Raw genomic sequence first — 288358 nt, 5'->3', positions numbered from 1 at the left:
CACAGCCGCGCCCCTAACCGCAGGGCCAACTCGCACGGTAATAATAATAATAATAGAAGTGATATGGGTTTACGTCTCTTGAAAGTAACTAATTGGACGGATGTTCGAGATCTTATAAAGCACAATAAATGTAAGATCGTAGAGGAGGTGATCAAATTATACAAAATATCAATTCTGACAGGGTCACTGCTCATTAGTTAAGCAATACCTGGTATCAAGTCATTAAGGATGAGAATAACTAATTCTCTTCCTTTTCCAAATTCTTACCCTCCTGGTTCACTTAAAGTTTCTGTTTATGCATTGGTACACGAAGAAGTGCTTGATGCCTTATTATATTATATTCAAACAGTTATATAAATTACTTATAATCTTGACCATATTGGGCAGTGATGGTGTATCCGCCCAGGAGATACTGTACGAAATCAATTGTGTAAAAGTTGTGATATATTATACACTTATTAATAGATATTACATGTTTCGAGAATATACGGATTCTCTTCTTCAGAAATACAGGTTAAAATCACATATTTATATAAATACCTTATGTGAAAAGGAGGGGAGCTTCCTTAAAAGTTGAAACTGTAAAAAATAATCAAATGTTGGATCATAATGTCGTGGATCACGTTTCCAGTCTGTCCTGTTCATATAAAATCTACATTGTAATTTAATAATTCTGCAGTTGTTGTGGTGCACTATCTTGATATTGCGTCAAATGTGTCTTTCTTGTATTGAAAGCACACTTGTCCAGATCTCGTATTTATGTCCTTAGATCTATTACGCTGTAAAATAAGATGCTATAAATACGTCCCGAACTGAAGCCTGATATGTCAAGGATTATTTTGCTGGGTTGAATAAAACCAATCGTGTTCTGTAAGAAGAATACAGAATAATATACCGGTGTGATTGCAACACACAAAGTGTAATATCTGTTCTTGAGTTTATAATGAATTAGATCTTTTACACAATTGATATGATACAGCATTGACTAGGCGGAACTCCAACCTAACTAGTTAATTATATAAATGTCAATATGCGTTATTTTAATTATTTCTTCTCTCTTATCTCCATAATGAACCACATACTTTTTTTTAATCTCTTTTATCTTCCCATTTTACACAATTGTTCCCTCTCCATCGCATTTCAATTCTCTACTGTCCTTTTAACAGAGCTCATTTAGAAAACAATGGAGGCAATAAAATGACGCTCGAGGAAATGGAGTGGATGGTCAATAAGGAGTTTGGCGTATACCGACTACTTGACCTTAATGGCAAACTGTCCTGAAAGCCTGCAATCTAGTATCTTAGAGTTTGAAAAAAATGCTGTGTGGATGATATGAAAATGAGTCTTTTAAAGACTAAAGTGGTGTCACTTAGGAGGAGACCTTACAGTACTGAATGCCAGGTAGGGAGTATGAACGCAGCATAGGTGGATCATTTTCAATACTTACGGTAAGCTCACCCGACAAAATTTAGTCACCCCTGGAGAAATCATTATAAGCATAATTTAAAATACTGTTTAACTCCGCCTCTGGACTTGATAGCCGCCTGGATTCGGTAAGGAAGTGAGTCCACAAGGTTGGGAAGGTACGTCGTATCCAGGTTAAGCCACTCGCTGAGGATTTGCGCGCAATTCGACCAAATTTCGAGGGGTACTGATGTTGGCGTTTTCCTCGCTGTTTCAACATATCCCTCAGATTTTCATTGGAGTTCAAATCAGGTTACTTTGCAAGCCAATCGAGATGTAAGAGAGTGGGGGATTTTTTCAGAAAACCAGTCGCATATGCGTCCAGCCAGGTGAGATTTGCTGTTGTCATCTTGAAAAATGCGTTATCAATAGCTTACTCATCATGTGGATGTTGACTGAATGGCCTCACCTTATGTTTTTTAAACATTCTGGTTCATGTTAGTGGTCACCTCAGTGAGCGGGCCCAATCCATAATACGAACACCTCGCCCCCCTCAAACATCACTAACTCACCTCCGGCTTGAACCAGACCTTGCACACATCCAGGAAGAAATGCTCCTCTTGTCCTCCGGTGAACTTGACGACGTGCGTCATTGCAAAAAGGTAAAATCTTGTTTCGTCAGACCACATTACGTTCCTCCAGTCAGCTACTGTCCACGTTCGATGATATCTAGCTCACTGAAGACAGGCCGCTTTATGTTCTTGTGTGAGCAATGACTTCTTGCGAGGTGACCTACTCCAAGTGTTCATTACATGCAGTTCCTATCGCAAGTATCTTTCGCTAACTCCAAGTGTCCATTACCACCAGTTCCCATCTCAATGTTCTTTAGCTAACAGCTTGGGATGGAAGTTCATTCACTGACTGCAGCAATTCCTGTCGGATTTGGAAGCGACTTTGACCGGGCGAGTTGGCCGTGCGGTTAAGGGCGCGCACCTGTGAACTTGTATACGGGAGATAGTGGGTTTGAACCCCACTATCGGTAGCCCTGAATATGGTTTTTCGTGGTTTTCCCCATGTTTTTATTATTTTTTTTTATTAGTATACACTTACACATAAAGTTACAATATACACATAAGCACTTAACAAGGGACATGATGTATTGATACAGAATCGTGATGTCGTTTATATCATCATTTGCACTTTTCTTGCACCTCAGTGTCCTGTGCTTACTTCTTACGCCTATGCACTTACATCAAAATGTATTACTTCATGCTACATGAAATTCACTAAAGAACACAGTCTATACAATGTAACTTGTCGGAAACCACGATCTTCACTGTAACCATGCGCGTCGCTAACACGCGCACCGCTTTCCAGCACCTTTGTGACAGGGATTAAAGAAAGACATTATAACACACACGAGGTATCGGTGGAAGGTTTAGATACGGCTGAGACAACAAACCGGAATATATCACAGTATACTTTGGAGGTCTTTGATGAGTAGACTAGTGGCGGGACTACCACATCTTGCTAGTTTCCATTTACATTCTTGTAAGTAGCTTCTTAAGGAAGTCAGAGATACCTTGTCGTTGGTTTGAAGGTAAAAGAGATACCCCATACTAAGCCAAGTAAGAGCATGTCGATGATCCCGTCTGCTAATGTCCAAAGTCAATACTGCACGATACACATCGTTCGGGTTTCTAGATCCCGTCAACCTGTGGAACGCTACTCTGAGCCACTGCCAAATGTCCTTGACGGCTCCACAACTAGTCAGTCTATGAAACTGAGTGTCAATTACCGCGCATTCCTTGCATAGCGGCGATTGTGTCATCCGGTGGCGGAATTTCTTTTCTTCTGTCGGAAGTAACCTTATAGCTAGCTACTTTCCATGCTACGGGGATGCAAGACATTTGGAAAGTGGTCCAAATATTAGTCCAATTGTAATTGGGGTATTTGACCATGATGTGTGGAAGATGATCATGCTTCTGTAGCAATTTATTATAAAGTAGTTTAACAGTGGGGATATTATGGTCAGAAAGTTGCAAGCTGTACAAAGCCCGAAGAAACGATTTAAAACAAGACGAGCGAAGGTAAGGATTATTTTCCACAAGGGGGGAAAACTGGACTGCTCTAGCGTGGTCGGAAGACGAATACTGCACCATTTCTCTGATCAGGAGAGCTTTGCATTTTTCGGAGACTGCTATGAGGCCTAATCCCCCTTGGTCAATTGGTTTCCTCAGTTGTGGTCTGGCTATACGAAAAGGATATCCTCTCCATAAGTAATATCCGACACAAAGTTCTATCCGTTGGGCAATTCTTTCTGGCATCGGTAAAATTTGTGCTGTGTACCATAGTTTTGACAGGGCAAACAAGTTGATATGCCATACTTTTTGTATTATATTGAGGTTCCTGCTGAGGTGCATCGATAGGGTGGAGCGCACCTTTTGAGTAATAAGAGTCCAGTTTAAATCGACTATTTCTTCAATGTTTGGGGTAAAGATGATCCCTAGTATTTTAACACGCTCTTTGGTTGGTACTTCGGCTAACGATACTGCCTGCGGCCATCTACCAAGAGGAAGAAGTTCCGATTTTTGATAACTTACAAGGGCGTTGGAGGCCATTTCGTAGGTAGATATTATTCCTGTTAGCTGTTGAGCGATTTCTGGGGTCCGAAGATGAATGATGACGTCATCTGCCTAGGCTCGTATAGTAAACAGATTATTTGGATTAGGTATGGAGTTAAGGACGTGATGAACAGCACGTGCGAATGGTTCTATGCTCAAAGAATATAAGATCATAGACAAGGGGCATCCTTGTCGTACTGACGTCCGAATAGGAATCGGACGAGAAAAGAAACCATTAAGTAGAATTCGAGAGTGGGCGAATTGATAAACATTATGTATAATGTTACAGAGAGCGTCGGGGAAACCCATATGTCTCAGAACTCCCAGCAAGTATCCGTGATGAACTCGATCAAAAGCTTTCTGAAAGTCCAGACTTAAAATGGCACCAGCCAGATCTGTATTCCTTGCATAAAATAGCACCGTGTTCCTAATGTCTTGAAGATTGTGTGTTATTTTTCTAGTTGGAATACCACACGTTTGACCTTGTTTGATGACTCTTCCCATAAAAGGCATTATACGACTGGCAAGAATTTTCATGAATATCTTATAATCAGTGTTGAGCAATGTTATTGGACGGAAGTCTGATATTGTTTTGGGCATTTTAACCTTGGGTATGAGTATTATTATACCATCACAAAACCCGGTACAATCAGGCAGTTCTTCGAGAAGTACATTCATTAGCTCCACAAAAGTAGTTTTGATGATAGGCCAGTAAGTCTTGTAAAAAAGGTAGCTAAGGCCATCGGGGCCTGGTGCGGACTTGGGACTAGCTGCGCGTATTGCCTCAAATACTTCCTCTTCAGTGATGGGACGGGTCAGATCCTGTTTTTCTTCTTCACCCAAGTGCTGGTCTACAAATGATAGAAGTTTTTGTTGCTCGGCTACGGAGTTCCCGTTATCTTGAAATGTTTCTTTGAAGTATTTCTCTGCATCCTCTAGGCATTCTTGAGTACCCTTCAACTGTCGACCATCTTCCGAGTGTAGGGTTTGAACAAATTTCCTCTGAGCCTTCCTTTTCTCCATGGCTATATGGTAGAGTTGAGCTTTCTCGTCCGCCAGGAGGGATGAGGGGCAGGACCGCACAAGAGAACCTTGAAGAATGTGGTCCTGGATAGATGTTATTCGACGTTTGAGAGCTGCTATACGGTTGGAGGCATCAAAGCCTGCTTGTTGGCGAATCAATAAATCATTGAGGATTACATAGTAGGAATGTAGGGTTTGTCTCCTGTTATTTGCCATTTCCACCCCATGTCGTTTAAAAAAGGATTGAATTGCAGGCTTCAGTCTGTACAACCATGTTGATATGTTGAGGGGCCTCTGCCTTTGTAGTCGGTTAATTAAGTCTGTCCATATCTGAGTAAATTCTTCTTGTATTCCCTCCGTATTTAATAGGGAGTCGTTTAATTTCCAGTATCCTCTCCCTATCCTGGGTAAAAAATAGTCAGATCGCATTTTCAGGACAACTGCATGATGGTTACTGAACGGTACGATATTAACTGTTATGTCATGAACACTAGGAATAGTGTCTTTATTAACATAGAATCTATCAAGACGGGATGCCGCTGATCCTTGGAAATATGTAAACTGAACAAGCGGGCCATGTTTGGATTCCCAGACATCACGAAGTTGGAGAGCCGTATATAGGCGTTCAAGCGCTGGCGACGAATTGAAGTGACCTTTTTGATCTTTGGAATGCAACACGCAATTAAAATCACCTCCAATGACCAGTCTGTGACAGTTGTGTCGCAAATAGTATGGTAGTTGTGTGGTAACAAATTCCTCCCTTTCATGTCTTCGGTGTGTCCCTGAGTGCAAGTAAATATTCACGTAAAATGTGTTGTCGTCTGTAAGTATAGATGTAATCCTTCCACTGGGATGACATTCGGTAAACTTGATGGGTATATTTGCTCGAAACAGTAGAGCGGTACCTCTGGACTCCTCTCCGGGGTTGGCAATGTAATCATATAATGGGCCAAGAAAAGATAGATTACTGATGTTAACCTCTTGCAAAAAAATGATGTCAAGGTCGTGATCGCGAATAAATTCTCGGAGAACTTGTTTACTTCTACTTCGCAGGCAGTTCACATTAAGGGTGGCGTAAGTGCGAAGGAGTATTATAAACAAAAGGAGAAATACTTTAGCCACCCACATTTTACTGACCATTTTTGATCTGGCCTCGAATTTTGTCTTGCGGGATGTTTTTAAGAAGTTTCGGTCCTCGCCCTTTACTAATATCGTCAACCGGGCGTTTTAATCTGGGGTCCCTCGAATTGGTGCCCGAAGGGTTGATTAGTCGGACATCAAGTTTCGTATTCTCATGTGGGCTGGTTGGGAATGAAAGTGTTTGGAGTTGACCTGGACCATTATCCAAGATCTGTTTCGGCACTAGAACATCTGGAGTAGAAAGGAGTTCCGCTTGGTCAGCTATCATGGGTTCTTCGTCTTCCCCTATGTGTTGTTGGTCGCTTATAGATTGAAGTTCATGGGGTTGTTGTTGTTGTTGTTGTTGTTGTTGTTGTTGTTGTTGTTGTTGTTCTGGGACATCTAACGCCGGGGGGGAAGAATCTTGTTCCGTAGGCTCATCAACTGATGTTGAGGAGAGGTTCGGTACAACAGTCCTCTTGTCTGCACTTGTCATATCTAACTTACATGTCTCAATGGTTGTATCAACATCCATGAGGGGTGGTAGTGGAACTTGTTCGGAGTTCTGTGGGTCCTCTGTCTCTGGTGGTGTGCACTCATGTACTGTGTCAACTGTGTGTGTGTTGTTGATATTGTCCTCGAGTGTGAGTTGGGCAGCTGATAACGGAACTCGTTTGGTTGGGAGTTTGCCACTCGCTAGTGTTGCCCAGGTCGGGGCATCGACCGCGGCCGGCGTTTGAACTGGATGTTTTCGTTTGGGGCATTGACCTCGCAGATGACCTGTTTCACTGCATATCAAGCAAGTTATGGGCTGGCTTTCGTAGCTTATTAAAGCTCTGAAACCACCGATATCAAGATAGGAAGGGATATGCTGTTTTAACATGATTTTAACTGCACGGACACCATTATTTACTTGATAGCGAAAACTTGAACCCCAGGTCTCATCAGTAATGGAAAGCACTGTACCAAATTTACCTATCCGATCGGAAATTAGTCTGTGTGGCACTTCTATCGGTAAGTTGAAAATCCTAACCAATTTGGTGCCTAGGCCGGCAGAGTCTATTGTCACTTTACTTCGGAAACCATTACTATGGAGAAAGGTGTGCTCACCTGAATAATCTTGGAGTAATCGGTCCGATATTTCAGAAGTCTTGCATTTAACGAAGATTTGTCTTGATACGCCGTTGAGCTGGAGCATTTCGATGTCATTTTCCTCAAGGTTCAGGGTGTCGAATATCCAGTCGTGAACTTCATACGGTGCCGGTCGGGGAATATCACGATCAATGAAACTAATCACAATTGTGTTTTTTCTTTCGATTGCTGTCATGTTGATTTGTCTAATTATCGTTGCCAATATGTAGAAACACCTTGTCTGGAATTGGTAACAGGGTCACTGTTTGCAAAGTCCGAACACGACCAATACAACAGTACTCGTAACTTCCTCACCACACTACTACTAAACACGTCCGACGCGCTCGCAAGCAGAGCGAGAACTGTCATTTTCACACCAGGCAAATTCTGGGGCTGTAACTTAATTAAGGCCACGGCCGGTTCCTTCCCGCTCCTAGGCCTTTCCTATCCCATCGTCGCCATAAGACCTATCTGTGTCGGTGCGACGTAAAGCCAGTTGTACAAAAAAGTGACTATGATTCACAAGCCGTGAAAAGCGTCTCCGGTCTATCTCTGTCAGGATCTTTTTTCCGACCACAATTCTAACGTTGTGTTTCGTGGGCACATGTAGTACGCCTCTACGTGTAGACACTCTGAACAGTCCGCTGCGAAACACCAACAAATCCAGCAACTTCACTCACTGTATGGCCATGGGCACCTCTGAACACGTTTGCCCACTATTTGCCACTCTGTCACATCCTTACATGTTGACGTACACTGTCCGCTTGAATCATCAATGTCTCACTGATCGCTACTGCCTTATGCTCACGTAGAGACAGCGCGCGTGCGGTTGAGCACGGGACTCGCTCGCCGCACCATCCATACAGCCTTAATGATCCATGTGTGCCTGTGCACTAGGGCGACTAATTTTTTCCGGTGGACTTTTGTACAGTACACTAGAAAACGAAATTACATGGAATTGCAGCAAGGCCAATGGAGTTGCAATTAATGGTATTCTCTAAGGAGGAAATCAGTTCTCGGACGAAACTACCTGTTTTTAGGCCGATGTTCCTGTACGGGAGTGAAAACTAGATGCGCTCAGAACATCTTATTCATAAACTGGGTTAACAGACATTAAAGTAGTGAGAATGACTGCTGGTAAAAGCAGATGGGAACAATGACAGGAGGGGTTCGAAAAGAGGGGACGAAGGCAAAGAAGTGAACTCGAAGCTGTTCGTATGACCTGCCTTCGTAGGTGAAATAATCCGAATCGAATTGCGGAGGTGTTTAGTTACTTCACAGACGATTTCAGACTGAACTCTGAAGGCGAAAGAGTATGGTGACCACATGCAAATAGATATTTGTTTTTGCTAGTGGCTTTATGCCACACCGACACAGATGAGTCTTATGGCGACGATGGGATAGGAAAGTGCTAGGAGTTGAAAGGAAGCGGACGTGCCCTTAATTAAGGCACAGCCCCAGCATTAGCCTGGTGTGAGAATGGGAAACCACGGAAAACGATCTTTAGGGCTGCCGACAGTGGGATTCGAACTCACTATCTCCCGGTTGCAGGTCACAGCTGCGGGTCCCCAACGGCACGGTCAACTCGCCCGGTTGCAAATATCTACAAAAGAGGACAAAACTTAAAAGGAGGACAATGCTGGAAAAAAGGACAAAAACTTCCTCCATTGAGGGTCTGAATTTAGACATTTATTCTACTTCTCACATACATAAATAAAGTTTATCCGTTTCCATTCTTACAGAATATAAACAATGAAACTAATTTACAGGCCTTCCCTGTGCTTTTCTGAAGATTCAATTGCCTTCTGGAGTTTTGGTGTATTTAAATATACTTATAAAAAGACACACAGGTAAATTCCTTAAGATTATACTGAACCGTTAAGAGGATTTTCACAGATTCTACATTGAAACGGTTCTTATTGTCAGTCCATTGTCCTGGGATCAATGAAAATAGTCTTTCTGCAATTGTACTGTGGCCTGATATCGAAAAAAGAATATATTCTACAAGTTTTAATAACTCTGAACTACAATCAGCTGATTTCTGTGAATTGAAATACTTTGCCCATTTCTGACTATAAGTTAACTTGTTAAATTCAGAGTCATTGTTACACTCATTCAGGAATTGCTTTAAATTGTAAAACTGATCAAAATATTTGACGTCATCAATTTGAAAGGATTTATACTTAGTTTGCAAATACAGAATACATATTTCAACATCACAATAATGAATATCACGTTTCAGCACCATCCATTTAAAAGAGGCTTCCTTCAAATCCCGGTTATCTCTCGTTGCTTGTGACGTTGTCAGCTCTCATACATTAACATAGTAGTGTTCTAATGGGGTGTTGCTGAGAAACAAACATACAGTATACTGAGCGGAGAATAGCGTCTCTTATCACAAAAGAAGGTATTCATATAATAATCGCATGTACTGTATATCAATAATCACATTTCTATGTATCGATACGATATCGATGATGCCATCGCGTAATGAGAAATTCATAAAAACGAAGCAAAAATCATATTACCACAAAATAAGCAGATTCAAAAATAGGAGGACTTTTCCGGTTTGTTAAATATTATATCCGGACCCCAGATAATTATCTAAAAAGGATGATAAAAGTGGACATATGATCACCCTGCCTAAGAGTCTATAATGAAGATGTGTGTACGTATATATGTATGTATGGATGTATGGATGTATTGGAACCTTTCCCACCGTCCCCCATGACTCATGGGACCATGTGACAACAAACCGACCCTTTCGGGTCACGAACACATGGGACCATGCTCCACGGAAGTCGATAGTCAAGGGATCTTTTTGGTCTGTGCCGATTTCTCCTCATTGGGATTGTATACTTAATCCACTCACATGAGAAGTTATCGACCATTCGACTCAGCTAGATCAAAGCTACTCTCCCGTTCCTGAGGTCTGAACACGGACTCCTCAGGGCCGAAGAACGTTCGCGGCATATAGAGGTTATCAAACATAAACTATCTTAAAGGCCTACAATGAACGGAAGAGGATTTTGGATGCATGTTTTTCGGTATAGATAGGCATGAAATCGTTTAGAACAATTTACTATTCACTCGGTGAAATATACAAAATTTACATACACTCTTGATTCTTCTTACACAATTGATATAAGCAATCACTTATTTCAGCAGCGGAAAAATCCGTACTGCCATTGACATCCACTGTTACCTCCACATTCCACAGACAAAATCTATGTGAACGGCAACGTTAGCTGTTACTTTCTCTAATCCAATAAATTTTCCTTTTTGACACAGACGTAAATATCCATATCCCTCTCTACCAAAACAGAGAATTACCGAGAGGTTATTAATATGATCTCACCTTTTCACATAGTATCACTTTGAATTGCCTGTGTCCTATATTGCTTACATAACTATTACATTAGTTTGGATGTCTGCTACACAAATTGTTTTGTGTATTATCGCGATTGTTTTGTGCGTTCCATCCCCCGGTTACCATAAACCATTGAGTACGACATACACAATAAAATGACCCTAACATATTCACAAAAACAAAACAAGCCATGTTCCCCCCAATGCGAGTATTCCATGGGACTGAATCCCGTATTACACATTACTCTATTTACACAAAAGCAAACTGTCCGCTTTTTTGAATGGTCGGCTAACTTAAGAAATCATTAAAGTAAATATTAAAACATAATTAATCCGAACATTCTGACCATATCAGAAATCCGTCACTAAAACACGGAGAAGGAAAATAAAAAAACAATGGACTCAAGTCTTCCGAACAACGAATTATCATTTGCAATCACTACCAGTGGACTTTCACGAAGTCTAGATTCAAATCGACATCGATTATAAGTAAACAAAACACTTCCTGGAAAAGAAATATATCAAACACATGTATCAATAAAGACAATAGCTGTAATTAACCCGTTGTAACCCGCTGTCTTAGCGAGCTGTTGATCCCTGCTGTGCTTACACGAGGTTCGAACCTGAGACTCTGGTCGTCTCCATCCAGGGCGCTGGAATGCAAAACCCTAACTACTCTAATCATGTCTCGTACAGCAGTTACTCTCTACATTGTTTTCCGGATCAAGGCTAATGGACTGTGTGTAGTATTTACATAATATTTGTGTCTTATTTCACACAGTATAACGCAACATTCTACCAGACACGTTTTCTTAACAAGGCGAGTTCCTTCTTTTTCTTCATCCCTGGCTATAAATCAGACCCAGTCCGTCCCCCTCTCGCACCACGGCGAGACTAATTCGCCACGCTCACTGGCGGCCATCATTGAGACAATAGCATCATTCAATTTAGCTAATGCAGGGTCACCTGCTCAAATTAGCTCATTACGATCATTATGTCCAATAATTATTTATTTATTTTTATCACTCAGCCAGGTTATATCAAAACTCCCTCATTATACTAGCAGTTGGGATTTAACCCTTACATTTCCAATCATATCCTCATTCACACTTCCAATCGCCTTTCCTCGAAAGACAACGTCTCCTAATTCCACCCGTGTGGGTATAGATTGTGTACCTGGCATAACATTAACTTGCCTTTTAAAATAGATCGGCATGAAATCATCGATCAAAATACTTTTGGTAAAATAATAATAATAATAATAATAATAATAATAATAATAATAATAATAATAATAATAATAATAATAATAATAATAATAATAATCCTCTAACCTTTTGCTTGAAATGTATCGGTATCAAAAACTGATCAAGTTACATTAAGATAATAATAATAATAATAATAATAATAATAATAAAAATTAATTAAAATTATAAATCCTGCCAAAAAACACTAACAGACCTCATTAGTGTAGTGGGGGACAGGGGTTCAAACCTCGGCACTCCAATCCTTGAACATCTTCCAGTACAGCCACAACTTATATTATCATGCAACAAACTATATCTTTACGAACATAGTGCTGATTCTAGCCCAAGCCTTTCCTTTTTATACGGGCACTTGTTGATGACTCTGTCACCTCGCTAATCCCTGCGTAACTTAGGCAATTGCTCAGATGAGATCTACATTATTAATCTACATAGCATTCTACTCCTTTTCCCCCCTCAATTCCTTCTCAGCACTAAATAAACAAAATATGATAACATGCAAATGTAGCCACTAAAAGGGGTCCCATATTCTATACACTAACACAGGATCACTCCCTTCCCATATCTAATTAATTAATTAAAACAAAAATGAATAAAAGGATTCCCGACCATTCTTGGGCGGATTAAGCCTATTTATAATGTTATTTTAACCCTATACTTCATGACTATTATTTACAAAGGGAAATACTAGCATTGGAGAAGAAACAAAACTTTGTACTCAACGGTTGCTGTCTTCGGCCTGGTCCGGAGGTTCCGGAGGCCTACCCATGTTGGATTACTCCATGGCGTTGGATCCTGGAGTCCTGTAGTTCAGAAGTTCCATATCTTGTCTCGCGTAATCCATTTTTGTAGCACACGGATCACTGAAATTAGATTGTAATTTACACAATTTATCAATTTCTTGCACACGTGTTACCGTTCACTCCTATTACTTCTTTTTCTACCCACTGCCAGTTACATGGAGATGAATATATCGGCTACTTTCAGCTGGTCTATTACACTGTTAAGCCGGGCGCTCCCAGCATTCGCATGACGCAGAATTTTCTATCCCTATCTTCTGTATTGTTTAATAGCTCAGGAACACTCCTCACTACCTGTTAATCAGTTAATAATCTGACCTGCTCTTTTTTCAGAAACAGCGTGGATTTATACAGTTCTATGTTCTCCCACAGAAATTCTGCGTACTATCCAGTAATTGTTGCTATACAAAACCCTACTTCATATTTCACGAAGTCTTAGTCTACTTCGCAACCGAGATCTAAAGTACATCTCATTACCGTAATCTTCTGTTGCCTATCACAAATTATAAGTGAAAAAAGTGAAAGATTTCACCCCTCGCTTTGTTCACATAGTATACAAAGGAGCGGTAATTCGATAGCGGACCGACCGTCGTTTCCCGTCGAAAGCTCCTCAACGAATGCTGAAGCTCCCTGGAAGTGCGAAAAACTTATACTAGCCCCGGTGGTAGGGGCGGTTTAGTGAGCTCATCCCCACTCTTATTTCGACTGCTCCTGGATAAATCAGCCTGTCGAAATTAGCAATACGCTAGACTGTGTGACTTGGTTATGCACAAGTGCGCTGTGCCATGCGGAATTGGATATGTTCGGCGGATCTGTAGTAATTAATTTATCAGTTCGGAGGGGAAGTAGGGAATCCCCGAAGGCATCTGGTTTTTCACTAGGCGTCCGTACGCGAACGGAGTTACGTAAGTTGTTTACCAACGCCTTTCGCTTGGAGAGTATTTTCTATCAGAACTCCTGACTTTATAATTCCACCAAAATTCAGCACACTGCTCTGACGGGTGCAGTTTTGTTAATCAAGCCTTATTTACGCCGAAAATGCATTAAATTTAGCCCGATCGCTTTGGCATCGCTGTACGCTGGCATTTGTTTTCCAATATGGAGTCGCTAAATAGTGTTCTTCTCCTGCTTCTTCTATGACGTGTGCCTAGTTCGGGGATTCTTTAAGCCACCCAGTGGGCGGGTGAAGGCGCCTCTCTGGCGGGCGTCTTATTGCACAACCTGATGATACTCCCCACATCCACACAAAGAGAGCTTGCTGCCAGCTTCTTTACCAAGCATATCACCTGAAACAAATATTAATTGTGCCGATACGGTCACAGTATGCATGTATGTATGTATGTATGTATGTATGTATGTATGTATGTATGTATGTATGTATGTATGTATGTATGTATTGTACCCATGGGACCAAAGGGTTCAGTATGTATGTTTTTGTTGTTTCAGTCATCAGTCCATAATTGCCTTGATGCAGGTCTCCATGTCACTCAATCCTGCGCTAATCTTTTCATTTCTACGTAACTACTACATCCGTTATCTGTTCTGACTTTTTCGTCTACCCCTACCGTTCTTATCGTCTACACTCAAAAACCAACTAAACAAGACCTGGGTATCTTAAGATGTGTGCTATCATTTTATCAAATTTAGTAAAATCGATCTCCTCTCGCCAATTGGACTCACTATCTCTCCATTCGTGATTCGATGTACCCGTCTTACTTTCAGCATTCTTCCGTAACCCTACATTTCAAAAGCTTCAATTCTCTTTCATTCTGAGCAAGATGTCGTCCATGTTTTACTTCCGTACAGTGCCACGCTCCAGACGAACGTTTTCCAAACCATATTTCTAATTCTATATCAGTGTTCGAAGTGAACAAATTTATCTTTTTAAGGAGGTCCTCCCTTGCTTGTGCTAGTTTGCATTTTATGTCCTCATTACTGCTGCCATCGTTAGTTATTTTACTACCCAAGTAAGAAATATTCATCTACTTCCTTTAAGACTTAATTTCCTAATCTAAAATTTCCTGCATCACCTGACTTCATTCGACTGCATTCTATTCTATTTGTTTTGGACCTACATATGTTCATATTGTACTCTTGCCCTAAGACTCTGTCCATACCATTCACCAATTCCTCTAGGTCCTCTGAAGACGCGGATAAAAAAAAAACATCTGAAAATCTCAAGAGATTTGATTTCCTCGGCTTAGACAGTGTTTCGTAAGTATTTAGTTTTCATTGATCTTGATACCATTTTACGGGTCCATTTCCTTTTCCAGTAGTAATATTACCTTATTATCTCCTCTTTCATTGCTCAAATACGGGGAATAATAATAATAATAATAATAATAATAATAATAATAATAATAATAGTGTATTATTTCAGATTTTTCTACATACCAGCAGTGTTCATTTAACTCATATTTTCATATATTTCATTCCTCCATAGTTCTCGATGTTGTGCATCTTCCTAATTTAAAAACTTCTATCCACGTTCCTCCATACACCACTCACCCACTTTTCCCAAGGTTTTCCCGTTGCCTGTTGCCCTAAGCTTCCCAATTTAGTACCATTTTTGGGGATTCCGTTAACTGTCACCATTTTCACATTTCGAAACAATTTTCATACTCTTTCTTCAGTCGCATGCAATACACACTTCCCCGTCTCCATGACTTCCCTCATTTACTATACGCGAACCTTTTCTTGAGCCCGATTTTTACGGGGTGAGGAGCAAGGAGGGAGCATTGCCGGTTCCGGCTATACTGCCAACTGGATGAAAATGAAATATGAATTGAATCGATAATATGATCGATCCATATGAATTTTCTAAACATTTATTATCTTACGTCAACAACTGTGTCACACATACATTATATAACATTTCTCGATGCGAATCTTATTACTAGCATGAATTATATAGTTTGGCTTTGATGTGTAAACAACAACAGTACTAGTTCATAAAGTGTACGCCACATGTCGTACAGCAATGAATAAGCGATTCATAGTTTGTCTTTCAAAGGTTGCCAATATAGTTGTCGAAGATAACCGAGGTCTACCGATTCAGCACTAGTGAGCTCAGGGCTCAAGAAAAGGTTCGCGAATAGTATATTTCTTATTTATCCAATTTTGACTATCTAGCTGCTCTCTTCCATAATTTTTGCAGCTAATAATTTATTTATATATCCTATGTTCATTGTCTGTGTTTCTTCTCCACGAAGTAAAATATTTTTCTGCACAACATAATTGAGGATCAAGAATGAAAATCCTTTCAAAGTGCCGAAATATGAAATACTAGCAGAAGTACCCGTTCTTCGTACGGGTTATCAGAAACTGGCTTTAGTTACTGCCTTCATTAGATATTTATATCACTGGTGTATTTACTTAAGTACGTAGAAATTATTTGTCATGTTTGGAATTATAGTGTACCTTCTTCTTCTTTTCTTCATGGCGGCCTCTAAATATTAGTTCCTAATTATTGTCGACCTCTAAGATCTTTTGCTACCATGTTTTTCCTTCATTCCCACCTATATATACCTGCTCCCTTCACAAAGCTGCAGCTTTAGTGTAAGTATACTTCCACTATATAGTACCACAAACATAAATATTATTGAATGTATTTGTTTGATCTGACATTTTGTAACTATTACAAATGATCAAGGAAATATGCGATGCATAAAAGAAACTACTATAATAATCTAGAATTATAATTCCCAGGGCTTGTCACTCATGTCGCACATCATATAATGATTCTGAGTATAAATGTTGAGAAACTTTTTCCAGTCATGGGCCCACCATCTTGACAATTGTGTACAGTATATATGTTGTTTTAATGATTACAGTGATCGTACACTTGGACCAAAATATCGGCACTAATAACATCAGCGATCCTACTACTCCATGATTTGATAGAAAATACTTTAAACTATGGGTAACAGACTCCGCAAAATGCTGAAACCTAAGCCAGTACGTAAAAACGGAGGCCCGTTGGCAACCGCTGGTCGCTGTACTACGGAGATCTCCGGGACAATTATTTTTATACTTCACTCCCTTTCCATCCCCGCCGAAAGGAGGGCTATGAGCGTCTTACACAACAGTTTATTTTTTTCAGATAGTAAGTCATATGTGTATCAATTTTGTTTGGCAGCTATGCCCAAACGTACATCCATAATCTAGCTGCTGTAGAATCTTGGAGCTGACGTTGCCATGGTTACGGCAGTTCATTACTTTATCCGATTCCTAGAGCAGGGGTAGTGTGGTGCCAATATCTCCGTAACGGTTGGTTTTAGGGCCTTAAAACGTGGTTTTCGGGCCCGTAGGGCTTACCGAGTTTTGATCTTTGCGTCAAGAGGATTAAATTAAGCTTTGTCTCGTCCTTATACGACAAATTCGATATTTATTAGCCTATTATTTTTATATCTCCCCACCGTGCCCCCACCTTGAATTGTTTCGAAAATAAAATACAGCCCATGTTACTCACTGGCAATGTAGCTTTCTATAGGTGAAGTAATTTTTAAAATCGTTTCAGTAGTTTTTGAGCCTATTCATTACAAACAAACAAATTTTTCCTCTTTATGATATTAGTATAGATATGGTGTTTTGTTGTAATAAGAGGGTGTATTAGCCATATCGAATATGGTGGTAACTTGTGCATGTGCCTGTGGTTGGTAGTTGGTAGGAAGTTCAAGATGTAGAGCCACAGTCCAATGTGCCTAGCTGAGTTTCATGGGGAAGGGTGAATGTGTCATCGTGTCAGTGTGCTATCACTCATGTATTTTCTAATTTCTGAGCCACTTAATTAAACAAATTAAATTTATAGAAGCTATATATAGTTACGGAATTGTATCAAATGTATTGGATGTTGTATAGTTATACTTCAAAGGCCACCGAGCTCGATAGCTGCAGTCGTTTAAGTGCGGCCAGTATCCAGTAATCGGGAGATAGTGGGTTCGAACTCCACTGTCGGCAGCCCTGAAGATGGTTTTCCGTGGTTTCCCATTTTCACACCAGGCAAATGCTGGGGCTGTACCTTAATTAAGGCCACGGCCGCTTCCTTCCCATTCCTAGACCTTTCCTATCGCATCGTCGCCACAAGACCTATCTGTGTCGGTGCGACGTAAAGCAAGTAGCAAAAAAAAAAAAAAAAAAAAAAAAAACCTTCAAAGGCCGTAGGTGACAATTTCTGGTCTCCCTTGGTAGAGAAGAATGATAGTGCCATTGTGCTCGGGAACTCTATTATGGGCGTTTACTCGAAAACATGTGTCTGGCTCTTTGCCCCTTTCCATCTTTGGTCCGCAATTGTAGATTTGTTTATTTGATTTGCGTGAAACCTGTCAACTCCATTATACTGAATTTAGTGCCCCCAATATTTTCCTGCCATCACATATTCCTCTCTCAGTTTGAGATGAATTTATACTATCGGCTATATTAGAATTTTAGTTCGACTCATTGAGTGAATGGTCAGCGTTGAGGCCTTCGGTTCAGAGGGGCTGGGTTCGATTTCCGGCTGAGTGCCCAACACTACCAACCACCACAGAAATACGCAATAGTGATTACATCCCTCCATGTGGGGTTGGCGTCAGGAAGGGCATCCGTCATTAAAATAGGGGAAAATCCACATGTGTGACACAGTTCACACTCGCGACACCACAGGTGTGGGAAAAGTGGTGAGGGAAGTGATATTATAATTTTTCAAATAATGATAACAATAATAATAATAATACTAAAAGTAATAATAATTGTACCGGGGATACACATTCACCGTCCTGTTAATCTGCGCGCCTTCTATAAGGCCATCTGTGTTATGGAACTTGAACTAATGTAATGCAAGATGCTTGGATTTTCAACCACTAGATGTCTTTCACCGAGCTCGATAGCTGCAGTCGCTTAAGTGCGGCCAGTATCCAGTATTCGGAAAATAGTGAGTTCGAACCCCACTGTCGGTAGCCCTGAAGATTCAATAGTTTCCGTGGTTTTCCATTTTCACACCAAGCAAATGCTGGGGCTATACCTTAATTAAGGCCACGGCCGCTTCCTTCCCACTCCCAGCCCCTTCCTGCCCCATCGTCGCCATAAGACCTATCTGTGTCGGTGCGACGTAAAGCAACTTGTAAAAAAAAAAATAATAATAATATAGATGTCTACACCATCGGCTTAAAAGTCCCGCCTGGCGGGATTAAAAATAATTAATTCTTAAGGAAAAGTTGATTTTTGCGGGTGGCAAACTTTTAAGTTTGTCCTTGTGTCAAGGTTGTCAACCACTTCTGACCCCTTCTCTCTTCTGACCTAGCAACCAATCTGAAATGTTGTGTATATTTTCTCTATCCAATTAAAACTGGGGCTGTATACAGGCATTCAGCCTATCTCTAAATAGTTCTGGAAACTTCCCCTCGGAGTTCCTATCAAAGCTGGGCGCTTCAAGGCCGTATTGTCATCTTCATCGCCCCAGTGGATCGTGTACGTCGTATATGAAGGTGACAGGGACCGTAGGTCGGCGTTTGGGAAGGTCCAGCAAGCAAGGCAATAGCAGAATTTTCTTAATATGTCATAGCTCCGGTAGACAGCTTGAGGGGAAGGTTTAAATTTCGTTCATTTTATATAAAAGTTCTATTCAATAGTTTAAATGTAGATTTTCGGCAAGTCTGAGAACTTGGCTCAACTCCGCGCTGGGAAACTTGTAAACTAAGGGAGGAAAGTGGGATTACCCTCTGTTGATTCCCACTCAACTTGGTATGGAGTGACTAAGATTTTCGAAACCTCTAAATTCTTAACACATTTTTGGAATTTCATATTTCTCGTTTAGTCACCCTCTATAGAACAGGTTTAGCCTCTGCAGCTTCAGGTCATATGCCCACTTAGGGTTTTAAGAATTTTTGTAAATGGCGTGCAAGTGTTTCGACACTTAGCCTTTGGTTCATGGCCGATTATGTTAAACCCTTTCTTTCTCTTTTCTTTCTTTCATTAAGGCTATTTAGAATGAGCACTCATTGCCTCTGTTTAAATTTTAATTGTTTACAGACCAGTGTGTAACGAACTGTTGAGCTGAAGTGACTGTACAGAAACTCATGCCTCTGAGAGACTGGACTATATTACCTTTTGGAGCTGAGACTCCTAGGCCATGTAAATTAGTGGAGCAAACATGCTCTTATAAATCGTGTACCTGTTCGCGGCTACAATGCCCATCCCTTTGTATATTATCACGTTGATAATTCTCTCTCATTTTGTACCTGATTTGTTGACATTAAGTCCTCATTGTTGTGGGAGCTGACAAGATCATTGTTGTTCATTCAGGCTATCTATCTATCTATCTATCTATCAAATTTTAAATTAAAAAAAGAGGAAAGAAATAACATTTCAACATTTAATACTTATGCTCTGGTCATTTCCTTGTCCACCCATTCAACCCGGCACCTTCTTACACCTCTGTAATCCACGAAATTTCCGTAACAGTAATAATAATAATAATAATAATAATAATAATAATAATAATAATAATAATAATAATAATAATAATAATAATAATAATAATAAAGTATATCTAAAGCCCCCATAAACCGACTAGAAAAACAGATCATTTGATTGGGGAATATCAAGCAGGTTTTAGAAAAGGACGTTCGTGTGCTGATCAGATACGGATTCTGAAGATGATTCTGAAGATACGAAGATGCAACAACATGATAGTCACCTTCGTAGACCTGAAGAAAGTGTGTGACTCTGTGGACATACACAACTTGTTAAACACGCTAGAACAACGTCGAGTGTACAGGAAGACCAAGGAACTGATTTGCCAGACCCACACAAACACAGAACCTAAGGTGACATTTTTTGAGGAAATTTCTGACCCTTTTAAAGTACCACACACGTGTTCGTCAAGGAGATGTACTCTCCCCTCTTCCATTTAATTTGGTTTTAAATAAAGTCATCAGAAAGTGGGAAAAGTATATCTCAGGCATAACTATCGGGACTGGTAGAAACCAAATCAAAGTAAATGCTTCGATTTCGCAAAGGACCTAGATATCATCACTAAGAAAGGTAGGAAACTAGGTATACTATCGAGACATTACACAGAATAGCATCACAGGCAGGTCTTCAAATATCATTCGTGGAAACCAAGTATATGCAGAATTTTCAATAAACGGAAAAATTTAACAGGTGTCTTTTTAAATGCCTTGGAGAATTAATTCTTCCTTCGGGATTAGACAATTTGGCTAATAGAGAAAGGGCCCCAAATCTCATTGGGAATTTAGTCTCGCATAGGATCATTACGATAAACGAGTAATGTCAAGTAATTACAAAGTTACAAAACAATTATTATACCGGAAACTCTATATGCATCAGAAACATTAACTTTAGGAGGTCATTCTAAAATTTCAGGTATTGAAAAAACAAGAACGTAACATTTTTAGAAAAAATGTCGGCCCCATACAACAAAATGGTGTTTGGATCAAAAGGTGAACTACAGACTTTTATAGTTACACAGGTCATCAATACTTTCAATATTTTGAAATTTCGTGGGCACATTTTTAGGATGGATAATACTAGACTCAAAGTAAAAAGGTTATTCAACGTAATAAATTCCCAAAACTGGAAAATAAATTGGCTGGATGAAACAAGAGACACCATGAAATATCTCAAAGTCTTCAGGACCTCAGCAAATAAACACATACTTTTGGTCAAAATTAGCAGCAGGTCTGGTACAAAGTAGTTAGAAGAACGGAAGAGGCAACACAGTGAGTTCATGAAGAGATTTTAGAAGAATACGAAGGCGAAAGTCATCAAGCCAATGAACAAGTTTCAATGATCTCAATGAATGGGCATAACGAAACAGTAATAATAATGATATAGAAAACACAGTGGTTTGTGAAACCTTCCTTCGATTCGACTCTCAATTCTGGAAGTAACGAGAAACTCTGCTTGGCGTCGACGTCTGCTGACGCTTATGTATATTGGCGCGTACAGTAAAGGAAATTGAGTGCTTTATTCTCTAATATGCTTTCAGACGCTGTTAGTGTGTAAAGAGGAAGGAAAGCGGATTCGTGTGAGCCTGCCAAGTGTTCGAGTTTCTTGCTACAAATTTCTCCGTTGTAAGAATCGTTCTTGCATGAACCTGTTTCTTTACTCTATTAACTTTGAACTTTGCGGAAAGTAAGTCGAATATTACTACAACAGGTTAAGCAGACCTACTAATCACTTCATGCTACTCTCTTGGCTAATTATTAGAAAGTATTCTGTGGTTAAAACACGACGGTCATTTTTGTTCTAGAACCTGCTGGGGGTGTGCTTTATTCATTAAGGCTCAAGATATTATAGGAAAGTTGAAGGACAAGACAATTTACGATTTGCTTTACGTCGCACCGACACAGATAGGTTTTATGATAATAGTAATGTTATTTTTCTTTACGTCTCACTAACTACTATTTAAGGTGCTGGAATTTAGTCCCGCAGTTCTTCAACGTGCCACTAAATCTACCGACACGAGACTGACGTATTTGAGCACCTTCAAATGCCACCGGAATGAGCCAGGATCGAACCTGCCAAGTTCGCGCCAGAAAGCCAGTGCCAACAAAGATAGGTTTTACGGCGACGATGGAATAGGAAAGGGTTAGGAATTGGAAGGAAGTGGCCATGGAATTAATTAACGTACAGTCCAGCATTTGCCTGGTGTGAAAACGGAAAAGTACAAGACAATTAGAGTGAAGAAAAAATCGTGATAGTTAAACGAAGGTATTGAAGGCAGAGTTATATAAATATTTTTAGTTAAATCCTGTAATAAAGAGTACAGTGCATGAAATTATAAAATAACAAAAGCAAGCTTACCAACCCTCTTATTCTTCTGCTCATAAACTGCGGGCAACAATGTTCTTCTGCGACACTGCGACATATCTTGCAATTTTGTAAATACTACATGATCAAATCCAGCTTCCTATCCTTCAAAGAAATTCAGTCTAATGACTGATTTGCCCCTGCGATGAGTCTTCTCCAACAGCGTCGTTCCTGTGAAGTACATTTTACGTCTGCATAGCTCCTGCATACTGATTTCACAAGAAATGCAATCATGAATGTCTTCCTTGGTCTTCCACGAGGGAATTTCCCCGGTATTTTAACTTCCAAAATTCCTATCAGCACATCCAAGGAAGTTGTCTCTTTCTAATCTGACTCAACAGTTCTTGAACAATGTTCAATACCTCAGAGCTGGTCTTCTTCTCCACCCAACTTATCCAACACCACATCTCAGAGGCTTCTGGTCTCTTATTACCACTCTTGATTAATTTCCAAGTCTCAGCACAGTACAGCACAACAGACTAGACATCAGATTTAACTATTCGTTTACGTAATATGAAGGACATTGTTTTATGACATAGAAGGGACTATTCATCTCTGATGGCTTGATTTGCTATTGCTAGGCTATTTGTGTGTTTTATTTCAGTATGACACTGATGGTTTTTGAACTGTGCTACCTGTTGTACAGGCTTACCACTAATCATCATGTACAATGGACGTGGGTTCCTACTAAACGTCATAACTTTCGTTTTATTTCTGTACATTTTCATGCCAAATTCCTTAGCTTTACCATTCAGCTTTAGCAACATTTTGGATAAAGTTGCTGTACTACCCGAAACTGGATGGTCGGCAAATTTAATAATCTGAATTAGTTTCCCCTCTTATTTTCATCCCAAGCTTGGTTTGTATTATAGATTTGTTGACGATTTTTTCAGCAAAGGTATTAAACATGAATGATGAGAGCAGACATCCTTGACTCAGTCCTTTCGGTATCTGTACAAGGACTGTTAGTTCGTTGCCAAATATCATCCATTTCATTAAAAAGAACCTTAGAATTAGAGAATATCTTAGTATGAATCGAGAAAATACAGAAGTCACTTGATAACAAAGGCAATACTTCGAAGTAGTAGTCGACTGAAACAAATTATGCGAAGTACTGAAGAAATGAATAAAATACTAAAGTATAAGTGAAGAGTATTTCTAATATTTTTATGGTCAAAAGCGAACAATCAACTGGAGATCAAGTTCAGGGTGCGCTGGGTCCAGGGACGCTAACCACACATGATTAATTTCACTGGTTCGGAGATTAGGTGTTTGTGCTATTGATCCTTTATTGACAGTAATACATGTATAAACCATGTTTTAAGTAGAGTACCTATGAAAGGTAATCTTGACCAGGTTTCCAGCATCTGTTCTCTGTACCCTTGTCGCATAACCCAGCTACAAATTGGACTGTTTGTATCATGCCAGTGGACAGCCCTAGGGAAAGATGCGGAGTTGAGGGGCAACAGAGAGTGATGTGCAGTACAAGAGTATGTGGCGGGTTACATACAGTATTCTAAGCACGGGGTTTCTGCAGACGGGAGCAGCAACGTAACAAGCCTCCCGATGTAGTGAGTCAAGTACTTCCGAGACCATGGCTGCACAGCAAGCTACGGAGAGTCAGTTTCGTAAACTGTGGGGACTTACAGCGGAAACCTAGCTTTCTCCCAGCACCCATAACATTACATAAAACATACACTTTTAAGACTAGGTAGGCGTTGTACTGCAACAGAGAAATATGTTACTCCATGCAAAATATTAATTTAAACAACATATAATAGCTGAACAGTTATTTTCATATTATTATTATTATTATTATTATTATTATTATTATTATTATTATTATTATTATTATTATTTAATCCCTTTACCGTCCACGGTTGGTTTCTTGCCTCATATTCGGCGGGAAATCCCACCTCAAGGACAGTGTCCTGGAGCATGAAACATTTGGTCGGGGATAAAACTGGGGAAGAGGACCAGTGCCACGATCAGGTGGCCTCGCCTGCTATGCTGAAGAGCGGCCTTGTGAATGATGGGTAGATTGGAAGGGATAGACGAGGAAGGGGGAAGGAAGCATCCATGGCCTGAATTTAGGTACCATCCCGGCATTTGCCTGGAGAAGAAATAGGAAACAACAGAAAAACCACATCGATGATGGATGAGGCGGGAACTGAACCCCCCTCAACTCAGTCGACCTACCGAGGCTGAGTGGATCCTGTTCCAGTCCTCGTACCACTTTTCAAATTTCGTGGCAGAGGTGAGAATCGAACCCGAGCCTCCAGGGGTGGCAGCTAATCACACTAAACACTACACCACAGGGATGGAATTTGTCCTATAATTAATTTATTTACTTAGTTAATTTTAGTTAATTTAATTAATTATTCTTCTTATTCTTTTTGCCTTCACCCAAATTCTTGGGTTCGACACTTACGATGGATTTGACCCAATTTTACGGTCGAATGTCCTTCATAATGTCAATCCCATGTGGGAGAGATGTAATCTCTATTGCGTGTTCTTGAAGTGCTTGGTGTGCTGAGTGTAGATGCAGAGATGGGTATTATGACGAGCATAAAAACCTAACCAGAGGAATTAACCATCTGCAGTGAGAATCCCTGGCTTGGACAGAAATCGAACTACGGGCTTTCTGAACCAAAGATTATGATACTGGCCATTCTACTAAGGAGACAGATATTACAATTAATTAATGAACAATACATGTTTAACCAGAGATGCGTGATTTTAATCAGCTACTCTATTATGCCATGTATAGGAAATATACAATCTGTAATTTGTGTGTATATATTTATAATTAAAATTATAATTTTCTCTGTAAACTTCATATTGTTCCTTCATATTTCATATTTATCGCAGATTAGGTATTCAAAAGACGAAAGTACTACAGGTCCTACCAAAAGATTAAGGACAACTACATATTCCATCAACATGATGCATGTCGCTAAATTCTGGTCTTAGGCACACGACGTTTTACAGGTAACTGGTATATATTTAGAGGAAAATTTGCTGAAATTATCATTAACATATCAGGTTTTGATATGAAGTTACTATTTTTATGTATAAGAGTTGAAAATAAAATAGCTATTTTTAATATGAGGGTTACATTCAGAATGTCTGTTATGGAGAAACACAGTTACCTGTAAAATAATTATAATTTTAACAGAGCAGCAGATTAAGTTTTCATTTAAAAGTAACCCCTGTTTTATAGTTTGAGGGATCTCCTGTCCAGCTAAGGTCAGGGAATACTTTTTTACCTCTTTCTATGGTTCTATTCTTCTTCTTTTCCTACTGCTTTTCCGCCACATCTGTGGGGTCGCACATATGAATTTGGCCCTGACGCCAACCATTTATGGAGAGATGTGGGTGTTTTTGTGCTGATTGGTAGTGCGGCATGTTATCTGAAAATGATGAGAAGAGTGTTGGGACGGAGATATACACACAGTCCCCGAGCCACAAGAATTAATCAGAAGCAATTAAAATCCCCGACCCGGCCGTGAATCGAACCCGAGACCCTCTGAACTGAAGGCCAGTACGCTGACAATTCAGCCAAAGAGTCCGACTCTTTCTATGGTTCTATTGCGAGCTATAAAACGGGAAATATTTTCAGATAGAAACATATTCTGTTGCCCAATTACTATTATAAATATTCTACAGGTGTCTGTCTTTTTCCATAACAATTCGCATATTGGGCTCTCCAGATTTCTTCAGGTATTGAAAAGTAACTATTGACTTTTCAAGTAATATAAAAAAATTAGTAACTTCAAAACAAAAAATTATATTTTAATGATATTGTCAGCAAAATGTTCCTCTGAATATGTATAAGTTCCGTGTCCAAAAACGTATGCCTGAGACCAAAAGGTTAAAAGAAGGGAATCATATTCTTGAAACACGCAGGTGTCCTTAAACGGAGGTATTTGCGATTATTTTCCTCCCAAACTTCCAATTATCCCTCATAAAATTGTATGTGACGAAAATTATAAGGAGGAATGAAATTAAAACCTAACACCCCCATAACACATATTCCGCGCCGAATGTAGCAACACTGTTATTACGTATCGGTACTGCCACCAGTATGATAGGAGAACTGCACAGTGACAACTCAAACGTGCACGCAGTTGCTGGGTTATGTCTTTGTTGGTGCGCGAACTGGTGTGGTGTGCTCGTCCAGCTGTAGAAATGGAGGCAAGCAAAGAAGAGCAGAGAAGTGTGGTTCGTTCTCTAGTAAATGAAGACACTTAGCAGAAACCGCGACCCGCCATAAAGTCTTAACGCCCTGGAATGCTGTCGGACCGAGTCATCCTGTTGCATGATAATATTCGCCCCCATACTTCCCATCTGGCGAAGTCTAGGCTTCAGCTATTTGGTTCGGAAACACTTCAACATCCTCCGTACAGCCCGGACCTTTCACCTGATTCTCACGTTTTAGACAATCTGGAGAAAGACATTTGTGAACGTCGATTTCATTCGGATGAGGAAGTGCAATAGTGGGTGTGGTTGAATGTTCGCCACCGACCTACATTTTTCTACAAAACTGGAATTAATCGTCTCCGTCTCCCAATGGAACAAATTTATTAACAATTTTGGAAATTACTCTTGAAAAGATCATTCCGTCGTCATGTTGTAGTGGGTGTTTAGTTTTCATTTGACTACTCCTTATATGTATAATCCATTTTCCAATCGTCTATATCCTACATATTCTTACCTGAGAGTAATAATAATGGGGATATTTAAAATTGAGATTGTAGGTGAGGCCGCCTGGGTGATGTACTGGTCGTGCTCTCCTTTTCTATCCCCCGACCCAAAGTCTCACGATCCAGGACACAGCTCTTGGGGCGGTAGAGGTGGGATCCTTCGCTGAGTCCGAGGGAACAACCAACACTGGAGGGTAAACAGATTAAGGGAGAAAGAAAAAAGAGAAAGTATTAAAGAAAGAATTTAATCCGTGAATTTTAGACATGACGGCATACACAATTTAAATATGGCAATGTATCAACTCGAAGAAAGATCAATTTCAACACGTTCAGCGCTTTTAAATCGATGAAGTTCGTAAAGAAGCACTATAAGTACGTTTAAGCGCAAGAGTACAGCTCTTGAAAAGTTTGCAACGTATCGGAAGTAGTTCAAAACTAAATTATTCACATCGTTGCACAAATGCAGAGAGGGGAGAAAAATATTAACTATGTATATTGGCTGAAATGAATGTGAAGGTAGTAGAAGCATCCACCATGGATCAATACAATATTTGAATGACGAGGACGGAGGTGGTTCGTTCTAAATTTTTAAATACAATGATGACTATGACGAGAACAATATTCACTACGACAGCAAAGACGACGGTGATAATGATTGTGCCATATCCTGGCCACCTCTATCTTTATCTAGTTCGCTTTACTGCTTTCCCTCTGTTACTTGTGTATTCATTGACTTCAGTATCATGGCCGACTCATTGAGATTTATTGTACACGCAAACTTAGCCCAAGGAGATCATAGATGTCGCCTTTGTTGTCGTGTGACTTTAAGACGTTCGTTCCTGATCTTGTCTATCTAGTTTTCTCCATGGCTCTCTTCTAAGCTTTTTATCTTGTTTGGAGGTTTATGGCGAGAGACACAATGTTTACCCATGCTTGTTTTACAAGCGTTATCTTAAACGTTTTAAGACATAATGCATTTTGTCTCAGAGGTTTACAATGTGGTTTTGCACCGATATGTATGGCTTGATTAAGGTAATGTATCTACACTTTATTTTAATTCTTCATTCTGTTTTTTGAAGTTGGCCTCGTGGCGTTGTCTTTGGCCACTATTTCTTGCTCTCTTTGGGTATGTATTTATTTATTTATTTATTTATTTATTTATTTATTTATTTGGTGGCCCGTTTTGTTCAATTTTTTGCCCATGTTACATTGTGTATATCGGCTATGTTTCCCTTTGTGTCACAATTCGGTACATTGCCTTGCGTCTTACTGTAATTGAGTGTCTGTATTGCGTGAATGAGCTCTGTTGCACCTTGGATGTGTGTTACGTCGATTTTATTCTGCGGTTCATGTGTGGAAGTCTCTTTGTTATTATTCATGTATTATATCGCTCTCCGATGTCGCCACTATGCTGTCGTGTATCGGAAGGGCCGGTACATGGTTGATTTGCACTTTTTTGTCATTTGAATTGTATATGAGGGACGTATTGATGATGTGATTTGGGCCTACGATCTTGTGTGGGTTTGGCCTTGAATATCTGTGTGAGATGCTATTTATGAACCGTGCTTCTGTATTTGGGTCCTTTTCACCATTGTTATCTTTTATGCGTTCCCTGTTCCTTGGACACCTTTTAACCTACTGTGTGAGTGTTCGAATGTGAGATATGTAGGACGCATATCATGTTGCCTAGTTTTGTCGGTTTTTTTTCTTTTTGGCGACTCTGACATTCTTTTTTGAGTGTGTATGTGTCTCCTTAGCAGCGCCTTGTTGTCCTTCATCCCGGGCACCATGCCTGCCCGCGCCTTCTTTTCCCTTGACCTTTGGTTCGGCCTTATTTTATCTTTCGTCTCTTTTGGAGTTCGTAGGGTGGAGTTCAGTTCATGACTTCCTCTCTGCCATTTTCTACCCGGTCCACGTGAACATCATAGGTAAGTATTTATGCATCGCCCCGTTACCTTCGGTTGATTTGAGCTTTCACTGATTTTTTATTTTTGTTTTCCCTTTTAGTTATATTTCTGATGTGTTGTGTGTTCCGGCTATTTATTCCTCGGTGCTCATCGTGCCCAGACCTGCCGTGGGCATACGAGAAGAATAACATGGGGCTGGTATAACACAACAAAATATCGTATTCGTCATAGGAAACTACAGTTCGTTTAGTGGGAGTGCATGGTGATGCAGTAAAATTTGCTCAAAGGGGAATCGCAAGGGACCAAAAATTGTTTTCCGAATTATACAAGTTTCCGCATTACACAAAACATCGTCTTTTCGCCTTAAAACATCAATCACCACCGCCGTTACACAAAACATGATACAGTATACAGTTTTTTAAAATATTGCTTAGAGCTTACCTATATCCGGAAAACGCTTGGCTATCCAGATTGATATAGGGCCTACGTAGTACTGTAGTACACTGTTCTGTTAATTATTATTACTGCCCCCATGGCACTACAGCCCTTGAAGGGCCTTGGCCTACCAATCGACCACTACTCACCACGAAGGCCTGTATATTACGAGGTGTCGTGTGGTCAGCACGACTAATCCTCTCGGCCGTTATTCTTGGCTTTCTAGACCGGAGCCGCTATCTCACCGTCAGATAGCTCCTCAATTCGGATCACGTAGGTTGAATGGACCTCGTATCAGCCCTCAGATCCAGGTAAGAATCCCTGACCTGGCCAGGAATCGAACCCCGGGGCTTCCGGTAAGAGGCAGGCACGCTACCCCTACACCACGGGGCCGGCTTATGATTACTGCTCCTTATTATTACATATAGTCTGGTACACAGCAGATCATTTTGGCACTATCATAACACTATGCTTTCTTCCACAGATAAAAGAAACTGGTTTCCTCCTCTCTATAATGGCGTCTTTCTGAATGCAGTCCTGATTTGAGTACATTAGTTCAAGAAGAGTGGAGAGTTAGATATAATGGCAAATTGTTTTACTTCACAATAGCACTGTGGGCCTGTTTGTGCGTTAGAATGTAGTTGTTTTGATCTTCGTCTTCTTACTTGTCTCTTTTTTCGTCTCCTCTTTCTCGGCCTTTCGCACTGCTAGAAGGGCTGTAGCTGATTCGAAAATTTGATGTGTCGTAAAGTTGTTCATCACTTCAAATGAGGTTCTCTGCTTCGCAGAGAACATTTCTTGCTCGACACAACTCCGATGTTGCCGAAGAGTTTTCAAGCACTTCATTCGCTCTACCATCCGGATTATCACTCTCTCCAAACACGTTCGTCGGCTTGTCCAAATATCGGCAGTGATTATGCCAGCACCACAAATGCACAAATATTGAACGTAGGACTATATTAGTTCCTAGTATTTTCCGCATTATGCAAGTAGATTTTAAAGGATCCTTTCATCTTTCGTTGTCACTTCCTCGTTGAGGAGATTCCGCATTATTCAAAAGTATTCCGTATTTGACAAGTTTACGCTTTATTCAAGTTCCGCTCTGAACAGGTTTTACTGTACCATATCGTCGCTTCGCCGGTAAAACGTTGTATGCCACAAAGCTCTTCCTATCGATTATTCTCCTTACGACTGGTCACGCCTCCCAGCCACATATGGATATGCAGTCCATCGGAGCGAATTTTGTTGTGTTCATTTTCCTATGCCCATGTGTAAAGGAAAGTTAACCTTAGTGCACCGTACTATAGGAATGTATGTTTGCATTACGTATTTACGCACTCCTAGTGTGTAATGCATGCAAGGTTCATTTTCGGTTACTCGTCGACATAGGGAAACGAACACAACGGACATTGTTCTGATGGGCTGCATATCCATACGTCGCTGGGAGGCGTGATCAGTCTTAAGGAGAATAATGGATAGGAAGAGCTTTGTGAAATACAACGTTTTACCGGTGAAGCGACGATAAAAAAACATCAAATCCTTTAGGATTATTTCAAATACATACTATAAGACGTGTATTGCCCCAGGTTGGTCGTAAGTGAAATCGACGCAAGATGCAGCAATGCTAATGATATCTCACAGTTGCGATCAACAGTATTCTGTAAGAGTGAAGTAAGATCTCGGACAAAATATTCTTCACATCAGTCTGAGAGTGAAGAATTGGTTGACGATATTTTCTTGGGTTCCAATCTTCCAGAGGATTTTTTTTTTTGCTAGGGGCTTTACATCGCACCGACACACATAGGTCTTATGGCGACGATGGGATAGGAAAGGCCTAGGAGTTGGAAGGAAGCGGCCGTGGCCTTAATTAAGGTACAGCCCCAGCATTTGCCTGGTGTGAAAATGGGAAACCACGGAAAACCATCTTCAGGGCTGCCGATAGTGGGATTGGAACCTACTATCTCCCGGATGCAAGCTCACAGCCGCGCGCCTCTACGCGCACGGCCAACTCGCCTGGTACAGAGGAAAAAGCGTAATAATTACGGTGCTGAATTCCTCAATACAGGCGATTCTTCATTACTCTTTATTAAAAATATGCAGTATCACAAATCAAATTTTACGTTATAATGATAATCCAGATTTTCAATTTAATTCGTGATAGACTTTGATATCTTCTCTGTGTAGGTAATGTCCGCGCCTGAACACACGATCAATACATGTTTAACGGTGTTAGACCATGATCGGTAATGGGAATTAAAAGGGAGAAACTAAAATGAAGCAAAAGTCTGTTACACGAGATATTTTTATTTCCAGTCTAAAATAAAAAGTACAATTATTTTAAGTACAAAAATAAGTATATCTAAAATTCTCACAAAAATGATAAGCTTAGCACGAACTGGTAGCACTGCGTACTCTACATGACGGATAATGACATACTTCATCAGTTTCTGTGAAATTAAATTATTTATTGAATGACACACATAGAAAGTTCTTATTTACCATATTTTTATACAATACAGCAGTCGTAAGATTTCCACATGTTACAAAAGGAAATTATGTATTTAGATTCACTGTGTGTACAATATACTTCCCACCTGTGAGATGTTCTAATTTACTAATTCGTTGTCCGACAGTGAATCTGTTAACAATATAGCTTTTTAATTCTGACTGTTATGTTTGAAGCCTTGTTTCAGTATACAAGGTGCGTCAGAACTACACCGGAAAAAGTCAGGGATGCTCTTTGTGTTATCCTAAGGACGATGGTGCAATCGGATTGGCGGAGAAAAGTCTCTTTTCGAGAAAATGAAGTTACTCCGTGTGAGCGATTCAAATTTGCTATGCCAGAGAGAAAGCCGCTGCCTGCTGCTGTGCGTCGACGGAGGAAGGGAAGTGAGGGGATGTTGGAAGTGGGAGACAGATGTAATGCTATGTGCAAATGCACAAGTATCTTGTTCGTTTCTCATTGTCACTTCCCAGTGTACAGTTTGTTCTGCACAAATCGACTACAATGTGAATCCCGTAGAAAGAGAAAAGTGCAGGGAGCTTTCCAGGTCGTTCGCGACAACGCACACATACTGAACAGAGTCCAAGTCACTACTACACTATTGTGAACTGTGCATCGAAGTAGGAGGGCGGCATATTGAACATCCACTGAAATCAAATCATTTGGCGTATTGTTTTCTTCGTTCAATAATTAATTCAACTTACAATCTTGTGAGTGAAGGAATACAGAATCGTGGGGCGACAGCGTTGCATCTTCGAGCATGTTAAATAATGAAGAAAGTTACTACGACCGACGGAGGAGAGGTGACGCAATCCGGTCCATTCCTTGACTGACAAGTGTGTCTTAATTACAGTGTGTTCTTGTACTGAACCCTTGAACTTACCATTCCATCGTTGGACGGCCACGGCTGCTACAGTAGAACAATATAGAACTCTTAAATCATGGGTCGTTGCGGGAATAAATTCGGTCACGATCTTAACCAAACGATGGGGTTCAGAAGAGAGCCTAACTACTTGAAATGAGGAGCAAATATGTGCTTACTAACTTTTATTAAATCGAGATAGCACGACAACATTATTATTTTTATATAAATCCTTGAAAAGTAAAAATAATTATAAATCTTTTATTATTGAATATTTCAAACGCAGTCACATTGCAGAGCGTTGATTTATTTCTCTCAATATCGAAGAGTTGCTTCGGAGAAATTAATACATTAGTGGACAGCGAAACTGAAAAACTGAAAAAGGAAAGATCTGAAAACCGGGCACCTATTACTCCAAACGAGAACTGAGAATTAATCCACACGATCCGTGGAAAATCTGACTTTCAACAAGTAGAACGCCTGATTTCCTCTCAATTAAGGTTATCCACCAGTCGAATACCCTTTACGGATACGGAACACCCGCCGAATGGACCCTTAATCGAACCAAATTGACTATCAGTTGCTTTGGATAGGTTGCGAAATATTATGGGAAAGCATGGTGTTCACTACGAGTTAACAGCATCATTCACAATTGAAATAAAATTCCACCATGTATTTGTCATTCATGACACCCTTAAGTGATAAGGCAGTCCCGATGCTAAATGTGCATCACCCAAACAGCTGTTCGGAAGGAACCAACAACAACATGATCCGCGAGGATCTTACGTTACGTCGTTCTAAAGGAACAAAACTGCGAAATGCAGGAAACACTTATTTATCACGCATTTAGAAAGAAATGCCAAACACTGAAGTTAATTAAAAAGTGGTAAATCACTTGAAAAATATTATTATCAAACCGATTTTCAGGTTAGAAATGGTTATGTTACGCTTAATAAAATTACCAGTCCACATTGAAAAATATTACAACTTTAAGGAATTCTTTCCTTTGAAAAACAATGACTACCATTACAGATCCATCTACTTATTGTCTGTCCCAACACACTACCTATAAAGTGATTACTTAATCGAATTCAACTACGAATAAAATGAAAGTACGACAAAGATTGTAAAGAAAATAATATTACTGGCTGACGAATCGAAACCGCATTCGCAACTCAAGTCTCACACTAATACACTGAGTGTCAATATGCACACTATTAAAACGAAACGGTCGTCAGAACGACAAAACAATTAAGTCCGTAAAATAACATATCGAAGTCATTAAAACTCAACACGCCTGGAGAATTACAGTACAATATTTAATCTCCGTCAGGTCGATATCCAATATTTGGGCAACCCTCATTCACCGATAGCGGCCCCGTTATCTTAAGGAACACCCTTCAGCTGTTGGAGCTACGCACTAGTTGGCCTCATTATTATCGATCTAACCCTTTTCATATTTCATATTTTACTGTAGAGGCTACCTTCGCCCAGGTCACTTCGCAAAAACAAAAGAAACATCTAATCTGAGACTTGAGTATGTACAGCTGACATCCCAGACCTATCGCCGGGCTCACTTAAAATCTGTACATCCTAACACTAATCTCTGTGTACACGATGCCTTCCAAATTCTATTGTCGGGCGTGAACTAGGACGTCTCATCATCAGTAACTCCAAGGATAACATGTGACGTCCTAAATCTATGTTCGGGCGTAAGAAAATGGGTCGTAATACGCATCCCCTAGCATATCAGGCGAACTAACAATTTCAAACCAACTCTGACATTTCAATACACATGGAACCATGTCTCTTACTACTAAACGAATGCAAGTCGGAAAATGCAGTAAGTCTCCATCTCGTTACAATACGTGAACTCGAAAATAAATATACGTGACGAACAATTCTCCAACTCAAACACAATCTCAGCCTGTGCAATGAAGTTTCTAGGGAAGCAATGATAATTCTCAACACACGTCTACCATTTAGCGGATGTATTCAAAATAATAATCATCACTGCCGCATTAGAAACTCTCAAATCGCCTACCGTCAATTCCAAATATTTATATCAATGACATATCCAGTGAAACGAAATTCAATACAACACTAACCATGTATTCAAAATGCTCTTTTATCCTTGAGGCACATTATCTTAATATTCATACGGGCTTTACGTAACTAGTCACTTGACTTTTACTACCAAGATTTTTTTAACATTTTAGGGTCGTTTTCACTTGGGATCTTACTAGAAATCTACGGTGCCTCACACAGTAGTCGTCTCAAATTTCGGATTGGTAGCGGAAAACACTACAGCCTGCCGCAATACAGCCTGTTTCACAAATACTTCCTCGGCAAACATAGCCTGTCTCAAACTCATTCTCCTCGCCTTATCCCAGCGGTATCACTTAAAATCCAGGCTCCCTTTCTCCATCAATATTCCTATCCTTCTCATCTCCACATATATGAATTCTTCGCTCTCAATCCATTTTTCTTATATTTCCAAGATCCTTTTCATTTTTCAATCCTCTGGTGAAAACAACAACCATTATAAAATACACCTCTTTACTGTTACTACACTTTCGGACCTCAAGAATCCAATTTTCCGTATCATTGATATACACGATGTCCCAAAAATTTTACTTCCCATGAATAAATATAACTCTATCGAATTTCACTGAAATTTTCTAAATGCCTGCGATCCTTGTAAAATATCCTGGTTAAATGCACTTCTAACATAGAAAAATTTCTTTATCCCGCGGTAGATATTATTATTATTATTATTATTATTATTATTATTATTATTATTATTATTGACCAACATTTCTGAATTCAACTGACATTTGAAATTAAAACATTCACCACGACTATTTTACCATTATAGCTTTCCTAATTTTTCTCACTTTCGACAATATCTCATAGAACATTAACACCTGATTTAAACGTCGCATTTTACAGTTTCTTGACGTGAAATTTACAAACTAAAATTTTCACACGCTGACCAAAATTATAACACTTTTCGTCTGATAATTGCAAATATCAACCCGACAATCATCTTGAAAAAATTGTTGGGACAGACAATAACATCCAACTACAACATAATACAAATATAGACAGACCTGCAAAATGGAGTCATCCTCAGTATTCTGGCTACATTGTCGCCAGATGACCTCGTGCCTTTAGCTGTACGTTGGTAAAAATAACATCATCTTCTTCAACATATCAATCTTACAAACACTGCCTTTTTCACACGATATTAAATTACAACGCAAATCACGCACTTTCCTCGTTATAATTTGTACCACGAATCTCCCTTGTTCTGCAGTCAACTGCGACTGTCTGCTTTCTTCCCAGAGTTGTCTCTCTCTGTCTCCCACAACACACCAGGTGTTCAACAGATAACGAAATCAGAACTACTCTGACTAGCTTCCCAATTCTCTTACCACTTTCAGACGCACATGAGGTGATACAGTAACATTTGCTGTGTACTTTAACAGACGCCTATACTTTCACAGTTTGTCGGCAATAGTTCAGAAATTATTTGTCACCTTCCCTTTCTAACCGACTGGGTGGACCTCAGCCACGAACATGTATTAAGTTGTTTGTAGATCAATCTGGTACAATTTTCTGCTGACGACGGGAGTAAGCTACCGCCGCTTGAAAAACCAGATCGACACTGAAAAATATGCAGTGGGGGGTTCCTTTTATGGTCTTACGAGGGACGCTACACACGCTACTAAGCTTGATTGCGTAATTTGATAATTTCGCTTCCAATAGACCGATTTTTATGAGACTTGTTCCAGAATTCCGGACAGACTTGTAATTATTTTAGATGTTAATCTCATAATTTTACCACACTCGCAACAGGTGAAATAAATTATTTCTGCCCGGGCGTTTCGCGGGTTTTCTTCATCCATTGACCTTGGCACGTGGAGCTAGTCCACTGATCTGACGCTGACTAGTACTTAGGCTTAACTGCATTTATGTTTTACCCTGGGGCTCTGTCTTCACGTAGGGTTTAAGAATAATTTAGATTATTTATTTCTTTATTTACTTTATTGCCAAAATCTCTCGTCACGCAGAATTCCGTGAATTTAAAGAATTATCGGGCACTCGAATTCCGCCGAGGTGTCACGGTATTTCACGAGCATGCCGCGGGTGAGATTCTTCCCACGCGACATCGAGGCTCTTGGAGCGCAACATGGCTGCCCTCAAAAATAAAAGTAGCTTGTTGATTTGAAATAAATATTGAGAAAAATAAAAAATATTTTTCTCATCGTAGAATTATGGGTTCAGTACTGCTGTTTAATAAGTGAACTGTGGATACTGCCTGTAAGAGATGATGACAAGCGAGTCGATCGAGCAAACTTGTGCATACACGCATAGCATTATTTTTGTCTCCATTACACACCCCACGTTCCGTCCCCCCCCCCCTTCTCTTTCCTGAACAATGGTAGCGGCTTGTGCTCTGGAATAGGAAATATGCAAGTTCGTCAATTTGTATCGCACGCTCCGAAGTAATAAAGTAACCTCATTTTCTCAAAAAGAAAACGTTTCTCCGTCAATCTGATTGCACCATCGTTCTTAACACGAAGGGTATCCCTGATTTTTTTCTGTATACTTCTGATGCAGCCTGTATAATTTCTGAATTCAGTTAAAAACCTCTAACTGTGTTACCGAGTTCATACATGAAAAATATTCTCAGTTGCTTTAGGATGGTATGTATGTTAATAGGGCTGTGAATGGAGGTTAAAGTTTTTGTGTTATGAAGCGAAAAATATTGCGGTAGTTTTCTTTAACTTGTGGTTCATGAATATAAAGGCAGGATACCTCTTTGAAATAGACTTCACCATCAAGGCTGGGGATAATCTCTGTCTGGCTTAACTTCATAAACTTCTTTTTTTTTACAAGCTGCCTTATGTCGCACCGACAGAGCCAGATTTTAATGGCGACGATTGGATAGGAAAGGGCTGGGAGTATGAAGGAAGTGGCCGTGGCCTTAATTAAGGTACAGCCCCAGCATTTTCCTGGTTTGAAACTGGGAAAATAGAGGAAACTATCTTCAGAGGTGCCGACAGTGAAATTTGAATCCAGTATCACCCGAATGCGAGCTCATGGCTGCCCACCCGTAAGCGTACGGCAAACTCGCTCGGTAAAAATTGGTTTTTAGTGACATGCTATATATATGATGAGTTTGTGTTCAAAAGGTGCTATTTGCACTTTAAGGAAGTTATAGGAAAAGCGCAAGAAACTAAAATTAAAAGGCGCAAGAAACGTACCTGTGATGGGTTTTGGTACAACCTTTAAGGAACTACATCCTCCTAGTGTGGTTTGCTGTTGGCTCTCGATAATATTCAACTACGGTAATGCATGTAGACGAAATACTGATTTACTTTTTGGAAGTGGAAATAGCACCTTATGAACAGACCCTCCTCATGTTTTAAATTTTGTAATTATGTCCTCAAAATTTCCTGAAGATTGATGTAGCTATTAAGGTTACATTTCTAATAAACTATCTTCATTTTACGTCTTATAACTAGCTGGATAAGTTTGACTATAATAGATACGGCTTACATTATTATAAAATAGGATGACCGCAAAGTCCATTAACATTTGACTAGGCAATACTTCACGGAATATTGGAAGCAGAGAGGTAACAGTTGACATTCATGATTGGTATGGTATGGGGTTTCATTGACACCAAAATAAAGTACACGAAATGACCAACAGATGGCGTCGCTTACCATAAACAAGCAATAATTAACATAATAATCGAGGTTCAGCAAAAACGATGTTCTTCATAACACATGGTCATTCTGTCGGCCAACATTCATCAACAATATCTGTAGTAGAGGGACAATGTTGTGAACAGCAGTGTACCCCATATCCGTAGGCATGGCGAAAAATTGATGTCGGATCGCGGTAGACTTGCGACTTCAGGTAACCCCACATGATGTGCCACGATTGTAGGCTCGTCTGACGCCCTATCTCTCACGACAGCTGCTTTTATACCGTACGCGGGTCTCATGTGGCATTACCGACATGTTCCTGTCCACTTCCGCCTGTTGGCCTGTTTGTGCACCCATTTTTGGTGCCAATAAAACCCCTTGTCTTGTCCAGAATGTGTGACAATTTATACCTGGTTTTGCTCTCGAGCGTCATCTGTTGGTCATTTTGTGCACGTTATTTTGGTATCCATAAAACCCCATCTCATGCCAATCATATGTGTCAGTTATTACCTCTCTACCTCCAATATTCCGTGAAGTATTGTCTCGTCAAATGTTAACGGGCTGAGTGGTTCAGAGGGTTAATCCGCTGGCCTTCTGACCCCAACTTGGCAGGTTCGATCCTGGTTCAGTCCGGTGGTATTTGAAGGTGTTCAATTACGTCAGCCTCGTTTCGGTGGATTTATTGGCAAGTAAAAGAACTCCTACGTGACAAAATTCCGGCACCTTGGCGTCTCCAAAAACCGTGAAAGTAGTCGGTGCGACATAAAAAGCAATAAGATTATTATTATTATTATTATTATTATTATTATTATTATTATTATTATTATTATTCACTGAAACCATGTAAGTGGCTGCCCGGTTTGGGTCACGTACCTATCACCTTGCATTCGGGAGATAGAGGGTTTGAACCCCACTGTCAGCAGCCCTGACAATGGTTTTCCGTGATTTCCATTTTTAACACCAGGGAAATGCTGGGGCTGTACATTAATTAACACGGTCGCTTTCTTCCAACTCCTAGCCCTTTCCTTTCCCATCCTCGTCGCAAGACCTATCTGTTTCAGTGCGGCGTAAACGAATATTGTAAAACAATGTATGTATTGGGTCCCAGAACATTCTAATTTACAGTCGTTTTGTATAATGTTCCATGATTTTCACAGCATCTTTAATATCATTTCGCTAGAGTATGTTGTTATTTGCTGCAATTCTAAGGAATAGAAATCCTAAACTCAGATATTTCTCCAAATGGCAGATTTCAAAATCCATAAGTACTTCAGCTTTGAACTTCAGACGAGATGAACTTCCTTAATTACGCTTGAAATTACTACTTCCGCTCACATTACCTACTCTCACTCTACAGTTTCTGAGTTCATTCAAGCATGATGCTATCAAAATGTTCCATGTGCAGCGTGAAATAAGCTGCGGATCTTCCCAAATTTGCTCCAGATTTGCTCAACAGAAACATATAAAAGATAGGCTTGAAATACTGAGAAGTACTGCAAAAGCTGTATCGCACATTTAAACAAGAATTAGTGTAGTCGTTTTGACACACGGTAGTTCTATGCACTTAGGTAGTTTCATGTCTTGCGGCTTAGATCACATTCATAATTCAGTTTGGATTTTTATTATTAGCCATAATCTGTTGATAGCAAAATTAAGAATGTGTTAATATGGATCTTCTTCGGAATGAATAACACTGCCAGAAATAAATTGAAGCGCCCAGAGGAGAGGAGAAAACGAAACGAAACTTCACGTGTTGAGAGGATATGTGATGTTATTTCAGTGATTACAAAATCGAGTCAAATTTACAAAGGACCTGCTATTACGAGCCCATTGTGCTGCACCACCTCTGCCCTGGATGCGTGCACTGGAAAGGATGTCATAATGCTGCTGTATCCTCTCCCGAGGTAAGTTGTCACACAACTGTTGTGATTTGTCGTTGATATCCTGGATACTGGCTGGCACTGGGACGGAGTTGAGGTCCGAGATGGTCCCACACATGTTCCATAGGGGACCGATCCGGAGTAGTGCAGAACCGCAATTAATCGCCGAACACAATGCGACGCCATTCATCAGCAGTCCATGGTGGTCACGGCACCACTCCAAACGCAGCCCTTTAATGGCAGCTTACGCATGGGAGGGTAATTCCCTAGCCTCTGACCAATGGCACGGGTTGACACAGAATGTTGCATGGAGACCATTTCCTAATCTTGGATGGCAGGCGCAGATATGAAGGGGTTACGATGTGCTTAGTGCACAATACGGCGATCCTCCCTTGTGGTGGTCAAACGTGGTCGACCGGGCGAGTTGGCCGTGAGCGTAGAGGCGCGCGGCTGTGAGCTTGCATCCGGGAGATAGTAGGTTCGAATCCCACTATCGGCAGCCCTGAAGATGGTTTTCCGTGGTTTCCCATTTTCACACCAGGCAAATGCTGGGGCTGTACCTTAATTAAGGCCACGGCCGCTTCCTTCCAATTCCTAGGCCTTTCCTATCCCATCGTCGCCATAAGACCTAACTGTGTCGGTGCGACGTAAAGCCCCTACAAAAAAAAAAAAAAAAAAAAAAAAAAAAACGTGGTCGACCGAAAACTTGACGAAGAGTACACCTGCCCTCACGTTCCCATACAGTATAATATCGGGCCACTGTCACATCTGAATGCCCCACAATTCTGGATATTGCACGATTCAAGCAGTCGGCCAAATGGAGTCCAACAGTAAGGACCCTTTCAAATTCTGGCAGGTGCTGATAACACTGTCTCACAACTGCACACGGCATCTCTGTGTCCTTCACGGTGATCACTCAATATCTCTCACTGTTCACACCGCTTATGTACCCTTCCAGGCCTAATAACAACACTAATGCACTGTGGTGGCCGTTCTACCTATCACACAGAAATTCAACTCTAATAATTTACATACCTGCCGATGGTGTGTACGGGTACGAAGTTACCTTGACGCCCGACCATTACTTCTGGGTGCTTCAATTTGTTTGTCAGGCAGTGTAAATGAAAAGAGTTGTCCCGTCATTTTCTTTTACGCAATCCTCAATTGTTGCAGAAAGAATATACAGAGTGTAACAATACACTACGTTCAAACTTTTAGGATACATTCCTCACATGTACAGCAAGGACATATGTTATATGGATATGGGTACGTAAACTGTTTATTTCCATGTTAGAACATAGTACGTTAATCACGGAGAACATACAGGAGAAATCGTACCAGCGTACCACAAATCCTGCATGATATATTCAACAGTCCTTCCGTTGGCATAAATTCATGCTCCTAAAGTACTATCCCTTAACTGAAATGCTTAAGGGGAGTATGAAAGGCCCATCTTGTTAATGTTAAACTTGCTAAATTCATGACCTATTACCTCAAGAAGTACTTCATGCAACTTAACGAAAGTTTTGCAGGTTACGTGTACATGCTTCATATACTTACTGCTCTAGTTTGATTGCAGTAGCCTACGTATTCTACGAGATAGGACAGCATGTTTTATGTTCTTTTTTCTCAATTTATCCTAACATTCTTGTTCATTTTACTGCAAATATACAAGCTAACTCTACCTTTCTAGAGGTGTAGTATCATAACTGTGAAAAAAATATAGAGTCGATATTATATACACTAGATCCCGATAAAACGGGTTATTTGTCCGAAAAAATAAGTTTTCAGAAATTGCAATTAAAAATGTATTTAAATTGAAACTCACTTCTTAATAGAAATAACAACTAAAACGCGCGGGAACTGTAGTTTTTATATTTCTGAAAATCGTCTGAGTTCATCTCTTCATTCTGAAATTGGTAGCAAAATAGCAAGAAGGAAAACCAGAAACTGGTGAGAAAGGAACAAAAGTACAAAGTGTAAGTGAATATATTTTTTATTCTTGGTGTGGTTGTGCTAGTGTACTGTTGACCTTGTGTGTTAATTATTACATTTGATCACGACAAGAGCGAAAGGAGTGTTCGAAAAACTAAAAAGCACAGCATACCGGTATTAAAGAACTTATACTGTTGTATGTTACGAGTGAGGTTAGGAACGAAAGCTCACCCTGGACTTTAGTTCCACACCCAGAATATCGCATGCACAACTTAACCAACAATAACAACGGTTATGTAAGTCCTACCAACTTATGCAACAAGGTTTCCAATAGAAATTGCAATTAAAAATTAATTTAAATTGAAACTCACTTCTTAATAGAAATAACAACTAAAACGCACGGGAACTGTAGTTTTTATATTTTAAATCAAACCAGACCCTTATAGGCCCTATGTTTCTTGATATATTAATTCTTAACTCGGCAATGGTTTATGAAGTCCTAAAAATGTCCTATGCAACTAAATAAATTTAATTACATTAAATATACCTCCAGTCAACCAAATTTAATAAATCATTTGCCGAATTAGTAACGAAATTCCAAATAATTTTTCATAAAAATATTTTTTTAACAAAATGGCCATTTATACTCCCCTTAAACATGACATCAAGAGCTAGCATTATAATGCTAACGGAGGGACTTTTGATCACTTTATGTAAAAAAGCATTCTATGTGGTATGCTGGTACATTCTTCTACTGTGAGCTCTCAATGATTAATGTACTATGTAAAGGTGTAGAACATGAATTCTAACATGGAAATAACGCGTTTTCAGAACCAAGTACAGTACATATAATATCATTCCTCCTTCTACGTGTGAATTTAATGTCTGGCTGTACATCATTGTTGCACCGTGTATAAAAGCATTAAAGCCTTGGATATCAAGGTACGTTCCTCATGATTACATACAAGTTAATGCTCTTTTCGGCGCTTATTCGGTCCATCCCCTTCTCTAAAGTTCAGAAATCCCTTTTTTTTATTAAATCTAAGTAATGTTAATACGTAGTCTTTCACAACCACTAAATGCCATAATAATACTTAATTTGGGGATATTAGGTGGCGTAATTTTTATAATCTGCTTACGCGTTTCGATCCTGCGACCAGAAGAACCTGTTAGAAATATAGTTCATTCCAAGGCCTCCAGAGTCAAGGAGAAAGATGTTGATGAATTAACTATGGACGGTAGCAATGATCTACTCAGTATATAGCCGTCACCTTTATTAAAATTATTCGGGTTTTTAGCAATTTCTATCGCCTCATTAATGATTATAGGTATTAAATATTTCTCTTTACAAATGATACAATCATCATCATCATACACTGAGACCAATCCTTGTCGCTGCAACCATTCTCCTCTTAGCTCTGCTGTTCTCCTTACGTCCTTGTAGTTTTTACATTCCATCAAGTTTCTCAAATCCTCGAAGTATGTATCCTTGGTCTTCCTCTTCCTTTCTTTCCTAGTATTTTTCCTGCAAATACGTTTAATAGAAAGCCATTATATCTCAGGATATGACCCACAAGCTTTACTTTCCTTCTTTCCATATCATTTATCAGTCTCCGTTTATCATTGATTGCCTTTAGAACATCTCGATTCGTCTATTTTTTCAGTCCATCATGTCCTCGTCACTTTCCTCCCAATCCACATTTCAGTTGCTTCCAATGAACCTCTTTCCTTTTTATAATAGTACAGCTCTCACATCCGTAAAGTAGTACACTCCGGACAAAGGATTTTACAAAACCGTTTCCTGTTTCGAAACTTATAAGGCTATTTGTTAAAAGACTTCTTTTATTTTGAAAGGCCTGTAACCTTCATAAATTCCTTTATGTAATAAACCGAAGTAATTTTAATACCTAGACTTTCACGACCATTACTTAGACACTTCTATCATTTGTTCTATTCTGAAATGAATTTATGGTCACAATTTATGGCATGTACTGCCACAGCAGACTTCTCTGGCTGGCAAAGAGGTAAGTGCCTGCGATGTTCCTTAACCTTCGTTGCTACCTACCTACATATTTGGCCAACATAGACCGATCCAGAGGAGCAAGCAATCATATATATTTCAGCCCAGTTTAAACGTTAACAAATCACAAGCAATTGCCTATGATGGTTATGGGGTTTAAATGTTATTGATATTGTGCCTTCTGAGAATGTTTCCCCAATCCTATCCGCGACAGACTGTACGTATGTCAAGAAGGCCAGACTCAAAGGACGAGAATCACGTGACAACCTGTAGGATGTAGAACTTCGCCAATCTGTTTCCTTGAGTAGCCGTTGCTCAGGAATGTTCTGGTTAGGAATTCAAGTTCATCGTTTAGGCCTAATTTATCTCCCTCACAAACGTCCTTTACTCGGATGACACATAATGATCATCAAATCATTTTAATGCAACTTCTTCCATTTATAAAGAGAAACATTCTATACCTAGAATCATTCGTGGGGCTATAGAAATTGCTTAACACCCGAATAATTTTAGCAAATGTGACGGCTATATGCTGAGTAGATCAAGTCTACCCTCCATAGTTAACTCGTCAAAATGTTTCTTCTTGACTCTGGACGTCCTGGAATGAACTATATTTATGTTGAAAAAATTTCGTAGGAGACAAATGCAAAATTAAACTATTTCCCCAATTGTGCCGAAAGTTGTAGGGCTAAAGGGCCCGGAAATGCTTAGAATTGTGAGTCTTGGATAGCTCTATAAAACTAAAAAAACAAATTTATAAAATCACTTCCGGTCTAAGTGCAGCTCCAGAAAAACTGCCTAAACATCACTTGTTTCTTTACTCATTTTCTTTTTAATGAAAATACTAGCCAAATTCAATTATTTATATAATTACTTGTGTAATGTGTTCCTTGCTTCAATACCCTCGGGCGTTTTTGATTTGTTTGAAAAATGTCTTCTCCGAATGTCGTTATAAGGGCTAGACTGAAACTCCGCATTTACTCACAGTAGCGTTCGCACTGGTGCTTAAGTGAAACAATGCATTGATTCATATTGGCGATCGTAGTGGTAGAAAAAAAGCAAACTGGTAGTCAAATCAATCGGATAAGCATTGTAATTGTTAGGAATAAATACAGAATACATTCTCATACTTTATTTTATTGTATTTGCTTAAAATTCGTAGCTAATACCCCTATGATGTTTTCAACATTGACTTCTTGCCTGAAGGGGTATAACTGTGGATTTTTCTAACAGAGTCTCTCTATCCTGAGTCTGGTTACTATGGAGTGAAAATGAAAAAATGAAATGAAAATTCACAGCCTGTTTCCAGTCATTTGACCGGATCAGGAATGGGATGAATAAAGCCCCTATCTAGCGGCTATATAGGAATTGTGCCGGCTGACTATGGAGTGACAATTGCCAATACAGTCTTTGTTATTGCTCTGAAGACGATTATGTTCTCAGGATTGAAACGCGTCAGCAGATTATAACTATTATACGACCTATTATCCCCAAAACTAAGTATGTTTAAGTGATTTTCAATAATTTTCAAAATTTCCAGATGTTCGAATTGATTTTTGGTTACTTCATTCGGTAATCTCCAATACGTAGAGGTCTAATTCCAAAACCTAAATTTTTTTTTTTTCATATTGATTGAAAAACTATACCAGAAAGATATTGTTACACAATATTTTCATATTCGCTTGGGGTAAATTCATACTTTACGCACAAGAAAACTGTCTTTGATGTCTTCTAACAATATCGTAGTGATTGCGAGAATTCTGCAGTTCGGATCTGACGCCACAGGGGTGATAGCCGAGGAAGTCTGATCCCAGTGCTCATTCACAGAGGGCGTGCCAGTGTTGTACCTGCTCCATGGGGCTGCCGAACGCTGTGTTCCAGTGAGTCAGAGCTTTACCTCGGGCGAACATGTATGAGCCCAATACGAACTTCCCAATCAGCTTATCTGCAACAGGGTAAGGAATGTTATAATTACATAAAACAAAATATGTATTAGCAGTCAAGTGCATTTTAATTTAACCTCATATACATGTGTTACATAAAAGCTTTCCGGTCAGTGAAACACATTCAAAATATAATCGCTCGCATTGATTTCGTAATATGATAGAAGTAATCGTCCATCAGTACTGCACTAAGACATTATACGAAAATTCCTAAAGTATAACAAGTACCGAAAAATTGAGTTTCAGAGCTAACTCTGGAACATGGAACATAGAAATATAAATGTGAGAAAAATCGAAAAATACGTGTTTTTCATTTTTTTAAAGAGATTCCAAATACCACTCTTCACGTCTGTAGCACTTCATTTTTGAAATATAAGTATCCTCATCAACAAAATTCAACTCCTCTTTTCACTGAAATGAATGAAATCCCAGGAAGGGTCCAGCTCGGCCGGTGCAAGTCTTTTGATTTGACTTCCGTACGCGACCTACGCGCCGTGATGAGAATGAAATGATGATGAAGACAACGCATACACCCAGCCCCCGTGTCAGGGAAATTAACCGATGATAGTTAAATTTCCCGACCCTGCCGGGAATCGAACCTGGGACTCCTGTGACCAAAGGCCAACACGATAACCATTTAGCCATGGGGCTGGACTCCTTTTTCCACTTATTTGACCCCACTCCCCTCTCTTAAGTCGATGTTCCGAAAAGGAAAAATACGTGTTCCTTTATTTCTAAAGGTTATACCAAGTATCAATTTTCATGTCTCTAACATATTCAGTTTTGAGATATAAGTATCCTCATAAAAATTATTCACCCGCTTTTTTGGGTCTTTTTCAATCCCTTAAACGGATTTTCCCAAAATCAAAATTACGCGTTTCTTTATTTTTGAAAGAGATTCAAAATACCAATCTTCACGTCAATAACAACCTCAGTTTTTGAGACATCATTATCTAAATTAAAGGATTAAACCCATTTTTCAGTCATTGCCACCCTCTTAAGTGGATTTTCCGAAAAACATACTTGTTCCTTTATTTTCAAATAAGAATGCAAATACCAATTTTCACGTCTGCTACATATTACGTTATTTAGATATACCTATACTCATTTTTGAATTTTACCCTTTTTTTCAATTCTTTTCACCCCTTTTAATTGTATTTTCCGAAAATAAAAAGTACATATTTCTTTGTTTTTAAAGGAGATTCCAAATACCAATTTTCGCGTCTGTAACATACTCAGTTTTTGAGATATAAGTGTCCCAATTAAAGGATTTAACGACTTTTCCAGTCCTTTTCACACCCCTTAAGTGGATTTCAGAAAACAACAGATACGTGTTTCTTTATTTTTAAAGGAATGACCAAGTATCAATTTTCACGTCTGTAGCATGTTAAATGTTAGAGAAATACTCATTTTAAAAATTTCCCCACCTTTTTACCTCTTTCTAATCACTTAGGCCTATGTGTTTTTCCCGAAAACAAAAAATACGTATTTCTTTATTTGTAGAGGAGATTCAAATACCAAATTTACATCTTTAAACTGTTAAGTTTTTAATATATACCCATTTTAAAATTTACTCCCTTTTCACCCCCTTATCCTTATCCTTAGTGAGCACATACGTTGTAATTTAAATATATCCCAAGAATTTTATTTCTTTATTTTGGACAAATTATTTTCCACCCCTTCTCACTGCCATGCCAATGGGGCTGATATTTAACTTAAATTATATCTGGAGTGTGACCATTCACCACATCGACCCCCAATACTATGCATTCTACACTAACGTAGGTCGTTTCCTGTTATTTTTACACTTCACTCTCTTTCCATCCCCGGCCATAGGAGTCCTATGAGTGTCTTACTCAACAGTATATTTTTTCCAGATATTAAGTCACATGTATACCAGTTTTGGTTGCTAGCTATATCCAAACGTACATGCATAACCTCGCTGCTACAGAATCCTGGAAGTAACGTTGCAGTGGTTACAGCAGTTCATTTCTTTATCCGATTCCTAGGGATGGGTAGTGAGGTGCCAATACCTCCATAACGGTTGGGTTTAGGGCCTTAGGACATGGTTTTGGGGCCCGTATGGCTTACCGAGTATTGTTCTTTGAGTCAAGGGGCTTAAAACGAGCTTTGTCTCGTCCTTGTACGACAAATTTGATATTTCGCCTATAATAGCCTATCATTTTTATAACTCCCCCCATTGCTCCCTCATCCCTCGAATTGTTTTAAAAATAAAATGCAGCTCATGTCCCTCAGAGATAATGTACATTTACATTAGTAAAAAAATAGAATCGATCCAGTCGTTCCTGAGATTAGCCATTACATACAAACAAAGTTTACCTCTTTATACGGATATTAGTGTAGACAACACTATAACATATCTGTAAGTAAAAATTTAAGAGGAGAGGACTTATACATACATAATTTGTGTAATTTGTTTTCATAACATCACCAATTCATAATCATTGACTAGTTGATATAAACAATGTTGTACATACTGTATATGCAGTAGGGTTATGACTTTTTTGTGACTCCATGTTCCTGTGTCATAGATGGATGAACGTTTGCTCAAAAGTAATGAAAAATACATTATTTGAAATTAATTTTTTGAAAGGCCACTCCAAACAAAAGATTGGTTTTTCCCTGTACAGATACAGGTATAAGGTAACAAAATTAATTGTTTCTAGCACTGATATATTTACATTATAATGATATAATTATACAGTATAACATTTATTCTTGAAGCGATTGACAAAGAAAGAATTAGAAAGAATCGCGAAACCACAAACTTACATATCGATTCTACAAGTACCAATAGTTGTATTGAGCTTTAGTAGCTGAAAATTAGTATTTAAGCATAATAATAGCATAACGTAAATTGTCTTTTTTTGTTAGACAAAATGAATGTAAACTGTAGCCTCCTTTCTTACAGATATTATAAAGACCTTGGACACCTGACTGATCGTTCTGCACACTGATTCGATTTAGGAATTTCCAGTATTGAAGGTTGTTGATTTCAATCCCTTTTCGTATGATGTAATGCTTTTTGATCACCCTGAAAGGTGCTGCCCAGCTTCTGATAATCATCTGCCTTGTACATTTGGTCAGTAAAAGAATGTTATGCCCAATTGTAAGAGATCAATCTACATATTTTGCGTGGAAAGGTTCTTGTTGTTGTAAAAGTGTTAACGATATAAGAGTCAGTATTGCTCGGGAATTCCATGTGGCATTACGCATTATAGGTAATAAAACGACTTCACTTATTCAAGTGATTTACATAATTATTCAGAAAAAACACAGAATTATTTAGTTATATACTTTTGGGTGATTGTTCTAAAAATTTCTGAACACTTCTATTAAATTATAGAAAGTTAAATACTGTCCTAGATGGCTTTAGACTGTTTCACAAACATTCATGATACCTACTATATAAAGTACCGAAAAGGCTTTAGATGTTTGAAGAAAGTTTGACAAAACTCAAGAAAGCAACAGGGATGTATCTTGTGTAGATGACTGAAATATGATTTTCGAAATTGCACGTTAGAGGTGACTTTTTTAAGAAGTTAAAGATAATTAGGGCCTTTTACATTACTTTTGAGGAAATGTTCATCAATTCTTGGCAAAGGAAATCAATTTCCCTACAAAAATTTATAACCCAAGGCCTAATATGCTCAAGGTTTAAAGTGATTTGATATAATCTGAGGATGTCCTTGTGGAATAAAACATGTCATTATTTGTGGAATAGAGTATTTTTTATAGATTCTGTATGTTACAGTGTTGTACTGTACATCATATCTTGAACTTGTGTGTTCGACAGACTCAAAATCTTTTAAGCTACATTTAACTGAATCGACACTGGAAAGTATGCTTTCTTTTTAACAAATCATATACAAATTTTAAACTCTTGGATTTTGTATCAAGGTCGACGTCGAATAGAGCATATTTTATCAGACTTAAAGATAGTACATTGTCTTATTTACCTTGGAATCCCTGAACATTTTTCCAACGAAAAATCGAAAGCCTAATGTACACCTATTACTCACTTAGGATACCATAAAAAGGGAGGAATTGCATATTGGAGTGTGGAAACGAAAATATATTAAAAATAAGACTGGGTTACACAAACATACAAGAAAGTAAGATAAAAATGCAAATAATAACTCTCTCTAATTTAGTCCAGTCTATCCTAAGCATATTGCACAAACTTCTTGGTAAAAATTCTCTACTGGAAAGTGGGAGAAGTGTTTTTCCTCAGAGTAACTGTTACTAGATTCTTGCCGATGTGGTCAATAATGTCGATCAATACATGAAGAATGTTTGGAAGTTTTTTTCTTGTTTTACAAGTTGCTTTACGTGCACCGACACACATGGACCTTATAGCGATGATGGGGCTGGAATGTGCTAGGAGTCTGAAGGGGCCGTGGCCTGAACGAAGGTACAGCTCCATCACTTGCCTGGTGTGAAAAATGGGCTTCCTTGAGTGGAGTTCGAACCCACTATCTCCCTAATACTGGATACTGGCCGCACTTAACCGATTGCAGATATCGAAATTTTCATTTTAAAGGTGAATTCAGATTCCTACCTTTCCTTTTTCAGACGTAATGGTAGCTCATTTGTCTTATGATCAGAGGATAACAACTTTTTTTTTTTTTTGCTAGTTGTTTTACGTCGCACCGACACGGATAGGTCTTATGGCGACGATGGGACAGGGAAGAGCTAGGAGTTGGAAGGAAGCGGCCGTGGCCTTAATTAAGGTACAGCCCCAGCATTTGCCTGGTGTGAAAGTGGGAAACCACGGAAAACCATCTTCAGGGCTGCCGACAGTGGGGTTCGAACCTACTATCTCCCGAATACTGGATACTGGCCGCACTTAAGCGACTGCAGCTATCGATCTCGGTGGATAACAACTTCATGTGCAACCCCTTGTAAGGCAATTTCTCAGTCGAGGGGGGCGGCGTTTGCCGAGTACAGGCAATTTCATATTAGTTTTGTAGAGGAGAGTGTTACGTGGTAGGTTTTAGGAATTTTGGAGGCACCATAACCGGATAATTCTCAAGCTAAGGTATTTGACAATTCACTATTGAAGTCCCGCAATCCTGGCGAGAGCCGGAGGCCAAGATGCTAACCAATTAGCCACGAAGCCGATCATCACATGATTAAACGACATGGATATCAGTAGGCTTGATTGCCTTCTACAAAAAAAGTTTCAATTAGAGCGCGTTGCTGCAGCGGATGTCCAACGTAGCACGAATCCTATGCGGGCATGATATAAGCACGGACCCGTAGACAAAGGGATTAGTGTAGCAGTCGTGTCGTGCCGAAATGTGTGCGTTAAATGTGGCCACGTGAACTATAGTGGACAGGGCCAACAGGACAACAAACAGGGCCAACGTTCTGTTATTCTGTTCTTGGCTGCCGAAGTAAAAACTAGGGATGGGCTGCGAACGGAGTCGCCAAGAGTCGAGACTGCTACCTCTGGAACCAACACTCTCGACTCCAGTGTCGACTCCACTGATGCAGTAACGCCATCTATCAACTATTGTCGGAACTGCTTGGAATTATAGTTCGACGTTCCTCCCTTGGTAACTCGTGATACGATGAATACAAGATGATTATTAGCCAGCAAACATTAAATATTGTTTCGGGATTTTATCATCGTTAGTGTTAATGTTGTAGGTCAATTTTGGTGACGCTGATGATGATGATGACAATAATTGTAGTGGTAATAATAATCTGAAAGTATACGTTTACATAATCGCCAATATTGACTTCAACGAGTTCAGCTCCGCGGTGTATGGGGTAACACGTGCGCCTGTCACCCCGGCCGGGTTAGGTTTTCTAAATTGTAAATGATTAGTACCCCTGGCCTGGTGCATAAAGCAGAAAAAAGAAGCGAGTGCTTAGAGTATGATTTTACAAGAAATATTTTACCAAACATTGTGCATCATAATAGCCACCTTCGCAATCTAGGGAGGCCCCGGGATCGATTCCGGCCAGGGATTTTTACCTGTATCTCAGGTTTCGTGATTACGTTGAGGTAGAGACCGGGTCTAGAAAGCCAATAATAACGATGGAGAGAATTCGTCGCGCTGAATACACGTCACCTCGAAATCTACTGGCCTTCGAGCTGGGCAGAGGTCACTTGGTAGGCCAAGGCCTACCAGGGCTGTCGCGAAAAGGGGATTTTGTGTATACTACTACTACTACTACTACTACTACTACTACTACTACTACTACTAATAATAATAATAATAATAATAATAATAATAATAATAATAATAATAATAATAATAATAATGCAACAAGACTTAACGTGGTCCTTGAATTATAATGATAACCTACAACTTGTTTTCCAGTCAGTGACCGGGTCAGAAATGGAATGAATGAAGCCCCCATCCTGCGGCGAGGATAGGAATTGTACCTGTTGCCGAGGCCTGTAGCACTCCCCTGGGGCAATGATGAATGACTGACAGATAAAATTAAATTATGTTGGAGAGTGTTGCTAGAATTGAAGATGATGAGGAAAACCGGAGTACCCAGAGAAAAAAAAATCTCACGTGGAGTGACCGGGGTTTGAACCTGGAAATCCAGCGGTGAGACGCCAACGCGCTGGCGCCTGAGCCACGGAGGCTTTCAGTGGTGCAATCTATGTTCGAATTATGTTAGAGGATTTACCCAGATTAGATTTGTTTTCATCGTTCATGTGCAATTCATAATGATTTACCATCGATATCTGTTTATCAATTTCCTGTTCACGACAAATAAAGACGTGAAATTAAATGCCCGTGGTCTGCTATGCCGATACTTTCTGACATGACACGTTTAATTTTATTTCAGCTACACCATTACGCTCGTCGTCTTCGTTAACGATATCGTACTTCACTCTAAAATACTCTTAAAAAACCTAATGGGCAAATGAGCAGCAACATGTATAGTATTTCATGTTATTTTCTGCGCCTCGACACGCAAGCGGTCCCGCAATGAGAGTCAAGTTTGCTTGGAGTCGCGAGGCTTCATGCGAAGCGACCGTGCGGCCCCGCAATGCGCATCAAGTTAACTTGGAGTCGAGAGGCTTCATGCGAACCGAGACCGGTGTTCGGAGTCGATGGAGTCGACGATCTCGATTCCAGGCTTCAATCGCGCCCATCCCTAGTAAAAACATGGGTGGGCATCCATCGGATAATGAATACTGTGTATGGGTCAGCATGTCTGTCGAAAATCACCGTCGTGGAATGGTGCACCAAGTTCCGTGCGGGTCGCATTTCGACACAAGACGCCGGTCGATGTGGGAGGCTATCCTCATTCATTACGGAAAACAACAAGCACCTGCGCTATATTCTTGATCTCTCCCCATGCGATTATAACACCTTCGGTTCCTTCAAGAAGGCCTTAAAGAGTCTATGTTTCCTGTCAGACGAGGATGTGCAGCAGGTGGTCACGCACTTCTTCACGCAGCAGGACACGGTATTTTTACCACAAGGCGGTTTTCACCCTGGTGCGTCGGTGGGATGAGTGCCTTAATGCTCACAGCGATTTTGCCTGATTCACGACTGTAGGGCCGTCGATCGTAAACTTTGTTATCGTCCCTTATATCTCGATAAAATACGGAAGAGTATACGCTGTACTTTAAGTCGGACTCATTGCCTGAATGGTCAGCGTTGAGGCCTTGGGATTTTAATCGCCTCTGATTAATTCTTCTGGCGCGGGGACTGGGTATTTGTGTTTGTCCCAACACTTTCCTCTTCATATTCATACAACACACTATACTACCAACCACCACATAAACAATAGCGATTACATCCCTCCATATGAGGTTGGCGTCAGGAAGGGCACCCAGCCGTAAAACAAGGCTAAATCAACATGTGCGACACAGTTCGTACCCGCGACCTCACAGATGTGGGAAAAGCGATAGGAAAAGAAGAAATAAAGAAGATATGCTGTACTTCAAACTATTTTTATTAATTCCTTTCCGCTTCAGTTTCTATAATTTACCATCTCAGTTAATTATTCTCCTTCAGTGGTTCCGTTCAGTTGATTGAATGGATTGTATTTATCATATGATCGTATCCGAGTTATTAGTGAACGATGGCTTTCTGTCACACTAAATTACATTTTTTACACATTTTAAATACAAAGGATAAGTTAAGAATGAACTCGGTGGATGAAGCTAAACGCATAAATCAGTTTCGATGGTGGGGTCATGTGAGGCGAATAGAGAATAATAAGTTACCTAGAAGAATATGACCGGGCGAGTTGGCCGTGCGCGTGGAGGCGCACAGCTGTGAGCTTGCATCCGGGAGATAGTAGGTTCGAATCCCACTATCGGCAGCCCTGAAGATGGTTTTCCGTGGTTTCCCATTTTCACACCAGGCAAATGCTGGGGCTTTACTTTAATTAAGGCCACGGCCGCTTCCTTCCAAATCCTAGGCCTTTCCTATCCCATCGTCGCCATAAGACCTATCTGTGTCGGTGCGACGTAAAACCCTTAGCAAAAAAAAAAAGAAGAATAATGAACTCGTGAGATACTCCAGTATGGTGTTTGTTGTGGGTATCCGCAGGGAAGCTCGCTAGACCTGGACAGGCTGCAGCTTCTAATTTACTCTCTTGCATTTCGCTGTTAATTGTTACAAATATGCCATATTTCAATCAAAGTGAAGCAGCCGGTAGTGTATACACTGAACATAGTTAATCATCATCATCATCATCATCATCTGTTTATCCTCCAGGTTCGGTTTTTCCCTCGGACTTAGCGAGGGATCCCACCTCTACCGCCTCAAGGGCAGTGTCCTGGAGCTTCAGACTCTTGGTCGGGGGATACAACTGGGGAGTATGACCAGTACCTCGCCCAGGCGGCCTCACCTGCTATGCTGAACAGGGGCCTTGTGGAGGGATGGGAAGATTGGAAGGGATAGGCAAGGAAGAGGGAAGGAAGCGGCCGTGGCCTTAAGTTAGGTACCATCCCGGCATTCGCCTGGAGGAGAAGTGGGAAACCACGGAAAACCACTTCCAGGATGGCTGAGGTGGGAATCGAACCCACCTCTACTCAGTTGACCTCCCGAGGCTGAGTGAACCCCGTTCCAGCCCTCGTACCACTTTTCAAATTTCGTGGCAGAGCCGGGAATCGAACCCGGACCTCCGGGGGTGGCAGCTAATCACGCTAACCACTACACCACAGAGGCGGACAACATAGTTAATAAGTTGAGGTTATAGCAAGTAGTTGCAATAAGAATAAAATTTTTAATAACACATTATACGTAGTAGAGTCATTACGTTCGTGGACTGGCCGTCTAGTGTCGCTGCGGTGCACTGTAGCAGAGAGTTCGCACCTAACTTAAGGCCACGGCCACTTTCTTCCCTCTTCGTTGTCTATCCAACAAGTAGGCAAGTTGCGTACTTACACTATTGGCTGAACTACGGTCTCTTTAGTGAAGGGTAGATGAATGTCTGCGGCGGAACTTAAGAACGGGCAAATTTCAAGTTCTGCCAAATATTAGGCAAATCCGCTAGCGAAACGTTCGAGATGATCAAGTCGAAATCGCCTGTACTACCACGATGGGAAAAAGACGCGAAAAGGCAGGTGAAAAGATTATCTGATCCTTGAACTGTTAGCGCCAGTCCACGTACACAGGTGTACAATGCGTTAGCTACACTGTAAGCGCCAATCCAAGAAGTTATTAACTGTAGTGCATGAGTGTACGCCGTATTGCCTACAATGTAGGCACCCGTCCACGAACTTCTTGGCTGTTGTAGTATTACAGTAGATCATTGGTAAAATTTCCGGCTCCATGGCTAAATGATTAGCGTGCTGGAGTTTGGTCACAGGGGTCCCGGGTTCGATTCCAGGCAGGGTCGGGAATTTTAACCTTAATTGGTTAATTTCGCTGACACGGGGGCTGGGTGTATGTGTCGTCTTCATCATCATTTCATCCTCATCACAACACGCGGGTCGCCGACGGGCGTCAAATCAAAAGACCTGCATCTGGCGAGCCGAACTTGTCCTCCGACACTCCTGGCACTAAAATTACAAAATTCCTACTTGCAGTATGACGGAGAATAGAATAATAACCCATTTTTCCTTGGGATGCGATTTCTTACGTACAATTCTCGCGTAACAATTTGATTTACTGTTTGATGTATGACCAAGACTGGAATCATGTAACTGAATGTCTGATAGGGGTGACCAAAGTGAGGATGATTATACTCGTCTTTTGATGATAAGAGATGTGGAACACGATGAAGTCACCTATGTAGTTTCAAATAGAGAATGTTAGGATGCTGGAGGCGCATAGTTAATAAGTTAATTCTCAGATGCTTGCAGACCAGGGGTGCTGACGCTGGGAATTCCGTCCCGCGGGTGCCCAGCACTGTTAAGAAGGCGGGCGGGCAGGCAGGCAAGCAGGCGATGAGCGTATGCTCTTCTACCACAGTGACGTGCTATGTCACAGGCTGTGAATGTTGGGCGAAGTTTTCTCCTAGTCACTGTCGATCACTAGCGCGATAACCGAGTTTGAAATGGAGGTAGAAAATGATGAAAGAATGAGAGCAGAAATTCACGCCACTTTCAATTTACGTTCTGAGAAATAAGTTACTCGTATTTATGTTCATTGCAGTTTATGTAGTTTCACCGGATACAAGAAAGAGGTCTACACCCTTAAATATTTTTAAATGTACGTAATTAATTACAATATTCACTGTTACATTTTAAGAGGTCCGCCTCTGTGGTGTAGTGGTTAGTGTGATTAGCTGCCACCCCCGGAGGCCCGGGTTCAATTCCCGGCTCTGCCATGAAATTTAAAAAGTGGTACGAGGGCTCAATTCCCACCTCAGCCATCCTGGAAGTGGTTTTCCGTGGTTTCCGCACTTCTCCTCCAGGCAAATGCCGCGATAGTACCTAACTTAAGGCCACGGCCACTTCCTTCCCTCTTCCTTGTCTATCCCTTCCAAACTCACCATCCTCCCACAAGGCCCCTGTTCAGCATAGCAGGTGAGGCCGCCTGGGCGAGGTTGACCTGCGTCATGATTGTCTGTAGATAGGAAGTAGGGTGCCCTGCATATTCATAGTAACAACTGTTCGAAATTTTGACTACCTTACAGTGTTCATTTAAAGTTTTACCATTACAGAGCACGTGACATACAAATAAATTCGACGTACCTTTTCCATAAATTAGCAACAATTCAACATACTCTTTTTAGGAATACATCGTGAGGAATAATAGCTGTGATGCGACATGGTTATGATTTACGTGCGTTGGACTCGGGAGGTTGTAGATTCGAATACCATGCTGTCCGTCCTGATAATAGCTTTCTCGGTTCCCCATTTCCAACACCATGCAAATCCCGGGACAGTACCTTAATAAAGGTCCAGGGCCGATTTCCTTCCCAATCCTCTCCCATCCATCCTTAGGAAAAAGACGCCAAATCAGAGCGCAAGTAAAAGTAAAAGTATATTGATTATTATTGTGTCCACCTCTGTGGTGTAGTGGTTGGTGTGATTAACTACCACCCCCGGAGGCCCGAGTTCGATTCCCGGCTCTACCATGAAATTTAAAAAGTGGTATGAGTGCTGGAACGGGGTCCACTTAGCCTCGGGAGGTCAACTGAGTAGACGTGGGTTCGATTCACACATCAGCCATTCTGGAAGTGATTTTACGTGTTTACCACTTCTTCTCCAGGCAAATGCCGGGATGGTACCTTACTTAAGGCCACGGACGCTTCCTTCCCTCTCCCTAGTCTGTCCCTTCCAATCTTCCCGTCCCCCAGCAAGGCCCTTGTTCAGCATAGCAGGTGAGTCTGCCTGGGCGAGGTACTGGTCATTCTCCCCAGTTGTATCAACCGACCCAATGTCTCACGCTTCAGGACAATGCCCTTGAGGCGGTAGAGGTGGGATCCCTCGCTGAGTCCGAGGGATAAATCAACCCTGGAGTGTAAACAGATAAAAAGAAGAAGATTATTATTGTATCCCCGCTAAAATTGAGAACATCTGTCGTTCAAAAAATTTGACTGATGATGAATTCGAACCCTACGCTGCCGATACTCACACACCTTGCGCTCGAGACCTTAACCAATTCAGCCACGAAGTCAACATACACGATACTTGCTAGAGGTTCCACCTCGAAAGTTAATATCCGTGGCAAAGCCTTCAGTGATGGTTTACAGTGATCATTTAATTTCTTTACATTACACAGCAGGTGGCATAACATGTTAATTCGATCGTATTACGGGTAGTTGCGTTATTTCAAACTGCAATAAATCACATGTTTGCAGTATGATCCTCAGTATGTGGCGTGGAATTGGGCATAATAGTTTTTTTCTTTGGTTGGTCCATGGATGAATTTAGTCATGGCTCACAGAGAGGGGAGATCATTATTGATAAAAAGGGAAAATTTCAAGTTATCTGTTGCTCACAAAAATAAATTATAAGTATCATTAGGATATACGCATTATTTGGGTTGCTTATCTCCGAAAAATTAAGGGACTGGTGAACCACTCGGTATATATATTGAGCTCATCCTACTGAAGGGTTCAATATATTTTTATTAATGAATTCATGAATTTATTTATTTATTTATTTATTTATTTATTTATTTCTTCTTAAGTCTCTAGACAAGAATCGACATTAAAAGATCAGATGGCTACGGGAAGGACACCTTAAATGGGTAAAATATAATTTCTACTACATATTCACCTCTCCCTATTCCCGGCATTGGTTGTAACACCTGAAATCCGACGCTAGTGACGTCAATATGTGCAGCCGGGACGCGGAAGTTGAAGCACTCGGAGTAGTTGGGAGCGTCCGTTGCTCGTACTGTTGAGGTACGCTTCATCTTCACTTGACGATACTGCTGGTTGAGAGTCACTCGTACATAGGAGTCCCGTCGTCCTTCCTCACGGAACTGAAACAGAAAGATAATTCACAGTAATGGGCATTACAGGCATTAGCGACATCATTGGTAAATTCGGTAGTGACGCAGGCCAAGAAGGAAGCAGGCCTGAATTTGAACGTGTCTGTTGTTACGATGTTCGTCGCCACAGGACCTCCAATTTTATGAGAAAATTAAACCCCAAACACGTGACTTTTCAGTTCAATAAATCCCACATGAGCTCTTTTACTGACAGTAATTCATGCTCGCATGATTTTCTCCTGTAATGGTACTAATGAACGCATATTACTTGAGGAAACACGTTTATATTTGTGTCTAAAGATAAATAATAATAATAATAATAATAATAATAATAATAATAATAATAATAATAATAATAATAATATGTTTGTCTAACGTCCGCGTTCTACTGGAACCCACAACTTATTTTAATAGATACCTCCATGCCGAACGGTTGTCCCACAATAGTTCTTCGAAGCCAATGGCAACCAGTTGTCACATTTAAACTCCACCAGAAACCATCGATTTCAGTCGGGATTCAACCCTTTATCTAGGGAACAGAAAGACTAGCCGAATTCGAGGACGAATAGCTGAGATGGTAGATCTCTCACCATTTGAGATTAATTGGATGGTATTTGAACTTGCACATATATGGTAGTCTCGTGTCTGTAAATTTAACGGAATCTGAAAGAACTTCTGCGAAACAAGTTTTGGAACCTCGGCGTCTCTCTTAGGCAGAAATTCAGTAACTGTACCACAAGTTTTATAACATCATAAAGGATTAGAAATGGTACAAATCTTATGTGGAATAACTTGTAGAGGAGAGATGTGTTCACTGCGACAGCTAGGGAACCACCCACATGTCCTCAGAAGTACGTTTACTATCCGTGTGATCTCCTGGCTATCAAACATGAAAATGAAAAGAATCATGATTCAAAAGGTTCTTTTCAAAACCCTAACAAGAAAGTGTATAGAACCTACACTCAGAATGTATGAATTAAATGTAGAAGGCATAAGTAAATCCAAGTGCCAATATTTTTGAAAATTCTTATTATGTGAAAAAATGGATGTGGTTGTCATTAAGGAAGCTCATATTACAGATGAAGACCAACAGCGATTAAGAGGGCGAATACCAGGATATAATATAATCGGCGCAACTTACCATCATGCATATAGTGTAGCGACCTATGTGCGGAATACCACTGATAATGTTTCATCGTTGTAAACTAACACCGATGACAACATTCATACAGTTGTCATAAAGATCGGTGGGAACGTCGTTACTAACGTTTACAAACCCCCAGTCTCTACATGGCCACCTCAAGTTCTCCAAGTTCAAGACCAACCTGCTGTCTATATGGGTGATTTGAATAACCATCATGAGGAATGGAAGAATGCTACCACAGATGTCCATGGAGAAAATCTCTTGAGTTTGGCTGAGGAACATAATGTACATCTTGTGTTCGATGCTAAAGATAGGGGCACATTTAGATCAGCTGCATGGAAACAAGTGTACGACCCGGACCTGGTTTTTGTATCCAGTGACAAAAACTATAGACCTTTGTGTGCTACGCGGAAAGTTCTTCCAACTTTTCTGCACAGTCAACACAGCCCAGTTTATCTTGAAGTTCGAATACAGATTCCTCTAGTGAATTCATATCCTCGCCCACTCTTGAACTTCAAAAAAGAAGACTGGAAAGCTTTCTGAGAAAAACTACATAAATGCGTCCGCTGGATACCCCCAGCAAGTGACAATTATGGGAGATATGTAGGAGCTGTAATTGCCACAGCCAAAAACACATTCCAAGAGGTTTCCGGAAGGAATATATCCCTTGATAACGCTCGGAAGGAAAAGTGGCTTGAAACTGTGGAATCTATTACTTTCAGTAAATTTAACAGAAAAGATAATCACTCCTCAGAAAACTCTAAGGAGGTACTCTAATCGCTCGTGGAAGTCAAACTGTCACCACAAAAATTGTTGCTACCCATATAGTTTCTATGTCTCGAACTGCTAGAGACAGAAAAGATACAAGGTATATCAACAAAGGGCTGGCAAACCTAAAAGCCACAAGTAATTCTGGTTCAGAATATACTCGACCCTTCACCACTAAGGAGGGGAGCGCTGAAGAAACCTCCACGTGTGCGGCCACAGAATAAATTGTGCAGTTAAGTTTGATTAAACAGACTGTGACTTACGGTGCTCCCTGGAAACGGTAGAGAGTGCACAGACACTTAAGAAAATGGAAATTGCAATACCATGAAGGCATTGGTCGTTTGTGTTCATTTTCAAGACATGGAACTATGTCATGTAGGTATGTAAACGATCAAAGTTTCAGACCCATTGGATTTTTGCTACAGGTCTCCCCACGTGATTGGTCGCGGAGGAATCAACTCCAGTATACGGACTCTGGTGTAGCGTAGTTGACTTGCAGTCTGTGCAGTGGAGTGTTCCCCGTCAAACATGCCTCGACGACAGAGAAGAGCACGCTAGCAACAACTATCGCCGTTTGAAAGGGCTCGGATAATTGGACTGTGTGAGGCTCAATTATCGCTAAGGACTGTCGCTGCACGTGTTGGCCGACAGGCATCTACGGTACAACGTGTATGGCAGCAGTGGTCAAATGAAGGTACCCACACTCGTAGGCCTGGCACAGGCCCAGCGCGACAGACAACTGTGAGAGAGGATCGCCACATCATTCGGATGGCCTGGATGGAACCCTATGCAACAGCAGCGAAAATTTGAGCAGCTGTGGCACTCCACGTTACACAACAAACAGTTGGTAATCGCCTGCGTGCAGCTGGCTTACGATCACGTGTCCTGCAGAAGGTGTTCCATTGACCCCACAACAGCGACGTGTAAGGCTGGCCTGGTGTCGAGAAAGATCGACGTGGGTCGACGAATGGCATAGGGTAGTCTTTAGTGATGAATCGCGCTTCTGTCTTGCCCGCAGTGATCGCCGGAATCGTGTGCACCGACGTACCGTGAAGAAAGCCGCCCAGATCATATTGTCGAGAGGCACACAGGGCCAACACCGAGCATTATGGTCTGGGGAGCTATTGGCTTTAATGTGAAATCACAATTAGTGCTTGTTAAAGGCACTATGACTGCTCGACAGTACCTTGATAGGGTACTCAATCCAGTGGTTGTCCCTATGATGGCGAACATTGCTAATGGGATATTTCAGCAGGACAATGCCCGGGTTCACACTGCGCGCATCTCCAGAGAAGCTCTCCACTACTTCACAACCTTAGAATGGTCCGACAGATCCCTGGATCTCAGTCCTATTGAGCATGTGTTGGACATGATGGGTCGACAACTGGCCAACCGTCCTCAGCCACCCACAACTCCAGAACAACTGACCCGTGCAGTGCAGCAAGCATGGTCCGCAATTCCTCAGGAAGCGATACAGGGCCTTATTGACTCCATGCCTCGACGAATACATCAATGTATTGCAGCTCGTGGTGGGCACATCCTATATTGATTGTTGTCCAAACTTGCCTCAGAGGGACCTGAAAGTGTAATAATCGAATCAAAACCGAACACTCGTCCTGCATGTTCAATTGCAGCAAGATAGCACTACTCCTTCTGGGTGTTGCAATTTCCATTTTCTTCAGTGTATCTACCGGCTAATTCTTCTATTCCAGAAGTGTTGAAAGATGATTATTTAAAGGTCCTTTTTAGGACCACAGTTGTCAATTATGTCTATAAACATCGAAGAAATGTCCCTTATAAAAGAAGAACTGTTGCAGTATTTATGTAAGGAACATGGCTGTGATGTCCTTTGTGTACAAGAAACCCATCGAGAAAATAATCAGAGCAGGCTAAGAATTTCTGGCATGCCTTTAGTGGTAGAGAGTCCAAGTCAACAGCATGGAAGAGCAATATTTGTCAACCAGCTATCCACTGATATATCTGACTGTGCTGACGTAGAACTCCTTACAGTTGAGTTAAATCATTGCACTGTTTCCTCTTTATACAAACCACCAAATTCTGCATTCCACTTCCAGAAACCAAGGAATTTCGACAATCAAGCCGTCCACATTGGTGACTTTAACAGCCAAAACAACGTCTGGGGATATGAACATGAGAATGAAGATGGAGAGGCTGTGCTGGAATGGGCTGAGACCCACTAGATGCTACTGTTACACGATGTTAAACTTCCTCCTTCTTTCAACAGCGGACGTTGGCAACGAGGTTATAACCCTGATGTAATCTTTGTTAGCGAATGAATTGCTCAGCAGTGTATAAAGAACATCGACATTCCTATACCACACCAACAGCACAGACCCATCATGTGTCAGGTATTTGCTGCGGTACGTCCCATGAGCGTACATTTCCGCAGGCGATATCATTTTAAGAAAGCAGACTGGAACAAGTGCACTGCATATCTGGAAGGTGCTGTATCTGATATAGGTATTTCTATGACTTATTACGACCTGTTTGTAGATGCAGTGAACAAGAGCTCCAGACAGTCAATTCCCGAGGTTGTCGAATGAATTGTGTTCCTGATCTCAATCAACATTCCTCAGCTCTGCTGACTGAATACATTGATCTATTCGAGACGAATCCGTTTGGCGAACAGACTGTGAAGAATTGTCTAGAGTTGACAACAATGTTAGCGGAAGATAAACGAAATCGTAGTATATCTACCCTTGAAGAGCTGGGCATGTCTAAAATTAGTCAACAAGCCTGGCGACTCTTAAAGAGGCTTAATAATAACTTCACAAAAGCCCCTGTATACGTCAATTTGTCCCCAGATGCCATTGCCCATCAACTTTTGCTGAATGGAAAAATGGGGGGTTATATGAATAGAGTTAAAATAGAACGCCAAATAGATAAGGAGTCTAGCGACCTCACTAATAATATCACCCTAGATTAACTAGAGAAAGCCATAAACAAATCCAAAAATGGCAAGGCTACAGGTCTGGATGATATGAGAGTGGAACAAATAAAGCATTTTGGTTCCAGAGCAAGTAAGTGGGTTGTTGATTTTCTAAACAATTGCCTGCAGAGTAAACAAATACCTAAGGTGTGGGGGAAGTCTGGAGTGATGGCTATTTTGAAACCAGGTAAGGATCCATTTGATCCTAAAAGCTACAGTCAAATATCATTACTTTGTCACCTATATAACACATTTGAGGGGATCCTACCTGAGTGCCTAACATCTAAAGTAGATCAGTATATTACTCCACAACAGGCGGGCTTTGGATCCGGAAGGAACTGCACTTCACAAGTGCTCAATTTAACTCATCACATAAAGGATGATTTTTGAAAGACGTAAAATCACAGGAGTGGTATTCGTGGACCTTACAACAGCGTACGACACAGTGCATCATATAACTTTGATCACCTAGCTCTATAACTTCACCAGAGACTACGGTTTCACGAAGATTGTTGAAACTCTCCTGCAGAATCGCCGGTTCTTTGTTGAGTTTCAAGGAAAGTGCAGTAGGTGAAGGGATCAACGGAATGGACTTCCTCAGGGCAGTGTCCTCTCGCCAATCCTCTTTAACATCTACACGAATGACCAGCCAAGACCTTCCTATACAAGAACCTTCATTTATGCAGATAACCTGGCTTTAGCTGTCCAGTGCGACGACTTTCGAACCACTGCAATGCAGCTCACAAATGCACTTAAGGAACTTTCAGTATAGGCTACTATCAGAAGAACCGGCTACTGCAAAACCCGATTAAGACCCATGTGTGTGCATTTCATGTTCGAAATCGAGAAGCTACTATACAGCTGTGCGTGACGTGGGAGGGTAAGCAACTGGAGCATTGTTTTACATCAAGGTACCTGGGTGTCACTTTTGACCGGACCTTGACATACAAGAAACACTGTGTTAAATCTGGACAGAAAGTCTCAGCTCGAAATAACATCCTTCGTATACTTGACTCAAGCAAATGGAGGAGCCCATCCAACTTTGTTAAGAACCTCAGCTCTTGCTCTGAGTTTCTCAGCAGCTGAGTATGCATGTCCTGTATGGTTCAGGTCAGCCCATACGAAGCGGGTGTATGCAGCCCTTAATGAAACATGTAGAATAGTAACTGGGTGTCTGAAACCTACTCCCACTGACAAACTCTACTGCTTGGCTGGTATTTCTCCTCCAGACATTCGGCGAGAAGTGTTTGCAAGGCACGAGAGGTCGAAGGTGGATCTCACAAGCAACCACCCGTTATTTGGACATCGACCTCCACCCAGAAGACTGAAGTCCAGGGAAAGTTTCCTCAATATCTCCAAGGCTCTGGATAAACCAACAAGAACAGCACGTTGGTGCCTTCTGAATCTCTACCCCCTGGTCATTATTTGGAATGGACAACCTGGAAGGCACAAAGTCGTTTGAGATGTGGAGTAGGTAGATCCAAGCATAAAAATGGTGTTATCTGATAGATCAGTCAGACTTCTGCGATTGTGGGGAGCAGCAAACTACCCAACACCTGTATGACTGTCAGTCCTACGCTGTTCGTTGTACACTTCAAGACTTGATTCAAGCCACTGAAGAGGGAATTTATGTTGCCCATTTCTGGGCAGACATTGTGTGAAACAGGTTTTGTGACATAAAATGTACGAGTACTTTCTTTAATTTGTATATAATACCTTATTTATATCTTTTTCTCAACACTCTGGCATGAAATAAATAACCACTAAGGACAGTGACACAGCTCTAACAGATGTCAAAAACGGTAAGGCACCAGGGTTTGACAGAATACATCCCAAATTATTGATAAATTCTGGCAAAAACGCTCGAATTTGGCTATCCAAGCTAGCCAATAACATTGTTCAGAATGGCAAGCTACTTCGTTTGTTTAAATTGACGAAGATCGTTGCCGTATTGAAGCCTGGGAAAACCAGTGACAGACCAGACAGCTATAGACCTAATTCACTGTTTAGTGTACGCTACAAGTTAATTGAGAGACTAATGCAGAACAGAATCGCCTCAAAATTGCTTGAGGTAATTCCCATAGATAAAGCAGGATTCAGACTTGAACGGACCAAGTACTCTCATTAACCACCTACATTGGGGCAGTGTTTCAAAAACGCCAAAAAACATCTGTGGCATTCATAGACCTTAAGGCAGCTTATGACATGGTTTGGAGAGTGGGTGTTATTTAGAAACTACTTCAGGTTATCACTTGTAAGACATTGGCTCGTCTTGTAAGCAACATGTTGAATGATAGAAGTTTCCAGGTCATCATTGGCAGTGAAATAAGCAGGCCAAGTAAATTAAAAAATGGACTTCCTCAAGGATCAGTGCTTGCCCCACTCTTGTTCATCCTGTATATATCAGATTTACCCTACACAAAATCCAGGAAGTTTGGATACGCTAATGATTGGGAAATTGCTGCTAGAGATCCATATTTTGAGTGAACAGGAGAGATGCTGCCAAATGATATCTCTGTTCTGGGAAACTACTTCCGAAAATTGAGACTTCAACCAAGTACAACTAAGACCGATTTTGCTTGTTTCCATCTAAACAATAAAATGGCAACAATGGAACTTGCAGTTTACTTTAATAACACCCTCCTTCTCCACAACAGACATCCTAAATATTTGGGTGTAACACTGGACAGAACACTGTCATTAAAAGAACATTTACAAATGACTGCTGCCAAAATGAAGATAAGAAACAACATCCTAGGGAAATTATGCGGCATGACTTGTGTGCCAGTGCAACTACTCTCCGTTGCTCAGCTTTAGGTTTAGTTTATTCTGTCGCTGAGTATTAATAAGATTAATATACATATACAACTGATTAACACCATGCGCATGATTACAGGAACAATTATGTCAACTCCCACACAATGGTTCCCTGTTCTCAGCCACATCCCTCCACCTCAGTTGAGGCGATACAACATTCTGATAAGAGAATATCGGAAGATCCAGACCAACAAACAACTACCTATTCATGGTGACGTTGGCGATCTACATGTGAAGACATTCACCTACCTGCACAGCGGAGAAACTCGTAGCTAACAAATTCAATCTAGCTGAGAGATGGTCTCATGATTGGAAATTGTTTGCCTCTCCAGAGAGTTCAGAAATGCCCTGCATAACTGAGAAGGTACCAGGGTTCATTTAAAACTAGAAAGATCTGGTTGGAAAATAAATAGAATTCGGACCAATAACGGTGTATGTGGGGATATCCTGTACAAGTGAACGAAAAGACCTTCACAATGTTGCGAGTGTGGCGCTGTAAGACAGACTGTTAGGCAATTAGTTCACGAATGCCCACAAACATCTTACAGTGGTGGTTTAAGAGACTTGTTCCTAGCGACACCACAGGCACATCAATACATTTATAATCTCGATGTTCATGTATGCCACACGATAACTTAATAAACTTTCATAACCTAATGTAAATTAGCACGTACCATTCTTCATTGCTGAAGCACTCATTAGCATTTCCAATAGCTGAGACACAATCGGATATGACGTCATTCCCAGCAATCTAGTCAAAATTGCATTCCATTACGATCCCGCGCACAATACAAACACAGCTAGTTTTGTCACTAGCCGGACCTAACTAATCTACACCAATGCCTTCGTCAGTAGCCCGAATTGTTTGTCCAACCCTTTTCAGGGTCTCCACGCGGTCGGGTGTGAGGTGAGATGAATCTGTCGTGGCAGGCTTTTATGACCAGATGCCATTCCTGACGTCAACCTCATCAGAGTAGTTGATGAGATGAAATGAATGACGTGATATATGATAGTAGGAAGGGAGAGGGTAAAAACCGATGCTGGCACGTAGCCTACTCCTGTCAAATAGCACCAACGGGACTGCTCGAGGCTTAACGTCATCATCTGATGGACGAATCACCATCAGCAGCTTTATACGCCCACACTCCATATGGGCAATGCGAAGAGGTTCCTAATTTAATCCATGCTTTTGGCACGCAATCTAGTGATTATAAATTGTATACCACCACCTCCCCTACCCTGCCGGCCAACATTCCGATGGTGAAAATATTTTCGACCAACGGGACTCGAACCGGCTAATCACGGTGTCAGACCATTTAGACTTCAACGCCTTAACGATCATGTCCACCAGGTTGGCTTTTGTCACTAGCACGAATGATAAATAAAATTTCAAGAGTTGGCAGTCTTGGGCACGAAACAATCGCGTCGACCGCGTCGGAGGCCCAGGTCCGATTCCCGACTCTGCCAAGAAATTTGAAAAGTCGTACGAGGGCTGGCACAAGGTCCACTCAGCCTCGGGAAGTCAGCTGAGTAGAGGGAGTACGGTTCCCACCTCAGAATCAAACCCTGGCTGAATCACAAAAGGTGAGAGCAACTTCGTCCTGCATTGCGTATGCTTCATTTTCGCGGGATGGAGTAGTGTTATTTAGTGTACCTAAAAGTCTTACTATTCGCGGCTTCTTTTTCTCGTCACAAGAGAACTCATCTACCGTTGTTTAGGACAGTAAAGTGCAGGATAGTAAAATTAATTTAAAAACCGTGCGAAGCCGTGAGAAAGAAACAAACGGTAATTAGAAAAGTGGCATTGTAACTGAACTTAGCCTATGTTGTCTCTGAAAACCGTAAAGAGTATAGTGGGACGTAAAAAATATATACCCTAATTATTATTAATAACCAATTACAACAACCGAGCGAGTAGCTGGGTCACGCAGCCGTCAGCTTGCGTTCTGGAGACAGTGGGTTCGGATGCTTTCAACGGCCCTGAAGATGGTTTTCTGTGGTTTCCCACTTTCACATCGGGCAAATGTGGGGGCCACGGCCACTTCCTTCCACTCCAAGCCCTTTCTTATCCCATCGTCGTCATATGAACTGTGTCGGTGCTATAAAAAGAAATTTGTAAGGTATATACGGTGTATCTATGATGATTTTACAAACTTTCAGGGATGATGGACTACGGCAAAGGATCAATTTGAGAAAAGAAACCATATTACGGAAACATTCGAGTCAATAGTTAGTCAATGATTACGTAGTAGGCCCGTCTCTTCTTCCTCCCCGCCTAAATTCAGCAGTGTACACAGAGGTGCTCAGAGATGTGCTACCCACTTTCCTGGAACACATTCCACTCGCCCTTCGTCAACGGATGTGGTTCACACATGATTGAGCCCCACCTCACTTTGAACTGAGCGTTCGTGAACACATGGATCAGACATACCGTGCAAAGTAGATAGTCGTGGCCCACTCGTTCACCTGATCTCATCCCACTTGATTTCTTCTTGTGGGGCCATGTGAAAATCCTTGTGTATGATACACCTGTCGATACTGAAGAGGATCTCTTGGCAAGAATTCTCGCTCTCTGCGACCCAGTTCAAACGACACCAGGGATATTCCGATGGGTTCGGCAGAACTTAGTGCGACGATGCCACACCTTCATTGACGCGGGGGGACGCCATTTCGAACATTTGTTTTAAATGGAGCATCTTGTGAAACTTATGCAGGTAAACGGACGTAATTGAGTAGAATTTTGCTTAACTTTTGACTCGATCGTTTCAGGAATGTAGTTCCTTATCTCAAATTGATCCACTTGCCATCCTCCATATTCCCCGAAAGTTTGTAACATCATCACGAATACACCCTGTATATACAGCATTCGAAAAAAGAGGCCTTCTACGAAATAAACGAATGCATTCTTCTTATTATTGTTATTATTTACATTCTGTTTCTAATGGAATTATCTGTATTTTAACACATATTTCCTTATATCAAGCAAATGATAGTCTTATAACGTATACGTTGGCCACTAAAGACCGTTGTTGAGGTCAAGATGGCCGCAACTTCGTGCATACACCGTAATTAATGCAGTAAAGGGACAAATTTCTACGAACAGAGATCGCACTTTGCCTGTGAGGTGCAATTAAGCTCTGAGTACATACAAAGACAAACCACAGAAGGAGAGTGGTTAGAGAGTAGCACTCCAGCTAGAGCGATTTTCTCACTTCAACTTCAACTGCGCCGTGCGTTGTGGTGCAGCTCTTGGATTGACTTGAAGAAGACATTCACTGACAAATCCCACTAAAATGCTCTGAAAAGACTATGGCTTAAAATTTGCATTTTCATTTCTCTCTGTTATTTACACCCATTGGAAAAAGTGCTTTTAAAATGTTTATCCTCCAGTATTTAGACAGACGGGACAAAGATTACAAGATTTTGAGTCACTGCCAAAAGACATCAACAGTGTTGTGAGATGGCGTACGGAGTTAAAAGTCAGGTTGTCAGTATGGTTCCAGTGTACTGGACCCTCACCAGGACTGCTTGATTCGAGAACTCGACAATATGCAAAGCAATGCAACTCGATTTGTTCTGAGTGATTTTCGACTAAAGAGTAGCGTTACAAAAATTCGCGAAGTTTGTGCTGGAAAGACTTTGCAGAAAGGAGACGAGCTGCTCGACTAGGTGGTATGTTCCGAGCTGTCAGTAGAGAGGTGGCGTGGAAAGACATTAGTAGACGGATAAGCTTGAGTGGTGTTTTTAAATGTAGTTAAATGTTGGAATTCAAGAGGAGAAATTGGGGCAAATATTCGTATATAGTGAGAGGAGTTAGGGATTGGAATAATTTACACAGGGAAATGTTCAATACATTATTTGCAATTTGCGCCTGTCCTAACTGAAAATCAGTGGCGATTGTGATTGAGAGTAGAAAACTAGATGCGTTTATAGGAAAGCTTACAGCAATATTCCAGATTTAATTCACCTCCACAGCAGGCAGAAGTGGTTAAAGGAGAGAAGAAATACAATCGCGTATTTCCCTACTATATTCGTACATGTGACCTCAAGAATTAAAGGGAATTAAAATTGGTATGGTTATGTCGTTCTTTGTCGACTTCTGCAGCAGACTCTGAATAAGCAGGCATGTCATCCATGCCACTGCCCTGTTAAATTAATTTTGTCGAATTAGCACCCAGTGAGTTACCAAAAATTAGTTTACACGATGACGTCCAGCAGCCTGCAGTTCCGAACAGCACTTTTCCTGTCAACCAGGTATACCCGGAGATCCCAAGGTGACCGCACTACAACTAACCCACAGAGTGAGTTTGGAAGAGAAAAATAATTGATTAAGAGAGCTCGCAAAGAAAAATAAAAAGAATCTGATTGAAATGGAAGCAACGCCTGCGTCAGCTAGAGACTCTGTGTTTGCAATTCAATTCTGCACATTCAGAGAGTCTAGCAGTCGCACCGAGAGAGGTGGGCGCGCAGCTGTGAGCTTGCATTCGGGAAATAGTAGGTTCGAGTCCCACTGTCGGCAGTCCTGAACATGGTTTACCGTACCTTTCCATTTTCACAGGAGGCAAATGCCAAGGCTGTAACTTAATTAACGCCACGGTCCCTTTCTTCCCACTCCTAGCCCTGTCGCCATAAGACATATCTGTGTCGATGTGATTATAAAACGCGTATGAACAAGACATTTCCTTGTACGTATCAGGTTTAGAAAAATATATAAATATCAGAATATGAAAAGTGGCTTAGAAATTTATGGAAAGATAAATAATTATAATAATGTTTTTACGTCCCATTAACTACTGTTATGTTTTTCGGAGACGCCGATGTGCTGGAAATTTGTCTTGCTGGATTTATTTTACTTGCCTGTAAATCTACCGATATGGGGCTGACCTGAAATACCACCAGACTGAACCAGGATCGAACCTGGCAACTTAGGCACAGAAAGCCAGCACCTTAACCGCTTGAGCTACACTGTCTGGCAAGGAAGATAAAAATTACACAGTTTTGAAGAAACATGTTTCCATTCCTGGTAATTGTGTCTCGTTATGACAAACTTACCTTAAGCCTCCGTGCCTCCACGACAGTGACCACGAGTCTGTGAAGATTTTCGTTGTACAAGAGGGACACTTGTAGCTCTCCAAGGTCTGTGATGGAGTCTTGAGCTTCCTGAAAAAGTGAATTCAGTGTTAAATATGACGAACAAACAGAAATGAAGAATATGATGTAGTAAATAACAGACAAATATCTGGAAAAAATAATTACACAGTGCAATGGTGATAATAGAAATGTTCTAGGCTTGTAAGCCATGTTCACATGGGTCTGAAGCTGGCCTTTTTAAGGCTCTGCTCTCTCCGTTGGTCAGGCCTGCGAGCGTGAATACTCCTGTTAGCAGTGTTGTAGCGATTGCGGACAGCCCATTAATAGTCCCGATATGCAGATACAGATAAGCCTTTGTGAAATAAAGCATCTGCATTGTACTTCTATTACTAGTGCAAAGCACCAAACCGGGACTGCGTGCCCCTTTTTACTTAGAGCATCTCGCTTATTTTCGAGGTAGGCCTGCCGTGTGGCTCCGCACATGAATTTAACGGGAGGGGGTCGGAAGACCAGCGGACGCCATGAACCGCACGGTTAATGGTACTCGGCCTTGAAAATAATGACGACCTAGTCCTGTAATGATCCTTTTTTTTTTTGCATCTCAGAATAACTGTTTGCACCTTTTAATATTTTTTTTCAAATTAACTACTAATTATTTATGTATTCATTTAGGCTTATAAATTATTTCTCATCTATAAGATTCGTTATAATTTTAAATTCATTCTGATAATAATACACTGTTCTTTACAGCATACGTTTTTTGAACGAAGACGGTGGAAGAGAGGTGGAAAGGAAAACTTTGAAATGAGCTGGTACTCTTCCCAAATATGTTGTGTCCGCAAACAACACACAACCTTATTAGCATTGACAGACGTACATAAAGTCTCACCTGTTACAGAGTATATTATTGGTCCCGTAGCTACAAGCTTGATTTCTCTGATAGTGGTTTAACGTCGCACTAACACCTCCGTGGTTTTCGGCGACGGAAGCTTGGATTAGAGAGATCTTGGGTTCCAATGCCCTGAGGATCGTCTACTGTACTTTTCCATTTACGCAGCAAGTAGGCTACTTTAAATTATGAATCTGTACATGAATAGAGGAGCGGCCTATTACTTTCTAACATTAGACAGTGAACCTGGTCTAAAATACGCGTAACAGAGGATGATCCTTTAATGAGGATTGAAGCCCAGTTTTCTTTCTTTTTTTTTCTTTGCTAGTTGCTTTACGTCGCACCGACACAGATAGGTCTTATGGCGACGATGGGACAGAAAATACCTAGGAATGGGAAGGAAGCGGCCGTGGCCTTCATTAAGGTACATTTGCCTGGTGTGAAAATTGGAAACCACGGAAAACCATCTTCATGGCTGCCGACAGTAAGATTTGAACCCACTGTCTCCCGGATGTAAGCCGAACGCTCCTAAGCGCACTGTCAACTTGCCCGGTACCCAGTTTTCTGATAAACCTGGGAAGTGGAAACAAGTATGATGAACGGTGAAAGAGGAGAAGGGAAGGATACAGAAGAACTGAGACTGATGAACAGTAAGCGCTTTTATTTCTTTTTTTGAAGACGGTAGTGTATGGAGATACAAGCGTTATCGTATTTGTACTTGTCACTTCGTTCTGCTGTTCCCTCCTCCAACACTGGTCTCTCATTGTGTTTACCCCGTTACGTGTTGTATTTCTGGTTCCTAACTTTCAATACAGGGTGAATCCGAACTACACCGACGAACTTTTGGAGCTTGTTCTGAGTACAGGCTGTGCAAAAGAAAAGTGGCCCGAAAATTATTTACAATAGGACTGACGCGGGATTAACCCTTGTTAATGAACATCACAGAAGATACTGGAAATAGCATCAACTGAAGAAAGTAAAAAGTGAAGATCCAAAAGTACTGAATCCACTTCACTCAGAGACCACCGGCACAACTCAACACGCGAAGGTTCGTCTGGACACATGGACAACAATAAATTTGTAAGGAAACGGATTCAGCTCCTTTCTGGTGATGTTGCGGCACGACAATCCCTTAATTCCCACTTTCACACATCAGTGGCGTTGAAACTTCGTCGAACTTTGTTCCAGGCTTTCCTTCACTCGAACAATGTTTTCTGGTGTTTGGACGCTTTTCGAATACTGTCTCAGCGCACAATAAGAAAACATCCTCGCACAAGAGTAGTTTTAACAGAGGGAAAGCTAGATGACATTGGTGCGAATCTTGAACGATCACCGAATAAATCACTCACAAAATAACCACAAAAAGTAGGGGTTTCGATTTCTTCTGCACACAGAGCTACAAAGCTGTTACACATCAAACTGTACATGTTTACATAGGCCCATTATTAAAAACCTACTGATCCAGCCACAAGAGTGAGATTGTGAGTGGCATCTTGCATCATTTAACGATCGTTTATTCAACCCACAGCCTGTGTTATTTTCGGATGAGACCTGGTTTCATCTTAATGGTCGAGTGAACACTCATAACTTTCTATATTGGTTGTGCAGAAAATCCTAATGGTGTTTATGAAGTCCCTCATTATGATAGAAGTATCGATGTTTGGTTTGCCGTTAATTCCAGACGAATAGCTGGGCCTATATCTTTTTGCAGAGAGGTACCAAGATGACATTTTTGAAGCCGATCTTTGATCGGTTAACGGAAGAGGAAAAATCGCAAGGTAGTTTTCAAGATTCATCTCCTAAACATACAGCAGAATATCTCGGAAGTGTTGGCAAACAAAGTGATCAGTGCTGGTATATCTCATCCTCGTTCTGCAGATCTAACAGTGTGTGAGTTTTAGTTGTGTGGTAAACTGAAATTAAAAGTGTATCTCACACATTGGAGGAAGTGAAAGACAATTTTACGAGGAAATCAGAATCATTACAATGGGAGAATTCACTCGCATCAGCCAGAATATGGTTACCATGTACAATGCTATTATAACCCAGTGTGGCGAATTGGGTCAGTATGAGGGCCGCTGAACGCTTGAGGCGAGCAATATTGTTTCACTGGTGGAAACTTGTTAAACCACTGAAAGGCATATGCCCGACACCTCAATAAACTGGGACGACACCAAGAGAAATTAGTATATCGTGGTAGGTACCGAGTTCAAAAAAAGGAATAAGCAAGGAGTGAGAGGACAGAGGATACATACATCGAACCAAATACAAGAGTGAAGAAGCAATTTAAAACAAGCTATATTTTAAGCATAAATGACTAGAACAGGTAATATATAAATCAGTTGAAGGATAGGAAATACAAACATATGATAAGGGCACAGCCCACTTGACGACCAGGATACAATCGAGACAAATAATGATTAAGAATTCTTGGGGATAGCAGTTATAATATTCAGCTAAAGCTGAAGACCCGTATTCAAAAGAGAAAACACAATTAGTACCTAATAGATTACACGACTTCCAATAAAAGGGGGGGATTAGTACGCTTCACCATACCAATTAAAGGCCACTCTTACAATCTTTATTTGAAATCTCAAAGAGGGAAAGGGAGTTAAAACACATCGGGAGGAAAGAGAATTACATTACTCAATATCGGAATAAAGGAAAGAAAAAGGGGACAGATTTAGTACGAAAGGAAAGAAAGTGCTTAAACACTACTACTTCGGTGATGTAAGCGACCACTCGGGCCTGTAGAAAATGTCCAAAAGGTGGCAACACTTCTATCATTCGTCCAAGCACAATTAGTCTTTTAAAGTTATGAAATTGATTAAGATTTTCGGTCAGAAGGATTCTTTTACAATGGAGACCGAGAAGCCACAAAATGATCAATCATTCAAAGTTCAATTCTTGATTAAAAGAACGAAGGACCACAACAACTTATAAAATTTTGCTCACCCAGTCTGTTGAAGCACGATGCAGCTATTCACAAATTAAAAGGAAATAAAACATCGCTACGGGCCAGCCGCCAGCGAACAGTTCGCTCTCTCCACTTGAGTTAATATGCACTAAATGTCTGACCGTCGAAACGAATGAATGGCTTGCTTATATACGAAGTGAAGAGATTCGAGAAGTTACTCGACGAAGATCACGTAGGTGTGACGTCACAGCCAGGCAGCAAAAGCAGTGCTGGAGAACAAGCCAGTCAGTAAACAGCTGGGCGAGCGAGCAGTAGAATGCAACAGATGGCAGAAGGTAAGATGTCGTAGAACGGTCGTAACATATTCCCTCCACGCGGCGAATCCGAAGGATGGGGGAGATGGCGACGACGGTCCAGAAGATAAGAAGAAAGTCCCATGTTGACCCAAGGAGGTAGCACCGCAGGAACTCGTAGAACGATGAAGCAGAAACGGAAAGCAAAAACCAAACAGGCATAAGCAGCAAGAAAAAAGAAAAGGGAGAAAGAAAAACAGGTATAGGATAGGGTGGGATAGAAGGAAAAAAGAAAAAAGGGATATTAGGAAAAAGGAGCAGAAAAGGGATGCGGATAGAAAAGAGAAAGTTACAAATATATATATATATATATATATATATATATATATATATATATATATATATTAATGAAAAAAGGGAGTGGCCTTAACGTAGAAATAAACAAATGCAATAAACATCGATGTTTCAATAGGATATATGTGATTTTAAAGTAAAATCTCCCGCATTGAAAAACAAAATGGGATATAAAACCCCGAAAATTGTATGTGGGAGAGTCAGACATGGGTCAAGGGTAAGTGGAGAGAGCAAATCTGGGTGAGCAAAAGGAAATGAGAGAAAAAGAATACAAATATAGAAGACTCAAAAAGGGACGAATGAAAGAAGATAAATAACCTAACCAAAGGACACAACAAAGATAGCCTGGAAGAAATCCCTATCCCTGACCCTCAGGAACAGAAAGAGGAAAAAATTTCTTCTGCTGAGAAAGATGAGCCTTCTTAACATCAGTAGGAATGTCAAGGGATTGGAGAAGGACAGTAGTCGGGGAGGGAAAGGAGAGGATACGAAAAGGGCCAATCCACCGGGGGGAAAGCTTATCAGATAGATTGTGAGAAGTAGAACTAATGGGGTGATTCTTTAGTAATACAAAATCAGAAACTTGAAAAGATGGAGAACGGACTCGGGAATTACAGGCCTTACGGTGAAGATCTCTGGCGTGAAGAAGTTGTTGAAGGGCGTGATTCAGTTGTGTATTAGTGAGAAGATGAGGGGGTATCCAATAATGAGGGTAAGTTCAAAGATAAAGAAAGGGGTGTGTGTAACTCTCTGCCAAGAAACAACTTGTCAGGGGTAAAGGAGGTAGAAGAGTTAATAGTAGCATTTAGTGCCAAAACAAAATGGGGAAGTTCAGAATCCCAGGATTTATGGTCGGTGGAATGAAAAATAGAAAGAAAGGTTTTGAGATTTCGATGGTAACGTTCTACAATGTTACCCTGAGGGTGATATGGGGAGGTAAAAACTTTCTTGATACCCTGAGAGAAGCAAAAATTATAAAAGGTCTTAGAGGTAAAGATAGAAGCATTATCGGAAATTAATACTTTAGGAAGACCAATGATAGGAAAAATCTGAGTGGATAATAAATTAATGATGATTTGGGAAGAAATATTTCGTAGCGGACGAACAATAAGAAACTTTGAAAAACCGTCGAGCAAGGTGAATATAAAAGCATTTGCTTTTGAAGATTTAACTGATGGGCCAACAATATCAATATATAATTTCTCAGCGGAATGAGTGGCAGGAGAAGCGGCATATGTCCCATAGGGTTGGTGGTTGAGTGGCTAATGTTTTTGACAAGAATCACATAAACGAACCCAAGAATATATGTCGTTTCTCATCTGTGGCCAAAAAAATAAAGAGGCAAGACGAGCATAAGTTTTGGCCATTCCAAAGTGGCCCCCAACAGGAGAACCATGAAAATACTGAAAAATCATAGGACGTAAATTTGAAGGGAGAGCGAGGCGAGAAATAGCACGTGGAGTAGGTTTAAAGACGAGAAGATCATTTTGCAAACGGAAAAGACCAGAGTAATTTGGAAGAGAAAGGTCATGAATCAACTGTTGGCAATACGGATCTTGTTTCTGATGGTCTACACACGACTGAAAAGAAAGAGGAAAATTGGTAAGGGAAGAAAGAGAAAAAATAGCATTAACCGGCAAAGAATCAATTTCAGGTTCATGGGATTGATTATCTTCAAAAAGTCGGGATAAAGCATCAGCAACTGAATTATGAAAACCCGATACGAACTTAAGCGAAAATTTAAAACGAGATAACCGAAGGAGCCAACGACCAGTACGACCTATCTTAGGAGCACTATGAAGCAACCAGGATAAAGCTTGATTATCGGTATTTACTACAAATTCCCGATGGTCCAAGTATTCGGCAAAATGTTCAATGGCTAGAAGAAGCCCGAGAGCTTCTCTTTCGTAGACAGAATACTTTCGTTCGCCAGGAGATAAAAGACGGCTAAAATAGGCAATGGGTAAGGTTTGGCCATTAGACGTTTGTTGTAACACAGCACCAAGAGCGACGTCAGAGGCATCAGTTGAGAGTTCAAAGGGGAGGGAAAAATCGGGAATTTGCAGAAGAGGGGCATGAGAGAGTTTTGATTTTAAGGTATTAAAAGCAATTTGTTGAGAATTAGTCCAATGAAATTTCACACCTTTTCTTTTAAGGAGATTTAAAGGTTCCGAAATTTCAGAGAAATTAGGAATGTATTTGGCATAAAATCCAACCATCCCTAAGAAAGAGCGCAACTGTTTCAAATTCTGAGGAGGGGGAATTTCGTGAATGGCGGAAACACGGTCAGGATGAACAGCGACACCCTGTGAACTGAGGATATGACCAAGAAATTTGATAGATGTTTGAGCGACAAGAACCTTGGTAGGATTAACAGTCAAACCAACTAAACGAAGACGTGCAAGAACTTCACGGACATGCAGGAGGTGAGATTCAAAATCGGGAGAATAAACAAGGATATCGTCAATAAAAGGAAATAAATATTTGTATTTAAGATCGGAAAATAACGAATCAACAAAACGCTGCATGATCTCGGATCCAAGATTTAAACCAAAAGGAACTTTTTGAACTGATATAAACCATTAGGCGCAATAAACGCAGTGTAGCGAGAACTAATATCATCAAGAGGAATCTGATTGTAAGCGGAATTAAAATCAAAAATAGTAAAATAATGGGAATTGGAAAAATGTTGAAAAGCAGATTGTAATATGGGCATCGGATAGGCATCATACAATATACTTGAGTTCAATTTTCTATAATCGACAATAAATCGAAATGATCCATCAGGTTTATTAACGATGAAGGCAAGAGAAGCGCAATTGGAGGATGAGGGAATGATAGTGCCATCACGAAGCATCTTATCAACTAATTCATTAAGAACTTTCATCCTTCGAGGGCTGAGAAAATATTGAGAAGAACGAACCGGACTAGTGTCAGTCAGATCGATATGAGCAGTGAAGTTCTTAACAGTACCTAAATTAGGGGTGATCACATCAGAAAATTCGTGGAGCAGAGACTGTACCTGATCAGAATAAAGGGAATTAATTGTGAAGGAGGAAGACTGATGGGAAAAGGGATAATCAAACAGGTTTATCAATGGAACAGACTTAGATGAAAAGTGAAAGGAAACCTGGGAGTTAACTGAATCAAGAATGAGACCAGTGTGAGAAAAAATCAAAACCTAAGATAAGAGGAGACGATAAATGTTCAACCACAAGAAAGGTAAAAGGCCAGGAAAAGTATTGCATTTTAGTGCTTAAAGATACAGTGCCAAGGACATGAAGGGGTTGGTTTGATGCGGTAATACATTGTCGAGAAGATGGAATATACTGCAAATGAGGAAAATTAGCTTTTAATGATTCAAAAAATGGTAAACTAATAAGGGATACAGCCGCACCTGAATCTAAAAGAGCAATCGATGGCAAATTTTTCACAGTTATCAACACATGATAAGTACATGGAAGAAAGGAAGCACTATTTATAGTGGAAGAACATTGAGGAACATTTTGAGCAGGAGAAGAGGTAGATGAAGGCAGGTTTTCCCCAATAATACTACAACTGCCTAACGAAGTGGGTGGAAGGCGTTTCCCGAAAGTGAGGCAGTACAATACTTAGAAATATGTCCCTGACCTTTACAACGGAAGCATGTTATATTTGAACGATTGGTGGATGGAGAAGGGGAGACGGAAGGCGAAGGTAACGAAGTAGGTGAAGAAGGGGGCGATACTAGGTGGGGGAGTAGATGAATAATATGAAAGGTCTCCTAAAGAATTAATGACATGAGACTGAGCCAAATTATATAGCTGAAGCATGGTAGTGGGGGGGGGGGTTAAGTGCATCAATGAGCTGACGAAAGGAAGGAGAAGCATAAAAATTGACAATTGAGATTAACTCAGAAGTATTATAAGCGATGTTTAATACATCACTATAGGTGGTAAGACAATCAAGACAGTCATGTGTAGATTCAGTGGGTAATTGGTGGCGATGGACAAACTCAGTACTTAATTTATAACGAATCTGTAGTTGAGGTACAAGAAGCAATGACTGCTTAACTATCTGAATATTAAGTGCACTGTCAACAGAATTGGGGTGAGGGGAGGAAGAAAAATGGGATGGTGGCAACGGAAACATTGCATGTTGAGAAAAGATTGGAGGAGGTTTTATGTTATCAGGGGAAAGCATTGATGAATTAGAAGAAGGAGAGAAAGGAATCAAGTTCCCAACAGGAGGGTTGGGCAAGGACAAATTATGATATGAAAGAAGTGGTGAAGAATTCGAACTGTTACCCAGAGGAAAGTTATCGGAGAAACATGCCATAGCTAGAAGTAAAAAAGGGCATATAGTTAATAGAAAGAATTGTCTGCTACCATTTGTGGCGAATTGTGTCAGTATGAGGGCCGCTGAACGCTTGAGGAGAGCAATATTGTTTCACTGGTGGAAACTTGTTAAACCACTGAAAGGCATATGCCCGACATCTCAATAAACTGGGACGACACCAAGAGAAATTAGTATATCGGGCTTAGCTTTATCCAATCGACAGAGGCAGCGGAAGCTTAGCGGGCTATCCGAGAGGGCTGTCCGTGGTAGGTACCGAGTTCAAAAAAAGGAATAAGCAAGGAGTGAGAGGACAGAGGATACATACATCGAACCAAATACAAGGGTGAAGAATCAATTTAAAACAAGCTATATTTTAAGCATAAATGACTAGAACAGGTAATATATAAATCAGTTGAAGGATAGGAAATACAAACATATGATAAGGGCACAACCCACTTGACGACCAGGATACAATCGAGACAAATAATAAGAATTCTTGGAGATAGCAGTTATAATATTCAGCTAAAGCTGAAGACCCGTATTCAAAAGAGAAAACACAATTAGTACCTAATAGATTGCACGACTTCCAATAAAAAGTGGGGATTAGTACGCTTCACCATACCAATTAAAGGCCACTCTCACAATCTTTATTTGAAACCTCAAAGAGGGAAAGAAAGCTAAAACACATCGGGAGGAAAGAGAATTACATTACTCAATATCGGAATAAAGGAAAGAAATAGGGGACAGATTTAGTACGAAAGGAAAGAAAGGAAGACGGGTGAATCCTTCCAGACTGCTTAAACACTACTACTTCGGTGATGTAAGCGACCACTCGGGCCTGTAGAAAATGTCCAAAAGGTGGCAACACTTCTATCATTCGTCCAAGCACAATTAGTCTTTTAAAGTTATGAAATTGATTAAGATTTTCGGTCAGAAAGACTCTTTTACAATGGAGACCGAGAAGCCACAAAATGATCAATCATTCAAAGTTCAATTCTTAATTAAAAGAGCGAAAGACCACAACAACTACGGGCCAGCCCCCAGCGAACAGTTCGCTCTCTACACTTGAGTTAATATGCACTAAATGTCTGACCGTCGAAACGAAGGAATGGCTTGCTTATATACGAAGTGAAGAGATTCGAGAAGTTACTCGACGAAGGTCACGTAGGTGTGACGTCACAGCCAGGCAGCAAAAGCAGTGCCGGAGAAGAAGCCAGTCAGGAGCGAGCAGTAGAATGCAACAGATGACAGAACGTAAGATGTCGTAGAACGGTCGTAACACCAGGAAGGATGACACTTCCAACATCTTTTATAAGGTGAGATTTCATATAATACTGTATACACGCTTAAATCTGGGCAGCCGCGAGCGATGTAAGTTTGGCTGAGGCAACTGCCATAGCTAAGTGTACGAAAGCCGTGCATTTGGCCTTCTTTTATACGGGAGACGCTGTATAAGTCACCCCAATATCTGCAAACTGAGTAGCAATCGATATTACAGACCTAAGGCTTTTCAAATAAGTGAAGAGATAAGAAATAACGACGTGTTTATTCACCCTGTTCGTTGATGTTTCGAATGGATTAGTATCCGTTGGAATGTTCTCGCGAGAATAATGCCTAATTTAGATCTTCCGTACATATCATGTACACTTGATTAGGCCCTCATTATTCCGCTGTTCTAGAACATCTGCGGTGACCCCATTATGTTAAAGATCTGCAGAAATCGGTCACAGTACTTGCTGTTCAGGATTATGCTAACGAATTCCTGGTACTGACTCTTTTGAGGATTTATTCTGAAAGGCACTTCGGTAGGCTGATGGAATCCCTCAACTGTGCACTTTCAATTTGTCACGGGTCCGTTGAATGGAATACTCTGAAGAACGGCGTGTGCATGGCTTCGATAAGGAACTAGGGTACCTGTTTAACGAAGATAAGAAAGCCAGGGTAGTCATTCTGGATTAAGTTGTGAATTCGTTCTAAAATAGTCTTCTGTTGTAGATTGATGATGTCTAATGTTTTACATCTGATTATTTTCCTCTTTACCAACATTCCTCTACATTTATGAGCCCAGATAATTTAATGTGCAGTAAATTAGTAGCTCCTAACACCTTTTAAAGTTTAAGCCATTTGATTTGTTCCAGCCTCAGAGTTCATATTTTACTAAATTGTCGCCCTTGCTCCATTTGTAGATTAATGTTACAGTGCTGGACATCGGTTCCAAGGTCCGACTCGTTGGCTGAACGGTCAGCGTACTGGCCTTCGGTTAAGAGGATCCCGGGTTCGATTCCCGGCCGGGTCGGGGATTTTAACCTTAATTGGTTAATTCTAATGGCACGGGGGCTGGGTGTATGTGTTGTCTTCATCATTTGATCCTCATTACGACGCGCAGGTCGCCTAGGAGCGTCAAATAGAAAGACCTGCACCTGGCGAGCCGAACCCGTCCTGGGATATCCCAGCACTAAAAGCCATACGACATTTCATTTTTTCATCGGTTCCAAGACTGCTGGTTCAAATCTGGCAGAGGAAATGAGATTTTTAAACAGCGGGATAAAGTCCATTCGGTACTCAATGCAGCCGAAGTCGTCATGTAAAAGATCTCTGGTGACACATTTGGTGTTTACCAGTCAAAATTAAACAATTCAGCCGTAGATCGCCCATCAGAGGCTCAGATGTCCGGTAAATAAAAACAGGTCGTCGAAATTGACACTTTAGCAGCCTGAATGGTGTAGAATAAAAATACCTGAACATGGTAACAGGGACCACAAGATTATTATTATTATTACTACTATTATTATATTTTTTCTTTTTGCATTCGTTTTGGCCTTCTATGGACCACGCATAGCTTATGCTTCTGCTTCTCGGCTTTCTGTCTCTTATGCTTCTATGACTTCTAGCCTCCCTCTCTCGGTCTGTCAAAGTTTGTTGTTGCTTCTCTGGTTTCTGAAATTCCCAGTGTCTGTCAACTATTTTCCGGAATGTGATTCTGTCCAAAATGCTTTCGGTGTTTCAGTATGATCTTTGATAACTTCTTTTGTCCAGGTTACGGTGTACTTGCTTTCCTAGTGTATTCCCATATCCTCTTCGCCAAACTGTCGTTAACTATTATTATTATTCCATAGCTTTTCCACGTATTGTGTCGCGGGTGAGAATTGAGCCACACACACACACACACACACACACACACACACACACACGTGGATTTGGCCCCGTTTAACGGCCGGGTACCCTTCATGACACTAATCCCATGTGGAGGGATGTAATCACTATTGCGTGTTTCTGTGGTGGTTGGTAGTGTGGCGTGTCTGAATATGAAGAGGCGACTGTAGGAACGAACATAAACGTCCAGCCTGCGACCCAGAAGAGTTAATCAGACGTGATTAAAACTCCAGACTAGACCGGGAATCGAACCCTGGACCCCCTGAACTGAAGGCCTCAACGCTGACCATTCAGCAACGAAAACGGACGTTTATTCGCCCTATTCTTTATAATTTATTCTGGAAAACTATTGTAATTAGAATACTATCACATTTGTAGAGTTGGAGTTCACTGTCACTTTTATACAATGTGAATCAGAAATACTGGACAGCATTTCAGGAATGGATTCATCATAGGATACAGGAAGGAAAAAACATCTAGATGCGCGCCGACTACAAGATATACCATCGAAGATACAGTGAACATGTAGCCCAATATTGTTCGCCCTTCGATGAGGAAACCGGTAGGAAATAGAGAGGTGGCGGTGGAGAGAAGGAATATGAAGAACCCAAAGGGGCGGAGCGGGCCACCTAGAGAGTGACGCCCTCTCTCCAGCCAGGGTTGCCCAATGTTTGGAAGTAAGGTGATGAAGAATCATCTCAGGGAGTAGGTACAAAGAATTCCAGTGCAACAGATAGGTTTATGTTGTCCACCACAGTTCGAATGCAGATGTATACACTGACTTAACAAATGTCATGGGATAGTCACCTAATAGCGTATGGGGCCTCCTCTAGCCCTGCGAACTGCAGTGAGACGCCGTGGAAGTGAGTCGTTAAGTCCCTGGTAGTTCTCTGGACGCAGCTGACACCAAATCGTTTGCAGAGCGGCCGCCAATGCTGGTCTGTTCGTGGGTGCAGGATCCATGGCACGGAGCCTGCGCTCCAGGACATCCCAGTTATGCTCGATAGGGTTCATATCGGGGCTCCTGGGTGGCCTTGGCACTCGTTGGACCTCCGCTGCATGTTCCTGGAACCATTCCCGGGCGACGTGGGAGCGATGTGGCGGCGCGTTATCATCTTGAAACACCGCAGAACCGTCTGGAAGTTGGAAGGCCAAACATGGGTGGAGATGGTCTCCGAGCAGCTCAACATACCGCGTACCATTCAAAGTCTCTTCCAGAACACTTAAGCGCCCCATTCCATACCCAGTAAAATGCACCCCAGGCCATAACAGGGACACCAGCGCCCTAACCACACATTCGAGGCAGGCGGGGTCCATCGCTTTATGTGGTCTGCGCCATACACGGTGCCTCCCATCGGCACGGTGCAGTTGAAATCGTGATTCGTCCGACCATATCACGTTACGCCATCGTTTCAGTGTCCATCGCTGGTGACTGGCGACAAATGCGCGTCTTTGTGCCCGATGACGTTGGGTTAACAGTGGCACCCGTGTGCGACGCCGGCTCCCATACCCCATAGAACCCATGTTCCTACGGATTGTTCACTGGGAGACGTGTCTAGCACGGTCTGTGTTGAATTGATTCTTGATTTGTTGCACGGTTGCTCGTCTGTCACTATTGACAATCCGTCTCAGATGTCGCAGGTCACGGTCATCGAGGGTGGCTGGACGGCCGGCCGTTCATCTGTTGTGGACGGTGGCACTCGCATTCAACCATTGACGATACACCCTGGAGACGGTCTGATCTCTCTGTTCAGTGCTAGAATAAGAAAAGTCCTAATACGTGCATCACATGGATTTCGAACCCTGGTCTCTCTGATTAATGAAAGAATAAAGATCTACCTCACTCCTTATTTAGTGTGCTGTCTACACATAATTCAATATAACATTAACTATATGACACATTACCACTATAAAAAATCTCTACTACTGTGATGGATTCGAACACTGATCTCTCTGTTGAAGGTCAGATTAAAAGAATGAAAATCTCTAACACATGTAACAGAAGAAATCTATATTGCAGATATAGGCTAGATTCGATGTCTGATCTCTCTGATTTAGTCACCATAATTTTTTTTTAAATAATGGATTCAAACCCTGTTCTCTCTGTTCATCGTCAGAATAAAAACTCTCTAATACATGCAACACATGAAATCGAATCCTGATCTCTCTGATTAATGGTAGAATAAAAATACAAAACACATAACCACTATGAATTAATCTCTCTCTATTACTGTGATGGATCGATCAGTGATATATCTGTTGAATGTCAGATTTTGAAAAGAAAATATCTATCACACGCAACAGAAAAATTATGTATTACAGTTATAGGTTCGTACTCTGATCGCTCTGATTTAGACACCGTGGCAGAATAAAAAAGTAATGGATTCAAACCCTGTTCTCTCTGTTCAGCATCGGAATAAAATCAAAATACATGCAACACATGGAATCGAACCCTGATCTCTCTGATTAAAGCTAGAATAAAAATACCTCACTCCTTATTTCGTATTCTGTCTACACATGATTCATGACACAGTTACCGTAAAAAATTACATGCATGTAATCGAACACTGAAACTCTCTGATGTGTACGCCTTTTTTTCTGTTAGTTGCTTTACGTCGCACCGACACAGATAGGTCTTATGGCGACGATGGGATGGGAAAGGCCTAGGAGTTGGAAGGAAGCACCGTGGCCTTCATTAGTGTACAGCCCCAGCATTTGCCTGGTGTGAAAATGGGAAAACACGGAAAACCATCCTCAAGGCTGCCGACAGTGGGATTCGAACCCACTATCTTCCGGATGCAAGCTCACAGCCGCGCGCCTCTAACCGCACAGCCAACTCGCCCGGTGATGTGTAAGATAACAAGAGACTATACATGATAACAAATACACTACTTCTTATTTTCTAGAGTACACGAGTTTTAATTCTCTGCACAATTCATTCACAGATATAGCCATTTTAGTTTTTTTATTTTAATTTTGATTACCTGAGATACTTATATGTGAAAACGGGGGAAAGATTAATTTTAAAGATCTTTTGTATCTGTCTGTGCGCTCTGCATGTAGCCATAGAAAGAAATGAACGAGACACACTGCGAGATTCTACCTGCATGTCGCGCTGGCATGACCGGATATATGACTCAGCATACGCAGCACTTTTACCATACAGTTCCATGCAGTACTGTGAATTAAAGTAATTATCACATATAATTTAAAAATGATGTGTCTAGGTCTAGGGGTTGATACAATGAAAAAAAATCTGAAAGCGAACGATTTAGCCATAGAGCTACACCCTTGAAACCTCACTATGTTAGCAGCCGTAAAAATAGTTTAAAGTAATTTCGCATTTTCTCACCAAACAAATATGTTGCGGCTGTATCTTAATTTAAGTCTCCAGCCGCTTCCTTTTTACTCCTCGGTGTGCGTAAAGCAATTTATGTAGCCTCCGGAAAGAGTTGGTGCAAGTCTTTTCTGATTTGACGCTCGCGCTCGTAGGCAACCTGCGCTTTGTGATGAGTATGACCCGGGACCTCTGTGCCTAAAGCCCACGTCTTACCCCTCATTCGCAGCAGCTAATGAAATAAATCGGCGAGCGTGATGACCGTGCAATTATGCACGTGTAGCTGTAAGCTTCCATTGGAGAAGCCACACCGCTGACCATTCAGCTACGAGTCTGGCTGTGTGGTTAGGGGCGCGCAGCTGTGAGCTTGCATCCGGGAGATAGTGGGTTTAAACCCCACTGTTCTCAGTCATAAAGGCTCATGTACTCACATTTTATTAACATTCATCGGATGTTGAAGCGAATCCAATGGATAAGTTACGTTCCAACATTTACACACGCTCTTAATGAAGACTGTCCTGACCGCAGAGTACGACTTGGCTCCCATGGACTTCTTCAAATATAAGGTTTATGTCACAAAACCAGAAACAGGCCGTGCGTTGCAACAGGAAATTGAAAGAGAGTATCTCCAAATTTCAAATAAACTACTTCAAACAGTTTTTGATGCTACTCGTGCACCTTATCAGCTTTGTCTGGATAATGATGGTGGTCAGTTTGAACATTTGCGAAGAAGAACGTTGCAATAAATTTCTTTCTTCAATTGAAATCATTCCATAAATCCTGAAGTACATTGTACTTGTTGTCAATAAAATGCGAGTACATGAGTTACTGACAGTCAAGGAGTGAGAACAATTTTTTTGGAAAACTTGCGTCTAAAAGTGTACAATCTACCTTATATGTACAACCTGCCAGGAATCGCACAGCGATAGGCCCTTTTTACTTACATGTTCACCAAGGACTGGTGTTAGAAAACGTTTCTGCCTGAATTTCGGGCTAGTGCATCACTATAGTGATGGAGATTGACTGGCAGACATACACCCAATCCATCCAGCATTAACCTTCACAGCCTATGACGTAACCACAACGTTACTGTGACTAAAGCAGGTATACACTCATCTCCCGCCCATTAATGTGCTGTGTGTCCGCGGACGAAAAGCCCAACATGAGAAAAGTGTAGATAGTAAAATCATATTTGAGATTTGTTTGTGGTAATAGCTTTTGAACTTTCATTCAAGAACAACCATTCATTCTCCCTTTATGATATTATAACGGGACACACTGCATAATATTTCATATTTTCCGTCTTCTTATATTAACTTAAAATAGGGGATATTTTATTTACTACTTATCGGTCTATGTTACTACTCGTAAATTATTCAAATTCCAAATTCACAGCCTATTTCCAGTCATTCGATTGGGTCAGGAATGGAGTGAAGCACCCACCTAGCGGCGAGGATAGGAATTGTGCCCGCTGCCGAAGAATGTCGCACTCCTCTGGGGCAATGATTAATGACTGACAGATGAAATGAAATGATCTTTGGAGTGAGTTTCTCGAATTAAAGATGACAGAGAAAACCGGCTTACCCGAAGAAAAACCTGTCCAAACTCCGCGTTCTTCAGTACAAGCCTTACACGGAGTGACCGGGATTTGAACTAGAGAACCCAGCCGTGAGAGGCCGGCACGTTACCGCGTGAGCCATAGAGGCTCTGATAATTTATAAAGAACTAGTACATGAGCCTGCCTTCGACAGCCGAAATCACTATCTATAAAGTAATTAGGAATTCTAGATGGTCTATTACTATACCTTATGAATAAGAGTTGCATATTCCAAGTTTTATACGGCATTGGAATGGAATAAAAACAGGTAGGTCTATTGTATAATTACCTCGCAAATAATAGTGAGAGCATTTGTAGCTCGCAGTGGTAATATAATAATGTTATTGGGTTTACGTCCCACCATCTACATTTTTTACCGTTTTACGGGACGCTGACCTGCTGGAATTTAGCCCCACAGGAGTTATATTACGAGTCAGTAAATCTACCAACAGCCCGGAGTTGTACTTTTATGTGTATGGTTCTGCGTGCTCTTGAGAAACTTACATATAACTTTCCAAAAAACTGGAGTGGGGAGATTTATTCAAAGTTTATCCTGGTGAATTATTCATTATGACAGAGAAGGGTAAATTTCGAGGAAATTTTCTCTTTTAAGAACGAATGGTATACCAGATTCACATGTGCTAAATCTATTCTTGGAATAAATCACTTTCTTCTTGAAGCTGATTCCGTATGCATTTCTGCATGAACGGCGTTTTCGTCTAGCTTCCATAGATTCAATCTCGTCCCATTGCACAAACAAACTTTAACATCCTCGCACATATAGAGGCAATGCTAATGTGCATTATTTGGTCACCTATGAAACTATTTAGAACCCATAGCTTGATGATGTTAACTTGTTCGTTTCTTTGTAAAAAAAATTGCTAGTTTGGAAAACACGGTTCTCTGACATGGATGAAAAAATCAAGTGAATTCCGCACATTATTTTTGGAAACACTGTTTTGTTGCATGTATGAAGACTCTTATACAAGTAAATTACAGATCTGTTAGTTCTATAATTATGTCTCTGAATGTTTATTTAGTTTATTGTTTATTGTCAGTGTCCGCCTCTGTGGTGTAGTGGTTACTGTGATTAGCTGCTATCCCGGGAGGCCTGGGCTCGTTTCCCTGCTCTACAACGAAATTTGGAAAGTGGTACGAGCTGAAACGGGGTCCACTCAGCCTCGGGAGGTCAACTCAGCAGAGGGGAGGGATTCGATTCCCTCCTCAGCCATCCTGGAAGTGTTTTTACGTCGTTTCCCACTTCTCCTCCAGGAAAATGCCGGGATGGTACCTAACTTAAGGCCACGACCACTTCCTTCCCTCTGCCTTGTAATCAATCAATCACTACTGATCTGCATTTAGGGCAGTCACCAATGTGGCAGATTCCCTGTCTGTTTTCTTAGAATTTTCTAAAATGATTACAAAGAAATTGGAAATTTATTGAACATTTGCCTGGGTAAGTTATTCCAATCCCTAACACCCTTTCCTATAAACGAATATTTGACCCAACTTGTCCTGTTGAATTCCAGATTTATCTCCATATTGTGATCTTTCCCACGTTTAAAGGTATCACTCAAACTCAAACGTTTCTATCCCTTATAACCTGTCCACCCCCCCCCCTCCACAAGGACCCTGTTCAGCATCGCAGGTGAGGATGCCCTCCCCAATTGTATCCCACCGACCCAATATCTCAAGCTCCAGGACACTGCCCTTGAGGAGGTAGAGTTGGGATCTCTCGCTGAGTCCGAGGAGAGAGAAACCAACCCTGGAGGGTAAACAGACGAAGAAGAGGAAGAAGAAGTTCATTGACAATTTATTTTTATTTTATTATTGTAAAAATACCAAGGGGATGTTCTAACCCCCAGTTACCTCTCCTCTTCTTGTCTACGACCATGGCAAGTGTACATTAAATAACCCAGAACGTTTACTTACACACTTTAGCATGATATCAGGAATGAAGTTAGCTGCTTACCTTTACCAGGTCTTTCTTGAATAGCTGTTGCTCGCTTATTTCATCTGTGACCAATTCCCGCAAAGGCAAGGATACATGGCCAATGACGGAGCGTCGTTTAGTTCGACCAGCGTCTGAAACTGTTAATTTCAGAATGTGGTCCCTCAACTCCTTGGACGGCACCTGAAACAAGGGAACATAGTATAAGAGTAATTCAAAAAGAAACGAGCCGGAACTATAAAATGAGAACCTGTACCGTTATTACAAAGGTCCCGGTATTCCTGTGGCACTTGTCTCACTGCGACACAAGGCGGTGAATGGCCGTCTCGTAAAATTCCTGGGGCTGCGTTGTGAACCATTTCCGAACGTACTGTTTGACGTCATCGTCGAAGGTATATCGTTTACCTTTCAGAGCCTTCTTTACCTCACCTTGGAGTTTTTGGGCCGCGGTGACACTGCTTCTTCCATTGTAGACTTCGTCGTTTTGACTGGGGTTCGAAGTGATGACACAACGTCTCGTTTCCAGCGACCACTCCTGACAGGAACTCATACCCTTTCTTGACATAGGGCAGATGTTCGAAAGAAAGGTCCATTTGACATGCTTCATATGCTGGTTGAATACTGTGAGGCACCCATTGGGCGCAATTTTAGAGAAATTTCAATCTGTCGTCAATGATTGCGTCAACCGTTCCGACGCTCACTCCGACCTCTGCGGCAATAGCTGCTACCATAACTCGCCGGTATTGCAAAATGAGGTCATCCACCTGCTGGACAATGACATCGCCAATGCGGTGTGGCGTTACAGACCGTGCATCCTCGGCCAACGACCTTCCCTGAATCCTTTGTGCCACGTCTTGACACTTGGAATGGACATTTGTGCCACTCTTCGATGAATTTCCGTTCCCCTCACTCCTTCTGCTGCCAGGAAATGCTCTACTGTACATCCCTTTTGAAGCCTCCGTTTCAGCACGACTGGGTGCAGTGGACGATGAACGCGTGCGCGTGCTCACTCTGTCGTCAAGTGGTGTTCACCCACGTCCCTCCAGCGGCGATTTTAGGACCACATCGCTCTTAGCACCTTCTTCTTTACGATCCTTTCAGCGGTTTTCATTTTATAGCTACCAACTCATTTCTTTTTGAATGGTACTCATATTATTTTGCCGTTCTACAGGTTAACAACCCGTACCTCAAAGGGCTGCCTAGAAGCGAGTTGGATAGTAAAGGAGGAAGCGGGGCTGACAGTTTTCTTCCTGTAGTTCAACTAATAATAACACATATGTTCTCAAGTAAACTAACACAATATGAAACAAGTCGGCGATATTCACATAGACATAATACTCACAGGGCCTGTTAAACATTGGAGTAATTCTACACACGAACACGCGCGGGCGCGTGAATCTCCACATATACTTCAGCTGGACTGGCTCATTCATATCCACATGCAGTCTCACTCACTCAGGTTCACATAAACTTTCATCCGTCCTCCGACACATAGTGAACATTATTTTATGTACAGAAGAGTTCGATATATAAATATATGCATATACATTCTATTTACCTCTTTAAAAAAATCAGTAGGTAGTTCTTTTGTCTGTGTTGATAGTTAATTCCATAGCCGAGCAGAACGAATAATGAAGCCAATTTGATATGATGCTGTTGTTGCAAGAGGGTAAAGGACACAGCTCGACCTCTTTGAGCGGAACAGTAGTTCAGCGGTTGAAAGGGTTGAGGTGAATGTTACCTGCGAGGGATTTTTCAGAAAAGTAATATCTATTTGTTTACAGAGAGCTGTTATGGGGGGGGGGCAGTGACGTGGCTGTAAGGAGTAAGGAAATGCGCATAAACCATCGTAAACATTTCTAGCATGGCTCTAGATTGAATGGATATAGAAAGGGTAGAGGAATTTTGCTACTTAGGAAGAATGGTAAGCCAGGATGGAGGTGCTTTTAGAGATGTGATGAGCCGTATAAGTAAAACCAAAGGAGCTTTTGCACAGTTACAACAAATATGGAGATCCCTCACATCCGTATAAAAACGAAGATGAGGATGTTCAACTCAGATGTTAAATCTGTGTTACTGTATGGATGTGAGACCTGGAAAGGGACCATAGACATTACCATAAGGTTACAGACTTTTATAAATCATTGTTTGAGGTACATTATAAGAATATGATGGCCAAAGACAATCTCAAACAAAGACCTCTGGGAGGCCACAAGTCAAAATCCCATACAGGTACAGTTAATGAAAAGAAAATGGAGATGGATTAGGCACACCCTAGAAAGATCACAAGAAAGTATCACAAGGCAGGCATTGAGCTGGAATCTACAACGTAGTCGCAGGCAAGGCAGACCGATGATTGCCTGGAAGAGAACCATAAATAGGGAGATTGCTGGAATTAACAAGACATGGAAGGAGGTGAAAGCATTGGCGACAGATGGAATAAGTTGGAGAAATTTCGTCGAGGCCCTAGGTTCCACCTGGAATTAAAGGAAATATGTCAAGTAAGTCAAATAAATGTGCTCCTTACGGGAGAGAAGGAAAGAAATGATGAAGAGGTACTGAGAGGAGAAGAAGAAAACCCAAACCATGACAAAGCTACCCGTGGTCCTACAGAGCAGTAACGAAAGAAGAAAAGAAGAAGAATTTGCTCCTTAATTTACTCCTTAGTGACGCGGAATATTTCAGTGCCGAACTACATGCAGTGGACGGAGGTAATTCAGGCGTGAACAGTCAGAAAATTCAAAGATTGCTTTAAGAGCGAGTTCGCCGTGAAGTTTCGATCACCAAGCTGTGATCTTGCATTCAGGAGATGGTGCGTTCAAGCCACACCGAAGGCAGACCAGAAAATGGTTTTCCGTGGTTTCCCATTTTCATACCAGGCAAACACCGGGGCTGTACCTTAATTAAGGCAATGGATGCTACCATCCTAATCCTGTCACTTCCCCATTCTCGCGTCACCCCAAAAACTAGCGAAAAAATCGTTTTTACAACAGTTTGGGTCCAATTAATTTTCAACCGTTTCCAATAGAAAGTTTTCCTTTTTTTACAAATTGTTATACGTCGCACCGACACAGATAGGTTTTATGGCGGCGATGGGGTGAGAAAAGCCTAGGAGTGGGAAGGAAGCGGCCGTGGCCTTAATTAAGGTACAGACACAGCATTGGCATGGTATGAAAATAGAAAACCACGGAAAATCATTTTCAGGGCTTCCACCAGTGGGCTTCGAACCCACTATCTCCCGTATACTGGATAGTGACTGCACTTAAGCGACTGCAGATACCGAGCTCGGTGCATGCGTTGTTCCATAACACGATAAAAACTATGGTAATCGTTGACTCAGGAACTTTGAGCTTAAGATTTGGAAATACTACTTCAAAAATGTATTTATCACAAATGCCTGGTTAATGCGACCATCACCGGGCGAGTTGGCCGTGCGCGTAGAGGCGCGCGGCTGTGAGCTTGCATCCGGGAGATAGTAGGTTCGAATCCCACTATCAGCAGCCCTGAAGATGGTTTTCCGTGGTTTCCCATTTTCACACCAGGCAAATGCTGGGGCTGTATCTTAATTAAGGCCACGGCCGCTTCCTTCCAACTCCTAGGCCTTTCCTATCCCATCGTCGCCATAAGACCTATCTGTGTCGGTGCGACCTAAAGCCCCTAGCAAAAAAAAAGTGAGACCATCAGTTCATGAGAAAGAGAGTGCGTATTTTGGCGTGTTTCTTCGTCCAGTATTTGTTCTTGCGCACCATCCACTCTCATTCCTTATGCTATGCGCTAGCTCTCACATCGCTCAGTTCAGTCTGATGGAGTGCTGTTATCGTCTGAATTATTCAAAATTAATTACTTTACTTTCATTCAAACTGCATCGTGCTATACTTCCGCGCCACGCAATATGGTATCTCAAAGTGACAGCGAGTCAAGTAATAACTAATCGTAAGAAGGCGTTGGGAGTTGGTGGTACATACATCCTCTAGATTGCAGCAGAAATTTAAGTCTATAATACGCTCTCAAGCGGAAGGAGATTTTCTTGCAATCTGCATTACGTAGCACCGACACAGGAAAGCGCTAGGAGTGCGAAGGAAGCGACCGTGGCCTTATTTGAGGTACAGCCCGGGAATTTTCCTGGTGTGAAGTTGAGGAAGAAAGGCAGAAACTTTGCCTTGAAAAATATATCGTTTCCATCTCAACAGCTTTTAACCGTTTCAAGCTAGAACAAAATGAAGTCTACACCAAGCATGGAGATAGGCAGCTTGCGAAGAAATAGAGGTCGGCGTCAAAGGGTTAAATAGTAACCTTGCTACAAGTTCAAATCAAAAGGTACGATTTCCTAATGTTTTACACGTGAATAAATATAGATAACTCAGGATAAATAAAATTGCCTTATTTCGGTATCACGCCTTTATTTTTCGATACCACCTAAGTTATTCAAGCGTTTGTCAGCATACAATGACATCAGAAAACGGCTTCCTATTACTTGAACACCCCAAACTCATTCATCCCTATACGTTCCTTCTCTCGTACCATTCCATCAATAACACTGTCCGGCTTCATGCCTAAATGGTTAGCGTGCTGGCCTTTGGTCACAGGGGTTCCGGGTTCGATTTCAGACAGGGTCTGGAATTTTATCCATAATTGGTGGCACGGGGACTGGGTGTATGTGTCGCCTTCATCATTTCATCCTCATCACGACGCGCAGATCGCCTACGGGCGTCAAATCAAAAGACCTGCACCTGGCGAGCCGAAATCCTCGGACATATCCCGGCACTAAAAGCTATACGCCATTTTATTTCATCAATAATACTGACGAATTCGTCTCATGTTGATAGATGACCACACCCCTCTTCGTTCTTGACAGTCATTCGAATCAAATTAACGGCGCCATTTCACACTTGTTTGACATACATCTCGTTCTTTCCTTACACAGACACGATCTTCCTGTGAATGTTGTCAGGTTCCACGTGAACTACTCCCGTAACCAATAAATCGGTAATTAGTGTTTTGTAAATATCACAGTGCCAAGCGAGCTACGCTCCTTAGATAGCGGGAAATAAACTAGGGAAAATTCATTTTGACTTACCCTCGAACTATTGGATTATTGCGTTATTACCTGAAAGACGAAAGTCTCGTCGAAATAAGGGTTGCACGTCTTTCTCTTCTGGCGGGATTGTAGTTGTCTCCTTACATCAGGGATAAGGTGCAACCTGGGAACAAATTCAGCAGTCATTAGCAGTAAAACATGCTTCAGGAATGTCAAACGAATACATTGATAAACGGTGCTGTAAGAGACAATGGGTAATATTCATTCTCGGGAAATATTGAGGTTTTTATTTATTTTATGTGTGTAATGATTAATATTTTTTTATTCTCATCAATGGAATATAGTATTCTATAATGACAGTAATGAGACCTGTATTTATTATCTTCCTTCAATTTCCATTGCTTTTTCCCATATCTTGATGTTGTGGGTAGTGCAATTTGCATCTAAAGGTCATAGACACGGCCAAGTTTTACGGCCGAATGTCCTTCGTAATGACATCTCTATATGAAGAGGTGAACCTAAATAGAACGTGTGTTTGTCATTATTGCCTGCATAGTGTGTTGTGTTTAAATCAAAAGGTGTGATCTAAGATTTACACAAACACCTTATCTAGAAGAAAGAATCAGATGCGTCTGATATTCCCATCACGGCAAGTAATCCAACTAAGGAGCACCTCAGCCGAAGGTAACTGCAATATTCACTCAAAGCAAGAAGCAGGAATTTATTAGTCCTGTATTTATAGTAACAAACAAGAGTTAGTATCTATAATTTTGACCATAATGGTCACCAAATCAACTTAATATTAACTAATATTAATTACTTTTCCCCGACATATATAGCCGACTCCAATGCAAAACATTATCGGCCGAATTCATGCTCACTCAGTTTATCTTCGGCCATGGAAAATGTAAGTGCTACTTCGACCGCCTTAAAATTAGCATTGCAGGCGATTACTTGTTCTTTTGTGGATCTTCATAAACGCTGGACGATTTACTGTTCGACTGTGCCGTGTTTGAAAGGAAAAGATGCGAACTTGTTACCTAAACATTTATAATGTGGAACTTTCAAAGCCATTATACAGCCTGATTAGGAAATTCTGCTGCTACAAACAGTTCCTTAAGTTCATTCACCATATCTTCAATAATTCACTTTCCTAATTTTGTGTCAAGGACCAATAATTAAAAATAAAACTGATCAAAACTGTAACCCCAATATACTGAACCATTCTGTTCATTACTTAATAGACGATATCTAACGCAATTGTAATATTGCGCAACATGATGCTAAGTATAAGGGCGTGATGTAGTATAGAATGCGGGATCTTGGGAATGATTCCCGAGGAAGGGTGTGACCATGCATGAGTGGAACAGAAGATATGTTGGAAAAGGAAAGAGAGATAAGAATTTTGTTTTGGGAAGTACCATCTCACCTTAACAACATTTAAAGCGGGAATAGTCATGTTCACCACGTCACAGGAATCGCGTGATATTTCCTCTATCTGAGGGTTTTCGAGTATAATAAAATGACGAAAATTATCTCCAGAATTTTAGGAACCTAATGATATGTTTAACGCCATTAATAAGTAACGAGATTGATAACTTCCTATTAATCTAACCACCGTGGGTGGCTGCATACCAAACTCAAGAGTGTTTGGTGGGAATTCACACGGCGTGGCTTCGCTTTTTGCTCACTATAAGAGATGAGAGATTGTCAGGGAGGCATCTCATTCGACGGTAAGGTTGCTGCTGGTGCGTGTCGCGGGTCTGTCTGTGTTATTGCGCCATAAACCATTGTCTAAAACAAAGACTAAGATTACTTATGGAGTGTTTGCGATAATTTCATTTGAACTGTAGATATGTGAATAATAGTTTTCAGGTGAAATGAGATTTGATTCGCCGTAGTGTGGTCATGAACGTGTAATTATTGGATTTGAAACTTTGCCTATGGCATAGACTTCGTCACAGATGTGGTACGGGTCAGCTCGTAGTAGGATTTATATCGTCAATAGACTGTAATCTGCTAAATGAAATTATTTCTGTATTCCAGAAGAACGCACGTGTGTAGTTGAGTTAGAATAATCAGTTTAACTCAACGAATAGGCTATGAACTCATGTATAAATAAACCTAGACACGCCCCAGTGCGGGTTTCATTGTTAACATTATATTAAAGAGGTCTTAAATTCAGTACGTTTCAAACTTGCCTAGAATATGCAGGAAAGGGCGTCTGTATAACGACTGTGCTGTGCGGGTTATTAACTTAACATCTCATTCCATTAAGTGTCGTAACGAGTTCGAGGCCGAGTGCAAGAAATCTTCAAGCTGGTCTTCGGGAATACACCTTCAGAATGGAGCCACCTACGCTGATTCGAACAAGAGGATCGTCCCAGGTCGACATCGTCACCATGCTTGTCTGAAATGGCAGAGCCGAGTTCTGAAGGAGGCAGGAGAAGGTCACCGAATATGAGATAAGTGAACCAGACTTGTAAGCATGTGGTAGGATTCGCGACAGTTACGCAGAAATTTGGTAATTAAGTATGTAAATATTAGTAGTTGAGCCTTCTTGGCAATTAGAATACGACTTGATCATAGGCCATCAGGCTATTTATCAAGATGGCTTTTAAATCATTAATGTTCTTAATGTAAGACATTATTTAGGGAATAGTAGGGTGCGTTATATTATTTTGTGGATGAGAAGAAAGCTAGGAGTTACTTGAGGTTGTTTATTTTAGCGTTAGATCAGAATATTCCCTACTGTTTCGTCTTCAGGTTAAATTTTGTTGTAAGTAAGGATCATTTTGGAAAGCTTATCACTCTCTCTTATCAGGAAGGATAGAAAGATCAGTGTAACGTAGAATGTGCATGTTGCCTGGGCATGATTTATTTGCATGTTTTCATTTGATTAAATTCTGCTGAGAAATTAAAACCACAGTGTAAGCAATGTTATCAAAATCTCGACCATGTTTCACACTGCCAAAGATATAGAGTCGAACCATGGGTCTGGAGGGTGTCTGGTTACGCCATATGTATACAGTGTCGTGATTTTATGAGAATAGTACAGTATAGTACTTTGTATGAAATGAATTAGACATCGAGGTGGTCTGATAAAAGAGCCAGATATGTAGAATGAGAATTGATTCCTTACTTGTCGTAATAAGTTGTGCAGAGGCTCATATGCATGTCAAGATAAGATGGAAGTGTAACGCTCTTGTGTAGTTTGGAGACAAAGAAAGCAGCCGGGGCATGGTCGGTGTTAGCCTCTGTTTACTATTATTTTGTGTGTGTCTGAGAGTTCCTCGCCCTCCTGACGACTTCAGGTCATTGGCACAATTATCGCCCCTAGGGGTGACAGCCATTTTTAAAAAGCATGCAGTAGCTCGTTTCTTCTCCTTTCAGAAGAGATGTATTTGTTTGACAGAGATTTTTTCTTTCTTCTTGCTGGTTCACATTTATGTGTATATAATATGTGTTATCTTTGTATACTAGTAGATTCGATATTAATTATTAGATGGTCTGGTAATTATGAAGTTTACCCAGAGGATGTGAGTTCACATCCCTATGATTTTTATATGAAATCGGGCAACAAGTATCTTCAGTGTTCGGTTTTATTTTAGTTGTCTTTTATAGAGTTTAGTGTTTCTGTTTGTATGTAAATATCTCCCAAATATAAGAGAACCTTAATAGTAAATTTATTTCTGCGAAACGTCCCTAATCCCAGCACCATGTTTTATTTTGTAGGTCCAATGGTGAGGTTCACCGACTTTCTAGTTGGTTCATTCATCCATCTGTCAGCACGTCGACATCGTTTTTATTTTTATCCTTGTAATTTATAAATGTAAGCCGTTTATGGCATTTTATCTTCGCACCACGGGTGTGTAATATTGTAAAGAAGTATTGTTACAACAAAGATATATGAACTGACTATGCTTTGCCAATTAAATAGCTAAATACTACAGAGTTCCTCATTTACGAAATTAGATTATTAGAGTAATATCCCTATCCAATTATACTCTCGTCACAAGAACCCGAAATGCCCATTCGCCGGTTGCAGCTCTGCTGGTGTAATTTGTTTTATGGACAGGTAAGCAGGTAAGTTATATAACCCACTATTGTTTCATGTGTTTGATCCGTTTATTTCGCACTGTAGGGTATAATACTCATGCGAAATAGGGTTCAAACTGTTAGGATATTTAAAATAAAAGCAATATTAACACCATGAATGAACTCACACACAATATTTACAGGAGAAGATTGGATAAAACATGATTTTATTCATGTTTGCACTTTTAATTGTATTTTATTGTATTGTTTGTAACCACTTTTATGTTAAGGAGACACATTTTGAAAAGATCTAATACCTTTTGGTGATTTTCTCCTGTAATCTTAAGAAGAGAATATTAACATATTCTTGTAATTGTACAATCATGTAACATTGTCTAAACATAGCCATTTTAAAGTAATTTTCTCCTGCGATAAATTAGTACCGTGAATAGTGGACGATGCTTCTCGAAGATTTAAGGATGAAATGAAATCTGGAATGTAGTGACCAATCTGTTGGTACGAACACTGCCTGTTGAGCCTGATAAAATGATGCAGTTCATATTGCTATGGTCATGCATCACTTCGGACTACAATACGACTCCAGATGTCAAGATGAAATGGCACCAAGTCCTGTGCAACAACGACATTCCAATGAATCTAACATGTAAAGTCTAAGGCACAGCAATCCTTTACGGAGCTCAACGCTGGCCTACAAGATCGAAGCATGAACAGGTACTTCATGCAATAGAAATGAAGATACTGCCGTGGACCAGTGGCTTGATTACACCAGACCAGAAATTCTCAATGTCTGGTCCTCGATCCCTTGGGGGCCGCGGCGATAATCCAAGAGGTCCGCAATAATAAAGTATAATAATTTCGTGTGGCTATTTCTAGCCGAGTGCAGCCCTTGTAAGGCAGACCCTCCGATGAGGGTGGGCGGCATCTGCCATGTGTAGGCAACTGCGTGTTATTGTGGTGGAGGATGGTGTTGTGTGTGGTGTGTGAGTTGCAGGGATGTTGGGGACAGCACAAACACCCAGCCCCCGGGCCATTGGAATTAACCAACGATGGTTAAAATCCCCGACCCGGCCGGGAATCGAACCCGGGACCCTCTGAACCGAAGGCCAGTACGCTGACCATTCAGCCAACGAGTCGGACAAATATAATAAAGTAATCATAATGTATTTGAAGAGTGAAATTTTATTGTAGGCACACAATTCGTAGACTATTATACTGAATTTACGAAGTATGTCTTGACTGTTGTATAATTTACGTCCTACAGTATACGTAACCCTTAAATTGGCCGATAGATGGTACAAGTCAGCAGCGGAAAAAGAAGAAATGTGGTACTACAAGGCATTGTAAGTGGTTCAATTGTGAGACACTTGGAATTGCTAGTATCCACACTCAGACCATATTTTCCGTCTCTGGTTGAGAACATCTCGTGGATCTGAAATCCCTTCTGAGAAACTGAATATTAACTGCCCTGTCTTGAGGAAGATCAACTAACCAAAGATTCTTGGCAGAGGGAGAGTGAAAAATAAATTGAAGTGAGATATGGGTGGAGAATCAGATGCAGATGCATGTTTACTCCAGGAAGTTCCGTGAATGTTCTACAACCCCACGTCTCTGATCGTCTTTTGGGTCCGTGATATCCTCTATAACCTAGAAAGGCAATATTGCGTTTAATGCCTTTCATGACAGCATATCTGTGTGAGTGCACTTTTTCTGCTCTCACACAAATGAAAACGAGATACAGATACACAGCTAATTCAGAGGCTGATTTTCGGTTCCAGTGACTACGCTTGTAGAACGCCTGGTCTTTGGAAAACAGCACCATCCGTCCCATTGACCCAACAAACGCAACAAGGGAATTTTCTCAAGTAAGTTTCCAGATCCGGACATAGTTTTATAATTTCTCTGCATTTGTAAAGTATTTTTATGAAAATGAAGTTAAATTTTCAAATAACGTTAACAGGCCTACATTTGTCCTAAATCACACGAATAAAATCATACATGGTATCATTACAATTTCTTTGTTGTTGTTCACTGAATGTAGCATTGTCTTCTGTGGCTAAGGGGTACATGATATGCAAACGATATTCTCAGGGGCCTCAGGGACAAAAAGTGTGTGAAATCGTGCACTGGACCATAACAGGAACGATGTGCGGAAGCAATTCAAGGTTGCCCCAATCACAGAGAAAATGCGTAAAGCACGTCTGTAATGGTATGGGCATGCACTCCGTAGCACTGAAACCTCAGTTGCAAAGACTGCCTTTCAACTGAATGTGGAGGGTCGCCGACTTCGATGGGCAACAGAAACATAAACATTGAATTCATCAAGAATACAACAATTCTCCCAATATACCCGGGAAGAAAAAGATTTTTTTTTTTTTGCTAGTGGTTTAACGTCGCACCGACACAGATAGGTCTTGCGGCGACGACGGGAGAGGGAAGAGCTAGGAGTTGGAGGGAAGTGGCCGTGGCCTTAATTAAGGTACAGCCCCAGCATTTGCCTGGTGTGAAAATGGGAAACCACGGAAAACCATCTTCAGGGCTGCCGACAGTGGGGCTCGAACCCACTATCTCCCGAATACTGGATATTGGCCGCACTTAAGCGACTGCAGCTATAATAATAATAGTAATAATAATAATAATAATAATAATAATAATAATAATAATAATAATAATAATAATGGCGTATGGCCTCCGGAGATGCCTGGTGCAGGTCTTTTCTAGTAGACGGCCTATTAGGTGACCTGCATTTCTGTGAAAATGAGGGTCCTACCTAGGATGATTTATAATGTTCAATACGCCACACACACCCAGCCCCCGGGCCATTGGAATTAACCAATTAAGGTTAAAATCCCCGACCCAGCCGAAAATCGAACCCAGGACCCTCTGAACCGAAGGCCAGTACGCTGACCATTCAGCCAACGAGTCGGACACTGCAGCTATCGAGCTCGGTAAAAGAATTATTAAAGTTAGGGCAATTTATAAAGAGTATGTTTCTAATCAAGGGATGCGTGTGGCCCACACAAGGAAATAAACTGAAAAGAAAATTGAAGAAAAGCGTAATGAACCAAATATCGAAAGTATTTCGTTCAACTGGTTACAGGAGCTTTCAACATGCTCTGAAAGATAATAATCACTAGCACGTAAAAATCTCTCATTTGATGCAAACTTTCACCCCACTAGTTTGCAAATAATGACCTTTTTTAAACCGCTTATGACTTCCTGAACATCTTTCATTTTTTTAGATTCCAGAATATTTCCAAAATAAAGTTGATGGAGGTTTTCCATAGCTGTAAGTTATTGCGAGAAAACATTATGAATCCTTCGTTATATAGTGATTAAAATTTATATTTTTCATCTGCTAAGTAGGCTACTACAAATTTCGAACCTGATGGTCTAATTCTTCTCCGCAATCATTTACAGCAATTAAAGCATTCGAAATTACTTAGGCAGGAATCATTGAATTTTGAGAAGACACGTGCACAAGATATTAATATTCTCATGAAAATTTTAACTTTGAACATCTGAAAATGGACAGTTCTTTTCGAAAGTATTTTAGACAGTTCTTATGAAATGATCTTGATATTAAATCGGGAAATTATATGAAGAAATCGTGTTTTTCAGCCTCACTTGACGGAGGACAGTAGATACGTATATCTTTTTAGCCATAGAACTGCTGCAAGTGTATTTGTCTAATGCTGAAGTTATTTTTCTCAATATGAACCATGGAAATAAATCAAGCCTGTAATAACATATTAATCCTAATAAATCCACATTATACACCAATATAAAGCTGAAAGACTGATCTATATGAAGATAACAGAAATAATAAGAAAACATTGTCACTATTTCTATCGTAAAATATATTTATATTTTTTTAACAAAGGGAATTGTTGAAATATTTTCCTCTAAGGTAAACATTTCCGACAGATAACAAATATTCCTAAAACATTATATTTTGAAACACTCAAGTATGTTCTTACATATTCTCCCACAGTTCTTCACTTTTCATTTCGAATGCTAACAAAAATGCATTTTTCTCGAAACGGATTTTCAGATCTTTTCACGAATTTCTAGCCTACAGGTTATCTTAGGTCAGTTTCTTTCTTCTTTGTGTTGTAATCCAAGTCCTTGTAAGAATCTACTCAAATATCAACAGTTCACACTTATCCCTTCACTGGTTACTTCAAATATTGATGTACTGCCAATAATAACATATCCTGCACCGACTTGAAACTCATTCCGGTTATTGGAATTTCCCATCACTTCCGAGTACCTTGTACTTCGCTGTTACTTTCAGTACATTCAGGAATAATTTCCTCGTCAGAATTAACACAGTGACCACTCTCACCATCAGTACTGTCACTAAGATCTTCGAAAACAAACCCTTGATTTCAGAACCGTCAACAAAGCGGGCTGCCATCTTGATCAAAGTACATACTAAAGTACTTTCACTTCTACAGCTAAATAAACTTATCCAGACCGTTGCTTAAAAAATTTTCAAAGATTTTAAGAAGTGAAGATAAAAGTATCAGTTTTGATCCGATATTTATATTAGTGGTGGCCGGTTATAAATCTACGGCGGAAGAATGACACCGTCTCTCAGAAAGACGATCGAACTTGACGAAACAGTGCACCCACCATATTCCAGAAAGACGGTCCACAGTTCTAGGGTTAAATCATTCTAATGATTTATCAGTAAAGCAGTAGGCTACAATGCCAAGATTCATATTATATTTCCCCACCTTGACTTGGGTTGACTTCTTACTGAATAAAATAATGATGTTTCTAGATGAACTTCTGAGGAATGAATATTATAATTACTTGTGGAATATTACTTATCGGGCGAATGGTTTGCTCTCCAATTGGAAACCTCTCATACAACACTTCTTCTTATTATTATTATTCTTCTTCGCATTTTCCCGTTCATGCGGTGTCGAAGTTTCTAACAAGTCCTTTCCATTTCCCTCTGTCTCGAATAGCATTTTCTCTTAAATTCTTTTCCCTATGATCATCCCGCACACAATCCTTCCATCTTCCTCTGCTCTACCGTCCACCTCCATGCCAAGAATTCTCCTTCCCACATAATTTATCTTCCCTAAGCATAATCTGGCCATACCAGAGCAATCGTCTTTCTTGGACCTTTCTATTTATTTCAGTCGTTTTGACGTTGCCTCGTATAATGGTGTCCTGGATACGGACTTTCCTCGTACCCCTCATATCCATCTCAGCATCTTCATTTTAGACACTTCCAGTCGCTTGCACTGTGGCTGCACTGTTGGTCAAGTTTCTGCACCATAACGCATTGCAGGTCTCACCACACATTAAAAGGTTCTCCCATTTGTTCGCATGTTTAATCTACTGTCACAGAGGACACCGGGTAACCTTTTCCAGTTAGACGAGGCACCCTGAATTCGGCGGGTAATTTCTAGATCTAGATTAACATAGTATTCGAAACTGTTCCTTGCCTGGAGCCTGTTTCCATCCATCCGAACAGTTTCATTCCCAGTTCATCCAAGGCTTATTCCGGCTGATTTTAAGACCACTTTCCTCTAGAGCTGTTCTCTATTATTGCTACATAGTACAATATCATCTAATAGCGTACACCGACGAGCTGGTTCTTTTATATTTTCAGAGAGAACAAACAACACTACTTACAGTACTCTAATTAATTCAACCTCATTATTCTTGATCAGAATTCATAAAACTGAACTGATTTTCAAAGGAATATGACAAGAAATATGAACAATATTCTGGCCAATATATCGCAGTGTAAGAGAGAGAGATGAGTACTTACCTGACGTAGGGATCACAACTGTTGACAGTGCCCACTGTGCGGCTCGGCAGGTTCTTTGCCTTGAGTAAAGACACCAGCAGTTTCTCCGTGGCCGGTTCATAACGCAAAGAGAACCAGAGGCGACCGAGATGGCCCTCAGGAAACTGCAGGTCCTCCTCAAGGTCTAGAGCGCCTCGGTACAGTGCAGGGTCGATCACTCCCAGTCCATAGCAGCCTGGAACAAAGGAGAATACACAGTATTTGAGAAATTCCTCAAGGAGATGTTCACCTCGTTCACGAGAACTGGACAGACTCTTGTAAAATAGAATATATTTATCTCATCTGGTGCTATGGAACATTGATTCCCATACCGGAAAATATTTACAAATAGAACTGACGCGAGATTGACCCTTGTTAATGAACATCACAGAATGAATACCACCGGACTGAGCCACGATCGAACCTGCCAAGTTGGGGTCAAAAGGCCAGCGCCTCAACCGTATCACCTATCTATCTATCTATCAATGCATGTTTATATGTCTGTCTCGAATAGACTCAAACACTACTGGACCGATTTCGCTGAAAATTTCACAATTTGTTCTTATTACACCTGAGAGAGCATAGCTCTTAACAAAACATGATACGCATGTCAATTACTATCTGAAAATATTACTTTACGAGTAATAAACCCATGGCACCACCAAAAGAATGAGCTGAAATACAAAAATATCCGAAAATGACCGATATTAATGTCGAATCCATAGTTTATGGGGTAGCTGAGATGTACTGTGACACTGGATGCCATTTAACTCAAAGTTCATTCCCAATCGGGAACGGGGTTAGAAGGAGTGAAAATGAATGTCGAAAATGACCGAGGATATCGATGTACATGCGCATGTTCCAGCATAGCTCTCAACCAAACATTGTACACATATGCCTTACTATTAGGGTAAGAAAACTGTGGGAAAAGAACCCCCTATGGGCGCGGGTTGAAAGACGGTGAAATACATTATAAAATAATTGAAAACAACCAATAGTAATTAGAATCCACAGCTTCCGGTATTACTGAGGTGAATTCTAGCAATCCCGTTGACGTTTAAGTCAAGTTCGGTCCCCAACGGCATGGGTGAGAAGGGGTGAAAGAGAACATATCCAAAATTACGGAGATTACGGATGTATGTATGCTCCAGAATAACTCTCAATTAAACTTGGTACGCATATGACCTACTATCTGAGAAATTGCTGTGGGGGATAACACACACGAAGCACCCCTAGGGGAGGGGAGAAATATAAATATAATCGAAATAAACTGATATAAATGTCGACTCCATAGTTTTCTAGTTGTATACTGTGGATACCGTATAAGTTATACTTCAGCCGCAGTGGGAATGGAGGTTAAGAAGGGGTGAAGGTGACTGTAAAAATAACTGAGATTATGGATACATGTGCGTATATTTCGGTGTACCTCTTAACCAAACTTGGTTATTATGGAGGTGGGAAATTCCTACCCACGCTAGGGGGTGGGAATGGGAGGGGATGCCATGCAAAAATAATTTAAAATAATCAATATTAACGTCAGATTTATTGTTTATGTGTCGCAGAGAGGAATTATGACGCTCTAGACACCGTTTAAGCCCACGTCCAACCTCCATTAGTACGGGTGCTGAGATGGGGTGAAAAGTAAATAGTCTAAAATCACCAAATTTAGTGCTGCATCCAAAGATTTTGGGGTCGGAAGGCTAATCAGTGACAGTCTTAATGACAGTTGGAATCTTGTACACAATATCTATAGAACGACGGGTAAATACGCGCATACTATTTTTGAGGAAATCAAATATTTCCTGGTCAATTTGGGCTTCTACAAGAACAAAGTTTTACAAAAAAAATTAAATCATCCAAAACTGGAAATTGAACACATATAAATAACTCTAAAACTTCATTATAGATCGTAAAATATCGATCATAGTCTAAATAAGGAATACTACAAAACTTCACTTCACACATAATTAACAGGTAATACAAATCTTTAGGGATAAACGTTCATTAATTACCCTGGCAAAGCCGGGTGCTACAGCTAGTTTACATATAATAAGAGTTTTGTCTGTACATTGCTCAGAATTTAAAATGAATGGCATTTCTGTATCGGTTGTGTCCACAGTAATAAGGAAATGCATTTTTAAATTTTCCGTCATGTGTGTGTGTATGTACGGGCATCACGAGATAATTTAATTTAAAATCGTTACGTAAAGTCGAGAAATGATTCACTACAATCTAGGATATAAATAACTTTATTCACACAGAGTGAAATGATAGTTTAGAGGAACGCCTGAAATTTATTTCCCAAATATTCATGTTATTAATAGTCCCGTCGATAAATAGTGCATAGCTAACGTTATATAGAATTAAATTTCCGACCATTTAATACATTTTTACCTTACCGACTATAATAACAGAATAATTTATACTTTTGTTGCTTAGTCCTTACCAACGCCAAGCATTGTTTACTTGAAGATACTGTTTAATAGTGTCGATGGTTTTTGTCATGATTGTCTTACGGTGTAAAACCGCGTAGTCATCGGTCCGTATTGACAAAGAAAAATATGAAGATCATAATAAAAATGAGAAAAAACTCGTAGAGGGACGATAGCATGAAGAATGAGACAAAGAGGAAGTCATGAAAGAAGGAAAGACTGCCTTTACATTAGATGCCCTTATATCCCAGAGTCGGAAGAAGACTAAATGTGAAGGACTACAATATCGAAGCTTATAAAACTGATCAACAACAACATTAAATTGACCATTGTTGTAATCTGATTTGTCTCTTCTGCTGCCACTCATCTCCGTTAGATGGGATTACTGCTGCGCCTGCCTGAATATTGGCGGAAAGTATCTGGGGAGTTAGATAACTGTATGATTGCCCCGTCAATGATGGGTACTGCAGTTATTTCCTTACAAACGGTCAGATAACGTGTCTTTATATGGAATTACTCCATGCACTATCCAGTTTATACTTTTTGAATGTCTACTTTTAGGATTTGTATTACGTGTTAATTGTGTGTCAGGTGAGTTTTTGTAGATTTCTTTATCCTGACGCTGACTGATATTTAACGAATTATTTTGTAGTTTTCCAGTTATTGTTGTGTGTTTAATTAAAAATGTAATTTTATATTATTTTTTTACGTGGAACTTTGTCCTTGTGGTAGCCCATATTATGTGGGAAGTAACTGATCCCTTCAAATAAAAATAAGTAATAACTATATGTATTTACACATCGCCCTGTAGATACGACTAGCTAATGTACCCGTCCTTCTCTACGGTACTATACATTGTATACGGACTTCTACGTAAGTTACTGCGCACGAAGTGAGTAAGATTATGTTATATTGCACGTCCCATAGCGCTATCCGAGAAACAAAACAGGGACGACCCCATACGTTGTTTCCGATGTAAGGTGCACGTTGGGAAAATTTAGATAATAATAGGAGGCCACATTTTCTTCTGCCATTCGCAATCGAGTTCCGGAGTTTCAACAATGACGGCGGGTTCACTTTCCAGCTGCCATTCGAAATAGAGATGGAAGTTTTTCACTATAACGACAGGCACTCTTCCCTAATGTCAGTCGCAATCGAGTTGGAGAGATTTCATTGTTACCGAGAAATGCTGCACTATCTAAAGTACAAAGAATTTAGATACGACATTAAGGCATAGGACCAAAGTTGAAGATATCTCCATACTGAACATCAATTGTGTAATCTGCTTTGTGAAATGACTTACCGTTTAGAAAGCAGTTACCAAGAAACGAAGAATATTCCCTCAAAGGAAAGAGTGTGCAGTTACCAAGCGAAGTTATATACATATAAAAGGGTATAAAGGACGTTTCGCATGCAATTCACGGATCTTGCAGGAAATCAATAGTATAAGAGAAAATGCAAGAAAACTGTTGTGGTTTCCCTATAAACCCACATTCTATTCAATGATGTTTATATCATATGCATATCTAAACCTTCCCCTGGATGAGTGTACTCTATATATAAAGTTTGCTCGAGATATATCTAGCCGTTTCGCCGTGATGATGGAACAGACGGACAAACAGACAAACAGACACCAAACCACTGATACGGTCCTGAGCTGACCGAAATTGGATAAATATCTGAAATATTGGCAAAACAAACGAAATCACACACAGCGGACCCCCTAGAACTTTATTTGTCTAGATGTACACGATTTCAACTTTCATTGAAAGTGTCACCGATCAGCCCAGCGAACCCGAAAACTGTGGATGCAACATTAATCTCGATTATTTTGGACATTTACTTTTTCACCGTTTTCATCACCCCATGCCGTTGGAGGCTGAACTTGGTCTAAAAACAGCATACCGTGTACTATTCATCTCATCGACCCTTTAAAGTATTGATTCGACACTAATTTTAGTCGTTTTCGATTCATTTTACATGTCATTCCCTCCCAACCAACAACCGTAGCGGTGCTAGGGATGCTTAACCCCCACGGTAATTTTCCCTATATATAGTGAGTCATATGTGTAAAAATTTGGTCGAGAGCTATCCTGGAACATACACATATATATACATAATCCCGACCATTTTGAACATTTTTCTCCTCTTCTCACCCTCTATCGCGATGGTGGCTGAACATGTACTTAAATTTTCTCCGGAGTATCACAATTTATCTCAGTGACCCCTAAAACTATGGATTCGACACTGATATAGGTAGGTTTCGATTACTTTTTCATTGTCACTCCCTCCCTACTTCAGTCGTAGTGGTGCTAGGTGTGTATTACTCCCACAGTATTTCTCTCCAGATAGTATAGACATATGTGTACCAAGTTTGGTTGAAACAGCAGGTTTGCCTTTGGTCACGGTCATTTTGCTTCGCCGATATATTTTCGTAATGTATGCAACCCGCTAAGTACAGAAGTATAGTGGGTTAGGGTACGCATTCGCCTGCTATTATAGGCTAGGTCATTCAGTGACTTGATTTTAGGATTCCTGAGGATAGAGTGAACTTCAGTGACCCATCAATGCCTGATGATTAACCGGCAGGTGATTCCGGAGATAATAAAAGAAAAATAAAGCAAATCAGTCCAGTAGAATGGGCATACGTACTGGACAAAGCTGTTTTTAGTAAACGTTATAAATATATACGGTATATATATTGTTGCTTACAGACACCTCACTATGATCAGTTTATTAGGCTCAGGAGTGTACTTACTGAAAGAGTTAGAGCGGGTTGATCGCTGAGGATGTGGAACTGTGGCTGGAACTAACAACTCTGTATCCTGCAGAGCTATGTCCATTTCACGAGGCATGAGATCGTCCAGTGAGGCTGCATGTGTAAGCGTGGGGAGACTGAACTGGATCTCCTTGGTCCTGTGACAAACAAAATAAGTTATTACCAGTAAAATCTTACTGAACTTCAAAATTTAAAATTTTTCGCAAAAATGTATGAACACTCTTTTCGAAAATTAGTTATTTTTATTAAATAGGAAAGCACACAGTGTGCAAGATCCTCAGCTCGATGGGACGCACTTTTCAGTTTCTCCATGTGTCCCGTATCTCGTGTGAAGAAGATATTAAGAAATGATATTGAAGTGAGTTGGAACTTTGTACGGACAAATAGCTTGAAGGACATGTCACAAGGGAATTGTTCTTCCCAACCGTACGTCAACATTTAACTTCAAAATTCTTCGAACCCAGGTTTATACTTCCACTGGTAATAGTAAATTTAGAAGTTGTTTTCAATGGTTTAAAATACAATCATTAGAGGGATAACTTCATAAGTGCCAATCAGAACAAACAGCGGCTCCTTTCATTTTCTACTGTCCACTACGTGCTATCAAAAGGAACCATCTGTTAAGTCACCTGAGTTACTGCAATGTAAACTTTTCCCCGCCAGTATCTGATATATTTCTGAAAAAGTGTTGCACTTCAGCTGTTATATGCTTCTTAGGTAAGGTTTTTAACTCATTGTAATATTCTTTATGCTCGACGATAGTGAAATATAAATATGCCAGAAAACTGAATCTTAGTAAGGCTCATTATAGTTCAATATGATACATGTTCTGCACCAATCAAGGTTTAGCTTTTCATTATGATGAAGGTTGTCCACTAATGAGAGTTCATATTTTCATTATGATACAGCTGTTTAATCAGTTAGCTAAGGATAGCATCGCACCTGCCCTCAACGCACTAGCTTCGCCCTTGTTTCCAAAATCAAACATGTCGGACACACATATTAACATCAATGCACCTTCTACTTCCAAAATTTGACAACCACTTGGCACATTCCCACAAATTCACTTCACCAGCTGTACAATAAACAAATTGTATTTGAAATAAAGCTGGGTTATGATAACCTTTTATGAAGGCATTGGAAGCATATGACATTGTCAAGGTCTCTGATCCACTCACGGAAAATCAATAACCCAGCGCATACGGTCTGTGCTATGTTCAGGAAACTCAACTGTCAAGTGACACATCGATAGAAATTGATGAAAAAGAAATACAGTTATAATTATCGTCGAGCATAAACAGTCGTATGCAACTCGCACGTTTTATAAGCATACGTACTCGTGTCTTAAATATTGCCAATATAGGCTTGTTGCATAATATACTATTGGAGTATTTTGTTCTACTAGGTAGTGCATTAATGAAACTTAATATTGCAGTCTTGCAAGCTATATCCCTAACATATTTTAGGTAAACTAGGGCCACATTCCTTGAAGAATAAATGATAACTTTTGAAAAAGTCGCTACTAAGCTTTGTGAGAGAACAAGGCCTCTTCGGGCACTGTAAGGCGTGGTAACGACCTCAACGTTTGTTCACACCATCGGCACACACAGTCATCGTTCGGTTTGTGAAAACTAAGTACAACACACGCCTTATGATGGAAACCATGAGCCGCAGCACGAGTCACTGTATGCCTGAGATCGAAGCAACTTTGGCACCAATTGTCTGTTGTCACTGCATCCGTTATATAAGAGTCACTCCAGACTTTTTCTAATTCGTTTTTAGTTTATGTAGCAGCTCTTGATATTTTTGTAGAATGTAGAGTCTTAGAATGTTGCAGGCAACTCAGTGAAGAAAAGTTCTCGAGTTATTGCATAAACAGTAAAGTCTTAAGGGTGTGTACGTATTTAGATACTCACAGTGCTATTTTAAGGAAAATTTCTTTCATCCTTTCTCTCCCATTTAGGTCTTTTCCAGGAATGTCCATATTGGAATGCCGTAGGTCACGATTGGTATACTTTTTAGACGGAAAAGTTTCAAGGACATTTTGATCGATAGTCGACTAAGATGATGTTATTGTTGCCAGAGTCTTTATTTTATGTGAGCTGTAAATGTAGTCCCACTTGTCTGGAAAGTCATTCCGAAATATTAGAATGTATTTACAAATCTTAGAGGTAAAAAATGGTGTATGGATTTTAGTGCCGGGAGTGTCCGAGAACATGTTCGGATCGCCAGGTGCAGGTCTTTTGTTTTGACGCCCGTAGGTGACCAGCGTGTCTTGATTAGGATGAAATGATAATGAAGACGGCACATACACCCAGCTCCCGTGCCAGCGAAATTAACCAATTATGGTTAAAATTCCCGACCCTGCCAAGAATCGAATCCAGGACCCCTCTGACCAAACGCCAGCACACTAACCATTTATCCATGAAGCCGGACATTCTTAAAGGTGAGCCTTCGTAACTGAATGTATCCATCGCTGCTCGCCTTCTTCCCCTTCTAAAGAACATGACTACTGTCTTCTGTTCATACATCGTACAAATATATATGGTACTTCAGAGTCTCTTGGATATCTGATTGAGTGATATGCCTTGTCTGGCTTCCTTGATTGATCCGGATCCCTTGTGTGAAAAGTAGGGCAGTACAAGCTTTAGTCGTTTGTAGACGAAATGAATGAGAATGAATTTGAATTCGTGAGACAATAATAATGCTTTCAGTTTTAGGTACCACGGTTTTCCTAGACGCCAATGTATCGGAATTTTGTTCCATACGATTCTCTTACATGCTGATAAATTCACCGATACGAGTCTGGTGTATTTGAGCACCTTCAAACAGTAGCATTCTGACCCAGAATAGAAACCCCCAATTTCGTCTCAGAAGGCCAAAGCACTATTTTTTATCCAATCAACTCGACCGTATACTTATTACATTTAGATATTATTTTGAAGATCTTCCTAAGAAAGCGAAAGAAATGAAACTGCGACTGTCTTTGCGAATCGAACACAAAGCTCCTGCTTTCTGAACAGATGCTTTAGCCTTTCTGTTAGGGCGAGACGAGAGGGACACATTCATCAGTGTGGTGTTGGAGTAGTAGTAGTAGTATTAGTATTAGTAGCTATCTTGTTGAGGGTAAATATATACTCTGTTTTCGCGGCATATGCCACAAGTGAGTACCAGATCAACTCCTGGATGCGAAACTGGCTTGACATGGAGCTAACCATCGATCTCACATAACGCCGACGTTACGTACCGTGGTACCTTTGACCTTCGACACTTGTAGGTCTTTCATTGCCTGTGTAGAGATGGCTTTCACTAATAATAGTAATAATAATAAAAATAACCTATGGTCTACGGTCAGATCTATAGAATGGAAAGCGACAGACTCACCAAAAGTTATTTAAAGTATGTAACTCAAAAAAGATCAAAGTAAACTGAGTAGAAGAAACTAAGGCGGACAATCCATGAAATGAATATCACGGACGACATCATAGGAAGTTCGTGGAGAAACCTTAAAAAGAAAACTGGTAGGAAGTGGTCCACAGAACGCAAAGTGCATACACAGTGCATTAATGAAGAGATTTTGGAACGATAAGAAGGCGAAAACTATCAGGCCAACGAACAAGTTGAAACGCGCTCTTTGAGTGGGCATAACGAAGAAAGAAGAAAAAGAAAAATCGTACGGTCTTGACTACCGTGTGGATGTAATATAATTGGATGCCATTTAGGCTACCTGCTCGTCCATTTTGACGTTCCGTTATACTCTACCAGATGGCAGAGTAAACCGCATCTCTGTTGGATGTTCCGTGGATCAGTTTATCTAATTTTGTTAAGTGAATATCTAACGAACGACAGAGCTCTCTTATGTATTATGAAGTCTCGAATGTACTTTTATCCACCCTTCAAAATTACGATTACCGCTACCGACCCTGAACCTGCTATCTTAGAAACCGGAGGCCAACACTCTACCAGTTATCTATAGAGAGTAGAAGTAGTAAATTATCTTCACATCACTATTAAGGAGTAAATGTGAGTTTGTTAGTTCAACATATCACAGTCTGGCTTGAGCAACCGTGGAGTGAAGTCGCGTGGTGCAGTGCGTGCTTAGAACATGGTCGGTATTGAGCAGTACCGGGCCGCGATTGGGAAATGGCAGGTGAAGCTGAAGAAGGAGACCAAGAATGGACGGATGTTAAGAAAAGAAGGAGTGAAAATGGGTGAAGCGGTGCTGGTAGTGACAGTGATAACGGTGCTACTGGTTATTGGGAAGGGGGGAATTAAATCCAGGCCCAAATACCAGCGGAAAATTTAGCATGGAGGACTTGGCAGCACTCAAGGTAGTAGTGAGTGAGGTAACACAGGAAAAGTGTCAATGGGATAAGGTACAGGTAATGAAGGACATGATGGAGGAGCAGAGAAAGGAGATAGGGAACATGAAGAAATGGCTAGAAACGAAGACGGAGGAATCGAACAGGAGAGTGGACAATAATGAGAAGGAAATTGAATTATTAAGAGGGAAAGTGAAACATCTGGAAGAGGAGGTGATGATGATGAAGAGAGAAGCGGAGGGGTACAGGCAGGAGAGAATGAAGAAAGCCATATTTATATATGGTGTGGAGGAAGGCGAGAGGGAAGGCAAGATCGACCTGATATCCAAGCTGGTAGAGGTCATACGGGATAGGATGAAGATTAACTTCAGTGAAGTGGACATAGACGATGTGGAGAGAGTGGGAAAAGCTAAAGGACGGAGGCCAATTAGGGTAAAAATTTTCTCAACCCTAACGGCAGAAATTGTGATAAGAAGCAGTAATAATTTACAGGGCAGAAAATAGGGGTGAAAAGAGACATGGGAAAGGAAGGAGGTAAAAATATGATGATCTTGAACAGACACCTATGGAGAGCGAGAAATCAGGGGCTAAAGGCCCGAGTAAGAGGTCAGAGGTTGGTGGTGACTAACGGACGATGGGTTAGGGAGCACTCAGTGGTGAAGCTAAAGGAGATGGACGAATGCGTTAGTTCCGAGAGAGGAGAGATGACAGGGTGCGATGGAAGGATGAAAGAAGTAACAAAGAGGAGTGAAGACGAGGAAGGAGAGGAGATCAACTCAGGTGAGAACGGACAGTGCAGTGTGGATACAGAAGATCAAAGCAGTGAATGGGTGAGTGAGAGTGAGCAGCAAGAAACGGTGAGAGCAGAGTGCAGTGGTTTATTTAATAAGATCCTTGAACAGGGGAAGTACCCGAAGGAATGGGAAACGGGAATTGTGTGTCCAATATATAAGAGGAAGGGTAATAAAAACAGTTTGAATAGTTATAGAGGAATATCTCTGTTAGATTCCTTAACCCTAGAACTGCGGACCGTCTTCCAGGAAGACGCTGTGCTGTTTGGTCAAGTGCGGTCGTCTCCCTGGGAGACGGTCTGGGAATTCCAATATAGTACTACTGTTAGCCAACACATGGCAGTAATTTCAAGCCATGTTGGTTCCCGATGCTGTTATCTTTCGTAGCGAAAGCCTTTGGCAAACAAATGACAATATACAGTCTATTATTTGACTGCAGAAGTGGAAGTACTTTCATGTTGACATTGAGGTTGCATTGAGCAAAATGGCAGCCAACTACGTGGACGACTCAGAAATCAAGCGCTTGATTTCTGACGATTCGTGTGATAGTACGGACGATGATAGTGATTATTGTGTGGATTCGTATGAAAATGAAGATGGTGAAAGCAGTTGCAGTGATACCGGCGAACAGGATGTCCCGCAAGTTATGGAAATCGCCCTCAATGCAAGCGATAGTGATCATGTTCCTATAGACAATGTAAACATGCCTAATGTTAGCCGTGAAGGCGTAAGTGTGAACTGGACTGATATACAACCCGATGAAAGTGATTTTCCAGGTAACAATGTACCATTTGTCGTTCATCATCCCGGCCCTGTGAACTTGCCTCCCCGTAATTCCGCGCCGATTATGTACTTCAATCTGTTTCTCACACTTGGTTTTTGGAGACTTCTCGTTGAAGAGACTAACAGATATGCTGATCAATATCTACATAAATTAGGTGTTCTGCAACGAAAGAGTAGGTTTCGTTTGTGGCCTGAAGGTGGTGTGAATATTGCACAGTTGAAACGTTTTATTGGACTTGTTCTCAATATGGGTCTACTAAAGAAGAAGATGGCGCGCGGCTGTGAGCTTGCATCCGGGAGATAGTAGGTTTGAATCCCACTATCGGCAGCCCTGAAGATGGTTTTCCGTGGTTTCCCATTTTCACACCAGGCAAATGCTGGGGCTGTACCTTAATTAAGGCCACGGCCGCTTCCTTCCAACTCCTAGGCCTTTCCTATTCCATCGTCGCCATAAGACCTATCTGTGTCGGTGCGACGTAAAGCCCCTAGCAAAAAAAAGAATATTTTTCGTTATTGGAGAACACAATATCCCAGTGAGAACACACCCTATTTTAGAAAAGTAATGCCCCGTGACATGTTCTTGCTCATAAATAGATTTTTTCATTTAGCAGACAACAGCTGTAGCAAGAAACCAGGTGATCCAGGATATGATCCCCTGTTCAAAACTAGGTCTGCAATTGATCATTTCAATGCATATTTCAAAAGACACTACATTCCTGGAAAAGTTCTAAGTATTGATGAAACATTAGTAGGTACAAAGAACAGGTCTAAATTAATACAATATTTACCAAACAAACATCATCATCAGTAGGGCATAAAACTCTTCAAGGTATGTGAGCCTGGTTCGTATTACACTCTGCAGTTCAGTGTATATTCGCCTGTCAAATCTGGGGGCCCAAAATCGAGTGAAAAAGGTTTAAGTTTTGATGTCGTAATGAATTTACTGAATTCCTTAGGAAATATATTTTGGAAGGGGTATCATATAATTGTTGACAACTGGTAAACATCTATTGCGCTAGCTTTGGCTCTTTGGGAGAAGAAAACTCTACTCACAGGTACAGTTCGCAGCAACAGAAAAAAATCTTCCTGGTGCGGCAAAGAATTTAAAATTGCAACCAGGACAAATTTTGCATAAAAGAAGTGGCCCTGTGTTTTTTGGTGCGTGGAGAGAGAAAAAATCAGAGAAGAAACCCCTGACAGTAATTTCTACAGCACGTCCAGCGATAAATAATTTAGCTAAACGTCGTTCATCCAAAGGGGCTGAAATTTCTATGCCAGCAGTGGTCAGTGAATACACAACAGGAATGAGGGGAGTTGATGTATCTGATCAGAATATTGATCATGTGTCCTCAGAGCGGTCTAGTCATAGGAACTGGTACAAACTTTTTTTTCACTTGATAGACAAGGCAGTGTTGAATTCATATGTATTGTACAGTAAAAACACCGATGACAATGTTCTTATGCCTAGGTATGATTTTATGGTGCATCTTATAGAATCACTGTGTAGTGCTTAAAATGAAGAGGATGATACCCCACTAAACGCATCGGTGAATTCCCACACAATTGAAAAGTTAGGAAATAAACGTCAGCGAAAGTGTGTGGTGTGCAATAACGGAGATAACAAAAAAGTAAGAAGATCTAATTATGGATGTTTGAGTTGTAATGTTGGTATTTGTGTAGGGTGTTACAAACACTTTGATCATAACACAGGCAGAAAGAAACTGACATAAGGAAAAGGCAGAAGGTGTATTTCTCATGTATGTGCAAAATCGAGAAATGTCATATTTTAAAAATTAATTTTCTATGTTAGTAATTAACAGGAAAAATTTAAAGATAGTTTTTGAAATAGTAACAAAAACTGTGAAGTTTTTATTTATGATGTCTCTGATATACATTTAACTTGACAATATGGTTTTCTAGAGCAGAAAAGTCAATATATATTTTTTATACTTTTTTATAAAATATTTTTTATCATTATTTCAAACTGATGACTCTGAATGATTCACCTCTATCAAGATAATATAGAACAGTCTTTCAGCTTTCTATTCATGTATGATAAGTTATATTTTATGATTACAGTCCGCTTACAGGTACCAAATTCTTTTAGTGTGTGCTTTATGGGAATTTGCTACAGCACTTGACAGGTAAACCTGCAGCAGTTCTAGGGTTAAGTAAAATTTACACAGGGGTGTTGGCGAACAGGTTGGGTGAATGGGCAGAAAAGAATTAAGTATTGTCTGATTTCCAAGGAGAATTTAGAAGGAAGAAAAGAGCAGTTGATAATATAATGATAATGATGACAGTTCTGGAAAAGCATAGGAGCCTGTCAAGAAAGAAGGTGTATGTGGCGGCAATCGATTTTGAAAAGGCGCTTGATAAGTTGGATAGGGAAGCTCTACTAGAGAAACTGAGAATGTTGGTGGCTTCGGGAAAGATGATGTGGGCAGTAGAGGGGATATATAGGGTAGTCAGGTTCTGTGTAAAATTGGAGACGATAGGTTGAGCAGACCATTAGAGTCCAGGGTGGAATTAAAGCAGGGTGCAAATTATCGCCAATTTTGTTTATTTTATTTATTAACGTTATCTTGGAGGGGCATGGGGCAAGCAATTGGGCAGTACCTGTAATTAATGGGGAGGAGGTCCCAGGATTGATTTTTGCTGATGATGCGATTTTGATTACTCTAACCCCAGGGGGGATGCAAAAGGCTTTAAATGCAGTGTCGGATTTTTCAAAGAAATGGGTCCTGAAAATTAATGGGAAGAAATCTAAAATGCTAATAGCCCAGGCACACAAAGGAAGAAAGGATGGTGAGAAATGGGTTGTGCAGGGAGAAAGGTTGGAACTGGTAAGCAAGTTAGAATATCTAGGAGTCATTATTAATAGTAAAGGCACCTGGAATGATCATATTAAGAGGGCGAGGAACAGAAGGTTGGCCGCCCTAGCTTCAGTCAAAAACTTGCTAGGGGAATATCCGGGTATCAATTATAAAACCCTGAGGTTAGTTTTAAGATCGGTGATTTTCGGGAGCGTATTGTATGGCGCTGAAGTTTGGGGGTTGGATGACAAAAGAGTTGGGTTAAGTCGAATTATTACTAATTTCGTAAGATGGTGATGGGACTCCCGATGTGCACAGCCAATGCAGGGGTGGAACTAATGTGTGGGGAGGATTTAGAATCTGAGTGTGTGAAAAATAGTTAGATATTGGATGAATTTGAAAAGACAGGAAGGAGGGAGGGTATTACAGGCCGCGTAAGAACAACAACGGAAGAGTATATATAAGGGATGCTGGCTAGATAAAATGAAGGGATACTTGGAGATGATAGGCTTGGGGTACATGTGGGAAGAGGTGTGGACGAAAACAGAAGCTATAGAGATGAAGGTATGGGTAAGGAGGATTAGAGATCTCGGTAGGCAGAAATTAGTGGCCGAAAGTAGATTAAGAGGTTCCCTTAGTGTTTTACATAAAGTTGAGGAAGTAACGGGGATTAATATTATATACGTTGATAGGTTGAGAACGGTTATTTTCACTTATTAGGTGAGTGTGAAGAAACAAATAAGATTAGAAATAGTTTACTGAGTGCCAAAAAACGGAAAATTCTAGGTAAAGGGGATGATCAGGGTATTATAAGGTGGATTATTAAGGAATGGGAAAACGGAGGAGAACTGAACAGGAATTTATGTGTGGTAAAAAATTCCTGTGTGAAAAAATTGAAGAGGAAGGGGTATAGGACGATATGTCAGGATGTAAAGGAGAAGTGGTTAAGAGTAGGAGGATATTTAATCGTTAGAGTTTGTGGAAAATTTAGTTAGTGAAGTGTGAGTGATGTGGCTATAGTGAAGTAGTTTGAATTCGAGCATGGAGGCTAAGTAAGACTAAGTGATAACAAAGGTTGTTTAGGTGGCTAGGTAGTGAGCGAGTAAATGTTTTGGTATCTTGGAATGTAGATGCCTTACCGATTGCGATATGGAAGATGGTTCGCAATTGTTGTCATTTGGTTTACTTGAATCCAGAGGATTTAAGTCATGAAACAAATAATGCGGAGTAATCAGTAGTGATTACAAGGGCGTGAGCCGAAACTGTTGTAATGTACAGTCAGCGGTTCTTGCAGCATAATCTGTTGTGAAGGTCATGTGGAGTGTACAGTCATGTGGTGAATGCAAGGTCAGGGTAGGGCCAGATTAGTTGTTTTGATTTAGTTTTTTGTTTACTATTATTATTATTATTTTCTGATTATTATTACTATTATAATAATAATAATAATAATTATTATAATCACCCGTGTGGGGATTTACCAGTTACCTCCATCGGGCGCGTCCCATTGGAATTGGGGAACCTCGCTGGCTCTGCGGCCAGCAGAGTCAGAGGGTAGTAGGGAAATAAAATACCACCGTGAAAAAAGAACTGGTCCCTTGCCTGGGTTACGGCGAAGACTGGTAAATGACCAGAAGCCAGAAAACATCTTGAGGCAACCTCTAGGGCTAACAACCCTAGTTGTAAAAGGATGGGTACCCGTCCAAAGCAAAGTCAAGTCAAAAAGCATGATGGCACAACATTTCAAGAAACATACCCCAGGGGGTAAATCTTCGGATAAATCCCTCGTCGTGAACGCCACGGCGCACGAGTCTCATTCGGATTCTGGGGGAGACTCGACATCATGCAAGAGACGAGTCGGAGCGACTCGGTGTACCACGAAGAGTCAAAAACTCAGGCCAAAATCTAAAATCTTTCTAGCGACTTTCAACATAAATTCACTTACACAAACTGGCAAGCTGAAAACCCTTACCAAAGCTCTTCACGAAGATTAGATATCCATAATGGCCCTACAGGAAACAAGGTACCCAGATGAAGAGATTTTTGAATCCGAAGGCTACCGATTTTTCAAGAGCAAAGCGCAAAGAGGAACCCTCAATGGAGCTGTGATGCTTGGAACCGCGTTTGCTGTTAGAACCAAGATCCTTAAATAGGTTGCAAATTTCGAACCTGTGAATGACAGATTGTCTATACTCACAATTAAATGCGCAAACAAAACCTACGCCCTAGTTAACTCACATGCTCCTACAAACGATAAGAACAAGTCTGTTCCAGACGAAGTTAATAATTTCTGGGACCTACTGGATGAAAAATTAAACGAAATCCCCAAACACCATGTCAAGCTTCTTTTGGGTGACTTCAATGCCCAACTAGGTCATGAACAGAAGTACAAGAAAGTTATAGGAAATTACCCTGCTCACAAAAGAACCAATCCCAATGGCAAGAGACTGGTGTCCATTTGCGAAAATCACAACCTGCAGGTCATGTCGACCCATTTTCGCCATCTACCCAGAAAGCAAATGACTTGGCGTTCTCCCTTCCAAACTTTCGGAGAGTTCCAAATTGATCATGTTGCAATCTCCAGGAGAAACAGCCCTGAGATTATGAATGTCAAAGTAAAGAAAGGCATCAATGTGGCCTCAGATCACTATATGTCTCTTATCAAATTCAAACCAATTCCCGCAAACACAAGGAAGACGACCAAACAGATCACACTCTTCGACAATGATAAACTTCGGCAAAGGGTCGAGGAGTTCCAGGAGAAGGCTAGACCAAATAACTGTGACTTTAACAACGCCAAAAGTCTCCTTATTGAGGCCGCCAAAGACGTTGCAGAAATCAAGAGAAGCAAAAAATCATGCCTGGTGGAATGGTACCTGCGAATCAGTCCTCCAAGAAAGACTCAATGCGTGGAAACAGTACTACTCTACGAAATCAGAAAATGATTGGGAAGCCTACAAAACCCAACGTGCCCAAGCAGCTAGGGTGTTCAGAACTGAGAAACGTAAATACGAAAAATCTCTCATTGAAAAGGTAGAACAAAACTTTAGGAAGAATGAAAGCAGACAGTACTACAGGGCCTTCAAACGCAAACTCACTGGCTATAAACCACCATCCCTATGCTTTGAGCGAAAGGACGACACACTGGCGACGTCAAATGAAGAAAATTGCAGCATTCTGGCAGACTACTTCAAGAATTTATTTAATTGCTCTAGACCGCAAAACCCCATTGAGACCAAGGAACCCTTACTCAGGTACCCAGATTCCAGACCACCCGACAGAGATGAAATCAAGCGCCACATTGCCCGTCTCAAAAATAACAAAGCGCCGGGGGAAGACTCAGTAGTAGCAGAACTATGGAAATATGCCCCAGAGGAACCACTTGATATCTTGCAAAAGCAAATAGAAGAAATTTGGAACAAGGAGACCCTACCCGAAGATTGGAAAATAGCTTTGATCCATCCATTACACAAAAAAGGCAGCATGAAGAACATCAACAACTACAGAGGAATATCTTTGCTACCCGTGTACCCGTGACTTACAAAATTCTATCACTTGCCATCCTGGAGCGTTTGGAAGCACAAGTCGAACATCAAATAGGTGAATACCAAGGAGGGTTCAGAAAAGGTCGCTCAACAGCCGAACAGATCCAAAATCTCAAAACGATTATCAGATATTGTACACTAAGTTCCAAGCAGTATGTGTCTGTCTTTGTGGACTTTAAGAAAGCGTACGACTCCATTGACCGGGAAGTCCTGCTAAACATCTTAAATGAATTTGGAGTTGATTTGAAACTGCTGGCTTTAATTAGAGCCACCCTGACCGATACAAAATCCAAGGTGAAGTTCCACGGATGTCTCTCGCATTTATATGACATCAAAATAGGAGTCCGACAAGGTGATGGGCTATCCCCGATACTCTTCAACTGTGTTCTTGAAAAGATCATCAGAACCTGGCGGGTGAGATTAGAGGAAACCAACTACAGTGCATTGATAATAGGAACCAAATCCAAGGGGATCGCAACAGACTGCTTAGCATTTGCCGATGATATCGCTGTTCTCTCAAACGACATAGAAACCGCTAGAGCTCAAGTTGAAATTTTAAAGGAAATTGCCGAACAAACTGGTTTGCAGATATCGTTTGAGAAAACAGAAGTAATGACTAACATCAAAGAGGCTCCACCAAAACTCCGTACGAAATACGGGGACATCATCCGAATAGACAAATTCAAATACCTGGGTGAGATAATCATGAAAAATGGACTGGACAAAGAAGCACTTCAGGAGCGAGTACGCGAACTGGAAATAGCCTACCAAACATCCCGCACAATCTACAACAAAAATGTCTTTCCCAAAACACCCAGATACGTCACTATGAAACAGTTCTGAAGCCAGTAGTTCTATATGCAGCCGAAACCCTGTCTCTAAATGCCAACAAAGGACTCCCTGAAGAACTGGAGAAAAAAGAACGCAAAATTGTGAGAGGAATCTTGGGATCAAAGTACAGAAATGGAATCCATCAAAAGATATCCAACGAGGAAGTCTACAGCAAAATAAAGAAAATTACCGACACAATCAGAAAAAGACTGGCACGATTTTACGGTCATCTGAAAAGAATGGACGGAAGAAAGTTAACTAAAGAAATCTTTCACTTTTTTTATTCAAACCCCAAAACCACAATTCCCTGGTTTAGAAATACCAAAGAAGACCTGCAAATGCTACATATCTCAGCTGAAAACGCCCTTAACAGAGATCTCTTCCGCAAGAAAATATTGACGAACGGGCTAAACCGAGACGAGCAACCGAAGAAAAGACACGGTGCCCCTCGGACAGAGGAGCGTAAGCAGGCCCACACACAAAGAATGAGGGTAATTTGGGCTCTAAAGAAGGCCAAGTTCAGTGTCAAATGCAACAAGACTTATCGTGGTCCTTGATGGCCCCAGCGAATTGTGTGTATATATATATATATATATATAGATATATATATATATATATATATATTGTACCCGTAAAAATGTGTTCATATCTTTAAGGCGCTTGATATTAAATGAACGAGCATGATTCTTAACCTAGGGAGTGGCTTTATCATTGGAGCTGGTACAGAGAGGGGGATAGTTATCAATTTGAGAGATTATGTTGATAAATTGAGTTTATTGATCATCAAAAGCAAGTTCATATCACCTTCGTACAGCAGCGTGGAAGTGTCGTGGCTGGTTGGTACCTCCAAGTCCTGGGATGGTGCTGGACATCGACTGGGCAGGGACCACACCTGCTCGGATGAGGAGTTCTGGAATGTCTGGAGGTTCTGGAAGTGTCTCGACGTTCTGGAAATCTCGACGTTCTGGAATGTCCCGACGTTCTGAAATGTCACGAAGATTGGCACACGTTCCTGGGTTCGATTCGAGACGTAATTCACACTTGAATTTCCTGCACGGCGTTCCACACATTCAGGGAACTGTCTGAACAGATATGACCTTTTAATTATGGTTACTGCACTCTAGATATTAAATCAAAACGTTCTGGAATAATCACTCGAAGAACAAGTACTGGTAGAAATGCAAGTTCATAATGCGAGCTCACTATAAGTCAGAATGTTCTAGAGGATTACTGTCACTGCAGTCCTAAATGCATAGTTCTGAAGATTTAAAACATATTGGCAATGAACTGAATAAGTAGCACTCGGAAACTGTCCTGTTGCATTAATAGGCGAAGTGAATAGCCATTAAAGAAAATAATATTTGAAAGAAAAAGTCTGACTTCATAAATTATGGATCACTCAAAACACTGGAAAGTTCTAGGCTTTTTGGGAACGCGATTTGCGTATTCTGAATTGTCACAGTCTTTAAGAATCAAAACATAAGTCCCTGTGCAGCACTTGGAAAGTATTGCATATTTCACGATTAAACGTAATATTTTATGTCCCCTAAGTTTCATAGTCTTTACAAGGCGTAAATTCAATGAGGCACTTGAGAAAACAAGTCACATCGTTTACACGTAAGTTTATGTTGGTAGGGCACAAGTTCATCCTACACGCTCGGAAAGTTTCAATGTTCCAGAAATTGATTCAAAAATACAAGTTCGAATAAGTTCGAAACGTAAGTTCAATGCGGTACACAACACTCGTGAAAATTCAAAGTCCTTTCAATCGTCATCGAATAAGTAAGTCCCTATGTGGCACTTCAAAAAAAAGTTCCAATGTGTAGAAATAACAAAGTTCCAATGTGCCAAAATGTTAAAGTCCCAACACGACACTCGAAGAAAATAAAGTTCCAACGTGTCGAAATATTAAAGTCCCAACACGACACTCGAAGAAAATAAAGTTCCGATGACAATGTTCCAGTACGTCACCTTAAGAAAACAATAAAGTCTTATCGCGACACTTGGCGAAAATAACTAAGCTCCAATGAGACGCTTCAGAAAAAAAAACAAAGTTCCTATATGGCACTTTAAGAAAATATCAAAGTCCAATCACGACACACGAAAAAAAACTAAGTTCCAATGTGTCAATACGACAAAGTTCCAATACGATGCTCTCAAAAATAAAGTCCCATTCAGGCACTTCAAGAATATGATAAAGTCCTGATACAACACTTAGAGAAAATACCGAACTTGGATTTCGCAGACTGTCGACTAGAAGTTCGACACGCACAATACTTCTCCCGTCACCCGTGTCACAGAGACGGCGGAGTGACAGACACTGAATTCGTAGGTCGGGTGGGCCTCCTTTTATACACGTTCGCATGGAAGTGTCTAGAACTCGGGTACTATCTACTCTTATAACTTCTATAACACTCGGTGGATTTTCTTGAAATCTTAAGAGATGATGTCCATTGTAAAGGCTTTTAAGATGGCAGTGTCAAAATAGCGATAAAGTAGCTCGAAATGTACTTTTGAGGATGAGCTGGAACATTACCATATATGGTAGCGGATAGCTGGCTTACGGCGGCCACGTCACTCGCTGGGTACGTCACTGCGTTCGGCGGGCTGCCTACCTTCCATCTCGCGCGAAGTTCAACAAACATACTTCGGACTTCTGTCGTAGCGGTGTTCCCTGTACATGTCCCCCCCTCTTAGTGCAAAGAAAATTCGACAAGGATTTTCTTTAGGCTTCTCTCTCGAAGTATGCTTTTAGGCTAGAAGCATTATATATGCCTTCGATGGATCCATGATGTGTGTTCTTGCTTATGCTGTGCATCTCCATACTATGGAATAGGGACGTTTTTTATAAGTGGAAGTATCCTTGACATCCAAATGATATTTAAAATCTCGGATCTCTCCGGGTTTATCATTGAACACGTCTGGATAAGTTTCGAAGATTTCCTTGACTGAATCCGCAACGTCTTTGTTGGCCACTGGGTCTTCAATCACACTGATACGGAGGTGACATAGTCTGGACCGTCGTCGTACATCTCATCTATCAGGGGTACATCTTCGACGGGTCCCACTTCTTTGGGATCACCCTCTTCATCTCCGACTGGTGCAGCATCGCTATTTCCACCATCGAATTCTTCTTGCGGGGTATCTATCCCTTGTATCCGACCGTCGTCTCCTTCGATCAGCTGTAATTCTACAGGGTCAACGTTATAAAATGTAATGACATTTGCTGTGTAATCGATCACTCCTCCATATTTGATGAGAAAATCCGATCCAAGGATAACATTGAATTTCATCTGAGAGATTACTAGAAAAACATGCTCAAATTGAACATGTCCCACGACGAATTCCATAAACGCCTGTAGTTTACATTAATGCACTTATCTGGAACAATCCCTTTGATCCTAAGTTGGGAAACAGGCATCACAAGTACATCACGTCTCTCCTTTATGACTTCTAATAGTCTAGCTGAAATAAGTGAGGCTTGAGCTCCTGAATCTACCAATGACATAACTTTAATATTGCCAACCCTAATGGTGATTACTGGCAGGCTACGTTGGATTCTTGGCCTAGACGGTGTCATGTTTTCATGGAGTAGTTCCGAATCCTCTACGTGCCAATAATGTACCTGAGTTACGCAGAGCGGCTCTTCCCTCCTTCCATTTTCAGGCAATCTTCTTAAGAAAACATTGGAGATTTTTTTGCACCCGTTGTGTAAGGGTTCGGGGCAGGCGTTTCGTTTTTCTTACCAGCGGCTTGCTGATACTCTAGCGAGGCGGCTCCTTCTTGATCCTCGCCCTTTCGCTGTTCTTTCAAGTACTCTTGAGTATCTCGCCATCGTCTATTCAATTCATCTCAATAAGAAACCCTATCCTCTACTTGTTGGGCCTCTGTTGGCTTTTTCCATGTTAATCTATTTTAGTATGGCACTTTCCCTCGGTCCGGCCGTCCTTTATACCCTCGATATCGGGTAGGTGTGTTTCGTGATGTAGGCTGTTCCTCAGGTACTTCCGGATCTGGACGTCCTTGTGTCACAATGGCGACAGGACTGGTAGTCATTTCTTTAGTCTTACTCCCTTTCGGTAAACATTGAGCGTGGGCTGTGTCCAATCTACGAAGTATCCCATCCATCTGTTCTAAAGATTGTATGTTAGCAGCTACCAAAATCTCCTGAACTTGGGCTGGGAATTGCAACGTGATCGCCTGGATCAGCTCTTGCTCAGGCAATGGTGGATCCAAAAATTGCATCTTCTTAAGTTGCCCGATGAAATAATCTGAGTAACGGGATGTGTTTATAGAAGTATTGTACTTTTTAGCATACAACTGCAACTTAATTAAATGTTGCGTCTCTGAACTCCAAAAACGCTTCAATAGAGCTTCCTTGAATTCAGAATAAGTGTTAAAGCAAGATTTAAAAGCGGAATGCCATGATAGAGCGCGTCCCTCTAGTAACTTGGAAACGACACGAAGCTGTCGGTCAGGACTGATTTTATTTTCTTGAAAATATTCTTCAGTGTTGAGTAAAAATTCCCTAGCAGTGTATTCCTCCTTCCCAGAGAATTTAGCAGGTTTTTCAACGGTCATTCGGATGATAGTGGTAATGTTTGCGTTTTCATTAATTTTTAATAGACTAGAAGAAAATAAGGGAGTATCCTTCAGTTCTAAATTAGAGACTTTACTACCAAGGGCTTCTATCTGTCCTTGTAGTTCTGTTTTAACATCCTTCACCTGTTGTTTAATAGTATCTTCTACTACCTTAACTTCATCTTGGAGGTCCTTTTTTAATTCGGATACGTCTCGACATATACGCGTAACCTGAGTGTGTGTAGTATCTAATTGAGATGTAAATTTTTTATCAAACTCTCCCTGTTTACTCTTTATAAGACTGACTTCATTGTTTACTCTTTGAATGTCATTTTTAAGCGTATCTCTAAGGTTCTCCTGAATAGAGGCTATTTTAACCTGGGCTAAAGATAATTGTGAATGTGATTCCTGTAACTGAGTTTTTAAGCCTTCCATCTCTTTAGCAATTGCCTGGGAAGTGGGGAGAATGGCTTTGAAGTCATCTTTAAGAAGAGCTACAACTTGAGTTTTAATTTCTTCTTTCATGACCTCCATGTTACTTTTCAATTGGTCATTGATTTCGGAAAATTTTTCATCTACCCTAGCGTTGGACTCTTTAAATTTTTGTTCAATGCGAGCACCAGCCTGAGTAAGTCTTTGTTATAGGGTGGCATTCGCTTCTACAAACTTCTTATCTACTTCCGCATTAATTTGAACTACTGATTCCCTAAGTTGATGTTCAAGATTAGAATTAGACTCATTTAACTGTTCTCTCAATGACTGTTCAAGATTAGAACTAGACTCATTAAATCTGCGTTCGAGATTAGAACTAGATTCGTTAAGTTGACGTTCAAGATTAGAGCTGGACTCAGTAAGTCGGTGTTCTAAGTTTTCAGTTGCTACTTTCATACTGAGCCTAAGGGCTTCAATCGCTGCCATAATCTCCTCCATTTTATTAAAATATATAACGCTAGTACCAAGTACAGAAATAATGATTGACACACTTCAAAAAAAATTGAAAGATTTTCGAGACTTGCATTCAGTCAAAAGTTCAAAGTCTTAAGTCCTAGTGCCAATGTTTCAACACAAATTAATTAAACCAAGTCTTTGCAAATCACCTCTACCAAATCACTTAAATTATGCACTTATATTTCGGTTAAGTTAGTGTCCACTGAAATTTGCAAACACTCCTACTCTTCTTGAATTTAGTCACCATAGTTTGAGCTGTATGTAAGTCTTTCATGTTAAGCTCCAATGAAATCTGGCCCCTAAAGGTGGGCGCCACGTATACTACCTCCTCTCTGTACCCGTAAAAATGTGTTCATATCTTTAAGGCGCTTGATATTAAATGAACGAGCATGATTCTTAACCTAGGGAGTGGCTTTATCATTGGAGCTGGTACAGAGAGAGGTATAGTTATCAATTTGAGAGATTATTTTGATAAATTGAGTTTATTGATCATCAAAAGCAAGTTCATATCACTTTCGTACAGCAGCGTGGAAGTGTCGTGGCTGGTTGGTACCTCCAAGTCCTGGGATGGTGCTGGACATCGACTGGGCAGGGACCACACCTGCTCGGATGAGGAGTTCTGGAATGTCTGGAGGTTCTGGAAGTGTCTCGACGTTCTGGAAATCTCGACGTTCTGGAATGTCTCGACGTTCTGAAATGTCACGACGTTCTGAAATGTCACGAAGATTGGCACACGTTCCTGGGTTCGATTCGAGACGTAATTCACACTTGAATTTCCTGCACGGCGTTCCACACATTCAGGGAACTGTCTGAACAGATATGACCTTTTAATTATGGTTACTGCACTCTAGATATTAAATCAAAACGTTCTGGAATAATCACTCGAAGAACAAGTACTGGTAGAAATGCAAGTTCATAATGCAAGCTCACTATAAGTCAGAATGTTCTAGAGGATTACTGTCACTGCAGTCCTAAATGCATAGTTCTGAAGATTTAAAACATATTGGCAATGAACTGAATAAGTAGCACTCGGAAACTGTCCTGTTGCATTAATAGGCGAAGTGAATACCCATTAAAGAAAATAATATTTGAAAGAAAAAGTCTGACTTCATAAATTATGGATCACTCAAAACACTGGAAAGTTCTAGGCTTTTTGGGAACGCGATTTGCGTATTCTGAATTGTCACAGTCTTTAAGAATCAAAACATAAGTCCCTGTGCAGCACTTGGAAAGTATTGCATATTTCACGATTAAACGTAATGTTTAATGTCCCCTAAGTTTCATAGTCTTTACAAGGCGTAAATTCAATGAGGCACTTGAGAAAACAAGTCACATCGTTTACACGTAAGTTTATGTTGGTAGGGCACAAGTTCATCCTACACGCTCGGAAAGTTTCAATGTTCCAGAAATTGATTCAAAAATACAAGTTCGAATAAGTTCGAAACGTAAGTTCAATGCGGTACACAACACTCGTGAAAATTCAAAGTCCTTTCAATCGTCATCGAATAAGTCCCTATGTGGCACTTCAAAAAAAAAGTTCCAATGTGTAGAAATAACAAAGTTCCAATGTGCCAAAATGTTAAAGTCCCAACACGACACTCGAAGAAAATAAAGTTCCAACGTGTCGAAATATTAAAGTCCCAACACGACACTCGAAGAAAGTAAAGTTCCGATGACAATGTTCCAGTACGTCACCTTAAGAAAACAATAAAGTCTTATCGCGACACTTGGCGAAAATAACTAAGCTCCAATGAGACGCTTCAGAAAAAATACAAAGTTCCTATATGGCACTTTAAGAAAATATCAAAGTCCAATCACGACACACGAAAAAAAAACTAAGTTCCAATGTGTCAATACGACAAAGTTCCAATACGATGCTCTCAAAAATAAAGTCCCATTCAGGCACTTCAAGAATATGATAAAGTCCTGATACAACACTTAGAGAAAATACCGAACTTGGATTTCGCAGACTGTCGACTAGAAGTTCGACACGCACAATACTTCTCCCGTCACCCGTGTCACAGAGACGGCGGAGTGACAGACACTGAATTCGTAGGTCGGGTGGGCCTCCTTTTATACACGTTCGCATAGAAGTGTCTAGAACTCGGGTACTATCTACTCTTATAACTTCTATAACACTCGGTGGATTTTCTTGAAATCTTAAGAGATGATGTCCATTGTAAAGGCTTTTAAGATGGCAGTGTCAAAATAGCGATAAAGTAGCTCGAAATGTACTTTTGAGGATGAGCTGGAACATTACCATATATGGTAGCGGATAGCTGGCTTACGGCGGCCACGTCACTCGCTGGGTACGTCACTGCGTTCGGCGGGCTGCCTACCTTCCATCTCGCGCGAAGTTCAACAAACATACTTCGGACTTCTCTCGTAGCGGTGTTCCCGGTACAATATATATATATATATATATATATATATATATATATATATATATATATATACAATTTTTACAAGACTTATATATATAATAATATTATAATAAAGGCAAATTATTATTATTATTATTATTAATATTATTATTATTTTATTATTATTATTATTATTATTATTATTATTATTATTATTATTATTATTATTATTATTATTATTATTATTATTATGTCTTAATGAGCTGTCCAGATGAACATGTATCGGGGCAAATTTGCCTGTTATGTTCAATAAATATCTGATCTGATCTAGTTCAACATATCGCCCTTGAAGAAGCAAAACCTCGTATGTCATAATGCTCTTCTTATCCATTATTTTCCTTAAGATTGGTCTCGCCTCCCAGCCACATATCGATATCGGAACAATTGAAGCATTGATATGGGAAAGGTAGTATGTAGAAAAATCTAAATTTAGATTTTCCGTGAGAACATAGTAAATACCCATGCCAATGGCTTAAAAAATGGTAGCAAGTCAACTAGTAGAGTAGATTTGTTTCTACGATTGACGCACAACAGGACCCGTGATATTCTACAAGGTTTAGTAAGGAGAAGGTAGTAAGTCAGTCCGTGCTCTGATGGCATTTGCCATTTGTTGAAAGTCAAGTACGTGTAAACATTGTTTATAGCTATTAAAGTTACTATAGTTATATTTTAGTTGCCAGAATGCCTCCGAAACTTATTCCATTCAAAATGGTAAGTCGTTATTGCCAGCACCTCAACATGACGTTCATACTAGTTCTTTGTTTTCATAAATGGGTACTACGTGCGCCCAACAATGGTTTCAAAAAAAGATGTGTAAATAATCACAAAGGCAACAATGATGGCGCCTGGCGACTTTTGGGACTTCGCCATGGAAAGCAAAAGGGATTTAAATATCCAACGCCTTCATATTAGCACTGTGGGTTGGCCTGAATTTCTCTCAGTTAAGACAAGGCAATCATTCAACGAGTTAAACCGTGAAAGTAATGCAATAGCCTCAAAGAGGGCGGTCATATCCCGCAATCAACAGCATGCAGTCCTTACAACCACTTGGAAGGAGACTAACCATCAGCGATCCGAACAAATTGACTTATTGGCTGCTCTGAATTTCTTCGATGAAGAATATCCTGAGTTTTATCCTGAAAATTGCGCTTGAAACACACGCGACAACTCACAAAGTGATAAGACTGTTACTTTTCACGACGTTTGCTTGAAGCATAATTAGCATACAATTTGTGTGCTACTGATAAATGGAATAATCCTTGATTTTACATGATTTGTTTACAGTAACATCTGCTTCAGAATGTTACAAAAATATTCTATAAAATCAACTTTATATGCCTTACTAACTCTCCCATGTCAATGCCTCAATTTTCATTGTGTTCATATTCCTGTGCATATATGTAAAATAAAATGAACGTTATAGTACTGCACTGTAGGAATGTATGTCTGCATGACGTATTTACGCACGTCTAGAGTGTATTGTATTAAGAGACTATTTAAATAATTCACTAATTAATTTATTAAACCCACATCATAAATTTGAATTTATTCATAATACATTATTACTACAAGAAGATAGTTGAGGAAAGTTTCACAACGCTCTGCCCCCAATACCCAATTTCCTTCTCCCCCCTCTCTATGTTACAGTTGCTAGCCTTAAGGTGAAGGTAGCAACCTACTCTCCTCCAACCAATAGGAAAGATCCACATCATTACACGCGCCCCTCCCCTCCTCTGCCCCTCCCCGATTAACCGTTAGCTAAGTTCAAAACCGTTCCTCTGCCAGGTTCACAGATCTGTTACACGGGTGGCCCAGATTGGCTGCGCAGTAGATGTTAGTTTTCTCTCGTCCTGCTCGTGACGTCATCACAGGAGCACCGTGACTGTGTAGCATGCAACCGCACGTGTATCTTATTTCGTTGTTTATCGCTGTCTGTCTTATAAAGAAAGGATTTCCACGTAATATCCATACGTAGTTTCTTTCCGTATATTGCTATTGGTTTATATAGTGGCCTACTGTATTTTGCGTAGTGTGTGTGTGTCGTAGTTCGTTTCTGTGAGATCTCTGTTAAGTTGCAGTGTTTCGTGCAGTGAGGTGCACTTATTTTCTTTTTGTTAGTTGCATGAAGAGTGTAGTAGTAGCTCGAACGAAATTTCTGTGTTCATAGCATCATTGTAGTGTATATTTTTCCCTCGGACTCAGCGAGGGGTCCCACCTCTACCGCCTCAAGGGCAGTGTCCTGGAGCTTCAGACTCTGGATCAGCATAGCGGCCTCACCTGCCTCGCAGGGGGATTGGAAGATTGGAAGGGATAGACAAGGAAGAGGGAAGGAAGCGGCCATGGCCTTAAGTTAGGTACCATCCCAGCATTTGCCCGGAGGAGAAATGGGAAACCACGGAAAACCAATTCCAGGATGGCTGAGGTGGGAATCGAACCCACCTCTACTCAGTTGACCTCCCGAGGCTGAGTGGACCCCGTTCCAGCTCTCGTGCCACTTTTCAAATTTCGTGGCAGAGCCGGGAATCGAACCCGGGCCTACGGGGATGGCAGATAATCACACTAACTACTATACTACAGAGGCGGGTGTATATATTTGCGTGTGAAATTTCTGTATGTTCATAGAATCATAGTAGTGTATATATTTGCGTGTCATTTAGCGAAATTTTGAGTGTGAATAAAATTTCTTAAATTTGTTAGGCTAAAGCAGATGATATCTGTTCGAAATAACTGACAATGCCTGGATGTGCAATAAATGGCTGTCTGTCATACAGCAGAAAGACGAAAGGAACAGATGTCGTGTATCACTCATTTCCTAAAGGTTCAGATCTGCAAAATGTTTGGATACAAAAATGTAAACGGAAGGATTTCTTCAATGTAGCTACTTTTACTGTGTTCTCGCAGTATTTTACTGACACCAGTTATATTCGCGATTTAAGAGCAGAATTACTGCATTTACCTCTCAAGAAGATCTTGAAAAAAGATGCAGTACCCACAGAGAACCTTCCCGGTAGCATTTACAGTAGTAGCCCAGTAAGTGCACAATTATTCCTGAGATATTCGTCAGTTCCACAGTCTTCGGAGAAAAAAATGGAAAAGAACAGATCACGGATACTCACGGACGTGCTGAACTGTCACGCACACCTAATATACGCAAAGTGTATCAAATAATTAGCAGTAAATTTCGCACTGTACCGTCTGAAATAGTAAAAATGTTAGAACGAGAACATTTATACGCATACGACAAATGAATATTCGGGCAAGGACTGAAAAATCCATAGCAGCTCATCGGCGAAAGGCACGGCAGTGGATTTTATCTTCAATAGCAACCACTTCATGACATCTGATCTCACAGGTAGGAATGTGTTGTAATTAAGTGTTTTTCCTGTTCTTTCTTAAACTTGAATTTTAAAAAGTAGGATTATCTATGCATGGTTTCGAATATGAACTTACTTCTGCTGCTGTTATAATATGTGTTAAGCTTTAAACTCGATACCTGCGGAAGTGAGTCAGTATATCGTATGTTAACATACGGTAGTTCAATTACGGAAGTACCGAGCTCGATAGCTGCAATTGCTTAAGTGCGGCCAGTATCCAGTATTCGGGAGATAGTGGGTTCGAACCCCACTGTCGGCAGCCCTGAAGATGGTTTTCCGTGGTTTCCCATTTTCACACCAGGCAAATGCTGGGGCTGTACCTTAATTAAGGCCACGGACGCTTCCTTCCCACTCCTAGCCCTTTCCTGTCCCATCGTCGCCATAAGACCTATCTGTGTCGGTGCGACGTAAAGCAACATGCAAAAAAAAAAAAATCGGAAGTTCTGCTGTCAACATTTAATATTAAAAACATTTCATATCTCTAAATATTTATGTTGACAGATTTGAGAGAACCTTCCTCAAACTAAATAGAGGAACTTGGATTTGTTAATAAATTTCAAGCGTTGGTCAGTGTGTCGTCTCGTTACATTTACGTCTTATTCGTAATAGAAATAATGAAAACTTACTATGCTGTACTCTCTTTCAATCTTATTACAGCAGCAAACTTTGTCTGGTCTGCAGTTAGTTCTGAGAAACTGTAATGTTTGCTGGTATTATGCGATTCCTACTGATCTGCGCGCTCTGGGCTCGGCTGCTTTGCTCCTGCTGTGACGTCATTTCGTTAACCAATAGCAGCTCGTCTCGCGTTGGGCCCAACCTTTAGTAGTGTTTAAGAACCTTGATCTGTTATATTGAGAGGTGACAGCAGACGTTTCTTCGGCAGTGTAGATACAGTAAGTACAAAATGTTTCATTATACGGTGTTGGTCGTTTCCCATGCAATCATTTTTTATTCACATATGGTTCATATTATCACCTAACTCCATACCATCGACAAGTTTACACTACGTAAACTATACTGTACATATATGCACATAATTTAAGTGATTTGATAGAATCTGAGGATGTTCATATAGAACGAAGCATGTCATTCTTTGTATAAAATATGTGATATTTACAGGTATGCGTATGGTGTTTTAATTTGCATATGAAATTTGTGTGTGTCTGTTTTCATTGCAGAGACTATTTTCCTTTACACATTGGCATAGGAGAATGAAGACAACGGACGTTGTTCTGAGGGAAGTAATGGATAGGAAGAGCATTGTGACTTACGAGGTATTGTTCCTTAATCGACGATAAAGAGTTTATATTAGAGTTTTCATGACCCTATTGCGCAAACATGAGTGTCGAGTCAACTGTGACCTTATTGTCTCACCACTATCAATACGAGAGTGGTCTGCACTTTTCATTCCTGCAAAGCTTTTTCTTGTGAAACCTCTCCTCCAAGAACATGTTCAATAATAACAGAAGCAATAGTTATGATGAAGAGTTCCCGCACGTAAATATTGGAAGAGCTGGCTTCTATAATAATACCTCTAGGGGAAGAAAGCTGGACAATAAAAGATGAATATTGTAGTTCTGAAAGTAAAACTATTTGTTAAATTGCATAATTATGACCACCACTCGTCGAGAGGTTACTCGATACTGTTACGATACGGTACGGCTATCTCATGTTTAATTTTGATGCAGAAAATCTTTCTTAGCAGAAAAGGTAAGGGTTGCTATACTTCGAAAAACGTAAAATTAAGAAATTTCCTCAATAGTGCCGGAAGTTGAAGGGCTAAAGGGCCCGGAAAGGTTTCACATTGTGAGCCTTGGATAGGTCTGTCAAACTGAAAGAACAAATTTCGAAAATCACTTCTGGCCTAAATGCAGTTTTGGAAAACCAGCCTAAAATCGCTTGTCTCTTTATTCGCCTTCTTTTTTGTTCAAATCCTAGGGAAATTAAATTTACATACAGGTAATTATTTCTGTAATGTGTTCCATGGTTCAATACGCACAGTCGTTTCTTGATTTTTTGATAACTGTCCACATCGAATTTAGTTTTAATAATAATAATGTTATTTGTTTTACGTCCAACTAACTACTTTTTTAACGTCTTCGGAGATGCCGAATTTAGTTTTAAGGGCTTAAGTGAATCAATGCATTGACTCACATTAGCGATCGTAGTGGTAGAAAAAGGCAAACTGCTAATCCAGTCGACCGGATAACTATGATTAACTTAAAATGAATACAAGATTTATTGCTCCACCTTCTTAATACTTAAAATCATACAACGTTTAACAAAACATCACAATATGATAGTGTCAGGTACTAGTTTCGGTCCATTTTTTGGACCATCATCAGCCTAGCCGAAATTGCAAGTAAAAGACATAAACTAAATTAATATGGATGAACAAGAGGATGGATGGTAGTGGAATGACATACAAGTAAAAACCTTATACATAGGTTACAATAAATATTATCAGAATGTTAAAATTAACAAATGAATAAAATAATTGTGATGTCGTTTAAAATTTCTTGCCAAAGTCTAAGTTGACTGTTGGACTTATGTTGCACATTTAAATTCAAGTGAAGTCTTAGTTTTCTGGAAAGTTCTGAAGGCAAGTTCCACGATGGCGCAGAGGGAATTGTCCAATATGACCAATATAGACATGACGAATTGAGAAAGATGGACTTGTTCTATGTAGCTTAAGCAAATGCTGTGTTTAAATGAAGTCTCAATTCAGTCGGAACCCAAAGAACCTTGCACTTGTTTGGAACGAGCTATTGGAAGGAGTGCAACAGACAGACAACTATGATTAAGATTGTAACTTTTAGCAATATAGAAAATATACTTTTATACTTTATTATATTTTACTTACCTAAAATTCGTAGCTCATCTCCATAGGATGTTTTCAACATTGAGTTGCTTGCCTGAAGGGATAGAACTGTGGATGTTTGGTTTCAGTATCTGTGAAGTTCTAAATTAAGCCCGGTGAGGGCAATACACCTGAGAAATGAAATGTCGTATGTCTTTTAGTGCCGGGATATCCCAGGAGGGGTTCGGCTCGCCAGGTGCAGGTCTTTCTATTTGACACCCGTAGGTGACCTGCGCGTCGTGATGAGGATGAAATGATGATGAAGACAGCACATACACCCAGCTCCCGTGCCATTGGAATTAACAAATTAAGGTTAAAATCCCCGACCCGGCCGGGAATCGAACCCGGGACCCTCTGAACCGAAGGCCAGTACGCTGGCCGTTGAGCCAACGAGTCGGACACACCTGAGAAGATCTGAACGTACTATGCCTATAGAATTTATTTTCTCAGAATATAATATGTAAACGAATGAGACACGGTCTAAAAGGACAAAACGCAGTCTTATTTATTTAACTGATGACATATTCAATGTTACGTAAAATCCAAAACGCATTGTTAATTATTTTCCTTAAATTGTACATGTACAATTCAGGGGTGGTAGATGGAGAAAGGGCAAGCCCCACATACACGGCTGGTCTCTAACCGCGGGGTTCCTTGGTTCAAATCCCGGTCACTCCATGTGAGATTATTGCTGGACAATATGGAGGCAGGACCGGTTTTTCTCCGGATACTCCGATTTTCCCAGTTATCTTTCATTTCAGCAACATTCCCCAATTTAATTTCATTTCGTCTGTCAGTCACTAATCATTGCCCCAGGGGCGTGTGACACGCTTCGGTAATCGGCATAATTCCTACCCTCGTCGCTACATGGGGCCTTCACTCATTCCATCCCTGACCCGGACGAATGACAGGAAACAGTCTGTGGATTTTCTTTCTTTGTATAGTATGGGGAAGTCACATAACAACTTTTCCAATTACTCGGCATAGAAGTCATCTAAAATATGATGGGGTTTCACTGATTTTTAAATTACCCATCCATCTCCGAGGTGTGGAGATGGGGTGTTTATTTTTGGCTAGTTCAAGAATGTTATTCCTGCCTTATCCATGAGAACTGACTTCAATGACCAACACCATAGCACGCAGGGTACAGAGGTTTTATAATGTTGATAGTTGTAAGGCGTGGTGCATATGAATTTCCCCCAATCTGGGCTGAGTGGCTCAGACGGTAGAGTGTAAGCCTTCTGAAACCGAATTAAAGGGTTCGATCTAGCCTGAGTCTGGTGGTATATGAAAGTTCTTGCACTCGTCAGACTCAATCGTTAGATTTATCGGCAATGTCCCTGCGGGACAGAATTCCTGCAAAGTGGAGTATTGTTTTTATTACTATTATTGAAATAACTAAAACAAAAGCTCAGTAGTAGCGAATTCACCCAATATTGGAAAACGTTAAGCAATTTAACTCGATCAAATCTTCTGTGGGTTCTTCTTGTTCTACCAACAGGCTATCATTCTTTCCGAGAAGGCTTGTTTATTTCCTTCCGACCACGTTGTTCTGTATAGATTTGTTGTGGTTGCTCTGGTGTAGCTTCCCGATTGTTTATTTTTTGTCTAAAGATGTTTCTTTCTTGAATGACTGTTGAACTTGTGTTGGCTTTTTAGTGTCTTTCGAATAACGTTAAGCCAGGGTGTTGAGTTGCTAAGTGAGGATACATAATCTATTATCATTTTTGTAAATCTATTTTCTGGTAATCTAGTGAGATTACCGAAGAATTAAAATCGTCAATTTCAATGTTTGATAACTATTCTGTTGTTTCGATTGGCTGTAACCGGTAACCGTCTTTGATGTATCTTGCTCCTAAGATTTTCCTAATGATCCCGGTCTCTTCTTTTTTGATTTTTTCAAGTTCACTTTTTTTCCTGTTGAGTGTCAGTTGTACTCGGGCCGTTTATTTAACCTGTTCTTTTTCACTAAAGCCCCGTAGGTTGGGTACTAGATACCTCTGTGTAATAAGATTTCTATTTGTAAAAAGTGCCTTGTAAGGCCAGTGATTATTAGATTTTCATGTTGTGTTGCCTTGAGTAGGCTTGGAACACCGAGAGCACCTTAGCTCTTTTTCTAGTGTTGTAAAAGTGCCGCTGGGAGGCTTGATATCGTGAGTTGGGAACAAGCGCTCCATGTATTGAGGGATTTCTGCCCTTGTGTAAATTTGTGAGCTTTGTAAATTAGACCTAAGAACTCAAGAAATGTAAAGCTAGGGGCTTGAAGCCCAGTTTTTTAAAACAGTCACTAATTTTGGATTTCTTGTCTTGTCTAGAAATCATCAGTGTACCTGGCATCTCATTATTATCAAAATTTTGTTTTTTAAGAAAATATAACCTTCAGTTTGAGTTTTAAATTATTTTTCTTGACATTGTAGTTAGACCCATTCACCCCGGCACCTTCTTTCACCTCTGCGTTCCACGGGTAACCCCGAAATATAATTATAATTATAATTATTATTATTATTATTATTATTATTATTATTATTATTATTATTATTATTATTATTATTATCCATTAATATCGTATACAGTCAAGATTACACACGTAGTCCATGATAGAAAATGGCTCTACCAGCGTGGGGACAAAGTATTGTCTCAAAAAGCATAATTCGAAACTCGAAGTATGTCTGAGATGAATTGCTTCTTTTAATGTTAAGCTATAATGGCTGAAAAATATGAGAAGAAAGACATAGTGACGCTCACATTACACATCGAATTTTGTCTCTTCTAACAAGTTGTCTAGGAATGTCCACACGTTTACAAACTCTGTATCCATGATGTCAGCTTCCCTTCACCTACGGTTAGGTTACAAATTATTCACATGCAGCCCGTTCAGTCTGGAAACATGTATGGGCGACCCACCGTAACTTGTCGTTATAAAACATGACATCTATAGCGCTTATGGCTGTTAGGTCTGCTTCTCCATCAGTCAATAAAATTAAAACCCCTTCTTTTCCAACAGTACTCCAGCGAATCGAATCCAAATTCTTCCAGGAGGCCTGAGAGACGGCGTCACGGTCGAAGAGGCCCGCCTCCCCCTTCAGGGGAGAAATGAAAATATTTTAGTAGTAGTAGTCCTTTCCTCAGTCCAGTATTGACTGTGGTTTGTGTGGAGGGCTCAACACCTTACCGTTCCGCGTGCTGGTCACGCCTCATTTTCATCCTGTACCCAGGACTCTTCATTAGGAGACACTTGGTGAGCAGAGACATATATTATTTTCTGGGACTTGGATTCTCATAACACTCTGGAATCTGGCACTTCTCGCATCATCATCATCATGGAATGCTTTCATCCCCTACCCTGCAGGGGTGGAGCCGGCCGTCTAGAGAGAAACGCCTTCTCTCTGGCCAGGAGAGATGGTTTCGTATGGAAGAAGTGGTGGATAGGTGAGGTGGATAGAATGGTATTGCAGTTTCTGGGGTAGTTTTAATGGGCTTCGTGGTTCAATGGGACGTGATATCGGAATAAATTTATTACAGGTATGTGTTGGGGGGGAGGGAAATCTTTTTAAAGTACAATATTGTTCCCGATCCAACCAATAATTAGGGGTGGATTAATAGAATAAATAAATATACATTGATATATGATGACATTTTCAATCATAGGATGAGAATTATAATGACATACATTGCCACATATGATTGAATTACATGTACATGTGAAGTTATGAATGAAAATGTGATGTTTCATAGTTGAATGTTATGTGAAAGATGAAAAGTAAATGGTGATAGATACTGTAAGGTTAATGATGAGTTGAGCCTATGGTGGAAAGAGAACTGTAGTCGTCTGTGAATGACTATTGGCGAGGTGTAGTGAAGAAGGTGGGGTTGGATTGAAGGTAAGGGTTTACCTCAATACAGACTGTTTCCGTGGAGGTGGCCAGTCTGTGCGTTGAGTGAGTACGCGGTGATAGTGGAGTGGGGATAAGGTACAGAAGGCGGTGTTAGGTTGGTCTGTAGGGATTGGAATGTGACCGGGTTGTTGGGTTCAAGGGCCTTGTCGAGGAGTCTCTGGAAGAGTGGGGAGATGTTAGTATCAAGTTTGGAGAAAGGGAATATGTCATAACATGTCATAAAGGTCCCTGGTATGAAAAAAGGGAGGGAGTCGGAGGGAAATACGGTCAATTCGGTATTCTAGGGACAGGAGGGGACAATACGGGTTGGGGTTGGTGTAGGCTACGGCTGCCCAGGCGGAGTGACCATAGGTAAATGGCAAAGTGGATGAAGGATTTGTAGGTGAGGAGGAGGAGCTTGGTATTAAGACCTCAGCTAGTGTCAGCGAGCCGACGTACCTGATGAGATCTTTGGAAAGATTTGGATTTATGGTTGAGGAAGTGAAGGCGGAATGTGAGGTCCTGCTCTATGGTGATGCCTAGGTATTTGAGGGATGGTTGGGTACAGATTGGGGTCTCATCGATGGTGAGTCGGAGGTTGGGCGGATTGCGGGTGATGGAGAAGTGCCTTTGGGAGGTCGGATGAGGATAGGCTAGGTTTTGGAAAGATTGAGGCGGAGGAACCGTCGATTACACCAGGAGGTAATGTTCAGTAAAGGCAAATTGGAGTATTTGGATAGATGGTGGTGGTGGTTGAGGGATGTCAGCGACGAAAAGGATAAATAGCAGTAGGGATAGGGGGAACCTTGGGGGTACTCATACAATCGTGGGGAAGGGTGGGGATGAGATGGACAGTGAAAAAACGGATGTAGGAGATAGAGAACGTCAAGAAGTGGAGCTTGAAAATTAGGGCGGTATGCCATACAGAATCGAAAGCCAGGTTAAAATCGAAGGAGATCAGATGGGACGGGCGGGCTAGGTTGAAGTTATTAGCTATTGATTGAATTAAGCGGAGAAGCTGGAGAGAGATGGAGAGACCGGGACGGAAACCACATTGGGATGAGGGTAGAAGGTTTCACACATCTTCTTCTTCTTCAAATGCTTTCATTCCCCACCCAAAGGACAGGGCGGGCTCCCTAGAGAGTAAAGCTTTCTCTCGGGCCAAGTATCTACTACTACCACTAAACGTTTTCATTCCTCCACTGAAGGGGAGGCAGGCCCCTTAGACGGTGACGCCGTCTTTCAGGCAGGGAGATTTGTTGCGGTGAAGGAGTTGTGCGAAGAAGGTGAGGGGGTGGGTGGCCGTCGCCTATATTACGAACTGTCCCGGCATTCGCCTTAGTGCAGGAGATCAGAAGACCACGTAAAACCATTCTTAGGACAGCCAACGGTTCGGGCCAGCCGTGAAGTCCAGCCCTTTCCCGTCTCCCAAATGCACAGGCGTAGAGCCACGATAGAACCGTGGCCACCTCTCCTTTGCTCGAATGGCCGGTCAGAGTACAGAGCTGTTGGACCATGGACCAGTCTTGGCCACTTATGGGACGAAACTCACTCTGCATCTACCGACCCGCCATGTATCTATTCAAGCCATCGTATATTCTCGTACCTTTGTGGATTTCGGGCGAGTGCTATGCTGGATTAGCTCATATAACTAGTTTTGGAATTGAAGCATCACGTTGTCTGATTGTTGGAACGTTAAGTGAAACTTCTCCGTCAATGCGTAATAGACGTTTACATTCTGTGGTGATAGTTTTCTAAATATTCTGTCTTCATTACTTTGGTTGGCGAGGTCCAGTTTCCCATCCCCCTTTCCTTCTCCAGAAGAGGGTTCTTCTCCTTTTCAGTTGCTTTATATCGTGTAATTGTACTCGGGCATCTCATTTTATCGGAAATGTGTTTGTTATAATCAAAGTTTTGTGGCCAGTTCAAGTAACTAATATTTCATACTTTTTTCGAGTCTTAATTGAGGTTGTTATATTACGATAGTTTATCGGTCCTCTTGCTTGTTGCTTTTAATTTGTTTATTTAAAATACAGTTGTTATTGGTCGTGTTATCGATTCTTTTTATATCCTAATTTTGGATCCTTTGGATTTCCACACGCTGCCCGAACACTGCTTATTGCTTCTACTCCTTATTATTATTATTATTATTATTATTATTATTATTATTATTATTATTATTATTATTATTATTATTATTATTATTATTATTATTATTATTATTATTATTGGTTACTTTCTCACTATTCTAAAATATGAAGGGTGCAGGGAAAGAAAGAGCTAAGTCACATTTTTAAAATTTTGAGAAAATGGCATTTAAACATTTTAACTCTGCTTACCAACTATATTTTCTAAAGTGAATATCAGTTATTGTTATTTCCTACTAGCTATATCATTTTTAAACAATTTTAACTTACATCTGGTGTAAAAACAACATTCTATGTTCGGAAAAATGAACTTTGCTCTCCTAACTACACAACAGAAGGGGAAAGAACGGGGCTGTTCATACAGAGGGCATGTGGTGAAAATGGTGCCCCATCCATTATTTGACAATTTTTCAGTTTTATTTAAAGTAATTTACATACTGTATCGTAATTATAATTATTATGGAAATGATAGTGAATGTGAACGGACAATCACATCGGCAAATAAACCAACAAATTATTTCTATTTTAATTATTATTTTAAGGAGGAACTTAAAAAAAAACTTTGCTTATTTTACCAACATTTGTACAGTAGACATTTGTACATTAGTAGAAATTAAGAGTATTGATTCATAGTGAACCGTAGATGTCACTGTTTAACTTCACTCCACTCCTACTCTCTCGGGAGTGCTTGAAAGAATGCTTGGGCCTTTGGTTCACAGAATTTTGCCAGGTGTTGCAAGTCGTCGTACTTTGCCTTAGATATTGGGATGGAAACTGAAACAAAAAGTAATTCGACCATAACTATCTTTGCTCGTCATGTGTAACATTATTTTCCATTGGTGGATACGGGGTTACATAGTAATGTAAATTTAACTTACCAGTAGAGTAGCTACGTCCTGGCAAGAAGAATTGTCCTTTGGGATGCTGCTTCTGGGTTCTGGAAATCATTTCCTGATCAGTCCACTCCCCCGTGTATGTACAGCGGAACTTTATTCCTCTGTCATCGTTGTTTAGAACAATCTCGCGAATAGGTCCAGTGGGGAATTTCTTCTTGTAGAACTGAGAGAGGCGCACTATCCACTTCGCAAAAATGAAATCACTTATGGCAGACGACGTGGCAACCGGTTCTTCCGATGAATGAAGGAGCCGAACTTGAAAAGGTGAGGGGTTTTCTCTGGCTGTGCTGAAGACGTATGCCCAGTCTTTAGGGGTTTCAATACGTGCCTTTTGGTTAACTAGGCCCATGTTGCCGTCACACTCCATGTAACTGTGACCTCGAATAGGGAATGTTACTTTGATTGAATCAAATCTCTTCTCAAAATGAACAAGATAGTGAAGAAATAGAAAGACAGTGTGATTCTTATTTTGTCCTGAGCAAGAGTCACAGAATATTTGAATGTTTCTAATTTTCATGGGCAGATGATTATACAAATAATCATGCAATAACGAACAAACGTCATCACTGCCTTTCTTTCCTTCAACTTCTGTATAGAGATAAAACTGACCTTCAGCACAGGTTAGTCTATAAATATTGAATACATAAAGAGACAGCTGTCTCTTGTAATAAGCATCATTAGTTGGTATGTTAGGGATAGGCAGATTTCTACCGTAATCAATACAAATTGCTTCTTTTACGCTTGAACGTTTACAACGTATCCGCGCTTTCCGTTTTCTGGCATAGAACGTGTCAGCCCTTGTAAGATGGACCCTATTTCCAACTGAAAGTTTTATTTCATTAGAAATTTGGGCAGCTCTAGCAAAGTCCCCACAGTTTGCTTTTTCTTTCTCTAAAGCGGCGACCTTTGCTTTTTATTCATCGCAGGTAAAACAAGTGTCCGTTCGTGGGTATCCAAAACTGATATTGAATTTATTGTTGAATACTGAACGGTTAATTTCATACGAAAGCTGGATCGTAGGATACTTAGTTTTAAACATACCATGCATTCTCTTAATATTGAGATCTTCATCTAAGTATGCTTTTTTGGTGTCTCGTATACCATAGTGACTGTTTCTTGAGGGAAATGATTTTATTTCACGAACAGCAACTAAACTTTCTTCCGGAATCTTCCACGGCCGATTGGAATGCTTTCCTCTCATGTTTTTTGGACTTACACCGGTGATTTTAAGACCTCTTACCAGCCGCTCGACCCTCTTTTTACCAATGCCATGAATTGCAAGGAAAGCTTTACGGTATACATCGTAATCATTCGTTGCACCGGCACATCCCCTCTCTCTGTACTTGTACGTGGCTTGTTTGGCAGTATTTGCTTGACCCTCCAAGTTTCTAGGCCGTCGACGAGCGACTGGTAAATCAGAAATGAGACCGCATAGGTATGAATCTTGGATGTCCCTGCTTAGCATGAGATTAAAATTCCTTAAAATGGTTTTCCTGTTTTCCTCACCAACCACATCAAAACATTTCACCTTACAATTGCAGTTCTGCCCCATTACATGACTACTTAGGTTAAGTTTGGTCCTGACCTCTGACATTCTTCCATGACGTCTCCTTTTCTTAGTTACCCTGTGCTGATCATCCTTATTAATTGAAGAATCTGATAATTCACTTAAGTCACACATATTGAAGCATTAATGAACACTTTCTTGCCGAATCATTCACAGAGCACTCCTAGAACAAACTCTTACACATTAACTAACCTCCAAATGGTACAATGGAGGGAAATAATAATTAATATGACAGGGCTGGTAACTTAAAGGTTCAAAACTACTGTTTAAGAGCCCGTTTATTCCCTGACTTACTGGACATGACCCCTTCTTTCCCAGTGCACTGTTTCTTGTTTTTTCTGTATTTGTGGACCTAGCTACTTCTTTCCAAATCCACCTGAGGTATTGTTTAGGACCGGGAATAAACATCTCATTCACATTTAAAAAAATGGATTTAGCTCTTTCTTTCCCTGCACCCTTCATATGGTACAAGTTATAATGTATCTGACTCCTGCCCATTTGAATATTATATTACGTCACAAACCATTAGCTGAGCTAACACGAGATACCCCACAAGTTCATTTGAACTACTTAGAAACCTCTTTTCTAAACTGTGTTATTCTTCTGCTTTTGTGAGTTATTTCGAGCAACTATTTGAACAACCATAACATCTTTTTCGTGCTAGTGGCTTTACGTCGCACCGACACAGATAGGTTCTATGGTGACGAAGGGAGAAGAAAGGCCTAGGAATGGAAGGAAGCGGCCGTGGCCTTAAATAAGGTACAGCCCCAGAATTTGCCTCGTGTGAAGTGGAAATCCTCGCAAAACCATTTTAAGGGCTACCGACAGTGGGGTTCTAACCCAATATGTCCCGGATGTAAGCTCACAGCTGTACGCCCCTAACCGCACGGCTAACGTGCCCGGTGACGTAGTTTTTGTGCAATAGGGAGATATGATACTAATGATTATAATAATAATAATAATAATAATGATAATAATAATAGTAATAATAATCCAGTCTGTAAAAATAACTTCATGAAATAGCAGCCAAAACTTGACTCCAAATTTCTTATGAAAGACTAAGTATATGGAAGGGCTAGATCAGGTTTCAACAGTCAACGTTCAATCACCATAATAAATATGGAAATATCCCTCAAACAGACAAATTATGTACCGAGGAGAAGTTATTGAACCAGCTGTGTTAAAGCTACAAGGTAGCAAAGAAAGAATTGCAAAACTTCAAAGATCATACAAACTTACTTGGAACAGGTACAATGAAAGAACTGTATCAAAAAAGGCAAAATATGACATTATAACACAGTAGCTAAAACAGAAGCACTTTATGCACCTGAAACTATTATAATAATTGGTGGTAAGTCTCGTATAAGGATGATCGAAAAACAAGAAAGTAAAACCCTCAGGAAAATCTCGGGACGAAAATGCGAAAATGGAATTTGGATGAAAAAGAAATCACATGAAATCTATCAAGTTATAGAAAAAACACTGATACCATCAGAAAACAGCGATTACGACTTTATGGTCACTTATATAGAATGGGTAAGAACAGGCTCACATATACATTTTATACTTAGCATTATCAATGAAAAATCAAAATAATTGGTTAAATAAATCAGTGAAAACCTAAATGAAATTGGAATTAATGAAGAAACCATTCAAGACAAAATACAATTCAGAACCTTAATTCACAAACACAAATTTTCTGTAAAGGCCACCCGACTAAATACAGGATGGATAGAACAACGTACTGTAGAAAGGAACTCAGACAGAGGATGAACAGATATTGGGAAGAGAAGAAAAACCCCAAAAAGTGCTAATAAGTTCAAACGTGCTCATTAGCTGGGCATAACGAATGAATAATAATAATAATAATAATAATAATAATAATAATAATAATAATAATAATAATAATACTGAACGATTTGGCCGCGCGGTTCGTACCCACTGTCGACAACCCTGAAGATGGTTTTTCGTGGTTTCCCATTTTCACAACAGGTAAATACTGGGGCTGTACCTTACTTAAGACCACGGTCGCTTCCTTCAAACTCCTATTCCTTTCCTGACTTATCGTCGCCGTAAGACTTATCTGTGTCGATACGACTTAAATTAAATTGTAAAATGTAAGAAGAAGGAAAGCGGAAGAAGAACCACAGCGAAAGGATGAAGAGATTCTAGGAAGAGGAAAAAACAAATTCCTATACTAAATAATTTAAATCGCGCTTTTTAGTCGGGCACAACGTTTGAAGAAAAATGCTTGTTTACCGTCAGTTGTCCCTTCGATGCAATACTGTATCGATGGAGACGCCAACCCGGCGTGACGTCAATTATTTTGGGAGTTCAAACTATACTTTTCGGGTATGTGTACCAACCTTGTGTGCCTTTCATCTTCTAGAGTTCAGATCATAGTTTTATGCGTCTTATGGTATACTGTATTTCATCTACTTTAAGTTATTTAATCTTTATTCCTCTCACCTTCCTCACGCCCTGAAGTAAGAAAATAATAATTGGATGATGAGTAAAGATATGCAGCCCGCGGCAGATTCACGTCGTGAAGGTTGCCAAGTTATATTACATCATGGGGTTCACTCGAGCAAAGAATTTCCCGGATATAACCAAGAGACTGAAGTTGGAAGGAATAATGTAGGAAATATGCTAATTACTTTTGGCAACACTGGAATAATGAGCGAGTGAAGAATGTATTAATTGCTGATTTAACATTGGATATATCATGGCCATCAATAATTGTATGTTAACAAAATTAGAAATCGCATTCCTAAAGAACCCTTTTCAAACTTCTCACAATTCCACATATAGCAATTCATGGACAGTGTTATTAACAGTCGTATAACGCATGTGTGTGTTCTGCCGCGGCCATTGCGGTACCCCAAGATACCATTTTTGATTTGAATATATTCTGATAAAACGTTTTGGATGCCTCTTCATAGTAGATGATTTATAAATTGCCTCTTCAATAGAAGCCGAGGAGCGAGAAAAATACATACGCCAGTTATTTAAATAAATTCAGTATCATTTTTGCGTTTTCAATTCTCAGTGTGTGTTTGAAATTTCTAAATATCTAGATACTATATTCTTCACCACTTATCCTCAAATTTCCACTAAATGAGAGGTGTTTGTCCCAACGGTACATAATTTTATACAACCCGTCTACAAATTATTTTGGATTTAGGCCACCTAGGCAGTCTTCTTTCAGTAGCCTGAACGACGGTATCAGTGTGAAAACTCTTGAAAACCGTCTCCAAGTTTCGTAAAAACTGTCCACTCCTCTTTTAGCGAAGATTATGCACCACCATTATACCATTTGCACAGCCATTGGGAATCTCCACAAAGAACAACGAGTTCCTTTATTATTTCAAAGGAAGTATTTTTTTTTTTGTCCACTCGTATTCGATGAAGGCGCACAGTTCTTCCGTATATTTCGCCTCTACTGCAAGAGAATCTGGCATGATAACTCCTATTGGCGCCAGCTCGGTATTTTCCGTCACGCATTGGTTGTGCGCATCGTCACGAGTGGGCGTTCGTATCTGCGAGAAGGGGCAAGGAATCTTACCCTAGGAAACAGGGGCGAAGGCACAATCCGTTTGTCGATATGATCTACCGTTTAAGAGCAGTAAAACACGGCATGAAGGTCTGCACTTATAAACGTGCCCATGCTTATCTGTCATCTATACCGTCTGTATATACACTGACTGACAGTGACAATGCAACACCAAGGAGGAGTGGTTCGAAAGGGATGAAAGTTGGGGAAAAAACAGAGTCGGCACGGAAGAATAATTGATGTTTATTTCAAACCGATATGCAGGTTACACAATGCGCACGGCATCGACTCAGTAGGATGTAGGACCACCGCGAGCGGCGATCCACGCAGAAACACGTCGAGGTACAGAGTCAATAAGAGTGCGGATGGTGTCCTGAGGGATGGTTCTCCATTCTCTGTCAACCATTTGCCACAGTTGGTCGTCCGTACGAGGCTGGGGCAGAGTTTGCAAACGGCGTCCAATGAGATCCCACACGTGTTCGATTGGTGAGAGATCCGGAGAGTACGCTGGCCACGGAAGCATCTGTACACCTCGTAGAGTCTGTTGGGAGATGCGAGCAGTGTGTGGGCGGGCATTATCCTGCTGAAACAGAGCATTGGGCAGCCCCTGAAGGTACGGGAGTGCCACCGGCCGCAGCACATGCTGCACGTAGCGGTGGGCATTTAACGTGCCTTGAATACGCACTAGAGGTGACGTGGAATCATACGCAATAGCGCCCCAAACCATGATGCCGCGTTGTCTAGCGGTAGGGCGCTCCACAGTTACTGCCGGATTTGACCTTTCTCCACGCCGACGCCACACTCGTCTGCGGTGACTATCACTGACAGAACAGAAGCGTGACTCATCGGAGAACACGACGTTCCGCCATTCCCACATCCAAGTCGCTCTAGCCCGGCACCATGCCAGGCGTGCACGTCTATGCTGTGGAGTCAATGGTAGTCTTCTGAGCGGACGCCGGGAGTGCAGGCCTCCTTCAACCAATCGACGGGAAATTGTTCTGGTCGATATTGGAACAGCCAGGGTGTCTTGCACATGCTGAAGAATGGCGGTTGACGTGGCGTGCGGGGCTGCCACCGCTTGGCGGCGGATGCGCCGATCCTCGCGTGCTGACGTCACTCGGGCTGCGCTTGGACCCCTCGCACGTGCCACATGTCCCTGCGCCAACCATCTTCGCCACAGGCGCTGCACCGTGGACACATCCCTATGGGTATCGGCTGCGATTTGACGAAGCGACCAACCTGCCCTTCTCAGCCCGATCACCATACCCCTCGTAAAGTCGTCTGTCTGCTGGAAATGCCTCCGTTGACGGCGGCCTGGCATTCTTAGCTATACACGTGTCCTGTGGCACACGACAACACGTTCTACAATGACTGTCGGCTGAGAAATCACGGTACGAAGTGGGCCATTCGCCAACGCCGTGTCCCATTTATCGTTCGCTACGTGCGCAGCACAGCGGCGCATTTCACATCATGAGCATACCTCAGTGACGTCAGTCTACCCTGCAATTGGCATAAAGTTCTGACCACTCCTTCTTGGTGTTGCATTTGCTCTGTCAGTGTATAAAAGGCTAACTCCGACTGGCTGTTATCAACGCCCAGCCAAAACTTCGAGATATAAGGTAATTGAATTTTGGGGATACATTTATATTACAGTGTAGGGGAAGATTTTTGGATATTCCTTGAGAAAGGGGGTGAACTGTTTAAATGTGTACATCTACATCTCAAACACTTAACAGTTTACAGACGTAAAAATTGGTATTTTTAATCTAAAATAAGGAAACCCGTACTTTTTCGTCAAATTTAATTAAAACTGAATGTGCCAATTGCAAATCATATAACCAAAAATTGGGGAACAGGGCATCTTTTCAGGCCATAGATACAAATCACACAGCAACATCCTCACAATGTCTGGCCTATATTAGAATCTTAAACATAATTAAATCCAAGACTAACTATGGCTAAAATAACAGTATATCCATATAACTTACACAGATCTCTTATTCCTACACAAGAAATACTTATTGACGCTCGAAATCTATCAGATACACAGCACATCAAACTTTTGTGCGTTCAAGAACCATACACTCGAAATAATGTCGTTAAGGGACTAGGTACAAATTTGAACATTCATTCTGCTGATCCATCGGAACACAGGGTAAGAGCTGCATTAGCTACAAATTATCCCAATGTTTTTGAAGTTGGTACAATTCTGTTGCCGTGACTGTGTTGTGGTGTGTGTGAGTTGGCGAAGCACAACCCTATATGTGTGTAATGTTTACCTCGATCCAGATTGTGACTTTGACAATGCTTTGTGTAAATTGGATTTTATCTGTAAGCCACTAAACGGAAGTCAGTTACTGTTACTAGGGGATATAAATGCAAAACACCAAGCATGGGGGAGCCCCATTTCAGATGAAAAGGGAAAAAAGTTCTATGATTTTTGTTGTACACATCGTCTTTATATTAAATGACGGTACTAGGCCGACCTATCACCGTCGTAACTCCGAGAGCTTCATTGATATCACCACCTGCAGTGCTAGGCTCTTTCCATTTGTTTCTGATTGGATTAACAAAGACCCAACGACTGATCATGGGCTAATTAAAACCGAAATTAGCGAGACAAGATGTCCTCCTGTTATTCCTGCGAACGTTTATCATACACGTAAATTCAAAACTCAAAATGTGAAGTGGCTCCATTTTGAATTATCTGCCAAACGAGTTCTCCAAAATTCAATTGAGTAATTGTAGACTATCTCGACTGCACAAGAGCTAAACAACTTTACGCAAGATTTCACACAACATATTGTAAATCTGTGCAACTCCCACCTTCCTAAACAGTCACACAACCACCCAAAAAACTACTGGTGGACACCTCAACTTACAGCACTCCGAAATCGCTTCTTAGCAGCTCAGAGAAAATACAAAAGATGCACATGTGGCACTCTCAAGCTTGCACATGAAGCCTCGTATAAACGTATCAGAGAGCTATATAGAAAAACAATTATGAAAACGAAATTAAATAGCTGGAAACAGTTCTGATCCTCTGAATCAACTAGAAATCCCTGGGGGAAATTTATAAAATATGTCGAAAAACAGGTAACCTCAACACTACTCTGCATACTATTGACACTGGCAATGGATTCACAACAACACCATTAGAAACTGCGAATACCCTAGTAGAGACATTTTTTCCTAGAGACGATGCTGATAATGAAGGGCAGGCTGCACTTCGAAAGGAAATCAAGCTTGCACCATAAACAGAAGATGAAAAGCCTTTTATCATGAAAGAAGTTAATCATGTGATCTCGAAGTTAGATGATAAGAGAGCCCCAGGAATTGATGCCATATCTGCAAATATTGTGAAACATATTCATAGTGCCTGTCCTGACTTCCTCCTGAAACTGTTCAATAAATGTTTAGAACTTTGTGTTTTTCTAGACTGTTGGAAGGAGGCTACGATAAAAGTGATCTCTAAACACGGAAAGCAAAATAAGCAAAATAAATATACAGCCAATTGTCTACGCCCAATAAGCCTACTCCCTGTGTTAGGAAAAGTCTTAGAGAAACTCATAATTAATAGAGTGATGTTTAACTTCGCGATGAAGAACAGTTTACATGAAAACCAATTTGGGTTTAGGCCGTCAAAATCTACGGAAGATGCAGTACATAAGGTGACACAATGGATGAAATCTGTCTACGATTACAAAGAATTCGGACTACAAGTATCATTAGATATCTCCGGTGCTTTCAACTTTGCTTGGCGGCCTAAAGTGTTGCATCAGCTGAAAGTGAAGGGTTGTCCAAAAATATTTATAGGCTAATGCAAAATTACTTCACAAATAGAAAAGTGCACCTGACCATTTGTGGCACAACTGTGACAAGAAACGTAGATCGAGGATGCCCACAAGGCTCTGCTTGTAGCCCGGGTCTCTGGAACATACTCTATGATAACATTCTTCAACAGAAGCTTCCCGATAATTGTTCTCTAACTGCTTACGCAGATGATGCATTACTACTAGTTAAAGGTAAAACAACAAATACACTAACATCTGCAGCAAATGAAGCACTCGACATACTTCTAAGGTGGGAACAGAACAACAAATTGAAATTCAACGCATCTAAGACTGTTGCTATGCTAGTCACCAAGAAAAGGAAATTTTAGACACCGGTGGTTAAACTAGACGGACAAAAATTAGATATTGTAGATAGCATGACATACCTAGGAATAATTTTAGACAGCAAACTTTTATTTAGATCGCACTTTTAACATTTGGTAACCAAAGCAGCCAAATTGTATAGGAGCCTGACAATGGTGGCACGACCCACCTGGGGACTAAACTCGGAAATTCTGAAGAGTATATATCGTGGAGCTTTATTGTGCCACTGCTTTCGAACATATTCTGCATAAAAATGGGCGCAACAGAAATTGTCTCAAATTCAAAGAGGTTTCGTGTTACGCATCACACGCGCTTACAGTACAATATCGACAGACGCTGCCCTTATTATTTCTGGTATAGAACCTCTGCATCTCACAGGACTCAGCATGTCAAATTCTGCCAACTGCAAGAAGAACAGAATACATCCGCGGGATTTGGAAGGAGTGGAACTTGAACTTCCTGCACATCATAGTGCCGCCGGACATCCAGCAGATTATATGAGCTCTGTATTTGACCAACCATGAACCAGAGATCACAGCCATTCAATATACACAGATGGTTCTCGCATTTTCAGCAGCGGAACACTAGTGTGCTGCGCCTTCGTGGTTTATGAGGGTGAAGACGAAGTTCATTCTGAGAAAATAAAACTAAAGGAATACTGTTCCGTGTTTCAAGCCGAGCTGCTTGCAATACTGAAAGCAGTCGAGTGGTGCATAAACAAAAATACGTGTGCGACTATACTCAGTGATTCACAAGCGGCGCTGAACTTCATAAAAGATAAATATAACTTACACAATTTGGCAGTACATGTAAGACAGAATAATTATATCAAAGTACAATAAAGACATATGTTTCGGTTGGGTGCGAGGTCATTCCGCCATAAAATGGAACGAAAGAGCTGACCAATTGGCCAAAGAAGCTTGTAATTCTAACTTGTCAGAGAGTTATGCTATATGCCCAATTTCTTTTGTCAAAAGAACCGTAAAGGATGAAATGCTCTCTCGCTGGAATGAACTGTGGTTAGCAAGTAAAAATGGCTCAGTAACCAAAGACTTCTTTTTTCCAAATGTATATAGTAGGTTGGGATGTAAATATATAGTGTGCAACTTTCATTTAACTCAAGTGCTATCAGGTCATGGTAAATTCAATACTTACTTCGAGCGATTCAAAATTCCAACACAAAATGGCTCACTGTGCTTCTGCACTGAAGACATTCAAACTGTGGAACACATTCTGTTCAACTGTCCTACTTTCGAGAGAGCACGTTTTGAACTTAAGATGCTTTTGTTAACATGCAGTTGCTATTTCGAAAAACCACTAAATTTCATATTTTATAAAAAAATGCTGCAATTCTCAGTTTCCGAATTTATTGACTATGTATTTAAACATATATAATTTGATATTGTCTGCTTATTAGCTGTTTAACATATGTATTGTATATATTATGATCTGGTACTTTAAATATTAGTACTCTAGTATTAAGGATTGTATATATCATACTTTTATCTTTCCATTTCTGTTCATGTCTATTTTGCTGTTTATGTATTTTGAATTTTATCAGAGAAATTGTATATTTGGTATAAACTACAACCCTAACATACCTGTTGGCAAAATAAGGTTCACAGCACTTTGGAGATTAAATAATAATAATTGGGGGGTCAAGAATGGTGAGAACTGGGTTGAGTACCTTTTATGAGAATATTTATACTGTATCTCATAAACTGAAGATGTTACGGACATGAAAATTGGTATTTGGAATCTACTCCAAAAATAAATAAACACGTATTTCTTTGTTTTCCGAAAATGCGCTTAACGGGGATGAACAGGAATGAAAATTGGATGAGTTTTAAAAATATGTATATCAAACGTATATCTAAAAATATAACATTCTGCAGACGTGAAAACTGGTATTTGGAATCTCCTGTAAGAAGAACGAAACATGCATAAATTGTTTTCTAAAAATCTACTGAAGTGGAGTGGAAAAGGGTGTGAATTTTTAAAATGAACATATCTAAAGTATATCTCAAAGACTTCATATTTTACAGACGTGAAAATTTGTACTATTAATCCCTCTTAAAAAGGAATACGTATTTTTTTTGTTAAAATGGACTGAAAATGGGGTTGAATTATTTTGATTAGGATACTGATAGCTCAAAAACTGAACACGTTACATACGTGAAAATTGGTATTTGGAATCTTCATCTATCTATCTTCTATCAATATATAAAAATATATAAAAATGGACGTATGTGTGAAAATGACACATCTCCTCCTAAATCACTAGAGTAATTTCAATCAAATTTTGAACGCTTATTATTTACTATTTGCTATAGTGTCGAATACATAGTTTATGGGGTCGCTGAGATGAATTTTAAAGTCCAAGTTCAGTCCTCTTTGCGGTGGGGGTTAAGGGGGGAGTGAGATATAAAAAATCTCTCTCTCTCTCTCTATTACATCAAAATGTATGTATGTAAATGACTCGTCTCCTCCTAAACTACTGGAGAAAAACAACGAAACTGGGTATACTTATAACTTACTATCTGGAGACGAGCACTGTGTGGGTAAGCCATCCCTCGCAACCTTAGGGTTGGGGGTCGGTGGGGCTTATAAATTAAATTAATCGAAAATAGTGTTGAATACGTAGTTTCGGGTTCGCGGAGATGAATAGTGACACTCTGAAATATTTTAAAGTCCAACTTCAGATCTCTGTGGAGTAGGGAGTGAGGGGGGAGTGAAATTTAAAAATAATTGAAAATAGTGTCGAATCCATAGATTTCTTGGTCGCTGAGGTGAATAGTGACACTCCGGAATATTTTAAAGTCAACTTCAGTCCGCTTTGGGGTGGGAGCGAGGTGTGTGTGATATATAAAAATAATCTAATAATGTCGAATCCATACTTATCGGGGTCGCCGAGATAGAAAGTGACACTCCGGATATTTTTAAAGTACAAGTTCCGCCCCCTTTGGGGTGGGGGTGTATACATATTACCTACTATCTGGAAAAAATACTGTGGGGGCAAGGCACCCGTAGTACCCCTAGGGAAGGGAGTAGAATATAATCTATATTAATAAATTGAAGTACCGGGTGAGCTGGTGATGCGGTTAGGGGCACGCTCCTGTGAGCTTGCATCCGGGAGATATTGGATTCGAATCCCACTGTCGGCAGCCCTGAAGATGGTTATTCGTGGTTTTCCATTTGCACATCAGAAAAATGCTGGGGCTGTACCTTAATTAAGGCCACGGCCGCTTCCTTCCAACTCCTGGGCCTTTCCTATCCCATAGTCGCGATAAGGCCTACAGTAGCTGTGTAGGTGCGACGTAAAGCCACTAGCAAGAAAATAAATAAATAAATTTGAAGTCGGTTTGGAACAATCCATATATATATATATATATAAATTACCGTTAAAATTAAAAATGGACGTGAATTAATGAGTAATGAGGCAATTCCAGGCATCTTAGACACGTTAACCTTGGTACCAGAGAATATGATGACTTTAGGATCCCTAGAAAAATCTAAAATTCTCAAAATACCCCAACGGGTCTCGCTGCGAGTCCCAAATTTGAGGCTCAGCATAAGAGCGCGATCGGATGGATATATTTATCCCAAATGATAACCTTTAGGTTTCATGGACTTAAACGTTTCCTGAATGTCCTAATTTTAAACCCCTTCCTCCGAATGAAGATGGCGGCACAATCTGCCAGGCGAACTAGAAAATTGGAATTTGGCAAAATTATAGCTTTTAGCCTGTAACCGACGGAAAAATTACAAGATGATTTTTTTTTCATTTTTTGACCCGAAAAATATCGAAATATGGAGGCAGTTTTAATGACGGTTCAGACCTTCCTTTCGAGGTATTTGGTGGCTAGATGGTAAGTTGTATCACAAAACGGATGGCACATGCTTTTTTTATTTGCTTTACATCGCACCGACACAGATAGGTCTTATGGCGGCGATGGGAAAGGAGAGGCCTAGGAATGGGAAGGAAACGGCCGTGGCCTTAATTAAGGTACAGCCTGGTGTGAAAATGGGAAACTACGGAAAACTATCTTCAGGGCTGGCGACAGTGGGTTTCGAACCCACTATCTCCCGGATGGAAGCTCACAGCTGCGCGCTCCGAACCCCACGGCCAACTCGCCCGGTCACCTGCTTTGTATAGCTGCTTTAGATCGGATACTTTCCTCTGAGCAGAAAGAGTTTTGATGTTTAGTTTCCCAAGCACTTGGTTAGTGCTCAAGTTCCGACAGACTGGGACGCTGGCTCTGACTATTGTACAGAATAAAGACTGTACATGATCAAGGTGGCTGAGATTTAAAGGAGCAGAAGAAGTATAAATGGACCAGAGTGGAGAGGCGTATTCAATAATCGGTAAGATACAAAGAAAAACCGTAGAATGCATTTACATCTGTGGTGTCAAAAAAAATCCGTAGTGTAAACCAAGGAGTGACATAGAACGTGAAGTGTATGAGACAAACAAGAATTTAACCGAGCTCTGTAGCTGTAGTCGCTTAAGTGCAGCCAGTAGCATTATTCGGGAGATAGTTGCTCCTAACCACATTGTCGGCAGCCTTGGGGATGGTTTTTCATGGTTTCCCATTTTCTCATCAGGCAAATGCTGGGGCTGCACCTTAATTAAGGCCACGGCCGCTTCCTTCCAACTCCTAAGCCTTTCCTATCCCTTCGTCGCCATAAGACCTATCTTTGTCGGTGCGACGTAAAGCAACTTGTCAAAAAAAACAAGTTACTGTCAAGATTCACTCCCAAATCTTTTTTAATTATAAACTATTGGTATGGTTTGGTTCAGCAGGCGATATTCCTGAAGTACAGAGGATTTACGAGCTGTGAACGAAATGGTGGAACATTTGGAGGGATGGGGTTTGAGACGCCATATAGTAGGCCAATATGACAGAGAATCAAGTGCATTTGTGTGAGATAATCGATTTGCTTGAAGATTTTACAATCATCTACAAAGAGAAGTATTTCACGTGAATGGTGGTAAACAGTATCGAGAATATCATCAATAAACAGGACAAAAAGAAGGGACCTAGGTTACTGCAGTGCGGAACACCAGAGAGGATGGTGGTGGTGGGAGAAGAACTGCATCCATCAAGGACCACGCGCTGTGGTCTTGCACTCAGAAAGCTATTAATGAGAGAATTCTCCCATGCACTTTCAAACGTTCAGAAAGTTTGTCAATATGGCATATATCAAGTTGAGAACACGCGTGGAAGGCAGACGTAGTATGATGGAGGAGGATAGCCAAGTTAGTTACGCAGGAGCTTCCAGGAAGTAAACCATGCGCTGGTGGGATATGTATGGAATTATAAATGAAAGCAAACGCTGGTGGATGATCCTTTCGCAAATGATTGATAAAGCAAGTAATATAGAGACCGGGCGATAATTTTCGATATCTGGCCTCTTCCCATCTTTAAGAACTGGTTTGATATTGTTTACAGGAGCTCTGAAAGTAGCCAACTGAGAAGCAACGTTTGAATATCACACTAATAGGGTATGGAAGAGTCATTGCTGTATTCTTAAGGAAGACAGGACTGAGACCATCAGGACTACTGGGTTTATTTTTTATTTTTATTTTTATTTTTTCCTAGTTGCTTTACGTCGCACCGACACAGATAGGTCTTACGGCGACGATGAGACAGGAAAGGGCTAGGAGTGGGAAGGAAGCGGCCGTGGCGTTAATTAAGGTACAGCCCCGGCATTTGTCTGGTGTGAAAATGGGAAACCACGGAAAACCATTTTCAAGGCTGCCGACAGTGGGGTTCGAACCTACTATCTTTCGAATACTGGATACTGGCCGTACTTAAACGACTGCAGCTATCGAGCTCGGTGGGGTTTATTTTATTTTCTGACAGAGATGAAAGTAGACGAGAGTGATCTCATGAACTTAAATGAGCCCTGCTTCGACCATCAGTCCGGTACTTAAATAGACAAGCGAAGGTTCGAATGCGAACCCTCTGGATAAAGAGCAATCATGCTTACCACTTCTCCATGAGACTAACAATATCTACTGTATATAATAAAGAGATGTTCCTTTCACAACGCGTTGTTGCTCTGCAAATGACAGTGTAGGAGGAAATGGAGCGACAGTTCTTTAGTAATTAATGCGATGTATTGAATTTAACACCGAGCTACTGGAGAGCAGGTTGTTAAAATCTATGACGTCGGCACAGTGGCGGTCATGTTCCTGTGTGTAGGATTGTGAACTTTTATTAGACCAGACCAAATACTGTGATTGATGAAATTAACTGAACACTTATTTGGATTACACCCTAAGTTACACTAGCCTACTTTCACTGATCTGTCTATCACAACCTTGGCTTTGATTACAAGTAAGTGGCTGAGGTATGATCAGCAATAGTAAAATATGTCCTTATGCAGCCAGTCCCTGTTACGGACGGTGTGAAAGCGTCACTCAATCCGGTGATATTTGAAGGTGCACAAACACGTCATCCCCGTGCTCGTAGATTTATCGGCACATAATAGTACTCCCTCAAGACAAAAATTCGGCACCTCGACGTCTTCGAAAATCCTTAAAGTAGTTCTTGAGACATAATCACCATAAAATGATATTATTATTATTATTATTATTATTATTATTATTATTATTATTATTATTATTATTATTATTATTATTATTATTATTATTATTATTATTATTATTATTATTATTATTATTATTAGAGCAACGAAAGGCTCATACCGTACCGCAACGAAATCCATGGTCACTACCTTTCCAGTCCCATCCGTTGCCTATCCCAGGGTCGACATATACCTGTAAGTCTTAGTGAGACGTAAAGCCATTTGCAAAAGTAATTTACAATCTCTCAACTTCCAGAGAAGTGTGCAGTGTGCAATAAGGACTTCAACAATCGTTTTAGTTTGAATGTTGAAAATACTTCCTAGCAGACAGAGTACGGGTCCCCATACTACGAAAAACGTATAATAAAGCAATTTCTTCAATTGTGTCGAAAGTTAAAGGCTAAAGAGCCCCAAAAGGTTTCAAATTGTGACCTCCATCAAACTAAGACAACAAATTTCGAAAATCACTTCCGGCTGAAATGCAGTTCCGGGAAAGCAGCATAAAATCGCTTGTTTCTTTCCTCGTTTTCTTTTTGATTCAAATCCTAGCCAAATTAAATTATCAACATACTTATTTCTGTAATGTGTTCCTTGCTTCAATAACCTCAGGAATTTTTTAAAAATGTCCACACCGAATATAGTTATAAGAGCTTAAGTGAACCTCTGCATTGACTCACATTAGCGCTCGTAGTGGTAGAAAAAGGCAAACTGCTGTTCTAATCGACCGGATAATAATGATTAAGAAAAGGGTTGTCATTTTTAGGAATAAATAAAGAATATATTCTCATATTTTATTATATTTTATTTACCTAAAATTATTAGCTCATATCCCTAAGATGTTTTCAACATTGAGTTGCTTGCATGAAGGGCTAAAAACTGTAGATTTTGTTTTAGTTTAATATTTTTGATTTATGGTTTTAGTTTAATTCCAGTTTTAGTTTTAGTTTTACTTTTACTTTTACATCTTACTTTTGCTTTTACTTTTACATTTTACATTTTACATTTTACTTTTACTTTTACTTTTACTTTTACTTTTACTTTTACTTTTACTTTTACTTTTACTTTTACTTTTACTTTTACTTTTACTTTTACTTTTACTTTTACTTTTACTTTTACTTTTACTTTTACTTTTACTTTTACTTTGTCTGCGCGAAAATATAGCTGATGTGATTTTCATGGCATTTCGTATTCGTACTTTTCTTATTTCGAATTAAAATATAAACTGTATTTTTGACTTCTAAGTCAAAACAGGAGGTGAGTTTAGAGGAAGATAAAATTAATCAAAGTCGACCAAATCCAGTTATTACAAGACTTTTGACGTGAGAAGCAAAGCTTTTTGGTTAGTAGAACTCAGAAACTCAAGACTAAAGATCCTAGGAAACGTTATCTCAGCACGGTGCCCTATTCCCCACCACTCTCGCCGGCACGTTAGCCATCTCTCTGGCTCATCCATACGCGCAATATTTTGACTATGGAGTGTTCACAGCTTCTGACTAGGATACGGCGTCCAGGACTGCGGTGTACCGATGATAAAGGCAGGCCTCAATCATCAATCTCACGGCTCCAGTATTGGCAAGAACAGCTTTGAGCTCTCACTGAGTGATTTCAATGTCTCCGGACCACTGAACAAGCACTTTGATCGAAAGTGAAAAAATATTCTAGAGATATTCAAGAACCCATCATGCCCTGGTTTCATGGGTTCAGCATTGGTTTCTTCTATACGTGGATCGGTGTTCTGTTGTGTTATCGTGGCAAATGCTATGAATCACCCCTCCATAGCGCTACAACCCTAATAGGCCTTCACCTGTCAAGCGACTGCTGTTCACGCTGAAGATATACACATTTGGAGTGACGCGTTGGCAGCGTAACGAATCCTCTCGGATGTTATTCTTGGATTTATATACCTGAGCCGCTATTTCCCCGTCACACAGCTCCTCAGCTGTAACCAAGTATGACGGAGCGAGTTGGCTATGTAGTTTGGGTCACGCAGCTCTGAGCTTGCATTCAGGAAATAGTGAGTTCGAATTGTACTGTCGGCAGCCCTGAAGGTGATTTTCCGTTGTTGTACATCTTTACAGAAGGCAAAGGCTGGGGTAAAGCCGAGTCCATACAGAACGCTACGCCATGTTCACTACGCACGCTACTTACGAGATGTATGCTACGATCTCTACCCCACGCGGCCGCACAGAAAGCTATGTTTTGTAGGAGACTGCTCAGTCTTGGCTGAGTTGTTGGCTGATAGTGTGCCATGGGGTAGCATTGATGACTGCGACGACCAGTTGTTTGTAATTATCCGTATAGAATCGTAAAAAGAAGGGGCTGCATGGCGTCAACGTACGAAGAACGAAGTTTGGGGAATTTCATCATTCGATGAAGCAGTTACGTAATGATGAAGTTAAATTTAAAGCATCATTTAAAGAGTAATTTTCTAAATCAGCTAATAGTGAGTTGAATGTGAGATAATAGCACGAGTTGTAAGTAGAGTGGGAAATGGCCGACGATAAATAGCTGCGCAATAACACCGCGCAGCTATAGGCTATAGTCCAGTGCGAATGCCCATCCAGCGCGACATCTTCCAAATAGTACCAATTATCATACTATCACACATTATCACACTGTCCAATTAAATTGATTCAACACGGTGGGACATTTTGAATTTACCGCTAAGGAACGAGATTAGGAACGCTGGGTGACCGTGTGGATATACGTGTCGAACCCGTAGCAAGCAGGGTGCGGCGCTATTCTCTTCGACGAACCAAGGTAGGATGACGTAATTTTTCTGGTATAAACCCCGTTGATGGCTTGGGTATGCGAGGAGAAGAGAGAGTCGCTAAACAGCATGCAAGAGACAGAGAGGGAAAGATTTGAAAGCGAGGTACTACCAAACAACGCCAGGGTGTACTCTAACACGAAATATCCAGGTCTGAAATCACTTGAATTCAATCCCGGATTTAAGTCCAAGAGCCATATCCCACAGATCTAAGAGGAGGACAATTCCTTTTGATATTTTTGAAGTAGAGTTAGCCACGAAAATGATGAAACTGTGCTTGTTTTGTTCATTTCAACTTGTTTGAAATATCCATTGCGATGTAACTGGCCGACACAAAGCGAGCCTCTTGTATCTCGGGGATGTACTATGGAGCGCGTCACTCTACTCAGACTATAAAACAAGAAAGCGTCAGTATAACACCCCACAGTAGCTAAATGACATTCGAGGACGGCGTACTTTCCGCGAAAATGTGATCAACAAAGCCTATTATTTTGTCGCCATAAGACCTATCAGTGTCGGTGCGACGTAAAACCACTGGCAAAAAAAGCCTATTATATCAGTGATAGAGCAGACTTATTAACGATTTGTTTAATCTCATCCGAGCAATAATTGCTCGGTTAAGAATTGTAAAATACGAGTTCGCACTGTGTAATAATTCCGCGCGCGGCTAATGACGGCTATCCGATATGAAGGACTAAATCGGAACCGGGAAAGTATCCCTTAATTTGGTAACTATCGTTTGACCAGACTAATGTCTCGATAGGGCATATTTTCAATTGTATCCTTACTAGGGTTACGACAATGCATTCACGCACGAACGAAGCGGTGAAGAGAATTGGCATTTACAGCCGTCATCAGGTTACAGGGACACATCTGCAGTACGTGACCGATGGCAGCATATCATGGGACCAGAAGGACCAACCCAGCAGACTCCAAGATACGTCGACAGCAACGCTGTCATGAACTAAATTATACCGATAGAGTGGTTCCCAGGGCACCGCTATGGCAGTGATGGAGATAAAGATAAGTTGAACTGTTTATAAGCATGAAATGTAGTGATCAGATTCACAGGTGGCCCTTTCTTTAAACGAACATAGTAATTGCAATGTAAGCCAGGTGGCATTGGTTTTCATTTTTCTTGTAAATAATGTTTGGAGCTAGATGCATACTATATCCCAGTCTTATTTCAGTGTTATTTAGAGTTGGCATATGAGGGCTATATCAAGATTTAGTGCATGCAGCACTTCCCGAGAGGGGCCGTCCGTCGGGTTATCAGCGGTTGCGACGGGTAACCACGAGAGGGTAACACCCGTCTCACTTGCTTCCTTTATTATGGAAGAATACAAATGGATTGACACCGGATGACGATGAAGGACAGCTCCGCGGTCCGTGAAAACATTCAGCTGAGAAAAGAGAAAGGTACTCTGAAAATCATGTACAGTCCAGTGGGCAGCAGTGATTACTGCTGCAGGCTCCGCTGCGTTGATCGGTTCCGGGGTGTCGGTATCGCGGGACCCGCCTGCCGATAGGGCATAGCCTGGCCCCATCTATCATGCAACGCTGGCCCATTGTCGTGCAGGAACTTCTGTGGCAAGAGTTCAACGTCCAGATGATTCCCGATCTGGAGGATTGGCTCATCCACGCCCAAGACCTCTCTCTCTCGAGATGGTCCAACTGATTGAACTACAATTGACTGCTATCCTGGGCATCACCCTGAACTATTCCAAGTCGGTCCTGCACCCGACAACAATCCTCACCTACCTTAGTGTCACCATCGGCATTCCCACCCAGGAGATCTCTCTTCATCACTCGACCAAGATGTTGAGACATTTTCACTCGTGTCATGCAGACACTAAGGTATAAGCAATGTCATATTCATCTATACAGATTGGAGGGAACTGAACCTCCTGAGAATCGAACGGAACTTATAGATGAGTAGAACTAATATACAGATAGGCTATGCATGATGTAGTATTATTGCATGTTTTTTCAGCTGATAACCTGCGCAGAGGGCTCTTCCAATCGTTGAATTTAGTGATGGTCTTTTAAATATAGTGGCAGGCAAACCCTAACTGTGTTCCAGAATTCGACCCAGGACTGTTTAATAAGAGGCCGTGGTGAGCCATTATTTGTGTTGAGACCTAGAATTGGAGATAGTGTTGTGACTGACGTAATGAGTTGTACCTGGTTTGTGAGAGTGTGTACCCCAGACAAGATGTTGTAATGAATGACATATTTAAGGGCCTATAAGCCGAGATTGTCTTTCCGATGGACAAGTTTGCTTCCCAGATAAAGAGCGAAATTTTGTGTGTCCCGCTTAAGGCTTTGAGTGAAAGTTTACGCATGGTTCCGCTAACTTGAGAGGGTCGTATTTGGGGCCAGAGACGGTTGCTTGAGCCAGGCACCCGAAGGTTGTTTTCCCTCGCCAGCCAAGTGAGCATCTGCTTTGAAAACATGTAGCCAAGAATAGCTCGATGTGTTTGTGACTCTGACTGTCACGAGAACTTTACAGATCCTCAGACTGATTCCCGCTCACTCCGATGCACCAAAGGGTAATATTTATGCCTTTCTTTTTCAGATTGAATTATTTGTGTTCGTTGCTTATATGTGTCTTAATGTGTGTGATAGTGTTGTCGATTATGTGTGTTGTTTAGTATTTCACAGTCCGTTGGCTGTAGTTGGATTGCGAGAGTTCCAAACCTCTGTCTTATGACCGGATCCGGATATCGTGTATTAGAATCAGTGTTTTTTGGGGGGTTGAATTTATGGCTAGTCCCAAACAGATTGCTCTTTTTTATAACGTTTATATCCGACAAATTTGGAATTAGTGTAATTAGGCCAATATTGAATCGATCATTATATATTCATGGAAGAGACGACTGTTAATCGTAGCCTGTGAGCTATACGCACACAAATTATCTCGATATCCGTTACAAGTAGGTTGATTTCGTGTTTTCCGAAGTTATTTAACGTTTTATGCCCGGGTTCTCGGCCCGAAGGCTTTTAACGACCTTTAGTGTCGAACATTGTATTGTAAATTTCTGTGTAATATATAATTTGGAGTTTTCATTGGGGTATGATTCTTGTTTGAATTTCAATTTTATGGTTTAGACGTAATAAGTTACGTTTTTACCTCATTTTTCTTGCTGAGTTTTCATTCACGAATATGTATTCTAGAACCTGTCCCGATAATGTATGATGATTTTGTTAGACATATGTGTTTTTCGGACGCACCACGCAGCGTCCCTGTTGAGCTAGGCCATCTAGGACAGGGGAAAGGTGCAATACACTCCGCGACGCACCTAACGTAGCGAAGAGAACGAACGACGTGGCGTACGAAATCCTGTGTCGCCAGTCACATTGTCAATAAACGGAGTTAATTTTAAGTTCGCATAGCGAGCGTCGCGTACGTAGCGCTCTGTTTGACCGCCTTTTATACCTTAATTAAGGCCACGATAATTTCTACCCAAGTCGTAGCTCTTTCCTGCCCCACCATCGCTATAATACCTGTGTGTGCCAATTCTGTGTAAGAAAACCAGATAGCAAAAACAAAAATCAATTAGGCTGAGTAGACCTCGAACCAACCCTCACATCCAGGTGAAAACCCCAGACCGTGCCGGAAAGTGAACCCGAGTAAGAGGCAGGCACTCTACGCCTAGAACATGGGGAAACTAAACTAAATATGAAGACTGTGTGAAAATACTATGTCCCAATCTATATATATAAAATAACTTGTCCTGACTGACTGACTGATTCATCATCGCCGAGCTAAAACTACTGGACATAAAGGAATGAAATTTTGTGGATACATTGATATTAAGATGTAGGTGCTTGCTAAGAGAGGATTTTTGGATATTCCGTCGTTAAGGGGGTGAAAAGGGGGGTGAAATTTTAAACTGAGTATACCTATATCTCAAAACTTTAAAAGTGTACAGATGTAAAAATTGGTATTTAGAATCTTCTTTAAAAATAACGAAACACGTATTTTTTTGTTTTCAGAAAATCCCAACAGGAGGGGTGAAAAAGGGTGAAAATGGGGAAAAATGGGTTGAATGCCTTTAATCAGGATACCGGTAATTATATCTCAGAAACTGAAGATATTACAGACCTGAAAATTGGTACATTTGATCTCTTTAAAAAATAAAGAAACACGTATATTTTTGTTTTTGGAAAATCCAATTAATCGGAGGGTGAAAAGGGGGTGAATTTTTAAAATGAGTGAATCTATATCTCCAAACTTTTAAAGTGTGCAGATGTAAAAATTGGTATTTAGAATCTTCATTAAAAATAAAGAAATACGTATTTTTTTGTTTTCGGAAAATCGCAATAGGGGGAGTGAAAAGGGGTGAAAAGGAGGTTGAGTGCCTTTAATGAGGCTACTTATATCTCAGAAACTGGAGATATTACAGACCTGAAAATTGGTGTTTGGGATCTCCTTTAAAAATAAAGAAACACCTATTTTTTGTTTCTGGAAAATCCAATTAAGGGGGGTGAAAAGGGGGTAATATTTTAAAATGTGTGTATCTATATCTCAAAACTGTTAAAGGTTATAGATGTGAAAATTGGTATTTAGAATTTCCTTTAAAAATAAAGAAACACGTATATTTTGTTTTCGGAAAATCCTAATAGGAAGGGTGGAAAAGGTTGAAAAGGGGGTCGAATGCCTTTCATGAGTCTACTTATATTTCAGAACCTGAAGATATTACAGACCTGGAAATTGGTGTTTGGGATCTCCTTTAAAAATAAAGAAACGCGTATTTTTTGTTTTTGGAAAATCCCATTAATGGGGGGCGGGGCTGAAAAGGGGGCGAAATTTTAAAATGAGTGTATCTATATCTCAAAACTTTTAAAGTTTATAGATGTAAGAATTGGTATTTAGAATCTCCTTTAAGAATAAAGAAACACGTATTTTTTGTTTTTGGAAAATGCCAATAGAAAGGGTGAAAAAGGGTGAAAAGGAGGTTGAATGCCTTTAATGAGGCTACTTATATTTCAGAATCTGAAGATATTACAGACCTGAAAATTGGTATTTGGGATGTACTTAAAAAAAAGAAAGAGGTATTTTTTCGTTTTTGTAAAATCCAAATAATGGGGGGTGAAAAGGGGGTGAATTTTTAAAATGAGTGTGTCTACATCTTAAAACTTTAAAAGTTTACAGATGTAAAAAATTGGTATTTAGAAATAAAGGAACATGTATTTTTTGTTTTCTGTAAATCCCAATAGGAGGGGTGTAAAAGGGTGAATAATGGGTTGAATGCCTTTAATGAGGATACATATATCTCAGAAACTGAAAATATTACAGAACTGAACATTTGTATTCGGGATCTCCTTTAAAAATAAAGAAACACGTATTTTTTTGCTTTTGGAAAATCCAATTAATGGCGGTTAAACAGGAGAGACAAATTGGGGTGAATTTTTTGAAAGACGATATCTACAGAATATCTGAGAAACGTAAAATGTTACAGACGTAAAAAGTGGCTATTTGGAATCTCCTGTAGATGTAAAGAAACATAGGTGATTTGTTTTTGGAAACTCCACTTAAGGGGAACTAAAAAGGGGTGAAATTTTAAAATGAGAATTTCTACAGTATATCTCAAAAAACTTAACCTGTTACAGAAGTGAAAAATGGTATTTTTTTATCTCTATTAAAAATAAAGAAACGTGTATTTTTAGTTTTCGGAAATACCACTTGGGTGGAGGAAGGGGGGTGAAAATGACTCAAAATGGTGTTGAATTCTTTTAATTAGGCTACTGATATCTCAAAAAGGAAGATGTTACAGGCGTGAAATTTGATATTTGGAATCTGCTTTAAAAGTAAAGAAACACGTATTCTCGGAAAATCCAATGAGGGGGGGGGGTGAAGGAATTCAAAAATTAATTGACTTAATTGTACGAGAATACATACATCTAATAAAAACTCAAGTTGTTACAGACGTGAAAATTGGTATTTTGATCTCCTTTAAAAACAAAGGAAAGCACGTTTTGGGGGGAAACCATCTTGGGGGGCGGGAGTGAAAAGGAGGCGAATTCCTTTCATGAGGACACATAAATCAAAAACTGAAGAAGTCAGAGTCGTGATAATTGGTATTTAGAAGATCCTTTACTATTAAAGAAACAAGTATTTTTTGCTGGAAAATTCACCGGGTTGGGGGGGGGAGTGTGAAGGGAAGTGAAAAATTGTGAATTATTGTTATGGGGATACTTAGATCTCAAAACTGAAGGTAATAGACGTGAACATTGGTGTTTGGAATCTCCTTAAAACATAAAGAAACACGCCTTCTTTTAAATTTTTTTTGGGTGGGGAGGGGTAAATAAACTTAACGGCGGTAGGGTGTAAAAGGAGGTGAGACCAATTGAATTTACTGTTCATAATGTACTTATAAGGAGCCTCTGTTGCTCAGGCGGCAGCACGCCGGCCTCTCAGAGCTGGGTTCAGTGGTTTAAATCCCGGTCACTCCATGTGACATTCGTGCTGGACAAAACGGAGGCGGGACAGGTTTTTCTCCGGATGCTCAGGTTTTCCCTGTCATCATTCATTCCAGCAACACTGCCCAATATTTCATTTCATTTGTCATTCACCGATCATTGCCCCAGAGGAGTGCTTCGGCAGCCGGTACAATTCCTATTGTCGCTGCAAGATGGGGCTTTATTCATTCCATTCCTGACCCTATCGAATGACTGGAATAGGCTGTAGATTTTCGATGTACTTATTCTGATCATAAACCGCTCATTTTTAATCTTTCCTGGGTTCGTTTTCAACAGCCATCTTTTCCTTCGGTGAACGTTCTTAGATTACAGTAGATTCTCCTGGCATATAAATAAAAATGTAAACACATTTGAAATAAACTATTGGAATGAGATTGACCGTCAAATTGTTCACCTCTATAATAAGGTCAATAATGCACGGAAGTATGTCATTCGTATCGCCAGAAATCCTGCACACTTGCCTACGCGCGACAATGGTGCTGGTCATATTGTCAACAATGACAATGGCAGCAGATGTAATTTACCACCAAGTAGCGGTCTTGCATCTTGCTGTGGGGTCCGGAACATCTATAATAATAATAATAATAATAATAATAATAATAATAATAATAATGTTCTGGACCGTCGTCAAATGTGCGGACCGCGCTGGAAACGGGTCTTGGACGGGTAATGACTAAGAATGCAGTCCGGTCGCGGGTTCAGTACCGCCAAGGCACCCAAGACGACACTACGCCGGATCTCCTGAAGGATTTGATCCATATTAAAAATGCTTATAGGGAAAGATGGCAAAGATTTAGGGACCCAACTGACCGGGTGGAATACCTGGACCTAGCCCGGGAAGTACGAAATCGATTACTGGAAAGAAAGATTGAAAAATGGGAGGAAACTTGCCGTAATCTATTAGAAAACGAGTCAGATCGCGAATTTTGGCGGATTCTCGCAGAAAAAAGTCAGATCGTGAATTTCGGCGGATTATATATCTAAAACAATAAGCATTCAATTATAAATTTCAATATAATACCGTAGCGAAGCACGGGTATCTTGCTAGTGTTATCATATGGATTAAACACGTAAATGCTAGTTGAATGAAGTTTCAAAGATGTCTTGTTTTATAATGAACTACCTTGGAATGTATGTTGAGTGCTCAACCCGGAGGCTGGTTTGGACCTCAACAGCTCCACAATCAGTCGTCATGAATGGTCCAGGCATCACTGAAGAGGCGTACTCGGGAAAGATATGTTAGGTAGTTTGTCGTTACTTTCCTCGCTGAGCCAGAAGTTGTTATTACATATCAGTCTGCCAAGCCCATTGAAATTCCAGCACCAACCGACCCTATGAACAACATTTTCACACCACTCATAAGAGGGACCGGCTGCATAAGTATTGGTATTACTAGCATCGCTCATACCTCGGTCACTTTCATGTTTTCAAAGCCAACGATGAGACTGAGATCGGTCAATGAAAGTAACAAATTTTTCTAGCCCACACCAGAAGACATATTGCAATGTAAACACTAGGTCTTGCCAGCAAAGTAGTACCCTTGTAATAGTACATGAATATAGGTTACTTACAGAAATTGTGGACCTTTTCCCTTATGCGAAGGATAGACAACAATACTGGCTCCACCACCTTCCACATCCATAGATTTGCGACGTCGTAGCAGAAGCAGCGTCAGGACAAAACTTACGAAGATTACAAGAGTGGCCCCTGCGGCTGCTAACAGCACGGCTAGGTCAGCTGAAAGTAAAAGATACTAGTGTTATTTTATAAAGATGTCTGTCGACCACATGATTAGTATTTTGACTTTATCAAATTAATCAGAAAATACCTGGCGTATCAATTAGTACTTTCAACATTTTCAGAAGAGCAAGTCATCTCTTTACCCCAGTCACAAACTGAAAATTCAAATCTATACAGTATATTAAGAGAGTTTACTAGAAACAGACTTGACAAATCCGTCCGTCCGTTCTACTCGACCGATTTGCTTCATTTCTGCTTTATTCTCTCCGGAATTACCTTCCGGTGAATTATGAGACATTTATAAGTATCTAAGTTCAGCCAACTTTGAGTAATCGTAAAATCAAATCATCATATGACCACTCCAATAATTGCAGGCGAAGGCTGTTGAACCACAAAGACGCACACACGCGATGCCGACAATCGTGTACGCTATTTTATTTACAAATTATATACACATATTAATGAACCACCATTCTGAACAAATCACTTCGAAGAATAAGAAGAATAAGAAGAAGGAGGAGGAGAAGAAGAAGAAGAAGACTGCAACTCTAGCATGTCAACCTTCTACCAAACTAAATAAATCACAACATGATGTCACGACTTTCACTTGCAACTTCCGCTAACAACTCAACTCCAACTCCCAAGACTGCCTCTTTATATACATTGCCTGGCCAGGCTTCTAGAAAAGTATGACACAACATGCTTAGTCTTCAATAACCTATTTACAAATGGATAGAAAGTTCTGTAACTCTCTAGTGACAAAGATACGTTGTTCTTGACTATTACCCTGTGTTGCACTTTACATTGAATTTATACATACTGTATTTACAGGTAATAATAATTTATATACTAATAATTATTTTTTCTCAAATTAAATAAACTCTTATTAATATACATACAGCAGACGTGTCGTGACATAACCTCACATGTTTTGTTACACAAGACACAAATAATAAATGATGCGAACACGATTCATACCAAATAAACTCCGTACATAACTACGTAAATAATAATAATAATAATAATAATAATAATAATACCTACTAATCGAGCTCGATATTTCTACTATTTACCCATGGGTTTAGAGAATTGTTTCCAAGTTACACTAGTCCATTACACTTGCATCAAGGCTTACCCTAACCCGCAATACATTCTGTACCTAGCAGGTTGCTAAGCGACTAAAACTTTCGTTAATGGTCTGATATATGTGCCTTAGTAATATCATTGTATGCAGCCATGATTGATTATTACCTGTGATTAGTCCTCTGATGATGGAAGAATACTATTCTCTGACTGTTGTGAATATACTGAACAGGTGGCAGAATGTTCTTAATAAGTTACATGCTCCTGTGAGAAAACAGTCGACGTACGCATAGACTCGAAGATCTATCAAGTCTACTAGCTTCCTGTACAGCCATTAATAAAGTGCAGGGACAAACTTTTGAAAAAGTGGGTAGTCTGCTTATCCGAACCAGTATTCAGTTACGGTCAATTGTACGTTGCACTACCTCGGGCAAGATGGTCGGAAATGTTAAGATCCAGGTACGGCCGAATGGTGGAAGCACAAAGAATATTGTACGGAAAGAAGTATTATAAACTACATAAAAAAACCAAACCAAACCCCATGGCACTACAGCCCTTGAAGGACCTTGGCCTACCAAGCGACCGCTGCTCAGCCCTAAGACCTGCAGATTACGAGGGGTGGTGTGGTCAACACGACGGATCCTCTCGGCCGTTTTCCTTGGATTTTCTAGACCGGGGCCGCTATCTCACCGTCGATAGCTCCTCAATTCTAATCACGTAGGCTAAGTGGACCTCGAACTAGCCCTCAGGTCCAGGTAAAAATCTCTGACCTCGTCGGGAATCGAACCCGGGGCTTCCGGGTGAGAGGCAGGCACGCTACCCCTACACCACGGGACCGGTATAAACTACATTACTGGTATTAAATGTTCATAAAACTATTGGAAAGGGCAGGCAAAACAATATGAATGTGACAGACGTATTAAGGGGAGTTATCTGACCTATTTATGCGGAGCAGCACGGATCCACTAGTAGTATTTTATATTAACTATGCCTTGTTTAAATTTTATAGAAAATTAGATAACAGTTACACTGTCGGCAGCCCTGAAGATGGTTTTCCGTGGTTTCCCATTTTCATACCAGGCAAATGCCGGGGCTGTACCTTAATTAAGGCCACGGCCGCTTCCTTCCAATTCCTAGGCCCTTCCTATCCCATCGTCGCCGTAAGACATATCTGTGTCGGTGCGACGTAAAGCAAATAGAAAAAAAAAGATAACAGTTAATCCTACAAATTTCAGCCGATTCTTCTATCTACACTTTATAGATGGTGGTTGCCTACCAGAGTTACATTTCCGTGAAGTATTCTGTAGTGGAAACTTTTCTAAGGGGATGACTCGACAAATACAGATACAATAAATACCTGATAAAACAGTTGAATTTCTCTTTTTTTTTTCTTGTAGTTCACAAGGATATCATCTTAAGAATTCACCCATAATCTCTCTTTTTTTTTTTTACTGAACTATACCCCACTCTCGTCCAATACATCCTCATATAGCACGAAATTAACGTTTACTACTCCCTGGTTAGCTAATGAAGGTTCTTGTCATTACGGTGTATCTCAGGAACGTGCTATAGCAGGAACGCCATCCCGTGGCAAGAAAACACACTGCACGAAGCAGATTTAACTATACTGGCTGTAACGAAAAACTTGTGTTATTTGCTCACTATATATTTCACTAACATCACACAAACACAGGTGGATGTTAGTATATATAGACGATGGGGTAGGAAAATACTTGAACTAGGAAGTGAGCGACCGTGGTCTTATTTAACGCACAACTCCAGCATTCCTATGTTGTGAGAAGAACTGCCGACAATGGGACTCAAACCCATTGTTTACAGAATGCAAGTTCCTATATAAAACCACGTAACGAACTCAATCGGTGCTCTCTGTTTTAGACTGAGCTAAACATCCCAATACGTTTCCTTCTAAGACGTGGTGTAGGGTTTCTTAAATAAACATTAATAATATACATTATTTATAATGATGTTTAATGTTTAGCAGGTCCAGAGAAGAAATTCGTAATGTAATAAACGGAAATTTTGTTCGCCTTATTGAAGAAATTCTGTTTTGAAGGAATATTCTTACAGATATTCAGGATACAATTCGCTTTAAATTGAATTTATGGTTCGAAGTACTACAGGAATCAGGTAAAGCGGAAATCCTTCGCCACTTTAATTCAGTGTTTACGTGAACAGTTTATAAAGAGTTAATTTCTTAGTGTGAGATTCATCAAGCAATTAGCTTGTACTGAAGACCTGACTAAAAGAAACAGCAGCCTAAAAATCATAGAACACTAATTCAGGGCATGAAAATCTGTAAAACCATGAGACCATGTTTTAGAAATTTCGTGTGGCTATTGGTAGTCTGGTACGGGCCTTGTAAGGCAGACCTTACGCCTTACATACACGTAGCGGTGGGCATTTAACGTGCCTTGAATACGCACTAGAGGTGACGTGGAATCATACGCAATAGCGCCCCAAACCATGATGCCGCGTTGTCTAGCGGTAGGGCGCTCCACAGTTACTGCCGGATTTGACCTTTCTCCACACCGACGCCACACTCGTCTGCGGTGACTATCATTGACAGAACAGAAGCGTGACTCATCGGAGAACACGACGTTCCGCCATTCCCTCATCCAAGTCGCTCTAGCGCGGCACCATGCCAGGCGTGCACGTCTATGCTGTGGAGTCAATGGTAGTCTTCTGAGCGGACGACGGGAGTGCAGGCCTCCTTCAACCAATCGACGGGAAATTGTTCTGGTCGATATTGAAACAGCCAGGGTGTCTTGCACATGCTGAAGAATGGCGGTTGACGTGGCGTGCGGGGCTGCCACCGCTTGGCGGCGGATGCGCCGATCCTCGCGTGCTGACGTCACTCGGGCTGCGCCTGGACCCCTCGCACGTACCACATGTCCCTGCGCCAACCATCTTCGCCACAGGCGCTGCACCGTGGACACATCCCTATGGGTATCGGCTGCGATTTGACGAAGCGACCAACCTGCCCTTCTCAGCCCGATCACCATACCCCTCGTAAAGTCGTCTGTCTGCTGGAAATGCCTCCGTTGACGGCGGCCTGGCATTCTTAGCTATACACGTGTCCTGTGGCACACGACAACACGTTCTACAATGACTGTCGGCTGAGAAATCACGGTACGAAGTGGGTCATTCGCCAACGCCGTGTCCCATTTATCGTTCGCTACGTGCGCAGCACAGCGGCGCATTTCACATCATGAGCATACCTCAGTGACGTCAGTCTACCCTGCAATTGGCATAAAGTTCTGACCACTCCTTCTTGGTGTTGCATTTGCTCTGCCAGTCAGTGTATTATTATTATTATTATTATTATTATTATTATTATTATTATTATTATTATTATTATTATTATTATTAACAAATACATCGCAATTGGGAAATATCCAGATGGCAATGATCTCTTAAAGTAGTGTAATAATAAAGTAAAGTTAAAACATAATTACACAACATTTAATACTACTACAATAATAAGCGTACAACAATCAACTCCATGGAGAGAAAATATTACAAGTGATACTACCAGTTTAACATTCTAAATACAGCATCATCCTATACTAATTCACACACAAATTAAGAATTTCCAGTGCTTAACACGATGGCTTACACTACTGTAGGCTGAGCTTAGTACTAGTTTAACATTTAAGTGATAATAAACAGCTACAACAACAAGTGAACAACAAGGAATTCCATGGAATGAAAGTATTACAAGAAAAACTACTAGTTTAACACTCTAAACCCAGCTTCATTTATGCAAATTCACACACAACTTTTTAAGTATTTTCAGTGCTTAATACTACGACTTACAATACTATTGGCTGAGCGTACTACTAGCCTAACATTACAAATTCATAATAATGTAAAGTTAAAACCTAATTTCCGAATTACAACAACAACAACAAGCAATTCCATGGAAAGAAGATAATACAAAAAGTACTACTAGTTTAACATTCTAAATCCAGCCTTAATTAAGGTATGGAATCTCAGTATTTGCCTTGTGTGAAAATTAATCACGAAAAACCATTTTCATGGCTGCCAACGGTGGGTTTCGAACCCACCATCTCACGAATTCAAGCTCACAGCTACGTGAACCAAACTCCGCAAGCAACTCGCTCGGTTTGACCTGTTTTGTAAGAGACGATGATTATTCTCATGGGATTGCTATATTTAGCGGAAAATTAGTGCAAAGTGCATACAGCTAAGTACGTTGGCTTCAAAAATATTGTAACTTCGGACAGATGACTTAACAAAAAAAAAAACAGCTCTAAGTATAAAATTTTCCCAGGAATTTTCATGTACCGGTAAATTTAAACAATGATCAATCTCGTAGCTTTTTCTCATCTTGAATTCTATTAAAATAGAGTATAATTCACGATAGACAAACATACATCACAAAACGCTCCTGAAGATGATGATCTTATAATATTTTCCATTACTAGAATCGTTCTTTTCCGTGTGCGTATCCCTGTGGGTAATAGAATACATTCACGGTATCCCTTATCTGCCGCAAGAGGCGAATATGCAGAAAACAGCGAGAAGCACTTGTGAGATACCACAGTACTCCTAGTTTAATCTGGCATTGCTTCCACATTCTTAACCACCCTCTTTGCTTGCTAGTTTCCTCCTCAAACTCTCTTGATCAAACCTCTTTCTCTTCCGACATGGGCGGTGATAGATTTGTGAGACCTAGGATGCTCTTCATTTCCACAGCCTTCAAGCCCCTATCCTCACTTTTGCCAACACTCTCATATTTATTTTTATTTTCTAATGGCTTCTCTTTCTACAGTTCGCTTTACTTCGCACCGACACAGATTGGTATCATGGCGACGATTGGATGGGAAAGGTCTAGGACTGGCAAGGTAGCGGCCTTAATAAAGGTATAGCCCCAGCATTTGCCTGGTGTGAAAACGGAAAACCACGTTCTACTGATTTAACGTTGCACTTACCCACTGAAGGTTTTAGGCCACGGAAGGACGAGAAAGGGCTGGAATTGCGGAGGTAACGGTTGTGGTCTTAATTAAGCTACAGCCCCAAGCATTTGAAAGTTGTGAAAACGTGAAACCAGAGAAAACCATCGTTACGGCTGCTGACGGTGAGATTCCTTTTTTCCCTACGATTAGATTTTTTTTCTTTTTTTGCTATTTGCTTTACGTCGCACCGACACAGATAGGTATTATGACGACGATGGGACAGGAAAGGCCTAGACATTGGAAGGAAGCGTCTGTGGCCTTAATTAAGGTACAGCCCCAGCATTTGCCAGGTGTGAAAATGGGAAACCACGGAAAACCACCTTCAGGGCTGCCGACAGTGGGGTTCGAACCCATCAGTTCCCGAATGCAAGCTCGTAGCTCCGTGCGCATAAACACGCGGCCAAATTTTCGAAATTTTAGAGTTCTTCCATTCTTTCCTTTGATTACTGTTTAAGGGAGGATGGTTGCCCAGTTTTACTTCCTCTTCTAAATAATACTCAACACCACCACTTCCCTACTAAACCATACACCATGGCGCAACAGCCTCGGAGGTCCCTGGCCTAGCAAGCGACCGATGCTCAGCTCAAAATCCTGCAGATTATGAGGTGCCGTGTGGTCAGCACGACAAATCCTCTTGGCCGTTATTCTTGGCTTCCTCGAACGGGGCCGCTATCTCACTGTCAGATAGCTCCGCAATAGTAATCCTATAGACTGAGTGAACTCGAACCTGTGCTGAGATTCAGGTAAAAGTCACTGACCTGGCCGGGAATCGAACCCGGGGCCTCCAGGTAAGAAGCAGGCACGCAACTCCTACACCGAGGGGCCGGCTCTACTTCCCTACTATACTATTAAAATATGTAAACTATCTTTGAATATCTACCGATGAATGGATCTCATGATTGCACTGTATAGGCACATGTTCGTATTTGACCTCATCTTTTATAGGCTAGTTACTCTTTGTGAGGATGAGTTTATTATTAGTATATACAGCGAACTACTTCTATCCTCTTTGATATGCGTCGCGTGGAGGTATATCGGGACACGTGCGAGGAATGCGCTTTATTTCTATAGCGCTAGAATTCTCCTACGTATCGAACACACGGTGAATTCCAGGAACTTTAGTAACATCACATCATGCCAGACCTCACAACCGCTGATCCCATTTTAGCCGCACGTGCTAATAATTTCCTAGCAAGTGTACCCGTGCTTCGCTACGGTATCCCACATTGTATACGGATTTCTACGTAAATTACTGTACACACAGTGAGTAACATTATAGACTATTAAACTGTATGTCTCTTAGCGTTATCCGAAAAACACCACGGAGACGACTCTATATATGTTTTTTCCGATGTAAGGTGAGCGTTGGTTTTTTTTATGATAACGGCAGGCCACGTTTCCTACTGCCATTCACAATCCAGATCTGGAGTTTTCATTATAAAGACAGGCCCTTTTTTCAATCGAGTTGGGAAGATTTCATTACACAGTACAACAGTAAATAGTTCTCAGACACAACATATATCAGTTACCAAGTTTTCACACACGCTGATCACGAAAATAATATTAGTCTTTTCGTATCATCTAACATTGTTGAGGCAACTTTCACATTATGTTTAACATTCTAAAGGAATGTTAAACCCACAGTTATCTATTCCCTTAACTTGAAAGAAACATACGCTAGTATGAGAACAATCCTTAAAAGTTTGAACTATATAGAACACGGGTGGCAGATTAGTGCAGATCTAAAAGTGATAGGTATGCTAACAGGAATGCTGCCAGGATTCACAAAATGTTGTGTTTTCTCTGTGAGTGGGACAGTTAAGGTAAGCGTAATCATTATGAAATTAGAGAGTAGACATTAAGACAAAGGAGAAAAGGAGAAAAGAAGAAAAAAGTGTTACAAACTTGCCACTCGTTGATGTCACCAAAATAAATTTTCCCCCTTTGCATATAAAACTGAAGTTGATGAAGAACTTTGTTAAGGCGATAGACATATCAGGAAGGGCATTTCAGTATTTGAGGCAAAAATTTCAAAGGTTGAGTGAGGCAAAACTAAAGGAAGGTATATTTATAGGACCACAAATATCCGATCTCTTACATTATTCTGTATTCGAGGGGACTCCCATTCCTGTTGAAAAAAAAAGAGCCTAGCTTTCTTTTTAAATCAGTTCGTATAAATTTTCTGGGAAAACATAGAGCAAACAATTACAGAAATACGGTGAAAGATTTTTTGAGGGCTTACAAGACGCTGGGATGTAACGTGTCTCTTATGATTCACTTCCTCCATTCGCAAATGAATATTTTCCACCGAACCTCGGTGGGGTCACTGATGAGCATGGGGAAAGGTTCCATCAGGACTAATTAGAAATTGAAAGGCGATACAGAAGGAAACCAGTGTCCAGCATGCTTGCCGATTACTGCTGGCAACTTATCACAGATGTTTTGGAGCCATTTTGCAGGCGCAAGTCTTCGAGGAAGGAGTCTTTTTAAGAAGGTAACAATGTTTGTATAAAGTATACTATAATTATAAAGTCTTAATTGCAACATAAATCCAATTTTAGAATACTTAATGTATTTCTCTTGTGTATTTTTGATGATTTGGGTTGAAAAAATGGCGTATGGCTTTTAGTGCCGGAAATGTCCGAGAACAAGTTCGGCTCGCCAGATCCAGGTCTTTTGATTTGACTCCCGTAGGCGACCTGCGCGTCGTGATGAGGATGAAATTATGATGAAGACGACACATACACCCAGCCCCCGTGCCAGCAAAATTAACCAATTAAGGTTAAAATTCCCGACCCTGTCGGGAATCGAACCGGGGACCCCTGTGACCAAAGGCCAGCACGCTAACCATTTACCCATGGAGCTGGACGATTTGGGTTGAAATTACTGCAAATATAATAATAGAAAAATAATAGAAAACCGCAAATGAACAAGAATGAACTATATATCCTATGCATATTTGTTGCGGGAAGTTAAAAATGTCCTCTCAAATAAATGTAAGGTGGTAGAGAAAAAACGAGCCTTAGATTCGAAATCAGCATATGCGAATTAACTAAATTAGCATATTTACATTTCTGAGAGCGAAATTTATAAATGCAATTCTATCTAACATATAAGGGGTAGAGATACGACAAAAAGTCATAGGAACAAAGTTGTAGATCTCTCCAAATTGAACGGCGACTGTGCTATCTGTTTTGTGATACGACTTACCGTTTAGCCACCAATTACCCCGAAGCGAAGGTTTGCACAGTCATTAAAATCGTCTCCACATTTCGGTAGTTTTCGGAGCCAAGAAGTTACAGAATTGAATATCTTGGAATTTTTCCCCAAAGGAAAGAAAGTCCAGTTTTCGGGATTATAGTCCTAATACTTAGTAAACGTCCTTCTGGGTGACCGTCGGGGCGTGGTCATGTAGATAATGTGGGAGGTCTGATAAGCATGCTCTCTGTCTTCCCGGTTCGTTATATTTTAACTCGCTTGTTGACACGTTGTGTTTAGCCAATGCGTACAGGCTTAGCACGATGTGCAGGCGAAGACTGGACAGCGAGAGGAGTGGGAGGGGAGGCAGTCCCCTTCAATTGCCCCTCCCCACATACGCGGCTGATTCCCGCGCAGGACGTTTACGAAGTATTTGGAGTAGAGCACTCGCATACATACGGAGAAATTAAGAAAGAAAGTATTGCAGTTAAGAAAGTTGACATTAAATGAAGATAGGATAATAACAGAGGTGAGATGAAAAGGGAGCTGGATTAGGCACACCCTGAGAAGAACACAAGAATGTACCAGAAGGCAGGCACTGAGTTGTAATATGCAAGGTAATCGCAAACAAGGCAGACCGAGGATTGCCAGGAAGAGAACCATAGACGGAGATTGCTGGAGTCAACAAGACATGGAGAAACGTGAAGGCATGGGCAGCGGACAGAATGGCTGGTGAAACTTCGTCCTCCTAAAAGGAAATAAGTCAAGTATGTCATGTCAAGGATAATAATTGTGGACAGCCGAATAGGACAAATATGTAAATACCAAGTGTGCTACACTCCGCGATACTGTTGAAATATCAGTGGTGTTCGAAGACGATTGTAACCTCCAACAGTATTCTGCAAATATCCCGCAGAATGGCAGATCGACGCTCTTTCGCCTTCTACCCAACGAACACCCCCGAGTTTACAGGAATAATGACGATAAAGTCAGTACGTTACTTCCCTGCTAGCAAGCAGCCAGAGGCGTTGCCATGGTAACCGGCAGGTTCCTTGTCGGTCTATCGGTCACTCCATGCAGAGCATGAAACCGGCAGAAAATAGTTATCTCCGTCATTTGAAGAGCAAGCGAGATTATGTATATAACACAAGTTGTTAAACAGAAAGGGGTGCTTCATATATAGTCTACGGATTTTACAGAAAACTGATAGCAAAAGAAAAAATTAAAAACCCGCTTCTGGTCTTCGTATAACCCCCAAGTCTATTGAGGGATATTTTAATAATACGCACATTTAAACCTGCTTCTGGGTGAGTATACTCTGAATATGAAGTTTTATCGAAAACTATTTGGCCCTTTTGCCATGATGGTGGAACAGACGGACAAGCAGATAGACAGACATATTGACACGAAAGCTAAAGAACACTGATACGGTCTTGAGGTGACCTAAAATGGATAAATATCTGAACAATTGACAAAAGAAACGAAATTACAGACAGCGGACCCCCTACAACTTTATTTATATACTCTGACAAAAATAAATATCCAAACAGCATGAAATAAGAAATGTAGAATACGGAAATTTGGCAGTATATTTGTCGAGGTAACATATTTAATTGATTAAAGGGACAAGACTACAGGTTAATATACGCGCGAGAAAAGCCATCGCAAATGTGTCATGCTGGCCCATTAATAACCGGTGTAATCGCCTGACTGTTGAATGCAGACATGCAAACGTGTATGCATTGTGTTGTACAGGTGCCGGGTGTCAGCTTGTGGGACGGAGTTCCATGCCTTTTGCACTTGGCCCTGGAATACAGGGACGGTTAATGCCGAGTGTGGATGACGCTGGAGTTGTCGTCTCATGATGTCCCATACGTGCTCGTTTAGGGGCAAATCGGGGGATCGAGCAGGCTAGGGCAACATGTCGACACTCTGTAGAGTATGTTGGGTTATAACAGCGCCATGGGGGCGTGCATTATCCTGTTGGAAAACACCCTCGGAAATGCTGTTCATCAATGGCAGCACAACAGGTCGAATCACCAGACATCTGCAGTCAGGTTGCGTGGTATAACCACGAGAGTGCTCTGCTGTCATAGCAAATTGCTCCCCAGACCAGAGCTCTAGATGTAGATCGAGTGTGTCGACGCCGCAGACAGGAGAAATGCAGACACTCACCTGGCCTCCTTCTAACCAGCACACGGCCATCACTGGCACGAAGGAAGAACCGGCTTTCGTCGGAAAACACAACGGACTTCCACTCCATCCTCCAAGGAGCTCTCGTTTGAGACCATTGAAGTAGCAGACGGCGGTGGTTTGGGGTAAGTAGAATGCACGCCGCAGGGCGTCTGGCTCGGATGTGTTCTTCAAGTAACCGATTTCGAACAGTTCGTTGCATCACTGTGGTGCCAACTGCCGCTCGAATTGCTGCTGCAGACGCAGTCCGCTGAGCCACAGCCATATACCGAGTACGGCGGTCCTCCCTCTAAGTGGTGCCAAGGGGACGTCCGGATCCCGGTCTTCTTCCGAGCGTACCTTCTCGTGACCACTGCTGCCAGCACGCATGCACAGTGGAGATTTACCTGCCAAGTCGTTCTGCAATAGCCCGGACGGAAAATCCACCTTCACATAGCCCTATTATATGGCTTCATTCAAGTGCAATGAGCTGTTGATACAGGCCTCTTCGTCGTCGTAAAGGCATACTTGACTCACTCACAGTCACTCTGTCCAATCTCACAGGTAACTAACGCTCTCGCACAATACAGCCCGTATTTAAAGCAAACCTAATGTGTCAATCAACAGTCAATCACTACTGATCTGCATTTAGGTGCAACGTTATGGGGCCGCTACTAGCGCCACACTAAAGCGATTTGCGAGAAATTTTAATCCACGTCATCTTTCACATGTTTGTTAAAGTAGCACAACCCCTTCTTGGTGTCTGGATTTTTTCTTCCGCCAATGTAGGTTAGACAATAAAACATAATGAAGGGTGACTTAGATTTATTTTAATAGGCAAGAAATCGGGACAGTGTTCTTGTTAGTGAACTAGCAGCACTCATTTCATCATCTGGACGGTGCAAATTCATCGTGTGACTTGGAAGAAGGACTTATTTATTTATTTATTTATTTATTTATTTATTTATTTATGTATTTATTTATTTTTCTAATACGAAAGTAGGAATAATGAGACAGAATCAGTGACACGTTTTGTCTGGATCCTGGAAGTAATAGTCAGTACTGGTTCCAGGTAGAGGGCCCCCGGTTCGATTCCCGGCCAAGTCGAAGATTTTAACTGCACGTGGTTAATTTCTCTGGCCTGGAGACTGAGTGTCTGTTTCGTCTTAATACACTTCTCTTCATTTACTCACAACACACCACACTACTAACCACCACAGAAACACGCAGTAGTTTCCACACGGGGTTGGCGTGAGGAAGGGCATTTGGGCGCAAAACTGGGCCAAATCTACATCAAGTGCAAAATCCATGAAAATGGGAACGGAATAATAGGAATAATGACTAGAAAATACAGGGTGGGACCGCCTTTGTGGTGTAATGGTTAGTGAGATTAGCTGCCACCTCCGGAGGCCCGGGTTCGACTCCCGGCTGTGCCAAGAAATTTGAAAAGTGGTACGAGGGCTGCAATGGGGTCCACTCAGCCTCGGAAGGTCAAGTGACTATAGGGGGTTCGATTCCCTCCTCGGCTATCCTCGACGTTGTTTTCCGTGGTTTCCCACTTCTCCTCCAGGCAATGCCAGGATGGTATCCAATTTTAGGCCATGGCCACTTCCTTGTCTATCCCTTCCGATCTTCCCATCTCTCCGCTCCCATAAGGCCCCTGTTCAGGTGAGGCCACCTGGGCGAGGAACTGGTCCTCCACCCTAGTTGTATCCCCAACCCAAAGTCTCACTCTCCATGAGACGGCCTTGAGGCAGTAGAAGTGGGATCCCTCGCTGAATCGGTGGGCAATGCCAACCCTGGTAGTTCGTAAACCACGTGAACCGTGTATTTGAGCGTTACAGGGTTGGTAATACTGATAAATTGAAATAAAATGGTTATCCCGCTCCTTTGACAATTTATCAGCTGCACTAGTTAGCAAATCACATCGCTTCATGGGCGAATTGAAATAGACTTTGCGAGGTGGTGTTGCTAAACCTGCACGTGTCATAAGATCAGGGTGAAAGCACTAATCGAAGAAAACCTTCGCCAACAAAAGGATATGAACACGTATCTCCTAGCTGACATGATCGCGCCATAGCAAGCACGTAACGGGGACAGCGGTTGAAAGCTAAGGTGTGTTTGTGTTTAATGCTGATTTCTCAGCATGGCCTATTTTCCCAAACGCGACTCGGTTGCTCGTTATTCTGACAAATAAATAACTACGTACAGAATAAGGTTTTCAGTTGTAAATGTAAAACTAAATTGCATTGCTTCTTGAATATTGTAACAATATTGCGCCACGATTTTTAAAACTCGATGCCTATAGAGAAGAGTGTACATTCACGAGGTTGTTCCCTGAATCTGATAAGAGGAGAAGGATTGTCCCCACTCCTTTTCGTTATTCACAAACCCTGTCCCATCTGATCAGGCCTCGGGCGTCTGGCTCACGACGCTTGCATTTCAATAGAATCACCCGTCCATTGTGCCCGGAATGGCTTTGTCTTCTGGGAACAGGGTCACATCAGATAAGATTATACAAAGGAAACAACCCATGCCGACCAATATAAGCGTCGCGGTGGTTAGCCAGGTATTCGGAGAGAGATTACTAAATCAGCTTTTCCAGAATACATTCAGGGGAAATGATTATATGTTATTCTTCTAACACTGTACAGATTTAAGTCACAATGTCCCTCCATAGATTTGTTAGAATTTAAACTCAATCCTCAATGCATGTTTGCCTGCAAATATTTCCGTCCATATAATTACGAATACGACGCGTGAACTATTATTTACACAAACAAATATCTAACAACAAGAAGAAGAAGAAGAAGAAACAGAGGACGCAGACTGGCACAACTTCAGAACTTAAATTTTAAGGTGAATTTGCCGACCATTTTGATATTATCACACGACTTCGACAAGGAGATGGCTTATCGCCGTTATTGTTCAATATTGTGCTTGTAAAAGTTATCAGAACATGGGAAAAGATACACCGGGAATAACTATTGGTCGACAAATCAGAAATGAGTCCGGCCACGCGGTATAGAATGCAACGCGTCCGCCTGTCACCCGACGGCCCCGGGTTCGATTCCCGGGCGGGTCAGGGGTTTTTAATTGTAATGATTAATATCCCTGGCCTGGGGACTGGGGGTTGGGAGGTCCTTAATCTTCCTTTCCCCGCAGACAACATTCCACACTACCGCCATTCCAATTACACGCAGGTTCATACAATATGGTGCCAGTAGGGGCAAAAGATCAACGTGGGTCGACGCCCCGAACAAATAGCATTAAAAAAGTGAAAAATGATACATATCTGCAGTGTTTGGCCTTCGTACTTGATCGATCTATTGTTTCCAACTGCAGACAAGAAGCAGTTCAGGATTTTGAAAAACTTCATAAAATTGCAGCTAAGACTGGGCTCCAAATTTCGTCTGACGGAACTAAGTACATGGAAGGATCCGCTCGTTATCTAGGTGGGAATCCTGTAAGGATTAAATTTTTAAAATGAATCTAGTGAATAAGGAGAAGTAATTCAACCTTCAGGCTTGAATCGTGAAAGAAAATTAGGAGGGAGAGGATCTCAAATCTCCAGGCTCATACCTGGAACAGATACAACAAAAATCGATGTCCAGGAACGCAAAATTAAGACATTACAACTCATTTATCAAATCTGAAGCACTATACTCCTCGGAAACTTATTGGAGGCAGATCACTTATTAATGACATAGGGAAGCTGGATGAAGTCTCGGGAGCTTTAACAAAATTCCGAAAAAATCACCGACACCATCAGGAAAAGGTGATTATGGTCACATTTTCTGAATAAACAATGACAGGCTCACCAAAAGGATTCTCAATCTTGCTCTCTCAGTCAGGAACAACTGTCTTAGTGAAAATAGAAAAAGACTTTCAAGGAACTGGCATCCCACAGGAAATTATTCAAGGTCGACTCCAATTGAAAAAAGCACTCAATAACCATAATTTTGCTGAAACTCTGAATACCGGCACCAATAAATCATGGACTGAGAACGGAGAAAAATGTTCAGTGCCCAGATGAAGAGTTTTAAATCGACATCAGCTAAATCATTTCCATCGCTCTCCATATAATAATAATAATAATAATAATAATAATAATAGTAAACGTACCACTAACTGCTTTTAACATTTTCGGAGAAGCCGTTATGCCGTAGCTGTGTTCCACAGGAGTTATTTTACGTGCCGGTAAATCTACTAACACGAACCTTCAAATACCAGCGGAATAAGCCAGGATCGAACCTGCCAAGATAGCCTCAGAAGGCCATTGCTCTATCGTCTGAGCTACGCAACCCTTACAAATCTCTAGTATATTACTTGTACAAGTAAATCCACTTAATGTCAGTCTCGTGGTGTGTGGGCTAAACGTAAATTTCTATTTCTTGGAGACCTGAGTTCGGTTTAAGGCTTGTCCAATCATTCTAATTGTGGATTAAAGGTTGGAATAAGGGTCATTTTTCATCCATTCAAGGGAGGAGTTGCTTGATATCAGAAGCAGCGTTATTGGTATAACGTACTAGTGACACCGTCTGAACAGACGGCCCATCAATACGAATTAGGAGCATCTATGCAAGCAGCCCCCTAAACTCACTGCCCTGTGACGTCATAACACAGGACTTTGCCACCCGGTATTCCGCAGCAGGCGCTGTGCTGACGATAACGGTGCCGACTCGTTAGATTTGTGATAATTATAGTTCATATTTGAATAAAGTAACCTTTAAAAAATGTTGACATTTAATACACCCTACGTTCATTTCGAAACTACCCATCATAATTAAATTTAATTTTTCTTATTTACATATTTGTGTTTTTTGTTTACTGAGGAAAGCCACACCAGTTTAGAAAACTTCCTTTCTTAATCTGTTTACCCTCCAGAGTTGGTCTTTCCTTGGGACTCAGCGACAGATCCCACTTCTAACCACCTCAAGAGCAGTGTCCTTGAGCGTGAGACTTTGGATCGGGGATACAACTCGAGATGAGGACCAGTACCTCGACCAGGCTGCCTCGCGTGCTATACTGAACAGGGTCCTTATGAGGGGGATGGAAAGATTGGAAGGGATAGACAAGGAAGAAGGAAGAATGCGATTGGCCCTTAGGTACCATCGCGGCATTTGCCTGGATGAGAAGTGCGAAACCACAAAAAACCACTTCAAGGATAGCTGAGGTGGGAAATGAACCCACCGCTACTCAATTGACCTCTCGAGGCTGAGTGAACCCCGTTCCAGCCTTCGTACCAGTGCTCAAATTTCGTGGCAGAGCCGGTAATTGAACCCGCGCCTCCGGTGGTGGCAGCTAATCACACTAACCGCTACACCACAGAGGCGGCCAAATTTAGAGATTCTATATAAAATTCCATCAGCACTGATTGAACTTCCCCTTCGAAAATTATATTGACGTGTTTCTTCCTCAATGAAGTCCAGAAAACCAAAATAAGATGGAAATATTTGAAGCGAATGAGCGGTATATTAGATGTAAGTAGTATAATAAGCGGGTTCGGCCGCCTCCTCCTCCTCCCGCCGCCTCCTCCGCCTCCTCCTCCGCCTCCTCCTCCGCCGGCGCCTCCGCCTCCGCCGCCGCCGCCCGCGGGAAATTTGAATTTTGGCGGGACATTTGAATTTTGGCGCGAGATTTGAATTTGTAAACAAAGCCACGTGCTTTTTGACAGCTGTCATCGACAACAACGCATCGCTAACCTCACTGCTGCCATCTTGACGGGCCTAAACCTCACTAGTGCCAACTTAACCTAACTAGAGTGAGGTAAACAAAGCCACGTGTTTTTTGACAGCCACGTGCTTTTTGACAGACAACAACGCATCGCTAACCTCAGTACTGCCATCTTGACGGGCCTAAACCTCAGTAGTGCCAACTTAACCTAACTAGCGCGAGGTAAACAAAGCCACGTGCTTTTTGACAGCCACGTGCTTATGACAGATTTGTAAACAAAGCCACGTGCTTTTTGACAGCTGTCATCGACAACAACGCATCGCTAACCTCAGTACTGCCATCTTGACGGGCCTAAACCTCAGTAGTACCAACTTAACCTAACTAGCGTGTGGTAAACAAAGCCACGTGCTTTTTTGACAGCTGTCATCCGCCATCTTTAAACTACAGAGCACCGTGCTGCCCTCTTTCATCACCTGTCATCGGCAGTGCTGCCATCTTGACAGACCTAAACCTTAGTGCTACCAACTTAACCTCACTAGCTCGAGATAAACAAATCCACGTGCTTTTTGACAGCCACGTGCAGCTGTCATCCGCCATCTTTAATCTATAGAGCACAGTGCTGCCCTCTTTAGCTACTTACCTTTGAAATGTGGTGGCGGATAATTTGAAAAATGCTTTTCGACAAGCAGCCATCTTTAATCCAGAGAGAACAGTGCTGCCCTCTATGTGGTGGCGGCAAATTGAAAAATTCCACGTGCTCTTGTTTGGAAACAAACTCACGTGCTTTTTCGACAGCTACCATCCGCCATCTTTAATCTATAGAGCACAGTGCTGCCCTCTTTAGCTACTTACCTTTGAAATGTGGTGGCGACAAATTCCACGTGCTCTTGTTTAGTAAACAAACTCACGTGCTTTTTTGTCAGCTGTCATCCGCCATCTTTAATCTATAGAGCACAGTGCTGCCCTCTTTATCGTAGTAGATGTAAATTCGTCACAGCTGTCATCCGCAGTGCTGCCATCTTAACGGGCTTAAACCTTAGTGCTACCAACTTAACCTTACTAGCGCGAGATAAACAAATCCACGTGCTTTTTGACAGCTGTCATCCACCATCTTTAATCTATAGAGCACAGTGGTGCCCTCTTTAGCTACTTACCTTTGAAATGTGGTGGCGGATAATTTGAAAAATGCTTTTTGATAGCAGCCATCTTTGAGCACCGTGCTACCCTCTTTTGTGGTGGCAGGCAATTCCACGTGACAGCAGCCATCTTTAATCATGAGAGCACCGTGCTGCCCTCTATGTGGTGGCGGCAAATTCTACATGCTCTTGTTTGGAAACAAACTCACGTGCTTTTTTTTCTGACAGCTATCATCCGCCATCTTGCATCACAAACCTCAGTGCTGCGCTCTTTAGCTAGATACCTTTGAAATGTGGTGGCGGCAATTTGAAAAAAATCTATGTGCTCTTGTTTAGTAAACAAAGCCACGTGCTTTTTATGACAGCTATCATCGGGGGTTTTACAGCTAGATTTTAAATCGCAGTATCACGAACTATTGTTTTACTGCTGGATGCCCTTCCTGACTAAGATTTTAAATCGCAAGAATTTGTTTTAAGACTCAAGTCTTGTTATGTTTCTTTCGTAATCTGCAAGTCTAAACAAGCATATCGCTGTACACTCTTGCCTTCACGATGCGTATTCGATAATTGTTTTCAACCGGTTGCCCTTCCTGACGTCAAAGAACTCGGATTAAGAATCTGTCGAGAATCGGGGGTTTTACTGCTAGATTTGAAATCGCAGTATCACGAACTATTGTTTTACTGCTGGATGCCCTTCCTGACTAAGATTTTAAATCGCAAGAATTTGTTTTAAGACTCAAGTCTTGTTATGTTTCTTTTCGTAATCTGCAAGTCTAAACAAGCATATCGCTGCACACTCTTGCCTTCACGATGCGTGTTCGATAATTGTTTTCAACCGGTTGCCCTTCCTGACGTCAAAGAACTCGGATTAAGAATCTGTCGAGAATCGGGGGTTTTACAGCTAGATATTAAATCGCAGTATCACGAACTATTGTTTTACTGCTGGATGCCCTTCCTGACTAAGATTTTAAATCGCAAGAATTTGTTTTAAGACTCAAGTCTTGTTATGTTTCTTTCGTAATCTGCAAGTCTAAACAAGCATATCGCTGCACACTCTTGCCTTCGCGATGCGTGTTCGATAATTGTTTTCAACCGGTTGCCCTTCCTGACGTCAAAGAACTCGGATTAAGAATCTGTCGAGAATCGGGGGTTTTACTGCTAGATTTTAAATCGCATATCACGAACTATTGTTTTACTACCGGATGCCCTTCCTGACTAAGATTTTAAATCGCAAGAATTTGTTTTAAGACTCAAGTCTTGTTATGTTTCTTTCGTAATCTGCAAGTCTAAACAAGCATATCGCTGCACACTCTTGCCTTCGCGATGCGTGTTCGATAATTGTTTTCAACCGGTTGCCCTTCCTGACGTCAAAGAACTCGGATTAAGAATCTGTCGAGAATCGGGGGTTTTACAGCTAGATTTTAAATCGCAGTATCACGAACTATTGTTTTACTGCTGGATGCCCTTCCTGACTAAGATTTTAAATCGCAAGAATTTGTTTTAAGACTCAAGTCTTGTTATGTTTCTTTCGTAATCTGCAAGTCTAAACAAGCATATCGCTGTACACTCTTGCCTTCACGATGCGTGTTCGATAATTGTTTTCGACCGGTTGCCCTTCCTGACGTCAAAGAACTCGGATTAAGAATCTGTCGAGAATCGGGGGATATACAGCTACATTTTAAATCGCAGTATCACGAACTATTGTTTTACTACCGGATGCCCTTCCTGACTAAGATTTTAAATCGCAAGAATTTGTTTTAAGACTCAAGTCTTGTTATGTTTCTTTCGTAATCTGCAAGTCTAAACAAGCATATCGCTGCACACTCTTGCCTTCGCGATGCGTGTTCGATAATTGTTTTCAACCGGTTGCCCTTCCTGACGTCAAAGAACTGGGATTAAGAATCTGTCGAGAATCGGGGATTTACAGCTAGATGCTCGCCGGATACCCTTCCCGACGGCATAAGTTACCAGGATTTGAATCGCGGTATCCATCATTGTGTCTGACTTGCAAGCTCACGCGTATTATTTTTTGCTGAGATATCATGCTACTTCCGTTCGCCAGCTAGAGCGGAAACTCGCAGTACTGCGTCTATTTCATCTTACAACTTGGAGGAGACAACATGTGTACATATAATTTATGATCTTTCACCCTCCCTTAAAAAACATGTAAGTATCTCGGAACATTCTTATCCGTGTGTGTTGCAAATACTAAGCGAGTGAGCCGAGCGAGTTGGCTACGCAGTGTGCTTTCTTGATTTTCGTATGAGTGTATTCACAATTACTAAGCGTCTTAGCAGTGTGATGAACGAGTTAGCTACGCGGTATATATTTTTTTATTTTCGTACTAAGCAAATCATTTGAAGTGTTAGTCTTGTTAGTTTCAATCTAAACAAAGGTATCCCCTAACATGTTGCACAGTGTTCGGTTCTACTTGTTTCGTGATCTGAACGCATCAATCAATGTTCTGATTACATGTTGTATCGAGTGCAGTGTTCAATTCTAGTCTTGTTATGTTTCAAGCTGATCTTCTTAGAACAAAGGTATCCCCTAACATGTTGTACAGTGTTCGGTTCTACTTGTTTCGTGATCTGAACACATCAATCATTGTTCTGATCGCATGTAACGACATCGAGTGCAGTGTTCAATTCTAGTCTTGTTATGTTTCAATCTAAACAAAGGTATCCCCTAACATGTTGTACAGCGTTCGATTCTACTTATGTAGTGTTCTGAACACACCAGACAATGTTTTAATCACATGTTGAAGTTAACGACATCGAGTACAGTGTTCGATTCTACTTATTTTGTGTTCTGAACACATCAATCAATCAATGTGCAGTGTTCAATTCTAGTCTTGTTATGTTTCAATCTAAACAAAGGTATCCCCTAATACAGCGTTCGATTCTACTTATGTAGTGTTCTGAACGCACCACACAATGTTTTAATCACATGTTGTATCGAGTACAGTGTTCTGAACACATCAATCAATGTTCTGATCACATGTTGTATCGAGTACTGGCTGTCTCATAAGGAGCTATGTATAGCCGCCATCTTGCATCCGCCATCTTGCGCAAGCATCCTTAGGGCGTCTCTAGTCATGGATCCTTAAGCCGCCTCATAAGAGCAACCACCATCTCGCGCAAGCATCCCTCATAAGGAGCCTTGTATAACCGCCATCTTGCGCAAGCATCCCAAGGGCGTCTATGTATAGCGATCATCTTGCATAAGCACCTTTAAGGAGTCATGTATAGTCACCATCTTGTGCAATTAGCGTCGAGAGAGGACTGATGTAGAATTTTTCTTTTTAAATTATCCGCCACCACATAGAGTGTAGCACTGAGGTTTGCGATGTAAGATGGTGGATGACAGCTGCGCGTAGCACGTAGAATTTGCCGCCACCATATAGATGGCAGCACGGTGCTCTCTTGATTAAAGATGGCGGATGAGAGCTAACAGAACTTTTCAAATTGCCTGCTACTACAGAGAGCAGCACGGTGCTCTGTTCATTAAAAGATGGCGGATGACAGGTGATGAAATTGCCTGCATGATAGCAGCACCGTGCTCTATTGATTAAAGATGGTGGATGATAGCTGTCATAAAAAGCACGTGGCTTTGTTTACTAAACAAGAGCACATAGATTTTTTTCAAATTGCCGCCACCACATTTCAAAGGTATCTAGCTAAAGAGCGCAGCACTGAGGTTTGTGATGCAAGATGGCGGATGATAGCTGTCAGAAAAAAAGCACGTGAGTTTGTTTCCAAACAAGAGCATGTAGAAATTGCCGCCACCACATAGAGGGCAGCACGGTGCTCTCATGATTAAAGATGGCTGCTGTCACGTGGAATTGCCTGCCACCACAAAAGAGGGTAGCACGGTGCTCAAAGATGGCTGCTATCAAAAAGCATTTTTCAAATTATCCGCCACCACATTTCAAAGGTAAGTAGCTAAAGAGGGCACCACTGTGCTCTATAGATTAAAGATGGTGGATGACAGCTGTCAAAAAGCACGTGGATTTGTTTATCTCGCGCTAGTAAGGTTAAGTTGGTAGCACTAAGGTTTAAGCCCGTTAAGATGGCAGCACTGCGGATGACAGCTGTGACGAATTTACATCTACTACGATAAAGAGGGCAGCACTGTGCTCTATAGATTAAAGATGGCGGATGACAGCTGACAAAAAAGCACGTGAGTTTGTTTACTAAACAAGAGCACGTGGAATTTGTCGCCACCACATTTCAAAGGTAAGTAGCTAAAGAGGGCAGCACTGTGCTCTATAGATTAAAGATGGCGGATGGTAGCTGTCGAGAAAGCACGTGAGTTTGTTTCCAAACAAGAGCACGTGGAATTTTTCAATTTGCCGCCACCACATAGAGGGCAGCACTGTTCTCTCTGGATTAAAGATGGCTGCTTGTCGAAAAGCATTTTTCAAATTATCCGCCACCACATTTCAAAGGTAAGTAGCTAAAGAGGGCAGCACTGTGCTCTATAGATTAAAGATGGCGGATGACAGCTGCACGTGGCTGTCAAAAAGCACGTGGATTTGTTTATCTCGAGCTAGTGAGGTTAAGTTGGTAGCACTAAGGTTTAGGTCTGTCAAAATGGCAGCACTGCCGATGACAGGTGATGAAAGAGGGCAGCACGGTGCTCTGTAGTTTAAAGATGGCGGATGACAGCTGTCAAAAAAGCACGTGGCTTTGTTTACCACACGCTAGTTAGGTTAAGTTGGTACTACTGAGGTTTAGGCCCGTCAAGATGGCAGTACTGAGGATAGCGATGCGTTGTTGTCGATGACAGCTATCAAAAAGCACGTGGCTTTGTTTACAAATCTGTCAAAAGCACGTGGCTGTCAAAAAGCACGTGGCTTTGTTTACCTCGCGCTAGTTAGGTTAAGTTGGCACTACTGAGGTTTAGGCCCGTCAAGATGGCAGTACTGAGGTTAGCGATGCGTTGTTGTCTGTCAAAGAGCACGTGGCTGTCAAAAAACACGTGGCTTTGTTTACCTCACGCTAGTTAGGTTAAGTTGGCACTAGTGAGGTTTAGGCCCGTCAAGATGGCAGCAGTGAGGTTAGCGATGCGTTGTTGTCGATGACAGCTGTCAAAAAGCACGTGGCTTTGTTTACAAATTCAAATCTCCCGCCAAAATTCAAATCTCCCGCCAAAATTCAAATTTCCCGCCAAAATTCAAATTTCCCGCGGGCGGCGGCGGCGGAGGCGGCGGCGGAGGAGGAGGCGGAGGAGGCGGCGGGAGGAGGAGGAGGCGGCCGAACCCGCTTATTATACTACTGATGTATATAAAATCAATTGATTGCGCACTAATTTTTCTATATCAATCAAATTCTTTTATCACCGCTATTATACCAATTATATTTAAAACACAGTCAACAATTTTTATGATAAACAAATATTTTTCAACATTAACAATTTCACATCCTTAGATCTTATTGAAAATCTTCAGCCTGTTTTCCAGTCATTCGACCGGGTCAGCGATGGAATGAATGAACTAATACTAGTAAAATAATTTCATTCCTCCCCTGAAGGCGGAGGCTGGCCTCTTAGACGGTAACGCCATCTCTCAGGCCGGGAGACTTTTTACGGTGAAGGAGACGCGCGGAGAACGTGTGAGGTTTGGCAGCCGTGGTCTATAATAGGAACTGTCCCAGCATTCGCCTTAGTGCAAGAGAATGGAAAAACACGTAAAATCATTCTCAGGACAGCCGACGGTTGGGGCCAGCCGTGAGGCCCAGCCCTGTCCCGTCACCCGAATGTAGAGGAGTAGAGCCACGGTAGGGACGTGGTCACCGCTCCTCTGCTCGGGTGGCCAGTCAGAGTGTAGAGCTGTTGGACCACGAACCAGCCGTGCCCACCGATCGATGAGTGAAGGCCTCATCTAGCGGCGAGGATAGGAATTGTGCTAGCTGCCGAAGCCTGTCACATTCCTCTTGGGCAATGATTAATGACTGACAAAAAATAATGATATTGGAGAGTGTTGTTGGAATGAAAGTTGACAGGGAAATCCGGAGTACCCGGAGAAAACCGGCCCCGCCACCGCTTTGTCCAGCACAAATCTCACATGGAGTGACCGGGATTTGAACCACCTAACCCAGCGGTGAGAGGCCGGCGCACTGCTACCTGAGGCACGAAGGCTCTATCCTTTCAACTTATTTTAAACTTTACAATTACCCACCACTTCATCCTAGCTACCTGTGAAGAAAGCAGTGGTAAATCACCTCACGCCTCATCGTGTCTACAGTAGTACTATAGCTTATTTTGACGCTGCCATCGGTTTTTGTGATTTCCCTAAATAGTTTCACCTTGTTTTCTTGACGCGGCATAAGCCCAAAAGTCCATGTCATGTCTATTAGTTTTATTGATATTTTATCAGTGCTCCAAGCAAAAGGACGCTCCATCGCTGTGACGAACCGAGTCCATTTCGTTCCTACGGTCTAAATCTTCGGTGATTATAGTGAAGTAATGTAATGGGATTTTGCTGATGACCACAGTAAACTCTTGACCACTGTTTTATTTACAACCCTCGTTTGAATAGCAAATGTCAGTGATCACTAGTGAACGGAATGTCCTTATTGTAAGAAATTACTTTCCAGAAAAAGGAAGGAAAATCTCCTTGTATATACGAGAAAATTAAAATATGTAACTTTTAGACAAAATAGTAGAACTACATACCGACTCACTTCACGATGATGGTGCGTACCTCACTCCTGTATGCGCTTGCGGAGAAAGGGAGGGGTGAAAGAGGTGGGACGGGAGGTCAGTATTGAACGACCAGAAAGCCTTATGCTGTGGTGAGGAGGGTAAGTTTTCCTTGGTTCGCAGTTGTAGCCTGTGGCTCAAAGTCGGATAGAGGAGAGAACTGTGGAGTAAGGCAGGAGGGAAGGAGTGAGGTACATTTAGCAGTGGACACGGAATATGTAAGTAAAGTTAAAGAGAAGAAAGTTTGATAAATTAACCTTGCACGTTGCAGACTCTACCTGAATACCGTTCGAGGCACTGACCACTTCTTATCAAGTAGAAGTCCCATATACAGGGTCTCCTTGAAAAAGTTTCCAGTGTGTGCAGAGGAGACAGCACGCAGAAACAGAGGAGGTGGTGGTGATTATTGTTTTAAGAGTAAGTACAACTAGGCAACGATCCTCTATATAACACTGATCAGAGAGAAAAATGTACGGGATCCGACACTTCGAAAAATGAGGGTATCGGCCAAAAAAAGACAAAGGTCACAAAGGGCTTGAAAATGAAAAACTTCCTAGGCATCGAGTGCTCTAATAACGTCGGGGTCGGAAAAGAACAAAAGTTGACCAAGGGCGATCGTACAGGATAGATGAAAGTGAGAAGTCTTTCACAAGGAAGTGGGAGCAATTCCAGAACTCTCCTTAATGCCCCTTGGTCGCCAATTCATGCTCCCAGATTGTTGGGCCGCTTTTAGTCGCTTTTTACGACAGCAGGGGATAAAGTGGACTGCTACCATCAGTGATCACCATGTCTTTGATCTGTTCTTCACCACATGTGCCCCCCCCCCCCCTCAATCCATTGCAACGAATCAAACATTCGTTGGAACACCCGTGGCTATTGCAGGATTGCACCACAAGCAATGAACACGCGTTCTCGTAGTTCATCCAGATCATTAATGGGGACCGCATACACCATGGCTTTTACATGCCCCCAAAGCCGAACATCTAAAGGTTTAATTTCAGGCGAACGGGCAGGCCAAATTACTGTTCTTCCCCGGCCAATCCATCGTTCATGGAAGACCCGTGTTATGTGTTGCCTAACCCTACGACGGAAATGGGCCGGTGCTTCAATCATAGTAAGACCAAAATAAAACACGCTAGTAGGTACAAGACCAATGTGTAGGTAGGAACGTATTTCCATCTTTTGTCCCAAACGACCCTCCGTAAATTATTGAAACATCGTGACAGTAGTAGTAATACTGGGTTTGCGACCAAACGTTTGTTGGACCTTTCTTCCTTCCTTTGTTGCGTGCTGCCTCCTCTATAAATATCGGAACATTTTCAAACGCACTCTATTTATATTTATATTTTCTTAACACTTCATATCCTGCATAAGAGACTCCAGGCATTCCTAGAGTATCAAATTGCTGAAGTCCAGACTGGATTCATGAAAGGAAAAGGCACTCGAGAACAGATCTTAAGCCTAGGACAAATCATAGAAAAGGCTAGAGAATTCAATGTTCCGGTATACCTGTGCGTTATTGATTACCACAAGGCCTTCGATACTGTCAAACTGAACCATCTTTGGAAAATTTTGGATGACATGGGTTTGCCACTCAATTTGATTGATCTCCTCAAGTCATTGTATAAGGAAAATACAGCCACTGTGAAGATTCAAAACAAACAGTCACAGCAGTTTCGTACGAGGGTTGGAGTTCGTCAGGGATGTATCCTGTCACCGTTACTTTTCAATCTCTATGGTGAATATGCAATGAGAACTGCATTAGATGGCTGGGACAAAGGGTTTTCCATTGGGGGATGCAAGATCAACAACTTGGGATTCGCTGATGACACCACCTTGATAGCATCATCTGAAGAGGAGTTGACAGAGCTGATCAAGAGAGTAGAGGAAGCAAGCCTAGAAATTGGATTACGCCTAAATCGACAGAAAACCAAAGTCATGATTGTTGATCGTAAGAACAACAACAGTCCACATATCAAACAGATTGGAGAGTGGGAAGTTGTACATCAGTATGTATATCTAGGCTCCTTACTACCCAGTTCTGGTGGCTCCAAAGATGAAATAAAGCGAAGAATTGAAATAGCAAAATTAGCAATGATCCGTCTGCGGAAGATCTGGAAAGATAATAGCATCACCATTAATACAAAAAAGAAGCTCGTTGAATCTCTAGTCTTTTCAGTCTTCTTGTATGGCGCAGAGACGTGGACCACCCTCAAACGTGATCGTGAACGGATAGAAAGCTTTGAAATGTGGTGCTGGAGGAAAATGTTAAGGATTCCTTGGACAGCTCATAGCACGAACACATCACTCCTGAACCAACTTCAGATAAAGGTTCGTCTATCGTGTAAGGTCTCTCAACGGATTGTACGCTACTTTGGACATATAATGCGCCGGAGATGGTAGTCTTCAAAAGCTGATTGTTGATGGCAAAGTCCAGGGAACCAGACAACGAGGACGAGCACCAACGCGATGGATTGACATGGTGAACGGCCCCCTACAGTGTTCTCTCGGAGCAACCATTGAAAGCTTTAGATAGGGAAGAATGGAGGAGTATGGTTCATCGGCTAGATGGCTGAATATTATGATAATCACGACGCCTCAGTCATGAGACAAAACGAAGAAGCAGAAAACACTTCGGAATAAATTTTCGTACGAACTCTAAGTAGGTGATGTATACTGTAAACATTCTGTAGGCTGTAGCTAAGATTAGTTGCTGTAACCTAGACAAGGCTTGTCGGCTGGACGCGCCAAATCAATCACCATCCCGTAATAAAACTCAACAAGGTCGATCGTAAGATTCCCGCTGAGTTATGTGGTAGTAACTAGGGATGACTCACTGGGAGGTGGCCGTGAAATGCTTCTTTATCGGCACCATCCTTCATTGAAACTTCACGGCTTCATTTCATTTCACTGACCATTCTCACGAGCAAAGACGTTTTCCAGGAACTTATGTACTTTTTTATTCACAATTGCTGATCGACGGTAAACGTCAAGATCACCTTCATCGGTAATTTCGTACATTAAAGTGATCTGTATATAATACTGAGTGTAAGTCGCATATCCGATACTTTGGCTGAATTTTCATTGTACTGTCTTTCCTTTATTCCTGGCTGGGTCAGAGATTTTAATCGCGTCTCTTTATCGGGCGCTGAATCATCGGAAATGATGAAAAATAATATTATACGATAAAGTTAACAACTTTTCATATTAGCTCTATTGCAGTTAGGATTTTTTTTTATTGTGGAGCTGTTTTCTATATATTTTATAGTTTTCGTAACTTTTAAAGTACCCAAGTTCACTGTTTGAATATTTTGTCTGACTTGATGTGGAATGTCCCATATAAGAAACTATGTTCCGATTTTTAGAACTCACAGGATATGCTGGAATTTTTATTTATTTACTTATTTTTTATTTATTTGTTTATCTATTCCTCACTTACATTTGTGGCAAAGTTGGGGATTTCGACCCTCTATTACACTTAACTACTTTAAATAATATAATTTTAAAAATAAAAAATAAAACTATGATAATTTAATTCTACAAAAAATAATACTTCAGACAGATACGCTAAGACCAGGTTACAAATCACAAAGGCCATTATAGTCATCTATATAAATAAAATTGTAACGATCATGTGTCTGTACATTGATTATTTTGGTGAAAGTTTCATTCAGTTATCCGTTTCAGGTGTAATAATGACCATCTGCATATATTTAGGGGAGTCTGGTGCCTTGGGGTCTACCTGACTTGTTCCCACACAAAACTGTCGCTTCCGCGACATCAATCATTACGATGAAATGTGGAAAAGCACATGAAGCAACCCACTGAAGTGGCAAATGTAACGCATCAGTGCGGTCTCATTAGGAGGAAAAATTGCATATTTTTTAGCTTTGGTGTTTGTTTGCCTGTTTGTTTGTCTGTTTGTTTGTCTGAGTTCTTATAACATGAAAATCACTAAATGTGTGGTGTGTGACTTGCAGGGATGTTGGGGACAGCACAAACACCCAGCCCCTGGGTCACTGGAATTAACCAATCAAGGTTAAAATCCCCGATCCGGCCGGGAATCGAACCCGGGACTCTCTGAACCGAAGGCCAGTAGGCTGACCATTCAGCCAACGAGTCGGACTCTAATTCCTATGTCGATGTTTGAAGTGAGTAAGTTTATTTTATTAAGAAAGCTCTCCCATTGCTTGTGCTAGTCTGCATTTTAAGTCCTTCTTACTTCTGCCATCGTAAGTCAGTAGTATAACACAGGGATTCGGCGGCCACCTCCACCTCAGGCTCCCAGTGGCCACCTCCACCTCCACCTCAGCCAGAGGCCTCCCAGTGGCCACCTCCACCTCCACCTCAGCCAGAGGCCTCCCAGTGGCCACCTCCACCTCCACCTCAGCCAGAGGCCTCCCAGATGCCTCCTCCACCTCCCGCGGGAAATTTGAATTTGTAAACAAAGCCACGTGCTTTTTGACAGCTGTCATCGACAACAACGCATCGCTAACCTCAGTACTGCCATCTTGACGGGCCTAAACCTCAGTAGTGCCAACTTAACCTAACTAGCTCGAGATAAACAAAGCCACGTGTTTTTTGACAGCCACGTGCTTTTTGACAGATTTGTAAACAAAGCCACGTGCTTTTTGACAGCTCTCATCGACAACAACGCATCGCAAACCTCAGTACTACCATCTTGACGGGCCTAAACCTCAGTAGTGCCAACTTAACCTAACTAGCATGAGGTAAACAAAGCCACGTGTTTTTTGACAGCCACGTGCTTTTTGACAATTTGTAAACAAAGCCACGTGCTTTTTGACAGACAACAACGCATCGCTAACCTCAGTACTACCATCTTGACGGGAATAAACCTCAGTAGTACCAACTTAACCTAACTAGCGCGAGATAAACAAAGCCACGTGCTTTTTGACAGCCACGTGCTTTTTTGACAGCTGTCATCCGCCATCTTTAAACTACAGAGCACCGTGCTGCCCTCTTTCGTCACCTGTCATCGGCAGTGCTGCCATCTTGACGGGCCTAAACCTTAGTGCTACCAACTTAACCTCACTAGCTCGAGATAAACAAATCCACGTGCTTTTTGACAGCTACGTGCTTTTTTGATAGCTGTCATCCGCCATCTTTAATCTATAGAGTACAGTGCTGCCCTCTTTAGCTACTTACCTTTGAAATGTGGTGGCGGATAATTTGAAAAATGCTTTTCGACAAGCAGCCATCTGTAATCCAGAGAGAACAGTGCTGCCCTCTATGTGGTGGCGGCAAATTGAAAAATTCCACATGCTCTTGTTTGAAAACAAACTCACGTGCTTTTTTGACAGCTGTCATCTGCCATCTTTAATCTATAGAGCACAGTGCTGCCCTCTTTAGTTTGAAATGTGGTGGTGGTAAATTCCACGTGCTCTTGTTTGGAAACAAAGCCACGTGCAGCTGTCATCCGCCATCTTTAATCAACAGAGCACTGTGCTACTATCATGCGGGCAATTTCATCACCTGTCATCCGCCATCTTTAATCCACAGAACACCGTGCTGCCCTCTTTACGGCTACTACCTTAAGCACGTAGTAGCGGACAATTTGAAAAGTTCTGTTAGCTATCATCCGCCATCTTTAATCAAGAGAGCACCGTGCTGCCATCTTTAGCTAGATACCTTTGAAATGTGGTGGCGGCAAATTGAAAAATTCCACGTGCTCTTGTTTGGAAACAAACTCACGTGCTTTTTCGACAGCTACCATCCGCCATCTTTAATCAACAGAGCATAGTGCTGCCCTCTTTAGTTTAAAATGTGATGGCGGCAAATTCCACGTGCTCTTGTTTGGTAAACATAGCCATGTGCTTTTTTGACAGCTGTCATCCGCCATCTTTAATACAGAGAGCACCGTGCTGCCCTCTTTATCGTAGTAGATGTAAATTCGTCACCTGTCATCCGCAGTGCTGCCATCTTTAGCTAGATACCTTTGAAATGTGGTGGCGGATAATTTAAAAAGAAAAATTCTACAGCAGCCCTCTCTCGACGCTAATTGCATAAGATGGCGGCTATACATGACTCCTTAAGGGTGCTTACGCAAGATGGCTGCTATACACAGGTTCTTATGAGACGCCCTTGGGATGCTTGTGCAAGATGGCAGTTATACATGGCTCCTTATGAGATACCCTAGGGATGCTTGCGCAAGATAGCGGCTGATCTTATGGGACGGCTTAAGGGTCCTTGGACAAGATGGCTTGAGACGCCCTAAGGATGCTTGCGCAAGATGGCGGACACAAGATGGCAGCTATACATAACTCCTTATGAGACGCTTTAAGGGTGCTTGCGCAAGATAGTTGCTACTCTTAGCTTAGAGGCTAACGTGTCATGCTAGTTCGATTCATTAAATTTGGGGCTTAAATGCAAAATGTTAAATATATCGAAAACGGTGCACCGTAGAGCAAAACGGACAAAATTTTTCTGCCTAATACCTCGGTTCGCAGTATGAGGAACAAGAAAAACATAGTCTAATGATGAGATCAACGGTTCGGTTCCTACTTACGCCCTTTGGCATTCACTCTGTTTTAGCTTGTATTGAAGCGAGTCTTCGTAACATGATCAGGTTTAGCTATGGTAGAGAGTATAACGTGCCGTGCAGGTTCGATTCATTAAATTTGGGGCTTAAATGCAAAATGTTAAATATCTCGAAAACGATGCATCGTAGAGCAAAACGGACAAAATTTTTCCGCCTAATACGTAGGTTCGTAGTATCAGGAACAAGAAAAAACATAGTCTAATGATGAGATCAACGGTTCGATTCCTACTTAAGCCCTTTGGCATTCGCAGCTATCTATTTCCACAAGATGGTGGCTGCTCTTATGAGAAACAAGATGCCTTGAGACGTCCTAGGGATGCTTACGCAAGATGGCAGACACAAAATGGTGACTATACATAGCTCCTTATGAGACGGCCTAGGGGTGCTCGCACAAGATGGCGGCTACTCTTATGAAGAAAGCTAGCTTAGAGGCTACTGCGCAAGATAACAGCTGCTGTTATGCATGTGGTGGAGGGCAATTTGAAATTCTATGTGCTTAATCAACAGAGCACCCTGCTGCCCTCTTTAGCTGAAATGTGGTGGTGGATAATTTGAAAAATTCTTTTGACAGCTATCATCTTTAAAAACAATGGCGACTATACATAGGCTGTTAAGGCCTCCTCCTCCTCCTCCTCCTCCTCCTCCTCCTCCCCCTCCTCCTCCCCCTTCTCTACCTCCTCCTCCGCCTCTTATGTCAAGGCATAGCTTTATATCGAACAAGTTTAAACCTGCATCGCGAAGGCAAGCGTGTGCAGCGATAACATTATTGTGCATGTTTAGACTTTCGAAACATAAGAAGAGTAGAATCAAACGCTGTACTCGATACGACATGTGATCAGAACATTGATTGATGCGTTCAGAAAACAAAATAAGTGATCAAGACTAGAATCGAACGATGTACTCAATACATCATGTGTTTAGAATATGTCAGGGGATACGCTTGTTCTAAGAAGATCAGATTGAAACATAACAAGACTAGAATAGAACACTGTAATCGATGTTGTTAACTTCAACATGTGATCAGAACATTGATTGATGTGTTCAGAACACAAAATAAGTGATCATGACTAGAATCGAACACTGTACTCGATACAACATGTGATCAGAACATTGATCGACGTGTTCAGAACACGAAATAAGTGATCAAGACTAGAATCGAACACTGTACTCAATACAACATGTGTTTAGAACATGTTAGGGGGTACCCTTGTTATAAGAAGATCAGAATGAAACATAACAAGACTAGAATCGAACACTGTAATCGATGTTGTTAACCTCAACATATGATCAGAACATTGTTTGATGTGTTCAGAGCAAAAGTACAATTTTGATGATTTGCTTAGTGTAAAATCAAAAACTATGGAAACACACTGTGCACATATCGCGTAGCTAACTCGCTCAGTAAGCAATATCGCAAAACTACAACTTCAATGATTTGCATAGTGTAAAAATCAAAAACACACTGTACCCATACTGCGCAGCTAACTCGCTCGGTAAACGATATAGCCAAAGTATAACTTCAAATTATTTACCTTCCATCATTCGTCTTGTGTGTAAAAATCAGTCGAACAAGTTATCGCATAAACATGGCTGAAAAAAAATCGTGATAGGGTATGGAACCCAGGGGTTACATCTTATCAGAAGGGCAAAAAGGATGAAAGGACTCTTCCTCCTCCTTACCGCACATTCCTTGAAGGGCTAATTGGCTGAAGGGCTAATGGGCAAAAGGGCTAAAGGGCTAAAGGGCTAATGGGCTAAAGGGCTAATGGGCTAAAGGGCTAAAGGAGCAACAACCTCGTCGATCGCTATCAACAAGAACGCTTGTACTTTGTTAAGTGTAGAAAATTAATCTTTATTTGTAAATGGATTCATGTTCAGAACAAGGAATGGAAAATCCCCGAGGTGCGATGAGTTACGTTTTTCGAGCTAGTGTTTGGAACACTGAACTTTTCAAGATGATAGCAGAGAGTTTAGCAATGTTCTGTTGTTGGATTTTAAATTCCGCGCTACAACATGCATAAGGTGGTAGCCTTGAGGTTTACCGCCGTAAAGATGGCAAGAGTGAGGTTAACAATGTTCGGTTGTTGGATTTTAAATTCCGCGCTACAACATGCATAAGGTGGCAGCCTTGAGGTTTACCGCCGTAAAGATGGCAAGAGTGAGGTTAACAATGTTCTGTTGTTGGATTTTAAATTCCGCGCTATAACATGCATAAGGTGGCAGCCTTGAGGTTTACCGCCGTAAAGATGGCAGAAGTGAGGTTAGCGACGCTCTATTGTCCTTCAAAGTGAGGTTAGGGTTCGTCAAGAAGACAGCTGTCAAAAAAGCACGTGGCTATGTTTACCAAACAAGAGCACGTGGTCGTGACGTCACGGTCACGTAATCAATCCTTAGCTCGACGTCGTTAAGAGCAGTATTAGGGTTAGCTATGCTTAAAAGTCTTGGGAACAGAGCAGCAGTATGAATTGCTATGTTTCAAAGCGTGTACACATGACCTATCGATTTTACATGCATCGACCATCGAACTAAACTTCATCCGCTAGATCGTGCTGCTATCTTAGCATAACCTATACCCATAAAATTAAAGTACAATGAATAGCCATGTTTCAAAGCGTGTACACATCACCTATCGATTTTGCACACATCGACTCTCGTACTAAACTTCTTCCGCTAGATTGTGCTGCTATCTTAGCATAACCTATACGCGTGACCTTAAGGTACAAAGAATAGCCATGTTTCAAAGCGTGTACACATTACCTATCGACTTTGCATGCAACAAATATCGTACTAAACTTCTTCCGCTAGGTTGTGCTGCTATTTTAGCATAACTTATACACATGAACTTAAAGTACAAAGAATAGCCATGTTTCAAAGCGTGTACACATTACTTATTGATTTTGCATGCATCAAATATCGTACTAAATTTCTTCCGCTAGATTGTGCTGCTATCTTAGCATAACCTATACCCATGAACTTAAAGTACAATGAATAGTCATGTTTCAAAGCGTGTACACATCAACTATCGAATTTGCATGTATCGACTCTCGTACTAAACTTCTGCAGGTAGATTGTGCTGCTATCTCAGCATAACTAAGACGCATGAACTTAAAGAACAAAGAAGAGCTATGTCTCAAAACGTGTACACATTACCTATCGATTTTGCAAGCATCGACTCTCGTACTAAACTTCTTCCGCTAGATTGTGCTGCTATCTTAGCGTAACCTATACGCATGACCTTAAGGTACAAAGAATAGCCATGTTTCAAAGCGTGTACACATTACCTATCGACTTTGCATGCAACAAATATCGTATAAACTTCTTCCGCTAGGTTGTGCTGCTATCTTAGCATAACTTATACACATGAACTTAAAGTACAAAGAATAGCCATGTTTCAAAGCGTGTACACATTACTTATTGATTTTGCATTCATCGAATCTCGTACTAAATTTCTTCCGCTAGATTGTGCTGCTATCTTAGCATAACCTATACCCATGAACTTAAAGTACAATGAATAGTCATGTTTCAAAGCGTGTACGCATCAACTATCGATTTTGCATGTATCGACTCTCGTGCAAAACTTCTTCAGGTAGATTATGCTGCTATCTTAGCATAACTAAGACGCATGAACTTAAAGTACAAATAATAGCCTTGTTTCAAAGCGTGTACACATTACCTAATGATTTTGCAAGCATCGACTCTCGTACTAAACTTCTTCCACTAGATTGTGCTAAAATCGTGTAAGTGTGCTGCTATCTTAGCATAACCTATCGATTTTACATGCATCGACTATCGCAAGCATAACTAAGACGCATGAACTTAAAGTACAAAGAATAGCCTTGTTTCAAAGCGTGTACACATTACCTATCGATAATGTATGTATCGAATATCGTACTAAACTTCGTCCGCTAGATTATGCTGCTATCTTAGCATAACCTATACGCATGACTTTAAGGTACAAAGAATAGCCATGTTTCAAAGCGTGTACACATTACCTATCGACTTTGCATGTATCGACTCTCGTACAAAACTTCTTCCGCTAGGTTGTGCTGCTATCTTAGCATAACTTATACACATGAACTTAAAGTACAAAGAATAGCTATGTTTCAAAGTGTGTACACATCACCTATCGATTTTGCATGCATCGAATCTCGCACTAAACTTCTTCCGCTAGATTGTGCTGGTATCTTGGCATAACTTATACCCATGAACTTAAAGTACAAAGAATAGCCATGCTTCAAAGCGTGTACACGTCACCTATCGATTTTACATGTCTCGTACTAAACTTCTTGCGCTAGATTGTGCTGCTATCTTAGCATAACCTGTACGCATGAACTTAAAGTACAAAGAATAGCCTTGTTTCAAAGCGTTTACACATTACCTAATGATTTTGCACGAAACGACTATCATACTAAACTTTTTCCAATAGATTGTGCTAAAATCATGTAAGTGTGCTGCTATCTTAGCATAACCTATCGATTTTACATGCATCGACTATCGTACTAGACTTCTTCCGCTAGAGCATGTAGCAATCGCTTTTGTGTATCCCAAACCCATGTGCACGAACTTAAAGCATAAAGATGAGCTATGTTCTAAAGCGTGTACACATCACCTATCGATAATGTATGTATCGAATATCGTACTAAACATCTCCTGCTAGAGCGTACGAGTATCGCTTGTGCGTGCACGAACTTAAAGCATAAAGAATAGCAATGTATAAAAATCTTGTAAACAAAGCTGCAGCATTACGTATAGTCAAGATTAAATGCGTGCACACATCATGTATCCATGATGCACACAGTACTAAACTTATTCCATTAGAATGTACAAAGTTCGCATGTGTTTGTACTGCTATCTTAGCATAGCCTATGTGCATGAACTTAAAGCATAATGAATAGTTATGTGTAAAAAATCTTGTGAACATAGCAGAGTGTTAACTACGTAGGTGTAGACATTGAACTTTACATGCTGAGGCAAGATACTACGTGACCGTGACGTCACGACCACGTGCTCTTGTTTGGTAAACATAGCCACGTGCTTTTTTGACAGCTGTCTTCTTGACGAACCCTAACCTCACTTTGAAGGACAATAGAGCGTCGCTAACCTCACTTCTGCCATCTTTACGGCGGTAAACCTCAAGGCTGCCACCTTATGCATGTTATAGCGCGGAATTTAAAATCCAACAACAGAACATTGTTAACCTCACTCTTGCCATCTTTACGGCGGTAAACCTCAAGGCTGCCACCTTATGCATGTTGTAGCGCGGAATTTAAAATCCAACAACCGAACATTGTTAACCTCACTCTTGCCATCTTTACGGCGGTAAACCTCAAGGCTACCACCTTATGCATGTTGTAGCGCGGAATTTAAAATCCAACAACAGAACATTGCTAAACTCTCTGCTATCATCTTGAAAAGTTCAGTGTTCCAAACACTAGCTCGAAAAACGTAACTCATCGCACCTCGGGGATTTTCCATTCCTTGTTCTGAACATGAATCCATTTACAAATAAAGATTAATTTTCTACACTTAACAAAGTACAAGCGTTCTTGTTGATAGCGATCGACGAGGTTGTTGCTCCTTTAGCCCTTTAGCCCATTAGCCCTTTAGCCCATTAGCCCTTTAGCCCTTTAGCCCTTTTGCCCATTAGCCCTTCAGCCAATTAGCCCTTCAAGGAATGTGCGGTAAGGAGGAGGAAGAGTCCTTTCATCCTTTTTGCCCTTCTGATAAGATGTAACCCCTGGGTTCCATACCCTATCACGATTTCTTTTCAGCCATGTTTATGCGATAACTTGTTCGACTGATTTTTACACACAAGACGAATGATGGAAGGTAAATAATTTGAAGTTATACTTTGGCTATATCGTTTACCGAGCGAGTTAGCTGCGCAGTATGGGTACAGTGTGTTTTTGATTTTTACACTATGCAAATCATTGAAGTTGTAGTTTTGCGATATTGCTTACTGAGCGAGTTAGCTACGCGATATGTGCACAGTGTGTTTCCATAGTTTTTGATTTTACACTAAGCAAATCATCAAAATTGTACTTTTGCTCTGAACACATCAAACAATGTTCTGATCATATGTTGAGGTTAACAACATCGATTACAGTGTTCGATTCTAGTCTTGTTATGTTTCATTCTGATCTTCTTATAACAAGGGTACCCCCTAACATGTTCTAAACACATGTTGTATTGAGTACAGTGTTCGATTCTAGTCTTGATCACTTATTTCGTGTTCTGAACACGTCGATCAATGTTCTGATCACATGTTGTATCGAGTACAGTGTTCGATTCTAGTCATGATCACTTATTTTGTGTTCTGAACACATCAATCAATGTTCTGATCACATGTTGAAGTTAACAACATCGATTACAGTGTTCTATTCTAGTCTTGTTATGTTTCAATCTGATCTTCTTAGAACAAGCGTATCCCCTGACATATTCTAAACACATGATGTATTGAGTACATCGTTCGATTCTAGTCTTGATCACTTATTTTGTTTTCTGAACGCATCAATCAATGTTCTGATCACATGTCGTATCGAGTACAGCGTTTGATTCTACTCTTCTTATGTTTCGAAAGTCTAAACATGCACAATAATGTTATCGCTGCACACGCTTGCCTTCGCGATGCAGGTTTAAACTTGTTCGATATAAAGCTATGCCTTGACATAAGAGGCGGAGGAGGAGGTAGAGAAGGGGGAGGAGGAGGGGGAGGAGGAGGAGGAGGAGGAGGAGGAGGAGGAGGCCTTAACAGCCTATGTATAGTCGCCATTGTTTTTAAAGATGATAGCTGTCAAAAGAATTTTTCAAATTATCCACCACCACATTTCAGCTAAAGAGGGCAGCAGGGTGCTCTGTTGATTAAGCACATAGAATTTCAAATTGCCCTCCACCACATGCATAACAGCAGCTGTTATCTTGCGCAGTAGCCTCTAAGCTAGCTTTCTTCATAAGAGTAGCCGCCATCTTGTGCGAGCACCCCTAGGCCGTCTCATAAGGAGCTATGTATAGTCACCATTTTGTGTCTGCCATCTTGCGTAAGCATCCCTAGGACGTCTCAAGGCATCTTGTTTCTCATAAGAGCAGCCACCATCTTGTGGAAATAGATAGCTGCGAATGCCAAAGGGCTTAAGTAGGAATCGAACCGTTGATCTCATCATTAGACTATGTTTTTTCTTGTTCCTGATACTACGAACCTACGTATTAGGCGGAAAAATTTTGTCCGTTTTGCTCTACGATGCATCGTTTTCGAGATATTTAACATTTTGCATTTAAGCCCCAAATTTAATGAATCGAACCTGCACGGCACGTTATACTCTCTACCATAGCTAAACCTGATCATGTTACGAAGACTCTCTTCAATACAAGCTAAAACAGAGTGAATGCCAAAGGGCGTAAGTAGGAACCGAACCGTTGATCTCATCATTAGACTATGTTTTTCTTGTTCCTCATACTGCGAACCGAGGTATTAGGCAGAAAAATTTTGTCCGTTTTGCTCTACGGTGCACCGTTTTCGATATATTTAACATTTTGCATTTAAGCCCCAAATTTAATGAATCGAACTAGCATGACACGTTAGCCTCTAAGCTAAGAGTAGCAACTATCTTGCGCAAGCACCCTTAAAGCGTCTCATAAGGAGTTATGTATAGCTGCCATCTTGTGTCCGCCATCTTGCGCAAGCATCCTTAGGGCGTCTCAAGCCATCTTGTCCAAGGACCCTTAAGCCGTCCCATAAGATCAGCCGCTATCTTGCGCAAGCATCCCTAGGGTATCTCATAAGGAGCCATGTATAACTGCCATCTTGCGCAAGCATCCCAAGGGAGTCTCATAAGAACCTGTGTATAGCAGCCATCTTGCGTAAGCACCCTTAAGGAGTCATGTATAGCCGCCATCTTATGCAATTAGCGTCGAGAGAGGGCTGCTGTAGAATTTTTCTTTTTAAATTATCCGCCACCACATTTCAAAGGTATCTAGCTAAAGATGGCAGCACTGCGGATGACAGGTGACGAATTTACATCTACTACGATAAAGAGGGCAGCACGGTGCTCTCTGTATTAAAGATGGCGGATGACAGCTGTCAAAACAGCACATGGCTATGTTTACCAAACAGGAGCACGTGGAATTTGCCGCCATCACATTTCAAACTAAAGAGGGCAGCACTATGCTCTGTTGATTAAAGATGGCGGATGGTAGCTGTCGAAAAAGCACGTGAGTTTGTTTCCAAACAAGAGCACGTGGAATTTTTCAATTTGCCGCCACCACATTTCAAAGGTATCTAGCTAAAGATGGCAGCACGGTGCTCTCTTGATTAAAGATGGCGGATGATAGCTAACAGAACTTTTCAAATTGTCCGCTACTACGTGCTTAAGGTAGTAGCCGTAAAGAGGGCAGCACGGTGTTCTGTGGATTAAAGATGGCGGATGACAGGTGATGAAATTGCCCGCATGATAGTAGCACAGTGCTCTGTTGATTAAAGATGGCGGATGACAGCTGCACGTGGCTTTGTTTCCAAACAAGAGCACGTGGAATTTACCACCACCACATTTCAAACTAAAGAGGGCAGCACTGTGCTCTATAGATTAAAGATGGCAGATGACAGCTGTCAAAAAAGCACGTGAGTTTGTTTTCAAACAAGAGCATGTGGAATTTTTCAATTTGCCGCCACCACATAGAGGGCAGCACTGTTCTCTCTGGATTACAGATGGCTGCTTGTCGAAAAGCATTTTTCAAATTATCCGCCACCACATTTCAAAGGTAAGTAGCTAAAGAGGGCAGCACTGTACTCTATAGATTAAAGATGGCGGATGACAGCTATCAAAAAAGCACGTAGCTGTCAAAAAGCACGTGGATTTGTTTATCTCGAGCTAGTGAGGTTAAGTTGGTAGCACTAAGGTTTAGGCCCGTCAAGATGGCAGCACTGCCGATGACAGGTGACGAAAGAGGGCAGCACGGTGCTCTGTAGTTTAAAGATGGCGGATGACAGCTGTCAAAAAAGCACGTGGCTGTCAAAAAGCACGTGGCTTTGTTTATCTCGCGCTAGTTAGGTTAAGTTGGTACTACTGAGGTTTATTCCCGTCAAGATGGTAGTACTGAGGTTAGCGATGCGTTGTTGTCTGTCAAAAAGCACGTGGCTTTGTTTACAAATCTGTCAAAAAGCACGTGGCTGTCAAAAAACACGTGGCTTTGTTTACCTCATGCTAGTTAGGTTAAGTTGGCACTACTGAGGTTTAGGCCCGTCAAGATGGTAGTACTGAGGTTTGCGATGCGTTGTTGTCGATGAGAGCTGTCAAAAAGCACGTGGCTTTGTTTACAAATCTGTCAAAAAGCACGTGGCTGTCAAAAAACACGTGGCTTTGTTTATCTCGAGCTAGTTAGGTTAAGTTGGCACTACTGAGGTTTAGGCCCGTCAAGATGGCAGTACTGAGGTTAGCGATGCGTTGTTGTCGATGACAGCTGTCAAAAAGCACGTGGCTTTGTTTACAAATTCAAATTTCCCGCGGGAGGTGGAGGAGGCATCTGGGAGGCCTCTGGCTGAGGTGGAGGTGGAGGTGGCCACTGGGAGGCCTCTGGCTGAGGTGGAGGTGGAGGTGGCCACTGGGAGGCCTCTGGCTGAGGTGGAGGTGGAGGTGGCCACTGGGAGCCTGAGGTGGAGGTGGCCGCCGAATCCCTGTATTATACTACTTAAGTCATTTTACTACCCAAGTAACAATATTCATCTACTTCCTTTAAGACTTCATTTCGTAATCTAATATTACCTGCATCACCTGCCTTCGTTCGACTGCACTCCATTACTTTTGTTTTTGACATTTTTCTTCATCTTATACTCCTTACCCAAGACCTCGTCCATACCATTCAGCAGCTTCTCGAGATCTCAGATAAAATAACAATATCACATGCAAATCCCAAGGTCTTGATTTCCTCTCCTTGGATTGTGATTCCCTTTCCAAATTCCTCTTTGATTTCCTTTACTGTCTGTTCTATGTAAGCATTGAAAAGGAGGGGGACAAACTCTAGCCTTGCCTCACTCCTTTCTGGATAACTGCGACTTTTTCAAAGCCCTCGATACTTATCACTGCAGACTGATTTTTATACAGATTGTAGATAATTCTTCGTTCTCGGTATCTGATCCCAATCTCCTTCAGAATCTTAAATAGCTTGGTCCAATCAACATTATCGAATGCCTTTTCTAGATCTACCAACGCCATGTACGTGGGCTTGTCCTTCTAAATTCGATCCTCTAAGATCAGACGTTAAGTTAGGATTGCTTTACGTGTTCCTACATTTATTCTGAAGCCAAATTGATCTTATCCCAACTCAGTTTAAACTTGTTTTTCCATTCTTTTGTAGATAATACGTGTTAAAATTTTGCAGGCTTGAGATACAAAACTAATGGTGCGGTAGTTTTCACACTTGTCAGCACCGGCTTTCTTGGGAATAGGTATAACAACATTCTGCCGAAAATCGGATTGGACTTCTCCTGTCTTACACGTCTTACACACTAAGTGGAATAACCTTTCCATGCTGGTTTCTCCTAAGGCAGTCAGTAATTCAGAGGGAATGTCATCAATACCAGGTGCCTTGTTCCTATTTAGGTCTCTCACAGCTCTGTCAAACACTGACCTCAAGATTGGGTCTCCCATTTCATCAGCATCAGCACCCTCTTCTTGTTCCAGAACCAAGTTATCTACATCTTCACCTTGATACAACAGTTGGATATGCCCCTGCCATCTTTCTGCTTTGTCTTCTTTCCTTGAAAGTGGCTCCCCATCTGAGCTCTTAGTATGCATACACCTAGATTTGCTTTCTCCAAATATTTCCTTGAATTTCCTGTATGCAGAATCTACCTTTCCTATGACCATACAACCTTCGACATCCCTGCAATTCTTCTTCAGCCATTCTTCCTTAGCTACCTTGCATTTTCTGTCCACTTCGTTCTTTAATCGCCTGTATTATTTTCTGCCCTCTTAATTCCTAGCATTCTTGTATTTTCGTCGTTCATCAATCAATCAGGTAGAGTATCTCCTGAGTTATCCACTGATTCTTAGTTGATGTTTCTTCCTTCCTAACATCTCTTCAGCAGCCCTACTGACTTCATTTTTCATGACTATCCACTCTTCTTCCATAGTGTTTCCTTCAGCCTTTTCATTTAGTCCTTGTGCAACACGTTCCTTGAAACGACCCCTCACACTCTTTTCTTTCAACTTGTCCAAATCCCATCTCCTTGCATTCCTTCCTTTCTTCAATTTCTTCAACTTCAGATGGCATTTCATGACCAACAAGTTGTGGTCCGAGTCCACGTCTGCTCCTGGGAAAGTTTTGCAATCCAACACCTGGTTTCTGCATAATCATAATGAAATCTGTTTGATACCTTACAGTGTCTCCAGGTCTCGTCCATGTATACAGCCGTCGTTTGTGGTGTTTGAACCAAGTATTGGCAAGGACTACATTATGATCAGTGCAGAATTCAACCAGCCGACTTCCTCTTTCGTTCCTTTGTCCCAATCCAAATTCTTCTACTGTATTACCTTCCCTTCCTTGGCCTACCACTGCACTCCAGTCTTCCATTACAATTAGATTATCGTCACCCTTTACATATTGTATTGAATATTTCGATGTACTCATCATCCGCTGAACTAGTAGGCATATAGACCTGCACTATTGTGGTGGCTATTGGTTTGGTGTCTATCTTGACGACAATAGTTCTTTCACTATGTTAGTCATAGTAGCTTACCCGCTGCCCTATTTTCTTATTCATTATTAAACCAACTCCTGCATTTCCCCTGTTTTATTTTGTGTTGTTAATTCTACAGTCGCCTGACCAAAAATCCTGTTCTTCCTGCCAACGTATTTCACTTATAACAACTACATCTAACTTTAATCTATCTATCCATCTCCATTTTCAGATTCTCTAAGCTACCACAATGATTCAAACTTCTAACATTCCACGCTCCGACTCGCAGAATGTCAGTATCCATCTTTCTGATGATCGCCCTCTCACGCGTAGTCTCCGTTCGGAGGTCCCAATGGGGGACTAGTTTACCTCCGGAATATTTTACCTGTGAGGAAGCAATCATCAGTACATAATTCTTACGGAGAGAGCTGTATGTTCTCGGGAGTTAGTACGGCTCTAGTTTCCCATTGCTTTCAGCCTTGTAGCAGTATCAACACAACTAAGCCATGTTGAGTATTATTACAAGGCCATACCAGTCAATCACCTACACTGCCGCCCTTGCAACTTCCGAAAGGCTGCTACCCCCCTACCGATGAACCATTCGTTAGATACCCATCCGATATGGTTGCACCTGCGGCTCGGCTATCTGCTTCATTGGGACACGGAAGCCTCCCCACCGCGGCAAGATCACATGGTTGCCAGGGGAAGTGGGGGTTTATACGAAACCGAAAGTCTGATTTTGCACTCTACAAAATATACACAACCAAACTAAATGGAAATATACCTGGAAGTGAATGTCTAAAACTCTTTGTTCTCATATGCATCATTCTATACAAGGATTAATAAGAGAGGTATTATTATGTGCACATTTTCGATAGGAGGATAACAAGGGAGTTATCATCAACGGGCTGTTTTACAGGCTGGCATGTCATTTCAAGTTGTGTTAAATGGTTTACCTAAAGATCCAGTTTACTCTTCTCGATAGAACAGATAATAAGAGAGGTTATCGTTAACGATTGGTTTCATGATTCTTCAGCCACAGTGCCACTCCCGGTTTCAGATGAACAAGAATATGTAACCGAGAATTATGGAGAATTTCGCACAACTTCGGACCAGGAACTATACCATGTAATAAACTCTGTGATCTACCTCATTCTGTCTCCACTATGTTCAGATTTATCGTACTTCACGTTACTGCCACGTGATTCTGTAGAAGAATACCATTTTTTTTTTTTTGCTAGTTGCTTTACGTCGCACCGACACAGATAGGTCTTATGGCGACGATGGGACAAGGTAGCTGCCGTGGCCTTAATTAAGGTACAGCCTCAGCATTTGCCTGCTGTGAAAATGGGAAACCACGGAAAACCGTTTTCAGGGCTGCCAACAGTGGGGTTCGAACCTACTGTCTCCCGAATACTGGATACTGGCCGCACTTAAGCGACTGCAGCTATCGAGCTCGGTGGGAATATCAGTTTAACATGCCCTATTAAACGTTTTGATACAGGCATGTAACTACGCATAAATTCATTAAGAAATCGTGAAATCGGGTATGAATTGCCGTGCGAAGAACGGGTGCATATGCTAATAATAATAATAATAATAATAATAATAATAATAATAATAATAATAATAATAATAATGTGTGTCTACAAGATATTAACCCAGAGGCTGGTCGGATCCTCAAATAGCACCACCAAAGTCTATGCATTTGTAAGGATAACAACGAATACTAATGACACTACCAAAATTAGGCGTACTAGGCAAGACGAGGAGTGAGGTAGTTAACCACTGCTTTTCTCACTGGGCCAGACAATGCTATTGTAGCACAACGAACCCTATGAGCAACACCTTTTATGACACTCTGAATGTCATTAGTCAGCACCACTCATCTTCCAGCAGCTTCCATATTGTCACAGCCATGGAGGAGACTGGGACTTCGGTGGAAGCTACACTTTACTCCGGCCTGCGCCAAGAGATTAATAATAATAATAATAATAATAATAATAATAATAATAATAACAATAATAATAATAATAATAATAATAATAATAATAATAATAATAATGAAAATTCCAGCCTGTTTCCAGTCATTCGATCAGGTCAGGAATGGAATGAATGAAGCCATCATCTAGCGGCGAGGACAGGAATTGTGCCGGCTGCCAGAGACTGTCGCACGCCTCTGTGGTAATGATTAATGAATTGCAGATGAGATGAAATGGTTTTGGAGAGTGTTGCTGGAATGAAAGATGACAGGGAAGACCTGAGTACCCGGACAAAACCTGTCCCGCCTCCGCATTTTCCAGCACAAATCTGATTTTGGGATTATAAAGTTGTCTATACTGTGTGTATTTCAACGTGTTTTGTTTTCTATGGATCAAGAAGTGTGGACATTCGCCAACAGATGTCTCTACCCAAAAAACTATGATTATGCACCCTGGTGCGAAGTGAAGGAACTTTTGTTGAAGTAATTTTGTACGATGTGCATTCAAGTTCTAAGGCCTCCGATTTTTTTTCTAACCAACTACTCACCTGAAAACTCGTATTTATAAGTTTTGGTCCTTACTAAATTTTGTTTCTTCATTTGTGGGTTGGCAATATTAAGCTTTCTCTACGCCTGTTTTGAACTCTCTTACCTATCCTCCCTCCTTTTTTTCGAGGATCCTTGGATCTGATATACGTTTGTACTGACTTATGGACGCCATCTTTGGTGGACTAGGTAGCTTTCGGCTTATTAATGTTTTTCTCCAGCGGAGCAATCTGACTGGAGTGAATTTCACTAGTGTCGTTAAGCAGTGTATGAGGCGAGGATTCAAGGTCATCTGACCACAGCTGTTTAGGAATCTCACTATGACCTGTCAAAATTTCGGTGGTGTTAGTATCATCAGTATCTAGTTCCATATCTTCGTTCGGAGGAATGCTAGTGTTGGGGTTACTAGAACTATTTAACTTGTCTGCCAACAAACTGGTTACCTGGTTGTGAATCTATTCCTGGTCCGTTCACATCGACTGAGTTGACTTGGTCATGTGTTACAAGGTTATTTGGTAGGGGATGTATCTTCGCTTGCGTTGTGATAACCTGAACTGCGTTTAGTGTATCTTGTTTATGACCGGTGGTCTGTTCATGTTCTGACTTAAGAACTGGAATTTGTTGTGATTCCAGCTTGTCGCTCCTGCCTCTGTTTACAGCTGTGTCGCTAGCGAGAGATGGGACAGTGGAGGTCCCTGCGACTACTTGACTCATCATCCTAGGTCCTGTTTCACTAGTCGAAGTTGTTCCTCGCCTTGCAAGGCGGTCTTGTCGGAGATGATCACTACCACTGCAATAATAGCATGTTCTTGGTAGTTCGTCCTGAAGTACCTGAGGTCTATATCCGTCAATTTTCACTATTGTCGGGTTAGCATTTTGTAATTCGATACGCATAGCTCTAATTCCACTAAATACATTAAATATGTATGTAGAAGACCATTTCTCATTACGAATTTTCCCTAACTTTCCCATATTTACTGAAATAAATTGCCACGCGTTCATTGGCCATGTCAGTAGGAAGATACGTTATACGTACTAGTTTCGTGTCCACATCAGCTCACGTTATAATTACTTCCGAAAATGAACCATTGAATTTTTTTACCTGAGATTTTTCTGCTGTTGAAGCCAGAATGCGCACCATCAGAAGTCTGCTGGTTAATTTTATGTACACTGCTGTTTCCAAATTGTTCAATTGTATTTCTTCCACTTGATCAAAATTTAATTTTAAAACTGTTTCGTTCCACTCATGAATCTCTGCCGTTCAGGGTTTGTTTAGTTTATCGTGAAAGGCACATGTTACTGTATTTTCCCTAATATTGAAGCTTGCCATTTTCTTTTACTTTGTACTAATACCAGTCAAAACACTCTACCTCACAGCACACAACAGAACAGCGCGTTCGATGTTGACGCTTGCACGTCTCACAACGAACTTAACAGAGTTCGTCGAGAGCAGTTGGTGAACAAGTGTCATTAGGTGAAAAGTTCTTCTTCCATTTACGCGCAGGCATCCCAATGTTTTGAAATATGATGTAATATGAGCGTCAAGTCGCAGTTGGAAGGGATATCGTATGCCTGAGTTTTTGTGCTCTTTGAAGCTTGTTCAGCACTTAAATTGACTACACTGACTTAGCAAAAGTCATGGGATAGTCACCTAATAGCATTTGGGGCCTCCTCTGTCCCTGTGAAGTGCAGTGAGACGCCGTGGAAGTGAGTCGTTCATGTCCCTGGTAGTCCTCTGGACTCACCTGACACCAAATCGTTTGCAGAGCGGCCGCCAATGCTGGTTTGTTCGTAGGTGCAGGATCCATGGCACGGAGCCTGCGTTCCAGGACATCCCAGATATGCTCGATAGGGTTTATATTGGGGCTCCTGGGTGGCCATGGCAGTCGTTGGACCTCCGCTTCATGTTCCTGGAACCATTCCCGGGCGACGTGGGAGCGATGTGGCGGCTTGTTAACACCGCAGAACCGTCCGGGCGCTGGAAGGCCAAAAATGGGTGGAGATGGTCTCCGAGCACCTCGTTATACCGCGTACCATTCAAAGTCTCTTCCAGAACAACTAGGGGGCCCATTCCATACCAGAAAAATGCACCCCAGACCATAACGGAGACACCAGCGCCCTGGACCACATCTTCGAGGCAGGCGGGATCCATCGCTTCATGTGGTCTGCGCCATACACGGTGCCTCCCATCGGCATGGTGCAGTTGAAATCGTGATTCGTCCGACCATATCACGTTACGCCATTGTTCCAGTGTCCATCCCTGGTGACTGGCGACAAATACGCGTCGTGTGCCCGATGACGTTGGGTTAACAGTGGCACCCGTGTGCGGCGCCGGTACCCATACCCCATAGAACCCATGTTCCTATGGATTGTCCACTGGAAGACGTGTCTAGCACGGCCTGTGTTGAATTGAGCCGTGATTTGTTGCACGGTTGCCCGTCTGTCACTATTGACAATCCGTCTTAGATGTCGCCGGTCACGGTCATCGAGGGTGGCTGGACGGCCGGTCGTTCGTATTTTGTGGATGCTGACATCCGCATTCAACCATTCACGATACACCCTGGACACGGTTGATCGTGTAAAGCCGAATTCCCGCACCACTTCCGAAATCGCACTTCCCATCCATCAGACCCCGACCACCATACCCCGTTATAAACGGTGTCAGCTCACGACGACATTCCATGTTACACCTGTCACATGCACAGCCACTGCTCACAAGGTCTCCTATACACCTGCCGCTGGCACAGGGGGCGTGTGGTGCGCAGACAATACACCTGTGCATCAGTGGTCCGCTATCCCATGACATTGGCTCGGTCAGTGTAGTACCATACCACAGTAGCATAGAATTGGAAATACGAGTGCCTGAAATAAATTTTAATTTTAAGGAAATTTTAAGAAAATCATTCTTGTGACCTTTCAGAGAATATAGAGCTGCATGACATTTATCATTTGCATCATTATCATGCAAGCATGTTGACCTTTTTCCAATTAAAGTTTGCACTATAAATCGTACGTATCATTGAATAGTAACATGATTCTTTTGCAGAAATGATTTACATCAAACCCATACTCTAGAATAAGGCGTGATCAAAAAATTTCTGCTTGATGGCGTTGCTGCAGCGGACATGCAACGTAGCACAACTCCGATGAGGGTATATAAGCACGGATATGTGGCAGTCGTGTCGTGCCGAGATGTGTGCGTTAAATGCAGTTATGTGAATTATGGCGGCGTTATTACCAAATGCGTCCAAACAGGACCAACGTGCTGTTATTCTGTTATTGGTTGCCAAAGGGCAAGCACCGGTGAACATCCATCGAAGAATGAAGACTGTATGGGGCGGCATGTCTGTCGAAAACCACCGTTGTGGAATTGTGCACCAAGTTCCGCGCGAGATGCCTTTTGACACAAAACACCGGTCGATCTGAGAGGTCAGCCTCATCCATTATGGACAACAACAAGCGGGCGGTGGGTGAGGCGGTCTCTCCCCATGCGATGTATGACGCCTTCGGTCCCCTCGAAAAGGCCTTGAGGGTTGGACGTTTCCTGTCGGACGTGGATGTGCAGCAGGCGGTTACGCACTTCTTCACGCAGCAGGACACAGTGTTTTACCACACGGGGATCTTCAATCTGGCGCGTCGGTGGGATGAGTGCCTCAGTACTCACGGCGATTTTGCCTGGTTGGCATTCCGATCCAGGACCATACGGCAGTCAAACGGAAACATTTTGATTGCCCCCTTATAGTTGCTCAGAAGGATTTTTCTTAGTCTTTACCATTCATATAGATTATTTTTAATGTTTGCACTGTAAATTATTTTTCAAAATTAATTGTTGATGTCAGGAAAAACGACAGTGGAGCATATAAGTACACTATGCAACCATAAAGACTTTCTTCATTAATTTTTGAATTGTGATGGGAATCATTGTCTAAAAGTGTAATCTACGCAAAATGAGCAAGAAGTGAGCAGTGGACATAGTACATTTTTCACGAGATTAGACAGAAAATACACTCTGAAGAGAAAGCAAACTGAAAACAATTTCTTTGGCTCATAAAATTGTACATACCACCACTCTTAGGTAGAATATGAACAAGGAGATGAAAAAGAACAAGAATAATATGGGAAAGATGATTTCCAGGTCCACAATGTAGGTTTATCCATTCCTCTATACCACAGTATCACAGGACAATCCAGGCTCTATGGCTAACTGGCTAGCGTGCTGGCCTTTGGTCACAGGGTTCCCGGGTTCGATTCCCGGCAAGGTCGGATATTTTAACCATCATTGGTTCATTTCTCTGGCACGGGGGCTGGGTTTATGTGTCGTCTTCGTCATCATTCCATCCTCATTATGACGCGAAGGTCACCTACGGGGGTCAAATTGAAAGACCTGCACCTGGGGAGCCGAACATGTCCTCGGACACTCCCGGCTTTAAAAGCCATACGTCATTTCATTTCACAGGACAAGCAAACATCATCAAGGCAGAATACGTCTGAGAAATGCTATATACATTTAACATTACGACGTAGAATGTCATGAACTCCAACCTTCTGGGTAATGATCAGGCAATACGTTTGCACGCACCACGGCTGAAACTTATGTATCCTTTGTACTGCAGGAGTTTGAAACACGCGAGTTATTGTGACTTGATAAGTACAAATAATTCGATCGATGTTGCGACATTGTTAATCGCTTACCACCTAATTATTTGGTCGACAGTCTTCTATCAGCCGTCCTTGATAAATATAGGCCTACTACATCAAGGGGAACCAGAAACGCGCTCATCTGATTCACCCATAGAATACTTCACTCAATCTGTACTAGGAGAATTGATTTCTTGATCAATTCAACATGCAAACCGCGAATTATTGTTTCATTTTTTGTACCGCGTGAACTTTCTTATTCAGCTCTTTGTTTGGAAAAGGCACAGTCGAGAGACTGGTAGGTAACAGTCGGTTGCGGAATCAAATGACAGCTCCAAAAAGTGCCCATCGAGTACTACCCTTCATCATTCTCACAGAATCTTTGCCCTAGAAATGAAATCTAGACACCCGGGAGAGTTGGCCGTGCGGTCAGGGGCGCACGGCTGTGAGTTTGCATCCGGGCGATAGTGGGTTCGAATACCACTGTCGGCAGCCCTGAAGATGGTTTTCCTTGGTTGCCCATTTTCACACCAGGCAAATACCGGGGCTGTGCCTTAATGTAGGCCAGGGCCGCTTCCTTCCAACTCCTAGGCCTTTCCTATCCCATCGTCGCCATATAACCTATCGTGTCGGTACGACGTAAAGCCATGAGTCACTCGCTGAAATGCTAAGTTGACGGGGCAAAGATCCTTTTGGTGGACGTTGCTTGATCAGTTAGGTTTATGGTCGATATTTGGTTGTGAGAGCAGACTGCGTTGTAAAATTAATACGTAAGTAGATGAACCCTGAGAAGACATGACAGTCAATTTGTTGAAGGGTTCCCTTATATACGACATTCCTTGTACTTTATTTATTTTTACAATTGTCTTTACGTCGCAGCGACGATGGTATAGGGAATGGCTAGAAGTGGAAAAGGAGCGACCATGGCTTTAATTAAGGTATGCCTCAACATTTGCCTGGTGTAAAAATAGGAAACCTTGGGAACCATCTTCAGAGCTGCCGAGAGTGGGGTTCAATCCCACTAACTCCAGAATGCAACTGGTCATGACTGAGGTAAATAGAGACCTATACATCCCTTGAGGTTTATTGATTGTGATAGGAAATGTGAAGCGAATTGGAAATCGATGCCTCTTGAAAATAATGGAAGTGATTTATCGGATGTTCGAGGGTTAGAGCTCTCTGTCCAGCTCCGCTCATTACTTCCTAATATGAACACATTTCTTACATACTTCTTACAATTAGGCCCTAATCTGGCTCCGTTTAAGAGCCGTTGGGAAATGTTCCGCTTTCCAAGGAACATAACTATGGCTCCAATATTTAGAATAGGAATATCTGGAGACCAAACAAAAAACCCCATGGCACTACAACCCTTGAAGGGCCGTGGCCTACCACGCGACCGTTGCTCAGCCCGAAAGCCTGCAGATTACGAGGTATCGTGTGGTCAGCACAACAAATCCTGTCGGCCGTTATTCTTGGCTTTCCAGACCGCGGCCGCTATCTCACCGTCAGATAGCTCCTCAATTCTAATCACGTAGGCTGAGTGGACTTCGAACCAGCCCTCAGGTCCAGGTAAAAATCCCTGACCTGTCCGGGAATCGAACCCGGGGCCTCTGGGCAAGAGGCAGACACTTACCCCTACACCACGGGGCCGGCAAGAATATGTGGAGACAAACCATTAATTGGAAGGAAATCAAGAATTATGTAGGAAAATGAAGTAGCTAGCTTTCAACTTCAGTATTAATATTTTGACGCTAGGGTGTGGTTTTGAACTTTCGACCTTTTAAATAAAATAAGAATCACAAATTTCTAGAAAATTATGTCATCTCTCATGGAAGTCAAAGTTTTGCTATAAATTTCAATCACGATATCATCATGTGCTAAAATTCTTGCTTGTAGTTTGCTAACATTTGTTCCGTCACCATCTAGAGGGGTAGACACCGTTACCGATACCTTGCAAAAAATCAGTGAATTCTATTATTATGTACCTAGTTTTGCGCTCATATTTCTATTTAGCCGACGTGTTTTCAATAAGGATCAAAAATTTAATACAATTTTATCTAAATAGATTTTTGACGATAAGCATGTAGTCAAAACAGACAAAAACTTTATGAAATATCCCCCAAGAACAATAATTTTCTCACCAGAAGGAATGGAATGTCGTGACCTATATTTAGAAGACGATTTACACACATTAATGAACGACTATTTGCCATTAGGGCATTATCCCATATTGAGCCGTTCTAATCGAATATCGTCAGCTGCTTTGAAATTTAATTTTAGTCCAGACACTGAACTCTCGTTTAAATTTAGAGGAATTTTGAATGTAATGTGCACTGTTAAACTGCTACGGAGCAAAATAGATATTGTTCTTGACCACAAAATAAAGTTGAGCAGTAAGGGTACGAACATGCTCCGTGGATTACTCCTCACTCTGCGTTCATCATCACTTTTTTCTCTTCACACCGGAAGCTCAAAGATGCAAAACATACCCATATATTTCAATAGTGGCGTTCATGCCGGTACTTCACTCATCCATCCTCTCTCCGCTCCTCCCTCAAGAAGAAATTCGGTTTGATTTTGGGGCGATGTGAGCTTCTTGAGTGATGTTCTGTGATTGGTTGGCTCAAGGCCAAGGCCGCCTACTATCGCCCTACGTTCAATGAAGGTAAACTATTAATATTCGATTAGTAGGGTCCTTGTTTAATGTTATCCTTATACTCTACAAATGTAATCTTTCGATAAAGTACGGTTTACTTTATTGAAATTGAGAATAATCTTACATTACTATTGGGTACGTTATTGTAATGACCAATTTTTCTTCAATGGAAATAGTGTTCACATGATGGTTGCTGTACTTCCGTGGTTTCCTATTGCCTTCTATTCGTTTTTAGGTAATATTGACATGTTGGTATTCTTATCTTCTATCGCTTTTTCTAACTCCTGTGGGGTCGCAGTTTCGAACTGTGTCGCACATGTGGATTTGACCCTGTTTTACGGCTGGATGTCCTTTCCGACACCAACCCTACATAGAGGGATATAATGACTATTGGATGTTCCTGTGGTGGTTGGTAGTTTAGTGGTGTTATCAACCAGTCCACAAGTCAGAAGCATTAATTACATCCGATTAAATTCCCTGACCTAGCTGGGAATCGAACCCGGGACCCTCTGAACAGAAGGCCTCATTGCTGGCCATTCAGCCAAGGAGTTGGACATTTAAATTTCTGGATTGAAATTCTTAAATAGTCGTGGAATTTCTAAGGAACTTCCTACACTTCCTGGAATTCACTGGTGGAATTCTCCGAATTCCCGCCCTCTCTTATTAACTGGATATGCGCTGTACTTTCTGTCAGACTTGAAATCAAGTACAATTAGCTTGCTATCGTAAATTCATCATCACTACTGCTATTCTACTTAACCATTGTGTACACAGATAACTACGAACATTTGTATAAAACAAAATTACATTTAAAGAACACAACGCGATCTTATCGTGAATGCTGCACAATCATAACTGTATGGAAAAGGACTCCTCATTAAGAAAGAGCGAGGGTCCCCCACCCGGTATGTGCGTCTTTGAATGATGAGTGATGAATGAAGAGCACTGCTTTGAATACTGAGTGAGGAGAAATCCACCCAGCACGTTCGTACCCAAGAACTTCTGACTGCGCGGGCGTGCCTACCCCTTTTCACCTCCCCTATCGTGCCACCTGCTCAGCGCTTTCACGGTTCAGCGGCCTGGAAATAGTGGCGAGCGCACTGGCCAATGAGAATGCTACATTCTTCTTTAATAATTTCAAAATGTATGGCTTATGAAGACACTCTACAAATCTACAGGCCATGAGCATTCGTCAGAATGCTTTACGACGTCAGTCGGTTCAGCCGTTCTCTCAAAATCGGTGTAAAACTCAGCCTAGTGTTTTAAAAATATAGATACTTAGAAGCATGGAGAGAAGTATAGTCACTGGTATAGAAAGTATCATCATTATTACTTGCTAGGTGACCTTGTCCTCGCAGAAATTTTGTGATCAGTAGCATTATTTCCTTTCTGTTCACAGCGTATCTAAACAAGATAACAATGTACCTACTACAGAACTACTGACATATTTTCTTCACCAATGAGACCTCGCTTTTCAATCATCTTCCCTTGGAGGATTACAAGGAGTAGACTGTGTTTGCTGTTGGGCACCGTATGATCATTTCATGTCTTGCCAGACTAAGATCGCGAGTTTTTGACAACCCTGACTGACATCAAAGATCCTTGCAAATAATTCATTTGCAATTCCCCTCTCACTCTACGTATATTAATTCTGGACAAGCTACAGGCGACATATTAAAAAACTGGATCAATATCACCCGCGACATTTGAGGAGAATATTTCAAATAACATGGGAAGATAGATGCATATTTTATTAGTGTCTTTGAATAGGTACAGACCTCCAGTTTAGAAGAGGGCTGCTCCTGTGGACAGGCCGCATAGTCAGCAAGACCAACAATCGTATTTCCAAACAAAGCATAAACACTGACTCCTGGGTGAATGGTTTCGATTCCTGCCGTGGTAGAGGATTTTAATCGCGTAAGTTTTATTTCTGTGGCTCACGGACTGGGTGTCTATGTACAGGATGACCCAAAAAGCTGTTAACATTTGAGGAGGCAATACTTCACTGAAGATTGGAGGTAGGGAGGTAATAATTGATACATATGATTCGTATAACATGGGGGTTTTATTGACACCAAAATAAAGTACACAAAATCACCAGCAGATGGCGCTTCATACGATACACAAGCAATGAAATGAAATGGCGTATGGCTTTTAGTGCCGAGAGTGTCCGAGGACATGTTCGGCTCACCAGGTGCAGGTCTTTTAATTTGACTCCCGTAGGCGACCTGATGATGATGACACATACACCCAGCCCCTGCGCCAGCGAAATTAACCAATAATGGTGAAAACTCCCGACCCTGCCTGGAATCGAACCCAGGACCCCTCCGACCAAAGGCCAGCACGCTAACCATTTAGCCATGGAGCCGGACCTTTAGATGAGGGACAATGTTATGAACAGCACTGTACAGCATATCCGTAGGTATAGTGACAAATAGTCGTCGGATGTTGTCTTTTAGCATACCTAATGAAGTCGGACGATCGCGGTAGACTTGCGACTTCAGGTAACCCCACAACCAATAATAACACAGATTGAGGTCGGGAGAGCGGGAAGGCCAAGCATGACGGAAGTGGTGGCTCAGCACGCGATCCTCACCAAACAATGAGCGCAAGAGATCTTTCACACTTGTAGCAATTTGGAGTTGGAGCTGCATCCTGTACAAACATCGTACCTTTCAGCAGGTTTTTCTCTGCCAGACTAGGGACGATGCGATTCTTTAACATATCAGCTTATGTCAAGCAAGTGTGGCCATTTGTACCTGACGTGTTGCTCTCCGCGCCATCTGTTGGTCATTTTGTGTATACTATTTTGGCGTCAATAAAACCTCATGTTATGCCAATCATGTGTGTCGATTATTACCTCCCTACCTCCATTATTCCCTGAAGTATTGCTTAGTCAAATGTTAACAGACTTTTGGGTCAATCTGTATATCCTGACACATTTCTCTTGATATTCATGCAATACCCCCCACTACCAACCATCACAGAAATACGCAATAGTGAATATGTACCTGTGCATTGAGTTAGTGGCAGGAATGCCATCCGGCAGTAAAATAGGGCCAGATCTACATGTTCCACCCCATCAGGGAAGAAGTGGTAGTAGAAGAACAGCAGTGGGGTAACCCTGTGATTGAGATCTGAGGAAGCGATTAATATTAAGGATGTAACAGAGACCAACATGAGGATATAAAACTGGAAGACCTCACCCCTGGACTCTTCTTCTTCGAGCTCATCACTGTATCATGGTACGGTAAATTTCAAATAAATCCGCCGACGAACAGTAAATACAAAGGGGTTGTGTAGAAAAGTACTCTTGAGAAGAAATGGAAGGACTCTGGCTACCCCACCTTGGAATACCTATCTTCACTGAGGCACTGGACTGTGCAGTCTCATCTGGACTCACAGATGAAGAGGCGATTTGTTTGGAAGAATAATATACTCTACGTCAAGTGTTTCCTATCATATTCAAGTCTCCTATTTTGACAATATTAAACATTATATTATGATGTAAAACTTTCCACATTAATAACCGTAACTCTCTGAGATACCTTCAGTGTTGTGCGGTATGTCAAATCCTTGTAGCTTCTTGAATAAAGAACCGGTTAGTGTCTACGGGTGAACGCCATTCAGCGTGATACTATCCGATGGGCTCGTAAATCCGTTCACATTTTTATCTCTACATCCTGGGGAAGCCACAACCCGCTCTGCATCAGTGACAATACAGGTGTCCTTACCGCAGATATGCCTAAAATATTTTGAGTGGGTTCGTAATTTTATGTTATATAATTAACGTAATGCACGAGTTAGTACAGGTAAACCTCAAATTGGATACACAATATATAAATATAGGCAGAAAGAGGTGTCCTTAGACCCAATGAATATTTGAAGTGATTTTCAAAATTATTCTCATAAAAGTCAAAGATCGTTGTGCTCCTGCACAAAACATTTGATTTCTAGTGTACCAAGTACTTCTCACACTTCGATGATGAACGACCACATTACCTGTATTGTAATTTTCCTTTTTTCAGTCTCTGCAACTGCCACGCATGTTGTTCATCAACATCAATGCAGTAAGTTACAAGTGGAAATTCAGTAGAGGTTTATATTCTGGTTTCCCCTATCCACTCCTTCCATTCCAGAGTTGTAGTCATGGAAGAGGTGTGGTGGTATCAGGGAGATTAATTTATTCTCTTTATAAGACATCTCAGTTTTTTCAAAATCGTCATCACCCTCCAGTGTACTCACTATTTCATCGAGAGTCGTAAACTTGAAAACAAAACCGAAAGTTGTCGTAGACCCATATTTGCCTACCGTCCTTTGTATAGGACACCTATATTCTCCTGTCATTGGCGTGACTACTATAAAAGTAAACCATTACATGATGTGTTGTTGGGTATTCAGCCCGAAGGCTGGTTTGATCCTCTGCAGCTTCGTCAACTGCTGTCATAAATAGCCTAGGCGTCACTGAAGAAGCGTACTAGGGACATGAGGAGTGAGGTAGTTTCCCGTTGCTTTCCTCACCGAGCCAGCCGTTGCTATTACATATCAGTTTGTCAAGCCCACTGAAATGCATGCACCAACCGACCCTATGAGCGATATTTTCACACCATTCATAACAGGGACTGGCTGCATAAGCAATGGTATTACTAGCATCACTCATACCTCAGTCACTTTCATATTGTCAAAGCCAAGGATGAGACTGAGACAGGTCAATGAAAGTAACAAATTTGATATAGCCCATACCAGAAGACATAGTGCACTGTAAACACTACATCTCGCCAGCAAAGGCAACATTAGATGATATCGATAAATAATTCTTACATGCCAAGAGAATATAAGGTATGAAAAGGGAAACAGTGACGTAACTGTAAAAATAATCTTATTACCTTTGAATTCGTTGGCACACGTTGTCTTCCATGATTGTAATATGGATTTTGTTTAGAGGCGCATACCATACGCTCACTCAGCTAAAATGGGTAGTGTGCAAGTTCATACCTCTCCTTCTACAACTGCAACATTACCGAACTCATTATAGCCAGCTACAATGACTGGCAAATAACAATAGAGCGTCAGCTATCCTTTTAAAAGGACGGTAGGCATTTACACAGGAATGTCGAGGAGTTAAGCCGGCAACTTGTCTGTCCACGCCGATAAGTGGCTATGCATACCTTCCAAGCATTCTAAACGGCGACACGAGCGACCTTTAGCTCCCAGCAGATAAAAAGTTAATATCAAGTTAGTCGAGTGCGAAGACCGTTCGTCAAGTCTTTATTAGTTAAAACTTCCTTCATTTTCTGGAATGAAGTTCTTGTTGGAGTTTGAGGGAGATAACTAGGATTCTCTCAGAAGAGAGGAAGGAAGATAGTCCTCCCTCAAACAAATTACAGGATACAGTAGGAGTAAAAGAGGGATGGGAAGGAATGGGGGGAATTGTAGAAGACAGGTGGTCCAATTTTGTAAGGGGAAGGAGGTTGCAGGCTAAGGGCTCTATTCAGGATCAGAATTTAGGACAGGTGTCTGTGAGAAATCGGTACGAGTCACTGCAGATAGAACAACAGAGGGAAGATCAGGAACAGGGAAATGTTGCTGAGAAGTGTGGAAGTAAGAGGAAGGGTTAAAGGTAGGAAAGGAAATTTAGGGCAGAGGATAGGAAAATACAGGTCGAACAGGGTCGTAGGAGGGAGAAAAGGGAGGAGAAAGTAGCTTCTGCAGCTGTCGGGAAATGTAGGGCTGACCAGGAGGGGAGGGGATCAAATGAGGTGGGTTGGGTTGAGGCTGTGGAAAAAGTGTGTGAGGAAAGGGAATCAGGGTAGAGTATGATGCAACATTCAGGTTGAGGAAGAAGTTGAGGAAAGTAGAAGAGAAGGAGGAGGGGAAGAAGAAGGTGGCAGTGTTTCACATTGGTACCAACAACTTAAGGCAAGCAGTTACAAGTACCAACATAGTTGGGGGTGGATGGGATCTGGTAAATCCAGCACTTGTGAAGTTCAAGGAAGCGGAGATTGTTATCAGTGGAATACTGTGTAGGAGGGATAGTAACTGGAAAGTGATTGGGGATTTAAATGAGACTGGAGTGGCATGTGGGAAATTGGGAGTGAGATTTCTATATCCTAATGGGTGGGTAGGAGATAGGACTCTGCACTCAGATGGCCTTCTCTTAAACCGCAGTGTTACGTATAAGTTAAGAAATTCGTTTAGAAGGGCTATAGGGAGGTACATTCAAGGAAACGTGGTAGTCTAGGGAGTGGTGATAAGGGTGAAGAGATCTGGACGTCAACTAGGGATGACATCGTGTATCGTATCGTGGAGATAGGATACGAATGGTAGGAGGGCGAGTGTTCATTCTGGTGAAAGAAGCATTTGTAAGCTACGAAACAGTTAATGACGACAAACATGAAATTCTAGGTGTGAGGCTCATTTCTAAAGATAATAGGCAACTTGATGTCTTTAGAGTGTACAGATCGGAAAAGGGTAGCGCTGGCAATGATTCATACTCAGCTATGTGGGAAACGACAAGGAAAGGAATGTGAGTGTAGCGGGAGATCTCAATTTATCAAATGTCAATTGGGAAGGTAACGCGAACGATGGGAAGGATGACCAACAAATGGCAAATAAATTGTAGCGGACACGCAATGTAGAGGGAAGGACAGCTGACTCATAAAGTGATGGAACCAACTAGAAGGAAGAATATTCTGGACTTGGTGCTGGTAAAACTAGATGAGCTCTATGGAGAAACCAAAGTAATACATGGTATTAGTTATCACGAAGCTCTTTTTGTTGTAGTTAAAAATAAATGTGATAGAAAGGAAGGTCTTCAAAATAAGACTATTAGGCAGAACCATATGGCTGATAAAGCAGGCATGAGGGAGTTTAAAAAAGTAACTATGATCGATGGAAAACGGCAAATATAAATGTAAACTGACTCTGGAATGGGTTTAAAGCAATTCTTGAGGAATGTGAAAACAGGATTGTACCTTTAAAGGTGGTAAAGGAATGGTAAAGACCCACCCTATTATAACAAAGAAATAAAGAGCTTAAGAATGAGGTGCAGACTGTAAAAGAAAAGAGTTAGAAAAGGGCGTGGAAGTAAGAAGAAATTGAAGGAACTTACTATAAAATTAAATCTAGCAAAGAAGTCAGCTAAAGATAACATGATGGCAAGCATTATTGGCCGTCATACAAATTTTAGTGAAAAATGGAAGGGTATGTATAGGTACCTAAAGGCATAAACAGGTTCCAAGAAAGACATTCCGGGAATCAAATGAACAAGGGGAGTATGTATGTGAGGATCTTCAACGGGCAGTCAACAGTATGTAAAGATTGTTGGTTACAAGCATAATGTCCAGATAGAGGAGGTGACTAATGCTAAAGAAGTATTAAAATTTTCCTATGATAACAATGATAATAACAATAAGGTATAAAAGTCGAAAACTAGGAAAGCAGCTGGAATTGATAAGATTTCTGGGGATATATTAAAGAAAATGGGTTGGGATATAGTGCCATGTCTGAAGTACTTATTAGATTATTGTTTTCATGAAGGAGCTCTTCCGAATGAACGAAGAGTTGCTATAGAAGCCCCTGTGTATAAAGGAAAGGGTGATAGACGTAAAGACGATAATTACAGGCAAGTCAGTTTGACATGCATTGCATGTAAGATTTGGGAAAGCATTCTTTCTGATTATATTAGACATGGTTTCGAAATTAATAACTGGATCGATAGAAGGTATTTCGTGTTTAGGAAGGGTCATTTCACTGAAGCTCAACTTGTAGGATTCCAAGAAGATATAGCAGATATCTTGGATTTAGGAGGTCGAATTATCTGTATCGTGATTACCTGTCTAAGACATTTGATACGGTGGATCATGGGAGAATACTGGAAAAATGAGTACACTTGGATTAGACAAACACGTGACTGAATGGGAGGATTTATTTCTAGAAAAATAGCTCTCAGAGAATTAGAGTAGGTGAAGATTTATCTGACCCTGTAATAATTAAGGTAAGAATTCCTCAAGCCAGTATTATTGGACCTTTATATATTCTTATATATAGAAATGATATTAGTAAAGAAGTAGAATCAGAAGTAAGGTTTCTGCGGATGATGCTGTTATGTACAGAGTAATAAATAAGTTACAAGTTTGTGAGCAACTGCAAAACGCCCTGGATAATATTGTGAGATGGACAGCAGGCAATGGTATGATAAACGGGGTTAAAAGTCAGGTTGTGAATTTCACAAATAGGAAAAGTCGTCTCAGTTTTAAATACTGCTTTGATGGGGTGAAAGTTCCTTTTGAGGATCACTGTAAGTACATTGTTGTTAATATAAGGAATGATCTTCATCGGGGTAATCACATAAATGAGATTGTAAATAATGGGTACAGATCTCTGCAGATGGTCATGTGGGTGTTTATGGGTGTATTAAGTATGTAAAGGAGGGGCCATACAAGTATCTGGTAAGACTCCAAATAGAGTATGGGATCCTCACAAGGATTACTTGATTCAAGAACTGGAAAAGAAATAAGAAAAAAGCACCTCGATTTGTTCTTAGGTGAAATCCGACAAAAGAGTAGCGTTACAGAAATGCAATGTTTGGGCTGGGAAGACTCGGAAGAAAAGAGACGAGCTGCTCTCCAATGTGGTATGTTCTGAGCGGTCAGTGGGAAGATGGCGGGAATTAACATTAGTGGACGAGTAAGTTTCAGTGGTGTCTTTAAAAGTAGGAAAGATCATAATATGAAGATAAAGTTGGAATTCAAGAGGACAAATTGGTGCAAATATTTGTTTATAGGAAGGAGACTTTGGGATTGGAATAAATTACCAAGGGAAATGTTCCGTAAGTTTCCAATTTCTTTGAAATCATTTAAGAAAAGGCTAGGAAAACAACGGATAGAAGATCAGCCACCTGGGCGACTTCCTAAATGCAGAGCAGTATTGAGTGATTGAAACCTCAAGACCATGTGCCTCCCCGGAAGTGGAAATGTAGTTTCTATGTTTATCGAATTCTTATTCGAATATTTTTTAAAATAATATTTGTATTTATATTCTCCGCAAGACGTTACATACACACATATGAACATATAAATATACTAAAACTAAATATATATTGAAAAATCCTTACAATACAAACTGAAAATAAGACAGCAATACCAAACCAAAATCTGCTTTTTAAAAGAGAAAGACTTGTGCTTGTTATACATATATAATTATCGCACAAAGCAACTGTGTGATTAAAAAGGAAAAAAAGTTTATAATTATTCCACTATCATAGTCTAACGTATACAAGTTTGGATTTAAAAAAATAAGACCGAGCAAGTGGCCGTGCTGTTAGGGTCGCGTAGCTGTGAGCTTGCATTCCGGAGATAGTGGGTTTGAACCCCACTATCGGCAGCTCTGAAGATTGTTTCCTGTGGTTTCCCATTTTCACACCAGTAAAATGCTGGGGCCGTACCTTAATTAAGGCCACGGCCGTTTCCTTCTCACTCCTAGCCCTTTCCTATCCCGTAGTCGCCATAAGGCCTATCTGTGTCCGTGGGACGTAAAGCAAATTGTACCCAAAAATCTAACCCTTGACAAGGCAGCCCTCATTTCTTCACATCCACTCAGATTATATTAACGAGCGATGGTATCAGCTCTATATTTTAGTAACAAGCAGTTCATGAGGTCAATACCGAGCACAAACATAGCTTGGTTAATAACACATCCATGTCGTGAAATGCAATGGGGTAGACACCTTGTTTTCTCAACTAACACTCACTGGAATTGTCAGTTTATTGTTGCCTTTCCTCGTGTTATCAAGTAACGTTATATAAAACATTGAACATTAGAAAAACATCCAAGTACAACAGTGTTCACGACCGTGTTGTTGAAGATGGCGAAGTATTTGATCATCAAAAGGCGAAACTGAAATGTTTCCAGTGGGGTATGGTAGCCGAGTGACAACTGCACTGGCGTCTCACCAAGACGGCCGCGGTTCGAATCGCAGCCAATGGTCGTGGTGGAGTGAAAAATCTAGTCCTGGTGGCTCGGATTTTACGCAGAACTTCTCCTAGTAGGTGGGGGTGGTAGAATTTATATATATTGCTCCCACTTAAATTAGTTAGGGTACTTACTTTCATCTTTCCTATCCGATCTCCCTTGGTTCGTTTTTCTTTTCTCCCAACCCCGACGGTATTAGGGTTGCGAGGCCTGGAGAGTTCTCCACTTTCACACCCGTCATAGCGCTTCCCTTCCTTTCGTCGATACCTTCATTATTTAAAGTGTCGGGCCTCTTTTAATAGGAGATTAGGACAGAATTTTGAAACATACAGTTTTATCCGACTTTTACCAAATTTATTTGTTGCATTTAGGTACAAATAAACACATATTCAAACAAATTAGAGGTACACTTAAGAAAATAGAAATTGCAACACCATGAAAGCATTGATCGTTTGTGTTGATTTTCAAGATGTGGAACGATGCCATATAGGTATGTAAACGATCAAAATTTCAGACCCATTGGATTGTTGCTACAGGTCTCTCCACGTAATTGATCGCGGAGGAATCAACTCCACTATACGGACTCTGGTGTAGCGTAGCTGACTTGCAGAATGTGCAGTGAAGTGTTCCCCGTCAAACATGCCTCGACGACAGAGAAGAGCACGCTATCAACAACGGTCACCGTTTGAGAGGGCTCGGATAATTGGGCTGTGTGAGGCTGGATTATCGCAAAGGACTGTCGCTGCGCGTGTTGGCCGACAGGCATCTACGGTACAACGTGTATGGCAGCAGTGGTCAAATGAAGGTACCCACACTCATAGACCTGGCACAGGTCCAGCGTGACAGACAACTGTGAGAGAGGATCGCCGCGTCATTCTGATGGCCCGGATGAAACCCCATGCAACAGCAGCGAAAATTCGAGCAGCTGTGGCACCCCACGTTACACAACAAACAGTTGGTAATCGCCTGCGTGCAGCTGGCTTACGAGCCTGTGTCCCTGCAGAATGTGTTCCATTGACCCCACAACAGCGACGTGTAAGGTTGGCCTGGTGTCGAGAAAGATCGACGTGGGTCGACGAATGGCATAGGGTCGTCTTTAGTGATGAATCGCGCTTCTGTCTTGCCCGCATTGATCGCCGGAATCGTGTGCGCCGACGTACCCGGGGAGAGGGGCCGCCCAGATCTTAATGTCGAGAGGCACACAGGGCCAACGCCAAGCATTATGGTCTGGGGAGCTATTGGCTTTAATGTGGAATCACAATTAGTGCTTGTTGAGGGCACTATGACAGTTCGACAGTACACTGATAGGGTACTCAATTCAGTGGTTGTCCCTATGATGGCGAACATTGCTAATGGGATGTTTCAGCAGGACAATGCCCAGGTTCACACTGCACGCATCTCCAGAGAAGCTCTCCACGACATCACAACCTTAGAATGGCCCGCCAGATCCCCGGACCTCAGTCCTATTGAGCATGTGTGGGACATGATGGTTCGACAACTGACCAACCGTCCTCAGACATCCACAACTGTGGAAAAACTGCCCCGTGCAGTGCAGCAAGCATGGGCCACAATTCCTCAGGAAGCGATCCAGGGCCTTATTGACTCCATGCCTCGACGAATTCATCAATGTATTGCACCTCGTGGTGGGCATATCCTGTATTGATTGTTGTCCAAACTTGCGGTCTGAGGGACCTGAAAGAAGCACAACCGAACACTCGTTCTGCATGTTCAATTGCAGCAATGTAGCACCACTCCTTCTGGGTGTTGCAGTTTCCATTTTCTTCAGTGTATGTAGCTGCATTGGTTCAAATATTATTTCAATTTTGCCGGACGAGTTGGCCGTGCAGCTGTGAGCTTGCATTCGGGAGACAGTAGGTTCGAACCCCACTGTCGGCAGCCCTGAAGATGATTTTCGGTGGTTTCCCATTTTCTCACCAGGTAAATGTTGAGGCTATACCTTAATTTAGGCCACGATCACTTCCTCCGCACTCGTAGGCATTTTCTCTCCCTTCGTCGCCAAAAAGCAGATTATAGAAAAATTATTTCAATTTTTATAAGTTACTTAAAAAGTAGTCCCTTAAAAGATGTCCGTTACGTAATATTTTTCATTTTATAGAGCTGATTTTTTTAATATTTACCTAATATACGTTATAAGGCATGATGAAAAATTTCCTTTTGAAGGCGTTGCTGCAGCGGATTGAAACGTAGCACGACTCCTATGCGGATATATAAGCACGGGCATGTAGGCTAAGGGATTAGAATAGCAATCGTGTGGTGCCGAGGTGCGTGCGTTAAATGCGGCCACGTGAACTATGGCGACGTTATTACCAAATGCGTCCAAACAGGACAAACGTGTTGTTATTCTGTTCTTGGCTACCAAAGGACAAACACCGGTGGACCTCCATCCAATAATGAAGGCTATGTATGGGGCAGCATGTCTGTCGAAAACCACCGTTGTGGGATGGTGCAGCAAGTTCCATGCAGGTCGCGTTTCGACACAAGACGCCGGTCTATCTGGGAGGCCACCGTCATCCGTTACGGACAACAAGATGACGGTGAATGAGACGATTAGGGCGGACCGGCGCAAATCCATTCCCATCCCCATGTGATTATCACGCCCTCGGTAGGCCTTGATGGGTAAACGCTTCCTGTCGGAGAAGGATGTGCTGCGGGCGGTTACGCACTTCTTCACGCAGCAGCACACGGTGTTTTACCACACGGGCATCTTCAACCTCGTACGTCGGTGGGATGAGTGCCTCAGTACTCACGGCAATTTTGCCTGATTGACATTCCCGTTAAGGACTGTACGGCCATCAAACGGAAACTTTTTGATCATTCCTTATAGAAATTGTAGTGGGTTTTAGTATGGGATGAATGTTATTCTGTCCAGAGTTGTTTAAAATTTTGTTTCTCTTTTCTTAAATTCGATATCATTCCAACACTGAACATCAATATTCATATTAAAATTTAAAGTATTTAAAAAACCATTACAAATTTAAGTACTTGTACATTAGAACAATCTCACCAAGTCAAAACAAATTCCAATAAGAATTGAATCGCAATTGTACCGAGAAAGAATTGAAAAACTGCAAAGCGAGAAAAAAGCAAAGAATATCTACTCATTTCACAACTCCCCTCCAGACGTCGTAATTCTTTCATCCTTGGACTTTTCTGCCACTCCTGCTAGTTGCTTTACGTCGCACCGACACGGATAGGTCTTATGGCGACGATGGGACAGGGAAGGGCTAGGAGTAGGAAGGAAGCGGCCGTGGCCTTAAGCATTTGCCTGGTGTGAAAATGGGAAACAACGGAAAACCATTTTCAGGGCTGCCAGCAGTGGGGTTCGAACCTACTATCTCCCGAATACTGGATACTGGCCGCACTTAAACTATTGCAGCTATCGAGCTCGGTCCTGCTACTCCTGATGTCTTCTTCTCACTTTCTCTTGATCACGGCCTCTCTTTCTGCCCTGAGTCACAAGGTCATAACATATTTTGCTGCTTCAGAGCATGTGGTAGTCCTTTAAATACATAGCACGCTCCTTTTAAATGGTCGCTAAGGGCTTTAAAAATGCCTTGGCCTACCAAGCGACAGCTACTCAGCCCGATGACCTGCAGTTTACGAGGTGCCGTGTGGTCAGCACGACGGATAATCTCGGTCGTTATTCTTGCCTCTCTAGACCGGGGCCGCTATCTCACCGTCAGATAACTCCTCAATTGTAATCACGTAGCTGAGTGTACCTCGAACCAGCCCTCAGATCTAGGTAAAAATCCCTGACCTGGCGAAGAATCGAACCCGGGGCCTCCGGGTAAGAGGCAGGCACGCTACCCCTACACCGCGGGTCCAGCATACATGTGTAGAGGTCAGTGTAATTAGCTGCCACTCCCGAAGGTCCGAGTTCGATTCCCGGCTCTGCTTCGAAATTTGAAAAGTGGTACGAGGACAGGAATGGGGTACACTTTACCTCGAGAGATCAATTGAGTAGAGGGTAATTCGGTTCCCATGTCAGCCATCCTCGAAGTGTTTTTTCGTGGTTTACCACTTCTCCTTCAGGCTAATGCCAGGATGAAACCTAACTTATGGCGACACTCCGGAGATAAAAAAAAATATATTTTTACCTAATGCATGGATTTTAACGAAATTTTGTGCGAATGTCACCTACATGAAAGTAAAGGTTTCACGAATATTTCTTTAAAAAGGTTTAATTCCATTTTTTTATGAAATTTAATTAACATGTTAAGGTAAATTCGTAATTAGGTAGATAATACTTCTTTTAAAAGCACTACGTATCGATTTATCTGTACATAATTTATATAAGGAGGTATATCGTACTAAAGTTTATGTGATTTTTACGTTCTAAAATTTTGGAATAAAAAATCCCTACTACATGAAAAAACTTCTGCAATCAACAATTCCATACGCAAGTTTCTTAATATAGCTGTGATATATATACCATACGTCATATATTGTTACATTTGGCAGAATATTATGAGAGAAACATGGGATTTAAATGTAAAATTACAATTGGCAAACAAAGCATTATTACAGGATAAATTGTTTGGATTCAGCGGAATAACTACGCGACAAGAAAAAGAAACTCAAGCCTTTAATTTCAGTCATACAAAAATTTCACCATCCGCCTCTGTGGTGTAGTGGTTAGCGTGATTAGCTGCCACCCCCAGAAGCCAGGGTTCGATTCCCGTCTCGGCCACAAAAGTTTGAAAAGTGGTACGAAGGCTGGAACGGGGTCCACTCAGCCTCGTGAGGTCAACTGAGTAGAGGTGGGTTCAGTTCCCACCTCATCCATCCTTGAAGTGGTTTTCGGTATTTTCCCAATTCTCGTCCAGGCAAATGCCGGGATGGTTCCTAACTTAAGGTCACGGCGCTTCCTTCCCTCATCCTTGTCTAGCCCTTCCTATCTTCCCGTCCACCTACAAAGCCCTTGTTCAGCATAACAGGTGAGGCCGCCTGGGCAATGTACTGGTCAGCCTCCTCAGTTTTATGCCCCGATCCGAAGTCTCACGCTCCAAGACACTAACCCTTGAGGCGGTAGAGGTAGGATACAACACTCCGTCCGCGGGAAAACCTACCCTGGAGGGTAAACGAGATTAAGAAAGAAAGACAGAAAGAAAGAAAGAAAGAAAGAAAGAAAGAAAGAAAGAAAGAAAGAAAGAAAGAAGGCCAAAGTATCGATTTTTATCCAAGGAGTGTTGCCTTAAGGCCACGGGCCGCTTTCTTCCCTCTGTCTTGTATATCCCTTCCAATATTGCCATCTCCCCCACAAGTCCGCTGTCCACCATAGCAGATAAGGCCGGCTGGGTGGGGTTCTGGTCCTCCTCTCCAGTTTTATCTCCTGACCCAAAGAGTCATGCTCTCGGACACTGCCCTCGAAGCTGTAGTGGTAGGATCCCTCGCTGAGTCTGAGGGAAAAACTAATCCTGCAATGTAAACAGATTAAGAAACAAATACAGTACTTATTTCAGTTACGTTTTTTTATTTATTTTTAACGTTGCTTCTGTTAATTAACCATGTACGCCTGCAGCCTAAAACTTACATATATGACATTTTAGCAACAAGAAAACTGTTTGTGCGACTATCGACTGTAACTACCGTTGATTAGCCGTCCCTTCGGGGTCGCCATAACCGATTTCGACTGGGTTATTAAAATTCCTCTCGTATTGGCAGATTTGGAACCACCGCTTCCCTATTGAGAATATAGTGACATTGCTACTCTGCTATCACACTCCCTTAAGCAAACAAACAGCCGGGATATGTGGCTGAGATAGTAAAGCACTGGTTTTCAGAACCCAAGTTGACGGGTTCGATCCCAGCTCTATGCGGCGGTATTTAAAGGTACTCAAATACATCAGTCAGTAGATTTGTCTGCAATTAAAAAGACTCCTGTAAGAAAAACTTCCTCTACCTCGGTACATCGAAAAGCTGTAAGATCAATAAAATAATAATTAAACAATCAGAGAGACAGGAAAAATTGAACTGAACCTCTTTTCCATTTTTTAAACGTAATCTTAGGTAAAAATGAAGTGTGAGTATAAAATTGAAGTGTACAGACTTATTCTGCATATATATTCCTATATGGTCCGCCTCTGTGGTGTAGTGATTGTGACTGGCTGCCACCCTCGGAGGCCCGGGTTCGATTCCCAGCTCTGACACAAAATTTGGAAGGTGGTACGAGATCTGGAACGGGCTCCACTCGGTCTCGGGAGTCAAGTGAATCATCCTCGAGGTGGTTTTCCGCGGTTTCCCTCTTCTCCTCCAGGCAAATGCGGGGATGGTTCCTAACATAAGGCCACGAACGCTTCCTTTCCTCTTCCTTGTCAATCCCTTCCAATCTTCAAACCCTTCCCACACAAGGCCCGTATTCAGCATAGCAGGTGAGGTCACCTGGACTAGATGCTGGTCCTCATTCCCAGTTGTATTCCCTCAACCCAAATTCTCACGCTCCAGGACACTACGGTAGAGGTTGGATTCCTCGTTGAGTCCGAGGGAGAAACCAACCCTAGAGGGTAAACAGATTGAGAAAGAAAGAAAGAAAGAAAGAAAGAAATAGTAGAATTCATGTGGAACAAACTTCCTGCACCTCGGTACATCGAAGTACCCTAAGTCAAATAACATTGTTTTAATTAAACAAACAAACAAACAAACAAACAAACAAACAAACAGAGATTCAGGAAGAATTGAACTGTAGTAAATGTAACCTGACATAAAACGAAATGTGAGGTAAAAATGGTAGTGTACAGGCTTATTTTACATAGATATTCCTTTATCGTAAACACTTGAGCGAACAGTAGCAAGTTTGTTTAAAAGTTACATTTCGCTCTGGTAGTATTTGATGATGGAGAATATAAAAGAACAGAACATTTAAGGTGGAGTGGTAATAGAAAGCATAACTGTTCCGTTTTCCTTCCTCCCTTGTTTAAATACCGCGGTGGCCTGTTGGAAATAAAATGAGCTACTAGTAGGTTTTAATCTTAATTCTGAAGTTTTCTTATTACCTGAGTTCCAACTTGTAAGAGCTTAATTTTCTCTCGCTCCATGTTTTACGATATGCGAAGATATTTTGCGTTCATTTAACACTTGTAGGGCAATAAGATACCATTTCGATAGCAGTCTTGACAGATGTCAGCGTACAGTTTGCAGAGGTATAGACATAATGATAAGCTTAGCATTTACAAATTGTTGTATATAATATGGACTCCTTCACTCTGCCAGAGCATTGACAAAATTTGTCCTATTAAGGGGATGAGTTACACCTTTACGAGTAAAATAAAATATACAGATATTTAAAAAAAAATTCCTCGGTATCCTTTAGGTCTGTTTAAATCAGATAGGTACGATTGGGTTAATTTTTTTCTGCCACTTTCTTCATATTTTCGGTGATAACAATATGATTTTCATCGTGTGCCACATAAATTCCTCTACGAAACCGTACTATAAGTGTTCGCATCAGGCTATTTATACAGAGAGTCATTTATCCTTGCCAATGTAAAAAATAAGAATATATATACTGAGTGAATTGGTTGCACATACGAGTCAGGACATCGTGCGTTCGTGCCCACCCCCACCCCGGGAGGTCTGAAAACAGTTTCATGTGATTTCCTATTTTCACACTAGAGATACGCTGGCCATCCGCCTCTGTGGGAGGTGGTTAGTGTGATTAGCTGCCACTCTCGGAGGCCCGGGTTATAACTCCGGCTCTGACACGAAATTTGAAACGTGGTACGAGGGCTGGGACGAGGTTCACTCAGCCTCGGGAGATCAACTAAGTAGAGCCTTCCTCGAAGTGGTTTTCCGTGGTTTCCCTTTTCTCCTCCAGGCAAATACAAGGAATAATAACGTTACTGGTTTTACGTCCATCAAGCTACTTTTACGGTTTTCGGAGATGCCGAGGTGCCGGAATTTTGCCCCGCAGGAGTTCTTTTAAATGCCAGTAAATCTACCGACATGAGGCTGACGTATTTCAGCACCCTACCACCGGACTGAGTCAGGATCGTACCCACCAAGTTGGGGTCAGAAGTCCAGCGCCTCAACCGTCTGAGCCACTCAGCCCGACAAAAGCCAGGATAGTACCTAACTTGAGGCCACGGCCGCTTCTTTCCCTCTTCCTTGTTTATCTCTTCCAATCTTCCCATCGCTCCCTCACAAGGCTCCTGTTCAGTATAGCAACTGTGGCTGCCTGGGCTAGGTGCTGGTCCGCCTTCCCAGTTGTATTCCCCTGACCGAAAGTCTCACGCTCCAGGACACTTCCCTTGAGGTGGTTGGGATCCCTCGCTGAGTTCGACGGATAAACCAACATTGCACGGTAAACTGATAGAAAAAAGATATGCTGGCCAAATATAAGCCACAGTCACTAACTCTCAAGACCTGTCCCCTTACTTTCCTATCGTAGCCAAAACTTAAATACTGATGAGGAAAATAAAAAATTTCTTTAAATGGCCTTGGGCAGAATCTGTATCTTAACAAGAAGTACAAGTAATAAGCTACGATTTGATTCCTTTACCCTTATAATACTATTAAGCCGGCCCCGTGGTGTAGGGGTAGCGTGCCTGCCTCTCACCCGGAGGCCCCGGGTTCGATTCCCGTCCAGGTCAGGGATTTTTACCTGGACCTGAGGGGTGGTCCGAGGTCCACTCAGCGTACGTGATTAGAATCGAGGAGCTATCTGACGGTGAGATAGCGGCCCCGATCTAGAAAGCCAAGAATAAGGGCCGAGAGGATTCGTCGTGCTGACCACACACCTCGTAATGTGCAGGCTTTGGGGCTGAGCAGTGGTCGCTTGATAGGCCAAGGCCCTTCAAGGGCTGTGGTGCCATGGGGTTTGGTTTGGTTTGGTTTATAATACTATTATCAAAGAGCAAAAAGTAATTCCTTTAACAGACCCAATTCAACAGATCTCTATACAAACGCTTGGAAGCAAATCATCCGTTATTCAGCTACAGGTTTGTTCAAGTTCTTCTTAATTGAAACGGGTACGTTTCATTCTCCGCTCTGTTCATCGCTACACTGCTATTGAACCAGGATACGTACGTTTTTATTGCAGTAACTCATTCAAACCTCTAAGTAAAATCTACTTTAACAGCAGTAAATCAATATAATCTCTTCAACATACAGTCTGCACGGAAAATAAACACACTTCATTTACTCTATTTATACGGAACAAGCAACATTATGAGAAATAACTCGATAATAAATAAATACGTCTGTCATTTAGCTGTTTCATTCATTTCCCGCTAAGGACCGCACCAACTTCTTCATTAATTCACGTCTTCTATTTCTTGCCATTGTCATGTCTTCTTATGTTGTAAACTGCATCATGCTCTTTCCTCGACCGAGCGATTTGGCCGTGCGGTTAGGGGCACGCAACTCTGAGCTTACATTCGGGAGATAGTGGGATGGAACCCCATGTCGGCAGCCCTCAAAATAGTTTTCCGTGGTTCCCATTTTCACAAATGCTGGGGATGTACTTTAATTAAGGCTACGGCCGCTTCTTTTCCACTCCTAGCCCTTTATATCTCATTGTCGCCAAAAGACCTATCTGTGTCGGTGCGACGTGCTGATTGTAAATGAATGTTTACCTCGTCTGTATGTTTTTTCTCGGCTATCTTTTATTACTTTCCCGGCAATTTTAACCCTCTGTGATGTATAGAAGAATACCCTAATGCCGTATCGGTTGGCCTATGGATTTCCTTTTTCTACATTCATTAGACTTAACGATCATGATTGATCTCTCTAACCACTTCCACATTTGTTTCTCTCTCTGTGCAGCTGGTACGAATTATCCTTCTCTATACTCAATTTTTGCCAGCACTCCACCGTCCAAAATGAAAGGAAATACAGAAAACGTGAATCGTTATTTATTTATTTATTTATTTATTTATTTATTTATTTATTTATTTATTTATTTATTTATTTATTTATTTATTTATACTTCTGTGCGAATGGGTCACTTAGGACCGCGTCGAATCAACATTTTTTTCAGCTTTCCTCTTTGCCCAGTAATTCTTCATTTTCATGGATTTTTGTAATTTCTGTTCCACCGACGAAGTACGACGTGTTGGTTGCTTTTCGTCTTCCTCGAATCCCCTTGTGTGAACAATTTTGCTTATTATATTTCTATGCTGCAGATTTGGTGATCCTAATTCAGTGAGATATTTCCCTACTTGCTTAGACCATTTGAATCTCGTACGTTTGATTTTGAAAAAAATTTGTGCAAGCGATAAGTAAGTCTGTTGTTATTCATTCTTTCCAAATGCCTCAAAGTTGAATTCGTCGCAGACTCATTGTATCAGTAAGTTAAGATATTTTGAAGTATATCTCCGAGTTGGGTTTGAGGTAATGTACTCCATTTTTAATTCTTAGCCCTAAGATTCTTCTCATTATTTTCTCTTCTCTTAATGTTTATTTGCCCCTTTACATTTTGATAGCCAACGGCCGTAGCCGTGTTGAAACACCGGATCCCGTGAGATCTCCGAAGTTAAGCAACATTGGGCGTGGTCAGGAGTTGGATGGGTTGCCACGCGCTGTTGGTGGGGGGTAAGGGAATGGAGGAGCGGAAAGGAACTGGCCACCCTACCGCACGTAAACTCCGGCTCTGGAACACATCTGCGGAGGTTCGGACCTGCCTTCGGGCAGAATAACCCTTACCCCTTACATTTTGATGATATAAATTGAGCGTTTCTGAAGGACAAAGAGCTTCCCGTTTGATCACTGTTATGTAATGACGAATTTTATTGTTCCAGAAAAGGCATTTTTTGTTACAAACATTCTTTGTGTGTTGAAAAGCAATTTCCACTTTTTAAATCTTCTCATTGCCATTTATTTATTTATTTATTTATTTATTTATTTATTTATTTATTTATTTATTTATTTATTTATTTATTTATTTATTTATTTATTTCGTACTGTGATTGTTCAAGTTACGTCGGTAAGGTTTTCCCATGGTTTTTGTCATAGTCTAGTTAGTCACATTTCTCACTCCTATAACCAGTGAAGTAATGAACAGAGTGAGAGAGATAGAGGGAGTGAGTTAAATTTACTAATTGGTTGATAGCTTAGGGGAAATCTACATAATGAACACTGCCTGGCTACAACACGCAGAAGTTGGATGAATTACAGGAACACGCTTGTCTGCCGCATTGTCATGTAATGTTTATAATGTGCATACATTCTCGAGGATAAAGGAGAGTATAACGTCGTATCATTTCTGATTAATTTATCTCTTACTAATCTTCATGGGCATCCGTGTTAATTCATGCACATGACAGGACTGCAAAAGCTGTACTATTTGGTTGATAGGTGATTCATATTCCCATAAAGGTAATCCACTGATTCGGCTATTGAGAGAAAGATGCGCGCAGGAAGACCTAAGATCCGACGGTTAAACAGTAATTATTTCAAATTAATAGGGGAAGATACACATGTGTTTACAATACTGAGTGCATGTGGAGCGCACTGGAGGATCTTGTTTCATAGAATAAGGCAAGCTTTTTGTTGTAGGTCACTACTGACATCATGACCACGGGCACAGCACATACAGTACAGTTTTACGTGGAATCCGAGTTGAAAGGATGCAGCTTTACATCTCTTAGCTCTCAAAAAAGTACCACACTTATTGACCTTGAATTTAGTGGGTTCGAACCCCACTGTCGGCAGCCTTGAAGATGGTTTTCCGTGGTTACCTATTTTCACACCATGCAAATACTGAGGTCTGTACCTTAATTAAAGCCACTGCCACTTCCTTCCAACGGCTTGCCCATTCCTATCCCTTCGTCGTCATAAGACCTATCTGTCAGTGCGTCGTAAAGTAAATTGTAAGGAAGAAGACCTGGACTCAAAATCCTACCTCCTTAGTAAGCAGAACTCTCACCCTCTTACTTTGTACTGAACACGCGTACCTTTGAAAGGGATGCTATTTTTCATAAATATGTACAGGTTGACCGACGGGAATATGACGTTTTTGGCATGGCTAGTACTCTCTCGGTAGAAGGAGTGGAGAGCGGAATTGTCAAGCAGGACGGACACTCGCCATGCGTTGCCGTTTCAGTAGCTATGGTGCAGTGGTTGGTTGAGAATCGCATGCTTGCGTACGACGCATTTGTGCAGAATAGCGTCACCGCGGCTCTCACACGCTCGATGTTTTCTGGTGTTCTTGCTGTCTTAGTCGGACCTGGTGGCGTCTTTTTAACAACAGATCCTGTTGTCTGTACATTATTAACTGAGAATCGTGTTGCGGCTGGGAACGGCACCACGACGCCTACGGTTGAAACGCACACGAAAAAGTCGCTGCACTGTTAATAACAGACCCGCCATTCTGCAAACATACGATGTTCAACCGACCACTGCTCCTTAGCTACCGAAACAGCAATGCATGGCGAGTGTCCTGCTTAACAATTCCGCTCCCCTCTCCTCCTACCGAGAGAGTACTAGCCATGCCAAAAACGTCAGATTTCCCTCGGTTACCCTGTCCATACAAATAGATTAGTCTGCGATAATGAAGAGCTAATTCAGCTTGGGATGGCAAATCTTTCATTTCATTTTTTTTAAACTTATGAGACATGAAAAGCAGTAATGTGACTCAACATTTTTGAATTCATATGTCTTTTCTTTTGAAGAAAATTCAGCAGAGATCTTGAGGGACGTAGCTGAGACTACGAAGGGTGATTCTCATCTTGGTTTACGCAAAGAGTCTGTTCGATTCTGAGTGTACCCGCAGACCACTATGCTTTCTTCTTTGAACGCTCTACCACGAAAACATCATTTCGAGTAGTTCGCTTTACATGAAGTTCGGTCATGATTTTTACTGCCCCTCTTATATTAATGACCAAAACTCAGTTAATCGGAGAGTAATTTAAAGATAGAAAAATATTCTAATTCATACAGGATTACACACAAGGGTTCTGCAGACACAGCACGACTGACAAATTGTTATACCCTGTGTTAAATTAAAAGACATACTTGAGATATTGCTGTATGTCATTCAGTCACCTTACTGTAAAGTAAGATCTTTGTCGATATCATTGACGCCCAAACGTAGGTAACACAGGAACAAGTGCAAGATAATAAAGTATGTGGAGACAAGCTATGTTTGTATTTTTCTCAGTTATTAATTAGAGGTACTCAGTTTTGAAAAAAATGAGAAGAATATTTGTAAGAACATTTTTGCTTAATTCATTTGAATACAATTGTTTCAACTGCTTTCTCTTTCTTTTACGATTGGCTTTGCATCGCACCGACACAGATAGTCCTAGGTCTTAAGGCGACGATGGGACAGGAAAGGGCTCGGAGTGGGAAGCAACCTGACGTGGTCGTAATTAAGGTACAGTTCCAGCATTTGCCTCATTTTAAAATGGGACACCATGGTAAACCATCCTCAGGACTGCCAACCGTGGATTTCGAACTCACTGTCTCCCGAATGCAAGCTCTCAGCTGAGTGCTCCTAACAGCACGGCCAACTCGTTCGGGTGTTTTCTCTTTAAGCATCCATTTGTTGAGTTCGCATGAATAAAATCATGTGATATGTTTTCTCCTGAAAGCATGCATTTGTCGATTTCGCCATTGATATTCGCAGTGCCTCATATGTATGCATGTTACAATCATTTGCGAGGTAAATGCGTGCAGCGATAGTGTAGATTATTTGGGGACCATCACCTTTCTAGAGCGAGAGATCTCAACACACCACTGGGTTACAAACAATGACACAAATCTTGGGCTACATGGAGCGGTTTATAGAGATAATAAACCGCAAGTGTTGCCATCTAATTCGACGCTCCTCTTCCCGCGAGAATCAATAAACCGATATGCATTGGTCGAGGACATAGACTGTGAAATTCTCTGCTCCTAATACAAGCATGTACAGTAAAAGAGGCTTGCGAATAAAGGAGTCAGATAATGGGAATGAAGATAAGCAGTTTCCATACCCTAAGACAAATGAGTAGAGCTAGGAATTTCAGGTCCTGCACCTTATTTTTTTTCTCTCTGTTAAAATGCCCAAATTGGCTTGTCTTGCAAATAAAACACCCCTTAACTGTGTTTTAGTTGCACCTTTTCTTAATGTCACCACTTTTTCCCATCTGTTTAATACTTTTTTAGTTCCTTTGCCGCAATTTATTCCTAAAGAAATTAAACAAGAAAAGCCGATCATTTCGTCCGTAAAACATGGCTCTATGTAGTTCTTCAATTCGTTCCTAGAATCGTAGGCTCCCTATACAAAATGAATCGGGAGCTTATGTACGAACCTGGTGATTGTTAAACTATTAGCTGCCGAGCTGAGTGGCTCAGGCGGTTGAGGCGCTGGCCTTCTGACCCCAACTTGGCAGGTTCGATCCTGGCTCAGTCCGGTGGTATTTGAAGGTGCTCAAATACGTCAGCCTCGTGTCGGTAGATTTACTGGCACGTAAAAGAACTCTTGCGGGACTAAATTCCGGCACCTCGGCGTCTCCGAAAACCGTCAAAGAAGTTAGTGGGACGTAAAACAAATAACATTATTAATATTATTATTAATAAACTATTAGCTTGCCACCCTTCATCAGCTGCATACCTGCCGGCCTTGTTATTATTACGTAGATGAAGGTTCAGAACATGCTTTGACTGTGTGTGGTGTCTGCCGCTGACCTATTAGCAACTAGCTTAATATTATGCTATTTGATGTTAGTGAAGTGACTGCCCAGTGCTCTGGAAAGGTCCAACCAACCTGTTTCTTAGGTATTTCAAGTGGGCGGGATCCTCCTTCTTCCCACTTAGACTTGTAAAGGGATCACGGGGGAAACGGGGGTGAAAACACGTTGGATTACGTCCAGATGCCTTCCCTACTTAAATCAGCACATCAGATGCACACTAGCGACACTGATATCACGGATGAATGGCTGCGCGAATAACGATAAATGTGATGACCATGGATGAGGCACGAGCACCTAGTTCAGGGTTACACCCTAAATATTTTCTATATGATTAATTATTATAATATCTGTAATACGAGCCACATGCGTATTAAGTTGTACATTTAATAAAACACCTACCAGCAAGAAAGTAGTATTACGATGGACAATATACACACGTAAAACACCAGCCTTTGTACCTCTTTATCTCACTTTTGATTTTAATAATTTGTACTTGTTGAAAATGTTCAATAAAAATATTTTTCAGTATCAAGTATGCTGAAACAGAAAATGAACGCGGAGAAATTACGTGATAGTGCTAAACAGTTTAGTGCTGATGGTATTCAGACGACGGGTGAGTTCTGAGGTGCAATATTTGTGGTATATCAATAACAATTGATACAATAAATCACCAACGTAATCATGTTATCAGTAAATAGCTAGAGCAAAACATGTGAAGAATAAGGACAGTAGTATAATTGGATGGTTCGGCCGCCACCTCCACCTCAGGCTCCCAGAGGCCACCTCCACCTCCACTTCAGCCAGAGGCCTCCCAGATGCCTCCTCCACCTCCACCTCAGCCAGAGGCCTCCCAGAGGTCTCCTCCACCTCCCGCGGGAAATTTGAATTTGTAAACAAAGCCACGTGCTTTTTGACAGCTGTCATCGACAACAACGCATCGCTAACCTCAGTACTGCCATCTTGACGGGCCTAAACCTCAGTAGTGCCAACTTAACCTAACTAGCGCGAGGTAAACAAAGCCACGTGCTTTTTGACAGCCACGTGCTTTTTGACAGATTTGTAAACAAAGCCACGTGCTTTTTGACAGCTCTCATCAACAACAACGCATCGCAAACCTCAGTACTACCATCTTGACGGGCCTAAACCTTAGTGGTACCAACTTAACCTAACTAGCATGAGGTAAACAAAGCCACGTGTTTTTTTTGACAGCCACGTGCTTTTTGACAGATTTGTAAACAAAGCCACGTGCTTTTTGACAGCTCTTATCAACAACAACGCATCGTAAACCTCAGTACTACCATCTTGACGGGCCTAAACCTTAGTGGTACCAACTTAACCTAACTAGCATGAGGTAAACAAAGCCACGTGTTTTTTTGACAGCCACGTGCTTTTCGACAGATTTGTAAACAAAGCCACGTGCTTTTTGACAGCTCTCATCAACAACAACGCATCGCTAACCCCAGTACTGCCATCTTGACGGGCCTAAACCTCAGTAGTACCAACTTAACCTAACTAGCGCGAGATAAACAAAGCCACGTGCTTTTTGACAGCCACGTGCTTTTGACAGCTGTCATCCGCCATCTTTAAACTACAGAGCACCGTGCTGCCCTCTTTCGTCACCTGTCATCGGCAGTGCTGCCATCTTGACGGGCCTAAACCTTAGTGCTACCAACTTAACCTCACTAGCTCGAGATAAACAAATCCACGTGCTTTTTGACAGCTACGTGCTTTTTTGATAGCTGTCATCCGCCATCTTTAATCTATAGAGCACAGTGCTGCCCTCTTTAGCTACTTACCTTTGAAATGTGGTGGCGGATAATTTGAAAAATGCTTTTCGACAAGCAGCCATCTTTAATCCAGAGAGAACAGTGCTGCCCTCTATGTGGTGGCGGCAAATTGAAAAATTCCACATGCTCTTGTTTGAAAACAAACTCACGTGCTTTTTTGACAGCTGTCATCTGCCATCTTTAATCTATAGAGCACAGTGCTGCCCTCTTTAGTTTGAAATGTGGTGGTGGTAAATTCCACGTGCTCTTGTTTGGAAACAAAGCCACGTGCAGCTGTCATCCGCCATCTTTAATCAACAGAGCACTGTGCCACTATAATGCGGGCAATTTCATCACCTGTCATCCGCCATCTTTAATCCACAGAACACCGTGCTGCCCTCTTTATGACTACTACCTTAAGCACGTAGTAGCGGACAATTTGAAAAGTTCTGTTAGCTATCATCCGCCATCTTTAATCAAGAGAGCACCGTGCTGCCATCTTTAGCTAGATACCTTTGAAATGTGGTGGCGGCAAATTGAAAAATTCCACGTGCTCTTGTTTGGAAACAAACTCACGTGCTTTTTCGACAGCTACCATCCGCCATCTTTAATCAACAGAGCATAGTGCTGCCCTCTTTAGTTTGAAATGTGATGGCGGCAAATTCCACGTGCTCTTGTTTGGTAAACATAGCCATGTGCTTTTTTGACAGCTGTCATCCGCCATCTTTAATACAGAGAGCACCGTGCTGCCCTCTTTATCGTAGTAGATGTAAATTCGTCACCTGTCATCCGCGGTGCTGCCATCTTTAGCTAGATACCTTTGAAAAGTGGTGGCGGATAATTTAAAAAGAAAAATTCTACAGCAGCCCTCTCTCGACGCTAATTGCATAAGATGGTGGCTATACATGACTCCTTAAGGTGCTTACGCAAGATGGCTGCTATACACAGGTTCTTATCAGACGCCCTTGGGATGCTTGCGCAAGATGACAGTTATACATGGCTCCTTATGAGATACCCTAGGGATGCTTGCGCAAGATAGCGGCTGATCTTATGGGACGGCTTAAGGGTCCTTGGACAAGATGGCTTGAGACGCCCTAAGGATGCTTGCGCAAGATGGCGGACACAAGATGGCAGCTATACATAACTCCTTATGAGACGCTTTAAGGGTGCTTGCGCAAGACAGTTGCTACTCTTATGAAGAATGCTAGCTTAGAGGCTAACGTGTCGTGATAGTTCGATTCATTAAATTTAGGGCTTAAATGCAAAATGTTAAATATATCGAAAACGGTGCACCGTAGAGCAAAACGGACAAAATTTTTCTGCCTAATACCCAGGTTCGCAGTATGAGGAACAAGAAAATCATAGTCTAATGATGGGATCAACGGTTCGGTTCCTACTTAGGCCCTTTGGCATTTGCTCTGTTTTAGCTTGTATTGAAGCGAGTCTTCGTAACATGATCAGGTCTAGCTATGGTAGAGAGTATAACGTACCGTGCAGGTTCGATTCATTAAATTTGGAGGCTTAAATGCAAAATGTTAAATATCTCGAAAACGATGCATCGTAGAGCAAAACGGACAAAATTTTTCCGCCTAATACGTAGGTTCGTAGTACCAGGAACAAGAAAAAACATAGTCTAATGATGAGATCAACGGTTCGATTCCTACTTAAGCCCTTTGGCATTCGCAGCTATCTATTTCTACAAGATGGTGGCTGCTCTTATGAGAAACAAGATGCCGAGAGACGTCCTAGGGATGCTTACGCAAGATGGCAGACACACAGTGGTGACTATACATAGCTCCTTATGAGACGGCCTAGGGGTGCTCGCACAAGATGGCGGCTATTCTTATGAAGAAAGCTAGCTTAGAGGCTACTGCGCAAGATAACAGCTGCTGTTATGCATGTGGTGGAGGGCAATTTGAAATTCTATGTGCTTAATCAACAGAGCACCCTGCTGCCCTCTTTAGCTGAAATGTGGTGGTGGATAATTTGAAAAATTCTTTTGACAGCTATCATCTTTAAAAACAATGGCGACTATACATAGGCTGTTAAGGTCTTATCATTCTCCTCCTCCTCCTCCTCCTCCCCCTCCTCCTTCTCTACCTCCTCCTCCGCCTCTTATGTCAAGGCATAGCTTTATATCGAACAAGTTTAAACCTGCATCGCGAAGGCAAGCGTGTGCAGCGATAACATTATTGTGCATGTTTAGACTTTCGAAACATAAGAAGAGTAGAATCAAACGCTGTACTCGATACGACATGTGATCAGAACATTGATTGATGCGTTCAGAAAAACAAAATAAGTGATCAAGACTAGAATCGAACAATGTACTCAATACATCATGTGTTTAGAATATGTCAGGGGATACGCTTGTTCTAAGAAGATCAGATTGAAACATAACAAGACTAGAATAGAACACTGTAATCGATGTTGTTAACTTCAACATGTGATCAGAACATTGATTGATGTGTTCAGAATACAAAATAAGTGATCATGACTAGAATCGAACACTGTACTCGATACAACATGTGATCAGAACATTGATCGATGTGTTCAGAACACGAAATAAGTGATCAAGACTAGAATCGAACACTGTACTCAATACAACATGTGTTTAGAACATGTTAGGGGGTACCCTTGTTCTAAGAAGATCAGAATGAAACATAACAAGACTAGAATCGAACACTGTAATCGATGTTGTTAACCTCAACATATGATCAGAACATTGTTTGATGTGTTCAGAGCAAAAGTACAATTTTGATGATTTGCTTAGTGTAAAATCAAAAACTATGGAAACACACTGTGCACATATCGCGTAGCTAACTCGCTCAGTAAGCAATATTGCAAAACTACAACTTCAATGATTTGCATAGTGTAAAAATCAAAAACACACTGTACCCATACTGCGCAGCTAACTCGCTCGGTAAACGATATAGCCAAAGTATAACTTCAAATTATTTACCTTCCATCATTCGTCTTGTGTGTAAAAATCAGTCGAACAAGTTATCGCATAAACATGGCTGAAAAAAAATCGTGAGAGGGTATGGAACCCAGGGGTTACATCTTATCAGAAGGGCAAAAAGGATGAAAGGACTCTTCCTCCTCCTTACAGCACATTCCTTGAAGGGCTAATTGGCTGAAGGGCTAATGGGCTAAAGGGCTAAAGGGCTAATGGGCTAAAGGGCTAATGGGCTAAAGGGCTAAAGGAGCAACAACCTCGTCGATCGCTATCAGCAAGAACGCTTGTACTTTGTTAAGTGTAGAAAATTAATCATTATTTGTAAATGGTTTCATGTTCAGAACAAGGAATGGAAAATCCCCGAGGTGCGATGAGTTACGTTTTTCGAACTAGTGTTTGGAACACTGAACTTTTCAAGATGATAGCAGAGAGTTTAGCAATGTTCTGTTGTTGGATTTTAAATTCCGCGCTACAACATGCATAAGGTGGTAGCCTTGAGGTTTACCGCCGTAAAGATGGCAAGAGTGAGGTTAACAATGTTCTGTTGTTGGATTTTAAATTCCGCGCTACAACATGCATAAGGTGGCAGCCTTGAGGTTTACCGCCGTAAAGATGGCAAGAGTGAGGTTAACAATGTTCTGCTGTTGGATTTTAAATTCCGCGCTATAACATGCATAAGGTGGCAGCCTTGAGGTTTACCGCCGTAAAGATGGCAGCAGTGAGGTTAGCGACGCTCTATTGTCCTTCAAAGTGAGGTTAGGGTTCGTCAAGAAGACAGCTGTCAAAAAAGCACGTGGCTATGTTTACCAAACAAGAGCACGTGGTCGTGACGTCACGGTCACGTAGTATGTTGCCTCAGCATGTAAAGTTCAATGTCTACACCTAAGTAGTTAACACTCTGCTATGTTCACAAGATTTTTTACACATAACTATTCTTTATGCTTTAAGTTCATGCACATAGGCTATGCTAAGATAGCAGTACAAACACATGCGAACTTTGTACATTCTAATGGAATAAGTTTAGTACTGTGTGCATCATGGATACATGATGTGTGCACGCATTTAATCTTGACTATACGTAATGCTGCTGCTTTGTTTACAAGATTTTTATACATTGCTATTCTTTATGCTTTAAGTTCGTGCACGCACAAGCGATACTCGTACGCTCTAGCAGGAGAAGTTTAGTACGATATTCGATACATACATTATCGATAGGTGATGTGTACACGCTTTAGAACATAGCTCATCTTTATGCTTTAAGTTCGTGCACAGGGGTTTGGGATACACAAAAGCGATTGCTACATGCTCTAGCGGAAGAAGTCTAGTACGATAGTCGATGCATGTAAAATCGATAGGTTATGCTAAGATAGCAGCACACTTACATGATTTTAGCACAATCTAGTGGAAAAAGTTTAGTATGATAGTCGTTTCGTGCAAAATCATTAGGTAATGTGTAAACGCTTTGAAACAAGGCTATTCTTTGTACTTTAAGTTCATGTGTATGAGTTATGCTAAGATAGCAGCACAACCTAGCGAAAGAAGTTTTGTACGAGAGTCGATACATGCAAAGTCGATAGGTAATGTGTACACGCTTTGAAACATGGCTATTCTTTGTACCTTAAAGTCATACGTATAGGTTATGCTAAGATAGCAGCACAATCTGGCGGAAGAAGTTCAGGGTGATCTGTACACGCTTTGAAACAAGGCTATTCTTTGTACTTTAAGTTCATGCGTCTTAGTTATGCTTGCGATAGTCGATGCATGTAAAATCGATAGGTTATGCTAAGATAGCAGCACACTTACACGATTTTAGCACAATCTAGTGGAAGAAGTTTAGTACGAGAGTCGATGCTTGCAAAATCATTAGGTAATGTGTACACGCTTTGAAACAAGGCTATTCTTTGTACATTAAGTTCATGCGTCTTAGTTATGCTAAGATAGCAGCACAATCTACCTGAAGAAGTTTTGCACGAGAGTCGATACATGCAAAATCGATAGTTGATGCGTACACGCTTTAAAACATGACTATTCATTGTACTTTAAGTTCATGGGTATAGGTTATGCTAAGATAGCAGCACAATCTAGCGGAAGAAATTTAGTACGAGATTCGATGAATGCAAAATCAATAAGTAATGTGTACACGCTTTGAAACATGGCTATTCTTCGTACTTAAAGTTCATGTGTATAAGTTATGCTAAGATAGCAGCACAACCTAGCGGAAGAAGTTTAGTACGATATTTGTTGCATGCAAAGTCGATAGGTAATGTGTACACGCTTTGAAACATGGCTATTCTTTGTACCTTAAGGTCATGCGTATAGGTAACGCTAAGATAGCAGCACAATCTAGCGGAAGGAGTTTAGTAGGAGAGTCGATGCTTGCAAAATCGATAGGTAATGTGTACACGTTTTGAGACATAGCTCTTCTTTGTTCTTTAAGTTCATGCGTCTTAGTTATGCTGAGATAGCAGCACAATCTACCTGCAGAAGTTTAGTACGAGAGTCGATACATGCAAATTCGATAGTTGATGTGTACACGCTTTGAAACATGACTATTCATTATACTTTAAGTTCATGGGTATAGGTTATGCTAAGATAGCAGCACAATCTAGCGGAAGAAATTTAGTACGATATTTGATGCATGCAAAATCAATAAGTAATGTGTACACGCTTTGAAACATGGCTATTCTTTGTACTTTAAGTTCATGTGTATAAGTTATGCTAAGATAGCACAACTTAGCGGAAGAAGTTTAGTCCGATATTTGTTGCATGCAAAGTCGATAGGTAATGTGTACACGCTTTGAAACATGGCTATTCTTTGTACCTTAAGGTCACGCGTATAGGTTATGCTAAGATAGCAGCACAATCTAGCGGAAGAAGTTTAGTACGAGAGTCGATGTGTGCAAAATCGATAGGTGATGTGTACACGCTTTGAAACATGGCTATTCATTGTACTTTAATTTTATGGGTATAGGTTATGCTAAGATAGCAGCACGATCTAGCGGATGAAGTTTAGTTCGATGGTCGATGCATGTAAAATCGATAGGTCATGTGTACACGCTTTGAAACATGGCTATTCTTTGTACCTTAAGGTCACGCGTATAGGTTATGCTAAGATAGCAGCACAATCTAGCGGAAGAAGTTTAGTACGAGAGTCGATGTGTGCAAAATCGATAGGTGATGTGTACACGCTTTGAAACATGGCTATTCATTGTACTTTAATTTTATGGGTATAGGTTATGCTAAGATAGCAGCACGATCTAGCGGATGAAGTTTAGTTCGATGGTCGATGCATGTAAAATCGATAGGTCATGTGTACACGCTTTGAAACATAGCAATTCATACTGCTGCTCTGTTCCCAAGACTTTTAAGCATAGCTAACCCTAATACTGCTCTTAACGACGTCGAGCTAAGGATTGATTACGTGACCGTGACGTCACGACCACGTGCTCTTGTTTGGTAAACATAGCCACGTGCTTTTTTGACAGCTGTCTTCTTGACGAACCCTAACCTCACTTTGAAGGACAATAGAGCGTCGCTAACCTCACTGCTGCCATCTTTACGGCGGTAAACTTCAAGGCTGCCACCTTATGCATGTTATAGCGCGGAATTTAAAATCCAACAGCAGAACATTGTTAACCTCACTCTTGCCATCTTTACGGCGGTAAACCTCAAGGCTGCCACCTTATGCATGTTGTAGCGCGGAATTTAAAATCCAACAACAGAACATTGTTAACCTCACTCTTGCCATCTTTACGGCGGTAAACCTCAAGGCTACCACATTATGCATGTTGTAGCGCGGAATTTAAAATCCAACAACAGAACATTGCTAAACTCTCTGCTATCATCTTGAAAAGTTCAGTGTTCCAAACACTAGTTCGAAAAACGTAACTCATCGCACCTCGGGGATTTTCCATTCCTTGTTCTGAACATGAAACCATTTACAAATAAAGATTAATTTTCTACACTTAACAAAGTACAAGCGTTCTTGCTGATAGCGATCGACGAGGTTGTTGCTCCTTTACCCTTTAGCCCATTAGCCCTTTAGCCCATTAGCCCTTTAGCCCTTTAGCCCATTAGCCCTTCAGCCAATTAGCCCTTCAAGGAATGTGCGGTAAGGAGGAGGAAGAGTCCTTTCATCCTTTTTGCCCTTCTGATAAGATGTAACCCCTGGGTTCCATACCCTCTCACGATTTTTTTTCAGCCATGTTTATGCGATAACTTGTTCGACTGATTTTTACACACAAGACGAAAGATGGAAGGTAAATAATTTGAAGTTATACTTTGGCTATATCGTTTACCGAGCGAGTTAGCTGCGCAGTATGGGTACAGTGTGTTTTTGATTTTTACACTATGCAAATCATTGAAGTTGTAGTTTTGCAATATTGCTTACTGAGCGAGTTAGCTACGCGATATGTGCACAGTGTGTTTCCATAGTTTTTGATTTTACACTAAGCAAATCATCAAAATTGTACTTTTGCTCTGAACACATCAAACAATGTTCTGATCATATGTTGAGGTTAACAACATCGATTACAGTGTTCGATTCTAGTCTTGTTATGTTTCATTCTGATCTTCTTAGAACAAGGGTACCCCCTAACATGTTCTAAACACATGTTGTATTGAGTACAGTGTTCGATTCTAGTCTTGATCACTTATTTCGTGTTCTGAACACATCGATCAATGTTCTGATCACATGTTGTATCGAGTACAGTGTTCGATTCTAGTCATGATCACTTATTTTGTGTTCTGAACACATCAATCAATGTTCTGATCACATGTTGAAGTTAACAACATCGATTACAGTGTTCTATTCTAGTCTTGTTATGTTTCAATCTGATCTTCTTAGAACAAGCGTATCCCCTGACATATTCTAAACACATGATGTATTGAGTACATTGTTCGATTCTAGTCTTGATCACTTATTTTGTTTTTCTGAACGCATCAATCAATGTTCTGATCACATGTCGTATCGAGTACAGCGTTTGATTCTACTCTTCTTATGTTTCGAAAGTCTAAACATGCACAATAATGTTATCGCTGCACACGCTTGCCTTCGCGATGCAGGTTTAAACTTGTTCGATATAAAGCTATGCCTTGACATAAGAGGCGGAGGAGGAGGTAGAGAAGGAGGAGGGGGAGGAGGAGGAGGAGGAGGAGAATGATAAGACCTTAACAGCCTATGTATAGTCGCCATTGTTTTTAAAGATGATAGCTGTCAAAAGAATTTTTCAAATTATCCACCACCACATTTCAGCTAAAGAGGGCAGCAGGGTGCTCTGTTGATTAAGCACATAGAATTTCAAATTGCCCTCCACCACATGCATAACAGCAGCTGTTATCTTGCGCAGTAGCCTCTAAGCTAGCTTTCTTCATAAGAGTAGCCGCCATCTTGTGCGAGCACCCCTAGGCCGTCTCATAAGGAGCTATGTATAGTCACCATTGTGTGTCTGCCATCTTGCGTAAGCATCCCTAGGACGTCTCAAGGCATCTTGTTTCTCATAAGAGCAGCCACCATCTTGTAGAAATAGATAGCTGCGAATGCCAAAGGGCTTAAGTAGGAATCGAACCGTTGATCTCATCATTAGACTATGTTTTTTCTTGTTCCTGATACTACGAACCTACGTATTAGGCGGAAAAATTTTGTCCGTTTTGCTCTACGATGCATCGTTTTCGAGATATTTAACATTTTGCATTTAAGCCTCCAAATGTAATGAATCGAACCTGCACGGTACGTTATACTCTCTACCATAGCTAGACCTGATCATGTTACGAAGACTCGCTTCAATACAAGCTAAAACAGAGCAAATGCCAAAGGGCCTAAGTAGGAACCGAACCGTTGATCCCATCATTAGACTATGATTTTCTTGTTCCTCATACTGCGAACCTAGGTATTAGGCAGAAAAATTTTGTCCGTTTTGCTCTACGGTGAACCGTTTTCGATATATTTAACATTTTGCATTTAAGCCCTAAATTTAATGAATCGAACTATCACGACACGTTAGCCTCTAAGCTAGCATTCTTCATAAGAGTAGCAACTATCTTGCGCAAGCACCCTTAAAGCGTCTCATAAGGAGTTATGTATAGCTGCCATCTTGTGTCCGCCATCTTGCGCAAGCATCCTTAGGGCGTCTCAAGCCATCTTGTCCAAGGACCCTTAAGTCGTCCCATAAGATCAGCCGCTATCTTGCGCAAGCATCCCTAGGGTATCTCATAAGGAGCCATGTATAACTGTCATCTTGCGCAAGCATCCCAAGGGCGTCTCATAAGAACCTGTGTATAGCAGCCATCTTGCGTAAGCACCCTTAAGGAGTCATGTATAGCCACCATCTTATGCAATTAGCGTCGAGAGAGGGCTGCTGTAGAATTTTTCTTTTTAAATTATCCGTCACCACTTTTCAAAGGTATCTAGCTAAAGATGGCAGCACCGCGGATGACAGGTGACGAATTTACATCTACTACGATAAAGAGGGCAGCACGGTGCTCTCTGTATTAAAGATGGCGGATGACAGCTGTCAAAAAAGCACATGGCTATGTTTACCAAACAAGAGCACGTGGAATTTGCCGCCATCACATTTCAAACTAAAGAGGGCAGCACTATGCTCTGTTGATTAAAGATGGCGGATGGTAGCTGTCGAAAAAGCACGTGAGTTTGTTTCCAAACAAGAGCACGTGGAATTTTTCAATTTGCCGCCACCACATTTCAAAGGTATCTAGCTAAAGATGGCAGCACGGTGCTCTCTTGATTAAAGATGGCGGATGATAGCTAACAGAACTTTTCAAATTGTCCGCTACTACGTGCTTAAGGTAGTAGTCATAAAGAGGGCAGCACGGTGTTCTGTGGATTAAAGATGGCGGATGACAGGTGATGAAATTGCCCGCATGATAGTAGCACAGTGCTCTGTTGATTAAAGATGGCGGATGACAGCTGCACGTGGCTTTGTTTCCAAACAAGAGCACGTGGAATTTACCACCACCACATTTCAAACTAAAGAGGGCAGCACTGTGCTCTATAGATTAAAGATGGCAGATGACAGCTGTCAAAAAAGCACGTGAGTTTGTTTTCAAACAAGAGCATGTGGAATTTTTCAATTTGCCGCCACCACATAGAGGGCAGCACTGTTCTCTCTGGATTAAAGATGGCTGCTTGTCGAAAAGCATTTTTCAAATTATCCGCCACCACATTTCAAAGGTAAGTAGCTAAAGAGGGCAGCACTGAGCTCTATAGATTAAAGATGGCGGATGACAGCTATCAAAAAAGCACGTAGCTGTCAAAAAGCACGTGGATTTGTTTATCTCGAGCTAGTGAGGTTAAGTTGGTAGCACTAAGGTTTAGGCCCGTCAAGATGGCAGCACTGCCGATGACAGGTGACGAAAGAGGGCAGCACGGTGCTCTGTAGTTTAAAGATTGCGGATGACAGCTGTCAAAAAAGCACGTGGCTGTCAAAAAGCACGTGGCTTTGTTTATCTCGCGCTAGTTAGGTTAAGTTGGTACTACTGAGGTTTAGGCCCGTCAAGATGGCAGTACTGGGGTTAGCGATGCGTTGTTGTCGATGACAGCTGTCAAAAAGCACGTGGCTTTGTTTACAAATCTGTCGAAAAGCACGTGGCTGTCAAAAAAACACGTGGCTTTGTTTACCTCATGCTAGTTAGGTTAAGTTGGTACCACTAAGGTTTAGGCCCGTCAAGATGGTAGTACTGAGGTTTGCGATGCGTTGTTGTTGATGAGAGCTGTCAAAAAGCACGTGGCTTTGTTTACAAATCTGTCAAAAAGCACGTGGCTGTCAAAAAAACACGTGGCTTTGTTTACCTCATGCTAGTTAGGTTAAGTTGGTACCACTAAGGTTTAGGCCCGTCAAGATGGTAGTACTGAGGTTTGCGATGCGTTGTTGTTGATGAGAGCTGTCAAAAAGCACGTGGCTTTGTTTACAAATCTGTCAAAAAGCACGTGGCTGTCAAAAAGCACGTGGCTTTGTTTACCTCGCGCTAGTTAGGTTAAGTTGGCACTACTGAGGTTTAGGCCCGTCAAGATGGCAGTACTGAGGTTAGCGATGCGTTGTTGTCGATGACAGCTGTCAAAAAGCACGTGGCTTTGTTTACAAATTCAAATTTCCCGCGGGAGGTGGAGGAGACCTCTGGGAGGCCTCTGGCTGAGGTGGAGGTGGAGGAGGCATCTGGGAGGCCTCTGGCTGAGGTGGAGGTGGAGGTGGCCTCTGGGAGCCTGAGGTGGAGGTGGCGGCCGAACCATCCAATTATACTACTAAGGACGCTTTAGGAAATGACTTACATGGGTTGTTGTGATGGGTGTGAAGGAGGCACTGCAGATACTAGAACAGATCTTAGCCAAAAACCGTGCTATTACGGATGTTGCAACAAATAGGTGCCAGGCTGAGTGGCTCAGACGATTGAGGCGCTTGCCTTCAGACCCCAACTTGGCCGGTTCGATCCTGGCTCAGTCCAGTGGTATTTGAAGGTGCTCAAGTATATCAGCCTCGTGTCGGTAGATTTGCTGGCACATAAAATAACTCCTCCGGGACTAAATTCTGACTCCTTGGCGTCTCCGAAGACCGTAAATGTAGTTAGTGTGACGTAAATCAAGTAACAGTATCATTAGCAAATAGGCATTTAATATCGACTGCAAATGAAATATGCAACACAGGTGTCTGTTGACGTTGAACGTTCATTTTCTATACAAATATTTACTTTGAGCCCGGAGATACAGCCTCACTGAAAATAACATTGAAATGTTATGTGTGTGGCAGTTACCTGGACATGTGATCTTAATGACATATTCTGGGACTTGTATTAGGCAGATTTTTAACACGCGAGAGGTCGCACCCGCGGCAATATGCCGCACTTTTAAAAATTGTTGTTAATAATTTCGTTGCTAGCCGCTGTAGGGCTTAGGGCGCTCGTTTCATCCCTCCCCTCCCTCTCTCCCGCCTGACGTTGATTATCGTCAGTGTATTGCCTGCTGTGTTCCTTTCACTCTCGCATCTGCCGCGGCAAATTGCCTTCGAGCGACACCTCGCGTAGTGTATTCTTACATGACTGCATTTCCAAGAAAGTTTCTTAAGTAAAGTTCATGAGGTTTACGGTAGCTTTCAGTGAATTGTGGTAGTGTAGTTTTATCTTGAATTGTGACCGAATTATTAATTGAAATGTATAAATGCAAACGTTGAGGCAATATGGTCACGCGCGTCCTCTCGCGTTCTTTAAAAACTCACGTAATTTTACCAGATTTTGCGAAAACATTTCATTAATTTTTACATTGAGAAAATATTGTTACTGTGTAATTATGTTAGTACTATGTGAAAGGCAGTTAAACAGGGTACATATTTATATTTTTATCAGAGCATTCACTGAAAAAGGAAAGGAGAAGCTCATTAGAATATTAAGGGTAAACAATTTGCCTTCGCGCGACCTCTCGCGTTCTAAAACGGGTGCGACCTCTCGCGTGTTAATACACGATAACATGAGTGAATTTTGGGTCCTTTTATATGGTGTAAAATTGGTTTTGGTGAAATTTTTATGAATATTTTTTGCACCTTTTCCGACTGTATTACCCTCACGGTATTAGGCCTAGGTCTGCCCCTCATGGTCCCTCCCTTTCTTCTGCCGAAACCTTCATTGTTCGAAGGGTTGAATCTCTTCCATTTTTCATATGATTAGTGACGCAAATGCTGGGCTATACCGTAATTAAGGCCACAACCGTTTCCTTTCCACTCCCATCCCACTCGTCGCCATAAGACCTATCTGTGTTGGAGCGACACAAAGCCAATTGTAATATATATATATATATATATATGTATGTATGTATGGCAGACAAGTTGAACGGATGTACAAGTTAGGTACATACGAAGCTGGGTCACTGAAGATCTAGATCCTTACATAGAGATGCGTGTGCAAACCTAAATGGCTCGCGCAAGCTTCGTCAATGTAAGGAACCTACTGTTCGTCATAAACCTTAGACCAGTGTAAGCAGCAATGCTCAGCTGATAAATGTCAAGCAACAGATTAGTCTGATTTTACCTATTTTATGTTACTTTGGCTCGGAGGTGGAAAAAGCTAAATAGTGGAGAACTTCTTGAACTAATTTTAAACGGTTCCATTCCAATAAGAATAAGAATAACTTTTAAAAGAATAAGAATAAGAAGTATAAGAATAAGAATAAGAATAAGAATAAGAATAAGAATAAGAATAAGAATAAGAATAAGAATAAGAATAAGAATAAGAATAAGAATAAGAATAAGAATAATAGATACGGAAATTCCGTAGCTCAGAGGGTGTATGAAGGTGCTGGAATGAATGGACGGACAAGGAATTTACAAGAGTTGGACTTAACACAACAAGATTCGAAATTTTATTCTTTATGAAAATCTGATGAATAGAAGATCTGAATAAACCATAACAGTATTACAATGAGCTCGTCAGCTCCAACAAAAATGACTTAAAAACCAAAACATCAGGTAAAAAAATGGAGAGAATTATCAACATGATAATATACAAGGGGATGAGCATTATAGCTCTGAACAGGTACACTGTTTTATAAGAGCATGTCTGCTCTACTAGTTTACATAGACTAGGAGTCTGAGCTCCAAAATTTTATATAGTTCAGCCTGTCAGAGGCGTAAGCGTTTAATAGCGTACTTACAACCTCTATGTTGTTCTAAACTAACGTATTTACACATCTTTGCTCTGATGTGAGCTTATTTATCACTCAATACTTTGTTGAGTCTATAAACAATGGTCTATAAAGAATTACAAAATAAACTGGGGCATTGGGTGCCCATTCTAAATGGCCTGAATGTAAAAGGAAAAGGTTTAACATGATTGGCCATGAACAAAAGGCTAGGAGACGAAACACTTGCACTCCTTCTAGAATATTTTAAAACCCTAAGTGGGCTTATGGCCCAAAGATACAGGGGCTAAGCCTATTCTACGCCAGGGTGTCTAAATGAGAAACATCACATTCCAAAAGTGTGTTAAGAATTTTCGATGATTAGAAATATTAGTCACACCACATCAAGTTGAATGGGAATCAACGGAGGGTGATCACTCTTTGTTCCCTCAGTTTACGTATTTCCCATTTGGGATTCAAACAGAGTCCTCAGACTTGCCGAAAATCTACATTTAAACCATAAAATTAGAACTTTACATGAATAAAAGAAGTTCGAAACCTTCCGCTCGAGCTATCTGCCTTGAGCTATCACCTGTTAAGAAAATTCTGCCATTACCTTGAGTCGCTGGGCCGATCTGCGGTCCCTGTCCCCTTAGTATAAGCTGCACACAATAAACTGGAGCGATGTCAATGACAATATTTCTCTAGTACCTCGAGGGGAAGTTTCCAGAACTCTTGACAGATAGGCTGGATGCCTGTACACACCCTCACACATTTCTAATTGGTTGATGGATAAAAAAGATTAAGTGGGGGGGGGGGGGGCGCAGAAATTTTGACAACATTGGAAAAAAGGAAAAACAATCTTCAAAACTAAAGTTAGCCGCCTCTGAAAATTAACTTACCTTTAAGAATAAATTGTCCTTAATCCTGTCAGAGGGGACACTTAGGCCGATGTCAGAGAAATTTAATAGTTGAAAATCCAAGTATCTCGCATAACATTAGTTCAAGTTGAATTACATAGATGGCCTTATAGAAGGCGCGCAGTTTAACTGAACGGGGAAAGTGTACCCCCGGTAAAAATAATAATAATAATTCCAGACGTACAGTTGGTTGATTCGATACCGGCGCATTTCGATGGTATTTGACGGTATTCTCTCAAACGCGTCGGCCTCTTGCCGGTAAATTTATCGGCAGGTAAAGTAATTCCATCGGGACAAACATTCTGTACCTCAGCGTCCACGAAAACTTTAAAAGTAGTTTGAGAGTCGTAAAACCAATCATAATGATGCTATTTTTTAACGTCTCATCAATTGATGTAGATTTCAAGAGACCGGGCGAGTTGGCCGTGCGCGTAGAGGCGCGCGGCTATGAGCTTGCATCCGGGAGATAATAGGTTCGAATCCCACTATCGGCAAGCCCTGAAGATGGTTTTCCGTGGTTTCCCATTTTCACACCAGGCAAATGCTGGGGCTGTACCTTAATTAAGGCCACGACCGCTTCCTTCCAACTCATAGGCCTTTCCTATCCCATCGTCGCCATAAGACCTATCTGTGTCGGTGCGACGTAAAGCCCCTAGCAAAAAAAAAAAAGAATTCAAGAGAAGCTGAGCAAAGAAATCTGTTCTATTTAACGTACAGAAAGCCAACGACAGAGAGTAGATACACTTACAGACCTTTGGTTACAACTGACCTCAGCTGGAAACGAACACATTATATTGAGAACACAAGGATGGCGACCACCGAACTACACCACTAAAATCGGTGAAGCCCACTTAATCTACATAATATTTCCGAATCAGAAAATTACATCATATGTGAATTGTATGTGGTTTATTATCAATAGATTTCCGATCGACAGCTCTGAAGATGGTTTTCCGAGGTTACCTATTTTCTTAACATGCAAATATTAGCGCTGCCTCTTAATTAAGGCCACTGTCGCTTCCTTCTCAATCCTAGTCCAGTTCTCTCCCATCGCCGCCATATGCCCTGTCCGTGGACAGGTTCAGGTTCGATCCTGGCTCAGTCCGGTGGTATTTCGAAATGCTCAAAAACGTCAGCCCCATGTGTGTAGATTTACCGGCACGTAAGAGAACTTCTGAGGGACAAAATTCCGGTACTTTGGTGTCTACAAAAGCCATGAAAGTAATTAATGGCACGTAAAACCAACTACATTATTATCAGGCCTGTCTGAGTCGATTACCGACCTCGATAGCTGCAGTCGCTTAAGCAAGACCAATATCCAGGGTTCGGGAGATAATGGGTTCGCACTCCACTGACAGCAGCGCTGACGATGGTTTTACGTGGTTTCCCATTTTTACACGGAGCAAATGCTGGGGCTGAACCTTAATTAAGGCTACCTTCCCACTCTTAGCACTTCCCTGTCCCATTGTCGCCATAAGACCTATGTGACTCGGTGCGACGTAAACAAATTGTAATTGTTTGTATAGATGAGGCGTTAAATAAATCAGTTTATTTGATCAGTTTACCCTTCAGGGCTGGTTCTTCCCTCAGACTCAGCTTGCTATTTCACCTCTACCACCTCAATGGCAGTGTCCTGGAGCGTGAGACATTTGGTCGGGGATACAATTAATGTGGAGGACCAGAACGTCGCGCAGAACGCCCCACCAACTATGCTGAAGAGGGGCCTTGTGGGGGATGTGAAGATTGGAAGGGATAGACAGGGCAGAGGGAAAGAAGCGGCTGTAGCCTTAAGTTAGGTACTATCCAAGTATTAGCCTGAAGAAGAAGTGGGCAGCCACGGAAAACCACTTGAAGGATGGTTGAGGTGGGAATCGAACTGCCTTTACTCAGTTGACCTCCAGTACTCGTACCACGTTTGAAAAATCTCGTGACAGAGCCGAAAATCGAACCCGGGCCTCCGGGGGTGGAAGCAAACCACACTAACCACTATACCACAGAGGCGGACAGTAAAACAAATACCACAGGAAATTAGCCAACCTTCAATTGAAGAACGATCACCGTTATCCGTGTATTTTAATTCATTTAGGAGCAAAGTGAGTATATCTTTATTGCATATATTTCTGCGTTACTGAAGCATGAGAGTCATGTGAGTTAACCTAATTTCATTCCCCAGGGACAGGAAGTCTTCCAGAAGGATAAAGCTGGTGCAACATGAGCACTACAATTAGCACTGTAGGAAGTTTGCAACTGAGGAGGGATGTTACTTTCCCCAGGCATTTCCTACCAATTTACTTTGGTTAAACTCAATTAGTGTGTTAATTAGTGGGGTTAACAGGTCGAGAAACAGACCATTTGATCCTGCCTGTAACAATTAGATAGAACCAGTAAAGCTTCTTAATGTAGCCCGGCTTCCTGTTTCACTACAGATCGGTAACTGCACATTTCTTTTACTTATTGGCTTTAGGTACCAGACCAAACAGCCAGGTAGAAATACATTAGAATACAAAGTATATACAGTACATATACAGTTAGAATGCATAGGTCCGCTTTATTCAAATACAGTTAACATTCAACTGCCTGTTAAAATAATTTAACAGTGAAGTTAACCGAATTAGCATTTCATCAACATTGGTTAAGAATAACAATCCGTTAAACTCTCAGTTAACTTAACTGCCCAGATTCAAGCAGTTAAATTCTCTCTTACCTCAAAATATGGCAGGTGCGTTAGATGCAGAAATTCTGTATCTTGAATATTTGGAATATGATAGGCCTTCTTCAGAAAGTGTTACAAACAGAAGAGATGATTTTCATACAGTTGTTCGGTTGCTTGATCGTACGTTGACTAACGGCAGTATGTAGTTAGAATACACTACAAATTTTCTGCCAAGCGTCACTTTTAATATTGAGCACGGATCCATTAGTTTGCTTAATTTCTATAACAGGTAATTCAGTGTTTTCTCCAGAAATTTTCGCCAGCCAGGTTGCAGGAACGAGCAGCCGGGCGGGAAATACTACGTAGACAATTAAAATGATACAATTTCAGTTTATTCCCCTCAGAGCATTAACAACAATATCAGACAGGGAACATTAAATGCAAAATTGAACTCTTTTAGTGTTATCACGAACAAGACGTAAGAGTACTACTCGTGTTCTACTGCTCCTTCATCATGATGTAACACCGGGACTTACCGCTCGGTTGCTGTGGAGTGCGCTGCGGAGTCCAGTGCTCGCATGCAAATCTGGACAGCCGGGCTGAGTGGCTGGCCTTCTGACCCCTACTTGGCAGGTTCGATCCTGGCTCAGTCCGGTGGTATTTGAAGGTGCTCAAATACGTCAGCCTCATGTAGGTAGATTTACTGGCACCTAAAAGATCCCGCGGGACGAAATTCCGGTACCTCGGCGTCTCCGAAAACCGTAAAAGCAGTTAGTGGAACGTAAAGCAAATAACATTATTATTAAATCCGGACACTGCTCGCGCGCGATACTAGGTGATAGTCAACTCGGATGTAGGCCTAATTGATGCAATTGTGCTGACAATAATGAAAATTTGTCATTTACATAAACAGTTCTGTAGTATTTGCATTTTAATTTTGCATTTTTAATGTTACGAAACTAAGACATATCTAGGTTATGTTAGCTGGGCGGTCTGTAAAAACGACAAAAATATCAGGCAGGAAACATTAAATGCAAAATTGAACTCTTTTAGTGTTATCACGAATAAGACGGTATTTTGAACTTCTCGTGTTCTGTTGCTCGTTCATCATCATGTAACATTGAAAAGGTCCTAGGGAGAACACTTGGTATATACTTGGGAATAATTTCCAAAATGAGAGAAAACTCAACCATGCAATCTCATTTTTTTTTATTGGTCTATAGAGCAAGAGAAAATTCACAATCAAGACAACAAATTGGAATAAATGTCGACTTCACGTGTCTTGGTTTACAGCTATATTCAAACAAAAGAGCTAAAAGTTCCAAGGAAAAAATTGGATGAACGCAAGAATCTTAACATGCCGCTAAATTTGTAACGGTATGTTAACAAAACGTGTGTTAGTGTTCTTTTAACTGAGACTGAATAAACCGGGCCATAGACACATAAGAATGTTCCATAATAATTTACTGAGATTACGTTCTGAGTTCTTACAGAATGTTCACACAAACATACACAGAGAAAAAAGAAGAAATTGAAACACTGCAACTGGAATATGATTAATTACTTTTCCGATGTTGTATCACGTCAAATTTTACAGTATTAAATAGGTGTATTTTAAGAATATGGCTATCGCAATATACACCTCTGGTTGCTGGGATGATAAAATGCACTGTGTGTTGAGCGGTAGTTGGAAGTTGAATGAAAGTAAAGTTGTTATGAATTGTTTCCATTGTACATTATAAAGACGGCACGAGAGAAAAATGTGGTTGAGCTCAGCGATTGCTTGACGGTCACAGGAACAGTAAGACGCGTTTAGAACCCCTATCCCGTAGACATAGTTCGCAAAATGCCGTGATTGAACCTCATGCGAATAAGAGAAGTGACGTATCGGCGACAAGCATTCTATTTGGAGAACCACGGAGAGTGAGGTGGGTATAGTTGGATTGTACGTTATTGTTTTCCCGGTTGCATTTTTGTAATAGCCTATACCATCCTTCTTCACTTTACGTCCGGAAACGCTGCTTGATTCGTGGCACATAGTCTCGAATAGACACTGCTGAATCTAGGCGTTTGCCCAAATACGTTGCTGCTCTAGCGAGCCGGTCAACATACTCGTTGTGTAGGATACCTTTAAGTTGTTAAAATCTCTGAATGATCTGTATTTGATGAACCGTTAGTTTGTATGTACTAGGTGACTGTAAAGTCTTCAAGACACTGACAGATCTGTAATTATAAGAACTGCTCAAGGTTTAACTCTTAAAGTGTATGTTAGAGCTTCGGAAATAGCGACAGCTTCTGCTGTAAAGTAACTGCACATAGTTATAAAATTTTGACTCCAGTTACTGCTTCTTCTGTCGGGTTGAGTGTCTCAGAAGGTTAAGGCGCTTGCTCTCTGACACCATCTTGGCGGATTTATCTTGGCTCAGTCCGATGGTATTTGAAGGTGAACAAATACGTCAGCCTCGTGTCTGTAGATTTACTGGCACGTAAAAGAACTCCCGCGGGACAAATTTTCGGCACCTCTTCTTCTAGGAAATCCGTAAAAGCAGTTAGTGAGACGTAACATCACCATTATGATTATGAATGCAGGGCATTTTGCATAGAGGGAAACAACATTGTGAAAGTTGTGTTGGTGCAGGGATTAATATTCAAATTTCTGAATGAAGTGATATTATTTAAATATTTAATTTCTTCATATCCTAAGGAAAAGGTAAATATCAGAATTTACCGGGCGAGTTGGCCGTGCGTGTAGAGGCGCGCGGCTGTGAGCTTGCATCCGGGAGATAGTAGGTTCGAATCCCACTATCGGCAGCCCTGAAAATGGTTTTCCGTGGTTTCCCATTTTCACACCAGGCAAATGCTGGGGCTGTACCTTAATTAAGGCCACGGCCGCTTCCTTCCAACTCCTAGGTCTTTCCTATCCCATCGTCGCCATAAGACCTATCTGTGTCGGCGCGACGTAAAGCCCCTAGCAAAAAAAAAAAAAAATATATCAGAATTTTCCGTAGCAAATAGATACTCCAAAGTTTATCGGTTCGTGCCTGCACCTATTTAACATTGTCGCTGAAAAAAGAGACAGAATTATTTGCAATGGTGTATAGCGAGCTAACCAGGAGAAAAATTGCAGATTACTGTTCACAAGTCGTTGAAGTTTAAATATACTGCAGTCATCCTTTAGTGAGTCACGGCGTTCTTAAGCAATCCAAGATGAACGATGATCGTAAATAAAATTTCACGACTGGCGTATAAATCTGCGTTTCATAATGACTTCCCTATTCCGGGTTTATTCGTCCAACATGGTTGATGCCTTACCTCTGTCAAGAGACTCGTAACTCAATCTAACACAGTTATGCTTTACGGTAACAATAATAATAATAATAATAATAATAATAATAATAATAATAATAATAATAATAATAATAATAATAATAATAATAATAATAATAATATAATTATTATCATCTTGCCTCGGCAACCATGTGCAGTATTTTGATATTCCACCAATTAGGCTGCCTGCGTGTCAATTTCGACGTTCCGCTTTACTCTAGCAGATGGCAGATAAATGAGTTTCTTTTGCACAGTCATTGGCTGAGATTGTAATGAATTTTGTCGCGTAAACTTCAAATGATCTTTTATATGCCGACATCAAAGGACACGGATTTCACAAGGGAATTTATTCCACTCTTCAAAAACCCGACTACCACTGCAGTGTTCGAACTCGCGATCATAGAATCCGGAGGCCTGCACTCTACCACTGATCCATGTTTCTGCTCCGTAAGCAATCACCAACGAGACATGCAACTACGAAAACCTACTCTGAGGACCAGGTATAGAATGATGCCTATGAGTTCTGTCTGGAGCTTGAATTCCTCAAAGTTAAACCCAAGTCCCATGGCTCAACAGCCCGAAAGGGCCATGGCCTACCAAGCGACCGCTGCTCAGCCCGAAGGCCTGTAGGTTACAAGGTGTTGTATGGTCGAAATGGTGAATCCTCTCGGCCGTTTCCTTGGCTTTCTAGACCGGGGCTACCATCTCACCGTCAGATAGCTCCTCAATTGTAATCACGTAGGTTGAATGGATCTCGAACTAGCCCACACATCCAGGTAAAAATCCACAGTCTAGCCCTTCAGGCAAGCAACATAATGTTGAAAACATACTAGGGACATGAGCTGCGAATTTTAAGTACATAAAATATAATAAAGTATGATAATATATTCTTTATTCATTTCAAAAAATTACAAACCTCTTCTTAATCATCGTTATGCAGTCGATTAGATTAGCAGTTTGCCTTTACTCTACCACTACGAGCGCTAATGTGAGTCAATGCATTGTTTCATTTTAGGCACCACTACGAGCCTAATGTGAGTCAATGCATTGTTTCATTTTAGGCACCAATATGAGCGCTAATGGGAGTCAATGCATTGTTTCATTTTAGGCACCACTATGAGCGCTAATGGGAGTCAATGCATTGTTTCATTTTAGGCACCACTACGAGCCTAATGTGAGTCAATGCATTGTTTCATTTTAGGCACCAATATGAGCGCTAATGGGAGTCAATGCATTGTTTCATTTTAGGCACCACTACGAGCCTAATGTGAGTCAATGCATTGTTTCGTTTTAGGCACCAATATGAGCGCTAATGGGAGTCAATGCATTGTTTCATTTTAGCCACCACTATGAGCGCTAATGGGAGTCAATGCATTGTTTAATTTTAGACACCACTATGGGCGCTAATGGGAGTCAATGAATTGTTTCATTTTAGGCACCACTACGAGCATAATGTGAGTCAATGCATTGTTTCATTTTAGGCACCACTATGGGCGCTAATGGGAGTCAATGAATTGTTTCATTTTAGGCACCACTACGAGCCTAATGTGAGTCAATGCATTGTTTCATTTTAGGCACCAATATGAGCGCTAATGGGAGTCAATGCATTGTTTCATTTTAGGCACCACTACGAGCCTAATGTGAGTCAATGCATTGTTTCATTTTAGGCACCACTACGAGCCTAATGGGAGTCAATGCATTGTTTCATTTTAGGCACCACTATGAGGGCTAATGTGAGTCGATGCATTGTTTCATTTTAGGCACCACTATGAGCGCTAATGGGAATCAGTGCATTGTTTCATTTTAGGCACCACTATGAGCGCTAATGGGAGTCAATGCATTGTTTAATTTTAGACACCACTACGAGCCTAATGTGAGTCAATGCATTGTTTCGTTTTAGGCACCACTATGAGCGCTAATGTGAGTCAATGCATTGTTTCATTTTAGGCACCACTATGAGCGCTAATGGGAGTCAATGCATTGTTTCATTTTAGGCACCACTACGAGCCTAATGTGAGTCAATGCATTGTTTCATTTTAGGCACCAATATGAGGGCTAATGTGAGTCAATGCATTGTTTCATTTTAGGCACCACTACGAGCCTAATGTGAGTCAATGCATTGTTTCATTTTAGGCACCACTACGAGCCTAATGTGAGTCAATGCATTGTTTCATTTTAGGCACCACTATGAGCGCTAATGTGAGTCAATGCATTGTTTCATTTTAGGCACCACTATGAGCGCTAATGGGAATCAGTGCATTGTTTCATTTTAGGCACCACTATGAGCGCTAATGTGAGTCAATGCATTGTTTCATTTTAGACACCACTACGAGCGCTAATGGGAGTCAATGAATTGTTTCATTTTAGGCACCACTATGAGCGCTAATGGGAGTCAATGCATTGTTTCATTTTAGGCACCACTATGAGCGCTAATGGGAATCAGTGCATTGTTTCATTTTAGGCACCACTATGAGCGCTAATGGGAGTCAATGAATTGTTTCATTTTAGGCACCACTATGAGCGCTAATGGGAATCAGTGCATTGTTTCATTTTAGGCACCACTATGAGCGCTAATGGGAGTCAATGCATTGTTTAATTTTAGACACCACTACGAGCGTAATGTGAGTCAATGCATTGTTTCGTTTTAGGCACCACTATGAGCGCTAATGTGAGTCAATGCATTGTTTCATTTTAGGCACCACTATGAGCGCTAATGGGAGTCAATGCATTGTTTCATTTTAGGCACCACTACGAGCCTAATGTGAGTCAATGCATTGTTTCATTTTAGGCACCAATATGAGCGCTAATGTGAGTCAATGCATTGTTTCATTTTAGGCACCACTACGAGCCTAATGTGAGTCAATGCATTGTTTCATTTTAGGCACCACTACGAGCCTAATGTGAGTCAATGCATTGTTTCATTTTAGGCACCACTATGAGCGCTAATGTGAGTCAATGCATTGTTTCATTTTAGGCACCACTATGAGCGCTAATGGGAATCAGTGCATTGTTTCATTTTAGGCACCACTATGAGCGCTAATGTGAGTCAATGCATTGTTTCATTTTAGACACCACTACGAGCGCTAATGGGAGTCAATGAATTGTTTCATTTTAGGCACCACTATGAGCGCTAATGGGAGTCAATGCATTGTTTCATTTTAGGCACCACTATGAGCGCTAATGGGAATCAGTGCATTGTTTCATTTTAGGCACCACTATGAGCGCTAATGGGAGTCAATGAATTGTTTCATTTTAGGCACCACTATGAGCGCTAATGGGAATCATGCATTGTTTCATTTTAGGCACCACTATGAGCGCTAATGGGAGTCAATGCATTGTTTCATTTTAGGCACCACTATGAGCGCTAATGGGAGTCAATGCATTGTTTCATTTTAGGCACCACTATGAGCGCTAATGGGAGTCAATGAATTGTTTCATTTTAGGCACCACTATGAGCGCTAATGGGAATCAGTGCATTGCTTCATTTTAGGCACCACTGTGAGCGCTAATGGGAGTCAATGCAGCGTTTCACTTAAACTCTGCAGTTTGCCCCTCTCCTTTTCAACGTTTACATAGAACAGGCAATAAAGGAAATCGAAGAGGAATTGGGAAATGATATCAACTTTCAAAGAGAGCAAAACCCTGAGCTTTGCTGATGATATTTTACTCTACAAAAGATGTGGAGAAATTGCTGAATGGTATGAATCTTGCGGAATGAATACAAGATGAAAATAAATAAGTTCAAACCAAAAGTAATGGATTACGGTCGAATAAAGTCAGGTGACGCAGGAAATATTAGATCAGGAAATGAAGTCTTAAACGAACTAACGATGGCGGAAGTAAGGAGGACATAAAATGCAGACTAGCACAAGCAAGGAAGGCCTCTATCAATGAAAGAAATTTGTTCACCTCGAATATTGATATAGGAATTAGAAAGATGTTTTTGAAGACATTCTTCTGGAGCGTGACATTGTATGGAAGTGGTACATGGACGATAACTAGCGCAGAAAGAAAGAGAATAGAAGCTTTTGAAATGTGGTGTTCAGAGGAATGCTGAAGGTGAGATGGGTAGATAGAATCACGAATGAAGAGATCCTGAATCTAATTGGTGAGAAGAGATCGATTTGGCTAAATTTGAAGAGAAGAAGGGATAGAATGATAGGCACATCTTAAGACACCCTGGTCTTGTATAGCTGGTTTTCGAGGGAGGCACAGGTGGTAATAACGGTATGGGTAGACCACGGTAAGAAATATGACAAGCAGATTAGAGCAGATATGGGTTGTAGTAGTTATGTAAAAATTAAAAGTTAGCTCAGAATAGGGTGGCAGGGAGAACTGTATCAAACCAGTCTATAGACTGATGACTCAAACAACAACAACAAAAAATTTGTTCGGTGTGGACATTTTGAAAAGAAATTCAAAACGCCTGAGGGGATTGAACGAAGGAACACATTACAGACAGGTTTATGTAAATAAATTAATTTGCTAGGATTTGAATCAAAAGGAAACCAGTAAAGAAACAAGTGATTTTAGGCAGTTTTCCACAACTGCATATAGGCCGGAAGTGATTTTCCTAAATTTGTTTTTCACAATTTGAAACCTTTGCGGGCCCTTTAGCCCTTCAAATTTCGGCACAATTGAGGAAATTGCTTAATTTTATGTTTGTCTACTTTGTCTGCGAAGAAATATTTTCAACATTAAAATCCCGGATCTGGCCGGAAATCAAACACGGGGCCTTCGGGTAAGAAGTAAGCCCTCAAAATGATCTCCTTTAATGCAAAGTACTTCACTTCACAAATATCTGCTTTGTCGTGTCCGTAAATGAGTCGCAAGGCCAAACGCTCACTACCACTGGATATAGCTGAAAAATTCAGGATTTTATTAACACGGCCAATAATTATACGTTTTCCTCTCGAATGAGGTCCTGTGATTCTGTTTTATACACGTGTTAGGCGGTTAACCCCAACCCATTCTTTATACCTAGACACTCCAATAGAAAGATATCCCCTCCACCATCAGAACGGATACCCTAAACCTTATCACCCACAACGTCCGACTCGTTGGCGTACTGGCCTTCGGTTCAGAGGTTCCCGGATTCGATTCCCGGCCGGTTCGGGGATTTTAACCTTAATTGGTTAATTCCAATGGCACGGGGGCTGGGTGTATGTGTTGTCTTCATCATCATTTCATCCTCATCACGACGCGCAGTTCGCCTACGGGAGTCAAATAGAAAGACCTGCACCTGGCGAGCCGAACCCGTCCTGGAATATCCCGGCACTAAAAGCCATACGACATTTCATTTCATTTCATCACCCACAACGTAATTCACACCTTCTATACTGCTCCCACTTTTAGGTTAGTGGTTTACTTACTGAGCAGACTGTCATTTTACAGACAGTCTGCCATATTAATAATTTCACTTCAGCCGCGAATCATATTGCTTTTCGAGGTTCTTGAATCACCAGTCGAATGCGTAGCAAGGAAACGGTAGGGGTTAATTACAAACTCACATACACCAGTAATCTATTTCACTACACCATAGGCGGAGGCAGAGGCGTAGCCAGGAGGTCATTACAGCGGGGCGGGGGAGGGAGGTTGAACCCCCCCCCCCAACCCAATGGAATTTTTACAGAAGAAAATGAATAGAAACTGACAATAAACAATTGAAAGTCGACTCTACGGGTTGGCTCTTTTGAACATTCACAAAAACATAACTGTAAAACTATCAGATCTCTTGGATCTATTTTTCTAAGAATCCTTGATTGTTGTATTTTATATCGTAATCTCAACACATCATTGGATGTAAAACTGTTGCCCTTTATCATACTGCTCTAGTTCTGTATTTTAGTGTTAGATTTTGTAGAGTATGGGTATTGCATTTTGATTATCAACATGATTCATTTGTATCAATGTCCTTATAATGACACTAATGCACGCGCGCATCACACAAGCGCAATCAACTTCATTATGTTCCGTCATTCTTTTGGCACTCTACGCGCCGCCCCCCGCCCAAACTCCAGCGGTGGATCCTAGCTACGCTACTGGGCGGAGGGAGAAAACCCTGACGGCAGTCCGTGGTGCGCTTGAAGCAAGCACGGTATCCCGCCGTGCACGATAATAGTTCACAGCTAAATGATTTTAATGAGCCTGCCTACGTCAAACATTGTAACATCACAAAGCACGCTAAGGCTCACAGCATGTAAACGTAACGAGATTCATACTAAAGCAACGAGCTCTAATGAGGTTTTAAAACTTTCAAGAACATATTCTTAAAAGGAGGAACTATTCTTGTACAAGGAGTAGATATTAACCAGCCATTGTAATGTGCTTCTAAATGTACATTTTTTCCCCTCATAAGACGAATTGGGATGGAATTTTGCTGCACAACAGGATTTTGTTACGAAAGTCAGAGACACCAAGTAACAATAAATTAAGTAGGCAGTTAGAGTCCAGCTGATCCGTGCAGTTGGCTAGGCACTCGTCTCCAGTGCTCAAGGTTACTGGGTCGGTCATAGTACTGTCTTATGCAAGTTCAAAGGACTTTACTGCGAGAGACTTTTAATGTAAAATATACTTGGAAGTATAGGAATTTTGGAAAATCGATAACGCAATGTTAGCTGAGTGAAGTATATCATTTTGTGAGTGCTAACCTGGCGGAAAGATAGGGAACCAAAATCCTATGCCTGCTAGAAGTCGAAGGCTGATATAAACAAGTACCTGATGGGAAAAATAAAAGAGACCCGGAAAATATTTACAAGACTGGCGTGGAATTGATCCTTGTTAATGAACAGGAGAACTGCCCATCACAGAATGTGCTGGAAACCGTGATTTCGATGCACTAACTGGTTGCTGTCACAGATCTTTGGATGCGCATCTCCCGAGTAAGTTGCTTTCTCATTACGTGTGATTGATTGGGACTAGCAGACGTGCTCAGTGACCAGCTGAATGCAACACAAAATGGTCCTCACGATAAAACAGCGCGTGTTCACTGCCGAATGTTCTGCGAAGCACGATTCGTGGAAAACCTGTGCAGAACTGTTTGAGCAAAAGTTCAAAACTGGAAGTGTTTTGGCAAAACCTCCAGCAAAGTCTGCAATGCAAGACAACTTAGTGGCAAAATGGCTTGAAACGGGCTCTGCAGTGAATAAAAACCGTAACTATCAGAAAACATTTAAGCACCAGAAAATATTGCTCGAGTGAAGGAAAGCCTAGAACGAAGTCCGACGAAAATATGAACGCCGTTTATATGTGTAACAGCGAATTAAGACATCGCCGTGTGGATACATTATCAAAAACGACCTGCATCAGTGTCCTTACAAATTTACTGTTGTGCCTGCGTTGAAGCGTCCAGACGAACCTTCGCGTGTTGAGTTCTGCTGGTGGTTTCTGAGTGAAGTGGGGTCAGGACTTTTGGGTTCTCAGTTTGTCATTTCTTCAGATGAGGTCATTTCCAGAATCTTCTCTGATGTTCATTAACAAGGGAAAATCCACGTCAGTCCTATTGTAAACATTTTCCAGGCCTGCTTCATTTTGCTCAGCCGGTACGAGTAGCAAGGTCGTATTGTGATTTGCAGTGCTGTTCAGCCATATTACAACTTAACGAAATATATATTAGAAGATTATTATTGCTATATATATCCTTAGCAGTTCATGAAATTGGTATGGAGAGATGTCTGCCACAAAGCTAATCAAGCGTATAGTTGTGTCTAATTACAAAGTATACTGCATTTAGTAAATACAGTATACAAAATTACTCTGAATAGTGTAAAAAAAATTGTTATGTTTTGAAATTATGAAAAATTGTGAACGTATATTTTATTAGAATTAGACATTTTAGATCCCTCTCTTGTGTTATTGTGGTATTTATAGAGATGTTTATTGATAATAGAACAGTCACGGGACTTACAAGTAAAATGTATGAAATTTTCGCTTAGCAACGTGATGAAACTTCCACGTACGAAAGAAGTAATATAGATGAACATGTTTGACAAAGCTAGATTACACAACCTCTCCAAATTAATTTTTATTCCTGAGGCTTGGAGGATAGAACTTTGTTTCAGAATATCTAGATAAATTTTATTTCGGAAGGGAAAATTTTAATTAATTTTTATACAATATTGTTGAGCAGAGTTACATTTGTATTTATATTATTCATATTTTGGGTGGGACACAACAATAAATGTACAACCTTACAAAATTATTTCTAATTGGCATAGGCTATAGAGGAAACTAAGTGTATATTGCACATATGTTCCAATTTGCTTTAGTTCTTATGACGAGGATGGGAGCGGAAAGGGCTAGGAGTGGGAAAGAAGCTGTTGTGGCCTTAATTAAGGCACATCTGCAGCATTTTCCTGCTGTGAAAATGGAAAAAAACGTAAAACCATCTTCAGGGCTGCCGACATTTGGGTTCGAACCTACTGTCTCTCAAATGCAAACTCACAGCTGCAGGACTCTAATCGCTTGGCGATTTTTAGAAGCAAAACACCAATTATTTATACGATGATTTGAAATGCCCTCTGTGGTGTAGTGGTTAGTGCGATTAGCTGCCAGCCCTAGAGGTCCGGTTTCTATTCTCGGCTCTGCTACCAAATTCTAAAAGTAGTACGAGGGCTGGAACGGGGTCCACTCAGCCTGGAGAGGTCAACTGAGTAGAGGTGGGTTCGATTCCCACCTCAGCCATCCTGGAAGTGGCTTCCAGTAGTTTCCCACTTCTCCTCCAGGCAAATGCCGGGATGGTACCTAACTTAAAGCCACGGCCGCTTCCTTCCCTCTTCTTTGTCTATCCCTTCCAATCTTCCCATACCCCCTCAAAGCCCCTGTTCAACATAGCAGCTGAGGCCGCCTGGGCGAGGTAATGGTCATCCTCCCCAGTTGTATCCCCGACTCAGAGTATGAAGATCCAGGACTCTGCCCTTGAGGCGGTAAAGATGGGATCCCTCATTGAGTCCGAGGGAAAAGCCGACCCTGGAGAGTATACAGAAAAAAGAAGAAGAAGATGTTAAATGCATCAGTGTGTTTTACTTTTGATTTAAATGAATGTGAGCTGAATATGGTCCATACAAGATCCGATACCTGTCGTGATCTAAGGTTAAACTGACTATTTATTAGCACTTAAATAGTTGTACTTCTCCAGTACTGAACAGGTGAATATATATTTAAACGAAATTTCCATCTGGAAATTCTCTCATCCTAAAATTGTAAATCAATCTTCTTCTTCTCCTCCTTCTTAACCTGTTTACCTTCCATGGCCGGATTTTTCCTCGGACTCAGTGAGGGATTCCATCTCTACCGGCTCAAGTGCAGAGTCCTGGAGCGTGAGACATTGGGTCGAGGGATATAAATGTGGAAGAGGACCAGTACCTCGCCCAGGCGCCTTACCTGCTATGCTGAACAGGGTCCTTGTGGAGGGATGGGAATTTTGGAGGGGACAGGCAAGGAAGAGGGAAGGAAGCGGCCACGGCCTTAAGTTAGGTACCATGCCGGCATTTTTCTGGAGGAGAAGAAAACACGGAAAACCACTTCCAGAATGGCAGATGTGGGAAACTAACCCGGGCCTCCACTGGTGGCAGCTAATCATGCTAACCACTACACCACAAAAGCGGATCTTGTAATTCAATACGAGCACAATGACAATTCTTTGTTTTAATACTGATGGTGAAGTTGTTGACAATCCAACCTGCCTTCGGACACAGTACTCAACTTGCAAACAAGGAATACCAAAAATATCCTGAATAGTATCTTCAGAGTCATAGATTTGAAAATGTTACCAATAGCATGAAAAGTGAAGTCCGACGTAGGCTAGTCTCACTGTCTCAAATGAAATAATAAAATTGGACCTCGTTCATACCTTGGAAATGGCGAATAAAATTCCTTATGGAGTTGTCAGTACGAGATTACTGAAAGAGAGCCCTTAGTTTTTTATTAAAATCGCCTCTGAGTAGAGAGAGACAGAGCTAATTTAGGGAGCTACCGAGCAGCTGTGAACATAGAGCTTGATTTTCACAGCAATATTCTCCTCCCTGGGCGGTAGCCAGTAACATTAGCTGTGAGCTCGGATGACATGTTACAGAGAGAGGGAGAGAGAGAGAAAGAATGTAACTGAGAAGTGAACGCGAAAGGAAGAGGAATGAGATTTCCTCCAATTAACTGTTCTCATGTTCTTCTGCCACCTGGATGATGATTATAAAGTAAACATACGAGGGCAAGTCAATAAGTATTTATAATTTTGCTCTAAGTATCTTTAGGTTGACTCTATGGCGTTTTGTGCTCAGCAGCCGCTAGATTGCACCGTTGTCTACGTCTATGGTAGGTTTTAGCGTTATCAGATCAGTAAACCTAGCGCTTTTTCTTAAGTATTCAATCCATGTATTGGTCTGCGGCAGTTCTCAAGTCGGATGTATTCATACCTATCCTTTTAGTCTCTGCATAGCTTCTGCATCCAACATCAGACATGATTTTCTGTACATATTGTAGGCGTAGTCTTCCTCGACATGTTTTGCCTTCAACCATTCCCTCCAATACCGCTTTCAACAGGCTATCGTGTCTCAAAATATGTCCTCCTCCTCCTCCTCATTACACTTTTCCATATGGTATAATTTTCCTCTACTTTCTTAAATACTTCAGCATTCGTTATTTTTTCTGTCCAGCTAATCATTAGCATTCTTCTATAACACCATTGTTCAAAAGAATTTAACCTCCTTTTTTTCTTCTTTTCCAACTGTCCACGTTTCGCAACCATAAAGGGTAATGCTAAAAACATACGCTTTTAATAATATTTTTCTCGTTTTAAGATTAATGGAATTTGTAGTGAATAAACGTTTCTTTTTGTGAAATATTAATTTGGTTTGTAAAATTCTACGTTTGATTTCCTTCTTGCTTTTTTCATCTTAATTTTGCTTCCAAGTTATTTAAATTCTTTAACATTTTCCAGTGTTTTGTTGCCCACCATTATTTTCATACTTGAGTCTGTTCATCTTTATACCGCAGATCGTAACTTTCGTCTTTGTCTTACTTATTTTCATGTTGTTCTCATTACCTATGATTTCCTCTATTTTTTGTATTATTTGTTTGAGATTTTGTTCACTGTCTGCAACTGTGGCAATGTCATCTGCAAATCTAATCATATTTATTTGCTCACCCTGTATCCTTATTCCTATATTCAAATCCTCTCGACCTTATTCATTGCATCCTGGATGTAGGCATTAAGAATCATGGGAGACAAAGCACAAGCTTGTCTAAATCCTTTCCTTCTTTTTGCTTCCTCTTGTTCATTTCCCATCTTCATTACTGCAATTTAACTTTTGTACAAATTCTAGGTTATTCTTCTATCTCGATATGGGACTCATATGTTTTTAAGAACTTCAGACGTGTTTATCCAATGTACATTATCAAAAGCCTTTTCAATATCCACAAAGCATAAATTTCTTTTATCTTTTCTAATCTTTTTCCAAGTATAAGTCTCAATACCAATATAGCTTCTCTTGTACCCTTACCCTTAACAAACACAAATTGATCTTCAGTTAGATACTCTTTAATTTGCTTTTCAATTCGTCTTAATATTATTTTGGTGATAATTTTTGATGCATGAACGACTGAACTGATAGTGCGATATTTTTCACATTGTTTTGCTGTCATTTTCCTTGGTATAGCGATCATGACACTTTTTTCAAAGTCAGCGGGTAGTTTTCCTTCCATATAGATGTTTTCTATAAGTTTAAGCAATCTCTCCTTCATACGAGATCCGCTTTTCTTTAGGAGTTCAGCTTTGAGATTATCAATGCCTGGCGCCTTATTGTCCTTCAGTCCTCGTAGAGCTAATTCAAATTCCTCTGTCAGCACGAGGAAGCCTAAATCTTCTGTTACTTCATGCTCTTCCTCAAGAACTTCATTTTCTTGTAGACTTACATCCTCGTACAGGGTATCAATGTAATGTTTCTACCTCTTTACAATCTTGTTTTGATCATCGAGATTTACTCCCTTTGCATTACTTATGGCATTAGTATTGTTACATCTCTTTCCAAAGAAAATCTTTACCATCTGATACTCATAATCTACATGTCCTTTAGTAGTTTTTTCTTATATCATTGAGTACATACCCTCATAATATTTTTTTTTGTAATTCTTGCTTTCCTGTTTATAACATTCCGCAATAATCTATATTCGTATAAGTCTTCCGATCTTGTTGAGCTCTTGAGTACCCGTATATCATATCGAAAATTTCTATAGCAATTCCTTCCTTCCTAATCGGTATTTATGTTTCCTCAAAAATGTCATCAGCTGTCTCCTTCAGATTTTTTTAAAAATTTGAGTCCATGAACCTTCTATAGTATTCTCTTTTTCTGCTTTAGTTATCTAATCAGTTTTATGCTGGTATGCCACAGCCATATTTTCATCTTTCAATTCACTTATTTGCCAAGATTTGGTATTTCTTTACTGTATTCTTTTCAATTTTAGCCTTCTCTTCATCATAACGAGATTATGATCTGTTTCCATATCAGCACCCGGATAGCTTCTGTTATCTTTTACTTTTTTCTTTTTTTTTTCTTTTTTTTTTTTTTTTGCTTTACGTCGCACCGACACAGATAGGTCTTATGGCGACGATGGGATGGGAAAGGCCTAGGAGTTGGAAGGAAGCGGCCGTGGCCTTAATTAAGGTACAGCCCCAGCATTTGCCTGGTGTGAAAATGGGAAACCACGGAAAACCATCTTCAGGGCTCATACAATTCATAATTTTAAAAAATTAAATTTAAATAAAGCAACCCAAACAAACTCAACAAAATAAATTCCAAACTCAACAATATAGACAATAAGTGTTTACGCTTAGAACAAAAAGTTCACACTCCTATCTAAAATACTAGAATCAAGATAACTCAACTTGGGGTTCGAACCTACTGTCTCCCGAATACTGGATACTGGCCACACTTAAGCGACTGCAGCTATCGAGCTCGGTGATTAAGTGTGTTATGCATGATTTCATATCCAGTACCATGGGAAATGTACATATGGTTTGCCATATCATCAACAGTCCCTCCTCAGTTATTCAGGATCATATCACGCACTTGGCATCAGTTACGGCTGCAGATGGACGCCGGGATCTTTCCTCATCCTTCACGCTCGTGCGGCCCCTTTTGAACTGTTCAAACCACTGGGAAACACTTCGCTGTATCAAAATATTGTCCTCGTATTGTGCTGAAAGTCTTCTATGAATTTACGTAATAATAATAATAATGCTATTTGCTTTACGTCCCACTAACTACTTTTACGGTCTTCGGAGACGCCGAGGTGCCGGAATTTAGTTCCGCAGGAGTTCTTTTACGTGCCAGTAAATCTACCGACACGGGGCTGTCGTATTTGAGCACCTTCAAATACCACCGGACTGAGCCAGGATCGAACCTGCCAAGTTGGGGTTAGAAGGCCAGCGCCTTAACCGTCTGAGCCACTCAGCCCGGCATGAATTTACGCTCCTGGTACACCCTCAGACCACAAAAGGTGGATTACGGAACACTATTCTTCCTTGGTGCAAACAGAGAGTGGCACGGCCACCTTTGCGTCACAACAGCGCAAGCTGTACTGAGCTGATAACGCTGAAACTTACCACAGACGTAGACAACGGTGCCATCTAGCGGCTGGTCAGCACACAGCACCATAGAGCCAACCTAGAGACAATTAGAGCAAAATTTCAAAACTTATTGAATTGCCTACGTACATCCAGATTTACCCACAAGACGGCTCATACCAGTAAGATATGTATGCTTTTGCTAGCATATTGCCTTTGCTGACTACCGAGCGAGTAGGCCTTGCGGATAGGATCGCGTAGCTGTGCGGTTACATTCGGAAGATGGTGGATTCGAATCCCACCATCGGTAGCCCTGAAGATTATTTTCCATGGTTTCCCATTTTCACACCAGGCAAATGCTGTGGATATACCTTAATTAGTTTGGCTGAATGGTCGGTGCTGTGGCCTTCGGTTCTGAGGGCCCCAGATTCGATTCCCAGCCCCGTCGGTGATTTTAATCGCTTGAGATTAATTTTTCTTGCTCTGGAACTGGGTTTTTGTGTTTGATCCACCACTTTCCTATTCAAATTCAGTCAACAGACCACACTACCTACCAGCGCAGAAACACTCAATAGTGATAATATCCCTACATTTATGGATTTATAGGGTTGGTGTCAGGAAGGGCATCCGGCCGTAAAATAGGGAAATTCACATTTGCCACACAGTTCTCAACCGCGACCCCGCAGGCGTAGAAAAAGCTGAAGAGGAAGAATACTACCATCCCCTAGTTCCGGATCGCCTGCAATTAGAGAGAGAATAATCGTTTATTTTTTGTCAATATGTTCTTGTTACAATTATTAAAATTGCCTTTACGTCACACCGACACAAATAGGTCATATGGCGACCATGGGAAAGGAAATGCCTAGGAGTGGGAAAGAATCAACCGTGGTCTTAATTAATTTACAGCCCCAGTATTTGCCTGCTGTGAAGACGGAAAACCACGGAAATGGCTCTTCAGTGCTGCCGACAGTGGGGTTCGAACCACTATGTCCTGGATGCGAGCTCACACCTGCGTGCAAGGCCAACTCCCCCGGTTCTCTTTATTACAATAATTAGGTTATCTGTAGGCTTCAGATGTTAACGAAAAGTCATACTTTTTCCTGAGCTCATTTGACCCGAAATCTGAAAAATAACTGTCAATGTTGGGTCCTGACCCGGATTAAAGAAATTTTAAATTGCATATAATTGCATATTTCGGATTTTTTATTGTTCTGGTCATATATTGCTCATTTTCGTGATATAATGTCATATATTGTTATATTTTGAGCATTTTTATTTAAATTGAGGCGTTGTTTTTAACAAGGCCTACATGTCACCTGCGTCAACTTTCTAGCACATGATTTCAAAATACTGTAGTATATGTATTTTTATTTCTTTTCCGGAAAACAGATAGGTAGCAGGCTTACAAGTCGTGATTCCGAGAAAGTAATGCTGGACGAATAACAAAAAGCATGCTAATACGTCGATTTTTTCTTGTCTTTCGGAAAACAAACTGAGAACGGAGCCTTAGGGCTATGATACTGAATGAATGTATAAAATACCTACTGTAGTCCCGTCACTTTTCATGATAAATGTGTATGCTACATTTTCACTAATAACCTGTTGGCCTGTTTACTGTTCGTAAGAATCTAATACTTGCTACCAATCCCTGAAATGCCAAAATCATTGTAGTACTTTAGGTCATATTTAGCTAGTTTTACGGCATATTCAGATAGTTTTAGGGCATATTTAGCTAGTTCTTAGATAATATTCAGCTAGTGTTAGGGCATATATAGCTATATCAGATCATATTTAACTAGTTTAGGGCACAATTAGCTTGTTTTAGATCATATTTAGCAAGTTTTAGGACATATTTACCTAGATTTAACATCATATTTAGCTAATTTTAGATCATATTTAGTTACTTTATGGCATATTTATCTAGGTTTAGATAATATTCACCTAGTTTTATTGCAGATTTAGCTAGTTTTAGTTCATATTTAGCTGGTTTGGGGGCATATTTATCTAGTTTTAAGATCATATTTAGCTACTTTTAAATCTAACTTAGCTAATTTAGAGACCAGAGGTTATATAGTCTAAGGCAACATGTACCTTACCCTTATTATTTGTATTAGTGGAAGTACTTATTTATGTCACAAGCCTGAACAGTATTATCCCCGAGTTACAATATACATTATGAATTAATTGAATGACTGCATGGATGAATGAATGAATTAATGATTGCATGATTGTATTCATGTATGCATTAATAAACGCCGGGCTGAGGCGCTGGCCTTCTGACCTCAGTTTGGCATATTCGATCCTAGCTCAGTCCTGTGGTATTGGAAGGTGCTCAAATATGTCAGCCTCGTATCGGTAGATTTAGAGGGAAGTAAATAAACTCCCGCGGGACTAAATTCCGGCTCTTCGGCGTCTCCGAAAATCGTAAAGGTAGTTAGTGGGGCGTAAAACTAATAACATTATTATTTATTAACCACTCGTCTCTCCCAGTCGCGGATAGTTTAGCCACAAACTGGGAAGAAAACATTCATTATTGAATGATTGATTGAATGATTGAATGCTGTCAGCCTACATCTACAGAATCCACCTTGATTAAGGCTACGGCCACCGTGTTTCCAATCCTAGCCCTTTCCATCCTTCCGTCATCGAATGCCTCGGATATGTTAGTGCGACTTTAAATTATTTGGTGCCGGTGGGATACGAAAGGGCTAAGACTGGGGCGTGGACGTGATCTTAATTAAGGTACAGCCTCAACATTTACCTGGAAAACCATGGAAATCTGTATCCAGAGCTGCCGAGTGTGGAGTTCGGTCCCACCATCT

General features: G+C 41.2%; 1 protein-coding gene across 1 annotated transcript; it reads right to left on the bottom strand.

Moving 5' to 3' along the window:
* Positions 1–46336: 46336 nt before the first annotated feature.
* On the bottom strand, positions 46337–183601 carry LOC136873672 (synaptotagmin-15-like). Its single transcript, XM_068224953.1, has 10 exons — positions 183572–183601; positions 181982–182144; positions 171947–172112; positions 111039–111196; positions 105831–106044; positions 96050–96143; positions 90964–91125; positions 72096–72203; positions 59148–59355; positions 46337–46464 (listed from the first exon to the last, which is right to left on the bottom strand). Exons 1-10 carry the CDS (start codon positions 183599–183601, stop codon positions 46337–46339), a joined length of 1431 nt encoding a protein of 476 aa, XP_068081054.1.
* Positions 183602–288358: the final 104757 nt, after the last annotated feature.

Source organism: Anabrus simplex, chromosome 1 (genome assembly GCF_040414725.1).
Source record: "Anabrus simplex isolate iqAnaSimp1 chromosome 1, ASM4041472v1, whole genome shotgun sequence".
Lineage (NCBI taxonomy): Eukaryota > Metazoa > Arthropoda > Insecta > Orthoptera > Tettigoniidae > Anabrus > Anabrus simplex.
Note: the sequence above shows the minus strand (reverse complement) of the source record. Positions and strands in the feature narration are given on the sequence as shown.

Excerpts from the sequence above, each read along its gene's own strand:
- LOC136873672 (XM_068224953.1), bottom strand. The coding sequence starts at position 183,601 with ATGGCCGTGTGCTGGTTAGAAGGAGGCCAG. Across the intron at positions 96,144-105,830 it reads AGTTGTGATCCCTACGTCAG|GTTGCACCTTATCCCTGATG; the intron begins GTAAGTACTCAT and ends ATTTGTTCCCAG. Across the intron at positions 46,465-59,147 it reads AATGCCGGGAATAGGGAGAG|ATAAGCTGATTGGGAAGTTC; the intron begins GTGAATATGTAG and ends ACCCTGTTGCAG.